Below are 288,358 nucleotides of genomic sequence, written 5' to 3' on the forward strand. Positions count from 1 at the left end.
CATGTTGGCTGGGCCTGATTCCTTGACCATCCTTCAGGTGTGCAGTGATTGCCCCCAAGACAATCTGCTCCGTGATTTTCCCTGGCACTGAGGTCAGGCTGACAGGCCTGTAGTTCCCAGGTTCTTCTGTCCGTCCCTTCTTGTGGATGGGTGTCACACTGGCCAGTTTCCAGTCTTCTGGGACCTCTCCAGTGAGCCAGGACTGGTGGAAAATGATGGAGGCTTGGCCAGCTCATCTGCCAGCTCTTTCAACACCCTAGGATGAATCCCATCAGGTCCCAATGTACCTGCTTCCCTTTCTACTGTGTACATCCTCAGACTTAACTGACTTTCATCATCATGATCAACAATCCCCAATGAGATTAAGTTGTTAAGATTTCCTACCATGTTACATTTGGGGAAAAAACAAACAAAAAAACAACTTCTTTCCTTGTTCTTATACTCTCTTCTCTTCATTTTTGATTTTCCTATTCTTACCATTGAAGAGCTTCTTTAGTCTCCATGTAGTTTAGTCATTTTGGGTTTTTTCAACCTTTGTTTCTTTATCACCTTTCTTGTATAATTTATATCTCACTTGTTGATGTTGTGTGGGATCTGGATTTCTTGGTCAGCTGCATTACTTCTTCTCCCACTGCTCCATTTTTCATAAAAACTCATTGCTGGATGAGATAATTATTTCGGTTCTGTATTTCATGTTTTCCATCTTCCCTCTATGTACAAGCTTTCCTGTGGCTTTGCTTGATAAAAAAGAGTTTTGTATGCTTTCTTATTATTTCTTTGTTGTCTCTTCTCCTTGGATGGAATTCAGTCAGGTCTGCTACTGTAACCAATAATTACTTCTACGTCTGGATGCCAGAGACACACAGAAGCATGTATTCTTAAAAAGAAAACTATTTTCTAAAAATTTCTCAGAATTGGGGAAAGAAAAAAAAAAAAAAAGAGCATCATTTCCATATATAGCAGTGACCATAAAATTCATTCCTAAATAATCTTCCACTGGTTAAAGAAAGAAGAGTCTTTATTGCAAGATTTTCAAGAGTTTCCATACCAGTACACTAGCTCCTCCCATAATTTATTGCTGAGTGTTAATCTAGTAATAATCTTCTACACACACATTGTGTGTTTTTTTTTTTTTTCCCTGTGGAATTCAAAATATTTTTAAGGCTTCAACAAAACCAAAGAATATCCCCATGGAATAAGTTCATACCATTTTGCTTAATATTAGAAATTACTTTTACTTCCACACCCTTAACAAAACATTTTTTGAGAATATTTTTTTCCTAATTCCTTTACCAAAGTAGTAAACTCACTTTCTGGGGATTTCATTGAACTTATTTTCACTCTGATTTCCCCTAGAGGAGTCCTGGAACACATATTTCTCTTAACTGAGATGTCACTATACTATTCAAGCAATCCTTGGATGCATACTTAGACAAATTACAGAATCACAGAAGTGTTGAGGCTGGAATAGACCTCTGATGTCATCAAGTCCAGCCTATGACCTAACACCACCACATTAACTAGACCATGTCATGAAGTTCCCTATCCAATCTTTTCTTAAACACCTCCAGGGATGGTGACTCCACCACCTCCCTGGACAGTCCATTCCAGTGTCTAATCACCCTTTCCATAAGGAAGTACTTCCTAACATCCAGCCTGAACTTTACCTGGAGCAGCTTCAGGCCATCCCTCTCATCTTGTCACAAGATGTCTGGGAAAAGATCCTGACCCACACCTACTACAACCTCACTTCTAGTAGTTGTTGAGTGTGATGATAAGGTGTATCTCTTCTCCCCAGGCTAAACAACTCCAGTTCCCTCATCCTCTCCTCATGAGACTTTCACTCCAGTCCCTTCACCAGTCTCATCGCTCTACTCTGGAACAGCTCCAGCACCTCAATAACTTTCCTGAGGTGAGTGGCCCAGAACTGCATACAGTACTGGAGGTGAAGCCTCACTAGTTTTGAGTACTGAGGCAGAATTACATCCCTAGCCCTGCTGGCCATACTATTCCTGATAAAAGCCAAGATGCCATTGGCCTTCTGTGACACCTGGGCATACTGCTGGATCATGTACAGCCAGATGTCAACCAGCACTCCCAGGTCCCTCTCTGCCAGGCTGCTCTCCAGCCACTCATCTTGCAGTCTGTAGTGCTGCATGGCATTATTGTGGCCAAAGTGCAGGATGCTGCACTTGACCTTGTTAAACCTCGTACTGTTGGCCTCAGCCCATTAACCCATCTTGTCCAGGTTTCTGAAATGTCTTCCTACCTTCCAGCAGGTCGACACTCGCCCTCAGTCTGCTGTCATGGGTGAGTTTACTAATGGCAGACTCAATCCCCTCATCCAAGTCATCAGTAAAGATGCTGAATAGAACTGGGACCAGTACTGATCCCTAGGGGACACCACTGATCACCTGACACCAACTGGATTCACAACCACTCTCTGTGCCTGGTCATCCAGCCAGTTTTTAATGTTCTTATACCCCTAAGTGGCTAAACTCAGTCTTATCCAATGGTAAAAACAAACAAACAAACAAACAAACCCCTCCCCCCCCCCCAAAAAAAAAACCCAAACAAAACAAAAAAAAAAAAAACAAACAACAAACCTGAGCTCTTTATTGGAAAATATATGTTTAAAAGCTGCACTTATATGGTTAGAATGCAAGTAACTTGAGTTGATTTGCATGGTTGATTATCAATTTAACATTTTCCTCATAAATTTCAGATTCCAAAAACAAGCACAGGATTACTTAACACATTGAAACACAGATAAATATTTTTATAGCAAACTCAAGAAGCCTGTCATACTGCAGCTGTCTTACCTGAACTGAAGTATCATGAAAATACTTCATCTGTGGTAAAGCTGTCTGGTACATCTGGGTTCTCCAGAGAGTATCGAGCAATATGTTGATCTAGGACCTGCTGGTCTCAACGCAGAGAGCAGAAATTACAACTGACAGACCAGCTGTGAGGAGGTTACCACTGCTGCAAGGTGAGCAAAATGGCCCAGACCTATGGAGCCAGTAGCTATTTATTAATACATTAATATTTCAGTTCCACTTTCCCACAGCCTGCCTTGTTAGGCCCACTGATTTATGTTTATTTAAACAGGTGCCTTTCTCCCCAGTTGCCTTCCCATCCATTTTTTAGAGGCAATATTTTTTTATTTTTTACTCCCATCATATGGTTTGGAGGTACAACATCCTTTATCACCTCCAGGGCCTCACGGACATGAAGGCCATCTACACATTCCATTATTATTCTCTTTTGGGGTTCCCACAGTACACAAATTGTTTATTTCTGCATGCTTATAAAGACTAGACATTGACTTCCTTCTGAATATTATTTCCATAAGATATGTACATAATATTTATAACACTGTAATGATTTGAGTCAGACCAAAACGTGTCAAACTGAACCAGCAGCTTATCCTGTTTTCCCCAAACAGAGTGAGGGAAAAGTAACACACAAAAACCTGGGATTGAGGCAAAAGAAAAGTGAGAGAAGAACAGGGTTTACTGATCAAAATCAGAAAAAAATAGTATAAAATGCATAATTACCTCAGCCTATTTGCAGAAAAAGCACAGTGCAAAACAGCAATAAACAGAAGCAGCAAACCAAAAGCCCAAGCCAGAAGATTACTCCCCCATCCCTCCTTGTCCTGCCACCATTCCAGTAGAAAAGACAATCACAGAGAACCCACAAGCAACAACCAGAACAGGAAGCCTCCCATGTTGCAATCCAAACTTCAAGCCCCATAATACTTTACTCCTGTCAGCACTTTAATTTTTTGAACCCATCATGACTGCAGCATGGTATGAACAGCAGCAGCAGGTTCAATTCAATCCACGACAAACATTAATGGAAAAAATAGTGAGACAATTAATTTGTACTATTCACACTTACTTATAGTTTTAAAATGAAATAATGACAATTACTCTGTGCTAGACAGTTATTTTGTCCTTTTCCTTGCCTTAGTCTCTGCTGCCTTGAGAATTTTTGAATGTCTCTCAGTTTTAAATTTTAGAGTAGAGGACAGATGTCCCCATTTATCTGCTGCTGAAAACTTCACAGTTGTCTCTGAATTTCTTACAGACTTCAGAAATCTTACCGTTCTCTACTACAGAAATTCAGTAAACTTTCTTTTCAAACATCTACATCTACAAAGTAATTCTGTCCAAGGCCTTGTGAATCCAAGCTGTATTGTTTCTGACTGAAGAATGAATGGTATGGGTAATTCAGTCAGTGGTGTCTTATTTGATGTTTACATGTATTCCTAGATGACATGAATAAAATTATGTGCTATGCCTTTGACTCATAGGTCTATTTAACCTCAACCATACCCAAATGCACAATGCAGCAGAATCATAGAATTAGAGAAAATACAGTGGCAGGATCCAGAAGTTGTCCACCCATAGAGACAAACTGTTACCCTAAAAATCTGGTAAAGAAAAAATAAATCATATATGAGAGTGGTTCCTTATCATTCTTGATGTACTGTTAGAAGGTGGCCAGTCAGGATCAGCTGGAGAAGACAGAAGTTTAAAATTATGACGTTAAATCAAGAGTTACCTCTTAAGGTCTTCAGGACCACAAGATAAAAATCACCTCTAGGCTGAAAGCCCCACTAAGTTACAACTCTTACACAAAGATGATTTTGCCTTTATGGAAAATAGATAGCAAAAATAATTTCTCATTCAGGTGTTATTTTCCTCTAAGATGAAGTATCTTTATGTGACTAGTAATTCAGACTCGTATCTTATCTTGGGCACTTTCAATTGTAGTCTTATAGCATGTGTTTATCTTCCACCTGCTGCTGCCTCATGGTAATCTCATAGGATTTCAATAACTAATTAGCAAGTTACATTTAGTATTTCACGTATAATATTCACAGCAGGAAACATGTAGTAACCTTCTGGTTTATAAAGGAGAGATACTACTCTATCCACAGACAGAAAATTATAACAATAAGGGACAATCTTCACCATAAATTCCAAAAGTGCAAAGTAGAAAGTTATCAATTAAATGAAGAATTTTGATTAAAAAAGAGAGAAAAAAAATCACAAATACAACATGTAATATATTCTTCTTTTTCCTGTTAATAAGCAGCTTTCAAGTAAAGTTTTTCTTTTCTCATTGTAAGGTACCTTTCCAAACAGTTTGTACAGTTTAACTTACAAATTCATGTTACTTTTTCTATTGAAAACACAATAGTTTAAAGCAATATGACATTTCCTAGTAAAGTTAAAAAAATAATTTCTTTGCTAATAGAAAGCACGAATGACTACCTATAAAAAATCTTAGTCCACTCTTATGGATCATTTATATCATAAACTCATTATTGTGGGCCCTCAAAACAATTGCTATTGTAGATAATTATTCTCTATTATAACCCTAAACTCATCAAGTTGAGTAAATTTTAGGTTCTATGACCATGGCCAGATGCAGTTTTCCAGAAAGTGTTGTGTTTGCTTACAGACACACTTAAGACCAACACCAATTTGTGCAAATGAGATTCTAAACATACCATCTGAGGGACACAAGTTATGAATAAGATCGGAACTCATTTGTCCCTTTGATAAATGAGGATGGCTACGTACTTTTTTGGTTATTTCATTTTTGAGTAGTGATATTTAAAAAATTGCATCTCAAATATTCCCAAGAATGTTAAAAGCCTACTGTTTTCAGATGGGATTTTCAAAGACCTACAGTCTGACCTACTAGCTGTGTCTCACTCCTTACTGCTCATAATTTCACTACCTAAAGGTCTAAGTTAAACATGGTCCAAGCTGTTCAATATTGAAAAAGTTGGGTGCAGAAAGCATACATTTCCAAATTCCATATTCTTTTCATAAAAAACTTGGAAAATTATATATGAAATGTAACGGTTTAGCACAAAGGATAACCTGGCTGCCCCACACACCCCCCACACCATTAAAAAGTGAGGGGAAGAATAACACAGAGAACTCAGGGCTGAGATAAAGAGATAAGAGTTTAATATAACATGAGATATCATGAGCACGATGCATAATTCCCTTAGCCAATAATCTAATTAATCCAATATTCTGTAATGCAAATGCATGTCTAATAATCTAATAATACAATGCTTGATTATCTTAGCTTAACCTATTTGCAGAAGAAGCAGAGTGCAATACAAGGAAAACCCATTGTAAAACAGAAAGCAAAAACCAGCAGCTAACTGACCCCCACACTCCTTGCCGCCACCCCTGTGGAAAGAAAGACCTCACCCAAGAAGCTGAAACCCAGGAGCAGCAATGGGAACAGGAAGCCTCCCATGTTGCAATATGAACTTCAAGCCCCGTAATACTTTGCTCCACTTAGCGCTTTCACTTTTTGAAGCTGGCATGACTGTGGCATGGTATGAATGACAGCAGCAGGTTCAATTCAATCTATGACAGATAACTAACTTTTTATTACATTTTGAGACTATACTTGAGTGCATCTTTTTCACAAACATATCTGAGAAAAGTTTGCACTCTTAAGGATGTCCTTCAGTTTCATGAGACAGTCAATTTTGCATTTTAAATGAATTAACCTGAAGAAATGCATTATGAGAAGCAAAGATTACTTTGGTGCTTATTCTCTAAACTTTATATGTTGCCTGTTTCAAAGGATAAAAGTAATTTTTATGCAGACTACCTCATTAAATGGTTTTCAAGCACTTACTGTTGTATGGCACCAACTTTTTCATGCTTTATACCCTTGTGTTAAAGGAGAACATAGACTTTCAAAGCATGTATTCAATAATTTGACTGAATGAGTGACTTAGTGTAATTAGCAAGGGCTGGGTGAAGAGGTTAAACTGGCTTTTCACATTACCAGACAGACTTTCACACATGAGTTTTCAGAAGATCAGTATCAGTTTAATTTCTATTAATTTGCAGCTAATGACCAAAATTTGGCTAGAAATTAGACCTCTCTGAAAATTTTATATATAAATTTCATTTTGCCTCACATTTCTCCAACAATATGTCTCGTTTGCATCCTACAGAGTATCTATTTCTACTTTAGCAATTAAAGTGTAATTGCAGAAGATTTAACCCTCAGGAAGAAATTTAATTTCCCTTCTTTTCCAATGTCCTGATTATTCAGTACAGCCTTGCTTTCTTTACCTTGAGAGTTTTCCTTTTTTTCAATAGACTATGTTGAACTTTCATGCAACACGTTATTTGAGAACACAAGTATTAAGCATAAACTTGCAGGAAATTTCAAATGCTGTCAAATTCTGGCATAAGCTGAATAACATGATACATTTGAACTATAAAGGAGGCTCTTTCTTTCTTTCTTTCTTTCTTTCTTTATTTCTTTCTTTCTTTCTTTCTTTCTTTCTTTCTTTCTCTCTCTTTCTTTCCTTCCTTTCTTTCTTTCTTTCTTTCTTTCTTTCTTTCTTTCTTTCTTTCTTTCTTTCTTTCTTTCTTTCTTTCTTTCTTTCTTTCTTTCTTTCTTTCTTTCTTTCTTTTCTTTCTTTCTTTCTTTCTTTCTTTCTTTCTTTCTTTCTTTCTTTCTTTCTCTCTCTTTCTTTCTTTCCTTCCTTCCTTCCTTCCTTCCTTTCTTTCTTTCTTTCTTTCTTTCTTTCTTTCTTTCTTTGTTAATTTCTTTCTTTCTTTCTTTCTTTCTTTCTTTCTTTCTTTCTTTCTTTCTTTCTTTCTTTCTTTCTTTCTTTCTTTCTTTCTCTTTCTTTCTTTCCTTCCTTCCTTCCTTCCTTCCTTCCTTTCTTTCTTTCTTTCTTTCTTTCTTTCTTTCTTTCTTTCTTTCTTTCTTTCTTTCTTTCTTTCTTTCTTTCTTTCTTTCTTTCTCTCTTTCTTTCTTTCCTTCCTTCCTTCCTTCCTTTCTTTCTTTCTTTCTTTCTTTCTTTCTTTCTTTCTTTTCTTTCTTTCTTTCTTTCTTTCTTTCTTTCTTTCTTTCTTTCTTTCTTTCTTTCTTTCTTTCTTTCTTTCTTTCTTTCTTTCTTTCTTTCCTTCCTTCCTTCCTTCCTTTCTTTCTTTCTTTCTTTCTTTCTTTTCTTTCTTTCTTTCTTTCTTTCTTTCTTTTCTTTCTTTCTTTCTTTCTTTCTTTCTTTCTTTCTTTCTTTCTTTCTTTCTTTCTTTCTTTCTTTCTTTCTTTCTTTCTTTCTTTCTTTCTTTCTTTCTTTCTTTCTTTCTTTCTTTCTTTCTTTCTTTCTTTCTTTCTTTCTTTCTTTCTTTCTTTCTTTCTAATATTTGGGATATTTCAATACAGAGGTGGTCTGTTCAGGCAATTCTTTTCCACAGTTTTGTAGACCTCCACACATACATGCAGTAATGCATGTCAGAGGATATACGTCAGGATACCATTCACATTTTAGATGTTTGCAAAGTAATTATGGTTTTGATCCTCTGCAGAAGAAAATGTAATGAGATTAACTCTGCAGAAGCAATGATGGGAAGCAGCAGCAGGTAGACAAGTAGCATTCTTCCACATGTAACTGCTTCTTTTTCTACATAACTGATCACATCATGGAGTGCATACACACAATATTCTTGAGATTCCTGTTTGAGTCCCATCACATTAAATACCAGGTAACTAGAAAAGATATTGCTGCTATACCTTTCATATGCAGAGACCTGCAGTAAGGAACTGGAAAGAAAAAAAATAATTAGCCTTTCAGTACAGAGTAACAAGTTTCCCTTTTTTCTTCAGCAATAACTTCTTCCTTTGTCTAAAATTACTTCCTCCTCCAAGTCCTAATGCCAGTTTCTATCTGTATCCCTTGTTAATCATTGACACAATTTAATACTTAACCATCCATCTCAGAAGCTGATTGAGTTTGCAACAACATGACATGACATGCTGTTTGGGATATCTTCATCTGTAGTAGCCTAGGTCTTTAAGTACTCAGAACTAGAAGAGAAGAAAAGTAGTGCCTTAATGCTAGAGCCTGTGCTAGTATCTGTTGTGCTAGTGGCTTGTAGAGTCTGTCTACATAAAACAAATGAGTAAAGCTTACTTTTAATAATAACTTAAGGATTTCTGGCATTTTAATTACGCCAATTAAATGGGCAAGTTAGTTAAAATGCTGATTAACGATCTATGCAAATGATATTTTATAGATTCAACAAAGGAAGTTTTAGAAGGTCATGAAATACAGTAAAAATAAACAGAAAGTCTATGAAGTCAGTATTAGTACACTTACAAGGTAAATATTTAAAATAAATAAATGTAGCAATTTCACAAGATAAAGACTGAAGCTGGCACTTCAACACCATGGCAATTAGACTGAAAAACATTGTCTTGCCTTAGGCAGTATATGTAAGTTCAATCAGAGAACGACTAAATTAGAAGCAAAATCACTTTCTACACCTGAGAATAAGAAACAGAGATCATAGAATCATAGCATCATAGAATCAGTCAGGGTTGAAAGAGACTATAAGGATCATCTAGTTCCAACCATAATGGAGTTGAAGGTCAAAATCCCCTCGGATCACGTCTTAAATCAGCAGGAGTTTTTTGTGTGGCTATTTTTTTTTGTTTCTATACACCTCAAAAGGACAATAGTGTAGATATTAAAGGGCTATCTGAAAAAAGGTCTGAAATAAATATTTAGCACACAGGAAAAAAATGTTGTGGTATTGAGAATCTAATTCTCAGAAAAATTGTAGAATTAAAATATTTATATTACTGACTTTGCTGGGTTTGGGTTTGCTGTCGATGTTTTTTTGTTTGTTATGGGTTTTTCTGATCTGGTTGGTTGGTAGGTTTTTGTGTTTTTCTTTTCATTTTGAGTTTTGAACAATACGGCAAAAGAAAATTAAATCAATTTGCACTCTCTTCACAAAGACAAAGTTTAACAAGCAATTCTATTGAAAAAGACTATTAATTGGACAGTTCACTTGTCTGTCATACAATTTAAATATCATCAGAATACAAAGGAACTCAATTTAAATGCATCAGCAAGATTTTATACAATGTTCCTTGATAAGGATAGAAATATGAAAGAATGGCAAGAACACATATCTCACAAATGTATTCAAAAATTATATTCTCGTGTTAAACAAAGCTTATGTGTATGTTTCTTTCTCTGTTCTTTACAAAAGTTAAAAAAAAAGAGATACTGAAATGTAGTTGCAAGGCCTCTCCAGAGCCTTCTTTTCCCCAGGCTGAGCATCCCCATCTCCCTCAGCTTGTCTTCATAAGAGAGGTGCTCCAGCCCCCTGATCATCTTTGTGGCCCTCCTCTGCACCCACCAGTCTTTGTCCCTCCTGTGTTGAGGGTCCAGTACTGGACACAGTACTTCAGGTGAGGTCTCTCCAGAGCAGAACAGAGTGGCAGAATCACCTCTCTCAACCTGCTGACACACTTCTTTTGATGCAGCCCAAGATGCAATTTACCTTCTGAGCTGCAAGTACATATTGTTGGCTCATGTCCAGCTTCTGATCCACCAGTTCCCCAAAATCATTTTCTGCAGGGCTGCCGCTTTCAGTTCCAGCCATGCCTTGGCCTTCCTAACCTCTTCTCCACAGAACTGGCAGTGTTCCTATAATCCTCCCTGGTTTTCTGTCTCTGTTTTCACTGTCTTTATACTTCCTTCTTCATTTTCAGCACCACATCGCTGATCAAACCATCGCAGATCAATCACTGGAAATCACTCACCAAACCATCACAGGCAAAACAGATTTGACTTTGGGAAGATATATTTCATTTATTATAAATTAAAATTATAGTAGGATAAAGAGAAAAAAAAAAAAAAAACATACCCTGCTACCAAAACCCTGCCACACAAATAAAAAAACAAATATTAAAGTAATTTCAGTGTCCACAGTTGTTAGCCATCACACAAACTGTTTTATTTTATCTACTGTTGAAAACTTTAGCCAAGTCATAAAATGCTTGATTTCTTACAGTAAGTTAGAATATACAGCTCGGAGTTCATTAATTTTGTTCTACCTTATCACAGAATGACAGCTTGGTTTGAATTGGAAAGGACCTCTAAAAATCACCTAGTTCAACCCTCAGGCCACAGGCAGGAACTTCTCTTCCTAGATCAGGCGGCTCAAAGTACCATCTAATCTGACTTTGAACACTGTCAAAGATGCAACAGCTACTACTTCTGTGGGGAACATGTTCCAGTGCCTCACCACTCTCATTCTAAAAAATGTCTTTCTTATAAGCAGTCTAATTCTAATCTCTTCCCATTTATAATTTTCCCCCTTGGTTCATCAACATAGGCCTTGATTAAAAAAAAAACACTTCTATCCATTTTTCTTATCAACTCCTTTATATATTGAAAGTGGCCTTGATTTAAAAAAAAAAAAAAAATCTTATAAACGCCTTTATATATTGAAAGACTGAAATAAGGTCTTCCCAGATTTTCTTTTCTCCATACTAAAGAAGCCAACTCACTCAGCCTTTCTTCACAGAAGAGGTGTTCCAAACTTCTGATTGTTTTTGTGGCTCTCCTTTGGACCCACTTGAACATGTTCATGTCTTTCTTATACAGGAGGCCCCAAAACTGGATGCGATGATCCAGGTGGTGGTCTCATGAGCAGAGTAAATGGGGAAAATCAGCTCTCTCAACCTGCTGGTCATTTTTCTTTTTATGCAACCCAGCACCACCTTCTTTATTATTTAAATCACATACTAATTATTTTATTGGTTATTTAATTTAATTCTGACTTTTTTCCATCATCGCTCAGACTGAGAAGATTGGTTTTGTGGATGCTTATCACTGTGTGTTTGGTAAAGTAATAAAACCGAAAAAATATCTGTTTGATTAATAATAGAATAACTGAATGTTTTTTTCTATATAAAACCAAGGTTATATATGTAAACAAATAAAATGACAGTGATACATATTGACATTTCTGCCCATAAATATTCCTAATTTTACTTCATAAATTTATATATGAAGTTGTAACAAGATATATTTCAAAGAAAGCAAGCCAAAGAATGCAGCAAAATAAGTGGGCCGAAAAACCTGTAAAAATTGTAAGCGATCACATGTATTATTATAATATATAGGTAGGATCTTAAAGGGAAGAAAATTATCCTCTCACCAGAAACATTCATGATACTTGAGAAATATTCCGTAGACACACTTCACAACTGTTACCACATAACAGCTGATACTCGTCAGTACTTGTGTTATAATAAAACTTTTGCTGCTTAAACATCCTTTGTTTCATCTGAATAGAAGGTATAAAAGATAAAGCACATAGTGTTGTAATTGTGCATTCTTTTTTAACCATAGAACAACTTCCCAGAAGACTTTTCCATTTCAATGCTGCAAAAAGAACCCAGATAACAGAACACATTGTCATCCTTTCTTGCATCACTCTACTCAACTCCATCTCCTGGCATAACCTATTACATACATGAGGACACACATCTTTCCAATTGTTTTATATTCACACAATCCATCATTTTCTTGCCTTACAGCAACATGTTCCATTCAAAGATTTTGCTGTTGGTGGTTTGGGGGGGACTTGTTTGTTTGTCTTTATTTGTTTGCATTTCTGTGTTTTTTTTGTTGGTTGGTTGGTTTGGGGTGGGTTGTAGTTTTGTTTTGTTGTTCTGTTGAGGTTTGATTTGTTTTGGTTTTGTTGGGCTTTTTTGTTTGGTGGCTGTTTTGTTTTGTTTTGTTTTGTTTTGTTTTGTTTTGTTTTTAATGAGGAAGGCTCACTGTCTAAACAAAAAAATATACAATACTTTCATATCATGTAGGTTCACAACCAAGCGAATGCAATGAATGTCTCAGCATTATTGTCAATTACCAGACAGATAATACAGTACACTCCTATGGTCAGGAAAAGAGGAAAAACGCTTTACAGGAACAATTTCATAGATCGCTTAGACATGAGTTGAAAGAGAAATAGAAAAAGGGTTTTAACTGTTGCACATTACTTAACCCTTAAATAGGGTTAGTAATGTGCAATAGGAAGTATTTCATGACAGAGTAAACCATTTTTTCTTCAGGTGCTTATCACTGTAATAGGAAGTATTTCATGACAGAGTAAACCATTTTTTCTTCAGATGCTTATCACTGTCTTGGCTGGACCAGACAGAGCTATTTTACTCCTCTCCAAAGGATTGAAATAAAAATGCTCCACAGAATTGGAAAATTTAAATAGAATTATTATTCACATATATACAGAAATAGAAAATGCACAAATACATATATATATATATACAGAAATACAAAATACAAATATATACAGAAATACAAAATACAAATATATACAAAAATACAAAATACACAAATTCATATTCAGCCTTAGCCCAGTTATCCAGCCTTGGCTTACCAAAACCTCATTAGACCAACACTTTCCCTAAACCTTCACCCAACCAGACCAGACCTTTTTGCATCTTCCTCTCCCCTCCCCCCACCTCATATCTCCCTGCTTCACCCCCCCATACCAAACCCTAATTGCATAGCTAAAACTTAGCTTTGCCAAGGCCACAGAAGGCCACAAACCTCCCCTCATTGCAAAAATAAAGGTATGTGCTGAAAGAAAGGATAGGGAGAAAAGGGTAGAACAAACTGTGAATCCCCTTTATATAGGTAAGATGCAGCATGATGGGAATGAAATAACAGAGATTACACTTTCCTGTGTCCACCTTCCAGACTGCCTATCCCCTTGGAGGACTTTTGCTTATGGTTAAGACACCCCAATCTTAAACCCATAACAATTACATAATTGGATATGTCTCTATTTTTCTCAGTCTTTTTAACAGGAAATCCCCATCCAAAAGAAAAGCCAGAAGTACAGTTCTGCAGCACCTCATTAATACAGTTTTTTATTAATTTCATGGGAAATTCAGAATTTCAAAGAACAATAGATTCCTGGAGCAGCAATTTCAATAAAGTGTGAGTACTGAAGACAAGATTTCACCCATTTATTAAAAGAGCTCTAAAGAGCTCTGTGGCAGAATGGGGCTGGTCTGCTCCTATATTTTGTCCTCTATTTTTTCCCACAGATATGAAGGTAAGTAACAGGGAAAAGGGCATGTCAATCTCTTTCCCTATTAGGAAGCAGCCACACAGTTGGAGTCCAGCAACCAGAAGAAGATCACAATTGCTCAGTCCCACACTTCATATGTTGTGTAAGATGTTAATGGCTCCTTAACAGAATTAAAAAAAAAAAAAAAAGCACAAAGAGGCAGAACAACTTTCCTCTCTGGTTACATTCTTCCTTCTTTGATCTTATGTCCTGGATCTTGGCTAGGCCTGAAATATGCATTAACTGTAAAGGAAATTACTTCTGTCTAGAGAAAAATAGTTTCTGCAGAGCTCTGTGGTAGTTTGGCCCTGTCTGGGAGCCCAATGCACACCAAAGCCACTCTATTACTCCCCTTCTGAGATGGACAGGGGAGAAGGAAAAATATAACAAAAGACAATTATAAGATAGAAGCAATTTAACAGTAATAATAAACACAAGCAATAAACTGTGTGGAAGCAAAAACAGAGAGATGTTAATCTCTGCTTCTTATCAGCAGGACCATGGTTGGTCTCGGGAAGCAGGGGTCTATACACTTAGAGGTTCCTCTGGAGGACAGACTGTCGTGAAGGGAGCCTATGCCCAGAATTATACCCCAAATATTGTCAAAACTTGTCCTAACATGTTTTGCTCACATCCCCCCCTTCTCCCTCCATTCTGAAGTGTTTGCTCAACCCAGAGCTGAATAACAAAGGACCAGGTGCCACCAAGATGGGATAAGCAATCCAACCTGCCTTTTTTAGGGTAAACAACATCATGTGTCCACCTTGTGGGATGCTTGTGCCATGTTTGTGCTCATTCCAAGTTTGGGCATAATTCTAGCCACATGCTTTGCCACTGGTTAAAGGTATTACCAAAATTGAGTAGTGGCCAAATCCAAGCCTCAAGCAGCTTATAAATATTATACCAAATCATAAACAAGTTGGTTTTTTGCTGTTAAGCTTTATTGCTTTGCCTGTTAAGCTTTATTGATTCAGTTATTAAGCTCCATTGCACATGCTCTGCTCAAGTGCACGATCTGCCTGTGTCTTTAGGAGAGAAACCTGCAACCCGGGAAGTGCAAACATGCCTCAGTTTACCCAGAATCCTGCAAAGAGTCCTTTGCTTTGTGTCACTATAGTCTAGCGTTGTATCCCAGTCCCACCAGTAGGAAGAAGCTGCCACCACATCTTAAAGGGACAGAATCCCGATGGTAAACTTGACCCAGTTGTGGGGAGAACTAGCCTGAACCTTGGCAGTTCCAAGCACCTGCTACAGCTAAGATGCAGCAGACCTGAGAGCCAAAGCCTTTGTGTGCCTGCTCGCACAGTAAGAACTGTGTTCAGCCACACCCCGAGTGCCTGCTGCTCAGCTGTGGAAGAGAGGAGCTGTTGCTGCTCCCCAGCCCTCTAAGTCAAAGCTGACCTAGGGCGATTCAGAGCACCGTCTCTGCCGGCAACACCTGTGAGTGCCCCATACAGCTTTACAAAGGAATATTCCGTAACCTTAAGAAATAGGAAAGAAGTCACCAAGAGGAACTCCACAGAACTTGCTTGCTTTTGAGCCAAGCCAAGGGAAAAACCACACCACTCCATGCTGCACCCCCCTCCTTGGCTCTCCAGCAGCCGCAGGAGGGGAATTGCTCCCCAACAGTGCCTGAGGGAGCCACTCAAGAGAGAGCCTGTCCAGGGAACCTACCTGTTGCCAGAAGTCTGCACTGCACCCCTGCATCTGCGGGAGGCTTGCCTCCACGCATCCAGAAGGGACTGTCCCTGGAGCCTGCCTCAGCAGCCACAGCCCCAGCCGGGTCCCTGGAGCCAGCCTCCGCAGCGATTAGCGTTGGCAGTCAGCATAGCGGTAACTTGGCAACCAGAAAGTGAAACTCTATCTTTCCAATGTCCACGTGTTTAACAACAATTTTAGTTCTGTTTAAAATCCCCACGCCATAGCTTGTATCGTATTGTACCTTACAGTTTATAAGCAGCACCCCAGGCATGCCCAGAGCCATAACTGATTGAAATTTATTTAAGTCTCTGAAAGGTTCCTTAATTCTATGTGCCTGATACCTGGCATAAGGCCATAAATGTCTTGTCGAGTCGCCATCTGGTGGACAAGAAGTGGAATTGCACCCTCTGTTCTTAATTGAGTAACCATTTTGTATTTTTTCTAATTGGGTTCGAAATTGTTACTGTACAAGTTTATGGGATATATTTCACGACTGTGCACTATGATCTGCATATAAATATTGATAAATGGTTCTTAATAATGTTGGAAGATTAATAAAAATATTTTCACATTTCATATTTTTCACAATTCATAAATTAATAACCTTATTCATCATAGAGACGTCATGGGCAAATTCCCCCCCCTCCCCCCCTTATTTCTTCTGATTCATTCTTATCTAAGCTCACGTCATACAGCATGGAATACCCTTTTGGCCAATTTGTGTCAGCTGTCTTGGCTGTGTCCCCTCAGCATACTCTCAGGATGGGGAAATGCTAGAAAAGTATAGCCTGGGTGTTCATCTCAGCAGTAGCGAAAACACTCAGTTTTGTGTTATCAACACTCAACTACAGCACTGAAAAACACAGCACTAGAAAGATGCTTTGAGGAGAATTAACTCCATTTCAGCCAAACCCAATACAAGCTGTGAAAGAATTCCACACATTTTTTGCTGCATATTACTCTTCCCAGGACAAATGGCATTTTTATCTCTTGAAAAAAATAATTCATATACTTGCAGGTAGACATATAAATCTCCTTTAGTCTCATCATTATAAATCTAAATGTACAGTTTAAGCTACTTTCAAGAAGACTAAAAATAAAATTTAAAGCTTAGTAAACTCTTCATGCCAAAGTCATACTAGATGTGACAAATCTGAGCTGCCTTTCAGCTACTGATGACAGCAAAGATAAAGAAATATGTTAATAACTCCATAAATCTTTAAGGTTTGCCCTCAGTATAACTTGAAAGCTCAGTGCAGAACAGTGCTTTATTGAGGGGGATGGCAATTAAATGTGGGATATTGAGTGATTCAGAGAGTAGAAAAAGCAAGAAGCTTTTTAGGCAGATCTTTACTTCTCTTCTCTCTCAAGCACCTCATTTACCCACAGCAGACCATCTCCTGCTTTGTGATTTTGTAGAAAGAGCAACCACCATGCCCCAAAGTTTCAATTGAATGCATATGATTTAGGCTTTGGTTAGAGAAGCCAAAGCAGCACAGAAGAGGAGTAAAAAAAAAAAAAAACAACCAAACTTTGGATAACTGTACTCTTAGGCACTCTTATGACAGAGGAAAGAAGAGAAAAACGTTTTGTGACCTTGCCTACACAAAGCACTGAGACAGGAAGAAGTAAGAGTGCCCAAACGGTAATGCTAAGGAACCATAAATCCTGGTGAGATGAGGGTCTTTGTCTCTTAACCACAGAGATTATGGGCAATAAATGCAAATAAAGAATGTCCTAATAATCTGTGTAAAGAGCTTAAGATGATGGGCATAGATAGCTAAATGTACTTATCCACTTTGTTACCATATCTTGGGACATCAGTGAAGGCATGAACTGAAGAGTCTAAACATTTTGTGGCCCTTCTGCCTAGAACAGCCTTTCGTTTCCTCCTTTCTCCTCTTCCTCACCCCAGTATTCATCTTGTTATTTCTACTTGGTACTTAGGATATCTTTTATGGAATTTACCCAATCTTGATCTAAATAACTCAACTGATTAAATCTCGTATTCCAGTAAGAGCGATGGATGAGTTACGGAACATTGCTATTAAAAACTTTGTAGGCTATTTCTATAAAACAGAAGACTTTTTAGATTTTTATTCAAAATGTAGATTATGTTATTTTTTTCTACAAAATGAGAGTATACTCTAACACCAATAAAACTCTTCTACATGTAGGCATGTAATGACTAAAACCAAACAATATTTTAACTTTCTCCTTGGTAAGCAAATTGGATTGAAGTTTCTTAAGTCTCTCATTATAAGATATATCTTCCTGACCCCAAATCGTTATTGTAGCTCTTTCCTAAATCCTCTCATTTGTTATCATCCTTTTTGAAGATTGTGCAATTTCGTGGTAAGGACCTCATTAAACCTGTATTTATTACATCTTTATTCCTACTCACTATTACTTTGGCTATATTTAGGAATGGTTTCTTCTGGTAACAGTGCACAACTTAGAGTTCTGAAGAGTGCAGAAATGGGCTACGCTGTAACATAAACAGCTCTTTTACCCTGTCTAACAAAACCAGTTTCCTGCTTTACTTTTTCAGTTTTATTTGCTTAATGTTTCTGGATTTAAGTCCCTTTGCAGGGAGACTTACATTTTCCAATGCTTTTGGTTTAAGAAAATAAATAAGAGGAAAATAAATGGAGGATATAAAGTCCTATTTGCCCTTCTACTTGTTAAAGTACAATTTGAATGGAATGAAAACATTATTCTTTTATCGCTTTGTCAGTGCAAGCTGAAATTCCCTCCCCACCCCCCTACCCCCCCACCCCCCGACAATAACTAGGCTAGCCCAGTCTGGAAGCAAACGAAAGCTGTATTTACAAAGCAGAATCTACAATCTATGATGAAATGCAATGAATATGCACAAATATACAAAATTCACAACATTTACAAATATATACAATCAACAAAAAAGCACAACCAATCTCCCTTTGCTTCCCGCCAAAGGGGACCCTTCCCAAAGGGGCCTCTCTCCCAGGAGCTTCCCCCCAGACCCCCTTGGACAGAAAGCAGAGTTAGTTAGAGCAGAAAGTTGTTAACTTAGCTGCCAAGGTCAGGGTGTGTTATCTTCAGCCAGAAGAGAAGAAGAAACAGCAGCCAGACAGCCCAGCAACTGCCCCGACTGCAGAACGCAGAATGTGCAGAGTGCCCCACTTTGTTTTGGGTAATACAACCGTGCATCCAAATCAATATATATAAAGTAATTAATCGAATATTATTAATAATAATAATAATTTCATAACTCATATTTTCATAATTCATAATTCATAATCACCATCCTCCATCCCTATTCCCCCTCTCCACGACAATAGGTATGCATATGCATATGTATGTCTATATAAATGTAAAGAACATACTGCATGGCTGGTATTTTAACCACTCTACATTTCTAACACTTCCAATTAAGGGACAGAGAATAAATAATGTAATAATAAAGATAATTTCTTGATATGCATAGCTGTATGCAATGCATAATCAATAATTCTATAAACTTTGAAATAATTAATAAGAGAACAATAATAAAATAACATTGAATGACATTCTGGAGTCCTAATTTTCAGGTTTTAAAGTATTTTGTGATTTTTGCAGCATATAGCAGAACATCTGCAAATTCAAAACTGCTTTTAGATTTTTAGAAAAATTGGAAATAATTCAGTTAAATCAGCTATTTAAAAAAATAGAATTACTCCTTCATTTCATTGAGTTTTTTCAACCTTTGCAGGAACGGAAAGCTCACCTCTGAAGGGATGTCACTGAAATAAGGATGCATTACTATATAGCTATGCCACACTAAATAAACATTTTCTATTGGTTTCAGAATCCTGCAAAGGCCACAGTAAAATATTAGTTTGACAGTTGGAATTATTAATGGTTGACAAGTTCAAAAACTTATGTTCAATAAATAGTCCAATTAGCTATTTTTATGAAAACCTGATACCTTATTTCTCCTTGTTTTGAGAAATGGCCCACCTATTTTAAGTGCTGTAAGACTGTTTCTACATATAGGAATGTATTTATGCCAAGAGGGCGTACAGCAGTGTACTGGTTTAAGGTAATCTGCTCTAACAAGCAAGCTCCTACACACACAGATCGGGAGCAAAAGTGACAGAAACACAAAAAAGCCATGTGGGTTGACGTAAGGAGAGTTTAACAGAATAATACAATGTAACATACCAAGAGAATGAGCAAACAAGCCAACCACCAGAAAAGCAATCAGCAAATAAGCCAGCAAGCAGAAAAGGGCATCCAAGCATCCAAGCCAGCAGCCAGCAAAGCAGAAAACAGCAACACTCCAAACCAGAAATAGGAAGCAGCAACCAGAAACAGGAAGCATCTCAGGTTGCAATCCAATCTACAAGCCACATGATGCTTTACTCTGGCTAGCACTTTCATTATAAAGGTGTAACAATCTCACTATGGTATTGAATACTGTTAGCTGATTAAGCAGGCTGTATGAAACCAGGCCAAACAACTATATTTAGCACAAAACCACTTTGTTCTCCAAAGATCATGAAAGGACAGAAAGACTGTGTAGCCAATGTCATGCTGTAAGAGGGAGGAGCTGGGAGATGGTAGCAGTTTTATAGTGTTATTTTTTCACCTCGTGGGAAGAGGTAAGATGAGCTGAAAAAAGAAAACAGGGAACCACTTTATGAATAATTCAATAGATTCTGTGAAAAGCACATCTATGAATGGAACACAAGTTTTACAATTCACTGTGCAAAGTGACGTAGAACACCTTAGTCATCTAAATAAAATTTCAGGTTGCTTTTTATAGAGTTCCAAAGCAGTTCAGGCTTATAATGGCAAATGGTAACTGTCATTCTTGGAAATTTTACAGGAAAATCCTGGCGCTCTTTAAATAGGCAGGTATTCCATCATTGATCTAAATTGAGTTTGGACACACGTTTTAGTATCTGAAGGTTAAAAGGGCACTGCAGTGTCTTCAAATGAGTAGAAACAAATCATTCTCAAACAGCCCATCACTAAGATTTAACTGCTTAATTGACTAGAATGGTATTCATCACAAGAACAACTGATACTGTAAAAGAATGAAAATAGATTAGAAGAGTAACTATAAAGTATAGGGAAGGCATTATGGAGTTCACGTGCTTAGTCTCATCACCATTCTGTGATTCTGTGATATTATAAACCAACCAAACAAAAATATTATATATAGCTGCAGTCATCAGAGTTGGAGAGTCTCATCCAGTGATTCAGGACTTGCCACAAATTATCAATACATCAACACAAATATCAATACATAAATCCAATGTTGTGGATCCAATTTGCAATCCACTTCATGGACCAACCACCTATGCCACATTTCTTGAGCTTTTCTGTGAGGATATTATGGGAGACAATATCAAAAGCCTTACTGAAGTCAAGGTATATGATGTCTATCATTGTAGGGCCATGACATGGCCCAGTACAAACCCAGACAGGCCTTAAGATGTCTAGATCTGCCCCCTTTCTCTCCCCTCCTTCCTGCAGAAAAGTAGGGCAATGAGGGAAAAAGAACAAAGAGGACATGACTCTTGCCTGTCTGGTAAACAAGATGTTTATCTGGGGTGAGAGCACATAAACTGACTACTGTTCCCCCAGATACAAGATTTTGTTTCTGCCTTTTATGGTTATAGCCTGGCAGAACGACTTTCCATTGTGCAGCTACATGTTAGCTTCAGTGCCTCATTGGATTAGTCAATCTGAGGCAATTTGTATACCTACAAGTGACTTGGTAGTCACCCTTGCCTTGCCTTGTCTTGCCTTGCTCAAACCTTGCTTTCACGTATACTTGGACCCACCTTGTAGAAACTGCCTCAAGTTGCCCTGCCCTGCCTCAAGTGCCTGGTCCAGAGCCTGGGATATAGCCATGAGCCATACACAGCAAGCTGGAGAAGCCACAAGCCTAGAAGCCAGATCCACCTAGCCTGATTTCCCTTGCCACCAGAATTGTGCCGTGCCTCAGTTTACCCAGAAACGATGCTAGCGCCCGTGGCAAAGAGTGTCGTTAACTGCCCACCATCTGCTGAAGCCAGACCAGCCTGGGACCACAAGGTAAACCTTTTTTACCAGCAATCCACCATGCTAGCGCCCTACAAGCATGCCCTAAAGCTAACACAGCGGCAGCATCCCCCATGTGGATAAAACTAGCTGTGAGTAATTAATTCACTGCCCTTTGGGTTTAAAGGTTCATATTGAGCCTCCCCCCACTGTAATCAAGCGCTATCTGCTCTAGGGGACTTTCTCTTTCCAAGTTATTGCTTCCTAATTTACATAGAATTGCGTGCCTTTTGCCCTAATACTGCATATTCCCATTGTAAATATATCTTCCCACTGTACAATGATCCTATTCAACAAGTATTGGCAGTTTTTGTTAATAAAGGGTTAATATTTTTTATTAATACCTGTTTGCCATATCGTTTATTTTTGTTGTGAGAGTAATTAATAAATAATTTCCTCCTCGACCACAACAATATCCACTGCTCTTCCCTCATCTACCCATTTGGTTATGGCTTCATAGAAGGCTATCAGATTAGTCAGACAGGATCTTCCCTTGGTAAATGCATGTTGGCTACTCCTGATGACTTTCTTGTCTTCCATGTGGTTAATGATGACCTCCAGGATGAGCTGCTCCATCATCTTTCCAGGGATGAAAGTGAGGTTGACTGGTCTGTAGTTGCCTGGGTCCTCCTTCTTGCCTTTTTTAAAGACTGGAGTGACATTTGCTTTCTTCCAGTCATCAGGCACCTCTCCTGTTCCCCAGAACTTTTCAAAAATGATGGAGAGAAGTTCAGCAGCAGTATCAGCCATCTCTCTCAGCACTTGTGGATGCATCCCATCTGGGCCCATGGATTTGTGTGTCTTCAGATGGTATAAGAGATCTCTAACCTGGCCAGTGGAGTGTCTTCCCTCCAATTCTCAATTTCCCTCCAGTTCCCTTGTTTCTAGAGACTGAGGTTCCTGAGGGCTGGTCTTAGAAGTAAAGACTGAGGCAAAGAAGGCATTCAGCAACTCTGCCATCTCTGCATCATCAGTTACTATAGCTCCTATGTCATTCAGTAGTGGGCCTGCCTTTTGCCTGCTCTTCTTTTTATCATTGATGCATTTGAAAAAAACTCTTCTTGTTCTCTTTCACCCCCCTGGTAAAATTCAGTTCCAGGAGGGCCTTGGCATTCTCTGTCTACATTTCTATAACCCTCCTAATTGACCAGACCTTTTTCCACATAAAGCTTTTTCTTTTTGAGTTTTTCTAAGAGCTCCTTGCTTATCCATGCAGCTCTTCTGCCTCCCTTACTTGACTTTTTTTCCAAGGGAATACATTTTTCTTGAGCTCGGAGGAGGTAATGTTTGAATATCAATCAGCTCTCTTGAGTCCCCATTTCCTTCTAGAGCCCTAACCCACTGGATATTTCTAAGTAGAGTCTTGAAGAGGGCAAAGTTAGCCCTCTTAAGTCCAAGGTTGATTAACCCCAACTTTAACATCTACAACCAGTCCTTTTTTGTTTAATACCAGGTCCAACATTGCACTCCTCCTTGTTAGTTCTTCAACTACCTGCAGGAGAAAGTTGTCATCAATGAGCTGCAGGAACCTTTTGGACCTTTTATACTTGGCTGTGTGATCTTTCCAACTAATATCTGAGTGGTTGAAGTCACCCATGAGCACCAGGGCACTTGATCTTGAAGCTACTTCCAGCTGCCTGTAGAAGGATTCATCAACAGCTTCTTCCTGGTTCAGTGGTCTGTAGTAAATGCCCACAACCGTATCACCCATGTTTGCATGTCCCTTCACTCTAACCCTTTCAAGGGTTTTGGTCATCTCCCTACGGGTTAAGCTCAATGAATTCTAGTTGCTTATTCACATGGAGAGCAACTCCACCACCTCACCTTGCATCCTGTCTTTCCTGAAAAGCACATAGTTGTCCATAACCACATTCCAGTTGTGGGAACTGTCCCACTATGTCCCACCATGTCTCAAAAGGAAAAAAAAACCAACCAACCAACAAACAAAACAAAATCAACAACTTTGAGCAAAGAATGTTGTCTGAAATATATCTTGAGTGTTGCAAAGGGTGGTTCTAGACATAGAATTATTTTGATACTTTTTAGTATCTAGTATCCTAGCTCTAAATCTCATGTTCATTCTAATGAATGCATCTATCTCAAGAAAACCAACACTGATGAAAACAGAAGAGACTGCCACAACAGAAAGACATAAAGAAAGTGTATGGATATAGAAGGGGAGAAAGGGCATGGTTGCAGGGTGATTTAGAAACTGGCTAAAATGTTTATTTTTGGTGTAGTATTAGAAAGTACAGATTCATTGACATTTGGCAGATTGAGTACAGACTTCAGGAGTGATTCTAGAAAAATTCAGTCTTCAGCTGTTGTTATTCAAAGTCCTTGTATGCAGAATTTATTCTCTCTGTTGAAGAACCTTCTTGTAACTCAATTAGTGCTTGGACTGGATACACCATCATATCCAGTGAGTTTTCATGGAAGTATGTTCACTGTGATTGTATATACTTAGAAGCATAGAATGGTTTATGTTGGAAGGAACCTTTAAAGATCATCTAGTTCAAACCCACATAATGAGCAAGGACATTATTAATTAGAGCTTCTACTTTCCACAATTTCACTACCTTCATTGTAAAAAGTTTATTCTTTATATCTAGTCTAAGCCTACCCTCTTTTCGTTTAAAACCATTTCACATTGTCCTGCCTTGATATCCTTTGCTCTTCCTTCCTTGTCTTATAGCCATCGATAGCCACAGGATTTATCCCACCAGTTTTCAAGCAGAGGCAGTCACATCCTAATTTTCTAAGAGCAGAGCAGTTTTCATCCGTGTGCATTCATGTGGATTCACTTCAGTTGGGCTATTGGCCATGTTACTTTCTTAGAGGAACTCCCCTTAATTCCCTTGAGGTATTTCATGGATGTTTCCCTGTTGGCTTCTACTACTTCTGGAGTTCCCAGGACAAGACAACAAACAGGTTGAGGGTCCTTGCTAGCACTTCATCCCTCTAACCATGGTGTGTAATCCCACATCTTCTCAAAGATGAGACTGATATTTTTATCCCTGTTTTCCTTCATGCCCTGTCAAAGAATCTTGCAATCTCCTTAGCAAAGACATTCTTCCTCCTTTGAGAAACGTGACTCTGACATCAAGAAGCCTGGCACCATGTAGGCCTTTACATTGTCGAAAAAACAAAACTGTGGTTGTGGTATCACCCGCAGAACTATGTATTAATAGAGTGGGTCCATCTCTCCCTTCCAGCATTTCTGTCCACAACTGGAAGAAAGGAGGACAAAATGACCTGTGCGCAAGGTCGCTCACTATCCGAGAACCCTGAAGCCCTTTTAGATTGCTCTTGGACTAGGGGTTTTGGCCCAAAACACATGTGTACTGCAAGTTATAACACTTATCTGAACATAAACCCTGCACAGTAATTGTTAGTTAAAGGTATATTTTTTCTAATTTATTTTAAACAATTTAAAATATGAGATAGTTAATTTTATTTAGTAAATTTTTCAGAGTTTAATTTGTTTTGGTTAGGTTTGCCAGACTGTCTTTCATTTGAGTGTAGGCAAGTTGGAGCTCCATATTGCAGAACTGGCTAAACTGTGGCTTATAAGTGGCTCATGCAGTTTCCTGTGGAGCTCTGATGCATCTTTCAAACTAAAATTCAGAGCAAAATTTATCTAGCTTGCCTTACCCACCAGCTCCCCATTATGAAACATGCTAACAATTTATTATGTTGGGTTGAGAAATTTGAAGAACTGTGGAGCCTGACTGCTCAGTTAGGCAGGACTGTCAAGTCTTTCAGCTTTATAGTCAGGACTTGAAAGCCTACAAACATTGCTTCGGAGAAGGAGTAATGTCTTTGTCATAAGGTACTATCCACACACTGGGGGTTTTGTGTGTAAACTAATACACTGAAAAACTTGCTCAGCAAAATAAGTAACTTTAGAGAATCATTATTTTATATTTTCAGTGCTGTATACTAGGAGAGAGATAGTTAGTAATATTCATTCCACAGGTAGAATCATAATATTTGGATATCAACCTATTATAATGTGCTGGTTTGGGGCCAGACAGATCGTCTCTTGCCCCAAAAGGGACAAAAGAATGAGACTCACACAAACGGATTGGAGAGTGATGGAAAGTTTAAATGGAAAAGCAATTGGTGAAGCTACAGAGAACTACAAGCTACAAAGCATAGTGGCAAAGAGTATCCCAAAGCGTACAGAACCCCTCACAGAATTCCCAAAGCTTCCCAATCCTTCCCTTCTTCCCACCTGAGGGTAAACCCAAACCCCCCAGGGCTCTTTCTTCCCCCTCCCGCTGCTAGGCAAGTCTCAGGCTGGCCAGGTCTGAGACTGCCCCCTCCTCCATTCTCCTCCTGGCATTAGGCCTAGACAGGCCTAAGAGGCCTTGAGGATACTCCCTCGGCATTACCCGATAACAGAGGACATCTCCCGTGGGAGCAGAGAGGGAAGAAAGAGGAAGAGAATGACTTTGCAGATGGCCTTATAGGGTGCAGGACTTATGGGTAGAAATACGTCGTTTCCTGTGTCCACCCCTGTGGGTGGGCACCCAGGACACCAGAGGTGTATCTCATGTGGCAGTGGCAGGGGGCACCCAGCCTAAACTGCCACATATAACTTCAATACCATTAGCAGGACGGCATTATCCAAACTAATCTATCATGCTGCCTAAACCAGAACACAGAAACCACTTCTTAGACTCCATTCAAACTGTTTTCCTGAAGAAAAGATCTTTTTCCATTCACAGGAAAACTTAAGTATCAGTCATACAGCAGAATCAGATTCTGTGATGAAGAGTAAAATTGCTTTTATCTGCATGATTGTTAATCTTTCGCCAATAAACATTGAACCAATTAATTATGTAACCCTTAACCTTTGGGGCTAAGATGGTAATTCAGATTAACTAAATGAAAGTCCCTGTGTAAAAGGAACTATGCCTTAGAAGAAATTCCTTCATGCATCCTATGGTAACTAGAGCCTGTATGATATATTATCAGCAAAACATAAAGTCAATATAAATCAGTCCATGATGTATTATAAACTACAATTTTCTTTGTGATGTTATCTATATTATATTTCATAAACCCATATATCTTATAAAATTATAGACCAGCTATAAAGTATAGACACTTATTAAAATATTTACTAGTACATCATAATTTAATTTTATTCATTATCTTTTATAGAAAATATTTATCATTTTTTCTTGGACACAGGGTAATAGAAACGTTATAGAATACAAGTATATTTTTTATAATTTCAGTGAAGAAATTAAAATAAAAACTACCATTTTTATAATTCTGTGACTATAATGAGGTGAAATTTAAAATAGCAGTGACCATCTTGTATCCATTCAAAATGTAATTTATCACAGAACTAGTAATAATGGTTGATAAAGTGAATCAGCATAGGAAACATTTTTGACAGTGTAAGGAAAACAAGTTAATATTTTAGCAACAGTGTCAACGTATACACACACACCCCCAAAATGTTTATTTTCAAGACAGACATTATCTAAATTCATTTGTACATCTGTACTCTGCTTTCAGCCTCATCACTCCATAGTTCTCTCGCCTATACGTGTCCTTTAAGCTGTGAAGTACCTCTTAATTCTTTTAACATATGGTATGTTATACACCTTAATACCATTTTCCCTACTATGTTACAAAGAAGTCACTTACAGGGAACAGACCACAACATAGGAAATAAAACTGGAAGTGTCATCACCATAAGAAGACACTTTTAATACAGGTAGGGGAGAGAAAGAACAAGGAGAAAAGAGAGAGGATGAATATAAAATGCATGTGGAAATTGAAAGCATTTCTGAAAAAAAATACTCCTTATTGTTGTTTCCAGACTATGCTCGAAACATATTGCTGTTGTCTCTATCTAATAAATACATATCTTTCATTAATATTTCTCACTTTCTTTAAAAATCTGCTTCTTTTCTGCTTGGAAAGGGACTCTAGCTTAATGTTGATTGACAGCAGAAGCTGTCTCCTAAACTGTACCTCACACTTGTTTGGGAACATTTTACACCAATGTTTATGATAATGCTACCATTAGGCTTTTGTCCCACTATCTAATCATCTCACCTAGCATTTTGAGAGATAAGATCAAACCCACTTAGTTTGGAGAACAATACTAATTTCCAAATCCAAAAAGAGTTGATTTTAGACTCTAGGAGGTTGTCATTCACAGGCAAGGACAGCACAACCTGCAATTTGAGCCTCTCTTCTGTTTAATATTTAAGAAAAACATGTCTCTTTGAGAAAGACAAACATTGTGAGGTACATTCTTCTTTCAGCAATATTTATCCTTGAACTGTATTTATCTAATCTATTTTGATCCAAAGATTGCACCATGTCCTCAGACAAAATCAATCTAAATTTCAGTCACAGCGTAAAGACAGAAGGCTGCATCCCTCAAACTCCTTTCATGCAGAAATATCACTTCAGTCAATAGGAGTTCAGGACATAACCAGAGATTTTAAGAAGCTCTGTTTCCTATCCCAGCTCTGGTCTCATCTGCAGTCAGTAACACAGCACATCTTGTGACATGATACAATCCTACCAGAACTAGATATTCTTCACATTGACTGAGTTTCTACTTCCGTGAACTTTGTTGCAACATACTAGGTCAACCTATTTCTCTGCCAGTCATTGAGAACAGCTCCTTCAGAAGCGTTGTGCCAGCAGATAGCTCTTGGTTTGCGGAAGTCACCCTGAGGTTTTCCCTTCGTAAGAAAAGGCCAAGGAGGCAGAGAGACCCTCCAGGATCTGGCAGCTCTCACAGGACAGACTTATGAGAGCTGGGGCATTGCCAGAACAATGGCGATCTCATCCACAACCCTAAAACAAGCCATCAGGGAGTGAGAAGGCAAATGTGATGTGTCACATCAGCCAGGGCATGGCAGGGTATGGTGCAGCAATTCATGCAGGACACTCAAGGAAAGTGATGAAGTTTGCCCAGCTCAACCAGGAAAGAATGGTATCCACCAGGGAGAAGGCCATGGCATCCCTGAGGTCTGCACACACCAGATATGATGCAGCTTCACACTGCCACCTAGGTGTGGACTGCAGGGTGTGCCCCACTGTTACACCAAAGTCAGATGGCAGCAGTGAGCATGTGTAGTGAAGGCATCACATGCCCAGAATTATGCCCCCTGATACCAGCTAACTCTTTCTGGGAAGTCCCCCCTTCTACCCTCCTTTCAGGAGAGGAGGACAAAAGGCTCAGGTTCCAGCCTGTCTCCTAAGGGATTAAACAACGGCAGGCACTCATCTCAATGGCATGCCTATGCTCTGTCCATCTAAGGGCATAATTCTAGCTTCACCTTTTCTATAGGTGGAAGCAGGTTGTTGGCAAGTGTGCCCATTGGCTAACTCCAGCCTCGAGAATCTATAAGTACTACTCCATTTTTTACTACGTTGCTCTCTCCTTTTGCTTTCACTCGTTACGCAACTCGCGATGCGTCCGCTTAAGTCTTCTCACTCGCAAGCATACTGGAAGCCTCTGTGAATACCAAAGCCAGCCCACCGAGCTCGCCTTGAGGACCCGCAAAGGAGACCCCTTTGCTGATAGGACATCAGCGTCGTACGCCCAAGAGAGGGTGAAATCAGACCCGGTCAAAAGGACTGAGGGAAGCCCCGAGAGAGTGGGTAAGCTAAAACCCATAAGGGGAAGGACTTAGCCCGAACCAGGCGGTCCAAAAATCTGCTGCAGCAATAAGCAGCCAAGTAAGCAGAAACGCATCTTGCGTAGCACCCGCTGTCTGCGGGAGAGAAAAGGGATCTGCCCACTTTAGCCGCTCGCAGCCCGTACCAGGGCGAAGCACCTGGGATTTCCCTGAGGGAAAGAGAGAGCAAAAGATAGCCTCTCCATTGAAGTCAAAGGCAATGACTATACCATTATAATTTAAATGGAAAGCAGTCATCAAGAGAATCGGCAGTCATCTCACCTCGAGCTGAGCCAAGGCGGAAACATCTCATCACCACACCCCCACCAAAACCCGCCTACAGGAACCGCCCGCAGTCGCGAGGGCCGACCACCGAAAGGACCTGGCCCTGCTGAGCCGATCCTTCAATCAGGGAAGCCACTCCACCCCTGCAGACCATGGGAGGACAAAGAAGCCAACTGCCCCTTCCCGCAGACTGCAGGAGGAGTAAGCAAACCTTGCCCCCCCCCACACAGAGCCGGGAGGGAGAAAGAAAGTCGCTGCCCGAACAGGACCTGCCTCGGGCAGATAACCAGCGAGTCAGCATGACCCAGCAACTTGTCTCGCTACACAGAAAGACAGAATGTATCTTTCATGTGTATAACATTCAGCAACCTTTTATTCAAAGCGCCCGCATGTAGCCGCGTGATATTTCTAGCTTAACGTGCCTCGTGATAATATTATAAATATCTCTTTACATAGCTAGCAGCTGCAAGAGTCTTGTCAAGTCTCCGTCTAGTGGACAAGCGGTGGAACTGCACTCTTTCATTCCCTTAATTAGAAATTCATTGTAAATATTTATAATTGGGTATAATTGTAAATACTAAATCAGTTATGGTCTATATTATTACAACTGTGCATCTGATTCAATATATATAAAGTTATTAATCGAATATTCATAATAATAATAAATAATAATTTTCATAATTCATATTTTCATAATTCATAATTAATAACCACCATCCTCCATCCCTAATCCCCCTCTCCAAGACAGCATGCCAGTGGGACTTGTGCCAAGATAAACGCAGGTAAGCTCCTCTGCTTAGTGTTGAAGATCTGAGAGGAGGTAAGTAGGTTGAGGACTGTCAGGGAATGTGTGTGAGAGACAGAGACTCTTGCAGGCACTCCCTGCCCTCCCTGAAACAAACCCAACAGGTGGATGGAATTCATGATTTAGAGAACTCCTTGTTCTCTCTGTGCCTGACTAAACACAGTGATGTAGAGGGTAGCACATATTAGTAAAAACATCCTTCCTAGTGCAATAAGCATTACGGGTGTATTTCCCATTACTATTCCACCTTCCCAGGCATTCTTGCAAAATAGGTACAGTGCCCTACAAGGAGAAGTGAATGATGATAAGGATGATGGTTCACGCAACTTGGAGGTGTTGCCAAGGTTTTGTTAATCTACACCTTGTATCAAAACATCTTCAGTAAAGAATACAAGATGGGTCAGTTGCCATAGGTGACTCGCTTCTGAAGGAAATGGAAGGCTTGATATGCAGACTGGATCAATTTCTTGGGGACATCTGCTGCCTCCCTAGAGAGTAAGTTAATATTGTAATGAGAAAGATTCCTTCTTAGTACAGCCCTCAGATTGCTATCCACCATTGATCTTTCAGGTAGGCAGTGATGAGGTAGGAATGTGAAATGCAGGGACAATGAAGAGAGACTTCAGAGCCTCAGGACAACTGGGTAAAGGATGGGGAGCATAACTACTGTTCTCCTCTATCCCTCCAGTTAGGGAAGGGATTAGAAAACAAGGAAAAAAACAGCAGATCAATGTCTGGCTACAAGCCTGGTGTCCCAGGCCTTTGGGTTCTTTAATTGTAGGTTGATTTACAGGACACCAGGCTTTCAGGCAAGAGATGTGATGCATCTTTCAGAAAAGGAAGAAAGAGAGGGACAACTTCCTGACAGAGATGGTCAGGGAGAAACTGGGAATGGCAGTCTGGTAGTGGACTTTCTCTTTGAGAACAGAGGACTTGTGGGTGAGGTGAAGATTTGAGGCATTCTTGGGCACAGCAATCACAAAATGATTAAGAGTTCTCAGTTGTTAGTGAAGTAAAGAGTGGGGTCAACTGCTACCTGAGGCTACCTGAGGCTTCTAGCAGGCAGACGTTGGCCTGTTTTTGAAACTGGTGGACAGAGTCCCTTGGGAGGTAGTCCTGGAGGGCCAAGGAGTCCAGGAAGGCTGGACATTCTTCCAGAAGGAAGTCTTAAAGTCACAGGAATGGGCTGCTCCTATGTGTCAAAAGAAAAGTCAGCAGGGAAGAAGGCTAGCCTTGCAGAATAAAGACATTTGGTTACAACTCAGAGCAAAAAGGAAAGATTAGGTTGACCAGAAGAAGGAACAGGCCACTCAAGGGGATGACAATGTTGTCATGAATCTGTACAAAGAGAAAATTAGAATGATCAAAGCCCAGCTGGAAATGAATCCAGCTTCAGCTGTGTTATGAAATGCAAATTCTCGCCAAAAATAAGTGGCAGAGATATTTATACAGGTTTAATAAATATTTATTAACACTATATTACAAGTGATATATAATTAGTATTTACAGGTTCTAGTATTCAGTCGGAAAGAATCAATTCTGCAGAATGTATATATATATATATATAGGCACTTCGAATAGTTTGAGGAAATCTATATGTTTAGAAAGTGAAACTAAATTGGAGTGAGAGGGAGAGAGAGAGACGGGGGTGGGAGGGGGGGTGAGTGCTTGTCGGGAAATGGCAAGCCCACAAACAGGCAGTTTGCACAAACTGCCCCAGAACCTCTATGAAGAAATGTTCATTTTACTCAATAAATGAAGAAAGTTCTCGAGGTTCTTTTCTTGGTACTGTTTTATAGTACCTGAAATCGTAGCACGGATGTATCGTAATAATGTGATACAAATGGCACCGACCGCGTGGTGCCGTGCCGCGTGGTAGCGGCTTCTCTCGGAACAAAGGGTCCTGGAAGATTACCGGTGATTCCCGGAGGCTTTGCAAGTCAGTTTGCCAAGTGCGCTGTGTAAACAAGCTTGCCGCTCCAGGGGAAAACCCTTGTTGATGCGGCTGCAGGATACGGCCAAAAGCGGCTCCTCTGCAAAGCTGGAGCGACCCTTTCCGCGATCTTACGGAGATTGGCTGGGGAGGGTGCCGGTCCTTTGGGCAGAAACGGCGACTTGCAGCAATGCACTCAAACGCTGCTGGCTCGAGTCCCGGGCAAGGCGGATCTCTCGGCGGCAGAAGGCACGAGGCAAACACGGGAACAGCCGCGGGTATTAACACAGAGCACCAGACACGGATACCGGGCAGAGAACACGGAACACGAGTTTACCAAAACAACCCCTATTTAACATTTGCCGCACGGACACTGGTCCATTGTGCATCCTTGTTAAACAGAGCAATTGACCAATGAACTGATGTTTCACCAAATATAATGTGAACATAACTTGTGAACAAAGCCAAGCATGGGCATGTCATCGGAGTGCCATTGTCCCAAATGACCCAGGAGATTGTCTACTCAGAGTGGCGCCCAGCCTTCCCCCCCCCACTCCAGAAGGGAGAGGGAGTTCCAGCTGAACACGTAGGCCATGTCCCACCACTTTAAGGATATAGCCTTGGGCACAGGCATCATTCACCACAAGCTGTTAAAGGGAAGTAAATCCTTCTACAAATATATTAGCAATAAAAGGAAGACTAAATTAAATCTCTGTCCTTTGTTGGATGCAGAGTTGAATGTAGTGGTCAAGGATAAAGAAAATGCTGAGGTACCTGATACTTTTGTTGATACACTTTCTAGTAGTAGGGCAAGTTGTTCAGTGGATACCTTGCCCGCTGAAGTGAAAGACAAGGATGGGAAGTAGAATGTAGCCCACATAATCCAAAGGGAGATGGTTAGCAACCTAGAGCTTAGGCATACATAAGTCTATGGAGTTGACTGGCATGTACTCACAGATATAGAGAGAGGTGGCAGAAGTACTCACCAAGCCACTTTTCATCATTTACCATCAGTCCTGGATAACCAGGGAGGTCCCAGGTGACTGTAGACTGGCAAATGTGACATTCATCTACAAGAAAGCCTAGAAGGAGTATCCAAGGAACTACAGACCTGTCAGTCTGACTTTGGTGCCAGGAAAGATCATCTTGAATACCATTTCACAGCATGTGCAGGGCAGCCAAGTGATCAAGGCAGGTCCTGCTTCACCAACCTGATCTCCTTCCATTGCAAGGTGAGCTGCTTAGTGGATGAGAGAAAGGATTTGCATGTTGTTTATCTGGACTTTAGTAAGCCATCTTATACTGTCTCCCATGGCATCCTCCTGGACAGACTGGCTGCTCATTGTTTGGACAGACACTTCACTGGAAAAAAACCTGGCTGGATGGCCAGTCGCAAACTATAGTGAATGAAGTTAAATCCAGTGGCAGCCAGTCACGAGTAGTGTTGCCCAGGGCTTAGTGTCTGGTCTATTTCTCTTTAACATCTTTTAGCAATCACCTGGACAAGGCAATTTACTGCACCCTAAGTTTGCAGATGACACTGGGCTGGGAAAGAGTGTTGATAGTCTTGAGATTAGGAAGGCTCTACAGGGGGACTTGATCAGGCTGAATCAATGCAACAATGCCAACTCTATTAGTTTCAACAAATCCAATTGCTGGTTCCACACCTGCATCACAACAATCCCATGCACTGCTACAGGCTTTGGGAGAGTGGCCAGGAAGCTGCCAGGTACAGAAAGGCTTGGGGGTGTTGATTGATAGGTGGTTCAAATGAGCCACCACAATGTGCCCAGGAAGCTGAGGCCAAGAGTGTCCTGACCTCTATCAGGAACAGGTCTCCTTTACTCAGCACTAGTGAGGTAACCTTTCAGTACTGTGCTCAGTTTTTGACACCTAGCTAGAAGAAAGACATTGAGTAGAAAATGCTCAGTCTATGAATCTATGGTTTGGACAGGTGCATGCTTTGTTGGGTGAAATAGTGACTGAATTGCCAGGCCCAAAGAGCGGTGGTGAATGGACTTAAATCCAGTTGATGACAAATTACAAGTGATGTTCCTCAGGGTTCAGTACTGGGGCCAATTCTGTTCAAAATCTTTACCAATAGTCTGGATGAAGGGATAGAGTACAGCCTCAGTAAGTGTGCAGGTTACATCAAGCTGGGTGGCAGATCTGATGGAGAGCAGGGAGGCTCTGCACAGAGTTCTGGACAGGCTAGATAGATGGGCTAAGACCAAAGGTATGAGATTCAAAAAGGTCCAGTGTGAGTGCTTACACCTGGGCTATAATAACTCCATGCAATGCTAGAGGCTTGGGCCAGGGTGGCTGGAAAGCTGCCCAGCAGAAAAGGACCTGGAGGTGTTAATTGACACCTGTCTGAACATGAACCAGCAGTGTGCTCAGGTGGCCAGAAAGGCCAATGGTATCCTGGCTTGTATCAGGAACAGTGTGGACCATAGAACTAGGGAAGTCATTCTTCCCCTATACTCATCACTGGTTAGGCCACACCTTGAGTAATGTGTCCAGTTCTGGGCCCGTCAATTCAAGAAACATTTTGAGTTGCTCAAACATGTCCAGAGAAGGGCAATAAAGCTGGTGAAGGGCCTGGAGCACAAGTCCTACACGAAGCAGCTGAGGGACTTGGTGTTGTTTAATCTGGAGAAGAGGAGGCTCAGGGAAGACCTTCTTGCTGTCTACAACTACCTGAAGGGAGGTTGCAGCCAGGAGGGGATTGGTCTCTTCTCCCAGAGCAAGAGGACAGAATCTCAAGCTGTGCAGGGGGAAGTTTAGGCTTGATTTTAGAAAGAAGTTCTTCACAGAAAGACTGATTGCCCATTGTAATGGGCTGCCCAAGGAGACAGTTAGGTCAGCATCCCTGGAGGTGTTTAAGAAAAGACTGGATGAGGCACTTAGTGCCATGGTCTAGCTGATTAGTTAGGGTTGGATGATCGGTTGGACTTGATGATCTTGGAAGTCTCTTCCAACCTGGTTGATTCTGCGATTCTCTGTGCTCAGGTGACCAAGAAGGGATGTGATTGTCCCCCTCTACTTTGGACCGGTGAGGTCATGCTTTGAGTATTGTGTTCAGTTCTGGGCCCCTCACTGAAAAAAAGAACATTGAGTTGCTGGAGCTTGTCCAAATAAGGACAACAAAGCTGGTGAAGGGCCTAGAGAACAGGCTCTTATGAGGAACAGCTGCGGGAATTGGGATTGTTTTGTCTTCAGAAGATGAAGCTGAGGGGATACCTCTACAATTACCTCAAAGGAGGCTCGAGGGAGGTGGGGATAAGTCTATTCTCACATGAAACAAGTGACAGAGTAATAGGAAAGGGCTTCATGTTGTGTCACGGGTGGTTTGGGTTGGGTATTAGGAGAAACAATCTTCACAGAAAGGATTATAAATCATTGGAACAGGTTGCCCAAGGAAGTAGTGGAGTCATCATCCCTTGAAGTATTTAAAACATGCTTGGATGTGGTGTTTAAGAGAGTATTTTAATGGTAGTGGCTTAGCAGTAGTGGTGAGATTGTGCACTCTAGGTGAACGATTGGACTTGATGATCTCAAAGGTCTTTGCCAACCTTAACAGTTCTATGATTCTGTGATGATTATATGATTCTATGAGGTGCTGGGTTGTGTCCAGAGAAGAGCAATAAACTTGGTAAAGGGTGTGGAGAATAGGTCTTCCAAGGACTGTCTGAGGTAACTGGGGTTGTTTAGTCTGAAGAAAAGGAGGTTGAGGTGAGACCCTCTCACTCCTTACAACTACCTGAAAGGAGGGTGTAGCAAAGTGGATCTTGGTCTCTTCTCCCAAGTAATAAGCAATATAACAAGAAGAAATGGCCTCAAGCTTCACCAGGGGAGGCTTATATTGAATATTAAAAGAAATTTATTCACTGAAAGGTTATCGAACACTGGAATAGGCTCCCCAGAGAGGTGGTTGTATTCACATCCCTGGACATGTTTAAAAGACACATAGATATGGTTCCGCTTCAGGTAAAGTTAGATAGTGGTTGAACTTAATGATCTTCAAGTTGTCTTTTCTGACAGAAAGGATTCTATGATTCTTTGATTCAAACACTTTGTTTTCCCACTGGTCCTTTCCTAGCAATAATTCTTACAGAGAAAATGTGAGAGCATTGTTTTGGGATATCTTTCAACTTGTGTTTCTGTAGATTGCTATGTGAACAGTAAATTTAACATAGAACATGTTCTCCTTCACTCTTTGTGCTTCCCATAGTCTTCTCTGATATGCAATAGGCCATCATACCTATAATGTAAGGCATGGCAAACAGGCAGAAATGAGGAAAACATGCCTTCGGACTTAAATTAGTGTGAAAACTAGAACCTTGTTTCTCTAAGCTGATAGACCATGACTGAAACACAGGACTGGTCCCATAATAACACACGAGGTCAATTCAAGGCTTATATGGCACACTTCTACATGAGTCCTTAAAATAAATATGTTTATGCTAAGAATTTGTAGGTCTCCATTTAAAGGGACATTTTTAATCTATAACACTAGCACGTTCTACAAACATATTTTAATCTGTCAAAATCTGATTTCTAAAATTTTTGTTCCCTTTAACATCTTCAGATGTCTTTTTCACTTATTGGGAGACACATTTCAGTCTTGGTTGAACAAAAGATACAGTAGGCACTGGGAAATTGTGGTGATTAGGGATGGAAGATGATGGTTGTTAATTTATGCGTTATGAAATACAAAATATGAAAATTATTGTTTATTAATTATTCTTTATTAATTATTAAAATTATGAATAACCAATTAATCACCTTATATACATTGATTCAAATGCACGGTTGTAAAAATATAGTCCATAACTGGTTTAGTATATACAATTTGATCAATTATAATATTTACAGAATTAATTTCTAATTAAGGGAACACAGGGTGCAGTTCCACTGCTTGTCCACTAGATGGAGACTCGGCAAGGCACTTGGAAGCTGTAACTATGTACAGAGATATTCATAATGTTATTACGAGGCAAGTCAATCTGGAATCTCATGCAACTAGGCACGGGCGCTTTGAATAGAATGTTACTGAATGTTGCACACATGAAAAGATACATTATGTCTTTGTAGCGAAGCAAGTTGCTGGGTTACACTGAGCTGCTCGCTGTCTGTCAGCCTGGGACTGGTTCGTCTGGTCAGTGCCCTTCTTTCTCCTCCTGCCTCTGCGGGTGGGGCAAGACTTTCTTTCTCCTCCCACAGGAGGGGTGACTTTCTGCCAATCGGCGGCTTCCCTGAATAGGGTCAGCCCCACAGGGCCAGTCTGAGGGAGTGGTCCTGTGCAATGGGGCCGGGTCCTTCGGGGTCAGCCCTCGTGATTGACGTGACGGTTCCCTGTAGGCGGGGTTGGCCATCTCCGATCCTGGAGGTGGGCTTCAGGGAAGGGCTTTTCCCTCGTCTCGAAGTGAGCTAACAATGCCGATTCTCAGTGACTGATACCCATTTAAGGTTATGATGCAGTCTTTGGCTTGATGTCAATGAAAAGGATGTCTTTCTCTCTCAGGAAATCCTGGGTTACTTTACCCTGATGGCACTGGGCTGTGGAGCAGCTGCGGTGGGTGGCTCCTCTTATCTCCTGCAAACATCGGGGGTCACGCAGAATGTGTTGCTGCTTGATTAGCTGGTTGATTAGCTGCTTATGGCTACAGCTGTGCTGGACTGCCAGGCTTGGGCTAGTCCCTCCCCTGCTGGGCTAAAGCTTACCCTTGGAGTCCTGAGTCCTCTCGACTGGGCTTACGACACTGGGTTTCAGCGAAGGGATTATCCTATTTGCTGGTTCCTAGAGCAGCTCAGGGAGCTGGCTCCATTCCATATTACAGAGGCCTCTAGTATGCATGCATGTGAGAGCGAGAAGACTTAGTGTTTGCGAGCTTATGTAGCTCCTCCAAAGCAAGAGAAAGCAAAAGGAGAGAACAAGTTGGTAAACAAATGGAGTAGTACTTATAGATTTCTTGGCCAATGGGCACACTTGTGAACAACCTGCTTCAGCCTATAGAAAGGGTGAAGCTAGAATTATTCCCTTAGATGGAAAGAGCATAAGCATGCCATGTAGATGGGTTCATGCAGTTGTTTACCCCTTAAGGAGCCAGGCTGGCACCTCGGCGTTTGTTCCCCTCTCCTGAGAGGGGGGTGGAATGGGGGACTTACTAAAATATGGTGGGACAAGTTTGCTGGTATTTGGGGGCATAATTCTGGGCATATGGTGCCTTCACCACAGAAATTCACATAAGAGTCTCAAAAATTCTAAGAATTTCATAGTATTGCAATTCTGAATATTAATAAGAATATATCTAATGCTATGGATTAGGTAAAAGTTTGAAAATGTGACTTGAGGCTGAAAATATAGAAGGCTGGTAAAAAACACTCAAAGAACTATTTTGTCCTTGTCCCTTTTTGAACTTTCATATTTTATTTTTCCTGACCAATGTTTTTTGAAGCTTTAAAACTGGCAAACCTCTACTACTTCACAGTGTCACAAATATTTTTGACATTGGCGATCTGTGATTAGTTATCACAATGTCACCAAAATTCAGGATTTGTACTTTTCATTTGTAATCAAATGTAAATCTTTGTACTCTGAACAAAGCTCAGCTAGGAATTACAGATTTTGGTGATAACTTGTTCCAGAAAAGTCTGAAGAGCTACTTGCACATTGTGATCATAACATTATCAGACCAGAGTAGAAATGTGAATTATTCATTGCAGTCATAATGATAGTAGTCAGGAAGACTGCCAGATCACTTTATGATGTTTTGGGCTATAACCTCTTCTATGCCACTTGTTCCTAGCACCTGTGATTAAGACAGTGTCCTGAAAGCTGGAGGGTTCCAATTAAATTATATTGCATTTCAGCAATCTTTGGTGGCATATGTTCCCCTAAGATTATTGCAAATTATGACACTAATTTTATTGCAATCCTCAAGGCTGTCCAAGCACACGAGCAATTTCTTGTTCTTTTCTCAACAACAGAAATAAGCTGTTTCTTTGCATCTGAAAAGTGGAAGAGATTAAATCCTATTCCTCAGAAGAACCATAATGGAAGAAGCAAGCCAAATGTTTATCTGCTGTAGAGCACTGGAGTTTGGCAGCTACTGCAGGCAGAAAAGGAGGGTGACAGGTGAAATCTGTGTTATTTGGGAGGGGTGATGCCATTGACCTCTTTCAGAAGCTCTGGTGTGGCTCTGTGACATATGCCTCTGTGGTCTAATGTCTTCTCCTATATTCACTGAAAAAGGCTGCTGCTGAAAAAAAAATAAAAGGAAACATAGGGTAGTGTGGTAGTTTTAGACTATACATTTAAGTTTTTCCACAGACCTTGAACAGAAAGGGGTAAAATGTAAATAAATCACTATTGGGTGTAAAAAGGAAAATAATAATAAATTCTAAGCAATCCATTGGAGAGATAATGGATTTACGCTAGTAATGAAAGCAATCTTTCCCTCTTTTTGCTTCTTCGGGTCTGTCTGATGCTTCTCTTGGCTTTACTGACCTTGATTGCATTTCTTTGGTTGTGACTGGTATTAACAACAAATTCTCTACTCTTTTCTCTTGTCCCTTTTGCATACAGGAGGGTAGGGAGAAGAGCAGGGGATGGAAAAGATGTTGCAGCTCCCCTGGTCTTTGGCATGGGGGGTTCTTGTGCTGTTTATTAAGAGTAAATACCTATAAATATTGTAAATACTGTGTATTTTGTACATGTATGTTGTATTTCATTGTAAATATAGCTTCATTTGCTTCCAACTGAGATAGTCTGGCAAATTTAATGGAGGGGAAATTTCAATCCACCACAGGTAGATAAATAACACTAACAATTTCCTTTACTTAGCAAAGGTACACAGACATTATGACTATCAAACTGAGACACATCTTCAAATCCAAAGGAAGTGCATGAAATGAAAAGAAATTAAATGGAAGTGAAAATGGAAAAAAAAAAACAACCTGGCTCCACCAATAATGCTTAACTTTTTCATCCTGTGATGTCTTATAATATCACTCCCTTCACATATTCCACTTCTATAAATAAATCAAACACTGAACATATTAATTACATATTTAAATTAACACATTTACTACCCTAAAGGCTTCTGTGCTCAAGAAATTCCATTGAATTCCTACAGACTGAAGGACACCAGTCTGACAATTAAGTGTGAGCCTCTTTGCTCTAGGCTCCTGTTACATCTCTGACATATCAGGAAATGAAAACATTAAATTCTAAGTAATCAGCGTATATTTTGTTCATAAATCCTTTCCTTGTACCCTTTTCTTTCACAGAGGTAACCAGCTAAATAAAGAAGATTTTGATTTTTATGGCAACCAGAACTGATGATCAGAGTGGTGAGTGCTGCAGACATCAAACCATCATATCACTTCTTTTTATAGGACGTTTTGGTGGTCAGAAAGAGAACATTAGTTCTATAATAAAACAGAGTATTCATGGTGTGAACCCACAAGCCCCACTGTCATGGTTTTAAGACTGTCTTTTTAATTTTTCTTCACAAAGTTCAAGCAGAGAAAGCAAAATAATGTAAATAAGTCACGATTGGGTGTAAGAAAGCAAAATAATGATTATTCTAAACACTTCCATTGAAGAGATAGAAATGTTTAAGAGCCAGTATTCAAAACAAGGCTGGGGAGTTGGAGTAGTCTAAGTCTGGGACTTGGCTTGCTTGCTGGGCTTCTGTCTGGATGCTTCTTCTTTTCTGGCTGAAGATAACACACTGACCTTGACAGCTAAGTCTAACAGCCTCTCTGCTTTTTGACTCTCTGCTTTCTGCCAGGAGAGTCTGGGGGGATTCCTTCTGGTTAGAGGGGAGGCCCCTTGGGGGAAGCAAAGGGGGCTTGGTTGTGCTTTTCTGCTGATTGTACATATTTGTAAATGTTGTGAATAGTGTATATTTGTACATATTCATTGCATTTCATCATAGGTTGTAGATTTGCTTGTAAAAACAGCTTTCATTTGCTCCCAGACAGCTAGCCTGGTTATTGTCAGTGTGGGGGGATTCCAGCTCTCACACTGTTATACCCATGGTCAGAAAAAAAAAAAAAAAAAGAAAATGAAACATTGCAACTGATCTTTGTATATTTTATTTGTGTTTTAGGTAACTAATTTGTATATTTGATCTTATATGCTTTGCATATCTAATTGCAAAAATATGCCAGCAAGTGAAGATCTGCGTGAATATGCCAGGTGTAAAACTAGTGTTTATTTTCTGCCATTGGACTGGCTTCAGAGCCCATTCAGATTGTCTTTGGGGATGTGCTTTCTTGATCTTCTTATTTTTCATAGCAGAAAAATTTACAAGCCATAATATTGTCTTGAAGAATATTTCATCCCATGTGGCCTATCAGTATAAGAAAAAATACACCATTATGACTTTTTCATGTAGATTTACTGCATTTTAATTCACGATATAATATGCAGTATAAAATCAGCAGCTTTCTGATGGGTACAGCATTGCTTAAAAATAATGTTGAGGGTTAAAGTAGTGGATGTGAAAAAGAGAGAGCACCTGAATATTTTATGTGTTTTTATCCTCCAAACTTCAAAATTTCTAAGAGGGAGATATATGGATTCAATAGGTGGACTGTTCAGTCTACTAGGAATTGCCTGAGTAGTTGCATCCAGAGGGTAGTGGTCAGTTGCTCAAAGTCCAGAGAGAGATGGTTGGCAAGTAGTGTCCCTCATGGCTCCATACTGGGAGAAGGGCTGTTTAATATCTTCATTAGTGATACATACAGTGGGAACAAGTGCATCCTCAGCAACTTTGCAGATGATGCCAAGCTGAATGGTTCAGTTGATATGCCATAGGGCTATCATGAGGTTCAACAGGGCCAAGTGCAAGGTCCTGCACCTGGATCAGAACAATCTGCATTATCAATACAGGCTGGAGGATGTTGAGATTGAAAGGACCCCTGTGGAAAAATACTTAGGGGAAGTAATGGATGAAAACCTGCACATGAGCCAACAATATGCACTTGCAGCCCAGAAGGCCAGTTGCATCCTGGGTGTCATCAAAAGAAATATGGACAGCAGGTCAAGAGTGTTGATTCTGCCACTCTAGTCTGTTCTGGTGAAATTTCACCTGGAGTATTGTGTCCAGTTCTAGAGTCCTGAACACAAGAAGGAAATGGACCTCCTGGAGAGGGTCCAGAGGAAGACCATGAAGATGATCAGAGGGCTGGAGTACCTATCCTATGAAGACAAGCTGAGAGAGTTGGGGTTGTTCATCCTGGAGGAGAGAAGGCTCTGGAGAAGCATTATAGTGGCCTTCCAGTACCTGAATGTGGCCTACAAAAAAGCTGGGGAGGGACTGTTTGTGGGGGACTGTGGCGGGTCTGCAGATTCCTTGCCTGGGAAAGAAGAACTTGACCTTGGGCAGATTACTGTGTATCAGTAAAGATATGGGAGGTTTCAGAGATGCAGGTAGTTTGCAAGAACAAAGAGTGCCTGGGAAACTGTAAGACAAAAGGTTTGAATCATCCTGTGTGAAAGCTAACAAGAATAGCAATGATGTAGCAATAACCAATAACAGTATTAAAAACAACTTGTTAACCAATTAGTGGCCACAGTAACATAGAAAACATATAAATGTGTGTTGTTAATAATAATAAAGGCTCTATGTTTGATACTCTATCAGTTTTGCAACCATAAGCGTGTATAAGTCGCGCTCAGTCCGCCACAACAGCGACAACTGTTTACAATGGACAAGGGGCAATGTTTTTAAACTAGAGAAGGGTAGACCTAAATTGGACATTCTGAAAATGTTTATTATAAGAGTTGCGGAACACTGGAACAGATAGTACAGTGAGGTGGCAGAGGCCCCATCCCTGGAGATATTCAAGATCAGGCTTTATGGAGGTCAGAACAAGCTGACCTAATTGGGGAGTCTCCTGCTTACTGCAGTGAATTTGGACTAGATGACATTTAATAATCTCTTCCAACCCAAAGCATTCCATGATTCTATGATTAGTATGACTTCTTCTGTAGGCAAGGAAAGCCGAAAGTGATTCCTTTGGGCATTAGTCAACTTCACTCCTGTATAAGGGGTGACTTCAGACACAATATCCTCTGAAAAACCACTGTACTATGTCTCCACTGCATTACAAGATTTCTTGTGAAAAGAACATGGCTCATTAACCAAACTCTAGTGTCTTCCTCTTGGAGTCATATCAGTTTGTGAATTCCGTCTATATTACCAAGATGTAAGATGTATTTAATTTGTGTAATCAAAGTATCCACCTTCCATAGTATTGGTGCTGCCATACTGTACTATTATAATTACTTTCAATGAATTTTCTATTTCATTGAAGGAGGAAGGGGAGCTTTTTAAAATCCATTTTTAAAAATCTATGTAATGTTTTATGTCATACTACTAATTGTTACTTAGGAAGAAAATATGATGAGATGATTTAATAATGGAAAGAAATATAATGAAAAATTAGGAGATATTAATTAGTAGAGTAAAAAGTAAAGATAATGAAAGAAAATAAAAGACAAATTTTACATTTACTTTGTTGCACCAGGAGTCAACATAACAATATAACCATGGGTTATTTGGTCAAATCAGACAAATGTGGAAAAAATATCCAGGAAGAGGAGATGACACAAAGCTTTCTTCCTCCTGGTGTGTTCTTTTTACACTTTCTAACTTATTTAAGTTTCTGTCACAAAATCAAATCCTGGAAAATTAAAATCTCTAAATACAAATAATAAGAACCGAGTGTTTAGAAGTAAATTCACAAGTAAGGCAAAAGTGTAAACTGAGTCATGAGACACATGCAGAGGCTATGCCAATATTATTTCTGCATTTATGAGTCCATCTGCCTTTGAATATTTGTCTCCTTAATTCAGTTGCATTGATGCCAAACAGGGTTTAGAAAAATAATTAATATTAAGCTGCTAAAAAAGACTCAAAGCAAGATGAAACCAAACCAAAACAAAACCAAATTAAAACAAACAAAAAAATAACCCACATTTTAGAACAGTTAATTATGTGTATATATATACCAGTGTCTCAATGTGGAAGCCAGGAAGGAGATGTGGTTCTTTTGAGCATTATTATAAGTGAAATTAAGACACAATTCAGGTCATATATCAAAACGAGACTATTTATTACTTACAAATAAAAGAGAGAAAGAAGGACAAGAAGGAGAGAGAATGGAAAAGGGGAGAATAGGAAAGATGGAGAGATCCACACAACCAGTCTTATCAACAATAAAATATATTTAACTAGAATCCCACCTAGGCCACAGCCTCTTTCAGGTATTATAAACAGTATTTATTGCCCTGAAAGGAAACAAAACATTATTTTTTCTTCTCATTATGTTGAGAAAGCAGATTCTTTAAGACTGAAAATTAAATTGTCCTCTCCTGTTGATTCTGCGCAATCTTTATATTCTTGGTGTTGTACAGCCTGTGTTTATACACTTAGTAATTGTCTGATGCAGTAGGTCTGTATCTAAGAAACTAGCACTTCCAGCAAAATTCAGTAAGTCCACTGTACCTTAAAATTGACAACCTTGCAGATCTGGGAGATGTATTTCAACAAAAAAGTTAGCAGGACAATCTGGATCTTATGCAGGATAGAGAATTAACTGAAAACATCTTCCAGTTTTTTTTTTCTTTCCCTTGACGAACTTGCCTTTTAGATATTCACTATAGATCTGACATGACTGGTGAGAAAGGTGGGAGATAGGAGCGTAATCTGAGTGTCAGAGGAATACCCCACCACTCTTTCTTAAATTGCAGACAGAAGAAATGTCAGAACAGTTGAAAAATGTGCTGATCTCAAAGGATATTTACTTTTGTAAGTTAACGGTACATAAATAACAACAAATCATATCAAGTGTTCAGATTTTGAAATAAGACTTTTGTTAAAGCATGTACTCTCTGGATAATTCTCTTAACTGACTGATATTTTAGCTTCATACATTTTAATTATTCATGGGAATATAGTCACAGAATAGAATGTGAATTATTTTTCATTTGAATAAGTGCCTAAGGTTATAATCTCTAATTCCATACTTAGAGACACAGTAGAGGAGGTAAAAATCAAATAAAAAAGAGGACACTCAAATTATTGCAGTACAAGATTTCAGTGAAAGAGAGAAAGCCTATTTCTTAATGGTGCCTAGAACCTCTGGACAACCTTTACCAAGCCAGCAGACAGAGTGAAACATGTTAAATAGCAGAGAGGACACCCTTGCACAAATAGTAAGTCATTCTGAGCTCTTCAAAGCAATTCAAACAAACAAAATTAAATTAGTTTGACAAAATGTATTTCTGTGCAGAAAAACACTTGAAATTAAAGTTTATAGTAGTAAAAATAAAGTGATACAGTCAATTGATGTGCTCTGTATCTACCTTGAATTTATTCAGTTGAAGTGACAAATGATATTGCAGTTACTTAATATTGTGATATAGATACTTTTGTCCTTGAAGAACATTGGGAGATTAACACTTAGTGGCCAAATATACATGCAGCCTATTTGATGTGACTCATGACAACACTTTATTGTATTTATTATTATAGTTGTGAATATGGTCTTTGTGATTATTGCTCCTTTTTTTCTTGGTGAAACCACTGGTGACTGTTACGTGGTTCTTGAACAATACTCTACATCGTAAATAAATTAATAAATTCTTAAAATTCACTGCTAAAATCTTTCAGCTCTTTGATAGTTTTAAGGCTGTGCCTTTAATTTTTCCTCACAAAGTTTGAGCAGAAAGGTAAAAGAATGTAAACAAATCACGACTGGGTGTAAGAAAGCAAAATAATGATTGTTCTAAACACTTCCATTGGAGAGATAGAAATGTTTAAGAGTCAGTACTCAAAACAAGGTACAGGCAGTCTCTCAGTCTTGCTGGTGTTTCTCTGCTGGGCGCTTCTGCATTTCTCTTCTGCAGATAACATATCAGCATATGTTATCTTGAGAAGCTAAGTTTAACAAACCTCTCTGCTTCTTGTCATTCTTCCTTCTGCCAGGGGGGTCTGGAGAAGACGGGGGTGAAAAGAAGCAAGGGCTCCTCTGGGGCCAGGGGTTTTTGTTGTGTTTTTCTGTTGATTGTACATATTTGTGTATGTTGTGAATAGTGTATATTTGTACATATTCATTGCATTTCATTACAGATTGTTGTTTTGCCTGTAAATACATCTTCATTTTCTTCCAAACTGAGTTAGCCTGGTTATTGTCAGTGTGGGAGGGGGATTTCAGCCCACCACACCACAACAATTAATATTTTGGTGCTAATGTGAGGCAATTGTTTCTATGATTTATTTCTGTTCAGATTAGGAAGGAAAATATAGCTGCTTTGGATCCTGTGGCATGTTATATATTCTGTTCTGACTGTGGTGATTTATAAATGGGCTGCTTCCACTATAATAGATAAAATTGCAAGATATGTGGCATATAAACTTTCTTTGGTATAAAGACAAGTTACAGTAAGTTGTTTGGTATTGTTTTGGTTTTATTGGAATAGGGAGTTATGGTAGTTCAACTGTAAATCTGCCAGCAGAAGCATATGAATTCTCTATTCCTATTGCAGAAGGTTATGTGAACAAATGGAACCCTAAAATGATTTATATGCTATGTTTGAGTCTGCTGTTTGAGATAGTAATTATGTGCCTGTTGATAGCACTGTGTTGAGACATGCATACGTATGCTACGTACTCTAGCAGCCTACACAGACACAAAAGAAAACAAAGAAGAGCTCAGATTGATCCTGAAATAGGTACAGATTCAGATTACAGCATACAGGAGCTGACAATCAAATGCCGACAGGTGAAAGCTTACGAGAAAGCTGCTCTGAATGCTGGTAGCAGCAGTTTTGGCTCTGAACCAGTAGCTGCAGGTACTTTGCCAGGACCTGAGATGGCTACCGTGGTTGCACAGGCAGCTGCCATTAACAAGGCACAGTTTCTTCCTCCCTCTGCTGCTGAAAGAGAAACAGCAGCAGCTACAGGGTCTCAAAGAGTATCTGCTGTCTCTGCACAGAATCTCTATGTTCCTGCTGATTCCTCTGTGAATTTGAAAGCTAAGCCAATGAATTTAATTGCTGTTTTAACCAGAAAGCTCAAGAGAGACACAGGATTTTGTGCAGAGGCTGCAAGAGGAGGTGCAGGAGGTGCAGAAGGTGCAGAAGGAGGTCCGGATCCTTCTGCCAAGGGATCCTCTGTTGAGAAAGATCCTTCTGATGAGGAAGAGATGGTTAGCCTTAAAAGTCTGGCAGACTTCATGAGAACAGCTATGGATATCAGAGATGTAGGACAGGATATGAGCCCTAGTAAATTAGGAATTGCTGGAAGTGCCTCTGAACTCCAGGAAATTGCATGGAGACTTGCAGTAGGATCATGATGATGATGATGACGATGATATACAGTCAGCTAATGCACCCAGACAGGAAATTAGGCATTAGGAAATATTACATCAGAGGAGACACTGAGCCAATCTTGACTTGGCTAGGAAGGTGCTTTGATACAGGCGCTTACTGCGACTGAGAGATGGGACGCAGCTTGATGCAAGCAAAGTGTCGTTTATTGTATAAAGTTTTTTATTTATATAGGTTAACATAATCAGAAGGCAGCTTGTCATTGGTTATTAGATATGTCCAGGCGACAGTTGTAAACTCATGATTGGCTACAAAGTATCACATGAATGCATGCACCTTACCAAGGCTTAAACAAACGTCAAACAAAACATAAAAGATTCTGCAACTCTGCATCTTCGATGTTACAACTTTTACCGAGTTCCTGTTATCAGGTCCCTGTGAAACTCCCTCAGGTCACAGTTACCGTTAGGAGTCAGCTCTCTGTGTTTTTCTTTCTACACAGATGAATTCCATTCCCAGGGTTTATGACCCATCAGAGATAAAACATCTCAATCAGTAAAGCTGTGTCTGGGGTTCTGGTCCCCATATCAATTCCATCAGGACCTCCAGCCTTGGTGGTAGGTGACAAGTCACAGCTTGGGATGTTCTCAAAAGATACAGACATAGACAGGTATCTAGGCAGGACCCTTGGTAAAGATTCTCTGTGGGCACGCCTCCTATTGTCAGTCCTTATGAGGTACCCTAACAGAGATGATTTACCATGGAACCCTAAGACTTGGAACATGATAGATGAGGGAATCAAATGGTTGAGAGAGTTTGCTGTGAGAGAAGTAATGTATGAAGATCATAAAAAACTGAATCTTGATGACATTCCTGTAGGAACAGGCCTTGCCAAAAAGCTCATTAAGCTTGCTCCTCCTAATTATCCTGCCATTCTGGCAATCAGAATTGTGGCAAGAAATTATGGTGGAGTGCCTCCAACTGCTGGCCATTTCACTGACCAAATGAGGCAATTGGAGGGTAGTTTCACATGTACTTTCTTTGATTTCATCCATTGAAACTCTGTCTGGAGAGATAAATAATTGCATGAAAGAGCTAAAAGAGGAACTTAAAAGCTCCACATCCAATTTGATGAAGGGGGATGATGCCGATTCCTCTTCCTCAAGATGGATATAAGTTTCAGCTGTCAGAAACAGATGTCCTCCAAGAAGGCCATTTCAGAACAGGTTGAACAAAAACAGGCAACAAAGGAATCCACGTGGGATTATCTGGATAACTCTGTGTGATCAGTTTGGTGAAAACATGAACAAGTGGGATTGCCAACCAACTTCTGATCTTTACAGGAGATTACGGGAGCTGCAGAGTGGCAGAGCCCGAGGTAACAATACAAGAAGGGTAGCTGTCACTTCCTCAATTTCCCAGGACAACTCTAGTAGTTCCAACAGTGAGTATAACTCTGGCACCAGACGTTGTGCCAGCTGTACATATGGATGTAATCCCCACATTTAGGGGTTCCCTGCAGAATCTATTGGGATGTGTGCATCCAGTGGCCTGGCACTTCAAAATTTCAGAAGTACAGGGCCTTGGTTGACACAGGAGCTCAGTGCACTATAGTACCATCAAATTATCAAGGGGTGGAACCTATAACTTTTCAGGGAGTCACTGGTGGATCTCAAGAGATGTCTAAGATAGAGGTTGATATAAGTTTAACTGGGAAACAATGGAAGAAACATACTATTGTAAGAGGACCTAATGCACCTTGTATTTTGGGAATTGATTTTCTGAGAGAAGGGCATTTCAAAGTCCCTAAGGGTTACAAATGGGCTTTTGGAATAGCAACTGTAGGGGAGGTTTAGGTTGGACATTAGAGAAAACTTCTTTATTGAGAAAGTGGTGAAGCACTGAAACAGGCTGTTCAGGGAAGTGAAGTCACCATCCTTAGAGGTGTTCAAGAAACATGTAAACATCCCTACTTCATCAGGTGTGTTGACTAGAGGACCTCAAGCAGTGACTTTCAACTTGGCTGGTTTTATTTAAAAATAACTCTGAGACTAAATAGAAAGAGGAAAAAATAAACAAGCAAACAAAGAAAAAAAAAAACAAACCAGAACAAAACAAAAAAAAAAAAAAACCAAAAACAAAACCAAAACCAAACAAACACAAAAAACAGACTGAAACACAGAAACTCTCTCCATGCCTGAAATCCACATTTTTGGGCTAGGGCTGTATTTCTCAGATAAGAATATAGGCAAGCTCCACTTGAATTAAGAATTTAATAACTGAATATATCTTTATAGTATTTCACAAGCACCACAAATTAATATCCAGATTTCCTCAGTGTAAATTGACATCTCAATACCATCTTCAAGCCAAATTCAGAATTGTCAGTTTTATATTTGGAATACAAATGAAGGGAGTAAAAGTACTAGTACTGTACTGCTATTTTGCACAATCTCAATCACAGGTGTGTCTTCATGTGTTGGATTACATGCCAAGGTTTCAGTAGCAGGTGGGCTACAGGGATGGCCTCTCTGAGAAGACACCAAGAGCAGCTCATGGTTTAGACACAACAGCTTCAGCCATCTCTGAAGTGGCTAAGCTCATTAGCAACTCTAATGACACTTCTGTGATAAGATAAAAGATATTTAAGGAGGGGTACAAATCCCTGTGTGACACCTGTGTGAGAGAGGAGTGAGAATAAACATAAGAGAAACAATTCTGAAGACAACAAGGTCAGTGGAGAAGGATGGTAAGAGATGCTTCAGCCACCAGAAAAACATCCTCCTGCAGCCTGTGAAGAACAATGTGGTGGAACAGATTATTTAACTGCCTGTGTAGGATCCCATACTGGAGCTGGTGAACATGCTCTGAAGTCTGTGGAAAGTCCTGGTAGGAGCAGCAGCTCATGGAGAGGAGGCCATGCAGGATCAGGTACTCTGACAAGAGCTGCAGTCTTTGGGTGGTCCATGCTGGGGCAATCCATTTTTGAAGGACAGCAGCCTGTGCAAAAATACCTATAAGAGAGAAGGTTTTGAAGAACTGCAGAACATAGGAAGAACCAGCTTTGGAGAAGTTTATGAAGGTCTTTATCTCATGGGATTAACTTTGTTCTTACACATAACAGCCCAGTGACACCTATCTAGTGCAACTGAAAGCATTTCCACAAACCACCAAAACAACTTCTTCACTGAGGAACTTGACATCACTGAAGACCTGATCAATTTATCTCAATTTAATTTTGTTCAGATGGTTCTAGACAAACTTCAAAACATTTATATTAACTACTTATCAACAATGAAGATTATTCTGAATTAGTGGAACAGCTTCCTTAAAGTTAATATCATACTTGACACTGGTGAGGCCACACCTTGAATATTGTGCTCATTTCTGGGCCCGTCACTACATGAAAGACATAGAAGTACTAGAGTATGTCCAGAGAAGGACAACAGAGCTCATGAAGGGCCTAGAGCACAAGTCCTGTGAGGAATGGCTGAGGGAGCTGGGATTGTTCAGTCTGGAGAAAAGGAGGCTGAGACCTTATTGCTATACATAACTACCTGAAAGGAGGCTGAAGCAAGGAGAGAAACGGCCTCTTCTCCCTGGTGGGAAGTGACAGGTCCAGAGGAAATGGATGTAAGCTGCACCAGGGCAGGTTTAGGCTGGATATTAGAAAATATTTCTTCATTGAAAGGGTTAAAAAACATAGGAATGATCTTCCCAAGGCAATGGTGAAGTCACCATCCATGGAGGTATTTAAGCAGCCTGTGGACCTGGTGATTAAGGTATGGTTTAGTGGTGACCTTGCAGTGCTGCGTCGAAGGTTGGACTAGATGATCTTGAAGGTCGAAGGTTGGACTAGATGATCTTGAAGGTCTCTCCCAGCCATAGATATTCTGTGATTCTATGATTCTGTGATATTATATTTATCCGTATATGATAGGATATGTGGGAAGAAAGAGAAGAAGCAGAGAGAGGTTTGTTAGACTTAGCTTGTCAAGGTCAGTATACGGGTGTATGTTATCTTCAGTCAGGAGAGAGAAGAAGATGGACTGCCAGACTGCCTGTATCTTGTTTTGAGTACTGGCTCTGAAACATTTCTCTCTCTCCAATGGAAGTGTTTAGAATAATCATGATTTTGCTTTCTTACACCCAGTTGTGATTTATTTACATTCTTTCACATTTCTGCTCAATATTTGAGAAGAAAAATTAAAGGCACAGTCTTTAAAACCATCACAATCCACCCCTTCTACACAATTCCATTGGCTACTACTACTATCTATCCAATCTAGAATAATAGCTACAACAATGAGTGAATAAAGTTTATAGTCCATTACGGCTACCTCAGACATAGATGATTCAAAAGTTCATATCACAGGAGAAAGAGAAAACAGTTTGATTCTTTGCACATGAAGTGAAGGAAAAAAACAGGGACAATCAAGTAACTCAGGGCCCTCACAGTTCTTAGGGTTCATGCACCATAGATTTTTTCATGGATTCTCCTTTTGGGGGTGATGTTGTAACTGTAAAATACTCCGAATTTAGACTCTCTCAGCCAGAGTTAGATTTCTTTGTGGAATACATTGAATTTCACCATTCTCTTGCATCACCCAATAGGTGTGACCAGGACCTTCAGCAGAAACCACCCCTCGGACAGGTTTGGCCTCTCCTGAAGGAGAAAATACCCAAACAGTTTTGCCTAACAGATTCTTTTCTCAGATAACAGGAACTCTATCACCTTCTTCCTTTCGTAACAAATCTGATTGGGCAGGTCCAGCTCGATTCACTGAACCTCTACTATTCAAGAACCAGGTTGCTTGTGCTAGATGTTTCTCCCAGTTTTTCAAAGATCTACCCCCATGGCTTTGAGAGTGGTTTTCAGCAAACTGTTGTAGCATTTGATCTTTTCTGCAGCTGGTGCGTAGTAGGGAATATGGAATATCCACTCAGTGTTGTGCTCTTTGACCCGTTTTTTTACAAGATTGTTCCTGAAATGAGTTTGTTGTCTGACTCAATTATCTCTGGAGTTCCGTGTCTCCACAGGATTTATCTTTCCAGACCGAGACTGGTGCTATGTGCAGTTGCATGAGGAGCTGGATAAGTTTCCAACCATCCAGTACTCACCTCTACCATAGTCAGCACATATTGCTTACCAGATGGAGAACGAGGTAGAGTGATGTAGTCAATCTGCCAGGCTTCACCATACTTCTACTTGGACTATCGGTCACCAAACCATAAAGGCTTGATTTGCTTTGCCTGTTTAATAGCAGCACAAATGTCACAGTCATGGATGACTTGCGTGATAGCATCCATGGAAATGTCAATGGATCTGCCCACCAGTATGTTGCATCTCTGCCTTGATGTCCTGATGAGTCATGGGCCCACCGAGCTAAGAACAGCTCACCTCGGTGTTTCCAGTCAAGATCAGGATCAGGGTCAGAGTGTGTGTCCACTTGGGAAACTCTTGCAGCTAGATCTGCCTGATGGTTGTGTTGTTCCTCAGTAGCTTTGTTCTTAGGTACATGAGCACCAATGTGTCTCACTGTCACTGGGATTCTCTCAATGCGAGCAGCAATGTCTTGACACAGATCTGCAGCCCAGAAAGGCTTTCCTTTTCTCTGCCAGCCATTCTTTTTCCAGTCTTTCAGCCAACCCCACAAGGCATTGGCTCCCATCCATGAGTTGGTGTAGAGATAAAGCTTTGGCCATGTCTCATGTTCAGCTGCATCAAGAGCTAGCTGGACAGCTTTTACCTCTGCAAATTGACTGGATTCTCCCTCTCTGTGTCTTGCCTCTGCAACTCTGCGTGTTGGACTCCACACTGCTGACTTCCATCTCTGGTTGTTTCCAACGTGACAACAGTAACTGTCTGTGAACAAGCATATTACTTTTTATCATCAGACAGATCACTGCAGGGAAGAGCTTCCTCAGCATGAGTTACTCTCTCCTCTGAAGGTTTTGCCCAGCTTGTGTCTTCTGGCCAATTTGTGATGAAACCAGGTCTTTCATGATTTCCCATTCAAGCTCTCTGTGTTATCAGAACCATCCACTTAGACCAGGTAGCATCTGTTGCATAAAGTGGTGAAGAACCTTTGCCTTTGAACACCCAATTCAGAACTGGCAATCTAGGAGTTCCAATCACTTCAGAAGCAGCTTTCACTCCTTCATAAGCAGCTAAAATCTCTTTCTCTGTTGGAGTGTAGTTTGCCTCTGAGCCTCTGTAGCCACGACCCCAGAAACCAAGAGGACGTCCTCGTGTCTCACCTGGAGCACTTTGCCATAAGCACCAGGGTGGACCACTGTCACTTGAAGTTGTTTGCAGAATGTTCTTAATGTCTGGACCAGTTTGAACAGGTCCCAGACACATTGCTTAGACTAATTCTTGCTTTATTTTGTCAAAGGCTGCTTGTTGCTCAGGACCCAACTGGAAATTGTTTCTCTTCTGAGACACATCACAAAGAGGTTTTATAATCTGACTGTATCCAGGAATCTGAAGTCTCCAAATTCCCACTATGCCTAAGAAACGCAGAGTTTCTTTCTTGTTGATGGGACTTGCCATGGTGGAGACTCTGTTTATCACATCCGTTGGGATGTGACGGCGACCATCTTGCCACCGCACTCCCAGAAACTGGATTTCCCTGGCAGGTCCTTTCACCTTGTCTTAGTTGATAGCGAAACCAGCTTGCAAGAGAATGTCAATGATTTTGTTACCTTTCTCGAAGATTTCTTCAGCAGTTTTACCCCAGATGATGATGTCATCGATGAACTGAATGTGTTCTGGAGCCCCACCTTTCTCCAAAGCATCCTGGATCACTGCATGGCAGATGGTTGAACTGTGAATCCACCCCTGGGGCAAACAATTGAATGTATTGTATGCCTCTCCAGCTAAAGGGAAACTGAGGCCTGCATTTCTCTGCTATGGGAATAGAGAAGAAAGCATTAGCAATGTCTATGGTAGCATACCATTTATCCTACTTGGATTCCCTATTGGAATTCCATCATGTCTGGTACAGCTGCAATCATGGGTGGAGTTTCCTCATCCAAGACATGGAAATCAACTGTCGGACACCATTCTCCATTCTGCTTTCACACAGGCCAGATTGGACTGTTGAAAGGTGAATGAGTTTTGCTGGTGACCTTCTGTTTTTCCAGCTGAGGAATCGAGTTTTGAATGGGGGTCAAAGAGTCACCGTTGGTTCTGTATTGTGTGTGATGCACGATTTGAGAAACAACTGACAACGTCACATCCTCTATCTCATGTTGTCCTACAACTGCAGATTCATCTGAAAGCTCAGGTCTAAAGGGCAACTTAAACTTTCCTTCATCGGTTTCTACAGTTGCTATTCCAAAAGCCCATTTGTAACCCTTAGGGACTTTGAAATGCCCTTCTCTCAGAAAATCAATTCCCAAAATACAAGGTGCATTAGGTCCTCTTACAATAGTATGTTTCTTCCACTGTTTCCCAGTTAAACTTTTATCAACCTCTATCTTAGACAACTCTTGAGATCCACCAGTTACTCCCTGAAAAGTTATAGGTTCCACCCCTTGATAATTTGATGGTACTATAGTGCACTGAGCTCCTGTGTCAACCAAGGCCCTGTACTTCTGAAATTTTGAAGTGCCAGGCCACTGGATGCACACATCCCAATAGATTCTGTTATCTCCATTATCTCTTACCGACCCCTGGCGGAAGGCAGGGCACCCCTAATGGTGGGGATTACATCCACATGTACAGCTGGCACAACGTCTGGTGCCAGAGTTATACTCACTGTTGGAACTACTAGAGTTGTCCTGGGAAATTGAGGAAGTGACAGCTACCCTTCTTGTATTGTTACCTCGGGCTCTGCCACTCTGCAGCTCCCGTAATCTCCTGTAAAGATTAGAAGTTGGTTGGCAATCCCACTTGTTCATGTTTTCACCAAACTGATCACACAGAGTTATCCAGAGAGTCCCACATGGGTACCTTTGTTGCCTGTTTTGGTTTGACCTATTCTGAAATGGCCTCCTTGGAGGACATCTTTTTCTGACAGCTGAAACTTGTATCCATCTTGAGGAAGAGGAATCGGCATCATCCCCCTTCATCAAATTGATGTGGAGCTTTTAAGTTCCTCTTTCAGCTCTTTCATGCAATTATTTATCTCTCCAGACAGAGTTTCAATGGATGAAATCAAAGAAAGTACATGTGAAACTACCCTCCAATTGCCTCATTTGGTCAGTGAAATGGCTAACAATAGGTAGCGCTCCACCATAATTTCTTGCCACAATTCTGATTGCCAGAATGGTAGGAAAATTAGGAGCAAGCTTAATGAGCTTTTTGGCAAGGCCTGTTCCTACAGGAATGTCATGAAGATTCAGTGTTTTATGATCTTCATACATTATTTCTCTCACAGCAAACTCTCTCAACCATTTGATTCCCTCATCTATCATGTTCCAAGTCTTAGGGTTCCATGGTAAATCATCTCTGTTAGGGTACCTCATGAAGACTGCCAATAGGAGGTATGTCCACAGAGTAACCTTACTAAGGCACCTGCCCAGATACCTGTCTATGTCTGTATCTTTCAAGAGTGTCCCCAGCTGGGAGGCTGACTTGTCACCTACCACTAAGGCTGCGGCTCCCATATCAAAGCACCTTCCTAGCCAAGTCAGGATTGGCTCAGTTTCTCCTCTGATATAATCTTTCCTTACATACCTGATTTCCTGTCTGGCTGCATTAGCTGACTGTATATCATCCTCATCATCATAATCATCTTCTTCTTGAACTCGTTGTCCCCATGCTGCTACTGCAAGCCTCCATGCAATTTCCTGAATTTCAGAGGCATTTCCAGCAGTTGCTAATTTACCGGTGCTCATATCCTGTCCTACATCTCCACCATCCATAGGTAGTCTCATGAGGTCTGCCAGACTTAAAGCTAACCTTCTCTTCCTCATCAGAAGGATCTTTCTCAACAGAGGGTCCCTGAGCAGAAGGATCGAGACTTACTGGTCTCTCTCAGTTCCTAACTCAAAGACATCCTCTTTACCCTCTGCACCTCCTCCTGCTGCTCCCTTGTGCTTTCTGGTTAGAGTAGCAACTAAATTCACTCGTTTAGCTTACACATTCACAGCAGAATCAGTAGGAACAAAGAGATTCTTGCAGAGACAGCAGGTACTCTTTGAGACCCTGTAGCCTCTGCTGTTTCTCTTTTGGCAGCAGAGGGAGGAAGAGACTGTGCCTCGTTAATGGAGGCTATCTGTGTAACCATGGAAGCTATCTCAGATTCTGGCAGCATTGCTGCAGCTACTGGCTGAGTTCTTGAAGCTACCGGCTCTGAGCCAAAGCTATCGGCAGCTGTCTTATAAGCTTTCTCTTCTCTGCATTTAATTGTAATCTCCTGGATGCAGTAATCAGAATCCGTACCTAATTCCAGATCTCTCTGAGCTCTTCTGTGTTTTCTGTCTGTGCAAGCTGCTAGAATTTCTTTCTCAATATTGTGCTACCAGCAGCCAAATGATTATTACAACAAATGTCAGATTCAAACATATCATAAAAAATAATTTAGGGTTCCATTTGTTCACACAACCTTCTGCAATAGGAACAGCAAATTGATATGCTTCTGCTGGCAGATTTGCCATAGCAGTCGAGTTGCCATAACTCCCTATTCCAATAAAACCAAAACAGTACTCAACAACTTCCTGCAACTTGTCTTTACACCAAAGAAACACTTTATATGCCACATATCTTACAATTTTATCTGTCATAGCAGAAACACCCCATTTATAAATCACCACAGACAGAACAGAATATATAATATGCCACAGGATCCAAAGCAGCTTCATTTTGCTTCCTAATCTAAGCAGAAATAAATCATACAAGGAATTGCCTCATGTTGGAGCGCCGAAATATAATTTTTTACAGTGGAGAGCTGGAATCCCCCTCCCACACCGACAATAACCAGGCTAGCTCAGTCCAGAAGCAAATTAAGCTGTATTTACAGGCAAAACGACAATCTATGATGAGATGCAATGAATATGGACAAATATACACTACTCACAACATTCACAAACACGTACAATCAACAGAAAAACACGACAAAGCCCCTTGGGCCCCACAAAAGAGAGGGGCTGTGCTTCTTTTCACCCCCTCCCAGAGCAGGCAAAAGAGAAGAAAGCCAAGAAGCAGACAGAGGTTCGTTAGACTTAGCTTGTCAAGGTCAGTATGGGGGTGTATGTTATCTTCAGCCAGGAGAGAGTAGAAGCAGGCAGACAGACTTAGACAAGATGGACTGCCCGATGGCCTGTATCTTGTTTTGAGTACTGGCTCTTAAACATTTCTATCTCTCCAATGGAAGTGTTTAGAATAATCATTATTTTGCTTTCTTACACCCAATAGTGATTGTACATTCTTTCACTTTTCTGCTCGAACTTTGTGAAGAAAAGTTAAAGGCACAGTTTTTAAAACCATTGCAACTGTCTTAGTCTATCTTCTCCACTTTTCAGACAGAGTTGGATTCTCAGATTCATAGGTTCATAGATGTGGTCGAAGTATTTGCCACTGAGCATTCATTCATTCTGACCCCATTTTGGATACAGGAGCATAATTTGGAATCAGACTTTTAGGCAAAAAGAGGAAAATGAAAAGTGTAGAGCAAGTGTCTGTGTTTTCTGTGCCCAGAAAATCTGTTGTATTTCAATAAGCACAGTCATGTTGCTAACTGCATGCTACTACAGAACAATGAAACATAGGGATTTGAAACTAAGTAAGTGAGAGTAGTTTTTTTACGGGAAGGTTTGTTTTCAAGTAGCTTTCAGAAGGCTGTTTTGTCTTTGAGTTAGGAACTTAGAGAGACCAGACAGGATTTGGCTGGACACGTTGAGAAATATTTGAATGACTTCTTTGTTAGCATTAACCAGTTACAAGTTTTGCTTGAGTACATGTCAGTAGAGAGGTAACCAATTAGATTGTGACAGCACTGCATTAGAAACTTATATAAGTTAACTATGTACCACAATATGTGTCTTTGCAATAAATGTCTTCGTTTGGAAACATCTTTGCTTGAAACTGCTCAATGGAGGCCGTGTTCATTTTGCCACAGTTTTTCACTCCCTTAACTGTACAGTGGTCTATGATTTCAACTGCAACACTTTTGTTAAAACTCATTTGTCCTCTGTGATTGAAGACTCAGTCACAAACAGTGCCCTCAGGCAAACTGAAGTGAAGAACAGGGGCAGGACAGAATGCTGCCCTTTAAAAAAATTAAACAAATAAACTTGTCAGATTTCAAAGCTAGACATTAGAATAAAGCCACATGGCAATTGGATAATGAAATGGAAAAAGAAACAGAGAAATGCTTTTCAGCAAAAGAGTAGCATTTCTAAATGTTCAAAAGCACAGACACAGAGATGATGCCACTGTGCTTTTTGCATGGCTCCATGGCTGCAATTTAAGATAAGTACACTTTGAAAAATTAGATTGGAATTCTCAGATTGCAGGCTTTCCTTGTATTTTTTAAGTTTACGTATTTTCTCTGAAGTGTGACTGCATTACTATTTAACATATAATATATTTGCTGTGCATAATTTGTGTTCTTATATATCTCTTAGTCAATACTGCAAGGAAATATTAATTTGTTATTTTTTCTTGGTCACCTTGGCAACACTCATCTCAAACATACAAATTATTGTACAAATCCCCAAAATTTATCATGTAGATTTTCTTTCTTATGGGATCACAGCTGTGTTTTAGGTGACTTATCCACATACAGTGCTTTTTAACAAGAGTTAATTCAAAATGTACTTTCAGTTTTAGTCTACAAATTTATGTTGCTGTTTTCCTATTCCTCATTGCTTTATGTTGCTAAATGCCTTCCAGAATTGTTATGCTTTATCGGTAAGAGAGGTCTTGGAACATGTCTTAGAACTGCTTGCTGAATATTGCTACTGAAAGATTATGTTGGTCTGAGAGTGATAGATTTTTTCATTCTACGAACACCTCCCTTTAAATAAGACAAGCAAATGTTTGGATTTGTTTGTTCGTTTTCTTCGTTTTATTATGCTATTGCAGTAAGGATAACAAATTTAATTATGTTTCCATGTTTTCAATCAATCTTTAAAAAAAGCAAACAAAACCCAAACCAAAATAAAACAAAAATCACATATTTTAGTATTAATATATGGACAACCCTACAAAATATCCATGCTAGGAAGTGACAATGTATACTTACCTAATGGGAAATTTTAGGATTTTTATTTTCAAATAAGAAATTTGTTCTTAAGTTAAAAACATCCTAAACTGCAAGAGAAAAAAAAAAAAAACAACACAACTCTTGTAGATCTAAATTTGTTTGAAGGTAAAAGGATATAGAAACAGGAACCCTATTGTAATTCAGAACAAACTTTGTTATTGAAAATAATGGCCCCTTTTCCACAGAACAGCTCATTATTATCAATAAAGAACAGGTGAAATCTGTGAGGTATAATATTAAAAAAATCTTTTCTTTAAAGACACTTTTCAACATTTTAAAACAGAAAATGAACTGCCAGTGATAGACTCAGAAGTGGGAAAACAGGAATAAAAGTCCCTTGACTTACAGCAGCCCATGGGAAACTCACTGACATGATGTAATTTGACCACTCTATTAAAAATTAAAATATTGCTGTAAAATAGTTTAACAGAGTGGATCCAGAGTGCATTGGGGTTTTTTAATAATAACTGATTTCCAATTAATTTTCACAGATGTTGAGTATTAGACAAACTTTAGAGAACAGAACAGAGTTATTGAGAATTTCTTCCAAAACTCTCAGTGAAAAGATGTTTAAGTAGTGTAGTCACCTCCAGAAAATAGTCACCTCCAGAAAATAAATTTCAGAATGCAAAGTTATCATTATAAAAGCTACTATTTTGACATGTCCTTTTCTGAACATTACAGTAACTGAAGACTAAGTGCAAGAAGGCAATACAAAATGTTGAGGTTTGTATGTAAAAATGACGCAATGATTATTCATTAGGTCCCAGTTCAGTAATAAACTTTCCCCAGAAACAGTCACCAACTACAACCAACTATGATAAAGTGGGAACTATTTTTTTTACTTGCATTTTCACATAGAATTCCACCACACTGAAATCTGAAAATCCTAAAGAATATTGCTTTCATTACCTGGGAAAAAACAACCAAAACCAAATCAACGAACTAACCAACTAACCAACTAAACAAAACTATCCAACCAACTAACCAACAACAACAAAAAACACACAAAATTATACCTAGCCCTCCAGTAAACGAAAATTTCATCTTGAAATAAAAGACAAGACACAAACCTAGTTTAGCTGTTGTAATGCCTAGCTCCCTTAGGTGTTAAGGGAATTAGTTAGAAAACTTTCTTATATAGTATATAGCATTTTATATCTCACCAATGAATCTTTAATAGGTTAATTAGCAAACATGAAGGAAAAGAATTTGAGAACAGTGAGTCCCCTTCTAGGTTATAATACGAAGCATTCTTGATTCAAAGGGAAGATTTTTAAAAGAGTCATATGACGCAATGCGAGAGATGGGACAAAGCCTGATGCAAGCAAGGTGTCAGTTTATGTACAAAGCTTTTTCTTTATATAGGTTAACATAGTATCAGAAGGCAGCTTGTAGTTGGTCATTAGTATGTCCAAGCAACAGTTGTAAATTCATGATTGGATACAGAGAGAAAGTATCACACAAACACATGTATTTTTCCAAGGTCTAAACAAATGTCAGGCAAGAGATAGAGGATTCTATAATTCTGTCCTAACTTTTGCTTTGTTCTCATTAGCAAGTAACTGCGTAATCCCCACAGGTCACAGTGACCACTGAGAGTTACCTTATCTATGTTTTTTCTTTTTACACAGCTGCACTCTGTTCCCAGGGTTTACCACCCTTCAGGGTTAAAGCATCTCCTTCTATCAGTAAGACAGTGTCTGGAGTTCTGGTCCCTAAATCAGTTCCTTCAGTCATATAATAAAGAGGTTCTGGTTTGAGGACTCTGGATGTTCAGCTGATGTTGGAGGCCTTAAAAATCTCAATAACGCAAAGAGATTTTCTAGATGAAGGCTTTTCTAGCTTATTGTAGCATATCTACTGCATTATGCCAACTTCATTTAGTCTCCATATACTATTATAATCCCTTTTTTCTTTCTTAAATTACAGGTAATAATCATAAACATATATAACAAAGAAAAATTGTAGGTTTGAGTATAGTATTTTACATAATGTGCAGTTTCATTAGGATGAGGTTGGCATTTATAACAAATTAAGTAAACCCTGGCCAACAGTAGTTTTTCATTTGAATATAAATTGGCTCTAAAGTCACACCCATCTGTCCAGTCAGGCTGTGGGAACATTGATTATTGTCTGCCAGAACATCCTTTTTAAATGACAAATGCAATCTTTTATCAGGCTTAGAAAGCAGCATTTTCAATTCCTGTTTTAAAAAGAGATATAATTGTTTGATATATTTAATATTTTATAAAAACAATGTTTTTGCCAAGAACAACCATCTTCATTTAGGTCAGTTTTAAATTCCAAACATGTCAGTAAAGATACACTTCTCTTTGAGTATGAACACTAGAAGTAGACCATCTACTCCTATATTTCCCTTCTTTCTTGCTAACTCAGGAAGCCCTGATCTTTCAATCATGATGGTTAACCCTACATCTTTCTCAAATTCAAAATCAAATAGTTACATGCAACTGAAAAATGTTTCTCTTCTAAAGTCTGAGAGCTAATCACTGATATTATCCCTGTAGAAAACAACAGAGAATCTTAGCTTCTGATGAACTCAAAACTGTACAGAAGATGCATTTTTCACTGTGCCTGTACACCAGTCTTACGTGGTGCTTTTAAAGACTACAGATCTCAGTGTTTATTGAGTCATTAATTTGAACAAAGCTTTTACTACTCAGGTAATTTTATTCTTTTTCACTTGGTAAGAACAGGGCTTTCTCTCTCTTATTTCTCAGTACTATTGAACGCTTCTTCTGTATACAGTTTACTCCACATTCCATGTTCTCTTGCTTCTACCTCCTAATCATGCTTTTGGTAATGCATTTGCCTTCAATTCTGGGACATAAAGCCTGAAAAAAAGAAAAATTTTCTACTTCATGTTTCAAAATCCACTACTTCCAGAAGGAGAGTCTACAGTCTCTTTCAAAGACAAAAATGTGTAAGACAGACCATAGCTGCATAACTTTAGAGTACTTAAATGGCTGTAAGCAACAGAAAGAAGGGACAGAATCAAATTCTTTCCCCAGTAACCCAAAAAGAACAGAAGAGAGGATGGAGCACCAGCACCTTTAATCAGAGATTTCCTTAACAGTGTAATGTTAATTTTGTTCCTTCCATCTCTGCCTTTAGTTTGTGACTCAAGCACTTCCTCATAACTGTGGTGTTTGGCAATGAAATGGGAACAGGAAAATGCCCTGTTTCAATTCCACCTCTGGGAAGATAATTTGATCCTCATTTCTGAGGTTCTTTAAAAGACTTTTCATAAAGCAGAGGATAAAACAGGTGTAAACATATGTGGCACTTTTAGGCTGAGTGCCTCCAATTACTGCCACATAAGTTACACCTCCGATGTCCTGAGTGTCCAACCCAATAAGGCGGACACAGAAAACAGCGTATTTCTACCCATAAATCCTGTGCCCTATAAATCCATCTGCAAAGTCATTTGCTTCCTCTTTCTTCCCTCTCTGCTCCCATGGGAGATGCTCTCTTATTGGGTAACGGTAGGGGAGTATCTCAAGGCTTCTTAGGCCTGCCTAGGCCTAATGCCAGGAGAAGAAAGCGGGGGGCAGTCTCAGACCTGGCCAGCCTGAGACAAGCCTAGCAGTGTGGGGAAAGAAAGAGCCCTGGGGGTTTTGGGTAGACCGTCAGGTGGGGAGAAGGGAAGAGTTGGGAGGTCTTTGGGTGCTGTGTAAAGGACTCTGTACACTTTGGGATATCTTTGCCACTATGCTTATAGTTTTTGTAGTTTCACCAATTGCTTTTCCATTTAAACTTTCCATCACTCTTCAGTCTGTTTGTGTGAGTGTCATTCTTTTGTCCCTCCTCGGGACAAGAAAGGATCTGTCTGGCCTCAAACCAGCACAACATATAGGAAAAAATGCCTTCTATAATATTGTGCTGTTTGAAGTGTTAGTACACCAATCAACATTTAGCTCCCTGTTAAAGATAACTGATGCAATTATCTGTAAGAGGGAATTAAGGGAATACTGAATAAAGTTGAAAGAACATCTGCATGGAAACTACTACTTGAAATACAAGCTATGTATAACAAAAGAAAACAAACTAAAAGAAACCAAAAAGAAAGTAGCAACTTCAGCCTTTCCTTAAAACTTATTTGCTCTTTTATAGCTGTTTCTGTTCTACATTTAAGAAACTTTGGTAGAAGCTATAGTTTTGTTATGAATTTATTGATAAAGATAATAATAATGTGATGTTCTGCTGCCCTTGAATCTTGTAATTAATTTGCCACACATCTTTTGCTGGCAGTTTGATCTTTTCCTTATTATGTACAGAATTTCCCACTACAAGCAAAAAGTCCCATTTCAAAGTTAATATTAAACACATAAATTATATGCATAAAATTAATTATCATACATTTTAATAACAAAAATTACAATAAAAGGATCAAAGTAGGCATATTAATACAAGCTCTATGCTCTTCCTGCATCTTAGTCCTTTTGGCAGTCTAGATGATTTTGATTGTGGAACATGTCTTCATACCAGGGTCAAATTTAGCCTAGATACATGACAAATGCACTGAAGAAAAAGAAGTTATGAGTTACCAACATTTTAACTAAGACACATTGAGTACAAGGTATTGAATTTACTCTTTGTCAATGGGTGCAACTCATCCAGTAAAGTAAAAGTATGTAGCTTTGCAAACCATGCCTGGCTATGACTTCCAACTTTTTCAGTATAGTGTGCTACAACAGAGGACCTATGACCAAAAGTGTACTCCAAATTTACAGTGAATTATAATTTTACTGTCTTAAGCTGAAATGTTTATTCCTCTTATCTTCTGTCTTTAATTATGATGATGATGATGATGATGATGATGATGATTATTATTATTATTGATTAGAACAATATATGCTTTCAAGAGAAAAGAGAATCCCTTTGCTGTTTCTTATCAGTAATGAATGGGTGAGACAGTTCAGAATTTCTTGTACTATTTTCTCCTGATTAACTTTTTTCTTTCTTGTCTTTTTCTGTGTACGCTTTTTATTTTTCCTTTTCATTATAGAAGGACAAAACCATGGTTTTTTTTAAAGACAACTTTATACTCTTACAATGACAGTTTTTGTACACTCACTGCTCTGTAATTGTTCTAGTTAGATTCCAAAGTGAGTCTGACCCCTCCAGACCCATGGACAAAGGCACTCACACACACACACTTATATAAGCAAAGCATTCATCATGTCCATTTATTAATCTCCAAGTACATACCAGCCCAAATGTAATTACAGAAGCAAGGGTACAGGTGCTACTGCTTTTTCCCATTGCTTGTTTGAGGCCAGTAGGCATAATTTATTGTAGGCGTACCTGTGGGTGCAAGATGTCCCTCTGTCCCAGCTGCCCAAACTTGTGGGGGAGAAGTCTCTCTATTGTATGGTGGTCCAGCCCCTGTCCCTGCATGTTTGGCCAAACATGCATGGCAAGCTGCAAACCCCACCTCCACATACACAAGAATGAAGGTCCCTGCACATGCATCTACTAGGTTTGGGGGCCATGGGCACCAGCAGGGTACTAAAGTTCCAGCTGTTGATTTACCAATTGTCCTTGCATGCTTTCCTAATGAGCCTTGCCTTCAAGACTCCCTCTTGCCAGTTCTTTATCTTGAAGCAGCGTGTTCTGCCTACACAGGTGAAAATATTCATGGGTCAAAAACAGACCAGTTCCCAATTAACCCACTCTAAGACATGCCATGTTAACCTGTCCCAATACAGTAATACAAATGAGAAATTATTTTCCTGCCATGGGTTAGGTCTAAATCTGCTGCTGTTACTCAAAACCATCCTGATTCATACCAGCTTCAAAATGAAGGGGCAAATTATTATGTGGCTTGAAGTTCAGATTGTAACATGAGAGACTTCCTAGTGCTGCTTTTGGGTTCTGGGTTTTGGGTGTTGGCTCTCTTTATAGGGATGACAGTGAGACAGGTGGGAATTGTGTAACTTGCTGGTTTTGGTTTTCTGGTTTATGCTGTTCTTTGAGTTTTTTTTCCCTTTCCTGCATTTCACTACACTTTTTCTGCAGGTAGGCTAAGCTAAGGTAATTGTGCATTGTGTTATCTTATTTTATGTTATACTCTTTCTACTGCAACTCTTTATCTCAACCCAGGGTGTTTTTTGTGTTACTTTCCCTCACATCTCTGTTGGGGTGGAAACAGGCAAGTTCAACCCATTACAGTGTGGTAACCTATTAAAATTTTCACTACAGCCAGTAAAATCCTTCTTGCCACTTCAAAATATGTTCCTTTATTTTGATTTCAAATCAGTTGTTTTTACACCTATTGTTAGCTTGTTTGCGCACTGTCATCAATTCAGTCTTTTTTTTGTCTTTGAGTGATCCTGGATCTGTATCCATTTCTTCTATTGTCATCAAAGAGCTGGTACTTTGCTTTCTGTAATATTTACCAGACAAAAAAAAAAAAAAGCATCACAGGCAGTTTATAAGAATATGTGGTTCTTGGGAGGCCAACAGGAAAAAAAATCAAACAAACAAGAAACCCCCAAAGAACTCTTACCTGTCTGATAGGCTGTCTTGTTACCTGTCCTCTGCCACATCTGAGCATTAGGGGAGGGAAGGTGTGTTTTGTTGTGCTAAAACAAGGTTACTGAAAATCATGTAACAATTTGTATTGGACAGCCAAAACATACCCCAACACGTAGAGAATTAGCACAACATGTATTCTTGTTTTTTTCTTAATGTTGTAAGGTTACATATTTTAATTAGCAGATAGTTACTTAAACATGCAGTAACTTAAAAACTTGTCTTCTGTTTTAAGGCATTCCTAATTAGAAAAAATATATTATAACCTAAAGCAAAAGCAAAGCTCATCACCTTACAAATACCAGTGTCTTCTTAGGAAAGATTCCTGCCTCTCAAGAGTTCATTTAGCAGTACTATAAGCTTTTTAGTTAACTGTGTCAGCCCCTAAAACACAGAATATTAAAAAGCACATTGAGCTAATTTCTACTGAAAACCACCTTTTCTGTTGAATGTCACCTCTACACTATCATTCATTAATGGTGAAATGCAGATATAACTGTTGTAAATGCAATGGGACACATGTAAGGGGGGCAGTTTGCATGCATCTCATAAATTTGTTCATGCTACAGTATTTGTAATTCTTCTTATCAAATGATAGCAGCAAACAAATATGAAGATACACAACAGAATGTATTCATGCAAACATAAGACATAGGTTGGCATATCCAGACTTAATATAGAGCTGTCCTAAATATCATGCAGTTCTTTCTGAATGTACTATAGCCTCCTCAGTAATAAAAAATCCTTTTCTCAAAATGCACACTGTCTGTATATGATCTTCTGCACGTTAGTTTACCTATATTGCTTTCACTTGACTTTTACAAATGGCTTGTCTAGGTCTATTGCTCCAAGTACCTTTCTAAAAGTCTTAAACACATCAAGGAGACAAAGGCATTGGGAATTTTTTTTACATTTTCCACATTCTCTTACTCCAGTTACAGGTTTATGTGAAGAGACATCAGTGGGAGGAGTGATGTGTTCTTGAAACGTCTGCACAACCTTCATACTATTGCTTCAGAGAGTGCTTAACAGACCTTCACTGCATGTGTTCTGTGAACTACATCTCTGTCTGAAAACAGAGGACTTCAAAGTTATCAGCCTTGAAGCAACTTCCCTGAAAATTTCAGTTACAAACAGACTTTTTCTCAAGGAATTGCCTGAAGTGGTTGAGCTAGTTACTTATGCTCTGGCTTTGATTTGTTAGCAAGATACACCAAACTAAATGTATGCACACAAAATCACATATTCTCAAGGAGGACTTTGATGAAATTATACTCAGACCTACTTGAATGATTAATTATATCACATATGTACTACTTATTTGATTGAGAAAGGAAAAGGGACAGTGGAAGCTGGTGGATTTCTGGGATTGTGCTGACTTATTTATTTAATCTAACTCTTTTTCTGAGAATCTTACAATAAAGTGTAGTGCCTATTGTTTCATCTCACTCGGTGGACAATGAGAGAGGTGAATGTTTGTAATCTCCCAAATAAGCTAAGTCTTCTCAACAGGGCTGCAATGGCATTTAAAGTCATGACAATGACTCTGAGGAAAACCAAAAACTAATTTGTTGGTATTTTTTCTAACAACAATCAAGAAGCATTGTGGATAAAAGCACTTTCTCAGAGGAATTCTTTCCTTATTAACTCCTTTAGAACAAACCAAGCAATGTCGATCAAAAGAGGGAAAAAAGAAAACAGGAGAATACTGAGAGAAAAAAAATGTGGGAGAGAGGAAAGGAGAGAGAGAGAGACAAAGACTGAGATTTCACCACCTTTGTATCCAATGTTGTTGTGAGTTTGATCTACAAAGGTGGGTCAACAAAGGTTGGTCAACAAATGGACATGCACACACTCACCCGTACATACCTTAGTCTGCAGGTGCCTTTGGGGCACCACCTGTCTTGTGTCTGTGTGGTCAAATGTTTGAGAGAGTTCAGGGGGGCAACAGTGTAATGGAAACTGGGTGGTAAGTGTCTGGGAATGAAACTGGGTGGGAAAGTTCAGAGAAGCAACAGTAGAAAAGTTTCTTGTATCACATGATGCACACTCAAATGCCATATGGGGGGTGGTTAAAGAAAAGCATCTCGCTGATCTGCCTCTGCAGGCCTCGATGCATCTCTCTCCCAGTTCTCCTCTTAAAACAGTTACAGGTCGAATTGTTCCAGATAAGACAGGCCAAGTCCCTTGCTGGTCTTAAAGATCTATCCATGTATCTGCCTGTGGAAGTTTCTAGTGACTCAAAAGTATGAGAGAGAATGTTATAACATTATATGTTATATAACATATAACATAACGACAAGCTGAAAATCTTATTCTTCCTTGAGGACAGGGAAGACATTTGTATGCAGCACTTAGCTCTTAAGGTGTTTTAATCCATCTTCTTACAGTATAATCTTATAACTGATTATTTTTTCAATTTATTTATGTGTCTTTTAATAGTAGTAATTTAGAATACATATTCAGATATATTTATTGCAAGCACTTTTTTCATCTGTGTCTTCAGATGGGCTGCTCTCCTTTCCACAAGCATTAAAGTATTGATCTTTGTGAAAGGTGATCCATATAACAAATCATTATGGTATTATATTATTTTTGTGCCAGTGGTATAATCACTACAACCTATTTTGAGATTAATCTATTTTTATCAGTGGTGTATTGAAAATATTAAAGGTCACAGCCCAACCTATGTATTTAAGATTTGATTTCACTCCATTTCTAAAGTATTCCAAATCAGAAAGTGATTAGTTTGATACTATCACCCTGTAGAAAAACAGACTGCTACTAGTCTTAAACAGGAGCAAAGATATGACTAAGGGAACTTCCCAGAACAAGTTGAATCTCTCTAATAAATGCTAAATCTCTTTCATGAAATGGATTCTAATTTAAAATTGGAACTGTGTTTTTCCTCTAATGTTTCTATGTGTAAGCTTTCCCAGAATATGGTATCTAGTGATTACAGGAACTTTTAATTTATATTAATAATATTTATTTATTGCATTCTATATCCTTTCTGCATGCTAACTTCTGTTACTAGTTAAAATTTCCATATTTCAGCATTCATCCTTATGTGTTTACAGACAACACTTCTGGTTTACTAACATGAACTTATCACAAAAAAAATCTCCATTTTCAAATTTTCTTTTAAAAACTTTTCCATTTTTCAATTGTCCTAACATCCTTTCTATATATTTGTTTCTATTGTTAATTGGTTTTGGGGTCTTGCACATAATCTGTAGGAAGCAGTCTTCATCTGCCTCTTTGGTTACATTGGCATTTCATGTTTACTGGAAAGACAATAGACAGATTTTCCTCAACAAGATACAGCAACATTTTATACTGCCTAACCTTGCCTTTTTATTTAATTTCTAGCTCAAGTATTTCCACACATACATGTGCAAATTAACTTCATAAATTGTATTAATTTTTAAACTAATTAATAACTCTTAAAGTATTTATTTCTTAGGTATACAGCTAAAATAAAATCAATCATGGAAACGATCTGAGGACTCTGCCCATGACACCACTCCCTCAACCATTTATTGATTTTTTCCTAAATCAATCATCCCTTTCAATAACCTTTTCTTTAACTGGGAGAGTTGATGAAAAGACCATCTGTACTCCTAATTCCTTCACCACCACTCCCAGTGCCTTGTAGTTTCTCTCGATGTTCTTCAGATTGCTGATAGCTGTGTCACTGCTGCCCACATGAAACAGCAGCAGCAGATAGAAGTCAATGGTATGTACAAGGTCTGGCAACCTCTGTTACACTCTTGATGCAAGCGCTCAGTAAGCAGCACACTTCTCTAGGTTGTGGGTCTGGATGGAAAATGGGTAGCACTTTGCCTCTCAAAAGAGAATCACCCATTACTATCACTCTTGAGTACTGTGTCCAGTTCTGGGACCCACAACATATCAAAGGACATTGAACTGTTGAAGCATGTGCAGAAGAGGGCCACAAAGATGACCAGAGGGCTGGAGCACCTCCCATGTGGGGACATGCTGCAAGAGTTGGGACTGCTAGGCTTGGAGAAGAGAAGGCTTCAGCTTTCCAGTATCTGAAGGAAGTGTCCTGGCCCATGTCAGGGGGGTTGGAACTAGATGATCTTATATCCCGAAAGCAGTAAGGAGCCACAACAGCTGAACTGCAGTTGAAAGCCTTTCCCAGCAGGCAAGCAACACTGCTGCTGAGCTAAGAGCTACAGGGACAAGAACCGGAAAGCCATCCTGAGCACTGGAAAAATCCAAGCCCCAGCCCACCGCTAACTTCACCTGCTGCCTGCCTGTAACCTGCAGAAGGGACCTGTCCCTCAGAGATAAGGAGCTGCCTAGAGAAGCCCCAACAGCCATGACCTTCCTAGCAATGCGTCCCTCTCAGAAACAAAACTACACACCCGGGAAGTCTTTCCCTGGCAGCAGTGTCCACGTGGTGAATACCATCTTTGTTTTATTTGTCTGTGTGAATTCAAATGTGCCTGGAAAAATATTGGACTAAAAAGTAGCATAGCCTTGAGTTAACCAGCAAATCTAATTTTCTTTTAAGTCTCTGTTAAAGGTTCTGTTGTCCTAGCCACTCTCTTGAGTAGACCTAGAGTCCACCTTTGCAGGCATAGCCGGAATTTTTACCAAAGGATTTCTTTACAGTTTAAATTATTGTTTGCCATTTCTGTTTTTTTCTTAAATTGTTTAACTTGCCTGTTCCTTGTGTAAATAACCAACCACAACTGAACACTACAAATCTGTAAATAGGTTTTATTCATATTTTTCATGGGATTTTGGGTTTAACCAAAATTAATACCTTTTATTAATTGTTCTGTCAATTATTAAGTATTAATAACTGTCACGCATATCCACTAAACCATGTCCCTAAGTGTGATGTCTACACGTTTTGTGAACACCTCCAGGGATGGTGACTCCACCACCTCATTGAGCAGCCTATTCTAATGCCTGGCCATTCTTTCCATAAAGAAATCTTTCCTAATATCCAATCTAAACCTTCCCTGATGCAGTTTGAGGACATTTCCTCTTATCCTATCACTTGAAACTAGCAAAAGTTGACCGACATATACCTCATTTCAAGTAGAAATTAATAAGGCATCCCCTTAGCCTCATGTTCTGCAGACTGAACAACCTGTTTCCTCAGCCACTCCTCCTAAGACTTGTTCTCCAGACCATTCACCAGTTTTGCTTCCCTCCTCTGGCCACTCAGGCAACTCAATGTCTTTCTTGTAGTGATGGGCCCAAAACTGAGTGCAGCATTTGAAGTATGGCACCACTAGTGCCAGGTAGACGAGGACAATCATATCCCTACTCCTGCTGGCCACACTATTCCTGATAAAGGCCAGGATGCTGTTGACATTCTTGGCCACCTGAGGCACACTGCCAGTTCATATTCAGACATGTTAATTAACACCCCTAGGTCCTTTTCTGCTAGGCAGCTTTCTAGTCACTCTTGTCCAAGCCTATAGCATTGCATGGAGTTGGTGTGACCAAAGTGCAGGACCTGGTGCTTGGCTTTGTTGAACCTTATAAAATAGACCTCAGCCCATTGATCCAGCCTGTCCAGATCCCTTACTGATAAAGGTGTCAAGCAAGACTAGTCCAAATCTGACCATTGGAGAACACCTCTTGTGTTCCATATCCAACAGGATTTATCTACATTCAGCACAACTTTCTGAGCCTAAGCAGCCAGCTTTTTATCTGACTAAGCCATGAGCAGGCAGTTTCTCCAGGAAGATGCTGTTGGAGACACTTTCAAATGCTTTAATAAAGTCCAAGTAAATAACATCAACAACCTTCCCCTTGTTCCCTAGGCATTGCACCTGGTCATAGAAGGAGATCAGGCTGGCCAGGTAGGACCTGAATTTCATGGAACCGTGTTGGGTGGTCCCCCAGTTGTTCTGCACATGGTATGTGAGATCACTCAAAATGAACCATTCCATCATATTCCATGGTAACGAGGTCAGGCTGACAGGTGTATAACTTCCTACGTTCTCCTTCCATGCCTTCTTGTATATGGATGTCATGTCCATAAGCCTTTAATCATCTGGTACCTCCCCTACTAACCAGAACAGCTGACAGGTAATGGAGAACGTCTTGGCAAGCTCCTCCACCAGCTTCCTTGGTATTCCCAGGTGGATTTTATCTGTACCCATAGACTTGTGAGTGTCCTGGTGGCACGGAAGGTCATTAAGTTCTTCCTCCTGCTTTATGGGAGGTTTATTTTACCTTCCGTCCCTATCTTCTATCTCAGATGGATTAATACCCTGACAATAACTGGTCTGATTGTTAAAAACCGAGGCAAAAAAGGTATTAAGTACCTCAGCATTTTCCTTATTCTGGTGGCAATGTTCCCCTTCCCACCCAATAAAGGATTGAGATTCTCCATGGCTCCCTTTTTGTTGTTAATATATTTGTGTTGTAGTTTAAGCTTTACCCAGAGTCCAAAAGGTGCAGATTTAGATTTCCTCCCCCACTCCCTTTTTTCCCAGTAGGGTAAAATCAAAATAGGCAGGAGAAAGGAGAGGTAAAGATCACAAAAGAAATGGTCTGGAATTGGTTTGGAAGTAATAAAAAGGTAATTATAGCACTACATATATATAACATTTTAGTAACAGGGAAAGTTACAAAGGTATAAGGAAAAGGGTGAAATAGAAAAATACACAAAACCAAGCCCAGCTGCTCTGGAAACAGCATGGAGGTAGGCTTTACAGGAAACAGAAACAGTAAAATGACCTCTGTCCAGCAAGGTGGGGGAAAGAGGGTGAACTAAGAAAATGGCCCTCTTTAAATAGGCTTGCTAGAGAGGAAGGGGGAGTGGAATAGACCTTTCACCCAGATGACCCCTCCCCCTGGGAGAGGGAAACCCAAATCTTCCTCTGCCCACATGGATCAAGTTTCTTTTGTCCACCTAGGGGCAGGGATCTTTTCAGCCCCCTTCCAAGGATGGGTGTAACCTGGCAAAATTTGTAATTTTTTTTTTTTTTTGTTATCTCTTATGAGAGTGGCCAGACTGCGTTCTAACTGGGCTTTTGCCTAATTTTCTCTTTGCATGACCTAAGAAGATCTCTGTACACTTCTTGTGTTGCCTCCCCCTTCTTCCAAAAGTGGTAAACTCTTTTTATTTTCTTGAGCCTCAGAAAAATCTTCTAATTCAGTTTGGCCAGTCACCTTCCCCAGTTTGTCTTGCGGCAGATGGGGACAGCCTGATTCTGCACCTTCAAGATTTCTTTCTTGAAGAATATCCAGCTTTCCCAGACCCCTTTCCCTTCAGGACTTTCTCAACCAGTGTCCTGAACAGGCCAAAGTCTGCCTTCCAGAAGTACATGTTATAAAATGTATATTATTATATTTTATAATTAAATATCTTGGGCAGTGGTATCTTCAAACACTGCTGCAACTTATTTACACAGTGTATTTACAGGTTCTATTTCATTGTGGGCATTACGTTTCAAACATGCAGACAGTTAAATTATTTAAGCACAGACTTAATATTTCCAATGCAGCAATTCAAATTGGAAATACAGGTGCTGTGATTGTGTTTTCCCACAAATGGGATTCCGTGGCAGATTAGCCAGGTACTCAAAACTTACTCCTCTGACCGGTTGTCATGGAGAGGGGAATAGGGATGGAGGAATGGTGATTATTAATTATGAATTATGAAAATATGAGTTATGAAATTATTGTTTATTATTATTGTGAATATTCAATTGATTACTTTATATATATTGATTCAGATGCACAGTTGTAATAATATAGACCGTAACTGATTCAGTATTTACAATTATACCCAATGATAATATTTACAGTCAATTTCTAATTAAGGGAACGAAAGGATGCAGTTCCACCGCTTGTCCACTAGATGGAGACTCGACAAGGCGCTTGCGGCTGCTAGCTATGTATAGAGATATTTATAATGTTATCACGAGGCAGGTTAAGCTGGAAATATCACGCAGCTACGCGTGGGCGCTTTGAATAGAACGTTACTAAATGTTACACACATGAAAGACACGCAGTACTTCTTCCTTATAGCTCAGAGCTGCTCTTTGTCAGTGCTCTGTCTAAAATCTGCAATATCAATTAACAGTGTATTATTTTCATTTTTCTCATCATTTTTGATGAATATAAACAAAGTGATTCGTGTACAGGTTGCAATTTTTTCAATCATTACAAATAGATTATGCAACACATTCTTTTATTACTTTTATTTAGAATTAAGAGGATGTGCCTCACTATATAAGTGAAATTAAAGCTATCTAATATAAAAATCTTGCAGCAGTACAATTTCACTTTTTATTTCCTTAGTTGTTTTAATAAAAATAAATTAAAAATCTCCCTCCAGCTATGTTGAATGTCAGTATAGGAATTTGTTCTCAAGACATTTATACATGAGAAATAAAAGTTAAAACAGGAAAGAAGGCAGAACTGATATTTAGTTAGGTAACTATCCATTCACAGCTACTCTGAAGATCAGAAACTTCTGCTTTGTCATCTGTGCAATTTTTGACACAGGCACTCTTGCCCTTTATTCACAGTAACAGTAATGTTTCACAGTAATTGTAATATTTCATAAATAAATTCTACTCTTTCATTTCCACTTACTTTAATACATTCTACAGAATCTTTCCACTAGCACTTCTATCACCCTCCCCTCCTCCTCCTTCTCCCCTCATTTTTGAGCTCTGTTGATGTTACATCTTTTTCTACTGAATAAAAATTACTTTAATTGCTCTTTTCCCTGTGGAATCCTTATTTATTAGAATTTTCTCTGACGGTTTTTTTTCTGTTTGTGCCTTTTGTTGTAAAACCCAACACCCACAGCATAGACTAACACATTGGCAGGGCTGTTGTTTAAGACATTAGTAAGAACAAATGGATGGCAAAGAAAATGAAATATATATGGTTATACATGGAAGCATCTAGTGTTTTCTTTAATATAAAGTTTTTCCTCATCTATGGTTATTTTTTGCCTCTGTAACAATTAGCTGTAAAGTGAATGGAAGTCATTATCTTGTACAAAAGAAATATTCAGACCTTTTTTTTTTTTAATTGTTATTTGAATCTCATGAAATATGAACTTTGTAATTCTTCAGTTATTAATTATTTATTTTTTGTCAGTTATTGTATATTGATTTAATAGATAAGTAATTTCCCTTTGAGTGGTAATAAAATTTTATTCTCTACATATTAGAACTTCATAAAATTCCTGTCTATCATAAATAACTTTTCTACCCAGAATGCATAAAAATATTCTTTTCATAAGACAATTTTTCTTTCTACAAATTTTTATCAGAAAGAAGGGGAAATGATTTTTAAATAATTTTTTGCACCGCTTGGAGAAAATTAAGGCAGTAATTAGAAAGACAAACGGATCATTGTCACACAAAAAAAGAATAGTCATTTTATATGATGAATTTCAATTTGACTATCCAAGAAAATTAATGAACTGGTATCATGGAAATAATCAGTGTTAATAGGCTCTCATTTTTCATTATCAAGAGGGAGAAGAATTTCTATCAGTATATTAAAAGGAGTTAATTTTAACATTCTTTACCACAAGTACCAAAGAGCCTCTTAGCTTTGAGGGTTTCTGATCTTGTCTAAGACACTGAAAATTTTGAAGTATAGTACAGAAGAGAAAGTATTCTGGTAACTGTTAAGATACAGGAAACCAATTAACAAAACAGAAATTAAAAGTGTACCTCTAAGAAAACTGTATGATGCATCATCAGAGAATGGTTTCATTAATGACTAGTAATTTTTTCCATAAGCAGAATTAACTGTAGTACACAGATAATGATACACACCATTCTTAAACAAAAGTTTATAGTTCAAAGTATAAAACATGGAAAAAATGAACAGTGATCCAACTAAATATTTCCATTCACTCTATTCAACTATCGTGTTGGATATATTTATAAGCAGAGATAGAAAGATGTGCATTTAGAGGTTTTTCAGGTTTACTGAATGACATTTTAGCTCTGAGTAGCTTTGTAGTGGAAATATTTTGTTCAGCTTCCATTTAAACTGCCATTCTGAAAATATGTTGAGTAAAACTCAATGAAAAGAGAATCTATACACTCTATTAAATAATGATTCTTCATCATATATTTAAAGTACAATCCAATATGGTTTTCAAAATGCAGATTCCTGCATTCTTCTCTTCTCAGTTCTGCAAATTGCTAAGGGATAATGCATATCAGTTTAAGTTTTCTAAGCGTGTTCCACAGAATTTGAAAATCAATCTCCTCTTTGTGATTGCTTTCTGTCTTTATTTCCCTCCACAGCCATGTAAGTCATTCAAAGATGTAAAAAATTACTATATTTTGACAACCTTTTCTTGGTTTTCATGTTATTTCTAAAAGCATCACAAAGAGGGCCTTCAATGGTCTTCACAGAAGTTCCAGGCAATTCAAGAATTTGACCACAGAGGTGATAACAATTCCACATATATAAGTTTGAACTTGTTGAAAAAAAAATCTATACTGATATGGTGAAGGCTGCCAGTCTATAAATAAAAACCTATTATTGTGTGTCCAACTGTAACACCCTCTGAGTGAAAATGATCTTTGTACTGGAATATGTTTGAGGACTATAAAGACTGTGGCATAAATATTACAGACAAACATGATTACAGGCACTAGTTTGCAGGGTTTGTGAACTAAACAGTAGAAAGAAACTTCAGTTCATTTTTTTAATGATGTGCTATCATCATACTGCACTATTCAGGATACCTCCTGTTCAACTAAGGGAAAATAAATATTGAATCACTAGCAAGAGCCACTAATATGATAAATGTGTATTCTAAAGGCAGCAGTAGATTAAGCAAGCATACCTTAAAAAAATGCTTGATGCAGCATCATGCTGATCCCACTTTTATACACTAAGATGTCAAAGACTATTTTTAAATGTTCAGTGCAAATAAAATGGTTTACCATTTGTGCAAGATTGTCTCAGGGAAAATTATCAGAATTATTTCTCTCCTTTCCTTTTTTTTGAGTTTTGAAGAAATAAGCCAGATGTTTCCTCATAGGACGTGCCTGTCTAAGGGCATGACACCAGATACGTGGTGAAACTATAGGTGGGGTATATGTAGTGAAGGCACCACATGCCCAGAATTATGCCCCCAGATACCAGCAAACTTGTCTCAACATGTTTTGGTAAGCTCCCCTTTTCACCCTCCTTTCAGGAGAGGAGGACAAAGGCCCAGGTGCCAACCTGTCTCCTAAGGGGTAAACAACTGCATGCACCCATCACATGGCATGCTCATGCTCTTGCCATTGAAGGGCATAACTCTAGCTTCACCCTTTCCATAGGTGGAAGCAGGTTGTTGACAAGTGTGCCCATTGGCCAGATCCAGCCTCGAGAAATCTATAAGTACTACTCCATTTGTTTACCAGCTTGCTCTCTCCTTTTGCTTTCTCTCGCTTTCGCCGAGCTACGGAAACTCGCAACCCCTAGGTCTTCTCACTCCCACATGCAAGTGTACTAGAGGCCTCTGCAATACGGAAAGAAGCCAGCTCCAAGCTGCTCAAGGTACCAGCAAAGGACGATCCCTTTGCCGAGCCGGCGTCGTAAGCCCAGTCTTTGAGAGGACTGTGGAAAAGCCCCAGGGTAAGCTCTAGCCCAGACAAGGAAGGACTAGCCCCAAGCCTGGCCGTCCAGATCTGCTGCAAGCTAATCAAGCAGCTAATCAAGCAGAAATGCATCTTGCGTATCCCTCACCGTTTGAGGGAGAGAAAAGGAGCTGTAGCCACTCCACAGCCCTGTGTTACCAAGGCAAAGCACCCAGGATTTCCCCAAGAGGGAGAGAGAGAGAAAATATCCTCTCCATTGAGATCAAGGCAAAGACTGAAGCATTGTAACCTTAATGGAAAGCAGTCGCCAAGAGATTCAGCATAGTCAGCTCACTTTGAGCCCAGCCGATGGGGAAGCGCCCCTCCACTGCACCCCTCCCACGAAACCCATCTCCAAGATCAGAGACAACCAGCCCTGCCTACCGGGAACCGTCACCTCCCCGCGACCATGGGAGAAGGAAAGCCTCACCCCTCCGCAGCCATGGGAGGAGAAAGCAAGCCTTGCCCCCACCTACGGATGCGGGAGGAGAAAAGAGTTGCCACCCGAGTGGGAGCACCCTGGGCAAGACAAGCAGCAAGTAGCGTAATCCAGCAACTTACCTGGCTAGAAAGAAAGACAGAATGTATCTTTCCATGTGTGCAACATTCAGTAGCATTCTATTCAAAGCTCCCACACGTAGCCAAGTGATATTTCTATCTTAACTTGCCTCGTGATAACATTATAAATATCTTTGTACATAGCCGCAGCCACAAGCGTCTTGTCAAGTCTCCATCTAGTGGACAAGGGGCAGAACTGCACCTTTCGTTTCCTTAATTAGAAATCGAATCCGTAAATATTGTAATTGGGTAACATTGTATATACTGAACCAGTTATAGACTATATTTTTACAACCGTGCATCCGAATCAATATATATATGGTGATTAATCGAATATTCATAATTATAATAATAAATAATGGTTTTCATAATTCATAACTAATAACCATCATCCTCCATCCCTAATAATCATCCTCCCATGAGAGTATATTTCTTCCTGCCTCAGCAGCATGTATTATCATTTTCATCAAGTGGTAGCTTGAGGCCTCCAATACAGTGATCTTTTTTACTGAGCTCTGCCTGCATCTCTGTACATCCATAGCTTCACCATAGATCTCCAGTGACACTATCATAGAACAGCTAAAGCACTTAGCTCTGCCCTGAACGATTTATCAGTAAACTGGAACATATGCCTTACAAGTGCCACTGCAATTTGCTTACACTTGAAGTCTGACTTTGTTACCATTTTCATTGATGCTCCATTATTTTGTGGCTTATTAAATTGAACATAAATGGAAACAAACTACATCTTTCACATATTGAATCTACAGTTCAGAATAAAACAATATTAATATCCATAAAATCACAGGTCAGCGTCAGCTATTACTATGGTCACACACAGCAAAGTAAGTGAAAACCCACAATCACTTGTTATGATATAGTATTTTTCAGTAAAATCATATCAAGGAAGTAGTCATAATAGTACTACCTGGAAGGTCTTTTCTTTTCCTGTCATCATAGGGTATATTCTTGACTTGCCTTATTGCACATGTGTTATGCATGTGAATCACAGAATGTTAGAGGTTGGAAGAGAACTCCAGAGATCATCAGGTGCAATCCCCCTGCCAAAGAAGGATCACATAGGGCGGGCTGCACAGGAATGCACCCAGGTGTGTTTTGAAAGTCTTCAGAGAAGGAGACTCCCAAACCCCTCTGGGCAACCTGTTCCAGTGCTCCATCACCCTCAGCATGAAGAATTTTCTTCTTGTGTTGATGTGGAATCTCCTCTGTTCTAGCATGTACCCATTGTTCCTTGTCCTCACTGAGCACCACTGAAAAGAGACTGGCACCTTCATCTTGACATATGGCAAACCCACAAAGGACATACATGGTCTTAACCACTAAGTTTAAAAGAAAGTTTCATTGTCTGTATATATCATGTATACTAATAAGCAATGATACATTTTAACTAGCATGCCACAGGATCAAAATACTAAGGAACAAGATTTCTCACTCAAAATTAAATACTTCAAAATATCTTGAAATTGTTTCTTCTAGGTAATTTTGGCAATATTAAGCCTTGCTTCATTGTAGGGTATTTCTGAAAGGTAGTTTTGGTTTGCATTTGAATCTGCTTAAGGCAATTTCTGAAATTATGAATGAATGTTGAATTAATTAGAAATCATTGGAAAAAGTACAATAAATATAATTATTTATCATTTTCCAGGGGGGAAAAAAAAATAATAAATAAGAAGCTTCCATTTTATTGACTTAAGATCCTGTATTTCTCAAGATATTCTATTTCTCTGCAGCATTTGTCTATTACAATTTTAACATAAGCTCACATCACCTTCTAGTTGAAATTGACAAAACACTATTTCAGTCTACAAAAATCAATCAACTCATAAGTCTAGGTTGATTAAAATAACAGAACAAATATTCTTAGATTTTCATATAGTTTTCATATTTAATATATTCACACAAATAATCTTTGTATTTCTGTTACATGTAGATAGAATACCTATGTGCTGAAGACTGTGTATACAGAGGTACCCTGCAGTCCGTAATTCAGAAAAGATGCAGCCAGCACGGCACTTCTTGATGCTTGCAATAGTACAGTCTGCTCAGAACTAGGCAGAATGTGGCACATTCATGTGACCCTATCTCACAGGTCAGAGTATTCAAGCAAGAAGGGTCCACCAGCAACAGTTTCAACAGGGTTGTGTGTCCACTGAAAACCTAATCATTTCTGTTCTATGCCAGAGCTGCAACCATGTCATATATAACTGCTATAATTGCACCAGTGCAAATCTGGTATTTCAAGTGAGCTAACAGACCCCAGTGTTTGCCCTGTCCCTTGTGTCTTGCTCTCTCCCTAACATCACCAGGAGCCAGAGGTGGAGAAGGAACAAAGTAAGCAGGTAGGAGATATATGAGCTAAACAGCTCTTGTTCAGTGATAATATGAGATAGATCCACGTGTTTGTCCATGTGTCTATCCACGTGTCTGGTAGGGAAAGATGAGATTTTTGACTTGATTTCAGAAAATCAAAACAGGAATTGAAAGGTGAAAAAAGAAAAGGAAAAAAAAACACAAAAATAAAAGGAACTTGGCTAAAGACTTCCTAATAGCCTACAGTATCTGTCTGCCTAAGAGAAACTACTGCTAAGTGCTTGAAGGTAGTCCTATCCAAGAAGTAACAGCAATACCTCTATAATTGTGTGATATATTGCCAGAACCTCAACTTGGTATAAAGTTGTGTTGGTATTTTAATACATCAGGTTTTTAAATACAAATTCTTTCATGTTTTAGTAGTCAGTCATGGGCCAAGGAGCACAAATCACATCTGTTAGTTTTACTTCAACACAACATAACAAAGGGATTTGATTCTCTCCTCTTTATCAAATGATTAAGCACATTTTTAATTGTATACCCTTCCTTTTTTGTATGCACATCATAGTTTCGTGAACATGGTCAATTAAAAAGTGACCTTTTAGTTGTATTTAGCATAGGGTAATATCTTACTGTGCAATACACTTTAGAAGAAAAGTACTTCCAAGAAGTAATGAAATCAAGGCTAAAATGGCAATTGTGGTGCATTAAATATGGGCACAGCTAATTGTGTATGTTCTTTGTGAATCAGCCTTCTGATAATATTCCTTAAGAATGCTCATTACAAAATTTTAGTCAAATGTCTTCCTTCTAACAACATTGTTATTATTATGAGAATTCTGTTTAATGAGCTCATTGCACAGGTGTACCAACAGTAATTCAATGATACAATATGAAAAATCTCTAGAAAGCCTTCAAATGGTCTAACTTTGAAGCTGTTTTGTAAGTTGTAGCAGTTAATCAAATTCTCACTCAATTAATCAAATTCTTACTCTTTTCCTTATTAGTGTGACAGCCACATACATGAGAGAAGGAAATGGTAGGGTCTAGGCTTCAATTTGTGCAAAGTCCTACCATGTAGTGCCCTGCAAAAGGCAAGAAAAATAGCAATTTTATCAGTAGCCTCATTTTGAAGTGTTAGTTGTGAAATTTAATAATGCAATAGAACACAACAGAACAGACCTTGTCACCTTGAGGGAGCTGCAGAAGTAGTACCAAAATAATAAATATCCAGTTGTACTCTAGAAGAAGAAAATATACACCTCAAAGATGGTCTTTAAAAATTTCCTGATTTCTGAAAAATTAGCTGTGTTTCAGTTTCAAATTAAATACTGCAAAGGTAGTTCAGAAAACAGTGTTTCTGAACTTATTAATTCTCTATCAGCATTATTCTGGCCAAAATTCAGTTCAATTTCTACATTTTCTACAGGGACATTTCAGGAAAAAAAAATAAAGGTAAAAATGTTGGGGGAGCAAAACTATTACAGAGACCTATGCAGATTATATAATTTTTGCTCCAACTATGCAAAGTTTTTGTACCTTAGAAAGACTGATTCATGCTGTTGAAACCCAAATATCGAAACGAAGGTAGAATTCTGTGGTGTTTTCTTGCCTGAAAATGAAGAGTTGTTGCTGTTTTGTTGCTGTTGCTGTTGCTCTACAAAACCTGTAGAGGTTTTGTAATTTAGAGCAAATAAAGATATTTTTTCATAGAGCTTTAGGGTGTCACCCATTAACTGACTTAGGTACCTAAAGATTGTCTTAGGAAAAACTGAAGTGGTTCCATCTATTTCCGAACAGTCCCTGAAATAGTCCAAGTACTTAGATAATGTTGGAGATACCAATATTTAATACATGTGTATGTATTTAATACAGCATTAAATATATGTGTATATCATTGTGTTTCATTTTAAAAAACATTGTTTCTATTTCTGTGCTTCATAAGACACTCATTACAGATCATATTACTTTATAATTTTGTGGAGATTGAAGTCCAAATTAAAAATTTCTTTGCTAATACTCCTGAGATGCACGGAGCAACAATCTTCTGCATCAGGCTTTGTTATTATTTATTTATTTATTTATTAAATTCAGTGATAATTGTTTTATTTTAAGGTAGAGATGAAGAAAAGGGCTGTAAATGTACAGCAGCTAGAAGGCTGAGATAGAGCTGGTAACTTTGGACTCAGTAGGCCTTCCTTGCCTGAGGATATTGAAGGCCATATAGTTTATCAATTGAAATTTCAGGGGTTAAGACTGGCCAGACGGGAGCTTTCTTCTCTCAGTATTCACCCTCTCTTTTGAAACTGAACCACTGTACAGGAAGAAAAAGAAAATTTACAGGCAGGGCATGAAGAGCACAGTTCTGATATTCCTGGTTAGTACATTCCTGAAAGAAAGAACAAAAGCTCCAACTCCTCAAGCAACAAATTATTTCTATACTTATACAGTGGCTGTACTGACTAAGGTAAAATCTTGATAAGAATCATTATTCTTCTGGCCAGAGTATTTTCACTTTTCTTCAGAAGAAAATATGTTAGATAGATAGTGGACGATATTTTGGACCAAAGCTTCAAGTGATACATGTTTGTATAAGCTCAGGATCCTGACCAGCAAGTAAATTAATTTATTTGAAGGATTTCAAGCTATGTATAATGTTACATTAACTCTCTAAGTGTCAATAACACTACAATTAATTTGTGGAACTGAGATTTTACAAATTGTTTGAAAGGGGTTTTTGTTTTGGTTTGGTTTTTCTTGGTAAGATGATTTATAGAATGTTTGTGTGAGACACAGGAAACTGTCCTACCTTGGGATCTTATTTTGCGTTCTGCCATTCTGTCTTTGAGAGACAATTGGAAGATAGGGCTTTTAGATTCAGGGCTATTGTCTTTTGGAAAATTTAGTTTTGTAACTGGCCATTTTGTAAGAGATGTTACTTTCACTTAGCAGCTACACTAAAAATTGCCATCTGAAGAGAGCTCTCTAAAGACTACCAAAATGCTTCCAATCTCTATGAATGTATTTCATTAAAACACAAAACTATATGAATTGGGAGCAAAATAACCAATTTTAAAAATCTTCCTCTGTCCATGGTTCTTCACAAAATGGCTGTTTTCCTCAAGTTTTGCATTCTGTTCTGGCAGTTTTAAGATTTCCATTTCTAAACAAACAATGGAAGATTCTGGTTTTCAGACATTCTTTTTTTTTCTTTTTAATTCTGCCTATTTTGCCATCTATCATTAAAGATTATAAAACACTGGCTTGAGTTCAGTAATAAGATCTATATTTTCAATATAGCAAATATTTTAATTGTTTTGTATAACAATACCCAAATGCGAAAAAGGCTATTGAAGTGTTGTATTCCAAATACACTTCTATTCAAATACCACTCTTCTATTCAAATCTATTAAAATACTCTTCTATTCTAGACTACTATTGGTTGTGACCAAAAATAAATCCTGAGTCAGGCAAGGTGTTAATTTTTTCCCCACTCAGAGATTCTGTTGCACTTTTGGAAAAACTGGGAATTTTTTTATTATTATTTACAAGAAATGTAAGTAAATACTGGGCTTCTACTTTGTACTCCCTATGAATGGCCAAGCAAGAGCTGCTCCAGGTGCCCCAGAGAAGACACAATTTTTTCCTCGCCAAAGCTTTGTATTCCCTGTCCATCTAACCTTGTAGAGGCTCTATACTACTTCAGTTCAACACGAGTCTCTGGGTTATTAACTACAATTTGTTACCTTTTCCCAGAGCACTGTTACTTTTCTGGGGATTTACAATAAACCAAGGTAAACAACATGTAATGAAATCCACAGCTGTGTGTACAAAATATAGTTTTCAAAACAAATCCTTCCTTGTTAATGCAGGACTTCATGTGTATTAACATCATAACAGTCAGAGCTCTGGAAGTAAAAGTTATCATTTTATTTACTGAGATTTGTATTTTACCTATTCATTTTCAACTGTGTTAGTACTTTCCTGAAATCCGTATCCATCGAACTGAATATTCCCAGGAGATATTAATTGATTTTAATCATAAACATAATCAAGAATAATATTATTGAAATAGTCTTTCTATCCTAATTCCTATCGCTAAAGTCTATTTTATGCTATGCTACTTAGGCAGCTTTCTGTGAATGTCAAGAGTTGGAGGACAGGGAAAGAAGAGGCTGAGGATTTATAATACACAGGAAAATGTTCATTGTTCATGTTCTACCAATACTCTTAAACCTCAATATGAAGCACTGGAATTTTTCTCGTAACAAGAACAACTGAACCTCATTGCCCAATCAGTCTATGGTCTATCTGCCACACTGTTCATTATGCTTGATAACCATAGAAATGCACAAAGACCAGGCTGTTTTCAAAATGGCAAACAACATTAATGGAATTATTTTCCTTAACTGTCATTTTTTATATTTGGGCTTTTTTCTGAATTCAATGCTGATTTAACAACACAATTTCAGTAAATTAAAACTGCACAAGCTGAGTATAGAGTATATTAGTCAGGATTTTTCCTTTTAATTCTCTATTGATACCAAAATACAAGTAGCAAACTTAGAATCATCAAAAGCTTTTTTACTAAGAACCTCTGGTACTTTGATTTTGTTTAGAAAATTCTTTATATTATCATAATACCCACATTTGTCCTTTCATATTTTGCTCAAACCATCGTTTCAATACAGTACCCAAATAACACATTTAGAGTTTAAGCACATTCTCAAGTGCTTTAGTAAACTAATTTCAGAACCAAGTTTGTAGAAAAATCCATAAGATTAAGGAACACTAATTCCATCATATCTTTTCAACATTATACTTAAAACAGAGTTTGACCACCACTTTTATACTTCACATAACTTTCCTGAAATATTTTCTTCAAAATCTACCCCATTGCTAACATTTCTCAGATTGTGCTTTATTCTGCAGTGTCTCCTGCCTTCCTTTCTGTACCCAGCTCCCTTCTCTTGGTACTGTTTATACACCCAGATGGTGCTTTCTTGACACTGGTCCACTATTGCAGATAAACAGCTTGGAATCAGGTAAGAAAAGAATGTGTTTACTTGATAACAACAGATCAATCTGAAATCATGTTCCATCTTACTTTGGAAAACAAAATGTTTTATCTGTTATATATCATGTTGTTAATGCAATGTAAACAGATTGTGACACAGAAGAAACTGTCAGATAATCAATTTAAAATAATACTTGCCCAGTAATGTTGTATGCTGTCAGATTTCTTGTCCACTGCTGCCATGTAAGATAGACCAATGGGATAATAAGGTAGATAACTGGAATGCATTTGGATTTCTATACAATTATTATTTTTTCCTCCAAGCTTTGTACATGGAGACAATTAAAATAAATAGAGTATTCAGCAATGCTTCCAGCAAAGAAAATACATCAGTTAATTAACTGTACTTTGTAACCTGAATATGTTTGAAGACAGGTGTGGATAGAGAAACATACACTCTCAAGCCTCATTGTTCCTTTGCAGTGAGCCCAGATTTTTATGTGCATAAATTTTCTTAGGTTAAGTAATTGACTTTTTTTGAATGACATGATTTACTTTGCCTAACAATCCTGAAAGAACACTCCCTTTTTAATACCTTGTCACATCCCAAAAGCAAGACTTATTTGGCTACATTTGCTGATTTGGGGGAAAATACTTTTAATTCAAAAAACTTGATTATCCAGAATTCACTTACATGCTGTCACTGGCTTGAATTTTTAAGACTAAAAGGATACACAGAAATAGTGCATGTGATGCTATGTCTATTAACATCAGAGTTAGGAAAGGAGAAAGAGAGGAAGTGGGTGTCTGTCAGTCTAAATTCTATCACACATGAAAAAATGTGCCTAGAGATATATACAGTATTTTACAAAATTATTATTTTTTTAAATATAGGTGTACCTTTTTATTTATTACTCACATATAACTCTATCAATTTGACTGAGGATACTCCACAGCTAAACTTCCACCAGCCCTTCTCTATTTGAGAACAGCAGATCAAGAAGAGCCTTACCCCTGGTAGGTTCACCTAAGAGCTGCATCAGGAAGCTGTCATCCATACACCCTAGGAACCTTCTGGACTGTCTCCTCTCTGCTGAATTAAGTTCCCAGCAGATGTCTGGTAGGTTAAAGTCCCCCCACAAGGACAAGGTCTGATGATCTTGAGACAGCTTCCAGCTGCTTATAGAATATATCTTCGGTCTCCTCGTCCTGGTTGGGTGGTCTATAAGAGACTCCAACCAGTATGTCAGTTTTGTTCGGCCTCCCTCTGATTTTAACCCACAAGCATTCAACCCTTTCGTCTGCAACCTCAAGTTCTGAGGCATCAGAGGATTCAGATGGTGAAATCAGCAGCCCAGCTGAAGTGCGTGTACACCAATGCATGCAGTATGGGCAACAAACAAGAGGAACTGGAACTCTTGGTTCACCAGGAAGACTATGATGTAGTTGCCATTACAGAAACGTGGTGGGACGATTCTCACAATTGGAGTACTGCACTGGGGGGTTATAAGCTCTTTAGGAGAGACAGGCAAGGGAGAAGAGGAGGAGGGGTGGCCCTGTATATTAGGGAATCTTTTGATGCCTCAGAACTCGAGGTTGCAGATGAAAGGATTGAATGTTTATGGGGTAAAATCAGAGGGAGGCCACACAAAACTGACATCCTGGTTGGAGTCTGTTATAGACCACCCAACCAGGATGAGGAGGCCGAGGAGATATTCTATAAGCAGCTAGAACTGTCTCAAGATCATCAGACCTTGTCCTTGTGGGGGACTTTAACCTACCAGACATCTGCTGGGAACTTAATTCAGCAGAGAGGAGACAGTCCAGAAGATTCCTAGAGTGCATGGAAGACAACTTCCTGATGCAGCTCTTAGGTGAACCTACCAGGGGCAAGGCTCTGCTTGATCTGCTGTTCTCAAATAGAGAAGGGCTGGTGGGAGATGTGATGGTTGGAGGCTGTCTAGGGTGCAGCGACCATGAGATAGTGGAGTTTTCAATATGCAGGGAAATCGGGAGGAGCAGTAACAGAACCCTCACTTTGGACTTTCGGAGGGCAAACTTCAGGTTGTTCAGACAACTTATTCAGAAAGTTCCCTGGGTAACAGCCCTTAAGAACAAAGGGGTCCAGGATGGTTGGACCTACTTCAAACAGGAGCTCTTAAAGGCACAGGAACTGGCAGTTCCCACATGCCGTAAGACGAGCCGGTGGGGAAGACGACCGGCCTGGATGAGCAAGCAGCTCCTGAAGGATTTAAGGGAAAAAAAGAGGGTTTATCGCCTTTGGAAAGGGGGGGAGGCAACTAGTGATATGTTTAAGGATGTTGTTAGATCATGTAGAAGAAAAATTAGAGAGGCAAAAGCACAGTTAGAAATTAAACTGGCCGCTTCTGTGAAACACAACAAAAAGCATTTTTATAAATATATTAATGCTAAAAAGAGGGGCAAGAGGAGCCTCCACTCTTTATTGGACGTGGAGGGTAACATTGTAACTTAGGCTTAGGAGAAGGCTGAGATTCTAAATACCTTCTTTGCCTCCATTTTCAACAGTAAGGCAGGAGGACTTCAGGATAACTGGCCTCCTGAGCTGGTTGATGGGGTCAAGGAGCAGTGTTGTACTCCTGAAATCCATGTGGAATTAGTTCGAGACTTGTTGAGTCACTTGGATATTCACAAGTCCATGGGACCTGATGGGATTCATCCTAGGGTGCTGAAAGAGCTGGGAGATGAGCTGGCCAAGCCTCTGTCCATCATTTTCCACCAGTCCTGGCTCACCGGAGAGGTCCCAGAAGACTGGAAACTGGCCGATGTGATGCCCATCCACAAGAAGGGACGAACAGAAGAACCTGGGAACTACAGGCCTGTCAGCCTGACCTCAGTGCCAGGGAAAATCATGGAGCAGATTGTCTTGGGGGCAATCACTGCATACCTGAAGGATAGCCGAGGAATCAGGCCCAGCCAACACGGATTTAGGAAGGGCAGGTCCTGCCTCACCAACCTGATCTCCTTCTATGATCAGGTGACCCACCTGGTGGACGTGGGAAAGGCTGTGGATGTAGTCTACCTGGACTTCAGCAAGGCCTTTGACACTGTCCCCCACAGCAAACTCTTGGCCAAACTGGCAGCTTGTGGCTTGGACAGCAACACTCTGCGCTGGGTTAGGAAATGGCTGGAGGGCAGAGCCCAGAGAGTGGTGGTGAATGGTGCCACATCCAGCTGGCAGCCTGTCACTAGTGGTGTCCCCCAGGGATCAGTGCTGGGCCCCATCCTGTTCAATATCTTTATTGATGATCTGGATGAGGGGATTGAGTCCATCATCAGTAAATTTGCAGATGACACCAAGCTGGGAGCAGGTGTTGATCTGTTAGAAGGTAGAAGGGCTCTGCAGAGGGACCTTGACAGGCTGGACAGATGGGCAGAGTCCAACATGATGGCATTCAACAAGTCCAAGTGCTGGGTGCTGCACTTCAGCCACAACAACCCCATGCAGAGCTACAGGCTGGGGTCAGAGTGGCTGGAGAGCAGCCAGGCAGAAAGGGACCTGGGGGTACTGGTTGACAGCTGCCTGAACATGAGCCAGCAGTGTGCCCAGGTGGCCAAGAGAGCCAATGGCATCCTGGCCTGCATCAGGAATAGTGTGGCCAGCAGGAGCAGGGAGGTCATTGTACCCCTGTACACAGCACTGGTTAGGCCACACCTTGAGTACTGTGTCCAGTTCTGGGCCCCTCAGTTTAGGAAAGATGTTGAATTGCTGGAGCATGTCCAGAGAAGGGCAACGAGGCTGGTGAGAGGCCTTGAGCACAAGCCTTATGAGGAGAGGCTGAGGGAGCTGGGACTGTTTAGCCTGGAGAAGAGAAGGCTCAGGGGAGACCTCATTGCTGTCTACAACTACCTGAAGGGAGGTTGTAGCCAGGAGGGGGTTGGTCTCTTCTCCCAGGCAACCAGCAGCAGAACAAGAGGACACAGTCTCAAGCTGCTCCAGGGGAGGTTTAGGCTGGAGGTGAGGAGAAAGTTCTTCACAAAGAGAGTGGTTGGCCATTGGAATGTGCTGCCCAGGGAGGTGGTGGAGTCACCATCCCTGGAGGTGTTCAAGAGGGGATTGGACGTGGCACTTGGTGCCATGGTTTAGATAGTCATGAGGTGTAGGGTGACAGGTTGGACTCGATGATCCTTGAGGTCTCTTCCAACCTTCTTGATTCTTGATTCTTGATTCTAATATACAGGGCCACCTCTTCTCCCTTGCCTATCTCTCCTAAAGAGCTTATAACCCCCCAGTGCAGTACTCCAATTGTGAGAATCATCCCACCACGTTTCTGTAATGGCAACTACATCATAGTCTTCCTGGTGAACCAAGAGTTCCAGTTCATCTTGTTTGTTGCCCACACTGCGTGCATTGGTGTACATGCATTTCAGATGGGCTGCTGATTTCACCAGTTTGTGTGGTCCTCCCTCCTCTCCAGGGAGACTGGTTTCCTCACCCACCCCATTCAGACCTAGCTTAAGGCCCTCCCAATGAGTCCTCCCAACCCCAGTGCCAGCACCCTCTTAGCCTTTCTAGATAAATTCAACTCAGGTAATGGGAAGGAGGGAGGGAGTGGGGAAGAAAATGAATGTTCCCCTTGGATCTGTCTAGGGAGGTCTGAGGAGTTTCTGTGTTGCTTATAAATTGTTTATATATATATATATATATAATACATATATTGTATATTTTGTACATATTCATTGCATTTCATATTTCTAGATTTTAGTTTGCTTGTAAATATTGCTTCATTTGCTTCCATCCCAAAATGAGCTAGACTGGTGATTTATTTTGGGTGTAGTTCTCCAAATTAGTTGGAGGGGGGTAATTCAATACACCACAAAGATGAAAATCCTCTTAACATAAATGCTTTCCCTAAAATTTTTAACTTCTTGTGAAAGTATTATAGGCACAAGCACAGCACAAATTACTCATTTTTGTGTTTGGTGGGTTGTTTTGCTCAAGAACAATAAGGTACATAAGCAGAATTTATGCTTCCTCCATTGAAGAATAACTTGCCTTCCTTTACAAAGGCCTAATAGTTTACCTGTTGACACAGGTATGACCAATTTGAGCCTAAAGATTTTCTGCTGAAGGTGATGTGAATGCCTTGCTTATCTGTCTGTCCTGAAGGGTGAAACCCCCAAACATGCCCTAGCCCAGACAATGGGCTAAGCACCTGCAAATGTGCAAACTTGGACACTTCCTGGGGTCCAGATAAACATGTACCGTGTATAATTAACTTTGTAACACAGCTGTGAACTGTGCATGCGTGTCCCTGGCCATGTTTGGATATGCCCCGTTCCACAGGTCCAGTTATCAGGGTTCTGTGTTACCAAAGGGCATTAATTTTCTTGGGACAGTATTTAAACCAGCCAAGAAGTCAGGCAACTTGCCTTGTTCCACTCGGCAAGCAACAAAAGCCAAATCCTGCCCCAGTAGCAGTTGAAGAACTTGCTCTAGCAGACCAACAACTTCACCCAGGCCTTGCACCTGGACCAAGGCAGAAAGGGGAAAAGCTCTAAGGTAACTAAATCCCAGAGGAGGCTACAGCCCAGCAGATATGCACAACAAGAGAGAGACCCCCTAGCCCTCTCCGAGCCAAGGATTGCTCGAATTATAGCCACAGCATCTGGGAAGATGCTAGACAGAGGAGCAAGTTGTGAGCACCCAACTAATCTGCCCTTTGTGGAAAAACCACAGATCACAGCACCTGTATTTCCAATTTAAATTGCTGTATTGGAAAGGTTAGATCTGTGCTTAAATCATTTAACTGTCTTTATATGTGCAATGTAAAACCCACAACCGAATAATTGAACCTGTGAATATATTTTGTAAATAAGTTACGGTGGTGTTTGAAGATACCACTGCAAGGAAATATTAATTATAAAATGTATATAAAATATACATTTTTATTACATGGTCTAGTACAGTGGGAAACCAGGTCATTTCATCGTGTTCACTGTGGTTTGATGCAACTACAGAGGAAACCAGACTTGCATTAGATTAATAGCAAGACTATAATCTATATTTTTCTCTGATGAAGATTTTTTTAGTACTGAATTTTTAGTACCATTTCAACCCCTAGTGAGAAATAATTTCCTCCTTCAATATAAAGCCAGGCAACTCAACTATAAATCTTTAATGTTTAATTCTACCATTGCATTTCAAATACACAAAAACTCTCTGCCCATTAATTGCTTTCAGATTAGACTACTCAGTGTATGACAAAATGTAGGAAGCCTGCAAGAGGGCTGAAGAAGCAGTTTATAAAGGCTTGTAGTGGTAGGATGAGGTGAAATGGCTTGAAATTAGGGAAGGGTAGATTTAGATTGAGTGTTAGGAACAAATTCTTTAACATGAGGATGGCAAAACACTGGACTAGGGAGATACTTGAGGCCCAACCCCTGAAGATATTCAAGGTCAGGACTACTTGAATGTGCGTATTTTTTCTTCAATAACAGATATGCTATAATAAACTACTTTGAGTTTGGTCATCTACCAAAATTCAGTTGCATTCAAAAAAATCCTTAGGTTATATTTGATTGCAAATACTGTCCTAAATAATTTTGAATCCCTTAGTGTAATTCTGCCAGTATGCAGTCAGTGAAATCTCTACTATTCATTTCTATAGCACTGTAATTTTATCTCTATTTTCTTTCATAAGACTGTTATATATTTTTAAGATTTGAAAAGCCAATGTGCAAAGTCTCAAAGATAGAAAAAGTGAGGTCTGCCTAGATAAGTTATCTGTTTTGCATCAAGTTAATTCAAGTCAGAAGAAAAAAAGGCAAAACGACTATTTACCTCCTTGTTTTGAATGTTCATATATCAACAAATGTTTGTGAAACAGAAAATCTCAAAATGACTGAGCAGAACTTTCACTAAATCTATTCTAGGTGGTCCCTTTTGTGAACAAAGGCAACACCCTTTTGTGGGGGTTGGACTTGATGTTCTCTTTGGGTCCCTTTCAACCCCTGACATCCTGTGAACTAGTGAGGTCTAAAGACCACTTAGAATTTCTTTCTTATTTTATGTAGATATAAAATATATTTCTATACTACACTGGAAACACAAAACATAGACTATGAAGACAGAGAACTAACAGAAAACTTCAGTTCTCTGTGTGAACCACATAGTTCTCATTGCTGAGTATCAAAATATTCAATTATTCCAGTGTCTGCCTGTTCTCACAGATGAACCTGCAACCTCACAGTACAACTTCAAGTATCCAAAATATCTATATTGTTTGGCTGAACTGGAGTTAATTCTCCTTAGAGCATATTTCTAGTGTTATGTTTTGCAGTGCTGTAGTTGGGTGTTGGTAACACACTAGTGTTTTGGCTACTGCTGAGCCAGGAACCCAGGCTGTACTTTTCCAGCATTTCCCCCTGCAACAGTAAGATAAGGGATGGGCAGAGTCTTGGGAGGAGATACAGAGGGGCCAGCTGACCCAAAAAAGTTATCCAAAAGGGTAATCCATGCCATAGGACTTCAGCTCAGATATAAGAACTGAAAGAAAGGAGTGTGGAGATATTTGTTGATGTTGTCTGTCCTCCAGAGCAACCGCTACGCATATTGAAGCTTCCCAGGAGTGACCAAATATCATCTGCTGATGGGAAGCAGAAAAAGATATTTGTTTGCTTTTGCTTCTGCCCACAGCCTTTTCTTTGGCTTTGCATTTTATTAAATTGCTTCTATCTTCACTCACTCACTTTTGTTATATTTTCCATCTCCCCTGTCCATCTAATAAGGGGAGTGACAGAACAACTTTGGTGGGCATCTGGCCCCCAGCCAGGGCCAAACCATCACAATAACATAAGGTCTGATAGCAGGGAATATAACATGAGTTAAAACTTCATAATTAATTATATCAAGGATCATTTTATGACCAAATAATCATTAAAATTTTTCAGTATGTAGCGAAGACATGATATGCCCAGAATCATGCCCCCAGATACCGGCAAACTTGTCCCAACATGCTTGGGCGAGTCCCTTCTTCCACCCTCCTTTCCCAGAGTGGGGAATAAAGGCCCAGGCACCAACCTTTCTTCTAAGGGGTAAAGAACTACATGCATCCATTGCATGGCATGCTCATGCTTCTTCCATTTAAGGGCATAATTCTAGCTTCATGCTTTCTATAGGTTAAAGCAGGTGGTTGATAAGTGTGCCCATTGGCCAGATCCAGCCTCAAGAAACTTATAAGTATTACCCCATTTGTTTACTAGTTGCTCTCTCGTTTTGCTCTTGTGCCAGAGCTTGTAAGCTTGTTGACCAAGAGCTAAGCCTTTGATATTAAGCTCATTGCCTGTAAATCTTCTTACTCCCACTAGTGGCAGTGTACAAGCATACTAGTGGCCTCTGCAACACGGAGAAGTCAGCATACTGGGAAGGCTGCTGTGCCTCAGTTCGCCCAAGGAACCAGCAAAGGAGATCTCTTTGCTGAAGCTACGAAAGCCAGCGTCGTAAGCCCAGTCACATCCTAAGGAGAACTGGGCTCTCCAGGGCAAGCTTTAGCCCAGAGGGGGAGGGACTAGCCGAAGCCTGGCAGTCTAACATCTGCTACAGCTACAAGCAGCAGACTGAGCAGCCATGACTTTGTGTGTACAGGACAGCAGTCAGACGCGTCCTGCATGACCCTGCCATTTGTTGGAGATAAATGGAGCTGCCCGCTTCACTGCTCCACAGCCCTGTGCCGTCAGGCTAATGTAACCTGGGATTTCCCTAGAGATAGAGAGAGACACCCTCTCCTTTGAGTTCAAGCCAAGGATTGCATCATAACCTTACATGGGAAGCAGTCGCTGAGAGAGATTCGGTTCCACTTTGAGCCAAGGAAAATAGCTGCTCCGCATAGCCGGACCCCTTCCCTGAAGCCTGTCTCTGGCATCGAGACAGCTGACCCTGCCTACAGGCAACTGTCACCCCTCCCCACCATGTGGGCCACCCCTGTTCAGGAAGCTGCACCGGCCCCACTGGCCCCCAGCAGCAGCAGTTGCACCGTGGGACCACCCTGCCAAGGGAAGCCGCCAATTGGTGGAAAGCCTTGCTTCTCCCACAGAGATGGAAGGACAAAGAAAGTCATCATTTGGAGGAAAGTCCCCCCCCCTGCAGTGACTCATCTGCAGCCTCAGCCCTGGCAGCCTTCCCCCACTTGAAATGGAGCAACCCCAGGCCACAGCCCTGGGCAAACAATAAGCAGGCAGCAGCCAACTAGCTCAATCCAGCAACTTGCTTCACTAGAAAGACACAGTGTATCTTTTCTCATGTGCAACACTCACTAACTTTCAGTTCAAAGCAGCAGCACCTAGCCGTATGATATTCCAGCTTGAATTGCCTCTTGATAATATTGTAAATTTGTGTGCATATAGTTACAGCCGCCAAGCATCTTGCCAAGTTGCCATCTGGTGCACAAGTGGCAGAATTGCACCCTTCATTGCCTTAATTAGAAATTAATTCTGTAAATAATCTAATTGGGTCAAATTGTATATACTAAACCAGTTATAGGATATGTTTTCACAACCGTGCACTACAATCTACATATATAAAGTAGTGATTAATTGGTTATTAATACATTTTAATAATTAATAAATGTATTTTTATAATTAATATTTCATAATTCATAAATTAGTAACCTCATCGTCACACAGTAGTGTATCATACACTATTGATACACTCTCAGTCAGTGCTTCATAGCATTATGTACAATAAAACATTGAAATACATTGAAATGAGTAATTTAAATTGCTGAAGAACTTTTGGAATGTTTGTCTTGATTTTGTTGTTTGTCATATATCTATCAGGCATATATATATGCACTTGTGACATTTTGTTGAAAAAGCTTTATAATGATTGTTTCAATACACATGAATGTGTATATAAGTATTCACGGGTTTTGCTGTAAGGTAATTACCACTATGGCCAGTGTTACACTATTCACTTCTGGACCATTTTCTGAAGCTTTATCACACGTTAAGATTTATTTAGGATTTACTGTTCTTTCAGTCCCTATTCAGATAGACATGTACCTGAAACCTATCACCATAACAACCAGTGATATATCTGTATTTATAATGCATGCATTGCCTACTGATAAAAAATGTTGTAAAAATGTTTTATAAAACCAGAAAAGGAGATGCCAGCTTACTGCCTATCTTTCAGATAATACAGTATTCCCAGAAGTATATGCCTTGAACGCGACTGTTTAGGGAAATTTGCTAAGAAAATAGTTGTTCCACTAGAAATGTGGAACCCACATGGAACTTCTATGAATTCATATCTTGGTCCTAAAGCTGCTGTCAGACAGGAGAGAGAGTTGATATAATGCTTCAAATCACGTTACTAATTCACTTTCATGTTATTAATGATCACTACTATAATTTATTTTTACAGTTCCCAAATGTATGCTCTGTGTTTCAGAGCTTATATTTCACAAATATATCATTAATACCTGGCTAGCATAGGAATTTGTAACCTTTATTTTGTACTGTAGACCACAATCTGAGACAAAATTTCTTCCTAGACCACTTCTTCTTCTATTTATGACATTAATATATTGTACTAATATATTGTACTAATAGTCCCTGTGATTTTTAGAGAAATTGCTTGCAAGGAGAAAATAACAAGGAAAGTTTTTAATGGATTTCTTCTGCCTTTTTAAAAATACATTCTCTCTAGTAAAAATAAAATGATACAAAAGTCATTATCAACTAGCTTACTACAGACTATCAACAAACATTTCCCAAACCACAATATAAAAGCCTCTAAACTCTTAAGTTGCATCACTTTATCTACTGTGAGTAAAGTTAGAATCCATATTATTTTGGTTACAAAATACTCACAATTGATCTTTTATTGGTAGCAGGAAAATATTTGCAGAAAAAAATGAATGTGGTGCTGGGCTGATGTACTAATATTTTTCAAGAAAAAATAAAAAAGACTGCTGTATTTAATATGGTTTACTTAAAATCAAAAAAAGTGTCCATTTCTTAACCATTCCTTACTTTTTCCCAATGTCCAAGACAATTAACTCTTAAGATTTCAAAAGTATGTTTTATAAGCATTCTTGAAACACTTTACATTAATAGTTTGCATAACTGGGTTTTGACGTTAATACCATTAATGAATAACATAAAGGAGAAGAAAAATATCACAAGAAATACTTGTGCTACTTGTAAAATAAGAGCTTTTGTTTGTGCAATATCTGAATCTTTCATGACATCACACAAGCTGAACTGCTAATACTGTCAAGGTGTTTGACATTAATGATGAAGTGTAACTGATGTTTTAAAATTACTGTATCCTTAAAATTACTGCAAACCTCTAGTCCCTCCTGCATTTAAGTAAAAATCTTAACTTCTGTATCTTTGATTATATGAAGAAAAAGCTTTTCTCTGACAATCAAAAGACATGATAAAATAGAAAATTTGGAACACTAGTGTACTCTGCCTAAACAAAGGCAGACACCTGTAAAAATCCCAAGTCCAGGGTATGGAAAAAAAAGGCAATTATTTTCATTGTCTATCACTATTTTCACACCTTTTCTAAAATACTGCAAGCTTGCAGATTTCTCATTAAGAAAAAGGTGGTATCTTTGATATTATTTTTTATTATTATTATTATTGCCACTGGGCAGTGAGTTGCTTTTTTCAAGTAGAGTTGACAATCTATTTAGCAGAACTCCTAGAGTGTTATTCAACAGAAAGGCCAAGGCGGTATAACTGTATATATCTGTATGATTACAGATGAGGAGTATTTAGTATCTGTGATGGTTTGAAACCATGATGGGCTCGTGACAGGTCCATTGACATTTCCATGGATGCTATCACACAAGTCATCCATGACTGTGACATTTGTCCTGCTATTAAGCAGGCAAAGCGGATCAAGCCCTTGTGGTATGGTGACCGATGGTCCAAGTGCAAGTATGGTGAAGCCTGGCAGATTGACTACATCACTCTACCTCGCTCTCGATCTGGTAAGCAATATGTGCTGACTATGGTAGAGGCAAGCACTGGATGGCTGGAAACTTCTCCAATTCCTCATGCAACTGCACGTAACACCATTCTTGGTCTGGAAAGACAAATCCTGTGGAGACATGGAACTCCAGAGAGGATTGCATCAGACAACGGAACTCATTTCAAGAACAATCTTGTGAAAAACTGGGCCAAAGAGCACGGCATCGAGTGGATATTCCACATTCCCTACTACACACCAGCTGCAGGGAAGATCGAACACTACAACGGTTTGCTGAAAACCATTCTCAAAGCCATGGGGGGTGGATCTTTGAAAAACTGGGAGAAGCATTTGGCACAAGAAACTTGGTTGATGAATAGTAGAGGTTCAGTGAATCAAGCTGGACCTGCCCAATCAGATTTGTTGTGAAAGGAGGAAGGTGATAGAGTCCCTGTTATCAGAGAAAAGAATCTGTTAGGCAAAACTGTTTGGGTATTTTCTCCTTCAGGAGAGGCCAAACCTGTCCGAGGGGTGGTTTCTGCTGAAGGTCCTGGTCACACCTATTGGGTGATGCAAGAGAATGGTGAAATTCAATGTATTCCACAAAGAAATCTAACTTTGGCTGAGAGAGGTTAAATTCGGAGTGTTGTGCAGATACAACATCGCGCCCAAGAGGAGAATCCATGACATCTACGGTGCATGAACCCTACGAACCCTGAGTCACCTGAGAGTCCCTGTTCCTTTCTTCACTCCATCTGTGAGGAAACAAGCTGTTTGCTGTTTTTCCTGTGATTTGACTCTTTCGAATCATCTACATCTGTGATAGCCAGAATGGACTATGATCTTCATTCACTCATTGTTGTAAATATTGTTTTAGATTAGACAAATAGTAGTTGCAGCCAATGGAATTGTTTAGAATGGGTGGACTGTGATGGTTTGAAACTGTCTTTTTAATTTTTCTTTGCAAAGTTCAGAACAGAGAAAGTGAAAGAATGTAAATAAGTCACTATTTGTCGTGGAGAGGGGGAATAGGGATGGAGGATGGTGATTATTAATTATGAATTATGAAACTATGAGTTATGAACATTATTGTTTATTATTATTATGAATATTCAATTAATTACTTTATATATATTGATTCGGATGCACGGTTGTAATAATATAGACCATAACTGATTTAATATTTACAATTATACCCAATTATAATATTTACAGTAAATTTCTAATTAAGGGAACGAAAGGCTGCAGTTCCACCGTTTGTCCACTAGATGGAGACTCTACAAGAACCTTGCAGCTGCTAGCTAGGTATAGAGATATTTATAATGTTGTCGCAAGGCAGGTTAAGCTAGAAAAATCACGTGGCTACACGCAGGTGTTTTGAATAAAAGGTTGCTGAATGTTATGCACATGAAAGATACATTCTTTCTATGCAGCAAGACAAATTGCTGGGTCACACGTGCTCGCTGAGTGTCTGCTTTCTGCCTAAGGTTGGCCCCGTTTCGGCGGCGACTTTCTTTCTCCCTCCCGGCTCTGTGGGGAGGGGCAAGGTTGGCTTTCTACTCCGCGGTCTGCAGAAAGGGACAGTTGGCTTCTTTGTCCTCCCGTGGTCTGTGGGGAGGGGCTGGCTCCCTGACCGGAGGATCGGCTCAGCAGAGCCAGGTCCTTTCCGTGGTCTGCCCTCGTGATCGAGGGCAGTTCCCGTAGGCGGGTTTCGGTGGGGGTGTGGTGACACAATGCTTCCCCCCTTGGCTCAGCTCAAGGTGAGCTGACTGCCGCTTCTCTCAGCGACTGCTTTCCATTTAAATTATAATGGTACAGTTGTTGCCTTAACTTCAGTGGAGAGGCTACCTATGCTGTTTTTTTCCCTCGGGGAAATCCTGGGTGCTTCGCCCTAATACGGGCTGCAGAGCGGCTACAGTGGGCAGCTCCCTTTCTCTCCCATGGATGGCGGGGCTACGCAAGATGAATTTCTGCTTATGGCTGCTTATGGCTCCTTAATTAGCTGGCAGCAAATGTGGACTGTCGGGTTCGGACTAGTCCTTCCCCCTTTGGGCCTTCTTACCCTCTCTCAGGGGTACGACGCTGACGCTCTCTACCAGCGAAGGGGTCATCCTTTGCGGGTTCCTCGAGGCGAGCTCGATGGGCCGGCTTCTGTATTTGCAGAGGCTTCCAGTATGCTTGCTTGTGAAGGCTTACAGCTAAAGCATCACGAGTCGCATAATGAGTGAAAGCAAAAGGATAGAGCAACGTGGCAAGAAATGGAGCAATACTTAGAGATACTCGAGGCTGGAACTAGCCAATGGGCACAGATGGATAGAGCATAGGCATCCCATTGAGACGGGTGCCTACAGTTGTTTATTCCCTTAGGAGACAGGCTGGTGCCTGAACTTTTTGTTCCTCCTCTCCTGAAAGGAGGGTAGAAGGGGGGTCTTCCCAGAAAGAGTTAGCTGGTATCTGAGGGCATAATTCTGGGCATATGATGCCTTCACTACACTATTGGGTGTAAGAAAGCAAAATAGTGATTGTTCTAAACACTTCCATTGGATAGATAGAAATGTTTAAGAACTATTACTCAAAACAAAGTGGGCACTCTGCAATCTGCAGTCGGGGCAGCTTGCTGTGGTGTCTGGTTGCTGTTTCTTCTTCTCTTCTGACCTTGGTGAGCTAAGTTAACAACTTCTCTGCTTTAGCTAACTCTGCTCTCTGCCAGGGGAGGGTTGGGGGGAAGCCCCTGGGAGAGAGGCCCCTTGGGAAAGGTCCCCTTTTGGGGGAAGCAAAGGGATCTTGGTTGCGCTTTTTCTGTTGATTGTATATATTTGTAAATGTTGTGAATTTTGTATATTTGTACATATTCATTGCATTTCATCATAGATTGTAGATTTGCTTATAAACACAGCTTTCGTTCACTTCCAGACTGAGCTAGCCTTGTTATTGTCGGTGGAGGGAGAATTTCAACTCACACTGACACAGTATCATATATGTTTTTCAGGCCAGTTCCCAAATCATAAAAAGAGAGATTCTACAATCCTGTTCTCTTCACAGGTATTTACTTGGACATCATTTAACTTTCAGAAACTCATCTTTGGGTATGCAAATTTAGTAAGGCACAAAGTTAATAATATAGTACAAGAAAATTGTGGAGAATAGTTTTACTCCTGGGTAGATACATCCTGAATTACGGGCAAGAGAAGTTTTTACAGAAATGCTGAAGATGGAAATAAATCCAATATGCTGTTACACCTGCTCCTGGTAGCAGTTCAAATTGACTGAAAGCTTCAAGAGTCTGCTCTGCTGTTGAATATAGTATATGGAACATATGTGCAAGTCAATGAGAAAATAAGAACTAAACACAGAGAAAGAAGATGAAACTTGATTCTAGGATATTCCCTCCAACACAAAAACTTCATTGTTGTGAGACCCATCCTTTCCATGAATATATGCCAACAGTTTGATAATAAGTTTTTCTGAAAACATAGTACATTAATGGCATACCTGAGAAGCTGTAGGTCTAGGATTGACATTTACATCTTATTTAAGTATTAAGCAGTTATAGACTCTGAGATTAAATTAGGCAATTGTTTTGGTTGCAGGGCTTTTTTTGTGTGTGTTTGAACTACATCATATACAATTAAGTGCGAAGCATCTTATTTCAGAAATATTATTTTAAGCCTTTCTTAATGTTCAGTCCATAAAGGCAGGAGATAAGAATGTAAACCTGAGTGAATCTTAAAGATTTTTTTTAATAATAAATTGATGCTTATTTAGTAATCAAGGTAGTTCTTACTGCCTGGAAATTAATTTTATTTTCTCCTGAGAAATCCAGCCTGCTTGAATATTGTCAATCTTATTTCTTGGTTCAAAAAAGCTGAACAAGTATTTTTGTATTACATAATAAAACATGACAATGTGGTATGATTGTGGTATAATGTGAGTCATGATATATCTGCTGTAATATAAGTAGTAATAATAATTTTCAGAACTATGATGTTCATAGTGATGGACTTACAAAATGTTTATAAGGTAAATATTTTCAAGGTAAAGTAAAGAACCTTTATTTGGAAAAAAACATTGCCCGTTCATCATGCATATCTTCTTTCATTTTTTTTTCTTCTTAGCATAAGTAAAACTACACATCAACTCACAACTTGGCATATTACCATTTAAGTGTTGCAGGACTTCCATAAGGCAATGACAAAAACACTGACCCAAGCAAAGTAAGTAAGCAGTAGTTAATGGAATCTGTAATACTGGAATCAAGATATAGCTTTCAACAGACCTGTTCTGATTTTGCCTCAGACAGGAAAAGGTCAGCATACTAGCTGGTAATTATTGACATATATTTATTTGGGTTCAGGATAGTAGCTTTGACAGCAAAATCATAAAGCTGTTTTGGATGGTTGCTTAGAACTATGGCAGATAAAGTGAAAATGCTCTTAGCTTGTATTTGTTGGTGGCTATATGCAGTCATGTTGTCATTTTCCCTTATGATGATTTGAATGTTGTTACTTGTTATTCACTAAGATTTTGAAGAGCATAAAATGTAAAACAAATTAAAAAGTTAACGTGTAAAGGAATGCTCTGGTTAACTAAAATGTAGCTCTTGCAAATTTTACTGCTTACTTATTCAGAAAGTGTTTGTTCCAGAATGGTTACTAGAAAGAAAGGTTATTTAGAAATTATAAAGAAAGAGTTTGAAATTACACAGTATGCAGCTTAATAAAACTCTACCAGTGCTTCAGTGGTTAGACCTTGGATAAAAAGACAATTGTTACATCTTAGTGCAGTCTCCATTGCCAGAGGTTATTAGGCACAATTTTCATGAGCTTAGGAAAACCAGTTATCATGAAGAGAGCCTATGCCCAGAATTATGCCCCAAATATTGCCAAAACTTGTCCCAACATGTTCTGCTCACATTTCTCCTCCCCCCTCCTTTTTGGAGTGGGCACTCAACCCACAGGTGAGGAAACAAAGGGCCAGGCGTCACCAAGTCGGGTTAAAAAACGCAACCTGTCTTCTTTGGGGCAAACAAGATCATGCACCCACTTTGTGCTATGCTCATGCTTCTTCCAAGTTTGGGCATAATTCTAGCCACATGCTTTGTCACTGGTTAATGATGTGTTTACCAAGTTTGACTATTGGCTAAATCCAAACCTCAACCAATACTATAAATATTACCCAAATTGTAAACAACTCGTCTCTACTATTAAGCTCTTTCCTCTTTGCTGCTAAGCTCTTTTGCACTTTTCTGCTCTGCACACGTGCTCTGCCCTCGTCCGGAGAGAAGCCTGCTACCCGGGAAGTGCCAGCATGCCTCAATTTACCCAGAAGCCTGCAAAAAGCCCTTCACAAACTGTGCTGCAACTACAATCAGCTTAGTGTCATATCCCAGTCTTGCCAGTAGGAAGAAGCTGCCACTGCATCTTAAAGGCACTGATAAAGGCACTGAGGCCCTGTCAATAAGATTTGTCATCATAGGGAAAACTAGCCTGAGACTTTTTGATAGTTCTAACAGTGTCTGCTACAAGCACAAGCCACAGACCTATGAGCCAAAGCCTTTGTGTACCTGCTCACAAAGCAAGAACCACGCTCAGCCACATCCTGTGTGTCAGCTGCTGAGACGCAGGAGAGAAGGTACTGCCACCTGCCGTTCCACAGCACTGTAAGTCAAAGCTCACCTAGGGCAATTCAGAGCACTGAATATGCTCTGCCAAGACCACCTGTGAGTGCCCCATACAGCTTCACAAAGGACTGCACAGGAAAGCAGTCACCAAGAGGAACTCAGCAGCATTTGGTTAGTCCAATCTGACCAAGAGAAAAGCCACATTGCACCACTCCATGCCACCCAGCCCCCTCCACGCTCTCAAGCCACTCCAGGAGAGGAACTGCCCTCCCCCACATTGCCCTGCCAACTCCACAGGACCACATTACCAAGGGAACCACTCAAGAGAGCCTATTTTGGTGAACCTGCCTGATCTACAGAAGTCTATTCCACACCCCTGCAGCTGCAGGAGGAGAAGAAGGTTTGCCTCCATGGGTCCCCGCAAGCCCATAAGCTTTGGCAGTGACCAGCCACAGCACCGTCAGATCCCTGTGAAACTCGGAGCCTCAGCAGCCAGTGTAGCAGTAACCTAGTGTGGCGGTTTAGGTTGGGTGCCACATAAGTTACACCTCTGGTGTTCTGAGTGTCCAACCCAATAAGATGGACACAGGAAATGGCTATTTCTACCCATAAATCCTGCGCCCTATAAATCCATCTGCAAACTCATTCTTTTCCTCTTTCTTCCCTCTCTGCTCCCATGGGAGATCCTCTCTTATTGGGTAATGGTGGGGGAGTATCTCAAGGCCTCTTAGGCCTGTCTAGGCCTAATGCCAGGAGGAGAAAGGAGGGGGGGTAGTCTCAGACCTAGCCAGCCTGAGACTAGCCTAGAAGCAGGGGGGTAAGAAAGACCCCTGAGGATTTGGATATACCCTCAGGTGGGGAGAAAGGAAGAGTTGGGAAGCCTTTGGGTGTTATGTAAGGGACTCTGTGCACTTTGGGATATTCTTGGCACTATGCTTGTAGTTTCTGTAGTTTCACCAACTGCTTTTCCATTTAAACTTTCCACCATTCTCCAATCCATTTGTGTGAGTGTCATTCTTTTGTCCCTTTTTGGGCAAGAGAGGATTTGTCTGGCTTCAAACCAGAACAGATTATTGGTAACAGAGGATGGTTGCTGCAGAGAATGCTGCAAATTAGATTGGAGAAGTGTGGAGATGAAAAAGTTAAAATGGATATCTGGGTGTTGTTGGGTTTGGTGGTTGGGCTCAAGGTTTTGTGCTGGGGCGATCGTGTGGGCATTTTATGGGTTCTGAGGGGACACCTGGTGTGTAGCTGTGGCGTGGAATCCCTCTTGCAGTTCCAAGATGGCAGTGACGATTCTGTAGCCACAGGCATTGGTGAAAGCTTAAGAACGCGGTGCCTGTCCCTTTCCCTTTTGTCCCATGCAGCATGAGCAGTGAGAGGCATGGAGCCAAGGAAGGGGAGGCACAGTTGCAAGCAGACCAGAGTCGGCTTGTCCTGCTGTGGTGGGGACTAGCCTCAGCAGGGACGTGGGTGGTGGTTCCCACAATCCAAGAAGGCAAATGGTGGCTCCAGTTCGAAAGCTGCTTCTAAGGCCCAGGGAGTGAGTATGGCTTTGGCTGGAAAAGCCGTTCCTGTGGCCCAAGGGGTGGCAGCAGTTTTGATCTGTACTGCAGCAGCAGAGGCGACAGCAGCTTTGTTGTTCCATACATCAGGCGACGGCCGTTGTTATCTCTCCCCTGATCTTCACATGCGTTCTGAAAATGGCACCTAGAACCTGGCTCTGCCTCTCCTCTGCCACACTTAGCAACCTGCATAGCAACATGCTTAACATCAGTTTTGGTTCTGTTTAAAATCACCACACTTTAGCCCGTGTGGTCTTGTAACTTGTGGTTTATAAGCAGCCTCCCCGGCTATGCCTGGAGTCATAATTCATGATAAAAATTGATTTAAGTCTCTGAAAGGTTCCTTTGATTGTATTGCCCTGACACTTTGTCTCTTCTAGCTATTTAGCAGCCATCAAGCATCTTGTCACATCACCATCTGGTGGACAAGTAGTGGAATTACAACCTTGGTTCTTAATTGAAAAACTATTTTGTATTTTTCTAATTTGGTTCAAAATTGTTAAACTATACCAGTTTATAGGGTATGTCCACAATCATGTACTTGAATCTGCATATATATAGATAAAATGCTATTCGTATTTTTAATATTAGTAAATAATAATTTTAATATTTCTTATTTTCATAAACCATCATTATTAACCTTATTCCTTGCACCAGTACACGGTTTACCAATGGGGGATCAGCACTAGTCTGTGTCCCTGTACTTTTCTCCAGTGTCCTTCTGGCTGAAAAGTTCCACACCAATAGAGTTGTTTGGCTAAGAAGAAGGATGAATACTGTAGTAGAAACATGAGACAAAGGACAAAGCAGTGAAGGACAAAAAGCAGATCTTAAGATTTAATTCCTGAAGGAAAGTTTGAATATAAATATTCAATAGTAGTATAAGTTAAAAGACATACTGAAGGTTTGTGAGATCAATATCTTCACAATTTCAATATTTGACTGATAATGAGAAGCATATTGTGAAACTAAATTAAATTTTCTTGAGCTTAAATTAATAATCTGTAACAGCCCTGTAATTTCATTGAGCTTTTGGGAGCTGTTTTTTTATTTGCATATTCAATAATACTAATATATTCATGAAATTTTAAGTGTTTAATAAGCTTTTGAATTGGGTCTCTCTTCGTTGCTGTGAGGCAAGACAGGGACAATGCACCAAGACACCCCAAGGCATCAAGGGGGATTCGTCTAAGAGGGTGACATGGCCAGCCCCTGAAGTGCCTCAGTGTAAAATGCACACAGCTTGGGCAATAAACAGGATGAATTAAGAGCCACTGTTCTGCTGCAAAGCCATGACATAGTGGCTATTGCTGAAACTTGGTGGGATGATTCCCATGACTGGAATGTAGGGATAGACAGGTACAAGCTTTTTAGGAAGGACAGGCAGGGTAGGAGGGGAGGAGGTGTTGCCCTCTACATTAGTTGTCCATCTGGGGAAGGATGATGATCTAGTTGAAGGTTAAGACTAAAAGGAAGACAGGGGAAGGTGATGTTACTGTAGGGGTCTGCTACAGGCCACCTGACCAGCAGAACCAAGAAGATGAGGCCCTACATAAGCAGATAGAAGTGGCTTTGCATTCACAGGCCCTGGTCCTCATGGGGGATATCCATCACCCTGACATCTGCTGGAGGGACAACACAGCAAGGCACCAGCTATCCAGGGTATTCCTGGAATGCATAGATGACAGCTTTCTCCTCCAAATGGCGGAGGAAATAATAAGAAAAGGTGCTATGCTGGGCTTTGTTCTCACTAACAGGGAAGGTGTCTTGGGTTTCTGTGGACAGAATCTATTTTACCCCTCCCCAAAGGAGTAAAATAAAAACACCCCCCTGATAGAACTGGAAAATTAAATTGAAATACTGTTCACAACTATATATAACAGTACAAAAACATACAAAATATACAAGCTCATATTCAGCCTTGGTCCAATTCTCTCCAACCTGGGCTTTACCAAGACCTCACCAGCCCAACACCTCAATAACTTGCTCCATGTCTCCCTGCCCCTCAACTAGGCCTGAAATGAACTAGTTAAAAATTAACTTTGCCAAAGCCTCTCATGGCCAAAAACCTCCTTCAGAATATCAGACAGATAAGAGCCATTATATTCCAAAAGTCATGGCAGTCTGGTAAAGTCCCCACTGACTGGAAAAAGAGAAACATAACCCCCATTTTCAAAAAGGGAAACAAGGATGATCCAGGGAACTATAGACGAGTAAGTCTCACCTCTGTTTCCAGTAAGATCATGGAGCAGATCCTCCTGGAGGCACTGCTGAGGCAGAAGAATAACAAACAGGTGATTTGGTACAACCAACATGGCTTCACCGAGGGCAAATTGTGCCTTACAAACCTGGTGGCCTTCTATGACAGGTCACAGCATCAATAGACAAGGGGAGAGTAACACATGACATTTTTCTGGACCTGAGCAAAGCCTTTGACACTGTTCCAGGCAAAATCCTGATCTCCAAGCTGGTAAAACATGGGTTTGATGGATGGACCACTAGGTGGATAAAGAACTGGCTTGACAGCCACAGAGTCAACGGGTCCATGTCCAAGTGGAGTCATGCAAGAATAAGTACTTGGACCAGTCTTGTTTAACATCTTTCTTGGTGACATGCACAGTGGCATTGAGTGCACCCTCAGCAAGTTTGCTGATGACACGAAGTTAAGTGATGTAGCAGACATGCTGGAGGGAAGGGATGCCAACCAGAGAAACCTTGGCTGGCTGGACAGGTGGGTCCAACCTCATGAGATTCAAGAAGACCTAGTGCAGGGTCTTGCATCTGGGTGGCGGCAATCCCAGGCAACGATAATGGCTGGGCAGTGACTGGCTTGAGAACAGACATGAAGAACAGGTCTTGGAGGTGCTAGTAGATGAGAAGCTCAATATGAGCTGCCAGTATACACTTGCAGCTCAGAGAGCTGACTGTATAATGGGTTTCATCAAGAGAAGTGTGGCCAGAAGGTTGGGAGAGGTGTTTTTCACCCTCTGCACTGCTCTCGTGAGACTGCTACCTAGCGTACTGTGTCCAGTTCTGGAGCCCCTATTACAGGAAAGATATGGACATGCTGGAATGTGTCCAGAGAAGGGAAACAAGGATGATCAGAGGGCTGGAACATCTCTCCTCTGAGGAAAGGCTGAGAGAATTGGGGCTGTTCAGTCTGGAGAAGAGAAAGCTCCAAGGAGACTTTATTGTGGATTTCCAGTATCTTAAGGGAGCCTACAAGAAAGCTGGTGAGGGACTTTTTAGGGTGACATATAGAGATAGGACTAGGGGGAATGGATCCAAGTTAGAGGAGGGGGGATTTATATTACATGTTAGGAAGAAGTTCTTCACCATGAGGGTGGTAAGACACTGGAACAGGTTGCTCAAAGATGTGGTGAAGTCCCATCCATAGAATGTTTCAAAGCCAGGCTGGATGTGTCTCTGGGTAAACTGAAAGTGTCCCTGTAGAGAAATGGCTAGAAGATAAAAGGCCATGAGCTGCACAATCCAAGCCAAACTAACTATAGACAGGCTGACATGTCCTTGAGAGGCTCATAAGAGAAAGCTTGGCAGAGCAGTAAACAGGAGATGAAGCCAGGTGTTGGAGTTGCAAGGCAGAAAAACATTGCTGATACCATATTCCAATCAGCGTACAGTAACAGGGGCAGGAACAATGTATGTTAGCCAATTGCAGGTTAATGTTATTCACGTGGACAGCACATAATACTATAAAAGCCTGTGTCTTATAATAATAAATGAGCAAGATTCTGAACTCATATTTGGTCTATGTCTTGACTCTGGCTGAGCAGGACTTTAACTCATATTGAGTTCGTGTTCTGACTCTGGACAATCTCCTACATTTGGCGCCTGAACAGGGACAAATCAGGACGTCTCTATTAAGGATCTAATTGCATCACAGTGAGAAGACAGGCTATGCTGAGAAGCTGTGGCAGAAGCTGGCAGAGAGACAGGTTGCTATGCGACTATTTCTGACCCTCAACTGGAGTGGCACTGCAAGGCAAAAGCGGCAGTAGCTGGGTGTGAAGTTATGTCTCACCTCCTGTATTGGGACCCAGGAACCCCACGTCTGAAATAGTGCGGACGGGGGGCAGGAGATTGGAGTGGGTGGCATCCTAGAGGGAGAGCTGGAAATCAACTGAGCACACCAGTTTGTGGAAGCGCTACAGAAGACTGCTTAACCAAGCATGAGTTGGGAGGCAGCATTCACGCTATTGCTTGCTAAGCAAGGTGCTGGCATGAGCATGAAGAGGCTCAAAGAGCTCTGTCAATGGGTAAAAGAAAAAGTACATTTGAAGGACCTTGAATTCATGTTTAGTATCACAGAGAAGCGGGAGGCAGGTATGGCTGAAGTGCGAATGGGATTAGGAGCGGGATTCACTCACCCTATCGCAGCCCTGCAGACAAGACAAGACGGACACACAGACGCAGGTCGCTGGACAAGCGACGGCGCCACAGCCCAGCCCGCCCGACCTAGCCCTGGCATGGCCTCGCCACCAGCCTCTGGGGGCTGGAGTCCAGCCAAGGGCAGGGCAGCGCTGACCCACCACCACTGCCACGGGCAAGGGACCCGGGGGTCACCTGAGCTGAGAGCACTGCACTGCAACCCGCCCCCGAGGCGTGCATCCCCACAGGAGAAGCCCCCCAGCCAGCACCATAGGAAACCACCTCGGCCCGGACCTGTACTTCGACACCTATTAAGGTGAGCCACCAGGAACATAATGGGACAGAATCTAACTAAGGAAAAGGATTTAGTCATTGGAATTTGGGAAATGCTCCTAAAGCATAGAGGTATAAAAGCTAGTGACTATGATTTAAAGAGGCTGCTTCTATGGGGGAAGCAATAAGGAATTTCTTTCGCAGCTCCACCTTTAGTGTTGCTGCATGGCAGAAGCTGGCTAATTATTTATGGTATGCCTTAACAAAAGGAGATAAAGAACTTGTAGATATGGCTACTACCTGGTGAATCCTTAATGAAACACTAAAAGACATCAAGCAAGAGCAAGATAAAAAGGAGGAGGAATTTGAAATGGAGCTAAAAGAAAAGGGAATTGAGCTGGGTGTGGGGGAGATAACTAAAGCAGTGGATGACATACCAGCAGTCTCCACGCCCTCTGCCCCTAGCTGCCCAGCTGCTCCGTCAGTGCCAGAGGAAAAGGGTGCTGGAGAGTAGAAAATCCTTTTCCTAATGAGCAGCTTAAAATCCCTATGAAGTGGAAAAGTCCCCAAGACTTTGTTCAACTGTCACTGGTCTACCCTAATGATCCTTAGGCAGCAGCAATTTTCCTCCCCTACAGTGAGGAAGAAGGTGAGAAGGAGATCTCATCCCGGGGTGTGAGGTTGCAAAAGATTGTGGGGGGAGGAGAAAGTCAACTTTTATCTCCCTGTGGTTAACTGTAACCCCTGCATCACCACTGAGACTTTGGCAGCTGGTTCACCAGAAAGCTGCTTCAGGGGGTGACTTGAAAGTGCCACATACCACTCCAGTGCAGATGCATTCCCTTATGAGTGTTTCTGATAACTCTAGTGAGCCCATGGCTTTCCCTGTGGAAAAAGTAGCTCCAGGGACTGGTCAGCAACTAAGCACCACCTTTCTAACATGTCCTAGGAATCTGGGATAAGATCAGAGCTAAGTTTTGGGACTGTGCTAAGAAGGAAGATAAGATCAGAGAGATTAAAACAGTGCCCGACACTGAGGTTGCCTTAGAAGAGCAAGTGGGAAACATTGATTGCCAAAGAGTTTTGTGTGCCTTGGGAAATCCTGCTGTGAATGAGGTGCTAACAGCTTGCACACATAAATGTCCAGAGACTTTGGCAATAGAAGTTTTTGTAGCTTCTCCCCCCAGCCTTTGAATTTTCAAACTGCACGGACATCAGTGCAGAAGCAGAGGAAGGAGATGGCCCCTGATTGGGCCATTAGGAGCCTCAGAGTGGTGATGCCAGGCTGCCCTTAGGCCTGAACCCGGGAATACCACAGGAGTGGCGGCAGCGTGATGGCAGAGGAACGGCTGCTCGCTATCATTACCCTACAGCCCCAGCCAACATTGCCGTAATCAAGTACTGGGGCAAGTGGGACTGCAAGTAGCTGACTGCATCAGCATCTTGGAAATATCTTGGGAGGTCTATTAATGACAGTATCATTGTCCCCCAGAAAACTACATTTAAGACTGAATTAAAAACTCTTGCTGATATCCAGACCGTTATGGGAGATTTGCAGTGGATCAGATTTAGAGTCACTGAGACCCCTACTCAAAGGCTCTGAAACAGCGAGCAGAGCAGAGCATTCATCAAGAGGAGCCAGGCTGAGAAGAGGATGAAGAGGAGTTCTTGGAGATGTCACCTCTGCCTTGTGCAAACATCAAATTTCCAGAAGCAGGAGAGAATGAATCTGCTCCTGAAGACCTGGAGGGAAGCTACCCCACTGCTCCCAAGAGGCCCTCAGAGGAGAGCTGGGTTGTCCTCCCTCCAGAGCCAGCCCCAGCAGAGGGGAGACCCTCTGAGAGCAGCGAAAGCGTCTCCCTTGTAACTCAGATTGCAAACTATGCCAAAGCCCTCAAAATCTGCTCATCCTTCTGCACCTGCACGGCGGTCAGCAGCATCCTCAGAGCCAGCAGAGCTACAGAGCTCAAAGAGGTGGAGAGCAGAGCACAGGGCAGGACAGATACTCTGAAAAAGGAAGGACCAACAGATCTCCAAGTCTTTGAGCTGATCTCGGACAGAGGGAAGTCCACCCTCTCCAACAATGGCAAGAAAGGTTCCAGCACTAACATCAGAGAGGACTCAGCTGCAGCTGCCCACAGAGGTGAATTGGTGGCAGCAGTGACTTCAGGCACTTACATGAGAGCATTTCTGTCCTGCAAAGCCCATGAGGACTGAGCTGCAGCTCAAATATAGCTGTTTTTTCCAAACTTTTTACAGACTTGTAGTTAAGAACAATTAAAGGAATTCTACAGAGTCAAAAAAAAAAAAAAAAGAATGCCTTCCCCCCCTCTTCCCCCCTTGCCCTACCTCCCTCCTTCCCCTCACCCTCCCTCCCTCGTTTCCGCCCTCCTTCCCTCCTCCTTCCCCCATCCCTCCTTCCCTCCCTCCTTCCCCCCCCTTCCTTCTCCTTCCTTATCTCACTCCCTTGTTTTGCAGCTGTTGAAGGTCTGCAGAAACCTGTGTTCTGATTTTAAAGTAACAGTGTTAAGTTTTCTTAAAGAAAGGTATCTTGCCATTTTATGCAAACTTGATATATATGTATTGTTTCTATCATTATTTCTGATTGTAAGACATTTGGGAAATTTATTTAGTGTTTGCAATTGTTGTGTTTTTTACAATAAACATGATGATTATTGACTACCCAAAACCCAAATTTGGTACTTGTAACAAGGTATGTTAAGTGTTATAGAAAATGATGTTTGCTTATAAGTTTTTAGTTATTGTGTTAAAGTATTTTTCCTAATCAATAAACATAACACTGTATAAGTGCTACTGGGTTTATAAGTTTATAGGTTAAGGTTTTTCTTTTCTTTTTTCTGGTTTGAACCTTCCTTTTTTTTTTTTTTTTTTTGAGTCTGCCAGCAAATTTCAAAAAGAGCTCTATGTGGTAAATAAGTTTTCATTTTGAAAAGCATGCATTATCCTTTTTTGTTGTTTCCTTGCACATTACATTGTTGGTTTAATTCTCATATAGTTTTTTAAGGTTTTAGGACCTTTTTTGATATTGGCAGGACTTAAGAGTTTATTTTAGGAACGTTATAGAGTGTTGTTTTGGTTTTTGTGTTTATGCAGGTTTTAAGATAAGGATTAAAAGAATATGCAAAGTGACTAAAAAAAATTCTTTTCCCCTTTTTTGATACAGAGGTTTACCCTAGGCGAAAACTCAGGGCTAGGAAAGGGATTTACCTTTTCCCACCTACAGGCTTTTCCTGATGTCAGCATGGCAAGGCCCAGCACAAGACTCAAAGGATGGGACAAACAGCAGTGCCCGTGAAGCTGACAATCATCTGACCACTGAGTGCCTGTTTAACTGAGATCAGAAACGTCGATCTGAAGCTGACCGCATGAGTGGCCCCCAAGGAAACTTCTCATTCGGGACTGAATGCGTCAATGCCTTAATGTCATGTAATTAGGGAATATGTTTATGTGAATTTATATGTTAAGTCACCAAAATGTTATAGTTAAGCAATGTTTAGCCAGGAACAGACAAATGGCCCAGCCTACGTATCTGGTAAAGTTAATTCGTTAGTGCAATTGTGGGCTATCACTCATGTTCCCAGTATTCCCCATTCCCCTACATGGCACACTGAAGCAACTTCTGCAAAAACAAAGAGGGGGAATGGCAGGAGATTCTCCAGAGGCCCGGTTAAACAAAGCTATGTATGTTTTAAACCTTTTGCAGTTCTCGAATGATTCCCAGGAAACTCCAATGATACATCATTTCAATTCTTTGACCACCACCAGTGTAATGCCATCAGGTGTCAAAGTAAAAGTTCAGGATCTAGAAACAGGTCAGTGGTCTGATCCCTGTGAATTAATAACCTGGGGTGGAGGATATGTTTGTGTCTCAACAGGCTTTGGACCACATAGGGTCCCAGCAAGATGGGCTTGACCCGTGCCTTCATCATCCTTTGGATGCTGACTGCAACAGCGGACTTGCAAATCCCAAAGTAGCTACAACACATCAGATTTAGGAAGACTAGCTTGCTGGGTAGTCAAGCAGGCAAACGCCACTAGTATGGGTGTGATGAATTTGAAGGATTGTGTTATATGGATCTGCAAGATCACTCTATTCACAAAGAAATTCAGCAATTAATTTCCCACTCTCAAAAGGTAAAACAAGACATCTAGATGCTTGGCTGGGCCTGAGCGTTTGGCTGAAAGGGTTAGTGCAGACTAGACTCTTAATATTAGATTTTTAGTATTAGCAATAGTGTTAATTGGTTTGCTATGCCTTAGTTGTGCTTTGTCATGTATAAAACGCTTATTATTTCACATTACCAATTAGGCTTGGCTTGTGCAAAAAGGAGACAGGGAAATTGTAGAGAAATGGCTAGAAGATAAAAGGCCATGAGCTGCACAATCCAAGCCAAACTAACTATAGACAGGCTGACATGTCCTTGAGAGGCTCATAAGAGAAAGCTTGGCAGAGCAGTAAACAGGAGATGAAGCCAGGTGTTGGAGTTGCAAGGCAGAAAAACATTGCTGATACCATATTCCAATCAGCGTACAGTAACAGGGGCAGGAACAATGTATGTTAGCCAATTGCAGGTTAATGTTATTCACGTGGACAGCACATAATACTATAAAAGCCTGTGTCTTATAATAATAAATGAGCAAGATTCTGAACTCATATTTGGTCTATGTCTTGACTCTGGCTGAGCAGGACTTTAATTCATATTGAGTTCGTGTTCTGACTCTGGACAATGTCCTAAATGTCCCAGCACATAGCTGGGGGATTCGAGCTAGATGATCCTTGAGGTCTCTTCCAACCCTGACAATTCTGTGATTCTGTAAATGACTCCCAGACATTGTTAAACTGTCTCTAGTGATTAGTTACTGTGGCAGTTTAGGCTGGGTGCCCCCTGCCACTGCTGCATAAGATACACCTCTGGTGTCCCAGGTGCCCACCCAATAGGGGTGGACACAGGAAACGGCGTGTTTCTACCCATAAATCCTGTGCCCTATAAAGCCATCTGCAGAGTCATTCTCTTCCTCTTTCTTCCCTCTCTGCTCCCGTGGGAGATGCTCTCTTATCGGGTAATGGTGGGGGAGTATCTCTCTAGGCCACTTAGGCCTGTCTAGGCCTAATGCCAGGAGGAGAATGGAGGGAGGTGGGGCAGTCTCGGACCTGGCCAGCCTGAGACTTGCCTAGCAGCGGGAGGGGGAAGAAAGAGCCCTGGGGGTTTGGGTTTACCCTCAGGTGGGAAGAAGGGAAAGATTGGGAAGCTTTGGGGATTCTGTGAGGGGTTCTGTAAGCTTTGGGATACTCTTTGCCACTATGCTTTGTAGTTTGTAGTTTTTTGTAGCTTCACCAATTGCTTTTCCATTTAAACTTTCCATCACTCTCCAATCCGTTTGTGTGAGTCTCATTCTTTTGTCCCTTTTGGGGCAAGAGACGATCTGTCTAGCCCCAAACCAGCACAGATTACTAACAAAAGAGTTTCTTATTTACAATATAATATTATTCAGCTTTATCTATTAAGTGTGACTCTTACTGCCAGAGTAAAAGCAAGTCTACTGTGAGAAATCTCCTTGGTTTGGTACTCAAAGACCATGATTAGACCATGCAATCTCTTCTCAGACAGCAGAACAGGTTAAATTTCTTTAGTTGCTCACTGTTAAACAGCTTTTTGCTCTGTTAGAGAGGTTTGTTTAATGATTTTGCCTCAATTCTTTTTGTATGATCAGTGCTCCTAAAATTAGGAACATGTTGGATGTATTTCTTCAGTCTTGCTCTAGGCACATATAGTCAGGTAAAAAAAAGTAATCTGTGACAGGCAGGGAAATAGTAAGGATTCTTTGGTAAGGAGGGACAACTCAAAATATGGCATTGCAGAGGATGTAATTTAGCATTCAACTTTCAATTTACAAAATGGTCTGTAATAAACACTTTCTCAATGAATGTTATACTTCCCTACTTGTACTTGGCATTTTCCTGTTTAAATGTACCTTTAGCCTGTGGTAGCTTCTGCCACAATTTTGCTCTTTCGGGTTATACAGAATAAGTTTCCAAACCAAGACACTAGATCTCTCTTGAGTATCTGTTTTTCAGAATATTATCTCCCATATTTTTGGTTCAGTCTCCAATTTTTATCCCTAAATATACACAGCTGTTCAGCCTAAAGAACCATGTGCAACTTGCATTTATCCTTAAATGTTTCAGATTTGGAATAATAATGGAATAATATTTCTATGTTGTTGGTAAAACAACAAAAATATTTAATAACATTATGCCACTCCTTTTAGAATTTCAGTAGAAGCATATCCTTTAAATAGTAGTTTTATTTTTGGAAGTCTCTGAAGATATTTTAATCATTTAGCATTTTCTAATTTTTCTTATAGTCCTGAGAAAGTTATTTAAGGGCCTTCTCTCTTAACTGAAATTATTTCTTGACTCAATCATTCACATTTAGCTTAACTTGACCTATAAAGGTAGTTGATACAATATAGAATCACAGAACAGTCTGGGTTGGAAGGGACGTCTGAAGGTCATCTAATCCTACCCCCTCTGCAGTAAGCAGGGGCATCCTCAACTAGAGCAGGTTGTCTAGAGCCCTGTCGAGCCTCCAGGGATGGGGTCCCAACCACCTCCCTGGGCAACCTGTTCCAATGTTCCACTACCCTCATGGTAAAGAACCTGTTCTAATAAGTTCAAATCTAAATCTGATCTTCTGTAGTTTGAAGCCATTGCCTCTCATCCTATCACTACAGGATTTTGCAAAGATCGCCCTTCTTGTAGGCCCCATTCAGGTACTTGAAGGATGCTATTAGCTCTTCCTGGAACCTTCTCTTTTCCAGGCTGAACAACCCTAGCACCCTCATCCTGTCTTTGTAGCAGAGGTGCTTCAATCCCCTGATTATTTTTGTGGCCTCCCTCTGGACCTGCTTCATCAGGTGCATGCCCTACCTAAATTGAGGGCTCCAGACCTGGATGCATTACTCCAGGAGCAGAGCAAAGTAATATATGTAAACTTCAGACAGGAATTTATGACTTTGCTACATAACATTAAGACTGAGGAATAAGAATAATACAAAGTCATCATAATAAATCTGGCTGAAATCTAGGTAATTGATAAGGCCTGTAGATGTCTTAACAACTAAGAACTGCCATAAATCAAGTCTTCTATGCTACAAATGAATGCCACGGGTATTGTTGGTCAGGAAGAGAACTCACAAAGGAATTAGAAGATGGTGGAAAGATTTGTTGGTAGCAAAAAAAAAAAAAAAAAAACAAAAAACCCACCCAAAACACCAACCATGTCACTTAGTAAACAAGTTAATAATGTTTTAACATAACCATATCTAATACAACATAACCTACATTACATAAGAACCCCATTAAACTGTGCTGTTGAAGGTGATCGAGTCAACATGGAAACTCGATCTTTGGTGCACAAGTAAAAAACAATGTAGAAGAAATAATTTTACCACACTATATATGTGACAAATACGTTTTCCCAACTGACCAGTTCACTCACTAGAACTGGAGATACAGAAGCAGATACAGCTCAAGAAGAGAGATGAAAAATGGTAGAGGATCCAAAGAAGAGTCACAGAACTATTTACTCTCTGGGAAATAAACCTTGCCAAGAGTCACCTAGCTCACTTTACATAGTTTAACAAGCAAGTACAGATGTGCAAGCACAAAGAAATAAAGTATCTCTAGGAATAATGCTAATTAATAGAAAATTTCAGAATAGAGGAGAAGTTGTAACATCTTTCATCAGATCAAATTTGAAGGTGGACAAATGTGAACCTGTCACAATAATATTTTTTACCATTGAGGTCTTGCTCATATCTTGGGAATGTTAATGAGATTATTTCTCCTAAAAACAATCATTGTTACAATATTCCCCTCCACATCTACTAAGGAGTGGAGGTAGTTCTTGCACCTTCTTTTGCCATTAATATATTTATAAAAACATTTTTATTGTCCTTGATTAGTTGGACTTGATGTTCCCAATGGTTGTTTCTAAACTGGTTAATTCTGTGATTGTGTGCTCATTTCTGAGTGGCATGCTTGATAGGAAGCCCAAGATGAATGGTGGGAGCACTGTATTTTAAAAGCCTCTTGAAATCTGTGAAAGTACAAAATCAATATGATCAGTAAAAATGAAAATATTTACAGATAGTATCCTGAGCTTCATCTAGATTTCAGACAGAAAAAGTCCTCCCTGTAATATGCTATACAAAACCTTAGCTAAAAAACAAACAAACCCCCAAAAACGAAAACCCAAACACTAATTTTTGAAAACATACAATAAAGACATAAGGGATTTATGATAGTTTTTTAAAATACCACAAATATAATTATGCAAATAGAACAATCAGATAATTCCTGAGTTTGTGTAGCAGCCTTTCCTGCATTTTTGATAATACCTGCTCATCTTTGGCTCATGTTTCTTTAGCATTATGACAGCTGAAAATAAAATCCTAAAAAGAAAGAAGCTCTAGACAGAGGTAACAGTTTGTCTTCTGCCTTACATATCTAAAAAATACAGGAAAAAATCTGATTCCCAGTTTTTAGAAAAAAAATTACCAAAGATCATAATATTTTCTTTTCTCTTACAGCTCTTAAATCAAGACAGGAGATTTTTACATTTGGAACACAGTTAAAAAAACGAAACCAAACCACACCAAAACAAAAAACAAAGCAAAATCAAAACACACACACACACACAAAACCCAAAAAAACCCCCAAACAACCAGCAAAACCAACCAGAAATAATTTGTTCCTTCTAAGGTCAGACTAAGAGAATGAAGTATTCACATCAGTTTTTACATCTATCTTAAACATGAAGTATTCACATCAGTTTTTACTGATGGTACACATTTCCTTATTACAATGGCACCACCTTCTACAACTAAAATGTAACTGCTGTAGGAAGAAAATATGCTATTGAATAATAATATCAGAAATAATAATTTAAAGAAATGTAATTGCTATTTTTTCCAGACAGTTAAAAACTGCTCTCTCCTCAGTCATGCATTCCATGATCATATGCTTAGTGTGGAACTATTCTCATGCATTCAACTAAAAAGAATGCCCTAAATCTGTATCAGCATATGTTGGATGCACTTCATTGAGCATCCTGGCTGTTGAGCATAGCTGAAAACAGAACTTTTTAATGTAATAATGGTTAGTTTTTGTAAGGATGTGTACCTTTTTGTCAGTTATCTTCATGTGAAATCTACTTTTTATCAAAAAAATCTTTGAATACACACTGCCCAGTGTTTAGCTTCAGAAGAGTGATAACACCTATAGGTATGCCATAAACCTCTATGCATCTATATTTTGTAGAAGCAACTTGGAAATGATCTATATATTTTACTGAATTCAGGAAACAAAAGCAGGAGACATAATTCGTATACCATCAAATCTCTCATAATTCAATTAGCTCTTTATTTTCACACATTGTGAGGAACATGTTGCACTTCGATTTAAATCACTGAGCTAAATGGGAAAACACGTGACACAGTTCTAGATAAAGATAACCCACTACAATTAGCAGTCCCTGGACACATTGAGAAGCCCTGAATTTATCATTATTAAAAATATTTTTAAATTTAACTTCTTTGCTTAATCTGAAAGTTCTGTCATATGTGCTTTTAATTAGGTAAAATACATTCTGTGAAGCCAAATATTGGGCAACAACATATCCAGCATTGGCTTCTTCTTCAAGTTCATTGTAAACACTTTTTTAAATTCTACCATTATAACCAGGTATAGTTCATAAGTGTAGAATTAGCTATTAGGATTTTTTTGTTGTTTTTCTGTATGTTGTTGTTGGGTTTTCTGGTCTAGGTGTTTTTTTTTACATTCTGTGTGTGAAAGTAGCCTTTACACAATGTCTAGATGCAAGATGACTGGTTTACTTCTAGTAGAAGCATTCATGAAAGGGTGAAAAGTGTTGTGTTAACAGGAATTCACATGGTGATTCTAGCACACCAAACAAAGAGGAAGCCCTCTACAGAACACCAACACTGGAACGGAAAAGAAATAAAAGTGATACAGAGACAAACAAAAGCACTGGGGGCTAACACATGAAGGGAACCTCCTAGCACCAAATTTCTTTTTCCATTTGGTCTCTTTTGAGGAGAGAGTGTAATTGGGGCTTGCAATTCTGGTCTAGCTCTTTCCTGTCACCAGTTAAAGCCATCTCTAAGCATGTGGAAAAATGGTGCTTCACAAGCCGCACAGAGACAAAGAAAATCACTGGGGGCTATCACATGAAGGGAACCTCCTAGCACCAAATTTCTTTTTCAATTTGGTCTCTTTTGAGGAGAGAGTCTAAATGGAGCTTGCAATTCTGGGCTAGCTCTTTCCTGTCACCAGTTACAGCCATCTCTAAGCATGTGGAAAACATTTGCATTACAAACCGCTCAGAGAAAAAGAAAAGCATTGGGGGTTAACACATGAAGGAAACCTCCTAGCAACAAATTTCTTTTTCCACTCGGTCTCTTTTGAGGAGGGAGTCTAAATGGAGCTTGCAGTTCTGGGCTAGCTCTTTCCTGTCACCAGTTACAGCCATCTCTAAGCATGTGGAAAAAGGGAGCTTTACAAGCCGGACAGAGACAATCAAAAGCTGTGGGGACTATTACATGAAGGGAAACTCCTAGCACCATTTTTTTTTTCCTTTTGGTCTCCTTTGAGGAGAGAATCTAAATGGAGCTTGCAATTCTGGGCTAGCTCTTTCCTGTCACCAGTCACAGCCATCTCTAAGCAAGTGGGAAAAATTTGCTTTACAAGCCGCACAGAGACAAAGAAAAGCATTGGGGGCTAACACAGGAAGGGAACCTCCTAGCACCAAATTTCTTTTTCAATCTTATCTCTTTTGAGGAGAGAGTCTAAATGGAGCATGCAATTCTGGGCTAGCTCTCTCCTGTCACCAGTTACAGCCATCTCTAAGCATGTGGGAAAATTGTGCTTTGCAAACAGCACAGAGACAAACAAAAGCATTGGGGGCTAACACATGAAGGGAACCTCATAGCACCAAATTTCTTTTTCCATTTGGTTTCTTTAGAGGAGAGAGTCTAAATGGAGCTTGCAATTCTGGGCTAGCTCTTTCCTGTCACCAGTTACAGCCATCTTTAAGCATGTGGAAAAAAGTTGCTTTGCAAGCCGCACAGAGACAAAGCAAAGTTGTTGGGGCAAACACATGAAGGGAACCTCCTAGCACCAAATTTCTTTTTCCATTTGATCTTTTTTGAGGATAGAGTCTAAATGGAGATTACAATTCTGGGCTAGCTCTTTCCTGTCACCAGTTACAGATATCTCTAAGCATGTGGAAAAATTGTGCTTTGCAAACAGCACAGAGACAAAGAAAAACATTTTGGTCTAACACATGAAGGGAACCTCCTAGCACCAAATTTCTTTTTCAATTTGATCTCTTTTGAGGAGAGAGTCTAAATGGAGCTTGCAATTCTGGGCTAGCTCTTTCCTGTCACCAGTCACAGCCATCTCTAATATGTGAAAAAAAGGTGCTTTACAAGCCGCACAGAGACTAACAAAAGCATTGGGGACCAACACATGAAGGGAACCTCCTAGCACCATATTCTTTTTCCATTTGGTCTCTTTTGAGGAGAGAATCTAAATGGAGCTTGCAATTCTGGGCTAGCTCTTTCCTGTCACCAGTCACAGCTATCTCTAACATGTGAAAAAAAGGTGCTTTACAAGCCACACAGAGACTAACAAAAGCATTGGGGACCAACACATGAAGGGAACCTCCTAGCACCATATTCTTTTTCCATTTGGTCTCTTTTGAGGATAGAGTCTAAATGGAGCTTGCAATTCTGGGCTAGCTCTTTCCTGTCACCAGTTACAGCCATCTCAGTACATGTCGAAAGAAGGTTCTTTGCAAACGGCACAGAGACAAAGAAAATCATTGGGGACTAATACATGAAGAGAAACTCTTAGCACCAAATTTCTTTTTGCATTTGGTCTCTTTTGAGGAGAAAGTCTAAATGGAGCTTGCAATTCTGGGCTAACTCTTGCCTGTCACCAGTTGCAGTTGTTTATGTAATCATCACAATCACAGGGTGCTTTGATGGGAATAACTTAATGAGTTATCTTCATTTTTCCTGAAAACCCTGCCCCAAAACTACGTACAAACCAGTTAAATTTTATTTATAAGGTCTATTCAGTTGGGGATATCACAAGGATGTTTATGGGCAATTTTGGTTCAATTTAGAGGATTCAGAAAATGGAACAGCCTAAGCCACAAAATAGCTTTACCCCACTTAGAAATCAGAACCCTAATGAAAAGCAAAGAGTGCCAGACTTTATTCATGAGGGTGGAGTAGGAATTTGGAGATAGTCCCTTAGCAGTAGTCTCCAGAACTACAAGCTTTATAATCTGATTTGTGGATCCCATGGCATAAATCCAAAGTGAATGGAACCCACCAAAGTTAAATTGTCTCCAAACATGACTCCCACAGGGCAAATTTCATGGAGCAGCATTGCCTTAGCAGCACAAGAGAAACCGTACTGATGGTGTGTTTTCAGTAAACAGCCACAGTTTACGGCAGAGGCAGAGTTGCTCCAGCATGAGGCAGGGAACAGGAAGTCAGGGAATGCAGGTCCAGGGAGAAGCCAGGTCCAGGTGCTGCATGCAACTCTCTCCAATTTCAAATCAAACACCGTGAATCTAGGGAATCCCAAAATGAGTCCCTGCACACTTTCTGGTCACTCTATTTAAGATCTTCACTAGACAACATGCCCTGTGCCAATATATACCTGGCAGGAAGAACCCAACCAATCACAATTCCACATCCCAGCACGGGCTTTCCCATGAGTGAATATATATGTGGGACTTTAGCAATTGATGGGAGGAAAAGGCACCTTTTTACCTTTCCCTGTTCAAGTTTGCAGGGGAAGGGGAAAGGAATTTCTTACCTATGCCTTCCCCCATTCAAACCTCCGCAGATGGAGGTGGGGAAAGGGGCTTTTGGAGCATCCTAGGACAAGTGGTCTACATATTCAAGAGAGGATTCCCTCACTACCCCATGGCTTCAGCAAAGATAACACAGAAAGAGAGAGATAAAGAGAGGAAAGATTGGGAAAGTTTTCAAGAAAGATAAAACAGCTTTACACATTTTTTATAGTAGACATAGGTTTTGATCAGTTAATGGCACAAATCTGTTTTACACCATCAGTAAATACAAATTGCATCTTGGACACTGTATGTTGAATCAATTGTATAAAACAGGGAATTATACAAGGTAAAAGGAGTAGCAATGCCAAACCACATAACAAATAGAACAAAATTCGTTTCACCCATGGTCCTTCTGGAAGCCAGGAGAACAAGTCCATGTCCCAACCCTCCTAGGTCTGTGCAAGTATATGCACCAGCTTCCTAATCCTAGATGTCATTTGTTTCACTGCTTTCCCATTGTCATCAATTTGTAAATGTATCAGTGTGAGAGCTGAAATATGCCCCCCCACTGACAATAACCAGGCTAGCTCAGTCTGGAAAGCAAATGAAAGCTGCATTTGCAAGCAAATCTACAATCTATGATGAGATGCAATGAATATGTACAAATACACACAATTCACAACATTTACAAATATATACAATCAACAGAAAAGCACAACCAAGCTCCCTTTCCTTGCTGCCAAAGGGGTCTTTCCCAAGAGGCCTCTCTCCCAGAGGCCTCCTCCCCCCAGACCCCCCTGGCAGAAAGCAGAGAATTAAGAAGCGGAGAGGCTGTTAACTTTGCTCACCAAGGTCAGTGTGTTATCTTCAGCCAGAAGAGAAGAAGAAACAGCAGCCAGACAGCCCAGCAGGTTGCGAACTGCAGACTCCCACAGCCCAAACTTTGTTTTGAGTAGTCATTCTTAAACATTTCTATCTATCCAATGGAAGTGTTTAGAACAATCAGTATTTTGCTTTCTTACACCCAATAGTGACTTATTTACATTCTTTAGCTTTCTCTGCTTGAACTTTGAAAAGAAAAATTAAAAAGACAGTTTTAAACCATCACAGTAAACAACAGTTAGAATCATTTAATTTTCCACAAATACCACCTTCTTCTGCTAACAAATAATCAAGAAATGTCCCGCTTTGCAAAACGTCTATTCACATTTCTGTGACTTGATCTGCTAACAAATCAGTCTCATTGCTGATTATTTTTAAGATTGCCTGCAGCCTTATGAAATGGTTCGAGTTATAGATTGGTTCCCAAGCACCACTAATTCCCTCACTGGGGTTCCAGCTATCTGTACCATAATATTCAATAATATGTTGGGGAGTGCACTCATTCTTTCCCCATGGCTGACCACTACCCCTTGTCAAATGAGTAGAGATGGACCTCTCCCTTTTCCCTAAATCACCATATACCATGATATCCAGGCCATTTCCTTTTCCATCTGGGAGTAAGAAAAATAATGGGTGGGTTATTCCAACACTGAACACCCCAGTCCAATTAAGTGGCAATCTTTTATATGCCCAGTACCCACCTATCCAGTAATGTCCTTTTAGCACAACAATTCCATTCTTAAATAAGCCTGTGGGGGTCATCGGCATCTGGAAATAGGTAGGATTTGACATGCACAATGGATTAGGGAAAAGGATATTGACCCATCTACCCTGGGAGTGTAAATGACTTACTGCACTACAATAACAATCTCCTGAGACATTTCTCCACTTGCATATCTGATAGAGGGTTGGACCATAGCCATCACTAAAATTATATAGATGAGATACATTCTCTCATGACCAAAGTCCTTGAAAGTCCTTGACTCCCAGGTTCTCTAACTCTTCTCAACATAGTTAAGGAAAAACTCTACATAGGAGTGAATAGTAATACAGAATATTATTGGAAGTTTAAATGGAAGTGCTATTCATAAACTACATTCTACAGTGCAAAGCATACAAAATACAAAGTAGTCCATGGGCCACGGTTGTCCAAGATCATTCTTAGGCCAAAGGTTCCCCAGACTCCACCAAACCAGGCCAAAATCTAGGCCTCAAATGTCCCCCCACCCCCATCCCCCCATGTCTCTCTACTTTCCTTATTACCAAACCCATGTGATGTAGTTAAACCTGGGCTCGTCAGCTCCAGGCCCCAGACAGGCTGACCCAGACCCAGCTCCCATGCATTAGCAAAAGTAAGGGAACCAGCCAGGAAGGGAAAGAGAGAGGAATAAGAGCAGAGGAAGCTTTTGCTGCCCCCTTACAAAAGATAGATGCAGGCATTATGGGAATGAAATAAAAAAAATACACTCTTTGTCAACCTCCTGGACACACAAAAACTCTACAAGGAGTGGAAGAAAGGGCAGCTGGAATGGGGGGTATACAAGAAGAACTGGCTGGAGAGCTGGGCCCAGAGGGTGATGGTGAGCGGTGCCACATCCAGTTGGTGGCCAGTCACTAGTGGTGTCCCCCAGGGATCAGTGCTGTGCCCCATGCTGTCAATATCTTTACTGATGATCTGGATGAGGGAATTGAGTCCATCATCAGTAAGTTTGCAGATGACACCAAGTTAGGAGCAAGTGTCGATCTGTTGGAATGTAGGAGGGCCCTGCAGAGGGACCTTGACAGGCTGGATGAGTGGGCAGAGGCCAATGGGATGAGATTTAACAAGGCTAAGTGCAGGGTTCTATACTTAGGCCACAACATCCCCAAGCAGCGCTACAGGCTGGGGACAGAGTGGCTGGAGAGCAGCCAGGCAGAAAGGTACCTGGGGGTGCTGGTTGGTAATAGGCTGAACATAAGCCAGCAGTGTGCCCAGGTGGTCAGGAGAGCCAATGGCATCCTGGCCTGTACCAGGAATAGTGTGGCCAGCAGGACAACGGAGGTTATTCTTCCCCTGTATTCAGAAGTGGTCAGGCTACACCTTGAGTGCTGTGTCCAGTTCTGGGCCCCTCAATTCAAGAGAGGTGTTGAGGTACTGGAATGTGGTCAGAGAAGGGTGACGAAGCTGGTGAGGGACCTGGAACACAAGCCCTATGAGGAGAGGTTGAGGGGGGTGGGGTTGTTTATCCTGGAGGAGAGGAGGCTCAGGGGTGACCTCATTGCTATCTACAACTACCTGAAGGGAGGCTGTAGCCAGGTGGGAGTTGGTCTCTTCTCCCAGGCAACCAGCAACAGAATGAGGGGACACAATCTCAAGTTGTGCCAGGGGAGGTATAGGCTAGATATTAGGAGGAAGTTCTTCACAGAGAGAGTGATTGCCCTTTGGAATGGACTGCCCAGGGAGGTGGTGGAAATACTGAAGAAAAGACTGGATGGGGCACTTAGTGCCATGGTCTAGTTGATTGGATAGGGTTGGACCGGATTGTATTGGAAGTCTCTTCCAACCTGGTTGATTCTATGATTCTGTGATAAGGAAGCTGCCCGAGCAGCAAGAGACCTGGTTAGAAAAGCTAAAGCTCAGTTAAAATTAAATTTAGCCAGAGAGACAACTTCTGCAATTTGCATGAAGAGACTGGTTACAGAAAGCCCATTATTAGGGTCTGAGGAGGCAGATGCAGAGACTCCAAGGGTTGATGCTCTGAGTGTACAGCAAAATATCCAGACAGCCAGCTGATGAATACCAACGATACTACAAAGAATACCACAAAGACAATTATAACCACATTGACTTCAACCGGATTGTCTTCAACCTTTCTTCTGATCTGTGATTTTTAGCCCAAATAAAGCCATGCAAAAGATCAACAACTCCACATATTCTTCTAAGCAGACCTTGGGGTCTTTACCCAAAAGAAAGGAAAATGGACTCAGTTCATTTTAAGGAAGCAGCAGCAAGTAATTATTAGAAAGATGGGATAATCCACCTTGCATTAATCTTAAATTCCTTTCTGTGAGAATCTTTTGCTTTCCAGGCATACTTATTCATTGGAGTTTTGAGTACCAGGGGTACGGCTTCCACAGTGAGGAGTTTGACCAAAACTTATTGGCCTGGAGATTACAAGAGGTTTTTAGGATGCTTAGGGCCTGGGAGAGCTGGCATGATTGTTGAGGCTTTTGGGCAAAATGATGTAATTTTCTGGCATTCATTTTCTTCCCAATGATTATTAACACTAGTAACCACTTCCCTTAGTTGCTCAGCCATCCTGGCTTATGATGTTTAAGGAAGCATTTCAAAAGGCCATTGGTTCTCTCCACAATCCCTTTTGCCAGTGGAAAATATACTCACAAAATTTCCTTCTGAGCTGCCCAGTCTTGAAGTATTTTGGCAGTGAAGTAGGAACCTTTATCTGACTGGATTAACTGTAGTTTAAAGAAGGTACCAAACCATCCCTTCAGTGTCTTCACTGTGTTTTCCCCCCTTGCAAGGGATGAATATGAACCAGGGCCATTACAAGAACAGGAGGAAGAGTCAGAAGTAATCACCCGATCACAATGCCTGAGTGAGCTGCAAGATATGCAAAACCATTTCAGCTATCATCCAAATTAGCACCTTTTGATGGCTTCTCCTATGTTAGGATAACAAGGGTTTGCTTTGGAATTAGTAGGTAGGGAATATAGGCAACTGGGATCCCTGTCTAGGAAAGAGGGCATTGAAAAACAAATTGGAAAACAAATACAATCCTCAGTCTCCGGAGGTGACTTCTGTCAGATGTGAAGGAAAGGCAGTCCTTCAAGGAATATGTTACATGTCATGTAGGAAAGCGGTCCACCATAGAGTTATTTAGGACCTGAGGGAATTATCTGTGCTGGAGGTGATTTGTAACGATCCAAATGATGAGCAGTCACCTACAGATTGCACCAAGATTCCCTGATTGCCATCCATAAACTGAATCATTAGTTGGAGACCCAATGAGTGATCCATAAACCTACTCATCCTTCAGCAGCCCCTATGGTGGGTGAGAAAATCTAATGTAAAACGGAGACTGACAGCAGATTACCATTGCCTGACTGAAATTATACCAGTGATGGCTGCTGCCATGTTGGATATGTAAGAGCTTCAATACCAACTGGAGTCAAAGGCAGCCAAGTGGTATATTATACCACAGTTGGCATAGCTAATATATTCTTGTCTGTATAACACCTGAATGCAGACTACAGTTCACTCTCACTCAGAGAGGTATCCAGAACACCTGGAATCCACTGCCCCAGGGGTGGAAACACAGCCCCACCATTTACCATGGACTGATCCAGACTGTACTGGATCAGGGTGGAGCACCAAAATAAATTAATGACTTTATTATATGGGGCAACACATAAGAAGAAGTTTTTAATAACAAGGAGAAAATAGTTCAAATCCTCCTGGAGTCCAGTTTTGCCATCAAAACAGTGAAAGTCAAGGGACCTAAACATGAGATACAGTTTCTAGGGATAAAATGGCAAGATAGGTATTGCCAGATCCTGATGGATACGATTGACAAGACAGTACCTCTGTCTCTATCCACCAATAAAAAGGAAACCAAGGTTTTCTTATGAGTTGGATGTGACCCTGATCCCTGCAGGAGGGTTAGAGAAGACAACCTTTGAGGGTCCCTTCCCACCTAATGCAATCTGTGAATCTGTGAGCTGTGAGTTTCTAGAGGATGCATATACTGGACTACAGTCTGGTTGCCAGCCCTCTCTATCAAGTGACCCAGAAGAGCAATTCTCAATGAGGCCCCAAGCAGTGCCAGGCCTTTCCACAAATTAAGTAGGAGATTGTGCAGGCAGTAGTCTGGGCAGGAAAAGATATTAAAAATGTGCTCTACACTACAGCTAAGAAGAATGGTCCTAACTGGAGCCTTTGGGAGAGAGCATCCAGGGAGACTTGAGGCCAACCCCTAGGATTTTGGAGATGATTATACAAAGGATCTGAGGCTAATTATACTCCAGATGAAAAAGAGATGCTGACATCGTATGAAAGAGTCCAAGCTGCCTCAGAAGTGGTTGGTACTGAAGGAGAGTTCCTCCTGTCACTGACTGACAAAGCTGGGCTGAACATCCAACGTGAGTTTCCTCTGTGCACCATGCAGCTGATGCCAGATGGAATAAATGGGTTGCATTGATAACAAAATGGGCTTAAACAGGGAGGCTCAGTCACTCAGGAATCTTGGAAGTCATCACAAACTGGCCAGAGGGCAAAGATTTCAGGATGTTGGCAGAGAAGGAGAAGCCGATAATGAGAAGCAATGTGCCCTGATCACTGATGGGTCCTGTCACATTGTGGGAAAAAGTCAAACTTGGAAGACTGTTGTGTGCAACACAAGTTTCTGAAGGTGCCAAAGGAAAAGGTGAATGGAGTCAGTCTGCAAAGGTGAAAGCCATTCAACTCGCTTTCAATACTGCTAAGCAGGAACACCGAGTGCTTTATCTCTGTAGAGACTCATAGGTGGCTACAGAAATGGAAGAAAAGCAATTGGCAGCTCAGAGGTAAACTCATCTGGGCTGCTGGATTGTGGTAAGATATTGTTGCTCAAGTAGAGAACCTGGTGGTGAAAGTACGTCAAGTGGATGCCAATGTACCAAGAGCTGGGCCACTGAAGAACATCAAAACAACCGGCAAGTAGATCAAGTTGCTAAGATTGAAGTGGCGTAGCTGGTTTTAGACTGACAACATGTGCCTGAATTGTTTATAGCTTGATGTGTCGGTGTGATCTGAAATTCCCCCCCCCCGACAATAACCAGGCTAGCCCAGTCTGGAAGCAAATGAAGGCTGTATTTACAAGCAGAGTCTAAAATCTACAATGAAATGCAATGAATATATACAAATATACAAAATTCACAACATTCACAAATATATACAATCAACAGAAAAGCACAACCAGTCTCCCTTTGCTTCCCCCCAAGGGGACCCTCCCAAAGGGGCCTCTCTCTCTCCCAGGAGCTTCCCTTCAGACCCCCCTGGACAGAGAAGCAGAGTTTGTTAATCAGAAAGTTGTTAACTTAGCTGCCAAGATCAGTGTGTTTTATCTTCAGCCAGAAGAGAAGAAGAAACAGCAGCCAGACAGCCCAGCAACTGCCCCCACTGCAGAACGCAGAATGTGCAGAATGCCTACTTTGTTTTGGGTAATAGTTCTTAAACATTTCTATCTATCCAATGGAAGTGTTTAGAACAATCGTTATTTTGCTTTCTTACACCCAATAGTGACTTATTTACATTCTTTCTCTTTCTCTGTTCTGAACTTTGCAAGGAAAAATTAAAAAGACAGTTTCAAACCACCACACTTGACAGGCCTATGACACCTCAGATCATCCAGGAAGAGACACAACATATAGGTGGGCTCTAGACTGAGGGGTGGACATGACCATGGATAGTATCACACAGATATGTACTTCAATGAAACAAGCTGAGCTATTAACACCTCTGTGGTGTGGAAGATGATGGTTGAGATATAAAGATGAAGAGGCTTAGCAGACTGACTATATAACTTTCCCACACATCCACCAAGGCAAGGGTCATGTGCTCACAAATGGTGGAAGCAAACATTCGATGGCTGGAAACTTGTCCCATGCTCCATGCCACCACCCAGAACACCATCCTGGGCTTTGAAAAGCAAGTCTTAGGGCAATATGGTACCTCAGAAAGAATCAAGTCACACAACAGGACTGGCTTCTGAAACAGTTTCATAGACACCTAGCCCAAAGAACATGGCATTGAGTGTGTATATCATATCTCCTATCACGCACCAGCTTTTGAGAAGGTCAGATGCTACAATAGACTACTAAAAACTACACTGAAAATAATGGGGTTATGTGACCTCTAAAAATTGTGACAACCATTTAGCACAAGCCACCTGGTTCATTAACAGCAGAGGATCTGCCAATAAAGCTGTCTCTGCCCAGTCAAAACTCCCATGGACTGTAGAAGGGGATAAGGTCCCCACGGTGCACATGAAGAATATAATAAGGAGTCATAGTCTGGTTTAGTCTTGCTTCATCCACAGAATTGTTTTTGTCCAAGGACCTGGCTTCACATGCTGAGTTATGCAGCAGATGGAGAAGTCTGCTTTGTGACACAAGGAGATCTAATTTTGGCTGAGAAGAGACAGTGAATTAAACTATATGATGCTGTTTGCTAAATACCTCTGCTGAAGATGAAGTAGATGGTATAGAATAAAGGGTAGATAATATCCTGGATTTGGAAAATATTGTGTTAATTTTCTTCACAGGAAGCTCAGAGGTTTCACTAGAAACAACCAAACAAACCAAACCAACCAACCAAAAAAAAACCCTCACCTAACAAACACTAATGTAATTAGAAACAGTTTTTTATGTGCCATAGGACAAATCTTATCATAGTTTTAGGGTCATAAATCAATAAAAGAATTTAACCTTCTGATCTTCTATAATATCTTGTTTTGTTTACAGAATATTGATCCTTTTCAGAGAAATCAAAGCATTAACTGCAAGCCTCATGTTGAGGTGCTTTCATTATGTTCTTCAATATTGGGTCAAAACTCTTAGGAACAGTCCTATTTTGAGAGCAGTATTGCCTTTAGGAACTTGGAACTAGGACATGCCCACCAGTGACAATGACATAACCAAAAGGAAAATCACAACCAAAGTGAATAAATATTTCAGTCTCAGGACAATACAGTTCACACAGCAAAACAGTGTGTTACCTTAAATATTTTACCATTTTTTGCAGCAATCAACTCCCCAGAAGAGTAAATTGGCTACCTCATTTTATGAAACTCTTACCTACGCAGCAAATTTACAAAGCATAATGATATATACCTTTCATCTATTTACCTTATTTAATATAGTATAACTCAGTGTGACATTTGAACTGATGTAATTACATAATAATAAAAAACCCCTAAAACAACAGTAACAAAAAAAAGGCAGTAAAAAAAAGGAAAGACAGTATTTTGAAAGCATTTTGTTTTATGTACAAACTCGGGCACAGGTTTCTCCTGCTTGTTTAGGCAGCTACAAATTGAGGGCATTAAAACAAGGAGTTCCTTCACAGGATAATGGTAATATAATAGTTTCTGGCATCTCTAAACCCATACTCTAAACTAAATTCTGAAAGTCACCTGATGTGAAAGTGTCAGCTGGTTAATTTTCCCACTGCCATTACAACAGTGAAATGAAGAAGACACAAAAATCAAAAAATTGCCCAGATACACAGATAAAGAACACTTTCTTTTGTGTCTGTTGACTTTTTCAAGGTGTTTCACAGAATCACAGAATTACAGAATCATAAAATGGTGTGCAATCAAAAGGACCTTAAAGATCATCTATTTCCAACAGTTCTGCCAAGGCAGGGAGACTAGATCAGATTGCTCAAAGCCCTACCCAACTTGGCCTTGAACACTTCCAGGAGGGAGCACACATAACATCTCTGGGCAACCTGTTCCAGCATCTCACAACCTTCAGAGGAAAGTATTTCTTACTAACGTCTGATCCAAATCTACCCTCTTCCAATTTAAAACCATCAACCCTTGTCCTACCTCTTCAAAGAGTCCTTCTTCACCTCTTCTCTAGGTTTGCTTAAATTACTGAAAATTTGCCAATAAGACTTCCCAGATCCTTTTCTTTTCTAGGCCAAACAATCCCAGCTCTCTCAGTCCATCCTCAGAAGGGAGATGCTTCAGTCCCCTGATCACCTTCACGGTCCTCTTCTGGATGCACTCCAACAGATCCTTCTTACTTTGGTGGTTGCAGAGCTGAACACAGGTAGAGCCTCACAATAGTGGAGTGGAGGGGTAGAATCACTTTCCTTGACTTGCTGGCCACACTTTGCTTGATTCAACACAGAATGTGATTACCTTTCTGGGCTGCAAATGCATGTTGCTGGCTCAAATTAACCTTTTCATCCATCAATATCCCAAAGTACTTCTTCACAGGGCTACTCTTAATACACTCCTCCCCTAACCTGTATTTGTGCTTGAGATTGCCTTGACCCATGTACTTGCAGTTGGCCCTCCTGAAGTTTGTAACATTTCCATAGGTTTACTTCTCCAGACTGTTGAGGTCCCTCTAGATGGCAATCCCTTCCCTCCAGCGTATTAACCACACCACACATCTCAGTGTCATTGGCCAATTTCCTGGGTGTGCACTCAATTCCAGTGTCCAGGTCACTGACCCTGGACCTAATACCAACCCTGATTTGTGCATCACATATTAAGAATAAAGGCAACACAGGCTTAGAGACACCTCCAGGATTTCCCAATCCTGCCTTTCTGTGTAAGCACACAGAACTCCAGCTTCTCCACTGTGCTTACCTTTAGGGAGAGGAATTAATCCAAATCAAAAGCAATCCAATGGCAACCAGAGGTACTCACATCCATAACAATCCTCTCCTAGCCAGTTAATTTTGTTTTACTACCACAGTCATTAAATGAAGGAGGAAAGAGTACATCTGCTTGTAAAGGAAAAGCAGAAACTTTCATGAGTGTAATTATGTAACAGAAAACATTGTCCAGAGAGGCAATGTAATTTGTGTCTTTGGAGATTGTCAAAATCTGGCTGGACAAAGCTCTGAGCAACCTGGTGTAGATTCAGTGCTGGCCCTGCTTGAAGTGTGTTGAACTAGTTATCTTCCAAAGGTCCCTCCCAACCTGAATGATTCTTTGACTCTAAATTTCTTGCTATGGAAAGAATAGGTTTGTCCTAATGCTGTGCAGAGCTTAAAGCTACAGTTCTGTTCTCTTGTATAAGTCAGAAGGGACTTTTTTCCTTAAAAATTATAAATAGTAATAAACTAACAGGAGTAAAATCAAACCACATATGTAACATTAACACCCTAAACCTGACTGATTTCATTCCAATATAAGTACACTAAAACCAAAATCTATAAGAAACTTTAATTTATTGAATAAGGAAATATCTTACTCTCAACTTTCCTGCTGGATTCATTCTGTTCTATGAAGTATTCACTTTCTGTGAAAGATGCAAGCACAGCACTGGTTATTGCTGATGAAAAGGCAGGATTTAAAGGGTGAATCTTTTGATGTGGCTGAAGAGTTACAAAAGGAGGACATTTCCAACACTTGGTTTTATCCTGGAATATTCAATGAAGTGGTCTAGCAAGTGTTCCATTTTATGAACCTATACAATCAGACTAATGAACCAGAAGTAAAAAGTATTGTCAGTCTAAGTCAGCAATACACTGACAATAACTTTCAGATGATACAGACTCACAAATAGATAATACCACAACAAAGCAGAAATCCCTGAAACTCAAAGGTTTTCTTTTTGGTCATCTACCTTTGATAGTGCCACTGATTATGAAAAAAAGCAACCACTCTCTTGAAAGCTGCAGCACAATCTTGACACCGATTGATGTTACTATTGTATAGACTGTTGTTTAAAGGTTATTTAACTACTCATTTCTACTCTATATTCTACATTACATAAATTAGAGTAATGACTAAATATATACCTCAAAAATATATGTCCATATTTATGGTATCTCAAAAATTGGTAAATCATAGTTGTTATATAGACTAAGATCAGAAGACAAAAACAAAAGCAAAAAATACTTCCACATGAAGAAGTTAGGAAATAATGCCTTCAGGGATAGTTTATGAAAAGGTTATCAAAGGAAACCAGAATGGATACATCTTCTATTAGGTGGCCTAGCTGCATAAAGAATCTGAGGTTGATTATACCATTCCTTCTGTTCAATCAGAAACAGATCTCAGAAAGAGAAGATGGAAGAATGAGATTATCTTACTTACATGGTTCAAAGAACTCCAGTTTAAGTTTTGCAAAATACATCTTTTTAACAAAGTAGGGTCTCAAAGTCCCAATCTATGTAAAATCCATAGATTTGATTAATTTCAGTACTGAAATTCCATATTTGTGTTTTGTGTTCGTATAAAGTACTCTTATTTTACAATTGGATCTGTTTATTCCCATGCCTAGGACCTTGGACTCAGGTTCTCAGGCTATAATCTTCATAGTGAACTTGACCCTCGGTCTTGCATCCTTCTTCACTGGATCAGAAAGTTGAAGCACTGCATAGGTTACATTGCAGCTTTGGACACAAGGTGCTAGATTTACAGACCTTATTAAACTTGGTGGTTTCTTTCATGTCTGAAGACGTTTGTTAATTCTCTTCACCTTGAGAACACAAAGAACAAGGACTGGACACAGTATTTTCTAATATAGTTTAGCTTCTTCTGGTCATTCTTTCACTATTCCTGGATGTCTTGTATTTAACAACATCAAGAAGCACACTCCTACACTGCAACAACACACCAAAGGATAGAATCCTGTCTTCCTCATTATTTGTTGCAATAGAAACTTCGTGTCATCTGGAAATTTAAAAGCTGTAATTGCATCTGCATTTCTAAATATCCTGGCATCAAAAATGAATGTTTAAGGAACAACAGTAGAAACAGCACTCCACAACAGCATTCCTAGGAACAGTTCATTTTAGGGATCAGTCAGTCAACTAGTTTTCGTGTGACATATATGCTCTTTGTGTCAAAAATATCTAATAAAAATATTAGGCAATTTCAATATAATTATATTTTCACTACAGGAGTTTTCACAACTGAAAATTTAATTTCATTTCAGTAACATTTTCTTCCCTATGCATATATTTCTTACATCAAATTAGGGTTTCTTCCATAACTAAATAATTTTAAATTTTTGCCTTTTCCTATTACCTACTTACACCTCATCCTTCCACTTGTTTTCTTTTCTTTATTGAATTTGACTGTCCATTCATTTAGCCTTGATGCACTTTGAAGCAGTTTCCTCTCTTTAGAAAATACTTTCAGTTCTCTCACACTCTGACTTCGAAAGACAGTCTGAGTAGTTTACAAAATTGGCAGTAATTGCCATGGTCTTGAAGTAGAATAATCAATCTGTTGGAGCTGAGTAAATCTCCCCCCAAAAAACCCAAAAAAATGTTGTGAAACTTTTTGTTGTTGTTTCTACCAAATTTTTCCCCCAACACTTTATTCAAGGATTCAGTTAAAATAGTTATTGTATTTTAAAACTTGAAAAAGTCAGTCTTTAGAAATGGAAGAATTGCCTTGGATCACATTGTATTTTCATTACACCAGTAGTGTTGCCTGGGTCACACCATATTGGTCAATATAAAATATTTCCTGGTTTTGTCTTTAAAAAGATATTTTTTGTCCCTTCTGTAATGTCACTGAGGTTAAACAAGTGTCAGTTATGGTTATTAATTTATGAAATATGAATAATAATATTAAATATTATTTGTTACTATAAATATTATTAATAACCTTTTAACAGTGTGTATATATGGATTCTAGTGTACGGTTGTGGATATATCACGTAAGCCGTATCCCTTCTCTCCACAACTACTTGAAAGGAGGTTGTAGACAGGTGGGGGTTGGTGTCTTCTCCCAATCAACCAGCACCAGAACAAGAGGACACAGTCCCACGCTGCACCAGGGCAAGTTTAGGCTCGAGGTGAGGAGAAAGTTCACCACAGAAAGACTGATCTGCCATTGGAATGTGCTGCCCAGGAAGGTGGTGGAGTCACCGTCCCTGAAGGTGTTTGAAAAAGGATTGGACATGGCACTTGAAGCCATGGTTTAGTTAGTCATGAGGTGCTGGGTGATAGATTGGACTTGATGATCTCTGAGGTCTTTTCCAACCTTGTTGATTCTATGATTCTAAACTGAAACAGTTTAATAATTTCGAACAGAATTGAAAAATACAATAAGAACCAAAGATGCAATTCATCTGCTTGTCCACCTGGTGCAGCTAAATACAGCAGTTCAGCTAGGTGTCAGGCACATACAATTTTAAAGGAACCTTTCTTACAAATTATGGCTCTGGGCATACTGGGAGTGGCTGCATTATAAACCACACATTACAATACCACATGGGCTAAAGCACGGGGATTTTAAACAGAAACAAAAACTGATGTTAAACATGTGAACACTGGAAATGATATAGTTTCCCAGTGAAGGCTTGTTGCTATGATGATTGCTATGCTGGTTACTATGCTGGTTGATGCCAAGGCTGGTTGCTGCTGAGCCCTCAGTGGGGCCGTGGCTGGCTGGCTACCAGGAGCAGTCCCCTCTAGACACGGTGGAGGCAGCTTTCTTCCATTGCTGTGGGGGTGTGGTGTGTACTCCACAGAGGTGCACTGAAGGCTGGTTGACCTGGAACAGGCTCTCAAGCATTCCCCTTAATGCTGGTGGTCCTGCTGTCTCTGCAGGATGCTGAAGGGGGAGCAGCTCCTGAAGCAGCTGCAGAAGAAGGGGGGACAGCGTGGAGTGGTGCAGCTTTCCCCCTGGCTCAGCTTGGAAATGAGAGAGTGTCTGAGACAGCCACAGGTGGTCCCAGCAGGGCACAGATGGTGCTCTGAATTACCCTGACACTTACAGGGCTGTGGGAGCAGTGAGTGAAGGCTCCTTCTCCTGTGGCTCAGCAGCTGACACACAGGAGCTGCTGGGTGTAGTTGTAGCTTCATGAACAGTGCATGGAGGGCAGCTTTGACTCACAGGTCTGCAGCTTTGGCTCACAGGTCTGCAGCTTCATGCTCACACCAGACACTTAGAACTGCTGACAGGGATTTGGGTAAGCTCTCCTGAGACTTTGCCAACAGGGCTTAGTCCCTTCAGGGCATGGTTACAGCTTCTTCCTACCAGCAGTACTGCAGATACAATGTTAAGCTGTAGTTTCAGTGCAGTTTATGCAAAGGATTCTTTGCTGGTTTCCAGGTAAACTGAGGCACACTGGCAATTTCTGTGTGGCAAGCTCCTCTCCAGACTGCGGACAAAGGCAGAACACGTGCATGAGAGCAGAGCACGTGCACGGAGCAAGAGCAAAAGCAGAAGAGCTTAATAGCAGAAGAGCAAGAGCAGAAGAGCTACTTGTTTATAATTTGGGTAATATTTATAATTTGCTCGAGGCTTGGGTTTAGCCAATAGTCAAATTCTTGGTCAGAATATCATTAGCCAATAGCAAAGCATATGGTCAGAATATGCCCAAACTTGGAAGAAGCACAATCACAGCACAAGCATCCCACAAAGTGGGTACATGATCTTTATCTCAAGAAGACAGGTTGGGTTGTTTACCCTGGCTTATTGACACCTGACCCCTTTGTTTTCTCAGCTCCACAAGCAGGGGGAAGCAGGCCTTTAACAAAACATGTTTTGACAATATTGGAGCATAATTCTGGGCATATGCAGTCTTTACCATAACGAGTTGCCAAAACTGCTTTGCATAAGGCATTTCCCAGTCATGCACTTCAGGTATTTCAGAATGAAAAATAAATTTAGTGTGTCACACAACATACAGAAGCTCTCTTTTCATATTGCTTTCTAGTTAGGGTTGATTTATTTGTTTTATGACGTAAGAAACTCCAGAGAAGGTTCAAAGCAAATGAAGAAGAAAATATGCAGTGAAAAACTGTAGTACAGATAGGAAAGAAGAATTTTCTCTTAGGATGATAAAGCTAAATAAACATCTGCATGTATCATATAGAAATGTAGAGAACAATTCAGAAACAGAACTTTCTGGAAGCCAAGGAATCTATACAAAATCTGACACATCAGGTGGAGATTTATAGGGTGTGACTGTTTACGTTTCTTTTTCTGTAGACTTGCTATGGGAAGATTGTGGAGAGGTTCTGCCTACAGAAAAAAAAAACATTTGAACTATTCGATTAAACATAAAATAGCCTCTTGTCATACCAGAATTTTCTATTTTGTATCCCTTTGAACTTGTTCTTTCTAGGGTTGAAACTCAGCCCTGAAACTCAGTAAAGAAATTCAACAATTTTTTCTACAAAATGTTTTGTTCTCTTTACGCGGCAAGCGATTCTATATGAAACAGGGCTGAAAATAATCATATTAAAACGTACTAACTATTCAAACAAGCATGAATTCATAAGTTTTGGCATACAGATGCTCTGAAAAACATCCAAGTAATATATCAGTTTGGTTATTTCAGAGTCTACACAGCAGAAGTCATGATTTAAATATTTGATTGTTGTATGTAAATGAGTATAGGGCAAGACTGCTAAACATTCATCTTCAAGAGCTCAAGGATTCCATGGTCTAGAGTAGTCAGTTTCACAGGAGGTTACAGTAGATATCTTTGTATTTCTCAGCTGCCACCATGATAAGATAAACTAAGATTTATTGAATACTGTATAAAGCATTAAAAATAGGAACAAAACAAAAGTTTTAAAATATTTTTAATTATTTTTATTTATTTATTTTAGCTATCAAAGCACTTTTAGCGTATGAGATGTTTAAACTCTTAATGTGTTACACTGAAAGGCTACAACCAGAAGAGAAGCTACCTGCAGACAAATCACATACTAATCCTGCAACATACTCTTCTGTTGTTTTTGACAGACATTCTAACTACGTGTTGGATAGCTTCCCATGAAAGTCATTCATTTAGAGAACAATTTACTAAGGATGTACTTTGAAACAGTATCTATAATATTATACCATTAGCTCACTCGCATCAGGGAATCCCATTGAAAAACAGCAGACAGTGCCTAAAATGGAAAAAGTAATTTTGCATATAGAACTAAGGTAGGAATTAACAGTCTCAGATCATGAACTGTAATTTCATGTTAACAGGTTGTTTCTGATGATCAGACGGAAGAAGACATTTCAATAATTAGTAACTGAGAACAATGCAAATTAAATTCTTATTTTTACCAACAGTCAAGTTTTTATAGTAACTTGGCAGATAAGTTAAAAAAACTGTTTCTCAGATTCAGAAATTTACCACATCTCTGCTTAACCACGAAAATAGAAAACTTTGAGAGATGCATATAAGTATGCTAACTTTTAGTCACTCAGTGCATATCAGTTTATTCCTGCAAGGTTCTCACTGACATGAGCTAAGGCAGCGAGATGTGAATCCTCAACCAACAGCCTCCTGCCTCTGCGCATTTTGGTCACATCAGAAGCTCCAGGAAAATGATAGATATTCCAGAAAAAAAAAAAAAAAAGCAAACAAACAAACTTCACAGTGCTACTCTAAAGTGAAATAAGTTGGAGTGCTTTTTGTGCCTTTTGTGTGTTTCTAATTGAATGCTATAAATTACTGACCTGTCAGCTTCACCTCTGAGCCTGGGAATATCATGGGACAGATCCTCCTAGAAGGTATATTAAAGCACATGAAGGACAGGGAGGTGATTCAAGACACCCAGAATATAATTCTATCAGTCATGTTCTTCTCATAGGCTGCATGTTATGGTGTTTCCAGGTGAAGACAAGATGAGAAGACTCTTGTTGTGAAAGGCAAAAACATTTATTGTCTATGTAACTAAGCAAAGAACTAAGCACAAGCAAAAGTAAACCAAGAGCTTAAGCATAAGCCGAAGCTTACTACTCTGTTATGTAGTCAACTTACATATTTTTCATAGAGAGGTCTGCTGCCTCCCTGGTGCCCAGGTAAGGGACTTTGTAGGTAAAGTTCCCGACCTTGTGAGTCCTTCAGACTACTACCCACTTCTGGTCTTTCAGGTGGGTAGTGAAGATGTATCAATGAGAGGCTCACAATCAATTAAAAGAGATTTCAGAACATTAGGGCAACTGCTAAAGGGATCAGGAGTTCAAGTTGTGTTCTCCTCTATCCCTCTAATGTCAGTGATGGACAAGGGAATATATAGGAAGAGCCAAGAGGTCAATTCATGGCTCCAGGGCTGGTGTTATCGTCAGGGCTTTGGGTTCTACAATTACAGCTCCGTTTACAAGGCACAAGAGCTGCAAACAACAAATGGGATGCACTTGTCCCAGAGGGGGAAAAGGATCCTGGGGCAGGAATTGGCTCATTGATAGGGCTCTAAACTAGATTGGAAGGGGGAAGGGGCTCATAGTCTTCTGCTGGCCAGTGACAAACAGAGGGGCAGCTCGTCAGAGGCAGAGGGATGGAGAGCTAGTGAGGGCTTTCAATTTGCTGCCCTGAGGCAAGCCACAAATGATACACCAGGACACTCTGTGGAAATCAAGGGGAACTGGCACAACAGGAGGACAGGGCCAGCCCAGCTGAAGTGTCTCTACGCAAATGCACACAGCTTGGGCAACAAACAGGATGAATTAAGGGCGACTGTGCTGCTGGGATGCCATGACATAGTGGCTATTACTGAAACTTGGTGGGATGATACCCATGACTGGAATGTAGGGATAGATGGCTACAAGCTCTTTAGGAAGGATAGGCAGGGAAGGAGAGGAGGAGGTGTTGCCCTCTATGTCAGTGAGCAGCTGGAATCAGTGGAGCTCCACCTGGGGAAGGATGAAGAGCTTGTTGAGAGTGTATGGGTTAAAATTAAAGGCAAGACAGGGGAAGGAGATGTTACAGTAGGGTCTGCTATAGGCCACCTGACCAGCAGAGCCAAGCAGAGGAGGCCCTCCACAGGCACATAGAAGCAGCTTCCAGGTCACAAGCCCTGGTCCTCATGGGTGATTTCAACCACCCTGACATCTGCTGGAAGGACAATACAGCAAGGCACCAGCAATCCAGGATGTTCCTGGATTGCATAGATGACAACTTCCTCCTCCAAATGGTAGAGGAACCAACAAGAAAAGGTGGTATGCTGGAGCTTGTTCTCACCAACAGGGAAGGGCTGGTAACCAATGTGAGGCAGCCTTGGCTGCAGTGACCATGAAGCAGTTGAATTTAAGATCCTCAGGGCAACCAGGAGGACATATTCTAAGCTTACAACCCTAGACTTCAGGCGTGCAGACTTTGATTGCTTCAGGGATCTGCTGGCCAAAGTGTCGTGGGACAAAGCCCTAGAGGAAAGAGGGGCCCAAGACAGCTGGTCAGTATTCAAAGACCACCTCCTCTGTGTCCAGGAGCAATGTATACCAACAAAGAGAAAAGCAGGGAAGAATGCTAGGAGGCCTGCCTGGATGAGCAAGGAGCTGCTGGACAATCATACTCTACAAGGAGTGGAGGAAAAGACAGCTAGAATGGGGGCTATATGAGGAAGCTGCCTGAGCAGCAAGAGACCTGGTTAGGAAAGCCAAAGCACAGTTTGAATTGAATCTAACCAGGGAGGTTAAAGGGAACACTAAGAATTTCTACAGGTATATTAATGGTAAAAAGAAGACTAGGGAAGGTGTGAGCCCCCTCAGAAAGGAAACAGGTGAAATGGTCACAAGTGACCTGGAAAAGGTTGAGGTTCTCAATGACTTCTTTACCTCAGTTTTCACTGCAAGGGCCTCCAGCCACACTCCTGGAATAGTCATGGAAGCTAATAGCAAGAACCAGAAGAAAGAACTGCCCATCATAAGTGAAGATCAGGTTCGTGATCACCTGAAGAACCTGAAAGTGTTCAAGTCCATGGGACCCGACGGGATACAGCCGCGCGTACTGAGAGAACTGGCAGATGAGGTTGCTAAACCCCTCTCTATTATATTCCAAAAATCCTGGCAGTCTGGGGAAGTCCCCACTGACTGGAAAAGGGGAACCATTACTCCCATTTTCAAAAAGGGGAAGAAGGAAGAACCAGGGAACTACAGGCCAGTCAGTCTCACCTCTGTGCCTGCTAAGATCATGGAGCACATTCTCCTGGAGGCACTACTGAGACAGAAGAATAGTGAAGAGGTGATTTGGTACAGTCAGCATGGGTTTACCAACGGCAAATCCTGCCTGACAAACCTGGTGGCCTTCTATGACAAGGTCACAACATTAATAGATGAGGGGAGAGCAACTGATGTCATTTACCTGGACCTGAGCAAAGCCTTCAACACTGTCCCACACCACATCCTGGTCTCCAAACTGGTGACACATGGGTTTGATGGGTGGACCACTAGATGGATAAAGAAGTGGCTTGATGGCCGCACCCAAAGAGGCTATCAATGGCTCCATGTCCCAGTGGAGGCCAGTGACAAGCAGAGTCCCTCAGGGCTCAGTCCTGGGACCAGTCTTGTTCAACATCTTTGTTGGTGACATGGACAGTGGCATTGAGTGCACCCTCAGCCAGTTTGCTGATGACACCAAGCTGTGTGGTGCAGCAGACATGCTGGAGGGAAGGGATGGCATCCAGAGGGACCTTGACAGGCTGGAGAGGTGGGCACAGGCCAACCTCATGAGGTTCAAGAAGACAAAGTGCAGGATCCTGCATCTGGGTCGAGGCAATTCCAAGCACAAATACAGGCTGGGCAGTGAGTGGCTGGAAAGCAGCCCTGAGGAGAGGGACTTGGGGGTGCTGGTGGGCAAGAAGCTCAACATGAGCTGTCAATGTGCACTTGCAGCCCAGAAAGCCAACCAGATCCTGGGCTGCATCAAGGGAAGCGTGGCCAGCAGGTCAAGGAAGGTAATTCTCCCTCTCTACTCAGCTCTGGTGAGACCCCACCTGGAGTACTGTGTCCAGTTCTGGAGCCCCTATTACAAGAGGGATATGGACATGCTGGAACGTGTCCAGAGAAGGGCCATCAGGATGATCAGAGGGCTGGAGTACCTCTTCTATGAGGAGAGACTGAAAGAGTTGAGGCTGTTCAGTCTGGAGAAGAGAAGGCTCCAAGATGACCTTACTGTGGCCTTCCAGTATCTGAAGGGGGCCTACAAGAAAGCTGGCAAGGAACTTTTTAGGATATCAGGTATTGATAGGACTAGGGGGAATGGAATAAAGCTGGAAGTGTGGAGATTCAGGCTGGAAGTGAGGAAGAAGTTCTTCCCCATGAGAGTGGTGAGAGCCTAGAATGGGTTGTCCAGGGAGGTGGTTGAGGCCCCATCCCTGAAGGTGTTTAAGGTGTCCCTGCCCATAGCAGGGGGGTTGGAACTAGATGATCCTTGTGGTCCCTTCCAACCCTGACTGATTCTATGATTCTATAATTCTAATACAGACCTGCCACATCCCAGTTGGCTATCCTTTCACTGACAAGGAAGCATACAATAGGTTAATACTGACAAACAAGCTTCTCAACATATCCAGTCAACTTCTGCCTAGTCTTTCTCTTCAGTTACAAGGTGTTTACATTCTTTCCAACTCAAAGACAAAACATAGCCTTCTCAAAAGTTCTTCAAAGGTTTGCTGTCTTCCTACACCAGCATGGCTTCACCAAGAGCAAGTCCTGCCTTACCAACCTACTGGCTTTCTACAATGGTATAAGTTCATCAGTGACAAGGGAAGACCAACACGTGTCATCTGTCTGGACTTCTGTGAAGCCTTTGACACAGTCTCCCACAACATCCTTCTCTCTATGCTGGAGAGATAGGGATTTGACGGGTGGACTGTTCAGTGGATAAAGAATTGGTTGGATGGTCACATCCAAAGGGTAGCAGTCAACAGATGGACAAAACTGACAAATGATGTCCCTCAAGGATCTGTGCTGTTCAATATCGTCATTGGTAGCAAAATTGAGTGCACCCTCAGCAAATTTGCAGATGATACCAAGCTCAGTGGTGAGGTTGCTAAAACTGAACAATGGGATGCCATACAGAGTAACCTGGGCAGGCTAAGTTGAGGAGTTGCTTATCAGGTTAAATAAGGCAAAATGCAGTGTCCTGCACCTAAATTGGGGTAATCCTCAGTATGAATACAGGCTGGGGGATGATGAAATTGTGTGCAGCCATGTAAAAAATTACTTGGGGGTACTGGCGGATGAGAAGCTGGACATGAGCAAAAAACACAGTCTTGCAGCCCAGGCAGCCAATGGCATCCCGGGTTTCTCCTTCTCCGGAGGCTCTCACAACCTGCCTGGGTGTGTTACTCTGCAGCCTGCCCTAGCTGATCCTGCTTTGGCAGGGCAGTTTTACTTAATGATCTCTGGAGGTCTCTTCCTTCCAATCTGTAACATTCTGTTATTCTATGCATTAAAACAAGTGTGGCCAACAGATTGAGAGAGGTGATTCTGCCATTCTAGTCTAGACCTCATTTGGGATTCCTGTGTCCACCTGTTGTGAAAGCATCACATGCCCAGAATTATGCTCCCAGATACCAACTAACTTGTCCCAACATGTTCTGGGAAGTCCCCCTTCCACCCTTCTTTCAGGAAGGGAAGACAAAAAGCTCAGGCGCCTGCCTGTCTCCTAAGGGGCAAACAAGTAGCAGGCACCCATCTCAATGGCATGCTTATGCTCTGTCTATCTAAGGGCATAATTCTAGCTTCACCTTTCTATAGGTGGAAGCAGGTTGTTGGCAAGTGTGTCCATTGGCTAGTTTCCAGCTTTGAGTGTCTATAAGTATTGCTCCATTTTGGTGCCATGTTGCTGCCTCCTTTGCTTTCACCCACATGCAGCTCACGATTGTGTAAGCTATAAGCCTTTCACACAAGCGTAGTGGAAGCCTCTGCGAACATGGAAGCCAGCCCATGGAGTGTGCATCGAGGACCCGCAAAGGATGACCCCGTCGCCAGAGACGACATAGACCCAGTTGAAAAGGACTGAGGGAAGCCCCCAAAGAGGGTAAGCTGTAACCCAAAGGGGGAAGGACTAGCCCAGGCCTGGCTGTTCAGAAATGCTGCAAGCTAACTAAGCAGCCAAATAAGCAGAAACGCATCTTGCGTGGCCCCCGCAGACCGCAGGAGTGAAAGGGAGCCGCCCTCTGCAGCCACTCTGCAGCCCGTATCAGGGTGAAACACTCGGGGTTTCCCCGAGGGAAAAGAGAGGGCAAAGGATTAACCTCTCCATTGAAGTCAAGGCAATGACTGTACCATTATAATTTAAATGGAAGCAGTCACCCAGAGAAGCGGCAGTCAGCTCATCTCGAGCCGAGCCGAGGGGGGGGAAGCATCGTGTCACCGCACCCCCCACCAGAGACCTGCCTTCGGGAAAACTGTCCTCGATCGTAGGGCCGAGCACCAAAAGGACCTGGCCCTCCTGAGCCATCTTCTGGTCAGGAAGGCAGTCCCTCCCCAGCAGACCGCGGGAGGACAAAGAAGCGAACTGCCCTTCCCGCAGACCGCGGGAAGAGAAAGCCAACCTTGCCCCTCCCCCACAGAGCCAGAAGGGAGAAAGAAAGTGCCGCCCAAATGGGGCCAACCTCGGGCAGAAGCAGATACCCAGCGAGCCCACGTGATCCGGCAATTTGTCTTGCTACATGTATCTTTCATGAGTGTAACATTTAGTAATGTTCTATTCAAAGCGCCTGCACATAGCTGCATGATATTTCCAGCTTAACCTGCCTCGTGATAACATTAGAAATATCTCTTACATAGCTAGCCTCCGCAAGCGCCTTGTCGAGTCTCCATCTAGTGGACAAGCGGCGGAACTGCACCCTTTCGTTCCCTTAATCAGAAATTGACTGTAAATATTATAATTGGGTATAATTGTAAATACTAAATCAGTTATGTTCTATATTATTACAACCATGCATCTGAATCAATATATATAAAGTAATTAATTGAATATTAATAATAATAATAAACAATAATGTCATAGCTCATATTTTCATAATTCATAATTAATAATCACCATCCTCCATCCCTATTCACCCTCTCCACGACACCACCTATGGGACCTCCAACACAAGAAGGACATGAAACAGCTGGAGTGAGTCCAGGAGAGGGACACAAAGATAATCAGAAGGCTGGATCACCTCTCCTAAGATGACAGGCTTGGACAAATGGGGATGCTCAGCCTGGAGAAGAGTCTGGGGAGACCTTATAATGCCATTCAGTATCTGATGGGTAATTACAGGAAGGCTTGTGAATCTGCTGAAATAGTATCTTAATGTTCAAATATTTTGAAAAACAATCATGGACTCAGAGAAACATTCAGGTTGGAAAAGATCCTTAGGATCACCAAGTTCAACCAATAACCCTGCTCTACAAAGTTTACCCCTAAACCATGTCCCAAATCATCACATGTAAACGACCTTTAAACGCATCCAGGGTATGGATGTGTTTAAACCACCTCCCAGGGCAGCACATTCCAATGCCTGACCACTCTTTCAGTGTAAATAATTTCCCTAATGTCCAGTCTAAACCTACCCAGTCACAGCTTGAGGCCATTCCCTCTTCTTTTATCACTAATTATCTTGAGAAGAGACTAGCACCAGCCTCTTTGCACTGTCTTTTCAGGTGGTTGTAGAAAGCAATGAGGTATCCGCTCGGCCTCTTTTTTCAAACTAAACAGCCCCAGCTCCTTCAGTCACTCTTCATAAGATTTTTTTTCTCCAGACCCTTCTCCAGCTTCAGTGCCCTCCTCTTCACTGGCTCCAGCACCTCCACATCTCTCTTGTATTGAGGTGTGTGGCAGTTTAGGCTGGGTGTCCCCTGCCACTGCTACATGAGATACACCTCTGGTGTTCCAGGTGCCCACCCAATAGGGGTGGACACAGGAAACAGCGTATTTCTACCCATAAATCCTGCGCCCTATAAAGCCATCTGCAGAGTCATTCTCTTCCTCTTTCTTCCCTCTCTGTCCCCGTGGGAGATGCTCTCTCTTATCGGGTAATGCCGGGGGAGTATCTCAGGCCTCTTGGGCCTGTCTTGGCCTAATGCCAGGAGGAGAATGGAGGGGGGGGCAGTCTCAGACCTGGCCAGCCTGAGACTTGCCTAGCAGTGGGAGGGGGGAAGAAAGAGCCCCGAGGGTTTGGGTAGACCCTCAGGTGGGAGAAGGGAAAGATTGGGAAGCCTCTGGGTACTATGTAAGGGACTCTGTATGCTTTAGGATGTTCTTTGCCACTATGCTTTGTAGTTTTCTGTAGTTTCACTAATTGCTTTTCCATTTAAACTTTCCATCACTCTCCAATCCGTTTGTGTGAGTCTCATTCTTTTGTCCCTTTTGGGGCAAGAGATGTTCTGGCTGGCCTCAAACCAGCACAAGGTGCCAAAAACCGAACATAATACTCAAGGTGTGGACTCACTAATGCCAAGTACACAGGGACAATCACCTCCCCCCTTCTGCTGGTCACAACATTTCTAATACAGGCTATATACCACTGGCTTTCTTGGCCACCTGGGCACACTGATGAAGTTCCATTAAAGTCTTAACAGTCTTCAAGAATTAAATCCTACTTGACTTCGTTCAACAAAACCTATATGCTTAAGTTTTTATATTTAGTTCTTGAATGTGTGCATGAATGTGTTATACACTGACAGCCTTGCCCACAAGCAGTACTAATAGAAGGTTCAAAAATGCGTATTCCAGAGTTACGATGTTTCATAAACACCAGGTTAAGAGAAGGCTGTAAAATTTCTTCTTTAATCTCCACTACAACACAAACTATTACATTTCCCTCCACTACACACACATAGTAGACTCAATAAATTTAGCAAGATGAAGCCATTCCTGTTATAAATATCATAGTTATGAATGAGTGGCAGAGATATTAATAAAAATGTTAATGATTTATTAATGTTCAAAATTTATTTACAGTTAATATTTACAGGTACAAGTATTAGGTTGAAAGAACCATCTCTACAGAATGTATAGGTATAAGTCATTTGAACAATTTAGACAAATTAGAAAATTTAGAAAATTTAGAAACAGCACTTAGTTTGAAAGAGAGAACCAGCCAGTGACCGCAAGTCCGCAAAACAGAGTTGCTTGGCACAAACCTTATGTAACATTGGAGAGCTGAAATCCCCATCCCACGTTGACAATAACCAGGCTAGCTCAGTCTGGAAGCAAATGAAAGCTGTATTTACAAGCAAATCTACAATCTATGATAAAATGCATTGAATACGTACAAGCATACATTATTCACAACATTTACAAATATGTACAATCAACAGAAAAAGCACAACCACGCCCCCTTTGCTTGCCCCAAGTGGCCTTTCCCAAGTGGCCTCCTGCCCAGCCAGAAGGATTCCCCCCAGACCCTCCTGGCAGAAGGCAGAGAGTCAAGAAACAGAGAGGCTGTTAGACTTAGCTTGTCAAGGTCAGTATGTTATCTTCAGCCAGAAAAAGAAGAAGCAGCAGACAGAAACCCAGCAAACCGAGAACTCAGACTGCCCAACTTCCCTACCTTGTTTTGAGTAGAGATTCCTAAACATTTCTATCTCTGCAGTGGAAGTGTTTAGAATAATCATTATTTTGCTTTCTTACACCCAGTAGTGATCTATTCACATTTTTTCACTTTCTCTGCTCGAACTTTGTGAAGAAAAATTGGAAAGACAGTCTTAAAACCATCACACCTTAACAGAAACTTTTATGAGAAAATATTTGGTTTACTCACAAATTGGGATTTTCATGGAATCTTTCCTGGGTAGTACATTTGTAATTCAGAAATTATGCCACAGATGTGCTGTAACAAGCAAATCCAAATGGCACCAACCGCATGGAATGCTGTGCTGTGTAGTTGCTGCCTTTGCCAGAGTAAAAGTTCTTGATGGCTTCCGAGGAAAACTTTTGGAGGCTTTTGCACCTTAGCCCGAAAGGCGCATTGCCAGAGAAAGAGATTTCCACTCGGGGGAAAGCCTTGATGACGAGAGTTTGCAGGGCACAGCAGAATGGCTCCTCAGCAAGGGATGGGGACTACTCCATCCGTGACTCACAGGATTCAGCTGAAATAGCTGCAGACTGGACAAAGTGATGTCCCTACTGATGGGGCTGTAGCAGTCCAGGATGAGCAGTGCACATGGGCTACTGCAGTTCCCTTGCTCAGCAACGAGTCAGGAAACAGCTGGCTCCATTTGAGGATTGTGTGACACCATCTGTGGAGCCTGCACCCAATACAGTGTCACCCATAGCCACAAAACAGCTAGTGGCGGCTGAGTTTGTTGCTGCCAACGGCAGGGCAATGCACTCAGGCAAGCAGCTGCTTTATGGTCCAAATTGAAGTGCTCAGGGCCCTGGTTTGAATCTCAGGATGAACAGTTTGCAGATTGCGGGTAAAGCAGGCTTCCTGGCAACGTGTAGCATGGGCTAAACACAGCACAAGCACTTGTTTATCAAAAGAACCCCAATTTAACATTTGCCAAAATGAATACCAGACCAATAGCAGAACTTGTATACAGAATAATTAACCAATAATGTCGTGTTTTACCAAATATAGGATATGCATACACAGTGCACAAGGTAAGCACAGGTAAATCGCATGAACCTTGTTTACCACAAAGGTGGAAAACATGTCCAGGAAGGTTGTTTACCTAGACTCGCTGACACCTCATTCCTTTTCTACTTGGCACCAAAATCCTCCCCACTCCAGATGGGAGGAGGAAGAGGTGGTTTTAGCAAAACGTGTAGGGACATGTTTTGGCAATATTTGGGGCATAATTCTGGGCATATGCACACATCACTACACCCTTACTTATGGGCAAGTATGTTTTGGCAAATGATACTCTATAGTTAGATTTACCCCATGTGGGCTACCTTTACTTATACAAAATAGTAATTTATGCTTACTATGAACATTGTATAAACATTGTACATAACCATATAAACCATATAACCATACTCAAAATAGGGTGCAATGTAGGGCAATTTTGCTCTGACTCCAGTCCTTAGTATTTCAATATGCCATCCCTTGACCAGTGATGGGCTTCTATTCCTTATAGGAGAAGCCTTCACTTCCTGTGTAGGCTGTTTGCTGGAATACAGTCTTCAACTTGTGGAGAATAAAAAATTTGACACAATTGTAGAAGCTGGGCAAGACAATTAGTAATCTGGGACAATCCATCGTGCACTTATTTGATGTGTTTGGGTTTGTGTCTGTGTTTAGCCAGTGTCATAGGTACAACCCCAATTGAGGCTAGCATCATTAATAGGGGTTGGACCACCCTCATCTGTGTTAGTGAGTGTGGGGATCTGTTCTGTAACCCCCCTGTCATGTGGTTAACATTCCTCACTGTTTCAGCGAAGCAGAATACCTTGACTTCAGGGCTACCATAATTTCCCCATTGGATGCTTACCATAAAAACTACATGAGGCAGATGCTTGTCCCAAGTGCCTCTTCAGACATTTGCTTGCTTTCTAATAAGACCATTTACCCTTTCTACTATGCTCTTTGCCTAGGGGTAATATGGCATATCAAACACCCATTTATCCCCTTCTCCTTGAGCCCAGTCTTGTACTGAGGCTGAGGTAAAATGTGAATCGTTGTCACTTTGAATATATTCTGGCATAGGGAGGATGCTGAACCAATGTTTTTAGGCCTCAGTGGTTTGGGCTCCTGAGGCAATACTGGCGGCTGTGGCCATGACTAGGCCTGAGACCACCTCCACCCCTACCAGTATGTATGTTTTCCCATGTGAGGATATTAGGGGGGGCAACGTAATCAATTTGCCATGTATTCCATAGCACTTTATCTTTTTTGATATGTCGGGCTGGAGCCAGGTCAGGATGGATAGCCTTTAGTCTGATCTGGTGCTGAGGACAGGCTGAAACAATTGTTTCATATGTGGTCAGAAAAAATGGCCATCCTCTGGACCTGCATTCGTAATAAAGGTCAAATTTCCCTGAGTAACCTCTTTTGATACGTATCCTTTCAGCTAATTTCTCCCAATCCTTCGCCTTGTGGTTAATGACATTGATTTTTTGCCGTGTAATCTACTTGTTCATTCCAAATAGCAGCAGGGGTTTGTTTTTTGGAGTGTCCCTTTACCCAACCTACTTTTATGGCTCTGGATATGCTTTTCTCTATCAGCCTCTGCCAGTCAGTTGCTCTCCAAACTCTGGTGTTACCAATTATCCACTGATTTGCCTCCCACTGACAAATCAACACAGTGGCACCTTTGAAGGCAGCATATGAATCAGTGGATAAGGTCCCTGCACCAATTTCTGCAGCCAGCACAGGAGCATGCAGTTCCCCTACCTGGACACTGCCTTCACTCTCTTCAGTGACAGTTCTTTCTGTGCCAATCTCCAGAGCTGTGGCCTTATGGTGCCACTGCGATCCTACCCTATGGGAGGATGCGGATGCGTCTGTAAACCATACTCCTGTATTGGAGTGTGTGGTCAGTTCAGGTGCTACCTGAAATGGAGATGGCTTGTAGGGCTGGTGTTGTGGGTTAAAAACTTCCCCCAACATAAAATCGCCAGACCAGCTCAGTTGGAAGCAAATGAAGCTTTATTTACAAACAAAGCTACAACCTAAAATGAAATGCAATGAATATGTACAAAATATACAATATTTACATATATGTACAAAATATACAATATTTACATATATGTACAATTTATAAACAACACAGGAACCCCCCTGGCAAAAAACAGGGGGCTACTAATAGCTTCCCCTACCCTGCTCCCTTCCCTACCCACCTGTACAAATGGGACAAGAAAAATATGTAAGTATTAACTGTAAATAATTTTTGGTGTAGTTTGTACATTTATAAATTATTAATGTTTTTATTAATATCTCTGCTGCTCATTCATAACTATAATATTTATACTATTATGACACAGAGAGAGAGTTATTCAATAGAACAACTTTTCTGCAGAATGGGATATGTAATAAAAAGATCCAATATAAAATGGGCTATAGAAAATTTTACAAATCCAGACCAAATTATTGAAAAATTGACTGAGGGTGTGATCAAACTATGCGTTGATCCAAAAGCAATAACCAAGGAGAGGGTTGCTGTGATGGGGTCCTGCATAAAATAGAAAACTTTGAAAATTTGGAAACAGCACTGTGGTGGGTTGAAATTCCCCCCTAACATTAAATTTTGCCAGACCAGCACAGTTGGAAGCAAATGGAAGTGGTATTTACAAGCAAAACTACAATCTACAATGGAATGCAATTAATATGTAAAAATATACAATATTTACAAGTATTTACAATTAATAAACAGCACAAGAACTCCACTGGTCAAAGACCAGGGGAAGCCAGTAGCTTCTCCCTTTTTGTCTCCCCCTTATTCCCCCTGTACAAAAACGGACAAGAGAAAGAAGCAGAGAGATGTTAGCCAAAACAATGCAGCCAAAGTCAAGCAGAAGCCACCAGAAGCACAAAGTTAGTATCTCCCAGAGCAAAGAGGTAAGAAGAGAGAGAAATTGTTTTGGTACAACTAGTTGAAGTCCCTTATCTTTCCAATGGGCTGCTTAGAGCTATCATTATTTTCCTTTTTACACCCAATAGTGATTTATTTGCATTTTACCACTTTCTGTTCAAGATCTGTGAAAAAAATTTAAAGGCATAACCTAAAATTACCACAAGCACTTAATTTGAGAGAACCAGCTGGTGACCAGCAAGTCCACAAAACAGAGTGGCTTGGCACAAATCCTAACAGAAATTTTTGTAAGAAAATATTTAATTTACTCACAAATAAGGATTTTTGTGGAATCTTTCCTAGGTACTGCATTTGTAATCCAGAAATTACACCATGGATGTGCCATAATAAACAAAGCCAAGTGGCACCAACCACATGGAATGCAGTGTTGCGTGGTTGCTTGCCTTTGCCAGAGGATTGATGCCTTCTGGAGGAAACTTTCAGAGGTTTTTGCAGATTAGCCCGTGGGAATCGTTCCCTGAGAAAAGGCTTGTCACCTGGGGGAAAGCCTTGCCGCCAAGGGTTTACAGAGCAAAATGGCTCCTCAGGGAGGGGCAGGGGGCAACTTCCTCTGTAGCTCATGGGGTTCAGCTAGAACAGCTGCAGACTGGACAAAGTGATGTCCCCACTCACAGGGCTGTAGCAGTCTGGGATGAGCAGTGAACATGGGCTACTGTAATTCCCTTGCTCAGCAATGAGTCAAGAAACTTTTGGCTCCATTCACAGATCGCATGACGCAGTCTGTGGAGCCTGCACCCAGTACAGTATTGCCCATAGCCATGTAACGGCTAGCAGTGGCTGAGCTCATGTCTGCCAACAGCAGGGCAATGCGCTCAGGCAAGCAGCTGCTTTATGGTCCAAATTGAAGTGTCTGGGACCCTGGTTCAAATCACAGGATGAACAGTTCACAGGTCATGGGCAAAGCAGACTTTCCAGCAATGTGTAGAGTGTGGTAAACACAGCACAGGCATGAGCACTTTTTTACCAAAACAACTCCAATTTAACATTTGCCAAAATTAATACTAGAACAAGACCAAAACTTATACACAGAATCATTAACCAATAACGTGGTGTGTTACAAATACAGTGTATGCATATACAGTTCACAAGGCAAGCACGATTATCACAGTATCACAGTACATCTGAGGCTGGAAGGGACCTCCAGAGATCATCAGTCCAATCCCCCTGCCAAAGCAGGATCACTTAGTGTAGTCCACACAGGAATACATCCAGGTGGGTTTTGAAAGTCTCTAGAGAAGGGGACTCCACAACCTCCCTGGACAGCCTGTTACAGTGCTCTGTCCCCCTCACTGTAAAAAAGTTTCTCCTCATGTTGAGGTGAAATCTTCTGTGTTCAAATTTGAACCCATTGCTCCTTGTCTTATCACTGTGAACCACCAAAAAAAGCCTGGCTCCATCCACTTGGCATCCATCTCTCAGATACTTATACACATTGATGAGATGCCCTCTCAGTCTTCCCTTGTCAAGACTAAATAGCCCCAGACGTCTCAGTCTTTCTTCATAGGGGAGATGCTCAAGTCTCCTAATCATCTTTGTGGCTCTCCCTTGGATTCTTTCCAGAAGTTTTCTGTCTCACTTGAACTTGGGAGCCCAAAATCGGACACAGTATTCCAGGTGTGGTCTCACCAGGGCAGAGTAGAGAGGCAGAAGAACTTCCCTAGGCCTGGCCTGCTGGACACACCCTTCTTGATGCATCCCAGGATACCATTGGCTGTCTTGACAAGAGCACATTGTTGTTCCATGGAGAACTTGCTGTCCACCAGCACTCCAAGATCTTTCTCTGTGGAGCTGCTTTTCAGCAGGGCAGGTCCCAACCTGTACTGATGCCTGTTGTTATTCCTCCCCAGGCTTAGGACTCTGCACTTGTCCTTATTAAACTTCATGAGGTTTGCCTGCACCCAGCTCTCCAACCTGTTCAGGTCACGTTGGATGGCTGCACAGCCTGACGGGGTGTCAGCCAACCCCCCCAGTTTTGTATCATTAGCAAACTTGCTGAGGATACTCTTATATCCCTCATCCAAGCCACTGATAAAGATATTGAATAAAACTGGACCCAATACTAATCCCTGGGGAATGCCACTTGCCACAGACCTCCAAGCTGACTCCCTGTCACTGATGACGATACTCTGAACTCTGTTGTCCAGCCAGTTTTCAGTCCATCTCACTGTCCAGCCATTTGTGCCACATCTCCTGAGCTTTTCTACGAGGATGTTATGGGAGGCAGTATCAAAAGGTTTACTGAAGTCAAGTTATATGACATCCACTGCTCTTCCCTCATCTACCCACTTGGTCATAACTTCATAGAAGGCTATCAGATTAGTTAGACAGGATCTCCCCTAGGTAAATCCATGTTGGCTACTCCTGATAAACTTTTTGTCTTCCATGTGGTTAGAGATGACCTTCAGGATGAGCTGCTCCATGCTCTTTCCAGGTGTGATGGTTTGAAACTGTCTTTTTAATTTTTCCTTGCAAAGTTCAGAACAGAGAAAGTGAAAGAATGTAAATAAGTCACTATTGGGTGTAAGAAAGCAAAATAACGATTGTTCTAAACACTTCCATTGGATAGATAGAAATGTTTAAGAACTATTACCCAAAACAAAGTAGGCATTCGGCACATTCTGCGTTCAGCAGTGGGGGCAGTTGCTGGGCTGTCTGGCTGCTGTTTCTTCTTCTCTTCTGGCTGAAGATAACACACTGACCTTGGCAGCTAAGTTAACAACTTTCTGCTTAACTAACTCTGCTTCTCTGTCCAGGGGGGTCTGGGGTGGAAGCTCCTGGGAGAGGGAGGCCCCTTTGGGAGGGTCCCCTTGGGGGGAAGCAAAGGGAGATCGGTTGTGCTTTTTCTGTTGATTGTATATATTTGTGAATGTTGTGAATTTTGTATATTTGTACATATTCATTGCATTTCATTGTAGATTTTAGACTCTGCTTGTAAATACAGCTTTTCATTTGCTTCCAGACTGAGCTAGCCTGGTTATTGTTGGTGGGGGGGGAATTTCAGCTCACACCGACACACCAGGGATGGAGGTGAAGCTGACTGGTCTGTAGTTACCTGGGTCATCCTTCTTGCCTTTTTTGAAGACTGGAGTGACATTTACTTTCTTCCAGTTGTCAGGCACCTCTCCTGTTCTCCATGACTTTTCAAAGATGATGGAGAAAGGTTCAGCAGCAGTATCAACGAGCTCTTTCAGCACTCATAGATGTATCCCATCTGTGCCTATGGTTTTGTTTGTCTTCAGTTGGTATAAGAGATCTCTAACCCTGTCCTGACTGACCAGCGGAATGTCTGCATCTCTCCAGTTCCGCTCCCTTGTTTCTAGAGACTGAGGTTCCTGAGGGCTTGTCTTAGGAGTAAAGACTGAGGCAAAGAAGGCATTTAGCAACTCTGCCATCTCTGCATCATCAGTTATCATATCTCCCATATCATTCAGTAGTGGGCCTACCTTTTGTCTGCTGTTCCTTCTATCGTTGATGTATTCGAAAAAACTCTTCTAGTCCTCTTTCACCCCTCTGGCAAGATTCAGTTCCAGGAGGGCCTTGGCCTTCCTTGTTGCATCTCTACATTCTCTGGCTGTATCTCTATAATCCTCCAAAATAATTAGTCCTTTTTTTCTGCATATTGTAACTTTCCTTTTTATTTTGAGTTTTACTAAGAGTTGCTTGTTTATCCATGAAGGTCTTCTGCTTGATTACTTGATTTTTTTTCAAGGGGACACTTTTCTCTTGAAACTTGAAGGAGGTAATGTTTGAATATCAACCAGCGGTCTTGGGCCCCCCTTACTTCCAGAGCCCTAGCCCACTGGATATTTCTAACTAGAGTCTTGAAGAGGGGAAAGTTTGCCCTCTTAAAGTCCAGGCTTGAAATTTTACTTATCTCCCTGCTTCCTTGTCTGTTGATATTAAATTCTAACATGTCATGGTCACTGCAACCAATATTGTCCCCAGCCAGTCCCTCTAACTTTGTTAACACCCGGTCGAGCATTACACTTCTCCTTGTTGGTTCTTCAACTACTATGTCGGTGTGAGCTGAAATTCCCACCCCACTGACAATAACCAGGCTAGCTCAGTCTGGAAGCAAATGAAAAGCTGTATTTACAGGCAGAGTCTAAAATCTACAATGAAATGCAATGAATATGTACAAATATACAAAATTCACAACATTCACAAATATATACAATCAACAGAAAAAGCACAACCAATCTCCCTTTGCTTCCCCCCAAGGGGACCCTCCCAAAGGGGCCTCTCTGTCTCCCAGGAGCTTCCCCCCCAGACCCTCCTGGACAGAGAAGCAGAGTTAGTTAAGCAGAAAGTTGTTAACTTAGCTGCCAAGGTCAGTACGTGTTATCTTCAGCCAGAAGAGAAGAAGAAACAGCAGCCAGACAGCCCAGCAACTGCCCCCACTGCTGAACGCAGAATGTGCAGAATGCCTACTTTGTTTTGAGTAATAGTTCTTAAATATTTCTATCTATCCAATGGAAGTGTTTAGAACAATTGTTATTTTGCTTTCTTACACCCAATAGTGACTTATTTACATTCTTTCACTTTCTCTGTTCTGAACTTTGCAAGGAAAAATTAAAAAGACAGTTTCAAACCACCACAGTCCACCCCTTCTAAACAATTCCATTGGCTGCTACTACCATTTATCTAATCTAAAATAATATCTACAACAATAGGTGAATAAAGACCATAGTCCATTCCGGCTATCTCAGATGTAGATGATTCAAAAGAGTCAAATCACAGGAAAAACAGCAAACAGCTTGTTTCGTCGTAGATGGAGCGAAGAAAGGAACAGGGAGTCTCAGGTGACTCAGCGCTCTCAGGGTTCGTGCACTGTAGATCTCATGAACTCTCCTCTTCGGCGCGATGCTGTATCTGTGAAACACTCTGAATTTAACCTCTCTCAGCCAAAGTTAGATTTCTTTGTGGAATACACTGAATTTCACCATTTTCTTGCATCACCCAATAGGTGTGACCAGGACCTTCAGCAGGAACCAACCCTCGGACAGGTTTGGCCTCTCCTGAAGGAGAAAATACCCAAACAGTTTTGCCTAACAGATTCTTTTCTCTGATAACAGGAACGCTATCCAATTCCTCCTTTCGCAACAAATCTGATTGGGCAGGTCCAGCTCGATTCACTGAACCTCTACTATTCACCAACCAGGTTGCTTGTGCTAAATGTTTCTCCCAGTTTTTCAAAGATCCAACCCCCCATGGCTTTGAGAGTGGTTTTCAGCAAACCGTTGTAGCGTTCGATCTTCCCTGCAGCTGGTGCATAGTAGGGAATGTGGAATATCCACTCGATGCCGTGCTCTTTGGCCCAGTTTTTCACAAGATTGTTCTTGAAGTGAGTTCCGTTGTCTGACTCAATCCTCTCTGGAGTTCCATGTCTCCACAGGATTTGTCTTTCCAGACCAAGAATGGTGTTACATGCAGTTGCATGAGGAAGTGGATAAGTTTCCAGCCATCCAGTGCTTGCCTCTACCATAGTCAGCACATACTGCTTACCAGATCGAGAACGAGGTAGAGTGATGTAGTCAATCTGCCAGGCTTCACCATACTTGGACTTGGACCATCGGTCACCGTACCACAAGGGCTTGATCCGCTTTGCCTGCTTAATAGCAGCACAAATGTCACAGTCATGGATGACTTGTGTGATAGCATCCATGGAAATGTCAATGGATCTGTCACGAGCCCATCGATAGGTTGCATCTCTGCCTTGATGTCCTGACGAGTCATGGGCCCACCGAGCTAAGAACAGCTCACCTCGGTGTTTCCAGTCAAGATCAGGATCAGGATCAGAGTTTGTGTCCACCTGGGAAACTCTTGCAGCTAGATCTGCCTGATGATTGTGTTGTTGTTCCTCAGTAGCTTTGCTCTTAGGAATGTGAGCATTGATGTGTCTCACTTTCACTGGGATTCTGTCGATGCGAGCAGCAATGCCTTGCCACAGATCTGCAGCCCAGATTGGCTTTCCTTTCCTCTGCCAGCCATTCTTTTTCCAGTCTTTCAGCCAACCCCACAAGGCATTGGCTACCATCCATGAGTCGGTGTAGAGATAAACCTTTGGCCATCTCTCACGTTCAGCTGTGTTAAGAGCTAGCTGGACACCTTTTACCTCTGCGAATTGACTGGATTCTCCTTCTCCATCTCTCGCTTCTGCAACTCTGCGCGTTGGACTCCACACTGCAGATTTCCATCTCCGCTTGTTTCCAACAAGACGACAGGAACCGTCTGTGAACAAAGCATATCTCTTTTCATCATCAGACAGATCACTGTAAGGAGGAGCTTCCTCTGCACGAGTTACTCTCTCCTCTGGAGGTTTTGCACAGCTTGTGCCTTCTGGCCAGTTTGTGATCACCTCCACCAAACCAGGCCTTTCGAGATTTCCCATTCGAGCTCTCTGTGTTATCAGAGCCATCCACTTAGACCAGGTAGCATCTGTTGCATGATGTGGTGAAGAACCTTTGCCTTTGAACATCCAATTCAGAACTGGCAATCTAGGAGCCAGAACAAGTTGTGACTCAGTTCCAATCACTTCAGAAGCAGCTTTCACTCCTTCACAAGCAGCTAAAATCTCTTTCACTGTTGGAGTGTAGTTTGCCTCTGAGCCTCTGTAGCCACGACCCCAGAAACCAAGAGGACGTCATCGTGTCTCACCTGGAGCTCTTTGCCATAAGCACCAGGTTGGACCATTGTCATTCGTGGCCGTGTACAGAATGTTCTTAATGTCTGGACCTGTTCGGACAGGTCCCAGACCCATCGCTTGGACTACCTCTCGCTTGATCTGGTCAAAGGCTGCTTGTTGCTCAGGACCCCATTGGAAATTGTTTCTCTTTCGAGTCACATCATATAGAGGTTTCACAATCTGACTGTATCCAGGAATGTGCAGTCTCCAAAATCCCACTATGCCTAAGAAATGCAGAGTTTCTTTCTTGTTGATGGGATTTGCCATGGTGGAGACTCTGTTTATCACATCCATTGGGATGTGACGGTGACCATCTTGCCACCACACTCCCAGAAACTGGATTTCTCTGGCAGGTCCTTTCACCTTGTCTCGCTTGATAGCGAAACCAGCTTGCAAGAGAATGTCAATGATTTTGTTACCTTTCTCGAAGACTTCTTCAGCAGTCTCACCCCAGACGATGATGCCATCGATGAACTGAATGTGTTCTGGAGCTCCACCTTTCTCCAAAGCATCATGGATCACTGCATGGCAGATGGTTGAACTGTGAATCCACCTCTGGGGCAAAAGATTGAATGTGTACTGAATGCCTCTCCAGGTGAAAGCAAACTGAGGCCTGCATTCCTCTGATATGGGAATAGAGAAGAAAGCATTAGCAATGTCTATGGTAGCATACCATTTGGCCTGCTTGGATTCCAGCTCATATTGGAGTTCCATCATGTCTGGTACTGCTGCACTCATGGGTGGAGTTACTTCATTCAAGGCATGGAAATCAACTGTCAGACGCCACTCTCCATTCTGCTTTCTCACAGGCCAGATTGGACTGTTGAAAGGTGAATGAGTTTTGCTGATGACCTTCTGACTCTCCAACTGACGAATCAAGTTTTGAATGGGCACCAAAGAGTCACGGTTGGTTCTGTATTGTCTGTGATGCACAGTTTGAGAAGCAACCGGCAGCTTTACATCCTCTATCTCATGTTGTTCCACAACTGCAGATTCATCTGAAAGCTCAGGTCTAATGGACAACTTCAATTTTCCTCCATCAATTTCTACAGTTGCTATTCCAAAAGCCCATTTGCAACCGTTAGGGTCTTTAAAACACCCTTCTATCAGAAAGTCATTTCCCAAAATACAAGGTGCATTAGGACCTGTTACAATAGTATGTTTCTTCCACTGCTTCCCAGTTAAGCTTATATCAACCTCTATCTTAAACAACTCTTGAGATCCACCAGTGACTCCCTGAATAGTTATAGATTCTCCCCCTTGATAATTTGATGGTATTATGGTGCACTGAGCTCCTGTGTCAACCAAGGCCCTGTACTTCTGAAATTTTGAAGTGCCAGGCCACTGGATGTACACATCCCAAGAGATTCTGTTATCTCCATTATCCCTTACCTCCCCCTGGCGGAAAGCAGGGCACCTCCACATATACAGCTGGCACAACATCCAGCACCAGAATTAGGATCACTGTTGGAGCTATCAGAGTTGTTCTGGGAAACTGAGGAAGCGACAGCTACCCTCCTGGTATTGCTACCTCGGGATCTGCCCCTCTGCAGCTCCCGTAACCTCTTGAAAAGATCAGAAGTTGGTTGACCATCCCATCTGTTCATGTTCTCACCAAACTGATCACGCAGAGTTATCCAGATACTGCCACGTGATTGCCTCTGCTGTCTGTTTTGGTTTGACCTATTCTGGAATGGCCTCCTTGGAGCACATCTGTTTCTCAAAGCTGAAACTTGTATCCATCTGGAGGAAGAGGAATCAGAATCATCCCCCTTCATCAAGTTGGATATGGAGGTTTTAAGTTCCTCCTTCAGGTCTTTCATGCAATTCTCCATCTTTCCAGACAAAGTTTCAATGGCTGAAACCAAAGAAGTACGTGCAAGACTATCCTCCAACTGCCTCATTTGGTCAGTGAAATGGCCATCAGTAGGAGGTGCTCCACCATAATTTCTTGCCACAATTCTGCTTGCCAGAATAGTAGCATAATTAGGAGGAGCAAGCTTAATGAGCTTTTTGGCAAGGCCTGTTCCAACAGGAATTTCATCAGGATTCAGAGTCTTATGATCTCCATACATTATTTCTCTCACAGCAAATTCTCTCAGACGCTTGATTCCCTCAGCTATTGTGGTCCAAGGCTTAGGGTTCCATGGTAAATCATCTCTGCTGGGGTACCTCAGCGAGACTGCCAGTAGGAGGCGTGCCCACAGAGAAACTTTACCAATGCACTTGCCTAGGTGCCTGTCTATGCCTGTATCCTTTGAGAGCATTCCCAACTGAGAGGCCGACTTGTCGCCTACCAGCAATGCTGGGGCTCCCATATCAAAACACCTGGCTAGCCAAGACAGGACTGGCTCATTATCTCCTCTGATGTAATCCTTTCTCACATGTCTAATTTCCTGTCTGGGTGCATTAGCTGACTGTATGTCATCATCGTCATCATCATCCTGAGGTCGCTGTCCCCATAATCCTGTTGTAATCCTCCGTTGAATTTCCTTGAGTTCAGAGGCTCTGCCAGAAGTTGGTAATCTACCAGGGTCTACATCCTGACCTACATCTCCATCATCCATGTGGGGTCTCAAGAGGTCTACCAGAGTTTTAAGGCTAACCCTCTCTTCATCACCAGAAGGATCTTTCTTAACAGAGGGACCCTGAGTAGAAGGACCCTCATCTCCATCTGCACCATCTCCTGCAGCATCTGCATCTCCTCCTGCAGCTCCTTTACACTTTCTGCTTACAGTGGCCACCAAATTTACTGGATTGGTTTTCACATTCACAGCAGAGTTGGAAGAGCAAGTAGCCTTATGTCTTTCTTGACACAGTGCTATCAGTAGCCATATGATTATTCCAAGAAGCAACAAAATTAAGGCTAGCACAAGATATCTAGGGTACCACTGGTTCCAGAGACCCTCTGTAGTTGTAAGAGGAGTAACAAACTCAAATGTGTCTGCTAGCACATCCATCGTTGAGTTACCATAGCTTCTTAGCCCAATAAGACCACAACAGAATTCACCAACATTCAGTAACTTGTTCTTAACCCAAAGAAATGACTTATATGCCACATATCTCAGAATCTTGTCTATCATGCAAGAAATGGCCCATCTGTAGACAATTGCACCGATAATAGAATGACTCAGAATCCAAAACAGCTTCATTTTGCTTCCTAATCTGAGCAAAAATAAATCAAACAAGCAATCGAGCCCCACGTTGGGTGCCAAAAAATAAAAAGTGTGTCGGTTTGAGCTGAAATTCCCCCCCCCACCAACAATAGCCAGGCTAGCTCAGTCTGGAAGCAAATGAAAAGCTGTATTTACAAGCAAAGTCTAAAATCTACAATGAAATGCAATGAATATGTACAAATGTACAAAATTCACAACATTCACAAATATATGCAATCAACAGAAAAAGCACAACCGATCTCCCTTTGCTTCCCCCCAGGGGGACCCTCCCAAAGGGGCCTCTCTCTCTCCCAGGAGCTTCCACCCCAGACCCCCCTGGACAGAGAAGCAGAGTTAGTTAAGCAGAAAGTTGTTAACTTAGCTGCCAAGGTCAGTACGTGTTATCTTCAGCCAGAAGAGAAGAAGAAACAGCAGCCAGACAGCCCAGCAACTGCCCCCACTGCTGAACGCAGAATGTGCAGAATGCCTACTTTGTTTTGAGTAATAGTTCTTAAACATTTCTATCTATCCAATGGAAGTGTTTAGAACAATCGTTATTTTTCTTTCTTACACCCAATAGTGACTTATTTACATTCTTTCACTTTCTCTGTTCTGAACTTTGCAAAGAAAAATTAAAAAGACAGTTTCAAACCACCACAACTACTTGCAGGAGAAAGTTGTTATGAATGCACTGCAGAAACCTTTTGGACTGTTTGTGCTTTTCTCTGTGATCTTTCTAACTAATATCCAAGTGGTTGAAGTCACCCATGAGCATCAGGTCACCTGATCTTGTGGCTACTTCCAGCTGCCTGTGGAAGGCTTCATCAGTAGCTTCTTCCTAGTTCAGTGGTCTGTAGTAAGCACCCATGACCATATGACCCATATTTGTACATCCCTTCACTCTTACCCATAAGCTTTCAATGCTTTTATTATCTCCCCCTGGGCTGAGCTTAACAAATGCTAGTTGCTTCTTCACTCACAGAGGAACTCCACCACCTTACCTTGTCAGCCTGTGTTGAAGCTCATGGCCACTGAGAGCAAACACCCCGACACCAAGGACCTTTTGCATCATCATCCGCCATTCAAAAACAACTTTTACGGACCACATTATGGCTTATATATCCTTCCTTCTGTGCTGAACCCTCTACTTCCCTTAAGCAATTGGCTTAACCTTGTTGCCCAGGTGCTTCTCTCTTCCCTCCTTTTGCAGGTGGCTGAATCCCCCCTCTTCTCCCTTTTGTTATTCACAGATGTCTGTCCTTCGGAGTTGCTTACATTCCTGAGTCAAGGGACTTTTTCCCTTCAAGGCTGAGTCTGCCTGGAGCCTCTTTCTTATCTACACCTATCTACAATTCTCCCTTTTCGCTTTTGTAACACAGAGGACCCTTTACAGGTAAAAGTGAACTGGGCAATACCAATATCAGGATTAGTACAATAAACAATATCAATAATCTAGTTTGTAATACACTTTTGCATAGATTTCAAATGATGACTTAAGTTTGCACAGCTCACACCATTAAATTCTCTACAGCCATGAACGTAAGCTAATAATGAAAAATCAACAGTGGTACGATTTTGTAAACTGGCATGTCTTACACTATCATGTCAGTGGCTAACTCAAACAATCCTTTGATGTTTTGTTATCTTGCTTTGCAACCCAACATGCCAGCTCATTTAGTGGAGCTAGTGCTTTTGCTGTAGCAATTAGAAGCAAAGGAAAGATAACGGCAGGGCCTGGAAGAAGGAACTGCCCATTGTGAGTGAAGATCAGGTTCGTGACCATCTGAAGAACCTGAAAGTGTTCAAGTCCATGGGACCTGATAAGATACACCCATGGGTGCTGAGGGAACTGGTGGATGAGGTTGCTAAACTGCTCTCTACTATATTCCAAAAGTCATGGCAGTGTGGTGAAGTCCCCAATGACTGGAGAAGGGGAAACAAAACTCCCATTTTCAAAAAGGGAAAGAATGACCCAGGGAAATATAGACCAGTCAGTCTCACATCTGTGCCCAGTAAGATCATGGAGCAGATCCTCCTGGAGGCACTACTGCGACAGAAGAATAATGAAGAGGTGATTGGGTATAATCAACACAGCTTCACCAAGGGCAAATCCTGCCTGACAAACCTGGTAGCCTTACATGACAAGGTCACAACATTAATAGATGAAGGCCAAGCAACTGACATCATTTACCTGGACTTGCACAAAGCCTTTCACACTGTCCCACACTACATCCTGGTTTCCAAGATGGTGCATTCTGGGTTTGAAGTATGGACCATTCAGTGGATAAAGAACTGGCTTGATGGCCACACCCAAAGAGTGCCTGTCAATGGCTCCATGTCCAGGTGGAGGGCAGTAACAAGTGGAGTCCCTCAGGGATCAGTCCTGGGACCAGTCCTGTTCAACATCTTTGCTGGCAACATGGACAGTGGCATTGAGTACACCCTCCATAAGTTTGCTGATAACACCAAGCTGTGTGGTGCAGCAGACACACTGAACAGAAGGGATGCCATCCAGAGAGACCTTGAAAGGCTGGAGAAGTGGGCCCAAGACAACATCATGAGGTTCAACAAGACCAAATGTTAGGTCCTACATCTGGACAGGGGCAATCCCAAGCACCGGTATAGGCTGGGCTGTGACTGGCTGGAGAGCAGCCCTGAAGAAAAGGACTTGGGGGTGCTGGTGGACAAGAAGCTCAACATGACCACTACTGTGCACTTGCAGCCTGGAAAGCCAATCACATCCTGGGTTGCATCAAGAGAAGCATAGCCAGCAGGTAGAGGGAGGTGATTCTCCCCGTCTACTCCACTCTGGTGAGACCCCACCTGGAGTACTGTGTCCAGTTCTGGAGCACCTATTATAAGAAGGATCTGGACATGCTGGAACGTGTGCAGAGAAGGGCCATGAGGATGATCAGAGGGCTGGAGCACCTCTCCTACGAGGACAGACGGAAAGTGTTGGGGCTATTTAGTCTGGAGAAAAGAAGGCTCCGAGGAGACTTTATTGTGTCCTTCCAGTATCTTAAGGGGGCTTAAAAGAAAGCTGGTGAGGGACTTTTTAGGGTGTGAGGTAGCAATAGGACTAGAGGGAATGGAGCTAAACTAGAAGTGGGTATATTCAGATTGGATGTTAGGAAGAAGTTTTACACCATGAAGGTGGTGAGACACTGGAACAGGTTGCCCAGGGAGGTGGTGAAAGCCCCATCCCTGGAGGTTTTTAAGGCCAGACTGGATGTGGCTCTGAGCAACCTGATCTAGTGTGAGGTGTCCCTGTCCATGGCAGGGGGTGTGTCGGTGTGAGCTGAAATTCCCCCCCCACCAACAATAACCAGGCTAGCTCAGTCTGGAAGCAAATGAAAAGCTGTATTTACAAGCAGAGTCTAAAATCTACAATGAAATGCAATGAATATGTACAAATATACAAAATTCACAACATTCACAAATATATACAATCAACAGAAAAAGCACAACCGATCTCCCTTTGCTTCCCCCCCAAGGGGACCCTCCCAAAGGGGCCTCTCTCTCTCCCAGGAGCTTCCACCCCAGACCCCCCTGGACAGAGAAGCAGAGTTAGTTAAGCAGAAAGTTGTTAACTTAGCTGCCAAGGTCAGTGTGTTATCTTCAACCAGAAGAGAAGAAGAAACAGCAGCCAGACAGCCCAGCAACTGCCCCCACTGCCGAACGCAGAATGTGCCGAATGCCTACTTTGTTTTGGGTAATAGTTCTTAAACATTTCTATCTATCCAATGGAAGTGTTTAGAACAATCGTTATTTTGCTTTCTTACACCCAATAGTGACTTATTTACATTCTTTCACTCTCTCTGTTCTGAACTTTGCAAGGAAAAATTAAAAAGACAGTTTCAAACCATCACAGGGGGGTTGGAACTAGATGATCCTTGAAGTCCCTTCCAACCCTAACAATTCCATTGTAATTCACAAAAAATGACCACTCCAATTTTATGTGGTTAAATTTAAAGTTTTATTTGGTAAGTGAGCAAAAACAGCGCTGGGCAGCTGGGGAAATCTCCTGTTCCTCCATGGCTCGCATCTGACAGTATCGTATAGACTCTTTTTATAGAGTAGGACTTCAGAATCATCTCAGTCTCTTTGCATTGTTTCAGTTCCTTATCTCTTGTTCTGCATAGTTGGAGCCAGTTTATCATTCTGCATATGCGCAGATATCCAGCAAGGAGTCGTGGATCCGGCTTAGGAATGTTGGAATACAGGACTTTGACAGATACACAAAGCTGCCTATGATACACAAGGCTGTCTGTTGTAGTTTAGTTACAAGGTCTTGGCAAATAAGCAAAGCAACCTACATTCCACTATTAAGCTATTATAAAAGATAATTATTAATCTAACATCATTTAAACTTAACATCATATGATTAACAGATAATTCCATTTCTATTTATTACAAAGAGTTTGGATTAGATACGTATTTTATGGGTAAGAAATACGTAGAAAACAATTATTGTTGTGAAAGAGTAGGTGGTTCATTACATTTTAAAGTCAAGGAATTTGAAACTCTCCACTAGCTACGGCACAGCAGATTTGTCCAGGCCAGTGAAACTCTTCTCCTTGCCATGAGGAGGGAAGCAATGTATATGATAGACATTATGTAACCGCTACATATTTAGTATCCACTCCTTAAATCTTGTTTTTCGTATTTCAGTGGCTCTTTAGACATCCCTGCTCAGCTGCTTTCATTATTGCCGTGATTTGAAATCAAGCTTTTTGTCTGTCTGATACAGGAACTAGTTGAAGTGCCAAACAACTCAAATTCAGCGACCTGATGTCTGAACCCCACAGTTAAACACTCATTGCCCCAGATTTCCTGCTCCTTTAACACTGGTTGCAGGATTTAGCAGATAGGATGAGGAACTCTTTGTCAGAGCATTAACAGAATCTACAAATCCAATCTGCCCAATCTGGAGGCTCCCTAGCTGTATTCACAGCCCACATCAACCTCCCAGGGCCTTCAGAGTCAGGTCTACAGCTCCCCCACAGCACTGCCCGGGCCTGGGCATTGTCTCATCAGCAGAGGTCTGAATAGAGGAGACAAGATGTGAAACGTTCTTCCCCTGCCCTGATGACAGCAATAGTCACCTATTGTCACTGGCCCCACAGGTATTTACCGGTGTGGGGAGAAGCTCTCTGGTATTTGGAAAGGTGATAAGGGGGCTATTTCACATTTTGGCTTGAAAGGGTAAGCAGAGAACAGTCAGGGTCCTCACATATGATTAACAAATAATTTCATTTTTATTTATTACACCATGATTCTATGAAACTACCTGTAAGCAGAGAGCAAGGGCGAATAAACCCCTTTGCTGGTATGAATTCAGTCTTTATATTTCCTCCCAGCCAGAGTGACATCCTGAATATTCATATTTCTGCCCAATGTAAAATTAAACATAACACAATAATTCATTTTACTCATCTTAATGTACTGATCTCTTGATGCTTTGTTGCTGCTAAGGAAATGTACTGAGTCCTATTGTTCCTACCCTTGGCCTAATGGTAAGTTTGTTTTCTCTTTCAAATTTCTCCCAACTAAAGCCTCAAAGATTTTTAATCCTCCATAAATTTTGTTAAACCACAACATGGTTTAACTATTCTTTCTTCTGTCATAATACCTGCACACCTCCTTTTTTGTTTTTGTGTTCTACAATGAAAATGTCTTGTACTATAATCAATTTTAACCATCCCTTTAACCGTTTGCAATTATTACTTAACTATGACATTCTGGTGCATTAACATATAAATCAATGAGAACATATTCCCTATTTACATGACAATTAAGAAATTGTGATATTCAGTCCTAATTCAGATGTTTTCTGGTGACATTCTTGTGCAATCAGCCTTAGACTGTTGTTTTCGATCTCAATTTAACATGACAGGCACCGTGATCAGTCCTAGGGGTCAGTTGACCATCAGCACATGTAACCTTCATTTGGCTGTGGTGTTTCTAGTGGTGTATGTCCATGTATTGATTCCTGCTTTGTCAGCTGAGATGTTTGCAGAACTGAGTTGCAGAACTGATCCTTCCAGCTCATGACAGGGCTTGACTTTTCCTCACTGGTATCACTAAAGCTTGTAGGTGAGAAAATATGCATCTCTTTCCTAGACTTTGACTTTGCCTAGGCTAAACCTCGGCATGACCTATCAAAAACTTTTGTTTTTTGTTTCTTATAATCCTTATCTTAAAGTGATTGTGAATATAAAGAAAAGACAAAAAAAATATTTTATAACATCTGTATAATAAACTCCTAACTTATGCTAATACCAAAAATCCCCAAAAGCTTAAAGAATTATGGTAAAATTAAACCATCAAATCAACATCTGAAAAGGACATTACATTACTTAAAGTGCACTTTTTAAAATAAAAACTTATTTACTATAATCCTTATTTACATTACATTAGAATTCTTTTTGAAATTGCTGACACACAAAAAGGAACATTCAAACCAGAAAAAAAAACTTAACCTATAAACTTGTAAAACAACTTATTCTATTACTCATTAGTACATGTTATTATGCTGATTCATTACTTACAATACCTTAACACAATTACCAAATACTTCTTATAAGTACTCATTATTCATTATCTTCACTGTTAAAATGTAACTATTACAAACATCAAAATAACAAATCTCCAAAATCTCTTACAATCAGAAATAATGCTAAAATCGTTACCTGTACCAGGCTTGCACCTACAAAATCTCGAAATATGCTTCTTAACAAAACTGAACATTGTTACTTCAAACCTGAAACAGCTTCTGCAGACTGCAAATGACTGCAAACAAGGGAAAGAGAGAGACAACAGAGAGAGAAGGAAGGGGTGAAGCGGGAGGGGAAGCGGCAAACAGATGGCAGTAGAGAAAGCACTTTTCTTCCATTGTTTACAAGTGTTGTCTTCAGAAATGTGGGGATTTTCAAGCTTTAAATGAAAGTAATGATTACATGAATACTGCTTTCTGCTCCAAAGTTGCTTTTTCACTAATTTCTTTGTGATGAAGAAATAAAGTGGCATTTTTTAAAGAATCGAGGACTGGTAACTGCCGCTGTTGCTGCTGGTGGTGTACAAGAGCGATGGGAGCTGCAGCTGCTACCTCTTCTGCCACGGGACAAACCACAGCTGCCACAGGAGCTGCCACCACCACTTGGCTTCCTGCTGCAGCTGGCACCACCACTCTGTTGCTCATAATGGCCTGAGCAGGTGTCATTGCCTCCCCCCACTCCGCACTGCTGTCCGTGCTGTTCAAAACATCAAAGGCTGGGAGAGAAACTGCAAAAGCCTCTGCTGCCAAAGTCTGTGGATGTTGACGCGTTCAAGCTGTTAGCATATCACTCACAGCATGACTTCCCAAGGCACACAAAACTTTTTGGCAATCAATGTTTCCCACTTGCTTCTCCAAGGCAGCCTCAGTGTCAGGCAGTGCTTTTTAATCTCTCCAATCTTATCTTCCTTCTTATCATAGTCCCAAAACTTAGCTCTGATCTTTTCCCAGATCCCTGGATCATACACTGTCCTTTCAGTGACAGAGAAATGGTGCTCAGTAGCTAAAAAGAACATCTGCTGAATAGCAGAGGTACCAATAGACTTCTCATTTTGCTTAAAGAGTTTCTGAAAGGCTTCCAGGACTGGTTTCTGCTCCTGAACCATACATCTTTAACAATGATTCTAAAAATGCTCATAATATTTTTCTTTTCCTGTATTGAGTCCCCGTAGTTTGCAGCCACTCATTTATTGTCCAGCAAAAAGGCAGTTATAATGTGCATGTATTTATGTTTCCTTTCAACACCTCTGCAGAAATCTATGCCTTGATTTTTCTGTTGACAATGGCTCACCTTCTCGGTGTCTGAAGTCCTTGGAATCCGGACTCCTTCGGCTCTAAGACCTGCTGAACTTAATATTCTATATCAAGCTCTATGGACTGCTTTTTTTAATATATTCCTTCAGCTCTAAGGCCCACTGAATTAATACTATCGTTACGATCTAAGTTTCACCTTTTAATACCTTTTCTTCTCAGTTCTACAGGTCCACGAAGAGAACGTCCTTTCTCTCCGGCCCTAAAGAGGAAGAGAGCAGGATAGAACTGCAAGGGTGAAAGGGGGTGTCAGTGTTCCAAGCTGGGTTCCAGCCTCTCTCTGCTCTGCTGTCATCTTACACCATAGGGGTTACTACTTTACCACAGGGAAAATGACTCAGCTTTCAAGGGTGCCGAAACTAGTCTTCCACCCTGGGCTCTGCTATCGGTCAGTGTCTGGTCCACGGGTCTCCTACCCCATAGGGGTCAGCATTTGATGGCAGTTCCGTGCATGTCAGATCACGTTGGGGTCACCAGCTGTCGAAGCCCGCAACCAGCCAGAGCAAACACACTGACATCAAGGAGCTTTTGCATCATCCACCAGCATCAACAACAATCTTTATTGATGACATTATGGCTTATATATCCTTCCTTCTGTGCCAAACCCCCCTCTGCCCTTCAGCAATTGTCTTAAACTTGTTGCCCAGGCACTTCTCTCTTCTCCTTCCCAGGCTGCTGAATCCTCCCTCTTCTCCCTTTTTTTGTTCACGGATGTCCCTCTTCTGGAGTTGTTTACATTCCTAAGTCAAGGGAAAAAAATCCACACTTCAAGGCTGAGTCTGCCCACGGCCCCTTTCTTATCTACTCCTATCTACAAGCCTGTCCTTCCTGAAAAGAACATAGTCATCCATAACCACATTCCAGTCATGGGAGCTGTCCCACTATGTCTCTATAACTGCAACCCTGAGACTGCACCCAGATTTCCAGTTCATCCTGATTATTTCCCATGTTTCTTGCGTTGGTATACAGACATTTCAGACACTTAGCAGAGGAGTATCTGTTATCATTGTGGGTGTAGCATAATCTACTATCCCCTGTAGCCCCTGGGATAGTAGTGGGGCTGGTACCCTGCCTCACAATTGTCCCAGGAATGTCCTCAGTGAGGCTCGTTTTATCCTCTTCCCCCTTCAAAGTTAGTTTAAAGACCTGTCAATCAGCCCTGAGAGTTCTTGTCCCAAGATTCTTTTTCCTCTCAGAGACAAGCAGGTTTTTTTCTATAGGCACCAGGCCTGGAGTCTTTTAGAGAAGCCTGTAATCAAACAACCCAAAATCCTGCCGTTGACACCAGTCCCACGACCAGGTATTAATCTGCTGATTTTCATATTTATTCCACCATTAGGCATAGCTAGTGGGGGAACAGAAGCAAATACTATTTGGGCTCCTGACCCCTTAACCATTTGTCCCAGGGCTCTGAAGTCCTTCTTCATTGATCTCAAACTTCTTTTTGAAATGTCATCATTGCATATTTGGAAAACCAATAATGCAAGTCATTTGGGTGGGCCAGAATAGGAAGTTTTCTTACTACATCCTTGATGTAGGCAGGTAGGCAACAGACTTCCCTGAAGAGAGGATCAGGTCTCCATATAGGACCTTCAACGCCCTTCAGAAATGAGTCCCTGATGACAAGCACCTGTCGTTTCTTCTTGACTGCAGGTGTTTCAACAGTAGGCTTGCTCACCCCTAGCTTCTCTGAATGACGTAAATTAGACAAGCTTTCATAGATGCTGTTAGTTAGTTTCACTTGCTGAAAATTGTTTTTGGTGAAAATGGGTCTACTAAGAACAGTAAACCTATTATACAGGGGCACCTGAGGGGGTTCAGTGGCTTTTGGGGTGGCATGCCTGGCGCACTTGGGAAGAATTTGTCTCTATTGTTCTCTTCTGAGTCATCCTATTTGGGAAGCTGGCAAGAGAGTAGGGAGCACTTAGTGTTCTGACTACTACAGGCTGATGGGACTGTTTGAGGGATGGCAGAGTCTGATTCTGCCAGTCCAGCTCCCTCTCACACTCCCTAATAATCTGCTGCCTTTCAACTTCCTCCTTTAGCTCAGCCACCAGACAGAGAAAGTCACCCTCTTGCTCACAACGAATAAAGTTGTAGTCCCTGCAGTCTGCCATAAGAAGTGAGAGGCTCTGGCACTCCTTACAGCCAGAAGTCTGGATACCTGCATGTTTATGTGGGACCTCTGTCTGGGTTGACACAGACCTTTTGGAAACAGTTTTGTGATGAGTTGCACCCATCTCTGATCCTGCCCGTTTGACCTAACTGGAGAAGATTTTGACAACAAACCCATGTGACTCAGCACCTCCTTTTGGTGAAAACCCCTGCCTTGCAGCAGAGACTCCGCCCACGCCATGCCTGCCTCTCACGAGAGAGAAGTTGGCTCAGGGCAGGGGTCGTGCCACTCCTTTGCTGGTCCTGCTTCAATGAGCAGGGAAGGGCTGAGATTGCAGATCTGCCCTGTCTCGACTTGCTGGGGTTTTAAATCAGCCACCTCAGCAGAGACTCCGCCCATGCTATGCCTGCAGTACAAACCTTACTTACCACAAAGGTGGAAAACATGTACAGGCAGTTTGTTTGCCTAGACTCGCTGATGTCTCATTACTTTTTCTATTTGGTGCCAAAACTCCCCTCACTCCAGATGGGAAGGGGAAGAGGTGGTTTGAGCGAAACATGTAGGGACATGTTTTGGCAATATTTGAGGCATAATTCTGGACATACGCATCCTTCACCACTATTCTTCAGAATATAACCTATTATTGGAATTTCTATTCTCAGAATTGGACAAAAAGAGAGGTGCTTGGAGACCTTTGTACATTCATTTGTTTCTACAGAAGGAATTGCAAAACCTGTTTTTCCAGATCAAGCCAGTTGAATATATATTTTTACATACAGTTTATGATAATTTTGACCATAAACACCTGAAAAGACCTAGTAGTAAGGTATCTAAATGGATTATCTGCACCATCTTTGAGTATGAGTCTTTAGGTTTTCTGTCTCTTATACTGGAAAATCCCAAAATATGGGAGGCAGAATGAGAAAGAAAATGATAAAAAAGTGAAGATGTATTAAATGAAATGTTGTTTTCCTACATCATGTTTTAAACCAGTTTCCACATGGCCTTCATGTGGAATGTATGATCAAGTAGAATTTCTTGCAAACTCTGGTTTACCTAGGACATGGAAGAAAGCATAAAGACTAGAGAGACCCAAATCTGACCAAGAGTAAATATTTCAGTAGGTGTAAGCAAGACAAATTTATTTGTCATTCAGTGGCAATTCTTCTCAATGTGAAACAAAGAAGAATGGATAAAGGAATATCGTTCTAAAGCAGCCTGTGCTTTTTTCTGTCAGGTATTTACTTATCTAGAATAATTTATTTCCTTATACATTATTTTGCCGTTATATATTATACCTTAAATTAAGTGTTTAGTTCTGGATTAATCTTCAGAAGACTTCACAAATAAAGAGTTACGGTTTATATGAGTTTTATATCCATATATATAGATACATATATATCATAATTCAACATGTAGTATAAAAATTCAAATAACATTGAATTTCCATCATAACAGATTGCTAACCCAGAAGCAATAAAAATAAACATACTTCAATGAATAATATGATCAAACACATAATTTAACTTCAAATACAACTGACAACGGGCAAAACAAAATTGACAATGCAAGAAAAACATGCATTATATATCTTATGTGTTTTATCCAGGATTGTTTTCAGCATTCTAAATAAAAGCAGAATAATCAGCTAAGAACAGAATCAAGTGATGCCTGAAAAAGCCCTAAATTAGAAAAAAAAAAAAAATTCTCTCACAAAGATCATCCAGTAATCAAAATTTCAGTGTACATCAATAAGGAAAACAATTGCACAAGCTTTATTTTGCATACTAATTATTCTGCACCTGAGGTCAAATCTTGCACTTTTTATTTGGTTGTTCGTTAGTCTAGACTTCTACTGACTTGCACATGTTCCTATCTATACACTTCTACCTTTGAATCAGCACTCCATTATTTGGCCTGCAAAGAATAATGATAAAGGCCAGAATCAGAGAAGTCCAAGATTTTTCTTCTATATATTTACCTAAAATAAAGCCTCTGCTTAACAAGTGATACAGATTTTATCTTAATGAAGCAAAGCTATGAGCCTAAAAATCAACATAGGATAGTGGTCATTGTGCAATGCCAAATCCCTATGTTTTTACATTACAAAGGTTTTGTCATCTGGGACATCAAGGTTATAAAGGTGAAATAAACTACTGTTATGAATAATCCCAAGTGAAACAAAATTATTGAAAAAGCAAACAAACAACCAAAATCAAACAAAACCTACTAATGTATTTACACTGCACAGTCTTAAGATCTCACTGACGAGAAACAAATGCTTCATATCTTGAGGGTCTTTAGGTTTTGGGGTGGTTAAATTTAAATTTGGGTATACACACTGACAATAGGAAAGGCAGAGAGTTTAAATAGTTACAAATTAACATGAAAGTATTGAAAATATATTGACTGGATCCCTCATTAGCCTGAAATGGTGTTAAGTTTCAGTTTTAATGAAACTGCAGCACTTCAGAAATTGTCACTTATGTGAAATCATAGGAGTCTCTGTTGCAATGTTAAAATATTTTAGCATGTCTAATGCCTGAACAATCATGTACCATATCTTCAGGGACAGGACATAAAACATTTTATAATTAAAGGTATGTTCACAGTACATTGGAATTCAAGGTATCAAGATTATGTGATCATGCACAGCACTTACATTTCACTGTGGAATCCATAATTCAAATACACTAACAATGATTCTTCTGTTTTAATCAGCAAAAACTGTGACATACTTAGATGCTTATAACACGTTCATTCTAATTGTTTCACTGTTCTGGAACGATGACCACAAAATATCATTGAAGTATGTTAAAGTGAGAAAGGAAGAAATATCCAAAGCACAACAACAAAAAGTAAAATCCACAGATTTTTTTCTAATATATAAAACACAATCAATTACATAAAGCATAGAATAATGGTTATTTAACTGTATCTACTGAAGCTGTCACTACTTAAGCAACAAAGCAATGTTAAAGATGGAGTGATGGAGACATATCTGAGAGAGACATACTCTGAGAGAGTAGTGGAGACATACACTTTCTGTATTTGTGATCACCAGCAAGGGTACTTGCCAGAATCGTGCAAAAACAGATCATATATTTATTTGTTGTGCCCTCTTTCTATAACCTGCCATTTCAATGACATTTAACACTTCGCACCACAAGGCAATTATAAAGAGATATAACAGATGTTTGATGTCATGGAGGGCAATGGGGTCCAGAGAAATGTTTTGATCTCAAGAAAGGAATAATTTTCTCACCAGCAACCACTAGGAAATGAAGAAAATTATTGAAAATGTTTTAGAGGGTATCTAACTATCAAAAACTAGTGAGAAAAATATAAGCAAGCTTTAAAAAAAGACAAATGCAGGATAACGCATGTAGCTTTTCCCTCAGAGTTGGAGAAATATCCAGCAATTGGCCATCTCTGCTCTTTAAATTAGTGTCCTGGTTTAAGACAGCCCAGTCATACAAACAAAACCCTAATACACAGGCAGAAGGGGAATTAACACACACACACCCCCATGTTGCAATAAGGAATGTTTAATAAGATGATACAATGTACAGTTCCCTTAGACTATTTCTCAGAGAAGCAAAAGCAGAAGCAGCAGTGATGAAATTAAGCCCCAAGCACTCAGCCAACCCAGTGGGAAAAGACCAGCTCTCCAAAACCTGAAACCAGAAGCAGCAACCAGAAACAGGAAGCCTCTCGTGTTACAATTTGAACTACATGTGTGCTGGGGCACACCCATCCTGGATGGGGCTGAGAAGAACCCAGCCCCAGGTGGACAAAAGAAATTTAATCTGGGGAGGGCTTGGCCCCTCCCCTGCTGGGAGAAGGTGGTCCCCTGACTCAGAGGTGGTCTATTCCACTTCCCCTTCCTGTCCAGCAAGCCTATAAAAAGGGCAGACATCTTGCTGCTCGGCCCTTTTTCCTGCCTCGTCTGCTCGAGAGGACTTCCTGCTGCTGTTGCTGTCACTGTCTCCTGCATCGGACCACGTGGCTAGGGCCCTTTCTCTCTCCCAACTGAATCCACCGACATCCAGGGGAACACAAGGCCATCCAGGCTTGGTTTTGTATATTTTTCTTCCCACTTACCCTCATCCCTCACCTCTGTGAACCCCCCCCTGTTACTGATATATATACATATATCTAAAAAAATTATTTTTTTCCTTTTTCCCTTTTGTAAAAAAAGAAAAAAATTTACTCCTCCTACTTCCAAACCGACTTCAGAATATTTCTTTCACAAATTTTTTTTTCTTTTCCTTTCCCCTACCCCTTTTTTTTTCTTTTTTTTTTCCTTTCTTCTCTCTCTCCACCCTGCCGAGAAAAAAAGGAGAGGGGCAGGGGGAGGAATTTATATCTGTCATCATTTGAGCTCCTAAACTCAGAGCTCAAACTACCACAACATGCTCCATGATACTTTGCTCCAGCCAACACTGTTTTTTAGAGCTGTATCCTGGGTTAACACAGCCTGCTCTCACACCAACACAGAAGTGAGAGAAAGGAACACAAAACATACTCTCCGGGTTGAGAAAAACAGTTGAAAGAGTTTTGCCGTAAATGAGAGAACATAAAACACAATTACCTTAGCCTATTTTGCAGAAAAGTGCTGTGAAAGCAGCAACCTACACCTCACCCCTTCCAATTCTGCAGCTCATCCAGCAGAAAAGCCCAACATCCCAAACCTGGAAAACAAAAGCAGCAGCTGGAACAGGAAGTTTCTCATGTTACAATCTGAACTTCAAGCCCCATAATACTATGCTTTCATTTAGAATCTAGCATGCATCAGCATGATATTGAATACCAGCAGGAGATTCAACTTAACCCGTGATGAGCTGGCATAATATTAGCATGGTATTGAATACTCACCAGGAGATTTGATTGGCTAAACCCATGACAATGGGGCATGAAGCTAACATGCTTACAGATCTGGGGTTGCATTCAGAGAGGCTGTTTAAACAGAGAAAGAATCGAAAATACAACATTAAAAAAATATATTAAAAATAGAGAAGTGAAAATAAAAAACAAAACAAAAAAAAAAACCAAAAAGTTCAGAACAAACCAGAGCTCAGGCTTGCAAGTGCAGGCTTACAAATGGAGGAATAAAGTTAGTTGTTCCCCTAGTGCAACATACAAGCTATAGCTGTGATCTTCCAACTCTCTTTCATATTATGACTAGATGACAAAAGTGAAACTCAGTTTATAATAACTACCCTTAGTAGATAAAGTATCATTTCAATCAGCTGAACTATGGATACAATTCCTTCAAGGACTTTAGGTCATCTTAACTCTTTGAACTATGTTAATAGGAGAGTTAATAGGATTTTTTAGAAATGCTTTATTTTAAAAGGATAAACTCACATATGCAGTTCCCACTGATTTAACAAATATAAAACATCTTTAAACCCACTCACAAATTTCTGAAATAATTTTAAATTCTCATTTTTCATGGGGAAAAAATTTGTTTGTAGCTCTCTATTCAAATTATTTCAAATCAGTTGAGAGCCCATAGGTGTGGATGAACTGAACCCATTCTAAATAGATGCCTTATATAGGAACTATAATGGGAATTGCTCTTTTATATCTTTTAAGCTTTCTTTATTGGACAAACAGGAGTAATTATTCTGTTAAATTCAGATCTCTTTAAAAACGACCAAATACATAGTAGAAAGTTTCTTCAAAAGCATCAGATATCAGGCAGCAACCATTCTCGTAGGGTGCCACTTGTCAAGGTCTAAGCTTTGGTGATAGTTTTAGTATTTACATCTTCTAAATAAACGTGTTTCTGCATTCTGAAATTAAATCCCAGCCACCAATAACCCCCAAACCCCCAAACAAAACAAAACAAACAAAAAAAATCACAAAAATACAATACTCTACTGTGGATTTATATAGCAGCTAGGCTTAAGAAACAGTGTGAACAACTCCCATGAAGACATCAGTCTTCCAGGACTATATCTTTTAAGAATTTATAAAAAAAGGGTAGAGAGGGAATGTTCGAATATACTGGGTTGCTATTCTTTAAATTTCTTCTTACTGTCTTGTCACATAAGGCAAGCCATACTGTTGCGTAGCCTCACAGATTGTAACAGTGCATTGCTAATACATTACAAGAGAGGGTGTGTCGGTGTGAACTGAAATTACACCCCCCCCCCACCAACAACAATAACCAGGCTAGCCCAGTCTGGAAGCAAATGAAGGCTGTATTTACAAGCAGAGTCTAAAATCTACAATGAAATGCAATGAATATGTACAAATACACAAAATTCACAACATTTACAAATATATACAATCAACAGAAAAGCACAACCAGTCTCCCTTTGCTTCCTGCCAAGGGGACCCTCCCAAAGGGGCCTCCCTCTCCCAGGAGCTTCCCCCCAGACCCTTCTCGACAGAGAAGCAGAGTTAGTTAAGCAGAAAATTGTTAACTTAGCTGCCAAGGTCAGTGTGTGTTATCTTCAGCCAGAAGAGAAGAAGAAACAGCAGCCAGACAGCCCAGCAACTGCCCCCACTGCAGAACGCAGAATGTGCCGAATGCCTACTTTGTTTTGGGTAATAGTTCTTAAACATTTCTATCTATCCAATGGAAGTGTTTAGAACAATCGTTATTTTGCTTTCTTACACCCAATAGTGACTTATTTACACTCTTTCACTTTCTCTGTTTTGAACTTTGCAAGGAAAAAATTAAAAAGACAGTTTCAAACCATCACAGAGGGTGAGATGGAAAATAAAGCAAATTCTCATGGTTCCTCTGCTTGTTTTCCTCTCAGTGTTTCCCATGCAAATGAGAAACGCAAAGCTTACCAAGATAAAACACCCCCCTGCAAATACACAAAATTTCATCCACCATGATTCTCACAACAGGCATTTAAAACAAATTAAAATATATTTGCTGTGCATGAAAATTCAAAGAAATCTTAATAGAGACTCTGTTCTGTTAGTGGCTGTTGAATATATAAACTTCTTTTAAAGACTTTGTGAGTATATGTTATGGTACCCTATTAAATTAGCAGCCATGTTTTTCCTTCCTTACAGAACTTTTACTCATTTAGTATACAAAATGGATCATTCTCATTTAGCAAACAGTTATTTGATATGCCATTCTTTCTTCATCATTAATTGAATAGCCTTAGGCCTTAGATATCACATAATTTTCAAATGCTGTTCTGATGACAAAGCTATTAATTTCCTCGTGTGAATTTCTATTCCACTTACTAGTACAAATTTCACCAGATTTTCTATTGAATTCAGTTGCAACTGAGTGTGAGTCTTGAAATCATCATCATGCTGATACCCAGGAAAAAAAGGAATACATGAATGAAATTCAGGGCTTCTTGTTTTGGGGGTGGTTGGCCTAAGCAGCAGTCAATATAGTCAAAATCACAAAGGTGTTGCCCAGGAAAACTGTTTTAGTCCTGGTTACTGTTATATCTCACTACAGACTGTTTCTTCTTTTCCTTTAATCCTCACCTACCACAACCACAACTAACAGATTCGTGAATATAAGCCACTTAAGACGAATCTGTAGTGGAGAAATGTGGCAGTTTGGGCTGGGTGCCCCCTGCCACTGCTGCATGAGATACAACTTTGGTGTCCCGGGTGCCCACCCAATAGGGGTGGACACAGGAAACGGCGTATTTCTACCCGTAAATCCTGCGCCCTATAAAGCCATCTGCAGAGTCATTCTCTTCCTCTTTCTTCCCTCTCTGCTCCCATGGGAGATGTCCTCTCTTATCGGGTAATGCTGGGGGGGGTATCTCAGGCCTCTTAGGCCTGACTAGGCCTAATGCCAGGAGGAGAATGGAGGGGGGGGGCAGTCTCAGACCTGGCCAGCCTGAGACTTGCCTAGCAGTGGGAGGAGGGGGGGAAGGAAGAGCCCCGAGGAACTGGGTAGACCCTCAGGTGGGAGGAAGGAAGGATTGGGAAGCTTTGGGGAATTCTGTGAGGGGTTCTGTATGCTTTAGGATGTTCTTTTCCACTATGCTTTGTAGTTTGTAGTTTCTCTGTAGCTTCACCAATTGCTTTTCCATTTAAACTTTCCATCACTCTCCAATCCGTTTGTGTGAGTCTCATTCTTTTGTCCCTTTCGGGGCAAGAGATGTTCTGGCTGGCCTCAAACCAGCACAAGAAATAATTCCTTCATTTAGAGTTGTTTCACATTACTTTGAAATTCCTATCCACAGAAAAGAGCCTTAATTTTTCATAGTGATTGCATCAAAAAGCCCAAAGTTTAAGTACTGTGAAACAATAACAGGTCTGAGTTAATTTATCTTTACTTTCTTCTTGCTGTGTAGAATAAAATTGCAAGATGTTAAATGCCACTTATAGTCACAAATACAAATAATAACAAAAGGATAAATGTTACATAGCAAAAGGAAACTAGCTACCTTTACAAAACTCACTTTTGATAGGGAGAGAGATGCAAGTAAAAAAAAAAAGAGAGATGACAGTTTCACTAAGCAGCAAAATCAGTATAAAAACTAACCACTAGGATTCTTTACATCCATATTCTGTAAGGATCTTTTTGTATAACATCTGAGGTCTCTGAACTTAAAAAGTAGACAAAATATATGTGAATTGAGTTCTTGGTTATTCAAATGAAGTACCTGGCTTAAATTGCATTTAAGAAATGTTAGAAATTACATGTAGGGTGCTTCTCTTGCCTTGTTCATTTAGATTTGAATGGTTGTTTCTGAAGGTCGTTGACATCATAAACTTCTAGATAACTGCATTCTGCATAGCTTTGACAAATGGTGTGATATTTTATGGGCAACCATGAGAAGCTCAAAGGATAAACAGGGTTCATTAGAAGGATTTTAACAGTATTAGTAATGGTCTTGGTTGTTTAAGGAATGTTTTAACTGTCTCACATTTAAAGAGGCTCCAGTAAAGGGCATTAATAAGTTTCCTCTCTTTAGTTTATAAATGTCATCATACTTCTGCCAACAATTATTTTAATTAATTAGAGCTATTTTTTATGTAATTATGAGGCAGCATGAGTAACTTAAGAGTGAAATTATTCTCACCCACAATATGGGGGGAAAAAGACTTGGTAAGAACACTTGAGCCCAAGAGGCAGTGGATTAATTACTCACAGCTGATTCTACCCATGTGGGGAGTGCTGCTGCTGATGTGTTAGCTCGGAGGCTTTGGGGTGCTCACATGCAGTGCTGGCATGGCAGGGTGGCTGGCAAGAAGGGTGCCATGTTATCCCAGGCTGATCTGGCTTCAGCAGACAGCGGGCTGTTTCTTTGTGACAGGCACTTGTTTTGTCATGAGTAAACTGAGGCATGGCACGATTCCAGTGGCAAGGGGAAACAGTCTTGGCTCCAGCTTCTAGGCTCGTGGATTCTCCCGGCTTGCTGTGTTGTGGGCTCGTGGCTTTATCCCAGGCTTTGTATCAGGCACTTGAGGCAGGGCAGGGCAGGGCAACTCGAGGCAGCTTCATGCGAGATGGCTCCAGGAAGGCAATTCAAGCAAGGCTTGAGCAAGGCAAGACTTGAACAAAGTTTAAGGGCAAGGCGAAAGTGGCTACAAGTCAGCCTGTACGTATATCTTGCTCGAGATCCATTTGGGCCAATAGGGGCAACTGAAGCCAGCATATAGCTGCCCAATGAAAGTGTTTCTGCCAGGTGGTGGCCATAAAAGGCAAAACAAAGGCCTTGTTTTCTGGGTGAGCAGTGGCCAGTACACTTGCTCTTACCCCGGGTAAACAACTTGTTTACCAGATGTGCACAGTCCTCTCCCCTTTGTTCCTTTTCCTGAGTTGCCCTGACTGCCTTCAGGAAGAAGGAGGGAGAGGAGAACCATGTCTAGACACCTTAGGGCCGGTCTAGGTTTTGTGCTGGGCCTCTTTTGGCCTACAATGACACCTCTCTACTGCAGTTCCAGTATCCAGGAATCTGAATCACCAATTTCAAAACAATAGTTGCAATTCTAAGGAAAAGCAGGTCTCAGTCACTGAATGGAGACAGTGGAAGAAAGATTTATCTATGAATTGAGTCTTCCAGTTGATATGTAATTTAATTTATGAGACTGCTCCACTAGCTTATTCATTTTGCACTTACCTCTTTGCCAAAGCTATACTGTTACCTTGGTTTAGCTGCTACCTTGTCTCTGTCTCTAATCAGAGTTCCAGGGCTCTGTGACTACTGCCATGGAGCAGAGTTGTAAGCATTTTCAACACTGTGTTTCACTTATTTAAACAAAACAGTCTATCAGAGGAAACTGTCAGTTCTATTTATTTCTTTGCAGACTTGACATTCCACGAAGTAAAGATTGATTTGCAAGACATAAAGATACCATCCTGCAAAATAAGAAATTAAAAGGCTTATTGGGGTGAGGCTTACTTCAGAAATTGTCAGAGTACAGGAATAAAACAACTCTTCAGTCAATTTTTTAAATTCATTCCATTGGTATTAGAACTGATGTATATCATTTAAATTGCTTTGCTTGGTTTAATCCTATAGATCTATATTTTTCTACAAATCCTTTCAAGAAGAAATCAACTTCATTTCAAGAATGAAGACTTCTGAAATGTGTTGTTACTATTATGCTGTCTTTTAAGAAGGAACTTTTAATTTTCTCAGTTAATTTCAAAATATTGTACTTGAAGACTGACTTGAAAGACAGAACTTTTACGATTAGTGTGGAACTTGTTTTCTCTGGGAAAAAAAAGACACATCAGAGCAATAGGTATTCAAATGCTCAGAGATGCTGGTCCCATTTTTTACTGAATGTAAATATTACGCAAGTTCCATATTAAAGTCATCCTCTTATATTTTCTTTTTCAGTTGCTCTTCTTTGTTCAATATTAAAGAGTATTACATGCAACATATTGCTCAAAGGTAATGTTTGAGGATCACAAAGTTCTTTCATTTATTTACCACCCTTAATGGTCAATATGGCATATATTCCCTAGAGAAATAGCTTTTCCACCACATTAACATATTTCTGAGATATCTGATAATCGTGATCTTTACTAGTTCACAACATTACTCTCATAAAGAATATTTTATTAGCTACAATGCTTGCTTGAGAGCCGCTACAGGAAATCACTAATGAATAACAGTACTTTTACTCTAGAAAGAACACTGTAATACAGCAGGAAATGTTTGAGTGAGATTTAGGATGCTGTCAGAGATTTCTTTTACAGGATTTTCTCACAAAGTTTAGAATCATCTTAAACTGTTAACAGTCATGCTGTACATCATTAGCGTATCTATTGCTTTGAATTGCTAAAGAGCAAAAGAGAAAGTGACATTCCAGAGACAGACAAGAGTTCCACCACTTGTCAGGAGAAAAGGCAAAATAAAATTAAAGTAAAGAAGCCATTGAAAAGGAAAGTCTATTTCTCACATATAAGTTCATAGTAGTAATATTCAGTTTGGGCAAAGTAGACCAAATAAAGACAACTGAAAATGTGTTTAGCAACACCCATAGAATCTCCGATGTGTGCAGCATAAACCCATTATTTTGTACAATTTAGCATGTCTAGCAAGCATCTTGGCTCAAGAGCAGCCTTAGAATAAACTAGACTACTGTTACTATAATACAGGATTGAAGTGCATTGGCAGAGTTATGTGGGAGCTGCTTGCACTTTGACTTGTCCAAATCAGTGCCATTTACCTTTTGCAAAACCAGCCAGCAGACCCCTGCATAACATTTGGAGCAGGAGCTGAAAATTCGCAACATTCATGAACACATTCAGGTGCCAAAGCAAACAGAGTTATGCAAACACATAGCCCCTTTATCACACACTGACAAATTCAAATACTAATTTTGGATATTTCATAATTCTATTATTATTAACCTATTTCCTTGAGACTAGATAGGGTATTTATGGGTTACCTTATGTATGCGGCCTCTGACATACCGTGGGATATGGTGTTCCTCACACTGTCACTCAGGAGTGAAGCAAGTCTCCCAGAAATACAAAGCCATTCCTACTTGACTTCTGCTGTACTGGGGACAGGGTGGATCTAGGCACCTACATATAAATAACGTAATCCACAAGTAGAGTACATCTGGTGAAGCTGTGTATCTCTTTGAGGTCAAGTTTTACAAACTCTATTTGGCAGTCATGGAAGGCGACTGATACTGACAGATTCAGTGTGTGTACATATGTACCTCCCATAAGGAAAAATCTTACAAAGACAGACTTTAGTAGAGTCCCAGTCACAATGCATTTGAAGACAGCAGGAATTTTTGCACAAATTCAGTGAGTTTTGACCTGGCTAATAAAATGGTAACAGCTAATTAAAATGTAACTCCAGAAGTCTATTTTTACACTGCTAACTCAGCACTATTTATGCACAGTATCTGAGATTTAATTACAGTCTCATATATCTCAGGTATATTTAAAAGTTTTGGAGTCAAGAAATGAACAATCTAAAGGACAATAATAGTTTTCTGTGTTCCTGAGGAAATAATGCAAGCTAGTTTAAATAAAGAAATGGTTTACTAAAAACCACCACCACCAACAAAGACAAATAAACAAAACCAAAGCCAAAAAACAGGAGAAAGAAAATCTGTTAATAGCGAAAGCATGGATGATAAAATTAAACACTTTGAAGCCTCAGTCATTGTTCAGTATGTGTCTATACTGTGAATAAATTTTAAACAGGAGCAGAATTTATTATGGACATGACATAAGATTTCATAATCATAATGTCATCAGGTGTACTTCTAATGGTTATATACAAGAAAAACTAACCTGGGTGGGGGAGGGGGAAATCAAAACCAAAACCAAAACCAAACCAAACCAACAAAAAGAACCCCAAACCAAAACAAAACCCAACACACAAGAGCCATTGTATGGCCTCACAGATTCTCTTTCATCAGTCATTTTGTTTATTTGGAGAAAGAAGTGACTACATGCATTGCTCAAGCAGCCTCTCCATTTTTTTCTGACATTATCCACTCAAAGTACAATTTTCTAGCAAGTGGAATTAAAAGTGGATTCCATGTTTTATTCATATGTCTTTTAGAACAGTTCATAAGATTGTGGATTTTCTTTTTTTTTTTTCTGCAGAGATCAGCTTCAGTGAAGGTAAGGCTGTGCTAGACAAGAGATCTGTAGCCAAAAGAGCCATCAAAAAGGTCTTTTCAGGGATTTTTGAAGCTGGGAAAAGCAGCTTCACTATGCCAGGGGCTGGTAGCTTGTAGGCAGGCTGCTGAGCTAGAATGGGTGGAACCAGCACTTCCCAGTAAATCTAAATGAGGCATTAACAAACCAAGAGGACATTTGCTACAGAGGTCAGCACCACCCACCACCCACCCACATGGGCGGAACCGATACCACCCATCGTTAATCAGGTGATAAGAAGCTTCTGGGAACACAGGGACTGGTCACTGCCCACACAGCACTGGGCAATCAAACAGTGATTGTGGGGGCCCCAGGGAGTGCCGCAGCTGTTTGCAACTCATTGGGATCTGTGACCCCTGCACACTGAGTAAAGTCAATCAATAAGCAAGGTGAGTCATCCAGGTGTGTCCCGGCAGCCTGTGAAGTCAGTCAGTGATAGAGATCCAGCCATGGTTGCAATCAGGCTGAGCGCTGTTGTCAGTAGAACTGTGGGTACCCAGACAGAGGTTCTGTACAGTCATGTAGGTGTGCAGGTCCCTGGCTGTAGAGAGTCCCTGGCTGTAGAGAGTGCCTGGCTGTAGAGAGTGCTGTAGATTGGCGCTTGCAATGGAGGACTGCAGAGAGAACACATGTGTTAGATATCAGCAGGTGAACAATCTGCTTAGCCCTGTGCCTGAGCTGAAGGAAGAAGTTGTGAAGCTAAGGATTATAAGGGGTTATGAAAAGGAGATAGACTAGTGGAGTTGAGTTCTGCTATCCCTAGGGGAGGGGCGGGAGGTGTGGGTGGCACAAGAAGCAGGGTAACCCATGCCCTCTTGTCATCCAGAAAAAGAAAGGGACCTCAGGGATGGGGAGGAATGGAGGCAGGCCCATCTCTGGTTAGGCAAGAGGGACAGGTGAGTTCACTCCCAGTCCCCCCAGTCTTCCTGGCTGCCCACACATAACAGATTACAGGGCCTTTGAAACAAAGATAGAGATGAATGTCCATTCACACTGCTACCCAGGACTTGTCAGCCAGTCCCACCACTTAGGACTAGTGCAAAAAAGAAAAAAAGAAAGGTGGTAGTAGTAGGGGATTGCCTTCTTAGGCAAACTGAGGGCCTGATTTGCAGCCTCATCCATCCCACAGGGAGGTCTGTTTCCTGCCTGGGGCACAGGCTAGGGACATTTCTAAGAGACTTCCCAGTCTGGTGCAGCCATCAGACTATTACCCCTTGCTGGTTATGCAGATTGGAAGAGATGAGGCAATGCATAGGAGTACAAAAGCAATTAAAAAAGATTTCAGGGCTTTGGGGAGATTACTTGAAGGCTTGGGAGCACAAGTGGTGTTTTCCTCAATCCCTCTAGTGACAGGAAGTGATATCAAAGGAAAGAAAATAATCTGTGCAATTAACACACAATTTACAAATTGGTACCCAATAGAACTTTAGGGTTTATGAGCACAGGGAATTTTTCTTGGCACCAGTCTACTGGCAATAGATGGAGTTGTCCCCTTAAGGGGACAAGAACCCTTGCACAAGAGTTGGCTGGGCTCATTGACAAGGCTTTAAACTAGTTTTAAAGGGGGAGAGGGACATAGCTGGCCTTACCACTGAGAACCCTGGGTGTAGTAGCCTAACACTTGTTGAGCAGCGTGTTGGCATCTGTGGCAGTTTAGGCTGGGTGCCTCCTGTTACACCTCCATACATAAGTTGCACCTCCAGTGTCCTGAGTGTCCAACTCAATAAGGTGGTTTGAGGCCAGACAGATCCTCTCTTGCCCTGAGAGGGACAAAAGAATGACACTCACACAAACGGATTGAAGAGTGATGGAAAGTTTAAATGGAAAAGCTACTGGTGAAACTACAAAAAACTACAAGCATAGTGGCAAAGACTGTCCCAAAGCATACAGAGCTCTCTACACAACACCCGAAGGCCTCCCAACAATTCCCTTCTTCCCACCTGAGGCCAAACCCCCAGGGCTCTTTCTTCCCCCCTCCCTGCCACTTCTAGGCTAGTCTCAGGCCTGCCAGGTCTGAGACTGACCCCCCTTTCGTCTCCTGGCACTAGGCCTAGACAGGCCTAAGAAGCCTTGAGATACTCCCCCACCATTACCCAATAGGGAAGCATCTCCCATGGGAGCAAAGAGGGAGGAAAGAGGAGGACTTTGCAGATGGATTTATACAGTGCAGGGTTTATGGGTAGAAAAAAGCCATCTCCTGTGTCCACCTTATTGACATTCAGGACACTGGAGGTGTAACTTATGTGGCAGTAGCGTTAGGCACCCAGCCTAAATCGCCACATGCTACCCCTTATTTCATACCCATGATTCCTGCACCCTAAATATATCAAATTAGAAACAATTTTTCGATTACATGAATAGCAAAGTCCAAGTCTTCATCTGGGTGTCCTTCCGAAGAGTCTCTTACTCAGGCTCAGATAACAATTCATTCCAGTTCTTCTCCCCCATCTGGTGGAACTTCCCAGTGATACAGAGTTCATTCTTCTACAGGGTGATCTCTTCATGGATTCAATGGACATCCTGGTCACCTGGAAAAAAAATCAACTTCTCAACAAAACCTCTATCTCCATCTAGTCAAGCAGCTTGTTTCCACCCCTTGGGGCAATCCAATCAGAACAATCTGGCTCATCAACTCAATTCCTTCCACCCCTTCAGGAAACAGCATGCTGAGACTTTCAAAAGTTGCACGGACCTTTCCCAAGCCCAGTGGTGACCGCTTCCAGCCGCAGCCCAGGCAACACGCATGCACGCCATACACAGGCACACCGCTCCCCCTGAGCAATTGTGTACCGAGGCATGGCCGCATCCGGCTTCACAGCCCTCCCCATGGGAGAGGGAGTGGCTTCACTGCAACCCACTGAGAAGAGACGCAGAACCAGGTGCTAGGCGCCATTTTCGGAATGTGTCAAAAAATCAGCAGAGAGATAACAGCGGCCGCCACCCGATGCACAGAATGACAGAGCCGCTGTCACCTCTACCACTGTGGTACAGATCAAAACCACCACCACCCATTAGGTCACAAGAGTGGCATTTCCAGTCAAAGCCATACTTGCTCCCCCGGCCTTGGAAGCAGCTTTTGAACTGGAGCCACAGCTTGCCTTCTTGGATTGTGGGAGCCACCGCTTGATGCCCTGCTGCGGCTTAGCCCCCACCACTGTGGGACGAGCCAGCTCTGGTCTGCTTACAACTGTCCTCCCCCTTCTCAGCTCCGCACTGCTCACCTCGCCACATGGAACAAAAGGGAAAGGGACAGGCACCACATTCTTAAGCTTTTCCTGAATTCCCATGGCTACAGAATTGCCACTGCCACCTTGGAATGACAGGAGGGATTCCACACCACAGTTACGTAGTGCGTAGTGGCAAAGACTATCCCAAAGCATACAGAGTCCCCTACACAACACCCAAAGGCCTCCCAACTCTTCCCTTCTCCCCATCTAAGGGTATACCCAAACCCCCAGGGCTCTTTCATCCGCCCACTCCCCCCACTTCTAGGCTAGTCTCAGGCTGGCCAGGTCTCAGACTGCCGCCCCCTTACTCTGCCTGGCAGTAGGCACCTTATTGAGTTGGACACTTATGTGGCAGTAGTGTTAGGCACCCAGCCTAAACTGCCACAGCATCTCAGATAACCAGAAGGTCTACCCGCTGCTCAAAGTTGAAAACTATGTATTCAACTCCCTCCCTGAAATGTTTATACACCAATGCATGTAGCATGGGCAATAAACAGGAGGAGCTGGAGGCCGTTGTGCTGCAGGGAAACTATGATGTAGCAGCCATCACAGAAACCTGGTGGGATGACTCCCACAATTGGAGCGCTGCAATCAATGGGTTCCAACTTTTCAGAAAGGATAGGCAAGGACGAAGAGGAAGTGGAATGTCCTTCTATGGTAGGGTATGAAACTATGCAAATTAATGAAGGTGATGATAGGGTTGAGTCCTTATGGGTAAGAATCAGGAGTAAGACCAGCAAGAGTGATTATATGGTGGGAATATGTTATGGACCACCCAAACAGGATGAAGAGGTAGATGAATATTTTTATAAGCAGTTGAGAAAGGTTTCACAATCATTGTCTCTTGTTCTAATGGAAAACTTCAACTTCCCAGATGTCTGCTGGAAATATGATACAGCAGGGAGAGAACAATCCTGGAGGTTCCTGAAGTGTATGTAATATAACTTCCTGACACAACTGGTGATGGAGCCAACCAGGGAAGCTGCCCTCCTGGACCTGCTTCTTGTCAACAGGGAAGAACTTGTGCGGGAAGTAAAGGTTGGAGAGCATCTAGGGTTCAGTGATCATGAGATGATTGAATTCTCTATCCTTGGGAAAACAAGGAGAGGGGTTAGTAAAACAGCCACCTCAAACTTCCAGCAAACTTTGGCCTGTTCAGGAGACTTACTGACAAAGTCACTTGGGAGGCCACGCTGAGGCATATAGGAGTCCAGGAAGGCTGGGCATAGTTCAAGAGGGTAGTCTTAAAGGCACAGGAACAGGCTGTCCCTGTGTGCTGCAAAACAAGTCTGTGGGGAAGTCATCCAGGCTGCCTGAATAGGGACCTTTGACTGGACCTCAAGAACAAAAGGAGGGTCTATGACCTTTGGAAGAGGGGCCAGGTCTCTCATCAGGACTATAAAGAGGTAGAAAAGCTGTGCAGGGAGAAAATTAGGAGAGCAAAAGTACAGCTAGAGTTCAACCTAGCTACAGCCATTAAGGATAATAAAAATGTTTCTATAAATTCATTAACAGCAAAAGAAGGACTGAGGAAATTCTCCATCCTGTGTTGGATGCAGAGAGAAGCACAGTGACTAAGGATGAGGAGAAGGCTGAGGTGCTCAATGCCTACTTTGCCTCAGTCTTTAACCCTAGATCCAGCAGCTCCCTGGACACCAGCCTTATGTACTAGCAGTAAGAGAGAGGAATCAGAATGAGGTCATCACAATAAATGAGGAAGTGGTCAGTGACCTGATATGCCGCTTAGATGCACACAAATCTATGGGGCTGGATGGGTTACACCCAAAGGTGCTGAAGGAGTTGGCAGATGTGCTCACCAAGCCACTTTCCATTATTTACCTGAGATTCTGGTTAACTGGGGAGGTCCCAAGGGACTGGAGGGTAGCAAATGTAACACCTATCTACAAGAAAGGAAGAAAGGAGGGTCTGAGAAACTGTAGGCCTGTCAGTCTGACCTCAGTACCAGGGAAGGTCATGTAGCATGTCACCTCAAGTGACATTACACACCATATAGAGAACAACCAGGGGATCAGGCCCAGTCAGCATGGGTTTATGAAGAGCAGGTCTTGCGTGACCAACCTGGTCTCCTTCTATGACAGGATGATATGACTGCTGGATGAGGGAAAGGCTGTGGATATTGTCTACCTAGACTTTTGAAAAGCCTTTGACACTGTTTCCCCACAGAATTCTCATGGACAAACTGGTTGCTCATGGCTTGGATGAGCACACACTCTGCTGGATAAAGCACTGGCTGGACGAACAGGCCCAAAGAGTGGTGGTCAATGGAGTTAAATCCAGCTGGCAGCCAGTCATAAGTGGTGTTCCTCAGGGTTCAGTGTTGGGACCACTTCTGTTGAACATCTTTATCAATGACCTTGATGAAGACATAGAGTGTGTCATCAGTAAATTTGCAGATGACATCAAGTTAGGTGGAAGTGTTGATGGTAGGCAGGCTCTACACAGTGACTTGGATAGATTGGATTGATGGGCCAATGTTAATGGGATGAGGCCAAATGCCAGGTCCTGCACTTAGATCACAACAACCCCAAGCAACGCTGCAGGCTTGGGGAAGTGTGGCTGGAAAGCTGTCTGGCAGAAAGGGACCTGGATGTTCTAATTGACAAGCAACTGAATATGAGCAAGCAGTGTGCCCAGAGGGGCAAGAAAGCCAATGGCATCCTGGCTTATATTAGAAACACTGTGTCCATCAGGAGTAAGGAGATGATTGTCCCTTTGTACTGAGCTCTGGTGAGGCCACACCTCAAGTATTGTGTCCAGTTTTGGGCACCTCAATACAAGAGAGATGCTGAGGTGCTAGATTGAGTGCAGAGGAGGGCAATGAAGCTGGGAAGGGCCTGTAAAATAAATCTTATGAAGAGTGACTAAAGGAGCTGGGGCCTTTTAGTTTGAAAAAGAGGAGGCCGAGGGGAGACCTCAGTGCTTTCTGCAACTACCTGAAAGGACATTATGGAGAGGTTGGTGCTGGTCTCTTCTCACAGGTAATTAGTGATAAAAGAAGAGAGAATGACCTCAAGCTGCAACTGGGTAGGTTTAGCCTGAACATTACAAAAAATTTTTTCACAGAAAGAGTGGTCAGGCATTGGAATGGCCTGCCCAGGGAGGTGGTTGACTCACCAACCCTGCATATGTTTAAAGATCATCTGGATGTGGTGCTTGGGGACATGGTTTAGGGGTGAGCCTTGTAGAGCGGGATTATTGGTTGGACTTGGTGATCCTGAGGGACTTTTCCAACCTGAATGTTTTTGTGATTCTGTGATTTTAATTTTTTTTTTAGTCTGCTGTATTCAACAAAGGTAATAGACTGTTCAATGAATCCTATTCCTTTTTGATTGAGGAAGAAAAGCTTTATTATAGAAAAACATTTCAAGTAAAAAATCAACAATTCCTCAAAATTTTCCAAACTTTATATTGAAAGATGAATGAAATGAAAAATAAAATTTAGTGATAAATACAAATTCAATTGACTGTAGGCATGGTCTACCAAGCGTGTGCGAAAATGTTTCCACCATTTAGTGGAAGCATATCCCTATATTATTTTTTTACATTCTCAGTTGGGTTGTGTGTATTGTTTGTATGTATTATTTAACAGTTGTTCTTCAAGAGACATAGAGGTACATTTGCCCAACAGGCAGCCCTCAACTTAAGCTCTCATCATTTTCCATGTGGAAATAGGCATAGGTTTTTAAAAGGAGCACAGGCTACACACATAAATATTTTACAGGCAAATAATAATAAAAGAAACTCTTTCTATATAAAATACATAAATTCATGTTTATATGTGTCATGGATTGAGTTGAACCTGCTGTTGTTATTCATACCATGCCACAGTCATGCCAGCTTCAAAAAAAAAAAATGAAAGCGCTGACTGGAGCAAAGTATTATGGGGATGAGGAAGTAGTTTTCTGGCTTGGGCTTTTGGTTCACTTGCTTCTCCTTGCTGCTGCTTTGCGCCATGCTTTTTTTGTCTACAGGCTAATTATGCATTTTGTACTATGTTTATCTGATTTTGATCATTAAACTTTTCTTATCTCACTTTTCTTTTTGTCTCAGTCCCGAGTCTTTTGTGTGTTGTGGGTTTAAGACTGGGTGTCTTAACCACAGAGTTGAAAAGTCCTCCAACGGACCAGACAGGCACAGGAAATTGTAATCTTTTGTTAGTTTATCCCATTTTGTTAGTTTATAGAGCACATAAGCCCTGCATGTGCTATATAAATGGGTTGTAGAATAAATTCATCCCATTTTTGCTTCTCTCTCACTCCAGCAAGGATCCTCTTTCAGTGTTGTGTACTTATTAATCTAAAATTCAAGGATATTACTGTATTGTACAATGGAAGATGCTTCAATGCAGGCAACATTGATTGATGTATTACATTTCTAAAGAAAATACAGTTCAAATTAATAACCATCTTTATTTTGCAGGTGTGGTGTGTTGATCCTGGCTGGACACCAAGTGCACAAAAAAAGCTGCTCTATTTCTCCCCTATTCTCAAATGGACAGATGAGGGAAAATAAGATCAAAAGCTTATGGATCAAGAAAAAGACAGGGATAGATCACTCACTAATTATTGTCAGAGGCAAAACAGATTAAATTTGAGGAATTTAGTTTAATTTACTACCAATTGAATCAGATTAGGATAATGAGAAATGAAAAGCAAATATTAAAAACACCTTTCCCCCACTCCTCCTTTTTCTTCTGGACTTAATTTTGCTCCTGATTTTTCTGCCTCCTTTCCCCAAGCAGTACATGGGGACTACCATCACTTCATCACACATTGTTTCAGCTGCTCCTTCCTCCTCCAGGAGAGAACTTCTCTCACTCTTGCCCTGCTGCAACATGGGGCCATTCCATGGTATACAGTCCTCCATGAACCTCTCTAAGATGAGCTCTTCTTACAGGCTGCAGTTCTTCACAAAATGCTCCAGAATGGGTCTCTTCCATATAGTGTTGTCCTTTGGGAAAAAAACTGCTCCAGTATGTGTCCTGATGGGGTCATAAGTCCTGTTGAAAAACCTGCTCCAACATGCACTCTTCTCAAGGGGATCACAAACCCTGCCAGGAGCCTTTGGCTTTGACCAGAGTGTCCCATGGGGTCACAGCCTCCTTCAGGCACACCCACCTGCTCTGACATGGGCTCCTCCACAGGCTGCAGGTGAAGCTCTGATCCAGCACTTGGAGCACCTCCTTCCTCTTCTTCTTCACTGATCTTGGTGTCTTTCGTTTTTTCTCACTCTTCTCTTCTGGCTGCAATTGCTGTCATCAGGCAATTGTTTTCCTTTCTTAAAGATGTTATCACAGGGGTATTTCCATTGTCACTGATGAGCCCAGCCTTGACCAGCAGCAGGTCTGTCTTAGAGCCAGCTGGCATTTGCTGTGTTTGATGTAAGGACAGCTTCTAACAACTCACACACAAGTCATGATTGTAACTCCCTGACTACCAAAAGCTAGCTTGCCATGCAAACCAAATACAGCAAATTAACACAGAGTCAAGACAGGTTGTGAATTTGTAGTCAATTCCAGGTGAAAACAACATCACTAGAAGTTAAATTGAAATTGCTCTGAGGAGCACACTGATTTTTTTCACTTAAAAACTCAGTGAATACTGATTGTTTTATTTTAGAAAAATCAATATTGTTATTGGAAGAGAGAGAAAGATAAAATAGTTGTGCATTTGAACAGGTCAATAAAAGTAGAAACAGTTTAAAAATTCCTCAGGAGGAATAATTACATTGAGAGGATTTCATTAGTGTGGAGATTATCTTGAAGTAAATTTCAGCATCAGAAGTCAATAGCTACCCTGAGTGTTTTGTCATTATTTTGCCAGTTTCCACTATAGACATACTTCTGCGAGAAAGACAAGGTAAATAACTAAAATCTGTTAGAGTATTCTGAATAGAAATATAATTCTGTTTCTAAATAGCCATGAGGGTTTTTTTGTTTGTTTATAATACATCTTGCCTTGACAGTCAACACAAGGGATGATTTTTCATGTTGAAGAATAGTTCTAATTCTGTCCTGTATTCAACAATGTATTACATTGTTAAACATCAACCATTACATCTTGGACATGTGCTTATAGTTGTTCAAACATCTTTGAAGCCTGAAGAGGCTTAATCATACAATGAAATGGATTCAGGAGGATTGCTCTCTGACTAAATTTTTGGTCTGATAAAAACCTGTGGTGTTAATTTTCATATTTAATACTTAGCTTTATTTCAAGTGCTTTTTCATATGAGGAAGAGTTACAATGTTTCATCACTTTTCTCTTATGTCTTATTATATACATTATGGACAAACATAAAGGGATTATGGCTGAGGAAAAACAAGTTTGTTTGTTTTGTTATTTGCAATGAAAATTATCATGGTTTACCAGTACTCTACATATGTGCTGGTTGTCGTTCAGTTCTGGTTTTCTGGTCTTAAAACATTTGGTTATGTTTATCATGCACATTCTTCATAAAGGCAGAAAAAAAAACTATATGAAAAATTCACTGTAAGATACTCCTAAATTTTAATATTCCGTTCAGTTTTGCTTAGAAATACAGTTAATGAGCATGTATGTTTATAACACTGCTCCATGCAGTATCTTTAAGATGCATATAGAAATCCATGTGTTTTAAGACCAGCATATGTTCTTGAAAAGCTGAATAATTGTTTCTTCACCCAAGATTGGAACTGCTTTTAAATGTAAAAACATCAGTAGTGCTTATAAGAATTAGGGATTAATACATCCAACAGAAACAGATAATTTAGTCAATATGCTAAGGTGCTTCATATACTAGTGAGAATTTTTCTCCGTAAATCAGCCAGAGTAACAATAACAGTGCAGTTCATTTTGTAGATGTTGCCTAAAATAATCATTACATTTGAGATAACTACATTTGGGATTAAATATGTCCTTTCTGCCCAAAATAAGAATGTCTATATGGGTATTTAACATAATTTCACTAATTTAGTCAAAAATAGCCTTCCAGTTCATCTGTGTAAATTTCTATACCCTTCAATCTCCACAGACTGGGATTCAAATTATTCCATGAAATCACAAGAAAAATATGAGCTTCTGTACACAGAAGCCAGACAGTAAGCAGGATGTTTATTCCTCTTGCACCCAGTCATTAAGGAATGTTAGTAAAAGCTTTTAAATTTTACAAAATTGATGTTATACATTCCTTTATTTCCAATATGAATTCAGAAGTCCATGACTCAGATCTTATTTTTGGAGCCAGATTTATACTGACAGAACTGAAAGATTAAATTGTTTGGGCTCAATGCTCAATAGTAATTACCCTGCCCTTACTTTTCTGTAAGTAGGGGCATTTGCCCTGTAAATCTCTTTGAATGACATACCTACATTCAGCACTTAAAGTGGTAACTAACAAATATACTCCAGCAAACTGAAAATTTTCATGAAACTGTTTTCTGATTCACTGTCCTTTTTTTTAGCAGCTCATTGATGTCAAGAGCTTTCTTTTAAAATCTATTATTTGCACACAATAACAACAACAAATTATTATGAGGCTAAAAGATAATTATAGATTAGCTATCAGACTATCGCTGCAGATACAGTTTTGGAGAAAGGATACTCAAAAGTCCTATTTTTTCAGTGATTGCTGCTGCTCCAAAACCCAGAAATCATTTGATCTAAACTGCATAACGATTTATACCAGATCTCTGCTGAGTTTCTCTTAAAATGAATCAAATTTTGTTGTGTATCTTCAAGTCCAAGAGCTGCTTTCAGCTGGTAAAATTCAGATATTGCTCCTCTTAAGTGGATAAAATACTGTCATAAAAGCAGATGAGTTGTCTTCTACCTAGGAAAGAGAGCTTTTGTTGTGGTTTAAGCTTTGCCAGAGTCCAAAAACCCAAAGGGAAACAGATTTAGATTTGCCTCCCTTCTCCCTTTTCTCCTGGTAGGGTAAAAGCAAATTAGGCAGGAGAAAGAGAGGTAAAATCACAAAGGAAACAGTCTGAAATTGATTTGGAAGTGAAAAAAGGTAAGTTTAACAAAATACATATGACGTTTGAGTAAAAGGGAAAGTTACAAAGGTGTAAGGAAAAGAGTAAATAGAAAAATATACAAAACCAGGCCCAGCTGATATTGGATTCCCTTGCTGCGAAAGTGGATTCACTTTGGATTCAGTACTTAGAAGTACAGATGCAGCACGAGGCATCAATTGCAAAGGCTAATTCACAATGCCCTTCATCAGCTCTTCATCTAAATTATCCTTTTGTGCTATTTCACTCTTTTTCTCTTACCTCTAAAGGTAATTGCGGAGGGGGATGGGGTGGGTCGGTGGAGGAAATGCTATCTAGGTAGAATATTTTTTTTGCATACTGGTTAACAGAATAATAAACTACCACTCCTCCTTTTCTTTTTCCATTTCTAGTTGCTGTTGTGGCCCTAGGACTATCCTTTAGATCAGTTTATTTTTTGTCACACAGATATAGTGATACAAAATTTGGTAGCTTACTTTTAACTGATGTCTTCCTGAATGCAGACAATATTCTTTGGAAGAGATGAAGGATTCCTTATGTTTGTTTCAGGGCTTAATCCATTCCACTGTTTAAAATATATCCATTGTCTTGATTCCAGTTTCTGCCTCTGGATTTTTCTGTCTTTCTCCGCCTGGAAAATTACAAAGTACTTAAGCAACTGGATTTTTCTCACCGAAAGTACTTATAAACTGCAACCAAGTCAATTCTCAAGTTTTCTCTAAAATGTGAAGTGTGAACTCTTCATGCATCTCCCTGGAAAACGCTACTCCTGATCCAAATATGAGTACATGATTTGTGTATGGTGTTCTGATTTTGATAATTCTTAACTGCTACTCAGAAGAAAAGGTCACTTCTCTTTCCTAACTTAATCCTTCTCTATACAAGTGGATGATGGGGACACAAAACAGGGCCAAAGAGAAACTCCTTAAAATTATTTCTTCACTACAGTAATTAAAAAGTTTAGGTCTGGTTAATTTCACACAATGCTTTGTTCACAGTATTTCAGTGAGTGGAACTATTGCCCAAACTGGATTATCACCACTTAAGAATAGAACCTTATAAACAAATTTCAAATTCTTGCTCAGAAAAATTTCCCAAAATAAAAAATATATATATCATGGTAATCATAAACACAAACTGTATTTATCTTCTTTATGAATAATAAACAACTCCTACTATCTTACAGTAAGCAAGGGGTTCTGTTTTACTGGGGAAAGGGGGGAGGAATCACATTTAACTCCAAAGAAATAAAACAGACCCAGATTTAACTTTCATTTAACACAATTTGTCTAACATTGGTGTGATACCCCTTGCTGTCAGTTATATATTTTGCAGTGAGTAGTTGAAACAACTTGCACAGAATAAATTACTAGTTATTCTGAAACCATTTTTTCCTAGCATAGTACTCTAAATACGCTATAATTGCATCTGAGATCTCTCTGACAGGTCTTGGCATTTCATACCCATTGAATGAGCAAAACATGCCCTCTATCCAGCAGAATACATTAAGAATAAAATGAAATCTGGCATTTACATGCCACTTCCATTGGTATTCATGCAAGAAAATGTTGTCATTTAATAATTCAGCCCAATGCTTCTCAGAGTGAATGGGAAGAGTCACAGCAACATCAGTGACAGCTGGATCATAAGCAGTCTCCCAGCAGAGGCAAACTACTGTCGCAAGTTGAGATACCAAGCCAAGCACCTAAACTGGAAGGCAGACAACAAGACTTGCTAACAGTGTTCATCTACATTGTACTGAAGATATTACAGCTTTCTCCTTAAGTTCAAGCAAGAAACCAAGTCCGCCAATAAATTATTCAAGCATCCATATGCTGCAAGCTATGTACCAGACACATTGCTTTAACTGTCAGCATGTACACCCCACCAACATTCTTGTAGCAGCTTCCTGGTTTTGAGTAAGACTAAAGCCCATTTCATTCCCTCTTCCAATTTTTTTTTTTTACTTAGTGCTGTGGTAACATTGAATGTCACTCAAGACCAAATAACAATACAAGTTTATACAACCAAACAGATAGACTTTTAAAGAATTTTGTTGACATGCAAAATTTTAGCAGTACTAGAAATAAACTCTTTGTGCATTTATGACAGTATAATTACATGGAAATATGTATGTTTTGGAAATATATTCTGAACCCCCAAAAGTTTTTCCAGCATCACAGTCACATTTATTTCTGTATGCCTCCTTGCTTCACTGTTTTCAACAAGAGTTTATGCAAAGTTTACAATATTAGACAAATATTCCATTCTACTACTTTGGTGTGGCTTTTTCTTGTCTCTAAACATACTGGGATGCACTTTGCAAGCAACTGAGACAGTAACAGAAGAACAGTTTAAAAATTCATAAGAATTTCTCCAGTTTCAGTGCTTTACCAAAATTATCTGTTTTATTAGTGAAATTATTCATACTCTCAATGTTATGTGTGCAGTTAGATTATGAAACCAAATCCAGTTATTTTGCATAGGTTTTGTACAGTTAATGGCAAAGTTTCCAGAAGGATCTGCTCCATGTTCTTGCTGGGCACAGAGGTGAGATTGACTAGCCTGTATTTCCCTGGTTCTTCTTGTTCTATCTTTCTGAAAATGGGGATTATGTTTTCCCTTTTCCAGTCAATGGCAGCTTCACAAGATTGCCTATACATTTGCCTACACAAGAACTACACGAGACTTTTCAAATATGATGGACAATGGCTTACCAACTTCAGCTGCAGGTTTCCTCAGGACCCACAAATGGATCCCATCAGGTCCTATGAACTTGTACATCTTCAGATTCTTTAGGTTCAAATCTGATCTCAATTTACAGTGGGCAGTTGTTTATTTCCCCATTATTTTACCTTCTGTAAACTGGACAACATGATTAGAGCCTTTGCCAGTGAAGACTGAGACAAAAAAGTTGTTGAGTACTCCAGTCTTCTTCTTAGCCTGGGTGATCAAACCCCGTGTTTCTTTCTGGAGAGGGCCCACCTCTTCCCTAGTCTCTTTTATCATTGAAATTCTTCATGATGAGGGTGGTGAGAAAATGGAACAGGTTGGCCAGGGAGGTGGTAGAAGCCCCATCCCTGGAGGTTTTTAAGGCCAGCCAGGCTGGATGGGGCTCTGATCAACCTGATCTAGTATGAGGTGTCTCTGGACATGGCAGGGGGGTTGGAACTAGATGATCCTTGAGGTCCCTTCTAACCCTAACAATTCTATGATTCTACGACATACCTACAGAGGTTCTCCTTGTTGCCCTTGATGTCCCTGAAGAGATTTAATTCTATCTGGATTTTTACTTTCCTGACCTGATCTCAGGACACTCAGACAACTTCTATGTATGCCTCTCAGGATGCCCATCCTTTCTTCCACACTCTATAGACACCATTTTTTTCCCAGGGTGCTCAGGAGCAACTTTTTCATCTATTCAGGCTTCCTGGCATTTTTTGCCTGCCTTCCTCTTTCTTGAGGCATATCACTCTTCACCTTGGAGGAGGTAATCCTTGAGTTTTAACCAGAAGGTAATCCTTGAATTTTAACCAGATTACTTGGATTCCTCTCCCCTTCTTGACTTTATCCTTTGAAACTCCTCTAGCAGACCTCTAAACAGGCCAAAATCTACTTTTTTTTGAAGTCCAGCATAGCAAGCAGCAAGCAGCTCCATTTAACTAAGAGTTGATTTCATCTTCCTGAGGAACACTTCACTTCCTCACTTTCACTTCCTCATTGTTATGGAATAATAGCATCTTTAAGGCTGGAAAAGACCTCTACAATCACAGAGTCAAGCTGTTAACCTAACACTATCAAGACAACCACTATTTCCCTACATTCCACATGTACAGTTTTCTCAAATGCCTCCAGGGAAAGGGATTCAATCACTTGTCTCAGCAGTGTGTTCCAATGCTTAACCAGTCTTTCAGAGAAGAAATTTTCCTAATATACAATCTTAATCTCCCCTGACCTCCCTAGAGGCCATTTACTCTCCTCCTGTTTCTTGTTACCTGGGTGAAGAGGATGATGCCCACCTCACTACAACCTCTTTTCAGGAGCAGTAAGGTCTCCCCATAGCCTTTTTTTCTCTAGACTAAGCAATACCAGTTGCCTCAGCCATTCCTCGTAAGACTTGTGCTCTAGATCTTTCACCATTTTCATTACCTTTCTTGGGACACATTCCAGCACCTCCATGCCTTTCTTGTGGCAAGGGGCCCAAAATTGAGAACAGTACTCAAGGTGCACCCTCACCAGTGCCAATCAGAAGTGCATGATCCAATTCCCTACTCTTTCTGGCCACAATATTTTGAATACAAATTATGGATGCTGTTGACCTTCCTGGCCACCCAAGCATACTGCTAGTTCATGTTTAGCCATCTGTCAACCAGCACCCCAGGTCTTTTTCTGCTGGGCAGACTTCTGGCCACTCTGCCCCAAGACTGTAGAATTACATAAGGTTGTTGTGACCTAAGTGGAAGACATGATATTTGATCTTGAACCTTATATGTGAAATTTGCCTGCTTCAAACTTGAGGGAAATTCCTGATTCGTTAGTATCAAAAAGCATAGGTTATGTCTATGTCATGACAGCAACCAGCCGTAGCTGAATAGTATCCTACAGGCAGCAAAGCAGTTTTAAGGCTCACCAGTAGAATACCATTTTGAATTGTGTTTATGAAGTAAACGTTCTGGGGATGAACTCAAATCTTTCTCTTTGTAAGAATCTATTCGTAAATTAGAAAAAGAAAACTTTGTAGTTTCTCACTCTAGGCTTTTCCAAATCTGCAAAATTTTATAGTAGTATGTAAAGCTGAGAATAATAAATATTTTCATAATAAAGATTTTTCAGGGCTTAAATGTTTTACACAATTATTCTAGTGTATATTATAAATAACCAGGAAGAAATATTTTTACTCTATAAATTAAAATGTCTTTTTAAAATAAGGGCTCATTTCTGCATATTGTGTGCAATCTACAAACTAGCCAGTAAAAGCATTTCTATATTTACTTACCCATAAATTCTTGATATGTGGAATCATTATAAAAATGTTTAGATAGGCCATTAATCATTAGATTATTTTATTAGCATAACAAAATGTATTCATGTTATATTGAAGATCTTAATACAAGGTTTAATTTCTTTGTCTACTTTCTCCTGTATATTGATTAATAATTTATCTAGTGACTAATGCTTTATATTGAAAATATATGTGAATAGACATATGGGTTTCTGTGTAATCTCTTTGAGATAAATATGCATAGAGTACAACATCTGTTTGAATCTTAACTGACTGTTTGAAGGCCATTTCTGTTCAGAAACTTTCCTTTCAAAACTTTAGCAATGCATTTATCAATGCATTTCATTAATGTTTGCTATTCAGTAATACTAGAAAACATGTTGCTGCTAAACAACCTTTTCCCTAGATAATGATAATTTTGCAAAGTTACAACAGTCTATGGCAAAGTTGCTTTGTTTAGACAAAAGATGTAATCCCTTACCAAGACAGAAAGGACATTTATGTAATTCTAACTTGTAATTTTTCCTTTGTTCAACTGTTACAAGCCAGTTCAATATACGTAGGCCTACATTTTCCACTAAATTACTTCCCACAACTCAGATGGCAGAGAACTTGTATGACCTGACAGCTTGTGGCTTGGACAGGAGCACTTTGTGCTGGGTTAGGAACTGGCTGGAGGGACAGGCCCAGAGAGTGGTGGTGAATGGTGCCACATCCAGCTGGCAGCCAGTCACTAGTGGTGTCCCCCGGGGATCAGTGCTGGGCCCCATCCTGTTCAATATTTTTATTGATGATCTGGATGAGGGGATTGAGTCAGTCATCGGTAAATTTGCAGATGACATCAAGATGGGAGCAGGTGTTGATCTCTTCAAGGGTAGAAGGGTTCTGCAGAGGGACTTTGACCAGCTGGACAGATGGGCAGAGTCCAATAGGATGGCATTCAACAAATCCAAGTGCCGGGTGCTGCACTTTGGCCACAACAACCCCATGCAGCGCTACAGGCTGGGGTCAGAGTGGCTGCAGAGCAGCCAGTCAGAAAGGGATCTGGGGGTTCTGATTGACAGCCGCCTGAAAATTAACCAGCAGTGTGCCCAGGTGGCCCAGAAGGCCAATGGCATCCTGGCCTGCATCAAGAATAGTGTGGCCAGCAGGAATAGGGAAGTCATTGTGCCCCTGTACTCAGCACTGGTTAGGCCACACCTTGAGTACTGTGTCCAGTTCTGGGCCCCTCAATTTAAGAAGGACATTAAGATACTTGAACGTGTCCAGAGAAGGGCAACAAGGGTGGTGAGAGGCCTCGAACACAAACCCTATGAGGAGAAGCTGAAGGAGCTGGGATTGTTTTGCCCGGAGAAGAGGAGGCTCAGGGGAGACCTCATTGCTGTCTACAACTACCTGAAGGGAGGTTGTAGTCAGGAAGGGTTTGGTCTCTTCTCCCAGGCAACCAGCACCAGAACAAAAAGACACAGCCTCAAGCTGCGCCAGGGGAAGTTCAGGCTGGAGGTGAGGAGAAAGTTCTTCACAGAGAGAGTGATCCGCCGTTGGAATGTGCTGCCCAGGGAGGTGGTTGAGTCACCATCCCTGGAGGTGTACAACAGGGGATTGGGCATGGAACTTGGTGACATGGTTTAGTAGTCATGAGGTCTTGGGTGACAGGTTGGACTTGATGATCCTTGAGGTCTTTTCCAACCTTATTGATTCTGTGATTCTGTGACCTCAGAGCAGCTACGTTATAGCACATACATATTTCCTCAGTACGAGTCAGGAGTCAAAACTGGTTTCAGATACCCTGTGATGCCAGTCAAGCAAATCAGCATCTTGCAAAAATGAAATTCACATGCAACTAGCTTGAAATCAGTGAAGTAATTTCATTCAAACTAAATTTTAAATTGGAAACAAAGAACTAAATTAAATTATTACTGAAAGTTTTGTTTCCAAGAAAAAAAAGTTTTCAACTTTTAAAGTTAGCTTAGGAATAGAAGTACAATGGGAAAGCATTTTTATTTCCCTAAGGAACAGAAATTCTGATTTCATTTCAGCTCAAACAGATGTCTGAAAATCTTCAGAAGGGATAAAATTATTAGTTATATCTTCATGGCCTTGAAGTGTCCTAGACACTTTGGAAAAGTTAATCTATAATTGTTGTAGGGGACATGAACAAGGAATATATGGTATTGAAAATACCTAGTTATGCATTCTGGAATTGAATAACACATTTGCTGTTCTCTCTTATACACATAATTTCCTTCAGTGTAAGGTTTTCCTGCACACCAATATAAGCATATATCTTTTGTTTCTCCATGCACAAAAGAAAAACAGCATACAGAGAAACCATAGTGTGAAACTTTAGTAACATATATATGATAGAAAATAAGACTCAGTCCTACATATATGCAGAGAATTGGATCTCAGAAGTGCCAAAGAGCAGAAATAGCTCCTGGAAAAATATGTCCCAGCTGACAAAAAGTTGTCCCTTAAAAGGCTGCTGCAACCATAAGAGCTCTAAGGTTCCACTTTAATGTGCTGTGTCTCTCTCTTAACCATGAAGTAGGTTTTTAGACCAGAAGTGCAGCATTCTGTTCTGTGACTACCAATGTTTGTCTTGGAATTTGTGCCACAGAATTAACCGTATTATCTAAACCTCATTTACCTCCATATAACAATTTTGAAAATAAGCCTTTCAACTTTATATAGCAAATATTTACATACATATAAATGCAAATAAATATATAAATTCCTTAATATCTTACCCAAATTTTTGAGTTCTACCAAAATGCTCATGAAAATGCTCGTGAAAACCCTGGGAAACAAGAGGAAATATGCACTACATAATATCATTTAACATTAATATATTGAGTCTGGTGGAAGATCTGCAATTCCTCACTTTACAAAAAGCAAAAAACCATCATATTTATACAGCTTTTAAGAGTCTTTGAATCTGATTTTGGTTTTGTTTTTTTAAATCTTTATAAAATCAGAAATCAAGTAAGATAAGTGACAAGAAAATTTTAGCAAATTAATCTGTCCTGAGAAAAAGAAAAATCATAAACATAACTGGTGAAAATGCAGTTGGCTGAATTGTACTAATACTGAACCTGACAATAGAAAAGGCAAGTAAGAAACTCTTTTCCCTCCCCCTGAAAATGTTGCTTTAAAAGGCTATGCCAAGCGTGATATACCATGAGAGTGAGTGCCAGCACATACAGAAATAAATGACAGATCTGTTCATTTCAATTTTCAAACTTCATAGCAAAGTTATCATTCAGTATGTGTTGCAAACAGGAAAAAAAAAAAAAAAAAGAAAACACCCCACTACTCCTATAATTTTAAGACCTGCAGGAAAACATGGTGTCCATGAATTGTGACAGCATGGGAGCTGAAACCTCCATCCCACAATGACAAAAACCAGGCTAGCTCAGTCTGGAAACAAATGAAAGCTATATTTACAAGCAAATCTACAATCTATTATGAAAAACAATGAATATGTACAAATATACACTATTCACAACATTCACAAATATGTACAATCAACAGAAAAACACAACCAAGCCCCCTGGCTTCCCCCTTCCCTAGAGGGGCCTTTCCCAAAGGGGCCTCTCCCCCCAGCCAGAAGAAATCCCCCCAGGCACGCCTGGCAGAAGGCAAAGAGTCAAGAAGCAGGGAGGTTGTTAGACTTAGCTTGTCAAGGTCAATATGTTGCCTTCAGCCAGAAAACAAGAAGCAGACAGGCAGAAGCAGAACAAGCTGAGACTGCCCAACTCCCCAACTTTGTTTTGAGTAGAGATTCTTAAACATTTCTATCTCTCCAATGGAAGTGTTTAGAATAATCATTATTTTGTTTTCTTACAGCCAATAGTGATTTTCTTACATTCTTTCACTTTCTCTGCTCGAACTTTGTGAAGAAGAATTAAAAAGATAGTCTTAAAACCATCACAATGAAAGCATGCACCTATAATGTGCAAGCCTTCAGATTAGGTATTCATTATTCTGGTTTGATGTGTTCATAGAGTGTTCAGAGGGAAGACAAAAGTATGTGTAAAATTCAACCCTCAAACAGGAGAAAAAGCATTCTATCCTGTATTAGGAATAACATGGTCAGCAGGAGTAAGGAAATGCTCATGTTGCTGTACTTGGCACTGGTAAGGCCACACCTTAAATACTATGTTTAGTTTTGGGCCCCTCACTATAAGGGTACTGAATTGCTAGAGTGTGTCCAGAGAAGGACAGCATAGTTGGTGAATGGTCTGGAGAACCAGACTTATAAGGAACAGCTGAGGGAATTGGGGTTGTTTAGTCTGGAGAAGAGGAGGCTGAGAGGAGACCTATGATTACCTGAAAGGAGGTTGTAGTCAGGTGGCAGTTCATCTCTTCTCTATTGTATCAAGTGATAGGATGACAAGAGGAAATATCCTGAAATTGTGCCAGGGGAAGTTTAGATTGGATATTAGAAAAAAATTTCTTTACAGAAAGAGTGATCAGGTCATCAGAATAGGCTATCCAAGGAGGTTGGTAGTCACCATCCCTAAAGGTGTTCAAGAAAAGTGTGGACATGACACTTTGGGACGTGGTTTAATGGCAATGATGATGTTAGGTCAATGGTTGGACCCGATGATCACAGAGGTCTTTTCCAATCAGAACAATTCTATGACTTTACAAAACAGTCTTTCAAACACTGTTGGTGGATATGGATATACATATGTATGTGTGCACACTTACACTATCAGTGAGATTTGAACTAACAAATTATAAATTTTCACTGTATGATGTTTGCAAATTTGATGAACTCTTAATCGCTGTATTTAACATGTATATTATTTAAAATCAGTAATTGCTTTTGGTTTTTTTATGAGCTACAGAGACTCAAATTTCAGCCAGTACCATGACTTCATGTTGATCCTTGCTCTGAACTGTCACTCTAAAAACTCACTGTCAGTGTCAGTTACAAATGCACACAAAACAGACAATCATCTGGGAATCTTCTGTAGAAAGAGTCTGAGATATACTTATTGTACTGGTTCACACTTCACAATATACATACTCTCAAGAACTCAGTAAGTGTACTACATCTAAATCTAAGGTTTGGAAATAAATGTTTATAATTACAGTATGTTTTATATTTCTTTTAAAATGTCTGTTCACAGAGCTTCTATACATGATTTATTTTCATATTTACAGAGAGGATTAGACAAAGGACACATTCTTTTCATTGACAATCACTTCTGAAAAATTCAAAAAGGCCTACTTAGTCAATAAATCAAGAAACAGAACCTCCTTCAGAATGTAAAGGTTAGCCTTTCCCAGATTAGAACAGTAGCACTTGCTTCCCTTACTAGTAAGCAAACTACTATCTAACTCTCTGGTTTGGATTTTAAGATAAATATTAGGTTTCTTTGGATGACAACAGTAATGCTTTTGTAATAGCTAATACAAAATAGGGAACACATTTCACTGCTGTACAGCAGTGACAACTCCTGAAGGCTCTAAGTGAAGCACAGGAACAAAAGAAAACATTTCAAGTTCTTAGATAACCACGGATGCTTTAAATTATAATGTTCTTGGAATCTTCTTCTATGCTCATCATATTGAAACTTTGAATGGCGTATTTCTTTCTTTCAGCTTCATTTTATGCTTCTCAGTCTTCATAGATATCCTTGCATTCTTGTGTTTGCCTCTGCTTCTCATCATCTAGAATATAAGTTGTCAGGGTGAACAGGCCAGAATGTATCTGTGGATTTTTTGCTCTATGCTGATTTTTTTTTTTTTAACAGTGTGTACTCTGAGCTGTCATATGTGTCATATGAACAATGACTATCTGAGGACTCATCATTATCCAACTTGGTCATCAAAAGTTTTCTGGGTGCAGAAATTAATGGGGTATTTTTTTATTTATAATTCTCATGATGCATATGAAATCAATGTAAATTAGGAAAGTCTTGTGATTTAGATATTTGCTGGCTTTCTGTGTTACAAGTTTGGTAGGCATCGTAATGGTATGACTAAGATTATTAAGGAATATAAACATCAACTTTTACAAAGAGCTCACAGCTGCACTCTTACAATAAGCTTCAAACTACATTTGTATTTTCTGTCAGTTATACTTAATACTTGCAAAATGCTTCTGCCACAGGTGCCATTAACTTCACCTGAAATTTAATGATTCAACCCTTGCAAAATGAAGTGGAATAGGCTGATATTGCAGTAGTTGTACTATATCGAAGCTTTTCTCTAGGATTTCTACAAACAAAACCAGGAGAAATTGTTGATATTTTAGAATGAAATTAATTACACAAGCAACAACAAATTTTTGGTTAAACAATACGGAGACCATTTTTCATCAAATTGGAAGGCTATTAAATTATATAGAATTACTTTGCTTTAGTGCTCAGACTGCAATCTACATTTAATAGTTGCTAAGCATTCTTCTAACATCTGAATGATTCCTAGGTAAAATCAAAATGGATTTTGTAATAGAAGTAGAATTAGAGAATATAAACTAATAAGAATCTATTAATTTTTATTCTGTTTATTTTGTACCATGTGTATGCTGCAGGGTTTGTAAATGGCATAGTAATCAAGTACGCATATGGACAGGAGTATGTACCAAAAAATCTAAAACAAACTGAGAAATTAAAGTGAAATGATAGATAGGTAGATAGGTATCTTGATGTTGTTAACCTGTGGTAGGAATTTCATTATTGGTGTATTTACTATTTTTGAGGGTTTGAGAGGGGTTGCTTTTAAATTAATGGTGTCTTTCCACCTAATAAGATTTTAATCCTGTCCCAAGATTGCAAAGAGAGGAGAAAGCTGTACCAAAAATTTTGCATGTCTGGAAAGGACTCTTCTTTCAAGGTAGTTAGCTGAATTAGTAAATCTATTTTACCATGATTTGCAAGTTATGGATTTGAAGGACAGACATTCTAGTTAAACTCTGTTAGCACTGCTTTGTGTGATGTCTAAATGACACCAGCATTATCTGGCACAGATGATGGAAGGCTTTTCCCTAATCTTATTGCAATGCACAGTGCCATGGTAGGGCCAGAACAAGCCCAGAACAAACCCAGACAGACTCTAAGATGTCTAGACATGGTCCCACTCTCTCCCCTGCTTCCTGCAGAAAGTCAGGGCAGTGAGGAAAAAGGAACAAAGGGGGCAGGACCATGCACTTCTGGTAAACAAGTTGTCTACCTGGGGTAAGAGCACGTGTGTTGGCCACTGCTCACCCAGAAACAAGGCTTTTGTTTCTTCCTTTTATTTCATAGCCTGGCAGAACACCTTTCTGTTGGGCAGCTATATATTGGCTTCATTTGTCCCTATTGGCCCAAATGGATCTCAGGCAAGATATGGTCTCAGGCTGACCCTTAGTCATCTTCACCTTGCTTTCAAGCCTTGCTCTTAAACCTTGGTCAAGCCTTGCTTGAACCTGCTTGGACCCGTCTTGCATGAAGCAGCCTCGAGAGTTGCCTTGCCCTGCCTCAAGTGCCTGGTCCAGAGCCTGGGATAAAACCACAAGCCCATACACAGCAAGCTGAAGAAGCCATGAGCCTAGAAGCCGGAACCAAGCCTAGCCTGCTTCCCCTTGCCACTAGAATTGCACCATGCCTCAGTTTACCTAGGACAAGCAAGTGCCTGTCACAAAGAAGCATCGTAAACTGCCCACCATCTGCTGAAGCCAGATCAGCCCTGGGACAATGTGGCACCCTTCTTGCTGGCAGCCAGTCATGCTGGTGCAGTATGAGAGCATCCCAAAAGCCTCTACAGATCATACACAGCAACAGCACTCTCCACTTGTGTGAAACCAGTTGTGACTAATTACTTCACTGCCTCTTGGTATTAAGGGTTCTTATCAAGTCTCCCCTGTGCTGTGACTGAGTGCTACCTGCTCCCAGGGACCTTCTCTTTCTATGTTATTTCCTCACGGTTTGCATAGAATTGTTGTATTTTGCGCAAAGGCTGTACATTTCTCTTGTGATATATATTCTAACCGCACAATGACCCTATTTAATGAATTTTAGCAATTCTTCATATTAATAAAGTGTTACTAGTATTTTTATTCATAACCGTTTGCCATTTGTTTATTAGTTAAGTGCAATTCCTTAACACATGGTACAACAAGGTTTACATAGCACAGGAGCCTTTTTTTTTTCTCCTCAGATAGCAACTAGAGACGTCAAGGCACTAGCAATTCCAAGGAGCTATTGGACTAACACCAGTAAGTCATGCTCAAAGGAGGAAGCAAAGTTATCTTTCCTTTCACCATGTTACAGTGGAGAGCTGGAATTCCCCTCCCACATTAACAATAACCAGGCTAACTCAGTCTGGAAGCAAATGAAGCTGTATTTACAGGCAAAACTACAATCTATGATGAAATGCAATGAATATGTACAAATATACACTATTCACAACATTTACAAATATGTACAGTTAACAGAAAAACACAACAAAGCCCCCTGGCTACAGAGGAGCCCTGCCTTTTACTTCCCTGCCTTCCCCAGACCTCCCTGGCAGAAGGAAGAAAGCCAAGAAGCAGAGAGGTTGTTAAATTTAGCTTTTCAAGGTCATTATGTGGGTGTGTGTTACATTTGAAAAGCAAAAGACCAGAAGAGAAACGCAGACTGCCCAGCAGAGAAACACCAGACAGACTGACAGAGAGACTGCCTGTACTTTGTTTTGAGTACTCCAATGGAAGTGTTTAGAATAACCATTATTTTTCTTTTTTACACCCAATTGTGATTTATTTACATTCTTTTACCTTTCTGCTTGAACTCTGTGAAAAGACATTAAAGGCATAGCCTTAAAACCATCACATGCCTATTGATCTTAGGCTCACTGTGTATGCTAATAATTGTAGAAGTAAAAAGTAGCATAAAAATTCCCTCAGTTTTGCACTGTTCAGCATGACTATCTAGTAAAACATGGAGTGGAAAATGTGGACTCTAGGGATAAGAACCCTGTTCCTAATTCTTCCTCTGTCAATATTACTTGTGCTAGAGCACGAATGCAAGCTGCAGGATGATAGTTTACAGACCTGAAAGACACTAATAGCACAAGTCAAAACATTATCAGCACTTCCCTTGGAGCTATAAATAAGTTCTATGGGCACCTACATAGTTATAACAGTGAATTTAGGCTCAACGAAGTATTGATAGCTGCAGACTACTTCTGAGTCCCATGAGACTCAGGTCCTCAATCCACTCCGCAAAGCTATCGCAGTAGCATTAAACACTGTTGCTGTGATGGCAGTGAGCCATAAAATCAGTGCTTTCTACTACCAGAGACAATCCTCCCCATCTTTCACATGTGCAGCTGCTCTTTCTCCCCCCAGTTTTGCAAGCAGGGAACAGGCATGTTGAAGAAAGTATTAGCAAACCTTGACCCAACCTCCAGCTTGTTAGAGGCACTAAAGGAGATCAACTACTAAGCTGTTTTTCAGCTAGTAAAGGACAGGCATATTAATTTTGTCTTTCTCTCTGTTACATGCATCAGAAAAGAAAGGCAAACCAACAAGCCTGATCCATTACCTCTGTGGCTGTCCTCCTCCTTTGGGATTCTACATGTGGCTCCTGAGGAATTACAGAGATGTACTACTTTTTCTTCAGGGGAAAGGGAAACTGATAGCATAGACCCTATTTAAATGACATTTCACAAACACTGTTTCTGTTAGTCTAGCTCCTGAGACAAAATAGCTTCTTAATCAAGACAAAATATCCTAATGTTTTCAGTCCAGAGAAACACATGTTAAAGAGTGTGAGTTAAGCCTAGGCAAAATAAACAGGAAAAAAAAAAAAAACAACAAACCAAACAAAAAACAAAAACAAAATTCCCCCAAACCAAAAACCAGACAACCCCCCAAAACCCAAAAACCAACCCAACATGTATATAATGTTTAATAAGTTTAATTTGTGTTCTACTACAACCACAAACTATAACATTCTATCAGTGCTGCTAGTGGCATCAGTACAGCCAGGCATTAAACAGATTGCAGAATCTCTGCAACTGAAAATATGTCATGCCTGTTTGTGTATATGCTCACCAATAATGTATTGTCTTCAGGACAGTACAACAAATTACAATACAGAATTTATGAGGGTTAGACATAATTTCTAAAGAGTAAATAGCTGATGATATGGAGACTGATATATTTTTGTGTATATTGGAAAGAAGTAAAACATTTATTTTTCCACAAACCACCACCGGGATGCAAAGAAAATAATAAAGATTGAAGAATTAATATAGTGTTTGCTTTGTGGTTTTTTTTTTTTTCCTTAGTAGGCAAGGGAAAAATAACGGTCTGTTTTATTTCTTAGGAGAAAGCAGGTGAAGGACTGGAAGAAGAGAAAGTTATCGAAGGAAGAAGTGATCATAGAATGCTTTGGGTAGGAAGGGACCTTAACAGATCATGTCATCCAACACCCTTGCAATAAGCAGAGACATCTTCAGCTATATGAAGTTTTTCAGAGCTCCATCCAACCTGATCTTGAATTTTCCTAAAACTGGACCTTCTACCACCTTCTCTGGGCAGTGTGTTTCAGTGTTTCACCATCCTCATTTCAAAAAACTCCTTATGTCTAATCTGAATCATCATATCACTACAACCTCTGCTAAAAATTCTGTCCCAATCTTTCTTACAAATTCCTTTAAGTTTTGAAACACCTCAATAAGGTCTCTTGAAGCCTTATCTGCAGACTGAACAACTACAACCTCAGAGAGGTGTTCCATTCACCTGATTTTTTTTCATCTGTGCCAGGGACCTGTGCCAGGGATCCTACAACTGGATGAAATACTTCAGGTGATACCTTTACAGAATAGGACAATCAGCTCTCTTGAACAAGTGATCACACTTATTTTGATGCAACACAGGATATGATTGGCTTTCTGAACTGTGAGCATACATTGCTGCCTCACATCCAGCTTTTCATCCAATAATACCCCTAAATCCTTCTCTTCAGTACTGCTCTCAATCCCTTCGTCCCTCAGCCTGTATTGATATTGGGGACTGACCCAACCCAGGTGCAGGACCTTGCAGGTGGCTTGTTGAATCTCAGGAGGTTTGCGTAAGCCCACTTCTCAAGCTTGTCCAGGTCCTTCTGGATAGCATTCCATCCATTGGGGATGTCATTGAGTGCTGAAAGTGCACTTGATCCCATTGCCCATGCCATTGATGAAGATACTGAAGAATAGTGGTCCTGGTACAGACCTCTGATGAAACAGCTTGATTCTACTGCCTTCATTATTAGGTCTTCTTCACTGTGTCTTAGATATTTATTATCTTTTTTTTTTTTTTCCTTTGACTTCTAATTTGTCATTTGGCAACATTCTTTCTTCTTTATGTTAACAAACAACATTCTTGTAAAATTCCTCTAAACTGACTCTCTGATGATAACTTCATAGTTTTTTGGGTTTTTTTTTTTTCTAGCTAGAAGACTCCTGTCTGCAAAAAGGCCATTTCACAGAGTTCATAGAACTCTGAGGAAAGGTTCACAAAATAGATTCTATTCATTGAAGTCAAATTATTCATGATCCAACGTATCTACAAATCTCAGCAATAGACTTTAAACCATTTGGGATTTATATGTCACTCAGTATATTGTACCAAGAAGTAGCATTTGAAACATATCATTCAGCTGTCCACTACCCCGTGTTTCTATCCTGTTAATTTTCAATGTAAAGCCCTCAATTTGAGCCATTATAAATATCACTTAAAAGCAGTGTCACATACCCTGTTTGCCATGAACTGTTCATAGACCTTGTGATGTTAACCTTTTGCTCATCAAGAGAGATTTTTTTTGCCTAAAGCTCTTGAGCTGGTAGCCTGGCAGACAGGCTTACTCTACAGAATCAGTTACAAAGATTTCAGGAAGAGTAATATTTCCATAAAATGAAATTTTAAAAATTCAGTAGTTGAAGTGTGTTTTATACTGTAACATACCTTTTCTAACAGTCAACAAGATCATGACACTGTTCTGCCTAATTCTTCCCATAATATTCACTCTAAACTTCTTCTGTACCCATGCTTCTGCATAGGATTCACCTTTCAGGTGTAACAGAAAATAACAAGCTCTCAGACTCAGATTGTCTTTCTCTTTACTAAGAAAGAGTTTACAGCATAAAAGCCTCTGCACCAGTTAAGCAAGCAAGTCACAGTTCAATTTTCAAAACAGAGAAATAAATATTTTCCCCTGATCTTATATTCTATAGAATATTTTTTTCCACTCTTCAGGACAACCTTCTCCATAATTGTAGGTAGTCTTAGTAATACATATGAATGTATACCATGGCAGGAAGTAAGCTTTGCTTTCGATATGCACTTTGCTGCAATTATGCCACACACATTGATTCTTAAATTACAACATAAGGAAATCTGCTGAAAGCTCAGTATTTCCGCTTCCATTAAAATTTCTAACATTCATTGTCAACTGGAATTCAAATACTAAAATGTCCAAAACCACGCTTCAACAAGGTGCTAAAAAATGAAAAATTCCAAGGCAGTTATTTTGCATATGTATACTCATCTTTTTAATTTTGCATCTTACTAAGCAAGATCTTGCCTTTCACTTTGTGATATTTTCCTTTCTTAAAGTAGTAATGATAGTGCAAATAACTCATGGCCATCACAACAAATCATCTGAATAGCTTTTATATATAACTAAGGAAATGAAAAATTTCCCCTAACATTTTACTTTCTTACCCCTAATAGCTTTACATTTTAAAATAAAACAATTTCAGCATCTATACTATCTCATTCTGTGCATCTATATGCACAGAGGTATGCATCATGGACCAGTCTTCACATCACCAGTACGGTGTTCTATCAATCCACAACATACTCCCCCCCAGCTCATCAGATTTCCTCCAGTGTGTGCCAGCAATACTTACAACCTCCTGAATTCTTTCTAGCATAACTGAGGGAACCCAGGTAGAATTGGAGTTACATCAAATGAAATACATCTTATACCTTCTTAAACTACGTGAAAGCATGACACAAGGGGACTTGAAATCAGATTCAGAGGGAAATTGGTGAAGTCAAACTCATGATTCATCCATTAGAGTTTCTCAGTACAGGTAACAAATAAGGCATTTCCAGAGAAACTGAATAATTTGTACATATTCACAGTAGGTAAGATCCATGCAGCAGAAGCTGATTTTGTAATTGTGACACACTGAGTGAAATTCAGTGACTCAATGTTTAGCAATTTTCATTTCCAGCTCTGTGGTATCACGCTGTAATACAGGCCAGCAAATCTTAAGCCATGTAGCAACTCTTGTTACCTAAACAGTTTCATTTTCTTACACTATCTGTGGTTCTGGATCTCATGATAAACACAGGAATTTTTATTAGTTTTAAAACTCACATTAACTTTGGATTCAAATTCACTTTAATCAGTGATATATTCCTATACCAGCAAAAGAGTGAAAGAAACAAAAATCAGTGCTATCATTTTTTGAGCAGAAAACAGCAAACTACCAACAAAACCCATGAAACTAACCAACCAACCAAATAAAAAGCTCCAACAAACAAATAGATAAACAACAACAACAAAAGATAAACAAACAAACAAACCCCCCAAAATTACCCACACAAGCAGACAAGTATTTTTTTCCCCTAACTGGAAATTGTGGAAATTGTTGACTAACAAGGTTGCCCAAAGGTTAGTGTGATTGGAAATGAGCCATGATAAAGATCATACATATTTCAAGAGGAACCAAGACTATAAGGTTTCATAAAATTGCTGACTAAAACATTCTCTTTGCGTCTGTTTGGAAGCAAGGTCAAGAATCACACCTTTAGTCAGAGAACGCTTTCACGCATGCCCTGTTCACGAGGATGGCATCAGTAAGCAGTTTATCCACACAGAAAGTACTACTCTACCTTAGGAAACAAAGTGAGCAGCTGAAAGATAATATAGCATAGGCAAGTTTGGTTTTTCTTTTACCTGTTTTTCTTTTTTTTTTTTTTTTTGTTATTTTCTGTTTTACTCTAGTGATCATTCTTAATTTATAAATCTGTAGTGTAGAAAATTAGCCATTGCACATATTTTTCTCTTCCTATTGCCTTAGGCAAAACCAGCTACTCTGGGTGCTTCTCAGGCCCACCCCTGACAAACTGAGCTACATTACATGAGTTCAAACAGTATCATGTACATAACTGTGCATGCTAATGGCACAATCAAAACTACATCACAAGGCATTTGCCAAAAACTTGTCTCTTGAAGAGGAAGGAAGTCATCAACCACATTAAATGGCCATGAGCAACTTACAAAGAGACTTTTTCAGTAGCTAACATAAAAAGAAGTCTAGGAGAAGCAGGCAATACTGCAGTGGTGGAAGGGACCTTGGTGTGCAAACAGATGCAGTTAAAGTGCAGTCTGCCACCACCCAAGTCACCTGGGGTGTCTGGGGGTGTCCCAGCCTCTACTGACTAGGACAGTGCATTCTCCCATGGGCTACCACAAGCAGACCCTCCCAGTGCCACCTGGCTCCAAGTGCTGGAGGTCCCAGAAGAATCTATATTGAGCAGCTGTCTGGGAGCTTGAGTAGAGTCCATCCCAGGAGGGTGCGCAGCCATGGACCTCAGGGGAATTGAGCTCCTGTCACCTGAGGGGTTTTCCTGGGGGATACTGCAAGGGATTGCATATCTTGGGATTAGATAGAGGTTCAGAGATTCAGAGGTATTTATCGACATTTTCTAAAAGGCTCCTTTTCATAGGTTCTGTTACTGACACTGATCTTGAATCTATCGTGCTGGCTGCTAGTTAATTAACTACATGTTGTTAATAAATCAATAAAATACTTTCATCCCAATTCGGTTTAACAACACGAAATAAATATCTTTCCTTTGTGAAATCTTGTCCCTTCTTATCACTTAGGAACACAAAAGGGATTTCTTAAAGTTTTATATCATGTTATACTTTAAAATACTATGTAAGTCTTTATTCCCCAAGAACAAGATTATGCTCACTTTACATCAGCATAATTAAGAATCCAATGACATATGCCTATGGCTATTGAACTATGAGTTATATTTTTGATGTTTTGCGAAGGGACACCTCTTACGTAATTCCTATAATAAAAGTAGGAGTTAAAATCAACAGGTATAACAGTAGAGATATTTTTCTTGCTCTTTTTTTCCATTCAGTTATGGTCAAACTTTTCTCAATTACTTTGTTTTGTTTCTTTCATTGTATCTATTTTTAGAAAGAGAAAGCAAAATATGCTTTTAAGCAGATTGTGTTTACCCTTTCCAAAAAATTTTTCTTTCATTTCCATGAACTCTCCACATGATATAGCCTGCTCATATTTTCCAGTCGCTTGAAGAGCTGGTGGGAAAGACAGATAATATTAGAGAAATATTTTAGAAACTGCACAGAGATAAATATGTTCCTATGACATGCTTATTCTATACCACTAAAACAACGCTGCATACACACTATCTCTTTTTACCAAAACCATGTACCTTCCACATGAAAGCCATCCCATCCATCATGTGTCATGTTCATCTGGAACCAACAGGTAGCATTTTCCCTTGTTATGTGAGATTCAAAATGCACCCAACTTTCCCCTTGATCTAAAAAGTCAGTAAATAAAGAAATTTATGTAAAAGTTAGAGCTGATAGATCATTGTGATACATTCTTTTGGTTGGTTGGTGGTCTTCTGGGTGTTTTGTTGTTTATTTTGTTTTGTTTGGTTGTTTGGTTTGGTTTGGTTTGGTTTTCTTCAGTCTTTTCTAAATAAAAGAAAGCTTGGTTCTCAGCTCCTGACCTTGTGATTACATAGTGAAAGAAATCCTTACAGCTTGGTCATTAAGTCCAATGTAAGATTCAACTAAAGTAAATTTTGAACAGAGAGGTTATCCAGCAATGGAAGAAATATCCCATTCTACACTAGTACTGCATAACTAATGGAATAATGAGAATGCAGTTTCCATGTACATAATCTAAATTCAAATATATTGAATAGCTTCAGGCAACAGGCATCAATAATTTACCGATGACTTGCAGTACAGGCAGAGTTTCAGGCTGCAGCTCTGCCATAGAAATCAGACTTTTCTCTGAAATATCATGTCAACACTTAAGCATAGTGAATTTGAAATATCCTGTTAATTTTTATCTGACAATAGACCAGAAATGTGCATGTATATCGCAATCTGCTCTCATATTCAGATCATCTTGAGGTAAACTGAGTTTGCAAAAGCCTTCCATTTCAGCTCTGTGGCAATGAATTTCTCTTGTGATAGTCTGAAAAAAACCAACTTATAAAAGAAACAAAAATTTAACATTTGAATTTTTTTTAAAACAAAAATTGCATTTAATGAATTGTGTAGGAATTATAAACTACTTACAGGGATAAAATCTTAAATTCCATGTTATTTTAGAGTGTTTTCATGTAATTAGGCTACAAAATGCACTCTCTACCGATGTTACATCATATTGTGCTTTTAGAAAATCTTTGTTTGATAGTGTTTCAAGGTATGAATATGCAAGAAAACATTTAGCTACAGCAAGTTTAAAGTGCCATTATACCTGAAATGTAAAAGTACTTTTATCTTTTTCTCTGCTGTATCACTGATATCAGAGATACTATTCCACAGGTGTCACTCCCACGATTCTGTACAGAACCCAGAATATTACTGAGGTATCTACAATATTGTTACTGACTAATCTGGGCTCACTCCTTTGAAGTAGGAGGTGTTTAATTTGTGGGTACCATTAAAACAATTAAGTGTAAATAAATTACTTCTTTTAGAGAACGTTTTGTAACTTCGTTCTAATGTGTTTCCATGGAAACAAAAAATTCCCCTGGTCCCCAGACTATGAGAATACCTATCTGCAAAGACTTTTCTGAAAGGCTGATACTCATTTCAAAAACCTCATGTGGGATTCTGGCATTTTAAACAGATATTATTCAGCTCAACAATTTTGTTATGCAGGCAACTCAAAAAACATTTTCAAAGTCTGCAAACTCTTTTTACTGGAAAACTTTACTTTTAGAAAGAATTTTGAGATCTAGACTACATAATTATCATAATAATTTTTTAAACAATGTCATTATATTGGTTCTATGTAAGTCTCAAGCTGAACCTGATCTTATGTTCATTTTGCAGTCTGGACCTTGAGTATCATAATTAGTACATGTGACATTATTAAAAAAGCAGTATCTAGAGTCATAGAAGTATTGTGGAAAATATTTCTAACAGCATTTTTGACACAGCCAGAATCTTTCAAATGACTTTCAAATAGAGCTCTTAGCCAATCTTAACTAACCAGCAGAGTTCAGCCTCTTTTCTTTGCCTGAGCTTTGGGGTTATTTTCTGTATGAATTCAGTTTTTCAAAAACTGAAGACACAGTCAAGTTCCAATGTGCTGATTTTATCTTAATGTGATTTAACTATTAGGCAAAAAAAGAAAGCAAAGAAAAAAGTACTGATTACAAAGGAGAGATTTCTGAAGGGCCATGACAGTCTAAGTAATACCACATGGGAAGAAAATGAAACACAAAACTATTCCCTATACTAGAAGTAATTTTTGGTGTTATGCCTCTTTTAGAGCATACTCACTTTAGATGGCAAAACATTTCACAGCTTTTTCTTGAAATAAGTAAAGTCATAGCATTTGTTAGAATGGAGTTTAACAACAAAAGAGTCTTACTTATATGAGTTTTTTTATGCTATCTCTTGAACGAGTTGACAAAGTATATGAGTAGGTTTTCAAATACTGAAAAAAAAATTCTTCAGTGTATAGGAGTTTGGAAAACCTCTCTGGACTTGTCCAAACAAAAATCTAAGACGACTTCTATCTCTGTGTGGTCAGAAGTTGAATTCTGATCTTTCAGAAGACAGAAATGTTTACTATGTCTTTAGCCAAAGAGAGGCTGATGTTTAGAAGTGATAAGCAAGGACATCCAGTGTCTAGCAATCACTAAGGAGGCTAATGATATAGAAGTGTGACATAAACATCTATTGAATGTCAAAACCCAGGAGAACAAATTTTGAAAAACAAAATCCTAACTTTTGTAAATGGTATGCTTAAACTTATTCAATGTATCTGAAAAAAAGCTCAAAACCAGTGTTTCCTATAATGTTTCATCTTTTCCCTTTTCATCAGTGAAAGAACTTTTACAAAGAAAAATTAATCTTCTAACTCTGGAGCTCTGTGTAGATTACAACTGAAATCTGGAGCTGTCCAATCCAAAATAAAGAACAACATGATGGAGATGTCTAGGATGAAAGAAAATGGCTGCTTAGAAGTATCATATATTTAAGTCTGGTATAGTGGTTTTGTCACTTGACTAGTAAATGTTCACACATTCTAGTAAACTGATGCTTAGACTCTTCCAGGCAATGGAGGCAAATAGTACAAACTTTTCTTGAATTATAACAGGAATCTCCATATAGATAGGCCAGTCAGTCTCACCTCCATACCCAGTAAGATCATGGAGCAGATCCTCCTGGAGACACTGCTGAGGCAGAAGAATAACAAACAGGTGATTGGGTACAATCAGCATGAGTTTGCCAAGGGCAAATCCTGCCTGACACACCTGGCAGCCTTCTATGACAAGGTTACAACATTAATAGATGAAGGCCAAGCAGCTGACATGAGCTGGCCAAGCCACTGTCCATCATTTACCACCAGTCCTGGCTCACCAGAGAGGTCCCAGATGACTGGAAACTGGCCCGTGTGATGCCCATCCATAAGAAGGGCTGGATGGAGGAACCTGGAAACTATAGGCCTGTCAGCCTGAGCTCAGTGCCAGGGAAAATCATGGAGCAGATTGTCTTGGGGGCAATCACTGCATACCTGAAGGATAGCCGAGGAATCAGGCCCAGCCAACACGGATTTAGGAAGGGCAGGTCCTGTCTCACCAACCTGATCTCCTTCTATGATCAGGTGATCAGCCTGGTGGATGTCAGGAAAGCTGTGGATGTAGTCTATCTGGAATTCAGCAAGGCTTTTGACACTGTCCCCCACAGCAAACTCTTGGCCAAGCTGTCAGCCTGTGGCTTGGACAGCAGCACTCTGTCCTGGGTTAGGAACTGGCTGGAGGGCCGAGCCCAGAGAGTGGTGGTGAATGGTGCCACTTCCAGCTGGCAGCCAGTCACTAGTAGCGTCCTCCAGGGATCAGTGTTGGGCTCAATCCTGTTCAATATCTTTATTGATGATCTGGATGAGGGCATTGAGTCCACTGTCAGTAAGTTTGCAGATGACACCAAGTTGGGAGCAGGTGTTGATCTGTTAGAGGGTAGGAGAGCTCTCCAGAAGGACCTTGACCAGCTGGACAGATGGGCAGAGTCCAATAGGATGGCATTTAACAAGTCCAAGTGCCAGGTGCTGCACTTTGGCCACAACAACCCCATGCAGCACTACAGGTTCGAGTTGGAGTGGCTGCAGGGCAGCCGGACAGAAAGGGACCTGGGGGTACTGGTCGACAGTAGGCTGAACATGAGCCAGTAGTGTGCCCAGGTGGCCAAGAAGGCCAATGGCATCCTGGCCTGCATCAAGAATAGTGTGGCCAGCAGGAATAGGGAAGTCGTTGTGCCCCTGTACTCAGGTCTGGTTAGACCACACCTTGAGTACTGTTCTGGGCCCCTCTGAAGGAATTGATTTAGCGACCAGAACTCCAGACATTGCTTTACTGATAGAAGGAAATCTTGTGTCTCTGATGAGCTGTAAACCTTGGGAATGGAACACAGCTGTGTAGAAAGTAAAACACAGATAGGTGAGTCCTAACAGTCACTGTGACCTAAGGGAGTTATGCAGAGACCTAATAACAGGAACTAGGTAAAAGTTGTAACATCGAAGATGCAGAATTGTAGAATCCTTTATCTCTTGCCTGACGTTTGTTTAAGCCTTGGAAAAACATATGCATTCGTGTGATACTTTCTCTCTGTAGCAAATCATGAAGTTACAGCTGTTGTTTGGGCATACTAATGACCAATTACAAGCTGCCTTTTGATATTATGTTAACCTATATAAAGGAAAAGCTTTGTACAATAAACTGACACCTTGTGTGCATCAAGCTTTGTCCTGTCTCTGCATCGCAGTACCCCTCAATTTAAGAAGGACATTGAGTTACTTGAACATGTCCAGAGAAGGCTGGTGAGAGGTCTCAAACACAAGCCCTGTGAGGAGAGGCTGAGGGAGCTGGGGTTGTTTAGCCTGGAAAATAGGAGGCTCAGGGTTGACCTTATTGCTCTCTACAACTATCTGAAAGGAAGTTGTAGAGAGGTGTGGTTGGTGTCTTTTCCCAGGCAACCAGCACCAGAACAAGAGGACACAGTCTCAAGCTGCACCAGGGCAAGTTTAGGCTTGAGGTGAGGAGAAAGTTCTTCACAGAAAGAGTGATCCGCCATTGGAGTGTGCTGCCTAGGGAGGTGGTGGAGTCGCCGTCCCTGGAGGTGTTCAAACAAGGATTGGATGTGGCACTTGCAGCCGTGGTTTAGTTGGGTGATAAGTTGGACTTGATGATCTCTGAGGTTTTTTTCCAACATTGTTGATTCTATAATTCTATGACATTGCAAGCACCAATATAGGCTGGGCAGTGACTGGTTCAAGGGCAGCCCTGAAGAAAAGGACTTGCGGATGCTGGTGGATGAGAAGCTCAACATCAGTCACCAGTGTGCACTTGCAGCACAGAAAGCCAATCACATCCTGGGCTGCATCAAAAGAAACATAGCTAGCAGGTTGAGGGAGGTGAGACCCCACTGCATCCAGTTCTGGAGACCCTATTGCAGGAAGGATCTGGAGGTGCTGGAACGTGTCCAGAGAAGGACCATGAGGATTATTAGAGGGCTGGAGAACCTCTCCTGTGAGGACAGACTTAGAGAGTTGGGACTATTCAGTCTGGAGAAGAGAAAGCTCCAAGAAGACCTTATTGTGGCCTTCCAATATCAGAAGGGGGCCTACAAGAAAACTGGTGAGGGACTTTTTTAGGCTGTCGGATAATGATAGGACTGTGGGGAATGGAACAAAACTAGAAATGGGTAGATTGAGATTGGATGTTAGGAAGAAGTTTTTCACCATGAGGGTGGTGAGAAAATGGAACAGGTTGGCCAGGGAGGTGGTAGAAGCCCCATCCCTGGAGGTTTTTAAGGCCAGGCTGGGTGGGGCTGTGAGCAACCCAATCTAGTGTGAGGTGTTCCTGACCATGGCAGTGGGGTTGGAACTAGATGATCCTTGAGGTCCTTTCCAGCCCTAACAATTCTATGATTCTATGATTCTGTATAAGGAAGAAACTGACATTCGCACAATACTGAGAATTAACAAGATATAATCAACTTACTTAAAGACTCAGAATGAAATTTTTACTTCATGCCAGCAAACCCCAGATCCAGCTGGACATTTAATTTTCCTGTTTCAAGAACCTCAGAAATGTTTTTTTTTACAAAGAAAAGAAATTTTGTAATATTGCATTGAAAAAGAAACACATTGATTCTTTTGTTCATGAGTACCCACGAATACTGGTCACTCCTTCAGACCCTTCCTTTAAGACCTAGTTTATTACCCCTAGAAAAAAATTTAACAGTGTCATAAAATCTGCATGTAGGAATGTGTGTTTATACTTCATACCAGCTTTAGAAACCAACTGGACAACAATTCTCCAGTAATGACTCAGACATTTCTAATAATCAGCTTATCACTTCAAGGTAAATCTCATCAGTGAAGAAAGAAAGTGGTCTTTGGGCCTTAAAACAGAAAAGATGTTATGTGACAAGTAGAAAAAAATTGCTTTAGAAGATACAGTCATAATCTGGGAAGAAAGTTTTCACTGCAAAGCAGTTCATTAATTTTTCACTTTTTCTGAATAAAATGCTTTTGAACTTGAATTTCCTCACACAACTGAGGAAAAAGAAAATACCGAAATCTTAGTTTGTTCTCTCTTATATTGTTTTCCACATTTCCATGAAAATAAGAGCTTTCCCACCTTCCTTTGCCATTCCACATGCATCATCTCTTGGGGAAAGGGAAGGTTTGGAAACCTTAGGAAGGTTTGGGAAGGGAAGGTTTGGGAAGGGAAGGTTTGGGAAGGTTTGGAAAGGTTTGGGAAGGGAGGTTTGGGAAGGGAAGGTTTGGGAAGGTTTGGAAAGGGAGGTTTGGGAAGGGAAGGTTTGGGAAGGTTTGGGAAGGGAAGGTTTGAGAAGGGAAGGTTTGGGAAGGTTTGGGAAGGTAAGGTTTGGGAATGGAAGGTTTGGGAAGGTTTGGGAAGGTTTGGGAAGGGAGGTTTCAGAAGGGAAGGGAAGTTTTTGGAAGGGAAGGTTTGGGAAGGTTTGGGAAGGGAAGGTTTGGGAAGGGAAGGTTTGGGAAGGTTTGGAAAGGTTTGGGAAGGGAGGTTTGGGAAGGGAAGGTTTGGGAAGGTTTGGGAAGGGAAGGTTTGAGAAGGGAAGGTTTGGGAAGGTTTGGGAAGGTAAGGTTTGGGAATGGAAGGTTTGGGAAGGTTTGGGAAGGGAAGGTTTGGGAAGGTTTGGGAAGGGAGGTTTCAGAAGGAAAGGGAAGTTTTTGGAAGGGAAGTTTTGGGAAGGGAAGGGAAGGGAAGGTTTGGGAAGGGAAGGGAAGGTTTTGAAAGGGAAGGTTTGGGAAGGGAAGGTTTGGGAAGGTTTGGGAAGGTTTGGGAAGAGAGTATTCGGAAGGGAAGGGAAGTTTTTGGAAGGGAAGGTTTGGGAAGGGAATGTTTGGGAAGGTTTGGGAAGGTTTGGGAAGGGAAGGTTTGGGAAGGGAAGGTTTGGGAATGGAAGGTTTGGGAAGGTTTGGGAAAGTTTGGGAATGGAAGGTTTGGGAAGGTTTGGGAAGAGAGTATTCGGAAGGGAAGGGAAGTTTTTGGAAAGGAATGTTTGGGAAGGGAATGTTTGGGAAGGTTTGGGAAGGTTTGGGAAGGGAAGGTTTGGGAAGGGAAGGTTTGGGAAGGTTTGGGAAGGGAAGATTTGGGAAGGGAAAGGAAAGGAAAGGAAAGGAAAGGAAAGGAAAGGAAAGGAAAGGAAAGGAAAGGAAAGGAAAGGAAAGGAAAGGAAAGGAAAGGAAAGGAAAGGAAAGGAAAGGAAAGGAAAGGAAAGGAAAGGAAAGGAAAGGAAAGGAAAGGAAAGGAAAGGAAAGGAAAGGAAAGGAAAGGAAAGGAAAGGAAAGGAAAGGAAAGGAAAGGAAAGGAAAGGAAAGGTAAAAATATTGCTTCAAAACATGAAAAAAGATGTGGATCATGAGACCAGCATTTGCCAGAAGCAGCAGCAATTTTTATGCAGAACCATTAGCCCATTAATTCCATCTATGGTTATAGCACCCTTTCTAAAGGGGTTTTAAATCCCTTATCTGAGGAATAAATAATTTCCTCTGAAATATAAGATCTTTCCACTTTTCAGCACCCACATGGTTTTGAAAGAAAGTTTGCATGTGAAAAGTAATTTAATCTTCATGATATGGAGTAAACAGAGGTCCATATCACTTGCTTTTTTTTTTTCCATTTTTCTTATTGGCTCTTTCCATGCAGAAATACGTCAACAGCACTCATTTTGCTTAGGGTGTTATTTTGAAATCTGTTAGGTGATGCCTAAAACATTTGGCACTACTTTACAGAGAGCTGTAGCCCCTTCACTCCAGATCTTCACAATAGAAAAAAAAATATCACTTCAGCACATATGCATCTGGTGATTCTTGCAATTTACTGTGTAACTTACTCAAGATTACAAGGGAAATATGAGGCTGAATATGAAATTTAAATTCCAATTCTCAATCCAGTCCTTCAAGCATAAGCCAATTCTTCCGATGTAGAGATATAGAGTAAAAAACACAAAGATGGAGCTATTATCTGCAGATTTACAAAGGGAAGTAGACAGTCAAAAAAGGTTTTAACAGTTAAAGATGCCATTGGATTAAAATCTATTATTTTTTATTTGAGTATATGTAGTATAAATGTTTTTGAAGTCTAGCTATTTTGAAAAACAGCAGCATGCAGGGAAAAAAAATCTTAAAGCACTGCATTGTTTTTTTAATGACAATTAAATAAAAATAGTCTCTTATTTGATAGATACTAAGGACCAGGAGTTAGAATGCAGTGTTCCCAGATGCCAGGCAGATATCAGTGCAATCCGTGTGACTATTTGATGTTAAGCTTCTTTGGAAAATCTGGTTGAATAAAAGAGCTCTGTTAACTACAGCTGCAGAATGTATCTCTGCTTGGAGACAAATACAATAAAGACCACCAGCCATGTTTTCCTTTTGTGTACTGATATCTGCATAGCTATCTCCTTTACACTTGGGCTCTTTGCTGCTTTTTCTGCCGGAAGCAGATTCAGCAATTAAAATAAGAGTCACGGATGGAGTTCAGGAGGATGAAAGGTTTTTCACTTACGCGGCATTTGCCACTGGACAAGCTGGAGGAGCACACCCTGCTGCTCCAGCCACACATGACAGATGGGCTGGAGCACAAGGAGAATGAGGCAGTGTTCCTTCCTCTCCAAGGCCAATGGGTAGAGCCAAACATGATACCAGGTCAGGATTGTCCATCAGTTTTGTATAGAGAGTGGGCAAGATAGATATTACAGGAACAATGACCTTCTTCTGCAGGATCCCTGTGACACCCAAGATTGCAGCCTAGATCAGTAAGTGAAATGACTGACATCAAATTTTCAAGGAAGCAGCACAGCCACATAAGGAAAAGTTTATTTGCCCTAGATCCTACCACAAATCTTCTGATTTACTAGTATTTTCCAACCCAATATCCACACAGAAACACCAGTGTGTTTTGAAGCTCTGTTAACTCAACACTGCCCTTTTCTGGCACAGGTGTGATGGAGACAATATTACTTTACGAGCATGAAACTTGAACTATGAAAATTAATTCTTGTTAATTATGAGAAATTATTAATAACTAATCACTACTTTATATACAGATTTTAGTGCATGACTATGAAATATATCCCATAACTGGTTTAGTATTTACAATTTGAACCCAATTAGAATATTTACAGAATTAATTTCAATTAAAGGAATGTGAAATTCCATCACTTGTCCATCAGATGGTGACTCAACAAGACATTTGCGTCTTTATATACATTAAAATGTGCCAGAAGAAATTCAAGCAGAGGCTTGAACTAGGCACCAGCTTTAAACTGAATGTTAGCTTGTGGAAAGCATGTGAAAGACACACTGCATCTTTTGTTTGTAGCGAAGCTAATTGCTAGGCTATGCTAGGTGGCTGCTGCCTGTGTCTGCCCAGGACTGGTTCTGGAGCTGGTCTGTGCTGAGGTGGAGTGGGGGGCTCCCAGGGCTGAGGCTGTGGCTAAGCTGCTGGCAGGCCCACAGCACAGTTATTCCCTCCCTATGACAACAGTGGCGACAACCTTCTCCTTCTATGGAGATAGGAGGACTGGGACTTTTGCTGGTCGGCAGGTCCCTGCCAGAGGCTCAGGCATGCAGGACTGGCACAGGCTCCCTGGAGAGCGGCCCTGGAGGGGTCAGCCCAGCAAGGCGGGGTGATGATTCTGCACTGCAGCAGGTGGGGCCAGATATCTCCAATCTGGAGCGGCCGGTGGGGCCCTCGGGGTCAGCCCACACTATAGGGGGCTGGGGCTGCAGAGCAGATGTGGACGTAGTAGCGGGGTGCAGCTGCGCGGAATGGTGGTAGCATCCCCTTGGCTCAAAGAGAGATGGTGGGACTCTCTCGGTAAGTCCCAAATTCAAGTTGCCCTGGGGTTTACCAGGCTGTGGAGCAGCAAAGTGGTTCCCTTCTCTTCTGCGATGGGGTGGCGTTGCTCAGATGTGTCTGAGCGCTGTTTCTGCTTTCTGAGCTAAACACACACACAGTTATGCTCCTCAGTCTGCTGCTTATGGCTGTAGCAATGTTTGGACTACCAGGGTTTGGGGTAGGCTTTCCCCTCTGGGCTGAGGATTACCCTTGGGGTCCAGTCCTCTTTAAGACATGGAGGGCTCTCCTTCCAACTGATGGAACTGGGAATATGGCACTGGCTCCTGTAGCTTCAGCGATGGACTCTCCTTTGCAGTTTCTGGGGTAAACTAAGCCATAACGGCCCTTCCCAGGTGCTGGCTTCTTCTCCATACTGCAGAGGCTGCTACTATGCATGCATGTGGAGCTTGATAGAATCAATAGCAATGGCTATGGAGCTTAGCAGCAAAGGCTTAAACACTGTGAGCTTACAAAGCTCTGGCAAAGAGAGAGAGCTTGGTAGCAGAGAGTGACTTGTTTACAAGTTGGGGTAATACTTGTAAGTTTCTCAAGGCTGAATTTGGACAATGGGCATTCTTGTCAACAGACAGTTTCAACCTATAGAAAGCATGAAGCTAGAATTACAGTCTTACTAGGCAGTTGCATGAGCATCCCATGCGATGGGTACATGCAGTTTTTTACCACTTAGAAGGCAACTCGGGATTGTTTATGCTGTCTGGTTGGCGCCTGGGCCTTTGTCCCAGCTCTGGTCTGAGTACCCACTCCAGAAAGGAGGGTGGAAAGGGGAACTTGCCCAAACATGCTGGGACAAGTTTTACAGTATTTGGGGAATAATTCTGGCATATGGTGCCTTCACCATACAGGAGAATGGAAACTGGCTCTTCCTTTGACTATGGCAAACTGTGATCAAGAGTTTGAAAAGCATACAGCTGTTGCAGTTTACTTTTTACAGTCACACAGAAACCAAGAAAGAGATGCTGAGTGAGCTACAACCTGAAAACAATTGGAGTCCTAAGTAGATTTACTGTTATTGTAAGGATTTTTTGTTTTTAATATTCCAGATCTCAATACATAAGGAAATTCTCAGTCTTTGAATCTACAGCCTATTTATTATGAATTGTCCTCAACTCCATTATTGCTTTTAAACAAAAGCTTTTAATGGTGCTGTGACCTTCTTTTCTTCAACAGGAGTTCTTTTAATCTTTGAAGTACTACAAAAACCAAAAGTGAATCTAACAGCCCACATAAATTCAGGTCTGAACTTTGAACCAGTAAGTAAAGATTTGCTTTTAGCTTAATTCAGTCTAGTGTTTTTCATACAAAACAAATTCTAAACATAATTTATGTGTGTGTCTGTTTACAAAATGACTATGCATGTATATATGTACATAACTACAAAAAGACAGCAACAGACACTAGCTGAATGCTCAGGGGGCACTGAGGTTTGCATTGGCAGGCTCATGTGAGCGTGAAAGGCCTGTGTTTAAGATCAAACACTGGGAAAGAAAAGGGGGCTGAAAAAGTATCCAAGTCTGACTATTCTTCAGAGATCTGACTACATACCTCGTTTCCCCACCTCCTGTCTGAGATAAACAAAGCAAACCTACTGCATGAGAATACCATTTGTATTCTTGTAAGAACACCACCTGTATTTCTTTGCTAAACCTGGCCAAGTCTACATGTAATAGGGCCAAAATTTGCAAAAGCATTTATAAAGCTTGTTATTACAGTTATACCTTTTAATTAATGGTATGAATCTCTAAATTATATTTCTAATTAGATTTTAAGGTTTTTTTACTTGTATTGATTACTGTATTCATTTTCCTCTTTGCCATATGATAAAACTTTGTCACTAATTCTCTTCTTGCCACTATCTCTCAGACTTGGGTTTCACTAGTTATCTCATTTATTAGCAAAATCCAACAATACAGCCTTCACTGATTTCTTGGTCAGTCTTGAGAACCTGTCCTGCAGACAGTATCTCTCAAAGAGTGTTCTTTGAAAAGATATCCAAAGAATATAGCAAACTAGAGTACATTATTTAAAATTAAAATAGCCTTGAATATGCGTTTTCCTGTGGTGCAATACTCTTCACTAGATAAGTGGCCAAAACAAAGGTCCATCTTTTCTTTGTAGTTGTATGAAACTGATGGAGGAAGAAAGTAGAAAGTGTTCAGGGAAAGGAGACACAGTAGCTGTGCTTTTGAGAAAACACTTGTGGGATCACCAATTGCTTTATCGTCTCAAACAGGGTGTGACATGGCCTGATGGCGTGACCTAAGAGCACAGCAGCTGTGCCACTGAGAGGCCAATGTGCACACTGCATTCTGCACAGCTCTGAAGGTACTGCCCCTGCCCTGAAAGGGGTGATGGGGGAACAGCAACTTCTGGGCAGCCACATGTGAGCAGCACACTCAGCCGTTCCAATCTGCATATCTGATGGCGGATATGCAGAATTTTTAGCAGGGCCTGTTGTGATAGGACAAAGAATAATAGTTTTAAACAAAAAGAGGATAGATTCAGAAGATATAAGGAAGATTTTTTTATTATTATGAGGATGGTGAAACGGTGGGATAGATTGCTCAGAAAGGTGGTAGATGCCCCACCCCTTGAAATATTCAAGGTCAGGCTGGATGGGGCTCTGAACAACTTCGTTTAGTTGAAGATGTCTGTGTTCATTTCTAGGGGATTGAATTAGATAACCCTTAAAAGTCCTTTCCAATACAAAGTATTATTCCATTATTCTAGTATTCAATGATTCCATGACAGTGCCAGAAAATTTCAGCTTCAAGGCTAATACTATTCTACTGCATTTTCTTTGCATCTGGATAACACTTTAAACATGCAGTTTAGACAGAACTCATGCAATCATTATACCACCAAACCTCACTGAAATTACCTAATTCCTTTATATAAACTGTCACAGGAAATACTATGTATGCATGACAAATCACCTTAAGGTTCTTTTACCACAAGACCAAGCAAGCTCTTGGCAGATATTCCTCTTAAAAAATTCACCTTTAACCTATGTGGCAGTTTTAGGCTGTGCCTAGAAAATTTTCCACAGATCTTGAACAGAAAGTAGTAAAATATAAATAAATCAGTATTGGATGTAAAAAGAAAAATAATGATAAGGTCTAAATAATCCCATTGGACAGATTACTAACATAAACTAGTTGTGTATACTAACTTTCTCTCTTTTTTGCTTCCTTTGCTCTAGAAGATACCAGCTCTGGCTCCTGCTGGCTTTGCTGACCCTGGCTGCATTGCTTTGTTGTGGCTGAGTATTAACAAACAACTCTCTGCTCTTTCTCTTTTCCCATGTACACTGGGAGGATGGAAAGGAGCAGGCAGTGGGGAATCTATTGGTAGTCCCCTGGTTTGTCCAGCGGGGTTCTTGTGCAGTTTATAAATACCTCTAAATATTGTATGTTGTATATTTTGTACATATTCATTGCATTCCATTTCTAGATTGTAGTTTTGCCCGTAAATACAGCAAAACTCCAGCTAAGAGTTACAGGAATTTGTCCTTCACCTACTGAAAAAAAGCATTTCCCTCTATCTCCTGGTAGAAAAATACAGCTGAACAGCTTAAAAGCTGAGAGGGTGCCCAGAAATATTTTTCTCCCAAAGAGGAAATTATAAAAAGGTCATAGCTGTCTTTGAAATCACAACATTAGATTCAGCAGACAATGGACAACATTTTGCTCTAAATCTGCACACCTGTATAACAATGGTCAGAGAAAGGAGTGGAATTTGATAATAATAATAAAAAAATATTCTCAGGATGATAGTTTCTTTTGTTCAGAAAGCTGAAATTGGCAAGGCCTCATTTCCATGGTTTTCTGTTCTCAACCGTGATTAGGACTGTGGAATGAACTTTCTGATTACAAAACAGCTCTCAGAAATGTGACTAACCAGTAATTCCTCACATGTACTCTCTTGCAGCAGTCTGCTTGCATTCTCCACTTGCTTCTCACAAACAGAATGTCAAATCTCAAAAAAACCTTCATCCATCAATGTTCTCTCCCTACAGGTTTTACAAGCATTCTGAGGCTAAAGAAAACACGAGATTCTCTGATGGAAAGAAGTCTGCAAGAATGATGCTCCATTTCATTCTTTTAAAGGAAAAGACATTTTCCTCATTTATTCCATGTGTGAATTTTTGAGTTTTGAGTGTTTTGGTTGGTTCGGGGTGGGGGTTGTTTTTTGGGGGTTTTGGGTTGTTTTCTTTTTTTTTTTTTTTTTTTTTTTTTTGGTTGGTTGGTTGGTTTTGTTGTTTTGGTTTTGGGGTTTGTTTTGGTTTTTTATTTTCAGTAAAAACTTCTCTAGAGGGTATGTCATATGCAAAGATACATCAGTACAAAATATTTCAATTGCATGCAGAAAAGATTCCGAATCATAGCATAGTAACTTCCAGTTAGTGAGGCTTTTTTATCTGCAAGATCTTTCTAATTGGCTGCTTTCTAATTGCTTGCTGCCAGTACCTCTTGAGGCCAGACAGATCCCTTCTTGCCCCGAGAGGGACAAAAGAATGACACTCGCACAAACGGATTGGTGAGTGATGGAAAGTTTAAATGGAAAAGCAATTGGTGAAACTACAAAAGACTACAAAGCATAGTGGCAAAGAATATCTCAAAGCATAGAGAGTCCCATACATAATACCCAAAGGCTTCCCAATCCTTCCCTTCTCCCACCTGAGGGTATACCCAAAACTCCCAGGGCTCTTTCTTCCCCCTCTCACTGCTAGGCAAGTCTCAGGCTGGCCAGGTCTGAGACTGTCCCACCTCCTTTCTCCTCCTGGCATTAGGCCTAGAAAAGCCTAGGAGGCCTTGACATACTCCCCCCCCGTTACCTGATAAGAGAGCATCTCCTACGGGAGCGGAGAGGGAAGAAAGAGGCAGAGAATGACTTTGCAGATGGCTTTATAGGGTGTAGGATTTATGGGTAGAAATATGCCGTTTCCTGTGCCCACCTTATTGGGTGGACACTCAGGACACCAGAGGTGTAATTTATGTGGCAGCAACAGGAGGCACCCAGCCTAAACTGCCACATTCCACCCCTTATTTCATACCCATAATTCCTGCACCCAAAACATATCATCAAATTAGAAACAATCCTTAGATGACATGTCTGGCAAAGTCCAAGTCTTCATCTCGGCATCCTTCCGAAAGGTCTCTCCCTCGGGCTCAGGTAACAGTTCAGTCCAGCTCTTCTCCCTCATCCTGTGGAACCTCCCAGCGATGCAGAGTTCATTCTTCTGCACTGTGAACTCTTCATGGATCCGATAGACATCCTGGCCACCTGGAAATAACCTCATAACTTCTCAGTCAAACATCTATCTCCATCCACTCAGGCAGCATGTTTCCACCCCTTGGGGCAATCGAATCGGAACAATCAGGCTCCTCAACTCAACTCCTTCCACCCCTGTAGGCAACAGCACGCTGAGACTTTCCAAAGCTGCACGGACCTTTCCCAAGCCCAGTGGTGACCGCTTCCAGCTGCGGCCTAGGCTACATGAATGCACACCACACATAGGCATGCCGCTACCCCTGAGCGATAAGCGTACCGAGGCATGGAGACATCCGGCTACACAGCCCTCCCCCGGGAGAGGGAGTGGCTGCACTGCAACCCACTGAGAAGAGAGGCGGAGCCAGGTGCTAGGCGCCACTTTTGGAACGCGTCCGAAAATCAGGGGAAAGATAACAGTGGCTATAGCCCAATGTATGGAACGACAGAGCCACTGTCACCTCTGCAGCCGTGGTACAGATCAAAACCGCTGCCACCCCTCAGGCCACAAGAGCGACTTTTCCAGCCAAAGCCACACTCACTTCCTGGGCCGCGGAAGCAGCTTTGGAACTGGAGCCACCGCTCACCTCTCTGCTGTGGCTAGCCCCCACCGCCACGGGACAAGCTGACCCTAGTCTGCTTCCAACTGTCCCTCTCCCTTCCTCGGCTCCGCGCCTCTCTGCTTGCCGCTCACGCCATGCGGAACAAAAGGGAAAGGGACAGGCACTGCATTCTTAAGCTTTCCCCAGTTCCTGTAGCTACAGAGTCACCACTGCCACCTTGGAACAGCAGGCAGGATTCTATGCCATGGCTACACACCAGGGTGTCCCTCGGAACCCATAAAATGCCTACATGGTCGCCCCGGCAAAACAAAGTCTTGAGCCCAGCCACCCAAAACTAACAACACCCAGATATCCATTTTAACTTTTCCTCCCCTGCATTTCTCCAATCCAATTTGCAGAGTTCCCCGCAGGAACCATCCTCTGCTACCAATAATCTGTGTTTGTTTGAGGCCAGACAGATCCTCTCTTGCCCCGAAAAGGGCAAAAGAATGACACTCACACAAATATATTGGAGAGTGATGGAAAGTTTAAATGGAAAAGCAATTGGTGAAACTACAAAAGACTACAAAGCGTAGTGGCAAGAATATCCCAAAGCATACAGAGCCCATCACATAATACCCAAAGGCTTCCCAATCCTTCTCCCACCTGAGGGTATACCCAAAACCCCCAGGGCTCTTTCTTCCCCCCTCCCACTGCTAGGCAAGTCTCAGGCTGGCCAGGTGTGAGACTGGCCCCCTCCCCCCCATCCTTTCTCCTCCTGTCATTAGGCCTAGACAGGCCTAAGAGGCCTTGAGATACTCCCCCACCGTTACCCGATAAGAGAGCATCTCCCACAGGAGCAGAGAGGGAAGAAAGAGGCAGAGAATTACTTTGCAGATGAATTTATAGGGTGCAGGATTTATGGGTAGAAATACGCCGTTTCCTGTGTCCACCTTATAGGGTGGACGCTCGGGACACCAGAGATGTATCTCATGTGGCAGTAGCAGGGGACACCCAGCCTAAACTCCCACATTACCTTGAAGGCTATTTTCAGAGTCATTTTGCTGTTCCACAGAAGTCCTTGACTCATTCAGTAGTGTTCAAAGCAATACTGAGCACGGTTCAATTTTTCCACATGATATCAATTACTCAAATGACTATATAGATGCATATATATATATATTTATATATATACACACACACACATGCATTAACATTTTAATGTCCGTCTAATTTAAATTACTACATTTTCAGACTACATTCTTAGTGGTGACAATGATCTCCATAGTGATATTTTATCATTGGATGATACAAATGTAGATCAGTCTTCATTTTCATGTTTCATTGTATTAAGAGATATTGCGCAAAGGCTTTTTTAAGCATTGTGAAACAGTTTTCCACTTGCAGGTCCTTTTTCTTCTGGGGAAATTTTAACAAACTTAAGCCTGGGTTCATAAATAAGTTAGAGCCAGCTGAAAGTCATGAAAGATGACAGAAGCCTTGGTTACATTGACCAAGAGGTGTGAAGAGGGCATGCAGGAAAATTAGGACCTTGGGTTTATGAAAACAGCTTGTTCAGGGTATGAAATGCTGTGAGAGGCTGCTCTGAAGCATGACTTGTGAAGGTTCCACCAAGGGCAAGTAGTCTATTTTAAAGACAAACGTCAAAGCCACAACAGTGTTCCTTTATGATTATCTGCATTTCTTATATTTTTATAGTTCATGTTTATTTTAGACAATTAGTGGTTTCATGTGTCTAAACTGAAATACTATTACACAAGGAATACATTACCATTCTAAAATAATTTTAAAGTACTCTTTACTATGATTACATAGTGCAAATTAAAAGAAAATGCTAGTAGAAAGGTTTTGTTGTTGTACCAAGATTCTAAGTTATTATTAGAACTTAAACATATATTAGATTTTTTGTTCCAGCTTTGCTATGTGTCAGTTTTGGAAATTTTCGAGAAAGGATTCTTCCCAAAATCAAACCAACTCCCATTTGCAATATAGGACTGTTGTTGTGGTCCACACTCAGTACCTATTAGTAAATAACCCTACCATTTTTACCTCTTTGAATATATTAATAGTCTAAGATTAATTTCAACTGAAGTGGAGTTGAATTTTTTTATGAAAGCAAACACTCCAACCTGCCAAAGCCTGTATAGGGAACATAATGTTAAACAAAGACAAACCAGAGTAACTCAAATGAAAGTATAGTTGTCATATACTGAAGAGGAAACATGAACTCTATTTATATGGTGTAATCAACACTCACACTATAGTTTTCTTTGCAAATCTGTGTATTGACAAAATTTAGTAGCATTTATAATCCCTATTATTGCATAAAATGAAGGGCAAGGAGCCTACATACACGCATATATATTTCTTTAAGAAGAAAAATAAAAGGAGGAGAGAAAGAATTCCACAAATAATTTTGTTTAGAAAATATGGACACATCAGTTCTTTCAGAATTTGTGTTATCCATCTGTTCTTTGTATTTTTTCCTGTGGCAGTTTAGGTTGGGTGCCTCCTGTTACTGCCACATAAGTTATACCTCTGGTGTCCCAAGTATCCAACCCAATGAGGTGGACACAGGAAACGATCTCAGAAGATGCTATGGCTCAGTCAAAGGACAAAAGTCTTTATACAGAATAACGTGTCTGCAAATAAGTTGGAATAAAAAGTTGGAAAAAGATTGTCATGGTAGGGCCATGACATGGCCCAGTACAAACCAAGACAGGCCTTCAGATGTCTAGACAGGGTCCCTTTCTCTCCCCTCTTTCCTGCAGAAAGACAGGGCAATGCAGGAAAAAGAACAAAGGAGACAGGACCCCTGCCTGTCTGGTAAAAAAGTTGTTTACCTGGGATAAGAGCACATAAGGTGACCACCCCAGAGACAAGGCCTTTGTTTCTGACTTTTATGGTTATAGCCTGGGAGAACGCCTTTCCACTGGGCAGCTACATGTTAGCTTCAGTTGCCCCATTGGACCACTTGCTCTCTGGCAAGTTGTATATATATCAATTGACTTGGTAGTCACTTTTGCCTTGCTTCAAACCTTGCTTTGAGCCTTGCTTAAGTCTTGTTTTGCTTTTGAGCCTACTTGGACCCGTCTTTTATGAAGCTGCCTCAAGTTACCTTGCCTTGCTTTAAGTGCCTGAACCAGAGCCTGGGATAAAGCCACGAGCCCATACACAGCAAGCCAGAGAAGCCACGAGCCTAGAAGCCAGATCCACCTAGCCTGCTTCCCCTTGCCACTAGAATCGTGCTGTGCCTCAGTTTACTCAGTTTGCCTTTTGGTAAAAGAAATCTGATAACTGGACCTATAGGATGGGGCATATCCAAATATGGCCAGAGGCACACATAGTTCACAGCTGTGTCACAAAGTTAATTACATGTGCTACATGTTTATCTGGACTATCTGGACCCCAGGAAGTGTCCAGGTTTGCACGTTCACAGGTGCTTAAACCATTGTCCGGGTTAGGGCATGTTTTGGGGTTTGACCCTTCAGGACAATGCCGTATATTGATGCAACAAAATATCTGCTTTACAGAGATGGGATGACTTTATACAGATCCTGTTTCACCAGAAATGCTGCTATGGCAAAAGCATTCGCATCCTCCTCTTTTGAAACCCCAGTGACATTTGCTCTTGCTCTAAGTCAGTGCATGAACTAAGGCTCTTGATTCATGGAAACTAAATTAGCAGCAAGGACCACACATTTAAGATGATCTGGTAAACACCAGGGCTATGATGTATTCTCAGAGAGCAGCTTGAGGAAGAGTCAGAATTTTCCTAACTTGACTGTGCTGGAAGACTAGGAGCAGCCAAAGGTGGCTGCATTCCCTAATAGGTAAGCATGTGGACATAGAGGTAGCAACTGTGTCTTAGCAGATGGTTAAGAGCTGCCAGAGGCAAGTCATAGAACCATAGAAATCATAGAATTTGTTTGGATTGCCCATCTGCATCTAGGCTATCTCTTTCCAACTAACCATGTGGACAAGGCAGCTCATAACAGTATGACAGCCAGAATACAAAAAGGTGCTGGATCTAACAGCAGCAGCTTCTCCCTGGCAAAAGTAGATGGCTGGGAGGCCTTGCCCCAGCTGGGCTGCAGCTGGGCCGCAGCTGGGCCAGCTGTACAATCCAGCCAGGACCACTGAGCAGGAGGTGAAGGTTTACCATATACAAGAGGTCAGAAAAAAGTACCAACAAAACAGTGACTCAGAGACAATGTCCTGTGATCCCACTAAAATTATCTACAGCCTTGCAGGCAGAACTAACTATGCCACAGTTTACCATAATGGAAGTCAGAGGAGGGAAAGGTGATTGCTTTAAGCACTGCCATACTTCATCAAGAGCTCAGTCCCACTTAACAATTTTAAGCTGCTGAAATGCACATTGGAAAAAACATGTACTCCAAACATTACTGTGTTTGCAAATAGCAAATAAATAAAATATGGAAATCTTTCTTAAGAAGCATACAATGCACATTGCCTAAAGAAAAAAGGAAATTAACCTCAACATTTAAATACTCTGACTAGCAGCTGCCAAAATTAAATACGTATCTAATTTTCACATTGTAGACTGTCTGTTGACTACTGTTTTTGCATCCTTGCAATATAGTTCAATACAACAAGAGCTAAGAATAGATTTTTGGAGGGGTAAAGGCACAACTGCATGCCTAATTTGCAAGCAAATTTTCATGGCACTGTGTACAAACATAGTAAATGAGCATATAAATATGAGTGTGAATATACAGTCAAGGAATTCTGACAAGCAAAGTGTAATAATTATATAAATATTTTTAGTTCTATCACCGTCTCTCCTAGAAGCACAACATGGCATGACACGAGCAAGAAAATGTCTCCTTTTTTCAGTAATCAAAATGGGTTTTTGATGCTCTCATCTTTCGGGATGAAAACAATCTATCTGCTCAAGACAGATTACCTAGTTCAAGAATTTGCATGTGTGTCGGTGTGAGCTGAAATTCCCCCCCCCCACCAACAATAACCAGGCTAGCTCAGTCTGGAAGCAAATGAAAAGCTGTATTTACAAGCAGAGTCTAAAATCTACAATGAAATGCAATGAATATGTACAAATATACAACATTCACAACATTCACAAATATATACAATCAACAGAAAAGCACAACCAATCTCCCTTTGCTTCCCCCCAAGGGGACCCTCCCAAAGGGGCCTCTCTCTCTCCCGGGAGCTTCCCCCCCAGACCCCCCTGGACAGAGAAGCAGAGTTAGTTAAGCAGAAAGTTGTTAACTTAGCTGCCAAGGTCAGTACGTGTTATCTTCAGCCAAAAGAGAAGAAGAAACAGCAGCCAGACAGCCCAGCAACTGCCCCCACTGCAGAACGCAGAATGTGCAGAGTGCCTACTTTGTTTTGGGTAATAGTTCTTAAACATTTCTATCTATCCAATGGAAGTGTTTAGAACAATCAGTATTTTGCTTTCTTACACCCAATAGTGACTTATTTATACTCTTTCACTTTCTCTGTTCTGAGCTTTGCAAGGAAAAAATAAAAAGACAGTTTCAAACCATCACAGTCCACCTCTTCTAAACAATTCCATTGGCTGCTACTATCATTTATCTAATCTAAAATAATATCTACAACACTAGGTGAATAAAGACCATAGTCCATTCCAGCTATCTCAGATGTAGATGATTTAAAAGAGTCAAATCACAGGAAAAACAGCAAACAGCTTGTTTCCTCGCAGATGGAGCGAAGGAAGGAACAGGGACTCTCAGGTGACTCAGGGCTCGCAGGGTTCGTGCACCGTAGATCTCATGAACTCTCCTCTTGGGCGCGATGCTGTATCTGTGCAACACTCTGAATTTAACCTCTCTCAGCCAAAGTTAGATTTCTTTGTGGAATACACTGAATTTCACCATTTTCTTGCATCACCCAATAGGTGTGACCAGGACCTTCAGCAGAAACCACCCCTCGGACAGGTTTGGCCTCTCCTGAAGGAGAAAATACCCAAACAGTTTTGCCTAACAGATTCTTTTCTCTGATAACAGGAACTCTATCCCCTTCCTCCTTTTGCAACAAATCTGATTGGGCAGGTCCAGCTCGATTCACTGAACCTCTACTATTCACACAAAGCAAGAGACACAAATTCCCTTCTCTGCTGCTAGGTCATACTTCCTAATAAAAATGTCAGGCTGTAGGCTATTGTACACAGAATGGAGGATGACCTTAACAGTCCAAAGGAATGGACTAAAACAGAGAGCACATACAAAAATTGCCCCACACCATTTCAGTTGCTCAAGGCAGTAAGAACATTCCTTTGAAGATACCATGTTTTGTTCATTGCTTTTCAAACATTAGATTCCTTCTCATTGACTAAGCTGACTGTTTTAAATTCTAGACATCATTATCTTTATTAGCCTCCATGTAGTGGGAGAGAGGCTGGATGAATGTCTGGATACTGGCTCTTTTTTGTTGTTTGTTTTGGTTTTGTTTTTTCTAAGCTGACTAATTCCAGTCACTTGGCTCTGGTTTTAAGTTGCATCTCACAATAAGAATGTGTATGACTTGACTGTCTCCATGCTTTGTTATGTTCTTTTGTTGCTTTTAAAATACTGCAATGAATATGGTTATTAATTTATGATTTATGAAATATGAAACATGTTTTTATTAATATTCAAACATTATTAATAACCTTTTTATCAATATTTATATGCCATTTCTAATGTATGGTCATGAAAAATATCCCATAAACTGGTACAATATAACAATTTTGAACCCAATTAGAAAATTACTAAATAGTTATTCAATTAATAACCAAGATTGTAATTCCACCACTTGCCCACCCGATGGTAAACCGACAAGATGCTTACAGCTGTTTAATAGGTAGAAGAGACAGTGTCAGGGCAATACAGTCTTAAAGGAACCTTTTAGAGACTTAAATCAAATTTGATCAGGAGTTGTGGCTCCGGGCATGCCGCGGAGGCTGCTTGTAGATCATAGGTTGCAATACCACTCAAGCTAAGGCCCAGGGATTTTTAAACAGAACCATATCTGGTGCTAAACATGTGAACACTGAAAAGATACACAGTTTCTCTTGTAGCTAATCTGGTTGCTAAGCTACTGCTATGGTGGATACCTGGTGTGGCTGCCTCTGGGACTCAGCTAGGCTGCTGCCTGCCGTGGCTGGTGCTGTAGCTGGTGCCATGGCCAGGTCCTTCCAGGCGGTAGCACTGAGGTCAGCTTTCTCCTCCTGCACCTGTGAGGGCCATAGCTGGAAGCTACTGTGGCATAGCCTTCTGCCAATCAGGCAGATTCCCTTGGATGGCCTTTCTCTCAGGCTCTGTCAGTGCTGCAATCCCGTGGAGGTCAGCAGGGCACTGGGGGGCAGGGGGGTAGTTCCCCATCCAAGGCTGCTAGGGAGCATTGTGGGGGCAGTGTGGAGAGGCACACCTTTTCCCCTGGCTTGGCTCAAAATGAGTGAGCAGCCAATTCTTCTCTATAGCAACTTTCCTATTTCTAAGGATATGAGACGGTCCTTTGTGAAACTGTATGGGACACTCACATATGGTCCCAACTCGGAATCTGCCTGGGTCAGCTTTTGACTTAGGAGGCTGTGGTGTGGCAGTGGCTCCACACCACTGCAAGGTCCTTCATTGCAAGCAGGCACACAAAGGGCTTTGGCTAGCAGGTCTGCAGGTCATGGCTGTAGCATACTATGTTAGGACTTGCTGACAGGATTTCAGGTGAGTTCTCCCCTGCCTGGCTCAAGCTTAGCAGTGGGGTTCAGTCCCTTTAAGGCACTCTTCCTACCAATGGGACTGGGATACCACACAAGGTTGGCTGTAGTTGCAGAGAGGCTTGCCAAGGACTCTTTGGGGGCTTCCAGTTCTTCCCAGGTTGCTGGCTTCTCTCCAGACTTCAGAGGCTGGAATTATGCAAGCAAAGAGTGACTTGTTTACCATTTGGGGAATATTTATACATTACTCGAGCCTTGAATTGGGCAAATAGTCAACCTTGGTAATACCTTTAACCTATACAGCTTCATCTGCTTCCTAATCTGAGCAGAAATAAATCATACAAGCAATTGCCTCACATTGGAGCACCAAAATATTAATTGTTACAGTGTGGTAGGCTGAAATTCCCTTTGCACACTGACAATAACCAGCCTAATTGAGTTCAGAAGCAGGTGAAGCTGTATTTACAGGCAAAACTACAATCTATGATGAAATGCAATGAATATGGACAAATATACACTATTCACAACATTTACAAATATGTACAATTAACAGAGAAACACAACAAAGCCCCCTGACCCCAGAGGGGCCCTGCTTCTTCCACCCTCCCCTCCCTTCTTTCACCTTTCTGCTCAAACTCTTTGAGAAGAAATTAAAGGTATAGCCTTAAAACCACCACACCAAGCGTGTGGCAAGAATTATGCCCAAACTTGGAATAAGCACAGACATCTCACGAGCATTCCCTCAGGTGGATGTGTGATGTTGTTTACCCCAAAAAAGGCAGGTTAGGTTGTTTACCCCATCTTGCTGGCGCCTGGCCTTTGTTTCCTTGGCTCTGTGCTGAGCACCCACTCCAGAGAGGGAAGGGAGAATGCGAGCAAAACATGTTGGGACAAGTTTTGGCAATATTTGGGGCATAATTCTGGGCATAGGTTGCCCTTCATGACAAATACCTATCTCTGTTCCTTTCATGCAATATAATAATACCTTGAAAATGATTTTTATCACCCCTTGTGGTCAAGATTAATCAGAGTGGAAAAGCTGTCTTTTCCAAATTAAACATTTTCACACAGATTTTTATTTGTTTGTTTCCTTGTTTCCAACCATTCCAACTTCCATTCAAAGCTAAGTACTTCAAGAAAACAATCTGTTATCCTGGGTTGGAGCCCAACATATTTCATATCAGCTATTGGTATAAAAAGGCTGTATCATACTGCCGATTATAGGCATGTAATTTATAGCTCTCAGAAGTAATTAAAGAAGAATTAAGGAAGAATCCATACACTTCTACCCCAGTAGTTGTTCAAAGGTTAAAAGTCTTTTGTGATTTAGGTATGTTATCATTTTCCTTCATTTTGATTGCCAGCTTTGAACTATCTCCAAGTTCTACTTTGTAGCACACAACCTTTTCATTATTGCATATAAGAGATGGACTGATTGCTACATATAATTAATACTAATACATACTAATACTAGTACATATAATTACTACTAATAATTAATAAGCAATAATTCCTTTAATTGTTCTATTAAAAAATAAAAGGCTTCTTTTTAATGTTCTCTCTGTTTCAACTATAGGAAAAGTATTAGTGCTTTTTGATGGCTAATCATTCAGCATCATAATAGTTTTCAAACTTCTGCTTTCCCCTTTAGTATAAAAGAGGAAAGAAGCAGGTTGAAAAATGTGATCAAAAAGCAAATTCTTGCATAAATGGTGAAAACTTAAGATACATGTTTGACAAAGCTTGGTTTGTCTTTTGCATATATATTTACAGTTTTCATCTTCTGTTTCCTAAATTATGTTCTGTAATAAAAGATTCCATGTCTGGAAATATTCAGATATATCTTGTATAAGTCATTGAAACGTTAAGCTGAACTTTATCTTCCTCTCCAGCAAACCATCTTTTGAGAAGGTTATGTCAAAATGCTTCTAGGATTTACTAGTTTACATGCTTATTACCGCATGTCATTGTGCTGTAAAAGCATGGACTGTGCAATGTGTGAAGCAACAGCTGATGTGTAAACTGTAAGGATTATTTTTCAGTAATGGGTTTTTCCCTCCAGCATTCCTTAAAACTTCTACATACCAAAGTTTAAGTTATTTCATAGACTTAAGAAATATAGATTTGGGATGCTTTTTGAAACTATACTTTCAAAATTTTCTTTTTCAACCTCAATGTGAAAAACTAACATTTCCAGCTACCAGGCAAGTAAGTAGTGAGGTTTTTAGGTTTTTTTGCTTGATTGCAAATTTTGCCTTCTGAAGGTTCTGCATGCATTTCTCCATTTCTTGCCCACACTCCCTGCACCCCTCCCATATGCTTTTACAAAATATATGAAGAAAGTTAGTTTCACATAATTTTAGTTCAGATATTTTGTTTTTCTAATTACATATATACTTCCAAGCTTTCATTCCTTTGTACATCTTTGTGTTATGTATGATAATATTTATTCCTATTTTTAGGTAGGAAGTTATATGCTTCAGACTTTTCTCAGAGATTTTTAAATGATATTTGAAATAATTCTCTCATTTTTTGTTTAATATTTATCTACTTGATACCAGAAAAAAAAAAAAAAAAAAAAAAAAAAAAAAAAAAAGTAATGTGCCATATCACCAATCAGATCTGGAGTCTGAGCCCAAGTAGTTCTCTAAATACAGAAAAACGTCTCCACTAGATAAATAACTGCAGTATTGTGTTTGTGGAAAAATTATTTCTAGAAAAGGGTTAACAAGATTGACAGGCATATGCTCTCCATCTAGGTCAAAAAATTAAGTTATAGAGACTTTTTTTGATCTCTCTCTTAACAATCAAATGCTTGTTGGTCAACTGCTCATTAAATACCAATTCCTTTATCTCAAGAAGAGAATGGTTTGCATACATGTTAATATATGGATTAGTATCCATACTACACTCAGAACATTCAGTAGAAACCAAATGAAGTCAATAAGTGTAGAAAATATTTCAATTAAATAAAAATTAAATTTTATAAATAATGAGTACTAACCACAGAATCGGAATGCACTGGGTTATAAGGGATGCTCAAAAGTCACCTTCTCAAATCTCTCTACAGTGAGCAGAGACATTTTTAACTCATATCAGGTTGCTCAGGGTCCCATCAAGTTTGACCTCGAATGTCTCCAGGCATAGAAGCCCTACAAAATCTCTGGGCAACCTGTTCCAGTGTTGCATCACTCTCATTATAAAGAATTTCCTCCCTGTGTTTAACTGAAATATATCCTGCTCTAATTTAAAACTGCAACACCTCATCCTATCACTACATGCTGTAATGAACGGGGTTATTAATTTATGATATGAAAATCTGAAATATGAAAATTAAATTTTTATTACTAGTAAAAAATCATTAATATCTCTGTATCAACATTTGTATGCAGATTCTAGTGCATAGTTATGAGAATATTGTTCATAACCTGGTACCATATAACAATTTGGACCCAATTAGAAAAATTATAAGTTAGTTACTCAATTAAGAATGAAGGTGCAATTCTGCCACTTGTCCACCAAATGGCAACTCTGCAAGATGGTTGGTGGCTGCTAGCTAGCTAGAAGAAACAAAACGTCAGGGCAATACAACTTAAAGGAATCTTTCTTAGACTTAAATCAATGAAGATCACAAATTATGACTCCAAACACACCAGCAAGACTGCTTATAAGGCTTAGGTTACAATTCTGAACCGTATCTGGAGCTGAACATGTGCACTGAAAAGATACAGTGTATCACTTGTAGATAGTTTGTAGCTAGCTTGTAGCTAGGCTACTGTAAGCTGGCTGCCTGCCAACCCTGGCTGGCTGCAGGACCCAGGTGGGGCGGTGGCTGATCTGTTTGCTGCCAGAGCAACTGGGGCAGGTTCCTTCTGAGGCTCAGTGCTTGCAGGGCCAGCATGGCTCCCGGGGCAGTCCCTCCAAATGCAGCAGTGGGTGCAGCTTTCTCCTTCCGCAGCTGTGGGGAGAGGATGAGACATAGGCTTTTGCCTACAAGTTCCCCTGGAATATGCTCTCTCTCTTGGCTCCCTTGGCATGGCGGTTCCTGTGGGGGGCCAGCAGGGTGCTGTGGGAGAGGCGTTTCCCTCCTGGAGCTGCTTCTTCAGAGTGTGTGGAGGAGACACAGATTTTCCCTGGCTAGGCTTGAAATGAGCAAGTGCTGCCAATTCTTCTCAGTGGTGAATGCTTTGCCTTTTCTAAGGTTATGGGCAGTCCTTTGTGCAGCTATATAGGATGCTTACAGGTGGTCCTGGCACTGAATTACGGGCATGGATGGTGCTCTGAATTTCCCTGGCATATACAAGGCTGCAGAGCAGCATACACAGGTGACTCCTCTTCTCCCATGACAGTGGGGTCCTCTGTTGTGACACACAAAGGGTTTTGGCTCACAGGTCTGCAGCTCAAAGCTGTAGCAGACATTTGGACTTGCTGAGATCCAAGCAAGTTGTCCCCTCTCACTTGTGTTAAAGCTTACCCCAGGAGTTCAGTCCCTTTGAGGTGGTGGCTCTTTCCTACCATCAGGACTGGGATATTACGACTCAAGTTGGCTGTGGTTGCAAGGCAGCTTGCAAAAGACTCTTTGTGGGCTTCCGGGTAAACTGAGACACAGTGGCACTTCCTGGGTTGCTGGCTTCTCTCCAAACTGCAAAGGCCAGTAGCATGTGTGCGAGTGAGCAGTGCTTAATAGAAACAATAGCAAGGAGCTTAGTAGCAAGAGCTTGGTAGCACAAAGCAAAGAGCAAAGAGTGACTTGTTTACAGTTTGAGGGGTACTTATACATTACTCGGGCCTTGAATTGGCCAATAATCAACCTTATAAGACTTTTTCAGCCTATGACCAAGTGTGTCCAGAATTATGCCCAAACTTGGGAGGAGCACAGGCATGGCATGAGCATTCCATACGGGAGGTGTGTGATGGTGTGTGATGTTGTTTACCACAAAGGTGGCAGGTTGGGTTATTTACAGCATCTGACTGGCACCTTGGCCTTTGTTTCATCAGCTCTGGGCTGAGTACCCGTTCCAGAAAGGAGGTGGGAGAGGGGATGTGAGCTAAATATTTTGGGACAAGTTTTGTTGTTATCTGGGGCATAATTTTGGGCATAGGATGCCTTCACAACACATGCCCTTCTAAGCAGTCCCTCCCCAAACTACCACAGTCTTTACATGAAACATAATGTATAATATATTCACATTGTTTCCCAATATATACATGTAACAGGGCAACAGTCTGGCTTTTTCTACATGCCATTCTCCTATGACAGTATTACCAGTCAGTTTTTCATACATTTATGCAAAAGTACATTTAAGAAAATATAATATCATATTAGCACATACTAGATTTAGATCAGCTCTAAGAACATGACACTTTCATCATGGAATTAGAAATAAGCCTTCTTGCTGGGTTTCATAGCTAGTTATCAAGGCACTATTATTTAAATTCCTATTTCAAATCCTGCTCTTGTTCAAGAATAATTTTCACTCTACTATGTTAAAAAAATATAGATGATTAACACCATGGTATCAGGAACATTTGTTGTGTTAGTCAGAAGGAGGCAATACAGTCTTGATGCACTTGTAATTTATTTTAAAAAATCTTTTATCACAGTTCATTGACATTTAAAATTATTACATTTGTCATTATGCATCATCAACTTCACATTCTTCATTTTCTTCCTCCAAGTCACAATCACATTCTGTTGTGATAGTGAAACTATTTCCCATTTCTCTTCACTGTACACTGCAGAATATATTGGATAGTGAGCCTTTTGATACAGAAGATTCTTCTTCTCTACCTTATACTAAATAATTGGCATTACACAATCCCCAAACTGAATATCCTTCCTTGCTTCTTCATCAGTTCATACTTCCTGCTACACTGTCCTCCTTGCATGACTTTTTAACATGCTTTTGTAAACAGAAACAATTAAACAAATACGATTTTCAAGGTCAGAACATGCAAATACGCAGAGTTAAATCTATTCCAAACACAAAGTCAGCTTTATATTCCAGTTTTGCACATCTGTCATTTGGACTAGAAGCACAGTTATCACCATCTTGGATAACATAGTGAGAATTTAATTGAAAAGTTGTAGAGCTAAAATGACAAGCTGTTATAGCTTATAATCTTCACTAGTGAAGATACTTCATACTTTCCATCAACAGGCCAAAGAGAAAATGGAGTGTGCAATCAAAAACATAGGAACTATTGACTTTCAGCATGTCACGGGGAATTGCAGCAAGTTCTCTATGACACAATCGGAATCTTTTTGTATTGTAATGGGTTAAGCAATTTTTCATACTTAGATATTATAAATATTTCAGCAATAATCTGGCAATGTATTCTTTGCTTTTCCAAGTAACATTTGAGAAACATTTTCAGTAGCATGTGCCAAATCTGTGTAATGTACTGTTCCTCATTACGCGTCCTCTGAGATTGTAAACTTTTTAGCTCTTTCCAGAAAACATCTAAACAATGAAGAATGTTTGGAATTAAGTTATGTTTGTGACTGTCTCAGCGGAAAATCAGTTATAGTGGTTCTTAAATAAAAAATACTTTTAAAACTGTGGAGGGATATACTTGTGAGAGCAAATGAGCTGGCAAGCTCTTATTGGAAATTAAAATAACAAGTCAGTTTATTTCTGTATTTATTTTTTTGCTACTATATTGATATGCACATTCAAGAGAGTTTAAACTATTTTTGATTGGATTATGCTTGCATTTTGAAAATTTGTATATGGTACCTTCTCACAGCATATCTCTCACTAAACAGAGAAATACTCTACCAATCTCTGATTAAAGGACCACAGAAAATGTTCGCATTTCTGAGAGGTTGTTGTGAAGAGGTTATTAATTTATGAATTATGAAATATTAATTATGAAAATTATTTTTATTATTTATTAAAATTATTAATAACCACTTAATCACTTTTATATATTGATTCTAATGAATGGTTGTGAAAACATATTCCGTAACTGCTTTAGTATATACAATTTGACCCAATTAGAATATTTACAGAATCAATTTCTAATTAAGTGAACAAAGAGTGCAGTTCTGCTGCTTGTCCATCAGATGGTGACTCGACAAGATGTTTGGTGACTGTAACTATATAGAGAGAAATTTACAATGTTATCAAGAGGCAATTCAAGCTGGAATATCACGCAGCTAGGCACGAGTGATTTAAACTGAATGTTATTGAGTGTTACACAAGTGAAGAGATACATTGTATCTTTATAGCAAAGCAATTTGCTAGGTTACTCTGGCTGCTCGCTCTCTGCCTGTTGCTGGTCTGGGTCTGGGCGGGGAAAGGATTTCCTCTGGACAGTGGCTTTCTTTCTCCTCCCACCTCCAGGAGAGTGGCCATGTTCTGCTGATTGGCGGCTACCCTTGGCAGGGTGGTCTCACAGCACGACTGTGGTGGTAGGGGCTGGCAGGATTGGTGCAGCTACCTGAACAGAGTCAGCCAGGCAGGGCCGGTCCAGCAGAGTGATCCTGCATGGAAGGGCTGGGTTCTTCAGGGCCGGCCCTCACGGTCGGGGTGACAGTTCCCAGTAGGCGGGGTCGGCTGTCTCCGATCCCAGAGAAAGGCTTCAGGGAAGGGGTGTGGTGAAGCAGAACTTCCCCTCAGCTCGAAGTGGAGCTGACAATGCTGATCTCAGTGACTGCCTCCCATTTAAGGTTACAATGCAGTCTTTGGCTTGAACTCGAAAGTGAGGATCTCTCTCTCTATCTCTCAGGAAATCCTGGGTTACATTACCCTGACGGCACAGGGTGGAGGAATGGTGGTCGGCTCTGCTTATTTCCCGCAAACAGCAGGGATCACGCAAGATGCATTACTGCTTGGTCAGCTACTTATAGCTGCAGAAGGTTGGACCGGCAGGCTTGGGCTAGTCCCTCCCGCTCTGGGATAGAGCTTACCCTCGGGGTTCCAGTCCTCATTGAGACATGACTGGGCTTACAATGCTGGCTTTTGTAGCTTCAGTGAAGGCATCTTCTCTGCTGGTTCCTTGAGCAGCTCAGGCAGCTGGATTCTTTCCATATTGCAGAGGCCTCTAGTATGCTTGCATGTAGGAGTGAGAAGACTTAGGGGCCCGGCAAGCTTATGTAGCTTGAGCAAAGCAAGAGAAAACAAAAGGAGAGAGCAAATTGGTAAACAAGAGGGGTAATACTTACAGATTTCTCGAGGCTGGATCTGGCCAATGGGCACACTTGTCAACAACCTGCTTTAGTCTATAGAAAGGGTGAAGCTAGAATTATGCTCTTAGATGGAAGGAGCATTAGCATGCCATGCAATGGGTGCATGTAGATGTTTACCCCTTAAGGAGACGGGTTGGCGCCTGGGCCTTTCTCCCCCACTCTAGGAAGAAGGGTGGAAGGGGGGACTTGCCAAAACATGTTGGGACAAGTTTGCTGGTATCTGGGGGCATAATTCTGGACATGAGTGCCTTCACCACATTACCACACTGATGTTTATAAACATTGATCAGATGCCCTTTCAGTTTTCTCAACACAAAACAGCCCCAGGTCTCTTGGTCTCTATTCATAGGGGAACAGAAGATAAAGCAGGCTACCCTGAAGAAACAAGTACTGCATTGTAAGCCCCAGAGTAGGTGAACTGATTGCTGCTTTCAGGCTAAAATTATTTCAAACTTGAACAGGACAAATTCTCAAATGGAGAGGGTTATCTCAGTTCAAAGAATATGTACCTGTATTTGCTTATCGATTATTTTCTGAATTTGAAAGAATCGTATATTCTGATAATGTATTCAAGATCTGATACAACCTGCAGGTTTTGACCAAGACTCTTCTTCATCACGTTTTAGGGCACATCTCCAGTCTTATTCTTCCAGTTCATGTAGATATACCTTGTCTAGCTGTGAGTATCACAGCACAGTGTTTAGCAGAGGACACAAACAATCTGCCTAAAAACATGAGTAAAATCCTGGTGAAGAAGTTGACTAGAACTACAGGGAAACAGTGCTTTTAACAGTATCCAAACTAATCCAGAACTGTCTGGGGAGATATGCAGGCACTGCAACATGAATGTACCTTAGCTTCAGCATCAAGCAAATAGGCCAACAATATTGGCACAGCAGTTATATATCATAGGAGTGTTGCAAGGTTAGCTTGCACTTTGAACATACATGCAAATGCTGAACATTATTATGATTCCTCCCTTAAACACAATAAGTTTCAAGAAATTATTTTCTTTCTCTGACAGAGAGAAATCGTATGTTGCCTTCATTGCAAGTCAGTGCATAAATTGCAAAGAGAGTTTGGGGTCTGGTGTTCAAGGACACAAAAACATTCTTCTGAAATTGCCTCTCTTTCATTCAAACAGCACATACTACTAATTTTGTTTTGCAACATAGCCTCCCCTTTCAAGAAATTTCCTTTGTTCATCCAACTCCTACTTAATAGTTAAAATCCATCTCTGAATACATTTCCAGCTAGGGGTTTGCTCCAATAATGTAACTTGTACTGTCACCAGACTAATTCCTCTAGGACTGTAAAACATTAATGAAAGAAAGCAAAACAGCCTAATGCCAAGCACAACTAGCTCCCAGATCTTGAACATCTGATGACATTTCTGTGAGAGGATGCAACTTCCTTCTGGGAATTCAAATTTACAGCTGTACATTTCACATATATACACACATACACTGGGACACAGAAATAGTGGCACTAACCATCCTGAACAACACAACAAGGCTGATGCTTTCCAAAATGCTTTTCCATAAGATGTACCAAAAAAAAAAAAAAAAAAAAAAAAAAAAAAAAAGCCACTCTGGATCTCTGGAGATCACAGTAAACAGGCTAAATTTTAAATTCTACAATCTTTAACTTCTTCCCTATTTTTTTTCTCTATACCCCAAAGGTCTCTAAATGACTGTGGCAATATTGCATTTATCAATGTAGGAGGCCAGGGAATAAATTTTCTTATTTGTCTAAGAACTGACCCAAATAAATGGGACTGTTTATGTTGCACTTCTATTTAAGTTGTAGCATGTGCCTAACATAGTATCTATGCTTAATGAGACTGTAGTTGTCTTTTAATAGAGGCCTACCAACACCAAAATATTTTAATTGGAAAGAAAAAAAAAAAAAAAAGAAAGCCAGAATCACTTAGTCAGTGGAGCTGTATAATGAACAATCTGGTCAGATCCTAATTTTCTGTTGAACAAGAATAATTTATATCCAGGTTGTATCTTTAATGTGTATTTATGACTCAACTATGCTGTGGTAGTTTTAGGCTGTGCCTAGAAAATTTTCCACAGATCTTGAACAGAAAGTAGTAGAATGTAAATAAATCACTATTGGATGTAAAAAGGAAAATAATGATAAATTCTAAATAATCTCATTGGACAGATATCTGACATAAAAGTTAGTTTTGTACACTAACTTTCTCTCTTTTCCACTTCCTCACTCTGGCAGATATTAACTTGTGCTTCTGCTGGCTTTGCTGACCTTGAATGTGTTCTTGTTGTGGTTAAGTACTAACAGCAACTCTGTTGTTTCTCTTGCCCTTTGTATAGGGGAAGGGAGGAGGGAGTGGGAAAGCTATCAGCAGCCCTCTGATTTGTCCAAGGAGGCTCTTGCATTGTTTATAAATTGTATATATATGTAAGTATTGTATATTTTGTACATATTCATTGCATTTCATATTTTAGATTGTAGTTTTGCTTGTAAATACAACTTCTGCTTTCTAACTGAGCTGGTCTGGCAATTTTATGCTAGGGGGAAGTTTCAACTCACCACATATGCTATAATAGAAACATTTTTGGTAAAACATAGAAGCTGAAGACTTTTAAATGTATAATGATTACAAACACTGCATTATCTCTCAATGTTCAAACACCTTTTGAAAATACTTTGTCTTAGAATCTGGTTATATGCAAACCAAAATAGTAGTATGAACCATTAATTACAATAATGGAAGAGAGAAGCCATTTTGCAAGTGCTTCTTGAATGTGATAAACTTAACAAGCTGTAGATTTATGACACCATATGCAATGAACAAAGCCAGAACTGAAACAAGCCTTTTAGAATGAATTAATCTTCTGTGAACACAGAAGTGTTGTTCTACTGTCTCTAAAAGCCTTTAATACATCCTCTATCAACAGCTTTCAAAGCCTACATGCAGAGTAAAAGATCATAGGCAATTCTGCACAGGAAGGCTCACAGGTTAAAAAAAAAATGCTAATTCCATTGAAAAGATGCACCGTGATAATTACATTCAGGGTAATGTTTTAGGAAAGGAGGTGGGCGAATTATGCACGAGGTGCTCTGAGACTGAGAGATAACGTATTTTCTTATACATAGTGCCTTTCTGGACAAATCTATACTCTTTGGAAATATGCATATCTGGTATTTTACAATGAGATTGCAGAAGTGCAGGTTGTCCATGACTGAAAAAGAAAAGACTTGAATCCTTGTGCAGAATTAGATGACTTTCTAAACATGCAATTGTCAAAGGAAAATAAGTTTTCTAAAATTTATCTCATGGGTAAACGCCATATTTTATTATTTTATTTTAAAAATCTTAGCAGAACCTGGGTCTGCAGCTTAAAATAAATAGACAACTATGTGCTAACCAATTTTTTTTATTATTATGACAATGTGACAAAAACTCACACTTTTTCACTGGCATCTACAAATACTACCTTCAGTATCCATACCCTCCTTTACTAAATCAGAGTGTTTTTCGGGCTACTTAGATAATTGTCTATGCAGCAGGCTTGCTGATAGCTCCTTTCTCTATTTCTCCTACAAAATCTCCACAGATTCTAGATCTCTTTATGCTGTTTAGTATCAAGGGTAACCCAGCATAGAATGTGGACTTATAAACTGAGCCTATTCTTCAATTTTTTAATGTCAATACACAAAACTATGGTTTTTGAAGAAGGGTTCCAACAAGGAGGACTTAAAATCAATAAATAAATGACTCAGGCAATGGGATAAATTCACCAGATAATAATCCTATAGTGTTAGGGTGCACAGCCTAGCATAGTTTAAGGAAAAAAGAAATAATATCTAGGGTAGTTAAAAGTAAGTCACAATTTATTTTGTGAACCACACACAAAGTGAAAAATTCTGTACCTAACCTGTGTAATTTTGCTTGCTTGATCAATATACATAATGTACATACACTAATAAATGTCTCTTAACATTTTCATTTTTCAATATTTCTTAATGATTGTCACACCATGTAGTGCAATCAGGTCTCTCATGATCAGAAACTGAAATATACCTTCTAAATACACTTTACAACATTTTAGGAATAATTTCTATTCTGTACCTACTCCACACCCACCCCTTCACAAATTCTTCCCTTTCTGATGACACAAATCTTTTACACTGCTCTTTTCTCTATTTTCTTCTGTTAGACTATGAGTTTTCATAGTCATAGGCTTTATAAGATCTGTATAGGTTCATAACATAAAATATACTGTATATTTTTGCATATAATTACCAGTATTCTAACTAAAGGAGACAATTGACAACTAAGCAAGGTTATTGATTTTGATCTGCCTCTCAAGAGAGGTCTGATCCAGGCAAGGAGACAGTATTTCCCATAATTAACACACAATCTGAATGTTTCAATGTTTCAATACAGATGAAGTTGCAGTAACTGCACACAGGAAATTGGGGGGAGGGGGAATTCTTCAGCATGACACCTCATCTCTATTTACCAAACCAGAAAAATAAATATGAAAATCTAAACAATAAGGGAATTGTTCTACTAAGAAAGATATGAAACTATTATCAATATTTCCTAAAATGTTAAAATAAATTTTCAAGTACACATTTTTTAGGCTGAGATTACTACTTTTAGTCTGATAATATCAACAACAAAACTAGACTGAATAAAGAGTTATCTTTCAAACAGAATGTGGTCACTTAAATGAATTATGTAAAATGTGAAGATAATTGTATCTGAAACAGCTGCAAGACTATAGAATACATCACTACAGTCCCTTCATTAGCATTCATTTTAACTCTTTCAAGAAACGTTGAAAAGGTAATCCCAAAGTTTAACATTTTGTACCATATTCCCCATGTAACTGCAAAGTCAATTAGATTTAAACAGGCATGGCTCAAAGGTGTATTTTAAGAAGAGCTGGAGGGTTGCAAGGGGGAATCAACAGCTAATAATCCAGATCCCTTAAAAAAGAACATCAAGGGAAGAATTGACTGCTTAATAGACTGGGATTGCCTTTCTCCATTTTTATGGAATCCCTGAAATCACAAATACGAAACAGAAGAGGGAATGGTTGGCAGTTTGACTGAGAGCCTTGGCTTTGTCTCCAATGGCTAAAACATGTCCTCCATAAACAGCAACCTGAGTGCAAGACTTAAACTAAGTCATTTTAGAATGCCTCACTCAATTCACTTTTTGCACATCTAAGGAGACAGAGTGTCTGTGTGTCTTATGAGGTTTTTTCCAAACTGGTGAAATGTCCTTGCATTGGATACTGAATACTGCATCACTCCCTGACTGCATTCACCTATTAGATTCTGTGTAGTGTTTGTGGTGTCTATTCTTAGAGTTTTTGTTTCCACCATAATCAAGTAAAAACTGTGCTTTTTAAATCTGTATATATATGTATTTCAGTCTCATCTTTTTCCAGCTGTTTTGTCACAGAATCCATATTTTACCCTGTCTTAATATGCCTTGATCAAAGCAGAAACAAGTGGCTTTTAAAAGGACAACTTCCACTATAATGTGCCCTAAGTCCTTCTGACAGCTGAGGCTCAACATTCAGCACTAGACTACAAAGAAATGTTGATTAATAAGTCTTTTCAAGACTGAATAAGGTAAATACCTTAGGACAATAAAAAATGTCCTGGTTCTAGGACAAATGGTTCAAGATCCTTACAGCATCGTAAAACTTAATTTTCAAAAGCTGGAAAAGGTTTCCAAACACGTTGTGATGGTTTTAAGGCTATGCTTTTAATTTCTTTTCACAGAGTTCGAGCAGAAAAGTAAAAGAATGCAAATAAATCACAATTAGATGTAAGAAAGCAAATAATAATTATTCTAAACACTTCCATTGGAGAGACAGAAACACCTAAGAGTCAGTTCTCAAAACAAAGTTCAGTCTGTTCAGTCTGGTGTTTTTCTGCTGGGCAATGTAGCTGGGTGCTTCTATGTTTCTCTTCTGGCTTTGCTTCAGAGATAACACACCTGCACACTGACCTTGACTAAGTTATAACAGCCTCTCTGCTTCTTATCTATCTTCCTTTTAGCCAGGTCTGGAAAAGGCAGGGAAGGGGGAGACAGGGGAACAGCTTTCCTGGCTTTGGCCAGGAGGGTATTGTTCTGTTTCTATTAATTCTACATATCTGTAAATATTGTAAATACTGCATTTTTTGTATACATTCATCGCATTCCATTGTAGAATGCGGTTTTTGCCTGTAAATGCAGTCTCATTTGCTTCTGAACAGAGCTAGTCTGATGGTGTTAATGTGTGAGGGAAATTTCAAACCACCACACTACAACAAATAATTTTGGCACCCAATGTGGGGCAAATGCTTGCTTGATAAATTCCTGCTCAGATTAAGAAGCAAAATGAAGCTGCTGTGAATTCTGTGGCATTTGCTATATTCAGTTATCACTGTAGTAATTTATAAATGGTCTGTTTCAGATAAGATTGGAAGATATGTAGCATATAAGTTATTTCTTTGATTTAAATACAAGTTAAAGAGATTTGGTGATTACTGACTTAGTTTTATTGGAGTAGGAAATTACAGTAACTCGACTGTAACTTTGCTAGCAGAAGTATATGAATCCACCATTCCTACTACAGAAACAGGGAAATGGGATACTAAAATAATTTATTTGTTGTGCCCATTTTTCCTATAAGTGGTGATAATTGTATGCCTGCTGATAGCACTGTACCGAGAGAGGCATGGAGCTGTTTGCTTTAGATGTAGAAGAAGGCATAAGAAATCTGGGTATAACGCAGGCAATTCTAGTAATGAAGCAGATGCAGAATCTGATTACAGCATTGAAGAAGTGACAATTAAGTGCAAGCAGGCAAGAGCTAATGGGAGAGCTGCTTTAAACAGTAAAAGCAGCGTCTCTGGCACTGCACCAACAGAGAGGCAGATGCAGCCCTGAGCAGCTGCAGGAACTCTGCCAGGACCTAAGATGGCAACAGACACTACACAGGGAGTGGACATTAATGAGGCACAGTCTCTTCCAGCCTCTGCAGTCAAAACAGGAACAGCTGCAGAGAGTGGCAGAAACAGCCTTGATACTGTGCAGACCCTCCCTGTTTCTGCTGATCCTGCTGTGGATTTAAAAGCGAAACCAGTGAATCTAATTGCTACCTTGATCAGAAAATGCAAACCTGTAGGAGGAAGTGCAGAAGTTGAAGGAGGAGGTGCAGAGGCCACAGAGGAAGTGCAGAAGGTGCAGAAGGAGGTCAGGATCCTTCTGTTCAGGGACCTTCTGTTAAAAAAAATGCTTCTGATGAGGAAGAAAAGGTTAGCCTTAAAAGTCTCACTGATTTTATGAGGCCACCCATGCATGGTGGAGATGCAGGACAGGATATGAGTCCTGGTAAATTAGAAATTAATGGAGGTGCTTCTGAACTTAAGGAAATCGCATGGAAGCTTGCACTAGGAGCATGGGGACAGCAGGTTCAACAAGAGGAGGATGATGATGATAATAAGGATGATATACAGTCAGCTAATGCACCCAGACAGGAAATTAGGCATGTAAGGAAATATTACATTAGAGGATCTACTGAGCCAATGCTGACCTGGACAGGGAGATGTTATGACACAGGAGCTCCTTCTTTAGTGGTAGGTGACAAGTCAACATCCCAGCTTGGAACTCTCTCAAAAGATACAAGAACAGACAGGCATCTGGGCAGGTGCCTTGGTAGGGTTTCTCTGTGGGAACGCCTCATACTAGCAGTCCTGATGAGGTACCCCTCCAGAGATGATTTATGATGGAACCCTAAACCTTGGAACACTATGGATGAGGGAATTAAGAGTTTGAGAGAGTTTGCTGTGAGAGAAGTAATGTATGGGGACCATAATACGCTGAATCCTAATGGTATTCCTGTAGGAACAGGCCTTGCCAAAAAGCTCATCAAGCTTGCTCCTCCTAATTATGCTACTATTCTGACAAGCAGAATTGTGGCAAGAAATTATGGTGGAGCGCCTCCCACTTTTGGCCATTTCACTGACCAAATGAGGCAATTAGAGGATAGTCTCACACATATTTCTTTGGTTTCAGCCATTGAAACTCTGACTGGAAATATTGAGAATTGTATGAAAGAGGTGAAGGAGGAATTTAAACTCTCCCCATCCAACTTGATGAAGGGGGATAATGCCAATTCCTCTTCCTCCAGATGGATACAAGTTTCAGCTGTTTCAAAGAGACAACCTCCAAGGAGGCCATTCTGAAACAGACCAAACCAGAATAGACAACAGAGGCAACCACGTGGGAGTATCTGGATAACTCCGTGTGATCTGTTTGGTGAAAACATGAACAGATGGGATGGTCAACCAACTTCTGATTTTTTCATGAGATCATGGGAGCTGCAGAGTGGCAGAGCCCGAGGTAAGAATAACAGAAGGATAGCTGTCACTTCCTCAGTTTCCCAGAAAAACTCTAATAGCTCCAACAGTGATTCTGACTCTTCCACCAGATGTTGTGCCAGCTGTACATGTGGAGGTAATCCCCACCATTAGGGGTGCCCTGTCTTCCGCCAGGGATAGGTAAGGGGTAATGGAGAGAACAGAATTTATTAGGATGCATACATCCAGTGGCCTGGCACTTCAAAATTTCAGAAGTCCGGGGCCTTGGTTGACACAGGAGCTCAGTGCACCATAATACCATCAAATTATCAAGGGGCAGAACCTATAACTATTCAGGGAGTCCCTGGATCTCAAGAGTTGTTTGAGGTTGATATAAGTTTAAATGGGAAAGAGTGGAAGAAACATACTATTGTAACGGGACCTAATGCACCTTGTATTTTAGGAATTGACTTTCCGAGAGAAGGGCTTTTCAAAAATCCTAAGGGTTACAAATGGGCTTTTGGAATAGCAACTGCAGAAATTGGTGGAGGAAAATTGAAGTTGTCCATTAGACCTGAGCTTTCAGATGAATCTGCAGTTGTGGGACAACATGAGATAGAGGATGTAAAGCTGCCGGTTGCTTCTCAAACTGCACATCACAGACAATACAGAACCAACCTTGACTCTTTGGTGCCAATTCAAAACTTGATTCATCAGTTGGAAAGTCAGAAGGTCAATAGCAAAACTAATTCACCTTTCAACAGTCCAAACGGGCCTATGCAAATGCAAAATGGAGAATGGCATCTGACAGTTGATTTCTGAGCCTTGAATGAGGTAACTCCACCCATGATTGCATTTGTACCAGACATGACGGAACTCCAATACGAGCTAGAATCCATGAAGATCAAATCGTATGCTACCATAGACATTGCTAATGCTTTCTTCTCTATTCCTATAGCAGAGGAATGCAGGCCTCAGTTTGCCTTCACCTGGAGAGGCATACAGTACACATTCAATTTTTTGCCCCAGGGGTGGATTCACAGTTCATCTGTCATGCAGTGATCCAGGATGCTTTGGAGAAAAGAGGAGCTCCAGAACATATTCAGTTCATCGATGATATCATCATCTGGGGTAAAACTGCTGAAGAAGTCTTCAAGAAAGGTAACAAAATCATTGACATTCTCTTGAAAGCTGGTTTTACTATCAAGTAAGACAAGGTGAAAGGAACTGCCAGAGAAATCCAGTTTCTGGGAGTGCGGTGGCAAGATGGTCTCTGTGACATCCAATGGATGTGAGAAACAGAGTCTTGACCATGGCAAATCCCATCAATAAGAAAGAAACTCTACATTTCTTAGGTACTGTGGGATTCTGGTGTCTGCACATTGCTGGACACAGTCAGATTGTGAAACCTCTATATGATGTGACTCGGAAGAGAAAGAGTTTCCAATGGGGTCCTGAGCAACAAGCAGCCTTGGACCAGATAAAACGAGAAGTAGTCCAAGCAATGGGTTTGGGACCTGTCCAAACTGGTGCAGATATTAAAAACATTCTGTACATGACCACAAGTGACAATGGTCCAACCTTGTGCTTATGGCAAAGAGCTCCAGGTGAGACAGATGTCCACTTGTTTTCAGGGGTCATGTCTACAGAGGCTCCAAGGCAAATTATACTCTAACAGGGAAAAAGATTCTAGCTGCTTATGAAGGAGTAAAAGCTGATTCTGAAGTAATTAGAACTGAGTCACATCTTCTTCTAGCTCCTAGATTGCCAATTTTGAATTGGATAGTCAAAGGCAAAGGTTCTTCACCACATCATGCAACAGATGCTACCTGGTCTAAGGGGATGGCTCTGATAACACAAAGATCTCGAATGGGAAATCTTGAAAGACCTGGTCTGGTGGAAGTGATCACAAACTGGCCAGAAGGCACAAGCTGTGCAAAACCTGCAAAGGAGAGAGTAACTCATGCTGAGGAAGCTCCTCCTTACAGTGATCTTTCTGATGAACAAAAGAAATATGCTTTGTTCACAGACGGTTCCTGTCGTCTGGTTGGAAACAAGTGGAGATGGAAGTCTGCAGTGTGGAGTCCAATATGCAGAGCTGTGGAGGCAAGAGATGGAGAAGGAGAATCCAGACAATTTGCAGAGGTAAAAGCTGTCCAGCTAGCTCTCGACGTAGCTGAACATGAGAGATGGCCAAAGCTTTATCTCTACACCAACTCATGGATGGTAGCCAATGCCTTGTGGGGTTGGCTAAAGGACTGGAAAAAAGAATGGATGGCAGAGAAAAGGAAAGCCTGTTTGGGCTGCTGATCTGTGGTAAGACATTGCTGCTCTCATTGAGAGAATCCCAGTGAAAGTGAGACACATCAATGCTCACATTCCTAAGAGCAAAGCTACTGAGGAACAACAACACAACCATCAGGCAGATCTAGCTGCAAGAGTTTCTCACATAGATACAAACTCTGATCCTGATCTTGACTGGAAACACCAAGTTTCTTAGCTGTTCTTAGCTTGGTGGGCCCATGATTCATCAGGACATCAAGGCAGAGATGCAACCTACCAGTGGGCTTGTGACAGATTCATTGACATTTCCATGGATGCTATCATACAAGTCATACCTGACTGTGACATTTGTGCTGTTATTAAGCAGGCAAAGCGAATCAAGCCTTTGTGGTACAGTGACCGATGGTCCAAGTACAAGTATGGTGAAGCCTGGCAGATTGACTGCATGAATCTACCTTGTTCTCGATCTGGTAAGCAATACGTGCTGACTATGGTAGTGGCGAATACTGCGTGGTTCAGTGAATTGAGCTGGACCTGCTCAGTCAGATTTATTACAAAAGGTAGAAGGTGATAGAGTTCCTGTTGTCAGAAAAAAGAATCTGTTAGGCAAAACTCTTTGGGCATTTTGTCCTTCAGGAGGGGCCAAACCTCTCTGAGGGGTGGTTTCTACTGAAGGTCATGAGCACACCTATTAGGTGATGGAAGAGAATGGTGAAATTCAGTATATTCCACAAAGAAATCTAACTTTGGCTGAGAGAGTCTGAATTCAGAGTATACAGATACAACATCATACCCAAAAGAAGAATCCATGAGAAATCTACAGAGCACGAACCCTAAGAACCCTGAGAGCCCTGAGTCCCCTGAGGATCCTTGCTCCTTTTCTTTGCTCTTTCGGTGAAGAAACAAACTGTTTTCTGTTTTCCTTGGTTTTTGAACTTTTGTATCATCTACATCTGAGATAGCTGGAATGGACCATGAACTTTATTCACTTGTAGATCTTGTTTTAGATGAGATACATAGTAGTAGCAATCAATGGAATTGTTTAGAAGGGGTGGATTGTGGTGGTTTTAAGGTTATGCCTTTAATTTCTTTTCACAGAGTTTCAGCAGAAAAGTAAAAGAATGTAAATAAATCACAATCGGATGTAAGAAAGCAAAATAATAATTATTCTAAATATTTCCATTGGACAGACATAAATCTCTAAGAGTCAGTTCATCAGTTCTCAAAACAAAGTTCAGTCTGTTCAGTCTGTCTGGTGTTTTTCTGCTGGGCAGTATAGCAGGGTGCTTCTGCATTTCTCTCCTGGCTTTGCTTTGGAGATAACTGACATTGACTAAGTTATATTAGCCTCTCTGCATCTTGTCTTTCTTCCTTTTTGCCATGGGGGTCTGTGTGGTGAAGGCACCATATGCCCAGAATTATACCCCGAAATACTGAAAAATTTGTCCCAACATGTTTGGGCAAGTTCCCCTCTCCCACCCTCCTTTCTGGAGCCGGGGACAAAGGCCCAGGCGTCAACCTGCCTTGTAAGGGGTAAACAACTACATGCACGTGTCGCATGGCATGCTCATGCTTCTTCCATTTAAGGGTATAATTGTAGCTTCATGCTTTCTATAGGCTAAAGCAGGTTGTTGACAAGTATTCCCACTGGACCAATTCCAGCCTCAAGAAACTTATAAGAATTACCCCACTTGTAAACAAGTTGCTCTCTCCTTTTGCGCTCTCTCCTTTTGCACACTCTCACTTTGCTCGAGCTTGGTAAGCTCGCAGCACTTAAGCCATTACCTGTAAGTCTTCTTACTCCCACATGCATGCATACTAGTGGCATCTGCAACATGGAGAAGAAGCCAATGCCCCAGGAAGGCTGCCGTGCCTCAGACTTCCCGAGGAACCAGCAAAGGAGATCCCTTTATTGAAGCTACAAAAGCCAGCATCAAAAGCCCAGTCTCAACAGATCAGAAGAAGAGGACTGGGACTCCCCAGGGTAAGCTTTAGCCCAGAGGGGAAGAAAGGAACTAGCCCAAGCCCAGCAGTCCAAGATCTGCTACAGCTATAAGCAGCAGACCAAGCAGCCACGACTTTGTGTGTACTGGCTTGTATAAGCAGGAATCACACTTAGTCGCCTCTCGTGACCTTGCTGTTTGCGGGAGAAATATGGAGCCCTGTGCCATCAGGGTAATATAAAGTCAGGATTTTCCGAGAGAGACAGAGTTCTGTCCTCTCTTTTGAGCCAAATCAAGGACTGCCTCATAACCTTAAACAGGGAAGCAGTCACTGATGAGATTCGACATTGCTAGCTAGTCTAAAGCTGAGCCAAAGGGAACCGCCACTCATCGCAGCTGCACCCCTTCTCTGATGCCCACTGTTGCTGGGATCAAAGACGTCCAACCCCACCTACCGGGAACTGTCACCCCACCCCATGGTGCAAGCTGACCCTGAGAGGGCTGACCCCGAAGGCCCTGCCTCATAGGACCACTCCCCCAGGACCAGCCCTGCTGGGTCAACTCTGTTCAGGGAGCCACATCGGCACTGCCTGTCCCCAGCTGCTGTAGTTGTGCCATGGGACCACTCTGCCAAGAGAAGTGGCTGATCGGCAGAAAGTCTCTCCCTTCTCACAGACGCGGAAGGAGAAAGAAAGTCACCACAGGGGGGAAGCCCCACCCCGTCTCCATCCCCCCCCCTCCCCCCCCCGGTCTGTAAGCGACTCAGCCACAGCCTCAGCCCCAGGAGCCTTCCCCACCCAGAATGGACCAGCCCTGGGCAAACAGTGAGCAGCCAGTGTAACCCAGCAAGTTACTTCACTACAAAGACACAGTGTATCTTTTCACCTGTGCAACACCTGCTAACACTCAGTTTAAAGAACCCTTGCCTAGCCCCATGTGTCAGTGTGAGCTGAAATTCCCCCCCCCACCGACAATAACCAGGCTAGCCCAGTCTGGAAGCAGATGAAAGCTGTATTTACAGAGCAGAATCTACAATCTATGATGAAATGCAATGAATATGTACAAATATACAAAATTCACAACATTTACATATATACACAATCAACAGAAAAGCACAACCAAGCTCCCTTTGCTTCCCCCCAAAGGGGACCCTTCCCAAAGGGGTCTCCCTCTCCCAGAAGCTTCCCTCCCAGAGCCCCCTTGGACAGAAAGCAGAGTTAGTTAGAGCAGAAAGTTGTTAACTTAGCTGCCAAGGTCAGTGTGTTATCTTCAGTCAGAAGAGAAGAAGAAGAAAACAGCAGCCAGACAACCCAGCAACTGCCCCCACTGCAGAATGCAGAATGTGCAGAATGCCCACTTTGTTTTGGGTAATAGTTCTTAAACATTTCTATCTATCCAATGGAAGTGTTTAGAACAATCAGTATTTTGCTTTCTTACACCCAATAGTGACTTATTTACACTCTTTCACTTTCTCTGTTCTGAACTTTGCAAGGAAAAATTAAAAAGACAGTTTCAAACCATCACACCGCATGACATTCTAGCTTGAATTGCCTCTTCATAGCATTGTAAATTTCTCTGTATATACTTAAAGCCACCAAGTGTCTTGTCGAGTCGTCGTCTGGTGAACAAGTGGCGGAACTGCACCCTTCATTCCCTCAATTAGAAATTAATTTTGTAAGTATTCCAACTGGGTCAAATTCTACATACTAAACCAGTTATGGGATACGTTTTCACAACTGTGCACTAGAATCTACATATAAAGTAGTGATTCGTTGGTTATTAATATTTTTGTAATAATTAATAAAATTATTTTTCATAATTCATATTTCATAAATTAATAACCTCTTCATCACAGTCTGGAGAAGGCAGAGAAGGGGGAAGCAGAGGAACAGCTTTCCTGGCTTTGGCTAGGAGGATTTTGTGCTGTTTCTGTTAATTCTACATACCTGTAAATATCGTAAATCCTGTATATTTTGTTTATATTCATTGCATTCCATTGTAGACTGTAGTTTTTGCTTGTAAATATAGATCTATTTGCTTTCAAACTGAGCTAGTCTAGAGTTGTTAATGTGGGAGGGAAATTTCAATCTACCACACTACAACAGATTTTAGACTTCTATACAGCCCCCAGAGGGTTTTCAATTTATTGGACTTATTCTGTTAAAGGGACTAGAAAGAGTTAGTTCCAGACTCTCACATAAACAAATTTACACGTGACACTGCCTTTAACTCATAGAAACATAGATTATGTAAAAAAAGAAAAACTCTTCATAAAAAGTGTATGGGTTCATTAATGTAATTAAATAGTCTTAGAAAGGCAATTCTACATAAAATAGGTAACAACCATAAAAAAATTAAGATATAAACCATAAAATTCTCTACACCATTTCTCATGCAGCAAGAAATTTAACTAAACTTACATGATATATTTAAATATCTTTGCACATGAAATCTGAAGTTATTTCTGGATTTTTATGTTTCTGTTGACAAAGGCAAGCACAATGAGATGTGAGCATTAAAATGAAATCACATTCCTTGTTTCATGGCAAAAGTACATCAGTACCACTCTCAATGCAGTATTCTTAAAAAGGGTAAAAAACAAAACAACAACAAAAAACCCCACCAACAACCATTTTAAAACAGTCATCTTGGAGAGGATCAGCATTTCTAGAATTAAAAAGATCATCTTAACAGACACAGAAATCAATCTTTAAAATGCTACATATTAAATCGTATTTATTGAACATATATTTTATTATGAACTGCCTGTGTGCTTAGCAGTTCATGTCATTAAACAAGTACTATCCCAAACACCTATATGTTTCTGTCTTTACAGTGGTAATACATGAGCACATGGCAATTAATCAATACACCTAGTGATTTAACCATCTACACTACTCTTTTTCTTTTTTTCTCCAATACAAATACCTTTAGTATTTACCTCAGTTGAAAGGAACATAATGGGCTTGTTACAGGACAGTGCAATAAAATAACACATACATATTGATAGTAATTGCAATTTATGTACGTTTTGATGTCAGATGAAATCATTGTCTTAAAAGTGAACGAAATGTGTCCAGGCCAAATCAAAATATTTCATTTGATCTAAGAGGGTATTTCTTGTTTTTATATGAAAGTGAGGTAAATTTCTCAAGGAATATATAGTAAAATATAATAGTATATTATAAAAATATATTATTATAAAAGTATATTATAAAAGTATAATATAATAATAAAAGTGCAAAATTATAAAATCAAATTTTCTATCAGATCAGAATTTGGAGAATGAGAGTGAGCATTCATATGAGGCAGTCTGATGAATCTGCAGGTATAAAATATTCCAGTTAATCAGCCTCTGTGTTTTCCAGCCACTCCAAGAAAATTTAACATTGTACTGTAGTGAAAAAGTCAGGTATCAGCTTTTAATTTCTGCCAGCAATAGCATAGTCATAAACACTGGTTTCCTTTTGTAAATCTTTCCATCCATTGAACAGTTGAGTGTTTGACTTTCACATCTTCCTGATCTCTGTGGGAAATCTTTCCCCCAGAGACCACATCTGGCTTGGAGAGATGCACAGTGACAAACACATGGGAAATATGAAGTTGTTGCTACTGCCTGTTGACAGGAAAAGGATTTCTGTCTTCTTTTCCTACCATATCCATGAGGTGAGAAAGGCTGTTGTTGACATCCTTGTTTGCCCAAAGAAATCCACAAAGAACAAAGAAACTACTACAAAGTTTTTGTAGTCAAGCCAACAAGTCTTGACAGGAGATGGGATTATGGTTTTTCTCCAGTGCCACATACATGACTGGTGTCAACCATGCCCATGCACATTCCTAAAAGAACTATCATGTCAGAATAATTTTTAGACTTTTTGCTTTCATTGTTTTTTGTTCTGGGATGTACTGAGATGTTTCAATCAAGCTTATGAACCAGAATAAGTGTTTCTGTACATTCTGCCAGATTTCTAATTTCTTTTTCATTCCTTTTTATTATGTTTTCTTTGAAGAAACAGAAGGAAATCTATTGGGAGTAAACAGACTATGTGATTAATTTCTTGAAATTACAAGAGATTAATATTGTTTCTTCTTTTCTCTCTCCCATGAAAGCACTGGAAATAGACTTTTGTTCACTGAATGCCTTTTTTTCTATGATGGACTAGGGAACAGCACTTTTATCTCTTAATAAGACAGAAACCATGGTAACAATATTTTTTTCATGAGCATTTTCCATGTTGACAGATGTTGAACAATTGCTTTACTATGACTTTGCAAGTCAATTGCACTAGCCCATTATTTTCCTAGTTACAGCCCACCCATCTTATGACAACTTTGGAATTTCAAGGTCAGAGTACATACATCCTTGGCAAACTTTAATTCTCAGCCCACATAGTCCCTACAAAATGCTAGTAAGGCAGAATGAGGCATACAGAGATCTGCTCATGGGTTAAAAAAAAAAAAATTGTCTCTATTTCAGAACCTTCATAATCAAGTGTAGAGGAAATTTTGAAGGAAAAGCAGGAAATTTAAACCAAATAAAGAGCCTTTTCCAACACCTTGCAAATCTAGATTTTTCCCTACAGATATTCAGTATTTGTCCTTACACACAACACCATCAATACAAAAGTAGAGACAGCTATGTTCAGAAATGCCATGCAATGATAAACCTTAGATTTGAAGGCAGTATTTCAATAGTTATTGTCCTGATTTAAGCTTCCATGGCTGAAGCCCACAGGACAGAATATAGATTACCTCTCTCTCCCCCTCCTACTTCCCCCATGGAGAAGAGAGAGGCAGGGGAAGGCAAAGGGGTAACATAAGAGACTTGCACTGAATTGGAAGTTTAAAATGTAATGTTAGCAATAAATAAAAGGTATTAAGGCAAAACAGATACACAGATATCAAGTAAGGGAAATAGATATAGAAATATATACAAACCCAGAATCAGCAACAGAGTAGCCCCACCATACGGCAAAACATCTCCCAGCCAGGAGAAGGCTCCCCATCACACAGCAAAAGTGAAAGAGAGCTCTCTGGAAGTTCCTGCTCCTTAAATAGAGGGTAAACAGGAAAGGGAAGGGAATAACATAATCTGGTTCGTCCCTCTGGATGGAATTTTCCACACACCAGAATAGATTTCCAGTTTAGACTCCAGCATTTAACCCTTAATCTACAACATTCCACCCCTTTATTCCATTCCATTTCCTGAAACAGTCGTTTATCAAATTAGGTACTGTCTCTATATGATAATCAATGGAATCCACATTGCAGGTCAGTCTTCATCTGGGCTGTCTCTCAGGGCAGTCTGTCTCTCCAGTGCAGGTCGGTGCATGTTCAAGAAGGGTAGGACTGTGGTGGAAATCAAGGAACAGCCCTTCTCTCGGTGGGTGAGATGATAGAAGATTCTCAGGTAATGCAGGGTTCACACTCTTGTGCTGTGGTTTCATCCTGGATCTTCTGAATGCCACATTGTTGTCTAGAAAAGAAATTCATAACATCTTACTACTATTACATGTTAACTTATATTACACACTCTGAAATTAAACCCTGTCAGCCAAAGTTAAATTTCTTTGTGGGACACAATGGATTTCACCATTTTCTTGCATAACCCACAAACCACGGCCAGGGCCTTTGACAGAGACCACCCCTCAAATAGGTTTGCTCCCATGGGAAGGAGGAGAAACCCACAAAGTTTTCCCCAGTAGATTCCTTTCACAAACAACAGGAACTCCATCTCCTTCTACTATTTGCAACAGGTCTGATTGAGCAGGACCAGTTCGGTTTACAGATCCTCTGCTATTTACCAACCAAGTGGCTTGTGCTAGATGTTTGTCCCAGTTTACCTTGAGCTGGTCTCCAAGGAGGACGTCTATTTCTGATAGCTGAGACATGTTTCTATTCAGAAGGGGAAGAGGAGGTATCATTCCCCTTCTCCAATCTGGACATGGATGTCTTCAACTCCTTAATGTCTTCAGCCGTAGTCTCAATGGACGAGACCTACACAGAGCACGAAACACTATCTTCAAATTGCCTTAGTTGTTTGGCAAAGTCGCTGACAATAGGGAGGTTTCCCCCATCTCCTCCCAAGAGCCTAATGTATGAGCATATGTAGGAAGAGCACACTGAATAAGCTTCTTTAAGAGAGCACTCTGCATAGGGACCTCATCATGGTCCAGAGGGAGCTGACTATCTCCATAAATTATTTCTCTCACAGCCATCTCTCTTAAATGCTTAGTACCCTGCTCTAGGGTAGTCCACTTTGAAGGGTGCCACACCATATCATCCTTGGAACGCTAATGGTGTTTCAACACAGCAAGGAGGTGTGCCCAGAGGGTGTGGATTCCATCAAGTCTTGCTTTATGCATATCAATACCCCCAACTCTGGACATGGATCCCAGCTGCTTTGCTTCTCTATCCTCCAGTTCTAGGGTTTCTGCACGTCTATCCCAATATCTTAATAACCAGGCCATTAAATATTCACCATCCCCCCTAGTAAAGTCTTATCTGTGTCGGTGTGAGCTGAAATTCCCCCCACCACCGACAATAACCAGGCTAGCTCAGTCTGGAAGCAAATGAAGGCTGTATTTACAAGCAGAGTCTAAAATCTACAATGAAATGCAATGAATATGTACAAATATACAAAATTCACAACACTTACAAATATATACAATCAACAGAAAAGCACAACCAGTCTCCCTTTGCTTCCCCGCAAGGGGACCCTCCCAAAGGGGCCTCTCTCTCTCCCAGGAGCTTCCCCTCAGATCCCCCTGGACAGAGAAGCAGAGTTTGTTAATCAGAAAGTTGTTAACTTAGCTGCCAAGATCAGTGTGTTTTATCTTCAGCCAGAAGAGAAGAAGAAACAGCAGCCAGACAGCCCAGCAACTGCCCCCACTGCAGAATGCAGAATGTGCAGAATGCCACTTTGTTTTGAGTAATAGTTCTTAAATATTTCTATCTATCCAATGGAAGTGTTTAGAACAATCAGTCACATCATATAGAGGTTTCACAATCTGACTGTATCCAGGAATGTGCAGTCTCCAAAATCCCACTATGCCTAAGAAATGCAGAGTTTCTTTCTTGTTGATGGGATTTGCCATGGTGGAGACTCTATTTATCACATCCATTGGGATGTGACGGCGACCATCTTGCCACCGCACTCCCAGAAACTGGATTTCTCTGGCAGGTCCTTTCACCTTGTCTCGCTTGATAGCGAAACCGGCTTGCAAGAGAATGTCAATGATTTTGTTACCTTTCTCGAAGACTTCTTCAGCAGTCTCACCCCAGACGATGATGTCATCGATGAACTGAATGTGTTCTGGAGCTCCACCTTTCTCCAAAGCATCCTGGATCACTGCATGGCAGATGGTTGAACTGTGAATGCACCCCTGGGGCAAACGATTGAATGTGTACTGAATGCCTCTCCAGGTGAAAGCAAACTGAGGCCTGCATTCCTCTGCTATGGGAATAGAGAAGAAAGCATTAGCAATGTCTATGGTAGCATAGCATTTGGCCTGCTTGGATTCCAGCTCATATTGGAGTTCCATCATGTCTGGTACAGCTGCACTCATGGGTGGAGTTACTTCATTCAAGGCACGGAAATCAACTGTCAGACGCCACTCTCCATTCTGCTTTCTCACAGGCCAGATTGGACTGTTGAAAGGTGAATGAGTTTTGCTGATGACTCTCTGACTCTCCAACTGACGAATCAAGTTTTGAATGGGCACCAAAGAGTCACGGTTGGTTCTGTATTGTCTGTGATGCACAGTTTGAGAAGCAACCGGCAGCTTTACATCCTCTATCTCATGTTGTTCCACAACTGCAGATTCATCTGAAAGCTCAGGTCTAATGGACAACTTCAATTTTCCTCCATCAATTTCTACAGTTGCTATTCCAAAAGCCCATTTGTAATCCTTACAGTCTTTAAAACACCCTTCTCACAGAAAATCAATTCCCAAAATACAAGATGCGTTAGGTCCTGTTACAATAGTATGTTTCTTCCACTGCTTCCCAGTTAAACTTATGTCAACCTCTATCTTAAACAACTCTTGAGATCCACCAGTGACTCCCTGAATAGTTATAGATTCTCCCCCTTGATAATTTGATGGTATTATGGTGCACTGAGCTCCTGTGTCAACCAAGGCCCTGTACTTCTGAAATTTTGAAGTGCCAGGCCACTGGATGTACACATCCCAATAGATTCTGTTATCTCCATTATCCCTTACCTCCCCCTGGCGGAAGGCAGGGCACCCCTAATGGTGGGGATTACCTCCACATGTACAGCTGGCACAATGTCCATCACCAGAATTAGGATCACTGTTGGAGCTATCAGAGTTGTTTTGGGAAACTGAGGAAGCAACAGCTACCCTCCTGGTATTGCTACCTCGGGATTTGCCATTCTGCAGCTCCCGTAACCTCTTGAAAAGATCAGAAGTTGGTTGACCATCCCATCTGTTCATGTTCTCACCAAATTGATCACGCAGAGTTATCCAGATACTGCCACGTGATTGCTTCTGCTGTCTGTTTTGGTTTGACCTATTCTGGAATGGCCTTCTTGGAGCACGTCTGTTTCTGACAGCTGAAACTTGTATCCATCTGGAGGAAGAGGAATCAGAATCATCCCCCTTCATCAAGTTGGATATGGAGGTTTTAAGTTCCTCCTTCACCTCTTTCATGCAATTCTTTATTTCTCCAGACAGAGTTTCAATGGCTGAAACCAATGAAGTACGTGCAAGACTATCCTCCAATTGCCTCATTTAGTCAGTGAAATGGCCAACAGTAGGAGGCACTCCACCATAATTTCTTGCCACAATTCTGCTTCCAGAATAGTAGCATAATTAGGAGGAGCAAGCTTAATGAGCTTTTTGGCAAGGCCTGTTTCAACAGGAATTTCATCAGGATTCAGAGTCTTATGATCTCCGTATATTATTTCTCTCACAGCAAATTCTCTCAGACGCTTGATTCCCTCAGCTATTGTGGTCCAAGGCTTAGGGTTCCATGGTAAATCATCTCTGCTGGGGTACGTCAGCGAGACTGCCAGTAGGAGGCGTGCCCACAGAGAAACTTTACCAATGCACTTGCCTAGATGCCTGTCTATGCCTGTATCCTTTGGGAGCATCCCCAACTGAGAGGCTGACTTGTCACCTACCACCAATGCTGGGGCTCCCATATCAAAACACCTGGCTAGCCAAGACAGGACTGGCTCATTATCTCCTCTGATGTAATCCTTCCTCACATGTCTAATTTCCCGTCTGGGTGCATTAGCTGACTGTATGTCATCCTCATCATCATCATCATCATCATCATCATCCTGAGGTTGCTGTCCCCATAATCCTGTTGTAATCCTCTGTTGAATTTCCTTGAGTTCAGAGGCTCTGCCAGCAATTGCTAATCTACCAGGGTCTACACCTCCATCAACCATGTGGGGTCTCAAGAGGTCTACCAGAGTTTTAAGGCTAACCCTCTCTTCCTCACCAGAAGGATCTTTCTTAAGAGAGGGACCCTGAGTAGAAGGACCCTCATCTCCATCTGCACTATCTCCTGCAGCATCTGCATCTCCTCCTGCAGCTCCTTTACTCTTTCTGCTTACAGTGGCCACCAAATTTACTGGATTGGTTTTGACATTCACAGCAGAGTTGGAAGAGCAAGTTACCTTATATCTTTGTTGTCACAGTGCTATCAGTAGCCATATGATTATTCCAAGAAGTAACACAATTAACGCTAGCAAAAGATATCTAGGGTACCACTGGTTCCAAAGACCCTCTGTAGTTGTAAGAGGAGTAACAAACTCAAATGTGTCTGCTAGCAGATCCATAGTTGAGTTACCATAGCTTCTTAGCCCAATAAGACCACAACAGAATTCACCAACATTCAGTAACTTGTTCTTAACCCAAAGAAACAACTTATATGCCACATATCTCACAATCTTGTCTGTCATGCAGAAAACAGCCCATCTGTAGACAATCACACTGATAATAGATGAAATAGAATGACTCAGAATCCAAAACAGCTTCATTTTGCTTCCTAATCTGAGCAGAAATAAATCAAACAAGCAATCAAGCCCCACGTTGGGCGCCAAAAAAAAAAAGTGTGTTGGTGTGAGCTGAAATTCCCCCCCCCACTGACAATAACCAGGCTAGCTCAGTCTGGAAGCAAATGAAGGCTGTATTTACAAGCAGAGTCTAAAATCTACAATGAAATGCAATGAATATGTACAAATATACAAAATTCACAACATTTACAAATATATACAATCAACAGAAAAAGCACAACCGATCTCCCTTTGCTTCCCCTCAAGGGGACCCTCCCAAAGAGACCTCTCTCTCTCCCCAGAGCTTTCCCCCAAGCCCCCCTGGACAAAGAAGCAGAGTTAGTTAAGCAGAAAGTTGTTAACTTAGCTGCCAAGGTCAGTACGTGTTATCTTCAGCCAGAAGAGAAGAAGAAACAGCAGCCAGACAGCCCAGCAACTGCCCCCACTGCAGAATGCAGAATGTGCAGAATGCCCCACTTTGTTTTGGGTAATAGTTCTTAAATATTTCTATCTATCCAATGGAAGTGTTTAGAACAATCGTTATTTTGCTTTCTTACACCCAATAGTGACTTATTTACATTCTTTCACTCTCTCTGTTCTGAACTTTGCAAGGAAAAATTAAAAAGACAGTTTCAAACCATCACACTTATCTCATATGCCTCAACCCCTTCCTAGGCATAGACATTGTTACTCCCTCTCTGTCTGAATCACCACCATCTGCTGGCCATTGCTGGACTAGTACTTGACCTGTGAGAAGTACTTGACCCCAGAGAAGTGCCTTCTCCTACACGATTGTCTGAGTCTCGTATAACCATCCTATCTGTTTTGTCTGCCAGTAGTCTTTTTCTGCTGGTAACTGGAGTGAGGCAGGCTGCAGCAGAAGCAGCAGGGCCTGGGGAAACTCTGGCTGGAATGGCAAAAGTAGCGGGGACCAGCACCGCCTCCAGACAGGCACCGCTGCTGCCACCAGTGGGGGAAGCAGACCCCTGCCTACAGCCCAAGCTGCACAAGCTGTGGGAGAAACTGTTGGAGTCACTGAAGTGGTGGTGTTTCTGCCACCTATGGCAAAGCAAGCAGCACCAGAAGCGGCCACGGTCGAAGCTGCGTCCCCCATGCTGTTGCTGGAGGGGAAGCACCCACGTCCCCCCACTACCACCACTGCAACTACACCATCGCCAGTGGCAGGGAGAAGATCTTAAAGGGCTGGTGCTGCTTTTGCACCAAACAGCTAAACCCCCTCAAACCATAATTATTGTTAGAAAGATGTTCATGTGTAGGGAAAAAAATAAATGCATAATGTCTTCCTGAAATCATCTTCCTTCAGGAGGCAGAATTCATAAAATTGGTAGGGAATCTTATTAGTAAAGTTCCCTTTCACCCTGCAGATAGTAGGCATAAAATGCATCCTGAGATGCATAGGCATGCCCTTCAGCTGTCACATCCCCCAATTAACAATAAACCAAAACACATGGTAATATACAGAGGAGGCAAGACACTTAGAAAAAAAATGAAGCCATGAAATGCCAGAGTCAACAGAAACTGCAGTTTTAACTTCCAATTCTGTTTTCCAACCAAAGAAAACACTATTTTGTATTCAAGCCCCATACTGGGCACCAATTTATTCTGTCCTGGTTTATGCTTCCAGGGCTAAAGCCCACTGGATAGAATGTAGGTTACCCCTCTCTCCTCCTTCCTCCCCCCCCAGTAGAGAAAAGATAGGCAAGGGAAAGTAAAAGGGTAACAAAAGAGACTTGCACTGAATAGGAGGTTAAAAAAGTAATTTAAAAAAAAGTCATTAAGGCAAAAGAGATGTGCATAAATATCAGGAAAGAGAAATATATACAAAACCAGAATTGGCAAGGGAGTAGGGCCCACAGCTCCCAGTCAGCAGAAGGCTCCCCATCACACAGCAAAAGTGAAAGCAAGCCATCTCTGAAAGTTCTTGCTTCTTAGCAGGAGTAAGCAGGAAAGAGAATAACCCGATCTGGTTCCCCCCTATGGCTGAGGTTTTCTACCCACTGGAATAGAATTACAGTTTAGAGTCCAGCAGTTAACCTCTAACCCTGATGTGAAATGTAAATTCTTGCCAAGAATGAATGGCAGTGATATTTAGAGAGATTTTATAAATATTTATTTACACAATATATTACAACTTATTTACAGTCAATATTTACAGATCCTAGTATTCAGTTGGAAAGAATCAATTCTGCAGAATGTATATATACAGGTGCTTTGAACAGCTTGATGGGATTTGGAAGTTTAGAAAGTGAAACCAATTCAGAAAGAGGTAGAAAGAGGGGGATGATTGCTTGTCAGGGACCGGCAAGCGCACAACCAGGCGGTTTGGCACAAACATCCACATCCAGGGAGCCTCAGAGGCTTTTGCAACTCAGTTCATGGAGTGCGCTGTGTAAGACAAGCTTCCCGCTCCGGGGAAAAAAACCTTGTTGCTGGGGTCGCAGGGGTCACGTGGCACAGCAAAAGCGGCTTCTCTGTTGAGGCTGGAGTGACCTTTTCCACGATCTGTAGGGATCGGCCAGGGAGCTGCCGGTCCGGCCGAAGTGATGTCCCCGCTCCAGGAAGCTGTAGTGGTCCAGAACGGGCAGTGCATACGGGTTACCATGGTTCCCTCGCTTGGGAATCGGTAGGGCAACCGTGGCGATCTGCGGTGATGCATTCGGACATGCTGGTTCGAGTCCCAGATAAAAGCGGATCTCTTGGCAGCACAGGGCATAAGGCAAACACAGGTACGCACACAGGAACAGGCACAGGTACAAGCACGGAGCACTCGTTTACCAATACAACCTTTATTTAACATTTGCCACACAAACACTGGTCCAGTAAGCATCCTTTATAAACAGAGTAATCAACCAATGAAATGATGTTTTACCAAGTGTAGTATGAGCATACCTGAGCTTTGTTTACCACAATGGCCCCAGGGGGGTTGTTAGACTCAGTGGCGCCAAGACTTCCTCCTCCTCTCCAGAAGGGAGAGGGAAGAGGCGGGTTCAAGCGTGACATGTAGGGACATATCCTGCCACTATTTGGGATGTAGTCTTGGACACAAGCATCATTCACCACAAACCTACAACAGTTATTCAAACAAGCAAAAGACTTACATTTTTCTAATGAGTCATCTTGCATAACACTGTTTTTTTTATGAATGAAGATATTAGTGCTCATTGCTGCAGAAGGAATTTGTGCTGTGCTACTTGCCAACTCAGTCTATACAAGGCCAATTGAATCAATTCCTTTGCAATGTCATTAAAAAAAATGTTAACTGTAAGAATTCTGTAAAATTATATTCTCTTCCATCTAACTGTATTCAGTAGCTCAAAATAGCCAGGAATGAAGAAGTTTGCCATCATAGTTAGTGATCCAGCCAGCTTCACCTGGCAGCTGAATCTGTAAAGAGCACTTCACAAAATACAATTCAAGAGAGATTTGCTGGCATTTAGTTTACATTTAGTTAGACCTGTTCTAATTAGCTTTCTCAAACTGTAATTTCTAAACATTGTCAATCATTTTTCATCTGCCTATTCACATTGATACTTAAATCAAACAAAGTTGGTGTATTCATTTGCAATTATTCTTTTATGTTTTTCATGGAAAACCAAATCTATTGGCTCATGGAAGTTCTGTGGAAGGAAAAATCTGTTAAGTCCAGTGGAGAAAAATTATTTAATTTTTTATGAATCCCAAAGTGATTTGCATTTTACACAAAACAAATGAATTGCAATATCAATTTTATTTTTTAAACCAGAGAAAATGTAATTGTTAAAACTGTATAATAGCATTCTGTAATTTGCTATTCAAGGTATCTGAAACAGTTCCCTTCCAGGAATCTGCATTTAGAAGCACCTTGGTGCCACATTACTTAACTGGAGATGGAATCAAGAAACACAATCCATCTGTGAAGCATATGATTTTCTTTTTACTTCCTCAGGGTTCCTCTGATTTATTAGCTAAATCAATTTTATCTTTGTAGCTGATTTTTAAAAGGTAAACACCCTCCAATGTATAAACTGGGTAAGTAAATAACAAGGGAATAAGAAGAAGAACTTCTTCAAACTTCTCTTCTACACTTTTTTCCATTCTACATTAATAAAGCCACAAATTAGCATTCTAGGGATATGGGATGATAGGCTAGTCTCAGAATGCATCCTTTTTGTAAATACGTATCTGTATTTGATGTAAAATGTACAGACTTAAAAATAAACGCTTGAGTTCCTTAACTTCAATAAAGACACTAATCTTTCTTATGCTTGTATCTTTTCTTCAGATGAAACTTCCTTATATAAAATACAATTTATTGTATTATTTTTTCATCAATTGCTTTAGTGAAGGAAAATCTAAGGAAACAACATTTCCTAGACAGCTAATGTTATAATGTCCCTCACCAAGTGTAGTGAAGGCATCATATGCCCAGAATTATGCCCCCAGATACCAGCAAACTTGTCCCAACATGTTCTGGTAAGTCCCCCTTTCCACCCTCCTTTCAGGAGAGGAGGACAAAGGCCCAGGCACCAACCTGTCTCCTAAGGGGTAAACTCCATGCACCCATCACATGGCATGTTTATTCTCTTTCTATCTAAGGGCATAATTCTAGCTTCACCCTTTCTATAGGTCAAAGCAGGTTGTTGACAAGTGTGCCCATTGGCCAGATCCGACCTTGAGAAATCTATAGGTACTACTCCATTTGTTTACTACTTTGCTCTCTCCTTTTGCTTTCTCTCGCTAAGGTAGCTAAAGAAAATACATTTTATGTCCTATTTAAGACAGACATTTAAACAAAAATTAAGGCCCATTAAAAAAATAACTGCAATTGAGAGGTGTAATTGCAATCACATTTCAAAAATAAAACATGTAGGGTATACTTTCTGTTAACATGTAATAATAAGGAAGAAGGATATTAACGGAGTATCTCTGAAGAAGCTCTAAGTGACACAGAACAGGAATCAGAACAAACATTACCACAGTACAGAGTACATGGAGTACATACCAACATACAAAAATTGAAAATTCAGTGTTGTGATGATAGAAACTGAATATCATCTGCAGGGGGTGGTGGCAGTACATCCAAACACGCTCCCTCACCTGCGGAGCAGGGATGAGGGGAAAAAAAGAAGTGTGGGAAAAGAGAGCAAGGGGGAAGGCACTTCCCCTTCCCCAAGGCTGTGGTCAGTGACACATGGGCCCTTCACCTCAAACCACATGTCAGACACAGACCCCAGTGCTAGGGCAAGCCCAAGCATGTTTAAGCAGAACTGATGGTAATCAGTTTCTGCCTTTTTCAGCTTTTGGAATATGCTTCCTGGTAGCGTTTATGACAACACATTCACACTTAGTCTCCTCTTTCTTGGGTTTTCTGTTTAAAGCAGACACCAGAGAAATTCCCACAACATACTTTTGTATATTGTTATGTGGGTGGTGGAAATAAATCGATAAATAATATGTATATATATATATATATATATGTGTGTGTGTGTATATATATATATATATATATATATATACACACCTATTTTCCTCACCCGTTGCATTTATAAGGGGTATGCCTAATTAACACACTAGAAAAAGAGAGAGGAATAGAGATGAGGCTTTTCAGCACTGTCAGGAAATTCCTAACAATTATTATTCACTGTTGGTGTACACAAGAGTCCAAGATCCAAATCTTAAAATGCTCATTTAAAATTCAGCCAAAAGTTTATATCTCTGTATAGAAAAAAATACAGAAAATATTTTAAAATGCTTTGTGAAGTACCTAAAATATGAAAAGATGAGTATTCTAAATTACAAGGAAAAGGAATACATGTCATAGCTGAGGGGACTGGTGATTAATTCTTCCTAAGTTTTTCCCTTTCTCCAGTTTAAACACTTCCACATGCAGAAATTTGTATAGGGTTTTTAAGAAAGTACATTTTACATTCCATGGACAACATAAAGGTCAAGCTGTGGTGAAGGTACCATATGCCCAGAATTATTCCCCAAATACTGTAAAACTTGTCCCTATATGTTTGGCCCCATTCCCCCTTCCACCCTCCTCTCTGGAGTGGGTACTCAGCCCAGAGCTGAGGGGAATAAAGGCCCAGGTGCTAGCCAGACAGCATAAACAATCCAACTTGCCCGTCATATGGGATGCTTGTGCTACTGCCAAGTTGTGGTGGTAAGGCCATGACACATGGCCCAGTACAAATCCAGACAGGCCTCAAGATGTCTATACAGGTCCTTTTCTCTCCCCTCCTTCCTGCCACCAAAGAGGGCAATGCAGGAAAAGGAACAAAGAGAGCTTTTCCTTCACATACAGAGTCTGCCAAAGATATCTGTGCCTTTACCATTATAAAACAATCATAAAACAATATTTCCTGTATCTGCTTCATATGGGACTGAGCTTTGGAATCAGTAAAAGCTGGAAAGGCCACTACAGTTTGGTTTTTGAGTAGAATTACACACTGACTGCATGAAGCTACTATATTAAGGCTTCCATTAAATATAGATTGCAAGATAATGCAAGAGTTAGATTCTACAAGAGCAACATCAATCTAAATGCTTTAAGGGTAGATCAATAAAAGATTTGTTTTCTTCTCGATCATGCTGATCTGTCTGAAGCAGCCACGTTGTCTGCCCTAGAAAAGCATCTGGCTTTACCACAAGGAAAGGTATATGTCAATGAGATGTTCATGATGGGAACTTTTCAGGATTGTGGTGCTATCTTCTTACTTGAAGCTTCAGCTACCACCAAGTCTGTAACTCATCATAAGCTTAGGAACAACATTACTATTATACTGACAATTTTTTTAAAGCACTGAACCTTAGCCTGGCCTAATGATCTATAAGGCAGTGATTCAGTGATATATACAATACAGTGGTACTCTTTCAAATACTGTATGATTACTGAATAAACCTTGCCGAGCATTTGCTTCCTCTTTCTTAATAAGAGAAAGGAGCCAGCACTCCTTTACACTCCACCAGTACTTTGAGAACAAACACAGCAGATTTATTTGTCAATGTATATAAGGTAAATAAGGTGAAGGTGAAGAATCTATCACACCACCAACAGCATTTTATCAAAATGAGTGCAGTTTTGAAATGTAGCACTGGTAAGTTAACATTATAAAAATACTTTAAAATGTCTGAAAACAGGATGTATTTGTGGTTTGTATTCCTATAAATTGGGCAAGCATAAGAAACCCGTGTTGTGCTGTGAAACGGTACTACAAAATATACTTTCTGCTTCTTTTAAACAAGTCAAAGAAAGCAAGAAATGGGGAAAAGTATATCAATATATTTGCATGTTCAAAGAAAAGCAGCAAAGCTGGTAAAGAGTCTGGAGAACAAGTCTTATGAGTAGCAGCTGAGGGAATGACAGTGTTTTGCTTAGAGGAAAGGAGGCTCATATTTATATACGAGGGTCACAGAAAGCTTCAAAGTTCCTTGTAAACAAAACATAATCACAGATAACGTAACATAGTATGTTTGAAAACATTCACTGTTTTTAGTAAACACACTTCCTCAGAAATATGAATGTGACAATTGCAATCCTTCCAATAACCTTTCTCAAAATGTAAATTTAGTCATGGAGTCTTGTTTGCATATGATAGAAAAGTACCCTAATATTTGAGGGAGGAATCCGTACTGACTGACAAAGTTAAAAACCACTTCAACTGAGCATCCCTCTACAGGGATTAATTCACAGCCCTTTTCTAGGTATTAGAATTACATTAAGTAGTAATGGATTCAAATTACAAAGTATCGGTTTGCATAACAATTTTCAAAAGTTTGAGAAACTTGAAGTATTCAAAACTGGCTTTTCCTGTTACATAAATCTGGCAGGTTCCTGTTGTGAAGTTCAGATCCTGATCAAAATATTCTCAAAGTTCAAGTGTATTCTGATCTTTGGGTTTTTTCTCAGAAATTATCACATATTGATGACAGATTTTGAAAATGTCTACTCTTTAACTTAATTAGATTTGAGATAAAAATCCAAACAGTATTTTTCTTCACCTGTTCTCGGTCTTTCCAACTCATGGTTGACACTCAGCTGCAAAAAAAAGTAAAGAAAATATCCCAAGTCTTTATAGGAAATAATCTGTTTAAGGGTTACAAAATTAAATATTTTAGATTAAATAAGACATCTGTCTCTTCTATGGTGCAAGATTTGTATGTGACTTGGCCCCATCACTAAATCCAGCATCAACAACCACCAGCAAAGTAATACAGAGTGTGCATATTTGAACATTTTGACATTTTTCCTTTTTTTCCCTCCATTTTAACATAGTTTCCTTTCACCAGTGTAAACTACAGGAAAGTCAGCTGAAATCTGGCTGAGTCACTGAGCACGCACATAGGATAAGAACAAGATCACTGGTATTTGAAAACAGATGAAATAAACAATGTTCCTGCAGGGCCAGATGACCAAGAATCTCATTAATTTCCAATAAAGAGGACTCAGTCACCATGGTAACACAGCACTGGCTTTTATACTTGAAATAAATTAAATTTTTCCCAAAACTATCATAAATACTTCTTCAAATGAAAGAAGAGGATTGGCAAAAGTGGAGTCAAATCTGAAAGCATCAGAGACCAATCATTTAAGCAGAAGAAAATGAGAATTTTTCAAGATAACATGAAAGGGTTGCACAAAAAGGCGGCAAATCCTATTATGTGGTAAAGAAACAGCACATGAGCCAACAAGCAGAAATTGTGTACAAGATCTTAAATATGATTAAAAGCGTCAGTGGGGAGTAAAAAGATAAGCTCATTCAGGGCAATGTTAACTTCATTTTTAACTCAACAGAGCATTGGAGAAAATACTTGGAAGAAAACCATCACTTGAGACTTCCTTTCTCACCTGACAGAAACCTGCATGGCACAATGATCTCTAAATTCGTATCTCTGGGAGCAGAACCTAAAGAACAACAAAACTGTCAAGGGGTCAAGATTTGATTCAGTATTTTGCCCATAACTGGGATGAATTCCTCAGGAGGTTAAGACTTAACCTATAAATTCCACTCTTGCATTTTATGTTACACATAAGGAAAATTAATCCAGCAGAAAAATAGTTCAGGACTTTCTAAAACCCAGAAGAATGAGGCACTCTTTAAGCACCATGTAAGTAATAGTGTGTCTTTATTTAGTTGTTCCTTACTTTTGTTATTTTTTTTTTTAATAAAACTCACTTCCACAGACACCGTAGTGTAATTGGGAAAAAAAAAAATAATTAGGGACCTGAACAAGTGACAGGTATTTGGTTTTGTGGACAGATGAGAGGTTTTGTCCTCTACTCTGTAATAAGAATTAATTAACAAATGACCCTATACCACATGACAGGACTATTTCAGTGCTGTTTTACTGTCTTTGCCTCTGCACTGGGAAAGCTGAACAATTAAGTGATTTTTCAATGAGCTCAAAATCATTGCTTCTCTACCCTGCTCTACAACTGAAATCAAAGTTGAATAACCAAAGAAATAATGTTCTTGTCAATATTTAACACTTTATGTCTTCTACTCAGAATAAGACGAGGAACAAAAAGACTTTCCAGGAAATAAACTCAGTATTAAATAATAATATTAATTCATTTTTGAGGACAAATGCATCAAAATATCCACCACACTTGAAAATCTCAAATAAAGTTAATAAGACGCTGTGCGATTAGCAACAAGGATATTGAAAGGCATCTTGAATGTCACTTTGTAACCCTTGTGAATTAAAAAGAAATGTAACTTAAATGTAAAACAAGTCAGTAAACACAAAAAAGGAAGACAGACCTTAAATATGTATTTGAGAAACAAGCTCAAAAAATAAATCTGTCAGCAAAAACTCAATGAGTTTGACCATGAATAAAAGGTACTCAGTTTCATTGATTAATAAATTCCAGGAAAAGAATGCAGATATTGGATACAAGAAAATTGCTTGGGAAAGGTTAGCAGGCTCACCTGGGTCTCCACAAAAAAACAGACACATAGATTCTCTACAGTTTGCTTTTCAATAACCTGCTCCAAATCCCACAGGCATTGTCAAGTTTTTTATGTGGTTTGATTCACTTTGAATCAGTTCCTTCTGTTCTCTTCCTGCCTTTTTACCTGGTTCTGCTTGGAACACATTGAAAAATAAGAAAAGCAAAATTCTATTTAAATGAGCTTTGAGTTCATCGCATAAAGTTAATGACAGAAAGTTGCCCAAGCATACTCTCCAAACTATCATGCCAAGGTTTAATAACTCAGAAATTATTTTTTTTTTGTTTGGTATTGAAATGTCTCATTTTCCTTCTTGCCCAGCTGATAATCCTTTGGAGGATTTATGTTACAGCTTCTGAATTTAAACAGGTCTCAAGGTGTTTTTAAATAATGGTAAAATTTCTTAAGATGCATGATGAAACTAGATAACCAGCTCTTGTAAGACATAAAATGCCTCCTACTCAAGGGATCAAACATTTCATAATTACTAAAAAATATTGCCCCTTATTACTATTTTTTATGTTGTTGTATAACCATATGAGTCAAAGAATCCAATTATTGTAACATATAAAGTAAACTACTATTTGCCAATATGCATAACACAGATACTGACATCTACAATATTATTTTTTTCTACCAACAGTTTAAATGGTGAAAAAGCATAGAAACACACTAGCACAGAGTTGGAAATCTGGAAATACCCACAGAAAGGCTTGATTTTTCAACTTTGGTAATTCCATTCTTTACCGCATGTGCATTAAGTAGTTTCTAAATATCTGACTGGTGAGAAACTCTTAATGTAAGATACATGAAATAACAAGAAATACTGCAGTTCCCCGGGAGTACCATATTAAGTCCACAAATTACTTTTATGCATAAGGTACACTGGAAGAGTTAATAGCTTCTTGCTGAGTCACTTATGAGATTGTGATAAGATGAAAATCATATGGTTTATATTTATGGCATATTTCATTTGGGAATAAAAATACAGCAAGGAAATGACATTGAAAATTCTAGCTTTTTTTTTTTTTTTTAAACTGGTAGTAATTTTGTAATAGTAATTTTCTGGAAAGCATAAAGCAGGGCATTAGCTGATGCAAATTACCTTTATTACCTGTATTAACCTTTCCTGTCAATATTAGAGTTTGAAATTGTCAATAATCTCATAAATTTATTGAAGTTCTCCGAGGAACTCTGTGTTATATACACAGAGAAACCTAAATAAACTTTCATCATTTACATGTAAAGGAATACTCACAACTGAACAGAGACCCTGTCAGGCTTGTCACAGCTCCTGAACAGGAAACAGCTGCTCTCAGGAAGTAGGCTGGACAAGCCAAGACTTTGAGCTAAAGAATAGGCAAAACATTGGGAAATGCTGACAATCAACTGCACAAAAGGTATCATGACACATTTTGCACACAGGCCCAAGTTCACCATATTTTGCTACAGTCAGGATGTCAGAGAAATAAACAAACACCTACTAGAGAAACTAACATTTCTGCAAAGTTTATGAGAAAGAAGGGTGCCAGTAAAATGCAAAGCGTTGTCAACAAATACTGAAAATGAAGAGATCAGAAAGTATATTATTTATGGAAAGAAAATGTCAAAATCAAGAAAATATGGTATTCCTTTGATCTGCTTTATTCTCACCTCAGTCCATCAGCAGGCTTGTCCCGTTCATCCTGTCTTCATTAACAATTATCTGTCCCCTTTACAGACCATCTCTAATCTTCATTCTGATTCAGATATAGCTACAAAGACATGTGTATAGCATATGCATGTTCAAATGCATAGTACCTCTTGCTGTTTCTGTCTCCCCTGCAATGAATACTTAATTCACTTAGCAATCCAGAAAAATAGTTTTCCTTTCATCTTATGAACAATTTTATTTCAATTTCAGTTACAACACTTTTGTAGGAATTCATGTAAGTTCTTCAAAAATACTGTACACAGTATTGAACTTTCAATATCTTTCTTATATTCTGTGATTTTAAATTTATAACCTACTTCATCTGTATGTTTATACACTCAGTAATTTATTACAAATAATCACACATTTTTTAAAAAATTGACCATACTCCTAGAAGAATATTAGAAACAACATAGAGTTGTTCCAATATTTTGAGTGTAAACCTGATCATCTCAGATATACAAATCATTCTGTGGAAGACAGTAGGACTCTGTAATTGGCCCAGTGAACCTGAAAGCACTTCCTGTTTCTGTGAAATATAATTGAGCTGATACTGGTATGAAAGGACAGAACTGCCACTTTAGCAGAAATGCCATGGAATTTGTTTTGGAGGCATTAGCCACTTCTCCCTCTTTTTTGCATGTTTTTGTGGCCATATTCCACTAGAAAATGGAGCACAATCACAATGCTTGTATTAACAATAAACTTTGCACGTGCAAGGCAGCAGAGCAGAAATCACACTTGTACAAATGCAAGGATGATCACTATACTAATTCAATGTTTAAGCAGCCTGGATTTTGACAAATATGTCAGCCAAAAATTGACTTTTTGGCATTCGTAGCTCTGTTGCTTCTTACAAACCAGGTGAATATCAATGTAATAATTTAGATTCTTAAATAGTCTCCTCAGGAATCCTAGTTTCCAGTTCCAAAATGTTATTTGTCCACACTAAGTGGCCCTCCAACAGTTATCGTTACATACTTTATTATTTTTAAATACATCTTTCTTTTCCATCATCAGTAAATTTATTGTTCATAGGTTGATCTGTGCATAACCATTACTTAGGGATTGTTACGCTGCTCCAAATATGAATTGGAGCACAAATGGAACCTTGTTTGTTCTTCCCTGCATCTCTTTCTAAAATATGTTACACATTAAGAACTGGACAGTTTAAAAAAATCTAAAAGTTGAAGACAGTGAGAGTCAAAACTATCCTCTTATCAAGCAGATCTAATAAAGGATCTGGAGCTTATTTCTTTTCCCAAGCAAAAGAGTACTCTGGCAACATGTAGTGTTGCAGTAGTACAAGAAGACCTGATAAGTTTCAGCTGTAAAGAAAGTCACAGCAAAATGGACAATCTGAAGGCAGGAGATTAAGCTAAAGTGAGGCTAGATATGTTGCTATTTGCATTCCCACTTGGGATACAAAGCAGGTAAGTCTACCAAAGCCTGGGATGAATCAGAAGATATTCTTCTGACTTAATGGCACTTTTTTGTAACAGTGCTTATCCCACCCACAGTTTCACCCCAGTATTTTAAAAGAGAATTCATGTGTCTTTCATCATAAAATCTTTTACCAACAGACATTTTTATTCCAAGGCTTTATCAGGCAATATGCCATCTTCTTGTACCCTTTCACACCCTAACCTCATTTTAGGATGGTTGCAATAACTGCTGTTATCTTCCGCATTTCTGAATCTACTCTAAGCAGCCCTCAGCCCTACCATTCCAATGAAATACTCTCACTAAGTTCACACTTCATTTTAAGGTTAGGATCACTTAATTGCTGTTAGGCACTGCATTTTCCACAGGCCAAAGAGACACATCAGTCCAGTACTCACAGAGAATTTTTACAATGCTTGATGTTTGTGAAATCAAATTCCACTGTAAAAGCCAAAGCACAGCACAGGTGGTTTCAGCAAATAATTCAGTGGTAGATCTAGAATGATCAATTCCTTATTTTTAAGTACCTTATTAAAAAAATGAAGGATTATGATTTTTCACAGTGAATGATGTGTCTCTTCTGTATCTATTGCATAATAGATACAGAATAATATTCAGCTCTTATATAAACTGCAACAGGAAGAAGAAGTCACATTACAGGTAAGATAACAATATCTGCCTGTCTCAGAGCCCCAGGACTCTCAGTGAAACTGTTAAGCAAAATTTACATTTGCCTTTTTTCCAATGCCCCAATAAGGACTTGCGCTGAAACAGGTTCAGAAAGTTAATACGTGAAAGAATTGGGTTTGTTCAGCCCTGAAAAGACTGAGGGGATACCTTATTACCACATACCAGCACATCAAGGGTGGCTAACAAGACAATGGAGACTACATTTTCACAAGGAGTTGCATGGAAAAGACGAGGGGTAATGGGTACAACTTACTCTTGGGGAGATTCTGACTGGAATTTGGAAGAAAATTTTTAACATGAAAACAGTTAGGCATTGTAATAATATTCTCTTCCAACCTGGTTGATTCTATGATTCTATGATAAGAGGCATAGTGAATTCCCCTGTACTGACCTGTTTTAAGACTCAGCTTGACAGGGTGCTGAGCCATCTCATTTAAACTACACTATCACCCAGAAAGTTTGGACCGGATGATCCTTGGGGTCCCTTCCAATCTGCCATTCCGTGATTCTGTGATTCTTTGTGAAAAAAATTGATAAATTTAATTTATTAAAGCAGCAGATACAGCAGATTCAGTATTGCCCTTGATAAATACATTAACACAAGTGATCATGCTTGAGTTAATAAATCCAGGGTAAAATCCAGCAGAGTCAAGATGTAAGACTTTGCAGTAGTGATAATGAATAATAGAAATGCTAGCAAAAAAATTAAGCTGTATATTGAATATGCAGTTCTTACCAAGATGCTGTCCCTGTCTTGGGAGGAGGAAAAGGAGCACAGATTGTCAACCACTCTTATCTTTGCTAAATCCACAGTCTTCACCCTCGGGGTGGTGTTCTTCTTGTAGCTTTTATATCCTAAACCCACCTGCCTGTTGTTTTAGCCTTGCTTCATTGGTTTTACCTGAAATAGGGTTATCTTCTCTTCACAAGACTCCTTCCTTCAGCTCTTTGGCAGGCCAGTTTTGTAGACCACCATTCCCAGTGATAACATAAACATCTCTACCTTGCTCCTGAATCATACTAAATTAATCTGCTGGTCACTTATCCCACAGAAGTCCCATCCCATTGTGTGATCTCCCCACAAACAAGTTACTATAATTCTGCTAACCAGCTGTACCAGAAAACGTATTCAGAGCTCTTCCTACACCAAGACCCATATTACTCCAGGTCAGAGTTCAAAATCCAAAGATTCCCACAAACAAGAAATTCCATGTTAGAGTCAGCTGCAGTCATGATCTGAGGAGTTCTACCTCAGCATTTTCAAAGGTTTTTAACACCTCTGGTTGGTAATGAGGGAAGGAGACTTACTAGTTTTTCTTACTATTGGAATCTTTCCCAGACATAAATAACAGTAAAGCCTTGAGCAGAAAAGGGGAAGATAAAGATGCAGCTGCTGGCAGTACAGCTAAAGAGAAAGATAAGATGGAGTTGTGAAAACAGGATGGATTCTCACATGCCTGGGCCTCTGTTGTGAAGGCATCACATGCCCAGAATTATGCCCCCAGATACCAGCTAACTTGTCCCAACATGTTCTGGGAAGTCCCCCCTTCCGTCCTCCTTTCAGGAGGGGAAGACAAAAGGTTCAGGAGCCAGCCTGTCTCCTAAGGGAATAAACAACTGCAGGCACCCATCTCAATGGGATGCCTATGCTCTGTCCATCTAAGGGCATAATTCTAGCTTCACCTTTCTATAGATGGAAGCAGGTTGTTGGCAAGTGTGCCCATTGGCTAAGTCCAGTCTCGAGTGTCTATAAGTATTGCTCCATTTCGGTGCCACGTTGCTCTCTCCTTTTGCTTTCACTCATCATGCAACTCGCGATTGTGTAAACTGAGCTTTTCCACACGCAAGCATACTTGGAAACCTCTGCAAACATGGAAGCCGGCCCATCGAGTGTGCATTGAGGACCCGCAAAGGATGATCTTGTCACCAGAGGTGCCATAGACCCAGTCGAAAGGGACTGAGGGAAGCCCCCAGAGAGGGTAAGCTGTAACCCAAAGGGGGAAGGACTAGCCCAAGCTTGGCAGTCCAGAAATGCTGCAAGCTAATTAAGTAGCGATAAGCAGCCAAATAAGCAGAAACACATCTTGCGTGGACCCCGCAGACCACAGGAGAGTTAAAGGGAGCCGCCCCCTGTAGCTGTTCCGCAGCCCATATGAGGGAGAAACACCCGGGATTTTCCCCGAGGGAAAAGAGAGAGCAAAAGATTAGCCTCTTCATTGAAGTCAAGGCAATGACTGTACCATTATAATTTAAATGGAAGCAGTCGCCCAGAGAAGCGGCAGTCAGCTCACCTCAAGCCGAGCCAAGGGGGGGAAGCATCATTTCACCGCACCCCCACCGAAACCTGCCTACGGGAATCGCCTTCGATTGTAGGGCTGAGCACCGAAAAGACCTGGCCCTCCTGAGCCGTCCTCCGGTCAGGGAGCCAGCCCCTCCCCACAGACTGCAGGAGGACAAAGAAGCAAACTGCCCTTCCTGCAGACAGTGGAAAACAGAAAATCAACCTTGCCCCCCCCCCACAGAGCTGGGAGGGAGAAAGAAAGCGCTGCCCAAACGGGAGCCAACCTCGGGCAGAAGCAGATACACAGCAAGCCCGTGTGATCCAGCAATTTGTCTCACTACATGTATCTTTCATGTGTGTAACATTTAGTAACGTTCTATTCAAAGCACCCACGCATAGCCGCGTGATATTTCCAGCTTAACCTGCCTCGTGATAACATTATAAATATCTCTATACATAGCTAGCAGCTGCA

Source organism: Indicator indicator, chromosome Z, assembly GCF_027791375.1.
Source record: "Indicator indicator isolate 239-I01 chromosome Z, UM_Iind_1.1, whole genome shotgun sequence".
In the NCBI taxonomy this organism is placed as follows: Eukaryota; Metazoa; Chordata; class Aves; order Piciformes; family Indicatoridae; genus Indicator; species Indicator indicator.